At 43.7% G+C, this 288358-nt stretch overlaps 1 protein-coding gene across 1 annotated transcript; it reads right to left on the bottom strand.

Annotated features, from left to right (window-relative positions):
• Nucleotides 1–50825: 50825 nt before the first annotated feature.
• Nucleotides 50826–285313, bottom strand: FSTL4 (follistatin like 4; the record flags this gene model as incomplete). Its single annotated transcript, XM_082006204.1, has 15 exons — nt 50826–51859; nt 54928–55037; nt 58077–58184; nt 58784–58933; nt 61092–61210; nt 66458–66484; nt 67816–67950; nt 68962–69123; nt 76609–76729; nt 89697–89863; nt 157237–157354; nt 160916–161106; nt 214079–214327; nt 270426–270459; nt 285185–285313. 15 exons carry the CDS (start codon nt 285311–285313, stop codon nt 51157–51159), a joined length of 2523 nt encoding a protein of 840 aa, XP_081862330.1. The 3' UTR covers nt 50826–51156.
• Nucleotides 285314–288358: the final 3045 nt, after the last annotated feature.

The following is a 288358-nucleotide window of genomic DNA, read 5'->3' as shown; positions in this document are numbered from 1 at the left end:
CATCACCATTTACAACATCTTTTGCTTCTTCACCTGCTCGGAGGATGGCGTAACCCAAAGGCTACCGCCCTCCTCTCTGCAGTCTCGCCCGGTGCTCCCAAAGAGCCGTGAGGAGTTTGGGAGGCAGGAGGAACACCTTTTATAACTGTGAAGCACGATCAGAAGGCAGCCGGGACGTTTCTCTGCTGGACTCAGAAGCACTGTTGGGTTTGAGAAGTGAGGGGGTGTCGGTCACCTGGTGGAAGTGGGGAGCCTCTTGCCCGACGGCAAGGAACACCCCCAAATTGATAACCTTGATAAAGCTGCTCTTGGCAGCGTCCCGCTTGCCTGTGGCTGTTTCCAGTTTCTGACACTGCCCGACGAGGTTTACGTCACCTGCCCACACATCCCACGTTTAAACAGCACGCTGGAGGTCAAGATTCGCATTTCCTCGGAGACACGTTTACATCTCCCTGTAAATACCGTGCAAAGCCTAACTCCACTGGAAGCGCTGTGTTTGTAGGAAGAGGATGCAGGGAAGCTGTATGCTGTTCGTAGAAATCAACAGTTTAAGACTTGCTGAAAACATTTTTATTTTACATTGCAGACCAGTAGCAACTGCATCAAACGGAGCAGGAAGGCTGGGGAAAGGTGTGCTGAGACCTCTCAGAGAGAGGCTGCAGAGAGAAAGGTCTGCAAGGCAAAGTCAGGAGGATAGCGCCTGGAATCAAAGCAGGGTCTGATTAAAGTGGGAATATTACGATGCCAGGGGAATTTAAGCATAGTAGATGACAGAAAGCCAAAAAAGATCTCCAGAAGCAATGTACAGGCTCAAACGGTGATACCTTAGCGGCTGGGAAAAATGGTCGGCAATGAAAGGAGAGAGGCTGATTCCCACCTCAGCAGCATTGCCGTGCGAATAATTATTGGCTTGCTTAAGCCAAACTTCGAAATTCTTCTCAGAAAAACACACTGTCCTAAATTCTTTTTCCTATACTCATGTGTTCAATTAAATGTCTGTTCACTAAGTACTTTATAATAATCTCATGTCACCTCAGAGTCTTACAGCAATATGATGGTACTTAGGAACTTTACTTCCCTGCGTTACAGAATTTTGATTCCTTTTATAAGTTGCCTGAGCTCATTATACGTTTAATAAGCCGCTGCGGCCAGCCACATCGTTTCAATTCTGCGCAGTTAGCAAATGCTGCTTTACTTTAGCTTCTGCTAATCATGACAACCAACCTGCTCATATTACTTCAATCGCTAATCCCATTAAATAACTTAGTGTCACTCTCTAGAGCAGATAAAAAACCAAAACAAAAGTCTTGTCTAAATGTAATGTCAATCACAGAGAACAGTTGTATATGAAATGTTAGCTAAAGGGAAAGAAAAAGCCAAAACCTGTCAATTTTGTTCATAAAATCTCCTTAGTTGGAAGACAAAATGCTGTCTTGTTGAACACATTCACTAAGTTAAATTATAATTTATCTGTAACTCTTCTGTTACCCATAGTAATTAAAGCTCCCTCATCCTATGCCCACCTCAGATGGAAAGAGGGAGATAACATTTCTTGATCTGTGAGTAATCTGATCAGTAATTTCTTCCTCTCAGTATTTTTTCTGAGAAAGGTACTATAGAGGAATTGAGACACCTCCAGTATTGAAGATTACTTAAAATCAAATGTTTTGCTAGCTGAAAGAATTCCTTTGATGTTTTTTCCTCTGTCAAATGCCATTTGCATTTCTAGTCCTATTTACCTAGAAATTTTCTCACATCTGTTCTGGGAAATCAGGGGTTCATATTCTGGAAATTTTTTCTGGAAATAAATAACTTCTGAAACTAGGAGCATCTCGCCAGGCAAGAGGGCTCTCCCGTGTGCACCCTCTTTCTCTCCGGGACTCCTTTGGGATGTAAAAGCTGTCTGGGGGCAGGTTTCTCATCAACAGCATTTCAAGGAACTTGTGTTTAGCTTCCTTTTTCTTCTTAAGTGCCAGCAGCTGAGCACAGATGTCTGGACTGGCAACAATTATGAACCCAATTAACCCAGTTAATGGCACCACAGCCCTTTGTGAAGTGACAGATTATTGCAAGCAGACCTGGAACAGCCACCCACCCATGTCGCGTGCCCTTGTGTCACCAAGAAAATGAGTGGAGGTAGGAAGCACCAAGTGATTAGCCATTATAATGTTGTTAATTAAGTTTGCCACAAAAATAGAACTAATCTTCTTCATCTCTTTGTCTACCCCATGCTTGGCACTGTGTTATTAGATGACATATAATAATCTTAGTCCAGTACCTGGGTAGCAACTTCAGAAGAAGATGTAAACGTGGAGCAAGGCGAGAGATTCGGGAGGTGTAACCCTGCCATGGATTGAAGTGGAAACGTGAAGCGAATTCAGATCAAACTCCAGAATTTCACTGGGGCCGCCCATTCCTGCATCCCTGTGGCAGCGGGTAGCGTGCATCTTTGACCAGGACAGCGAGCTGGAGCAGCCAGGAGGTATGATAATGTGCAACATTACAAATGCAACCTGTTATTGCAAAACGGTGATGGTTTCTCAGCTTCACAAAGAGTGCACAAAGTAAGTGAATGCAAATAGCTGATTTTTTGGGTAGGTCTTCCTACAGTCCCTTTTATCTCTTTTTGTCTGGTTAATCACAACAGTAGCTTACATACATTACTGGTGGATCCCATGCTGTTTTACACAAGTGGTTCACGGAATTTTCCCCAAGTTAACCAGCTCAGGACTCTTGCCACCCTATTCACTAGCTCAGTTTCTCCCTTGAATGAAACTATTTTTTTCTGTGCTGTGTCACAAGGCTCATTTTGCAGAGGGCTAAACCGAACAGTAGAGTGCTGTGAGAAACGGCACAGCCGGGGAGCAAAGCTACTTTTGCAGAAAGAAATGCTAAAGCTGTGTTTCAGAGGAGATTTTTAAGAAAACTATAGATAATATCCTGGACTGTGTTATCCATTCAGATTAAATTGGGTGTAATCCCTACCTCTATCGCTACGCCACTAAACGCATTGAAAAGAAGAGATTTATTTTGCCTCCTATTATCCTTCCTTTCTCCTTCCCTCTTGCACTCCATGCTACTTAGGAGTTCAGAAATAAATACTTTAGCATGAAACTTCTGCACTCTCCGTCGTCTGTGGGAAATTTCTGGACTAATGTTCATTTATTTCAAGGCTCTCTTCCTCCCCTCTGCTATTATGATTCGGGACTTCAGGGATCCATTTCATAGGCAGGCTTTAAAGGTTACTCCCTTTAGTACCCTGATACCTCTTACTCTAAGGTTATTCTGCCATTTTTCCCCTTAGAAGTCTTCAATTTTTGTTTTAAATGACAAATATCTTTTCCAACCCTTTTGAAGAGAGCTCCTAATTTTGCACTGCTTTTACAGCTCTTTGCCTTAGCCCACCCCATTTCTGATTGCGAATAACTGCAGCAATTTTTTAGGTGCTCTGGTCATTTACAGCCGGCGGGGGCCATGGACATGTAGGTCTTTTTGCATTGTCATCTGAATTCAAGAGCAAGTCTAGGCTTGACTCCATTCTTGGTATTTTAAATTAATTTTGGGGAATAACTGGGAAATTGAGCCTTGCCAGGACAATAATGCTCCAGGACAATGAATTCTAATCCAGAATAGTCAGCTCAAATAATCTGAATTTTGAGTTGACATGTGTCTCTGATTCTTCACCTTTAGGACAGCACGAGCCACCTCCTGCTGAGCTGAGGTCTCTATATCAGTTATCACTGTGAAAATGGCAGAATGTAATGCATTTAATATTTAAATTCATGATTTGTTACTTAGTTACATATGTCATGAAGGAAAAGCAATAATACTACATGATTTGTGTAACTAACTGACAGTCCAAATTCTAAGGCTTGAACATTGAATATTCATACCATGTTTATGCAAGCTATTATCTACAGGGGGGAAATGTCAAGAATAAATTCAACATCTTCTCTTGAACATTTTAAAGACAAATAAATGAAACTTGACAAATAAATTATTAGTTAAGTCTGAATACTTGGCTGAGTTTTATAATTATATCAGTATGTATGGTTGTGCACAGGGTAACTCTTCTTTTTGCATGAAATTTTATCACCACGATGATGGACAGATTCTGCTCTCTAACTTCTGCTGTAATGCAGCAGGTATTTGAGTGAAGGTCTGTACAGGCACAGGGCATGATTCAGGAAGGGAAAGAATTAACTGTTGAAGCATAATGTCTTCATTTCCTCAGGGAACAGTGAAAATTCATTTCCCCTTGTCTGCACCCTGTAAAAAATATCCCTAGGACAATAGGAGAGCCTTTTTTCCTGAAGAGTATATACTTGGGAATCTGAAAAAGAAATGCCTTCGCCGTGATAAATGTACAGCAGCATTTAAAAAGTGCTGTCTACTGAAATAAGGAGATTTGCAGAGTAAAGAATAAATGCATTTCCTCGTTACTTCAGATGAGAAGGTACTAAGATTTTAATTTTCAATTGACTGTGATAAATTCCTCCTTTTAAGAAATAATCTATGAATTTAAAAGATTTATAAGTTCTGCTAAAATGCATACTTTCCCATAATACGCCAGACTCTCTGTTCTGAGTAGCGATCAGATAGAAGGTGAGCTGCTCTTTCGTGTTCATTTTTGTACACATATACTTGCAGTAGTCCAAGAGTATGATTCAGCATCTAATGAAGTTAATAGGAACGTTTCAATAGAGTGTGTATCAGGCCTTTAAACACTAAATATAGTCTGTATAACTTTGGGCTATCTCCTGTTTCTTTTTATTAATGTTAAGCTTGTCCTGTCCTGCATGCGAGGAAGGGATTTACACTAATCTGACAAGTACTGAATGATCTGTTTTAAATTGCTGGCTACTGCTGTAATGTCTGGAAGGAAGACAAACCATGCCAGCTTTGTTATGTGATAGAATTAAAAGATCTGGAATTTAAGCAAAGTCCCAGCACTTTTGTTGTGATTCTTCTAAGTTTACAAAGAAAACTGCTCTATTGTCTGTCTGCATACGTACATGGAAACAGGACAAAAACCTTCCCTTCTCAGCTCTGCCTCTCTGAGCAGGGTCATTGAAGAGAATTACTTTATTTAGATTATTGCAGGATGCTGCCTTGAGCGTTTTTGTGCATGAGCTGGAATGTTTTTTCAGCCGAATTTCATTCAAACTAAGAGTTCTGCAACAAAAACCAGAAGAGGGACAGATAAAGCAGTGGTATACAGGGAATCGTACATGACCTTGGACAGGCGCAGCCTGCAAGCCCCGTAGGAGCGTCTCTGTTCATCCGTGTAGAGTTCACAGGGAGCCCTGAAGTCAAGTAGCGTCAGGGTTTTTCGGAGATCAATGGCTGACTTGCCTGAAGAATTAAGAGTCATTTGACCATAATAATCAGACCTCATATTGACTTCGTGATAAACAGGACTCTGTCACGGGAATGTAAACAATCTGGGAGGTGGTTTGAACAGATGAGTTCCACCATGGCTCAGAAACAAGAAAATATACTTCACCTGTCAAAATATACCTTTGGACGATTTATGAGCTGAGAACATTCAGTATGACGGAAGATAAACTTGTTACGGGAGCAATGATCTGCCCTCTGAGAGCCAAGGGAGCTGGGCTGGTCTGCACTGCTCAGTCAAGTGGACTTTGAGCAAGATCCATAGCTGGGTTTGAAGGGAGCTGGGGGGAGGATATGGACTCCTCTGACTGGCCTTGTAGGGCAGGGAGGGAAGGAAAGGAAAGGAGGGGTTGCCCTTCAACAGTGGGAGGACAAGCACCCTTGGGGCACAATAACCTATGGTGGAGAGATATGTTTGGCAAAAGGAGTCTGTCCCAAGAGATCCATTGACTCCCTGTCCATCTGAGGGATATCACTTAAGGCTTTGAATCAATGGAACGTCCTATGAGGTTTCACTACACTCAACAGATGCCAGCTAGCCAACCTTAGAGTGAAGACATGAAGAAAATGCAAGTTTACCCAAACTTTCCAGACCATTCCGGAACCAGCTGAAGTGACTGTCATGCAGAAGAGTGTTCTGGGCACTGTCTTTCGAATTTGCTTAGCCTTTCCAGAGCACCCTGTTCTGTCCTCTCCCAAAATAACTGCTCGTAACATGGAAAACAGTCATTAATTCTTTCTATTGTGTAGCTGTCTGTGCACCCTGGACACAACAGGCTGCTTGGTGCCAATGTGCTGGCTGGGAAAGGATATCATTGTCTTTAGGGAATACTTCAAATCATAATGCATCGTGCTGAATATTTCTTCTTCAGTTGGAAGTGAACAGGCTGCCTTTGTCATACTTTTATAAGATGCTGTTTCCTATTTGTAATGGGAAAGTTCACTGTCAGTCATGGGAGGTGGAAATTGGCCTTTCTCTGTGGGGCATTCCTTAGGCACCTCAATAAGTCTTTTAATTGTATGAATGCAAAAGCTGTGGCCCAGCTCCACAAAGGAAGTTTGCCATCACAAGGGGCCAAGAATGCTTCTTCACCTCCTGTTCAGCTCTACCTACTCAATGTTCAATTCCATCTACTCAGAGCTATCTCAGGGGCACTGTAAACTTACGGGAAAGAAATCATGCATCTGCCTGTAGAAAGTATGTAATCTGGATCCCAAGAAACTTGGGCTGAGTCAGTTTGTTAGTTGCAGCACTAGCTTGTTGAGACAACAGAGTCCCTTTAAAGGCAGAATTTTTGGAGCAGAAGCAAAATAGAAATTCTTCAGGAAGGAAAATCAGAGAAAAGGTCATTTATTTCACCAGTGTCCTGCCATACTAAAGGTGCACCTGAGGAGGAATTGATATTTAAAGCACATTTTTGTGTTGCCAATAAAGACTTTCCACCTAGGGAAGAAGTCTAACCATCTGCCTTCCCAATAACACAACAAGAAAACAGAAGACAAAATGTTTTAGTGTGCAAGTTCTGGAAGACAGATTGTCAATAGCCATTGATGCATCCAAAATGAGAGGTTCAAATGGAAGCTGGTAATGGATTTAGTACGTACTTAAAAGGTTTCTTCTGTGGCTCGTCGTTGTTCAAGGAGAGAAATGTTCATTTTCACACGTTAGATGGCTAAAATGGCTCTTGCTCCACTCTTCCATTAACCATAAACATATTCAACATAACTAATTTCATTAGACTTTTCTCAATAGTATCTCACCCATCACAAGAGTCTCAGTGATCAAGGCAGTTAAATGTCTGAAATCAGACCATTAATCTCGAGTTTTTTTAAGGTGACTTGATTCTCTACAAAGTAACTATTATCCTCTTTTTCTATCATGGATGTAGAAAAGCAAGGTGGACTAATGGACTGAACACAGAGTTATAATAAATGAATCATCAAGGCCAGTTTGTATGTTGTTTTTCTTGGCCCGTGTGTTTTCACTTGGATGTTTCCATTGTAGGAATGAGGTACAGCATTATGTTCTTTGGAGAAACTACGGAGCTATTTTCCAGTGTAACCTATGGAATTTATTTGTAAGTGACTTTGGCTTGTAGCTTCAGTGTCCTCAGAAGCTGTGATTTATTACCATTTTTATTGCACTTGCAGGGTCGGTACTCTTTGTGCTAGTCTCTACCTTCCTGTTAAGAAAATACCCAAAATTTCCTACGTCTCACCAGCTATGTTTTCCATTTCTGATGCCTTATTGCTTCATTCTCTTTGGGCTTGTAACGAACGTCCAGTCCTTTGTCTCATTCTCACTTTTTGTTGCTCTCCCTGTTCCAGTGCTTGATTACCAGGGCCTAAATTTGTGAAGTATGTTTAAATGCTTAAGCCTTTTTTAAGCACCTGACTGACTTTTTTTTTCCCTACTGTGATTTGGATATAGGCCTAAGTGATTAATCTGTCTTCTTGAATAATGACAAAAACGTTGCATCAGCATGAGAGGATCTAACCTTTGAAAAATTCCCCTGGGAGCATCCATTTCTGCTGGGGATTTCGCTGCCAGTCAGAGCAGTTAATAAAAAAGGGAAAGCCAATAACACTGCCAGAAGTTTTTGCCATATAAAAGTCAGAGAATCAGTTAGAGGCTGTCAAATGTAATGTATGACATTATTAATATGAAGAATTTGAGAGCAAAATGGGGCTTACTGTCCCAGCGACTGGGTCATGTGGAAGGGGCTGAGGAATCGGGGAGTCCTCAAGTGGAACATCCAGAGGAGAGCACTTGGGCAGACTTCACAAAGTCATTAATCTTAGCATATCAGGAGGATGAGAAAATGAAAGATAGCAGAGGAGATATTCCAGCTGTGGTGTTGGGCACCCCTGGGGTGTGTTTCAGCCTTTGGTCTCTGAACTCTTCAAGACGTGGGAAGCCTTTCCTTCCTGCTGGGCAGTAAGGGCTGTGGATGCCCGGACAACGCTGAGGAACGGGGTAGGAGACCACCCAACTGCCCACCAAGTCCTCTTGGCTGGTTGCAGTGCCGAGGCACTAGCACACGAAAGGCAATCTTCTCAGACGTGCCCCAGTGCTTTTTCTGCTCTTTTTTTAAATGTCACACTCTGAAAACATCGGTTCAAACCATGCAGGAATTCGCAGTGGCTGGGAAGAATTCATTATGCAGTCACCACATTTCCATAAAACCATAGACTGTTTATCTGTTTAAATATTTGTCTCGTTTGTTTTGTGTAAATGATCACAGCTCTGATTATCTGAACACGCTGTGTAAATTCAACTCACATCTAGTGGGATGAAGCGCCAGTACAGCTGGTTGGGAACCAGGCACCTTAGGAAAATATTCATAAGGCATCCTGAGCCTTAAGATGGCTCAGCAACCTACGGAAGCTCTTTAGCAGCTTCTGTTGAGTGCACGATTTGTTTAACAAATCCCATCTTCCTTATCGTATGTGAGTTACCCACGAAAAATTTGCTGGTTTTAAGCATTAGTTAGTTTTAAATAATTCCTCAAAGCTGCATAGACTTTCTCATGGATGTTTCATTACAAGGTGTTTCTCTGAGTGCAGAAGGGACATGCTGGGCTCCTGGTAAAGTCCCATTCCTCGACCGAGCATACTCCTTGGAAACAAACTTCTGCTGCGTATATTTGGCTTCAGAAATTTCTTTGCATGAACGTTCCCGAGTGTCTCAGGCCGGACCTGGTAGCCTGGGCACCCCAGGCTCCCCGTGGCCCTGGCACCATCGCCCTGGCCCGACTGCGGCTGAGTGGGGACGTTCTGCATGGAGCCACGAGACCTCGCAGGGAGTGAGGGCAGCGGAGGAAAAGTGCAAAGCTTGGAAATATTTTTGCTTATATAAGCTCAGCACCAGGTTTGAGTAACCATTTTAAAGCAAAATTGATCCTTGTCCTGCTGTGTTAGTGGTTTGTTTTTATTTTTATTTAATTTAATTTTCTTACATTAAGGGCAGCTAAAACACTGACAAAAAAGGCTGGTCCAGGTAACGCTTGCGGCTCTTGCAAGGAGCAGTGCCGCCGCGCCACTGCAGAGGAGGGAAAGGCAGTTAACAAAGCCGTCGACAGCGTAAGTCTCCATTCCTTATTACCACTGATAGCCGTTCTGGTCAGCAGTACCAGCAGGTTCTCGGCCATAGGTGGTCATCAGTTCTTTTGACGGACTGGATTTTATTCCTGCAATGGTCTCATTGCCCCAGCAGCGTTTACTGGTGGACACCGACTTTATTTTCCCCCACTACGGGTAGGCAGGAAGTTCTGTGACGAAATACCCCGCTGGAAAAGCCCTTTGGTACTAAGACGCGGGTTCATCCTTTGGACGCTGCACTCCTCCCTCTTCTCCACTCCTCGTCTGTGCCGCTCTCCTCTTCCTCAGCAGATCTCCTGCTCTCCTTCTCAGCTATGTGTCTCTGACCACTCTCTGTGACTGAGCTAGGCGATAAGGGAAGATGTATCTTTCCAAACGGAGATGAAGGCTTTCCCTCGGGAGCCCAGGGAATAGTTACTTTAATATTTGGCATTTTGCATAGATAATCTGCCAGCAACGGAGGAGTGCTGCTGTGGGCTGCACGTGTGTCTCGGGCCGTTTTCCTTGACCCTCTCATTGCAGGGGTCATCTTTTGTAACATAAACGGGAAGACTCTCTTCTCCTGTCGGAAGGTTTCCCAGGTCTCTAATTGGTGAAGTTTTTTCCTCGTTACCCATCACGAGCTGTTCATCAGCTCCTGCCCGAACTGCAAAGTGATCTTGAAATGTCTCAGCGACTTGCAGGCAGCATGCTCTTGTATCAGGGGAAATCACAGAGTATGTACTTGCTCAGATACTTTTCCTCACAGTGTAATTGTGGAGCTTTTTCAATGAGGATTTAAAATACTTGTTGACACGGCAGGGAAGATCTACTCTGCTTCTCATCCTGGTGGTGCTTGGTGTCTTTAGGGACTGCTGTATTCCTCAAGAATCTAAACTTTCAAGTAGTGTGATTTTAAAGCTCTCTGCACTAATAATATTTCTCTTATAATGCTGTATTAAAAAAGGTAAGGGTGAAAAGTGATGCAGCCGGGAGAGGTTGTACCTGGAAGATTGGTTCTGCTATGCAGCCAAAGCACCTACTGTTCTTCATGGTGTAAGGACATATAACTAAAATTTGAAGTGGCATATTGCATTAGATTTCCGTGAGATAAAAATGGTACAGTGCACTTTTTGTGATGTCTTTATTTCAGTAGCATTAGAACATCAAAATATTACCACCTGCTGATAATCTGATAGAAAATATCCGACTTGCCTTGAGTGAGATAATATTCAGTGCATAAAAATGTTCCTATTTTTAGTAAACCCTGCCCATGATGGAGACACCAATTCGGTTACTTTAAACTTGCATTGCACCTTTTGATTACAGAAGGGCTTTGACGGAAGACCTGCAAGGACTAATGCAACACGCTTCAGAGGACGTGCTCACAGTATTGTTAATTAAAAACAGATGGGATCAAGGCACTATACTTCAGTGTGCTGCACCATATAATACCTGTATTATCTTCTCCAATGAAAGCATACCATGAGTATGATCCATATTTCAGACATCCTCATTCTGGGGAAAATTTAAAAAACTAATTAGTGATAATATTAAGAAAAAAGCTTAATTTTTTTCACCTTGCCCAGTTCAAAAGCGCACTTGTTTGCTTCATTTTCTACTGTCTTGTGTTGTGTTTTGCACATCACCGCTGGGTCTTGGCTCCATCCAAAGGGCGGTCACTCTCTGGATGAGGTGATTCTCACGGCGCGAGTCCAGACTCTCGGAAATCTCCATTTCAGCCTCTGGCTCCAGCAGCAGCTCTGGTGTGGGACTGAGCTCACCTGCCTGGTTTGGCATCGAAATTATCCGGATGGTGTACGATCCCACTGGGTCAGCTCAGAGCTGTATGTTAGCTCTGGAAGGGGAGAAATGAGATGGCACCAGAGTCTCAGAGCCACACGGAGAACCACGACTGCACATTTCCTGAGAAAAAGAGATTGTCTGGAGCCTATGGAGTGGCGTCAGGTTAAAATATATGTATTTTCTCATCTCACAGGCTGCAAAGTGTGGCTAGAGAGCCATGGAGATCCCTGTCTGAACGCTATGCCTCCCATCTCGCTTCTCTGGAGGGTTTATAATGAAGCTTTTGCCCAGTAATGACCAAGTAGCAACAGTAAATCCAGCTGCCAGGATTTACAGGGATTGCTGGGATTTACAAGGATTGCCGGGATTACAAGCAGGGATTGCTTGAACTTTAAGTAAATATGGGAGACATGACTGGAGCCATGTCTGAAAGTATCTAGAGTATATCTTTATGTTTGTAGAGGATAATGCTTAGAAAGAACAGGGATTCCTTTTTTGGTTTAATTGCTATTCTTCAAGGTATTCTGGAAATCAGGACCAAGAAGCCCAATGTGGAGCAATTAAGGCTTTTTACAGCAAGGAATGGAGAAAAAGTGTTTTCACTCTCAAGGTAAAACACCCCATCAGGGGAGACCTGCCCTCCGAGCGCAGCGCCGATGTCCGGATCCGCGCCGTTACAGCCGCAGCGCTACCGGCAGCTGCAGCAGGTCACGAGCATCCTCTGTTTGTCAGAAGAGACAAATTGCAGGATTTTTTCAGGTCTTTCCAATGTATCTGTGAGCGTGAACGACACTGCCTTTGTCTCGCTGGCTTTGAGAGGGCTACCTTTTTTGTAGCTTTTGGTCTTTAGCTGTATCTCTCCATTTGAGCAGGGAACTATTTTCAATGCACAGGTATGCAGAGATAAACCCTCTGTTTCTCAGGCGCGTGTGGGGTTGGAGGTGCTGGTGTTGCTGGGAGCCTTCCCTTGTAATATGCAATCTCTATTTTTCACTGAAGAGGTGCCTGTTTTAAAACCTGAATTAACTGCGTAAGCAATGAGCGGAGGAGAGAACAGACTGGAAGCTCCTCTTGGAGGCAATGCTTCAAATTTTGGGGAGGGAGAAGAAATTACACCCGTACCAGTGGGACCCCCGACGTAGTGTCGTTCGGGGAAGGGGAGCGATGCTGGGGCTGACACGAGTGGGCAGGGGACAGGAGTAGGCAATCACCCAGTGCACAGGCTTGGCTATAAACTGGCCCGCTGGTCACCCCCGATGACGAAACGGCGGGATTGAAAGAGGGAGCAGAATTAACACCAGATCAAAATATCAGGCAGAAAATTAATCAAGGAAGGAAACTATCTGGATTGATTACACTGAGCATAAATTCCACCTGGCTGGCATTACTGAAACCAGATGAGGAGACGGGTATGACTGGAATGTTAAAGTAATTTTCTCTGATTTATTTAGCAAGTTCTGAACGGGCCCGAGGGGAGGGGGATTGACACTGTCAAAGATGTCATTGCATGTTGGAGTTACTGACAGCTTGGAAGCCAGTGACCTCCTGGGACTAGGGGTTAAAATACGAGCAGATGAAATACAGCATCTGGTACCCATTACAGCCGCTACCGACACCAAATCGTACCCTCAGAACAACCATAAGCATCCAGCTTCCCAGTCTGCCATAGCACAATCTCACCCCATGCTGACGATCACATATGGGCCTGTAAAAATCTGGTAAGAGTCCGCTATTTTCGTAAGTATTGGATCCCAAGAAAATGACATAGAATCATAGAATCACAGACTAGTTTGGGTGGGAAGGGACCTTTAAGGGTGGTCTGGTCCAACCCCCTGCCACCAGCAGGGACAATATAATCACCAAACTGGAACTTAGCACTGGCTGAACACATGTGGCTGTGCTTTTGCCGTTTCACAGCTGGGTTTCATGTGTTGCATGAGCACAAAACCAGCAGCATGCACGTGTGTGCATGTACCTTCAGGGCACACACACGTGCACTGACGCAGACGGGCACACACGTGTGCACACAGATGCATGCACTCTCACATACACACGCCGAATGCATTGGCAGAGCCAGGCTCAAGAAGCTGGAAACTACTGAATCAATGAGCAGGAATTTAAACAGTTCCAATTATCATTTGCTTTCCTTTGATTTAAAACCCATAAATGGATACCAGGGAAGTAACAATTAGGTGTTAAGAGACTGAAGGCCAGGTTAATTTAAGAAGAAACAGGTTGATTTTCCAGCAAAAGATATCAACAGAATCTCATTTAATTCAATTCAGACGTTTCATTTTATTACAGGTGTATTTGCTATATCTTAACTTATCCTTATAAAAGCGACATTAGGGGCATTTTGCTGTTAACTCTGTCAGAGAGGATGAAATTGAAAATACAACGCAGGAACGCCCTTTTGGAATCATCTTATAAATCTGACATGTTAGATTGACAGGTTTTGGGAAGATTAGCTATTCTTACGGCTACAAGGGATGCCCACAATTATGGCTACAAGGGATGCCCACAATTACGCCTGACAGAGACAAACTCTTGGGAAAGTTTTCAAGCCACGTGGTTTGGTTTTAAATTAAATACCAGGAGATCAAGCAGGGAGAGTACAGGGCGATACCTGGCTCTGTGTGTCCGCCCACGAGATACGTAGGTTTGGGCTCTCTCGGACACTGGATAAAGAAGAGACATCCTGGATCTGATACGATACGAACACTGGTCTGTGCTATGGCCGGTGGCCGTGGGCATGCAAGCCCCGCTGGAAGCAGCAGCGAAGTAGTCGCTGAGGTTGTTTAACAGGACGGAGAAACGCTTAACAAAGGATGCGAGGTCACGTTTTCAGGGGTGCTGGAGGAGAGCCCCAGCCTCGAGGCATGTTGCCCACGCCTGGCACGGAGCAAGCCGGTCTGCTCCGACACATGGCGGGGTCTCGGGCAGGCTATGGGCTGCGCAGCCGGCGGCTGGAAGGTGCTGCAGGTGCCGGCAGTGCCCCCCGGCCGCCGTTCAGCTGGCGGCACCGTGCAGGGCAGAGAGAAAAGGGGAAGCGGTCGGCTCATTCGGCTGCGGCCGGTGTCAGGTCTGGGTTATTTCTGCCCAGGCAGAGCCAGATCCGGAGGAGGAAAGACGCTGCAGGGCCAACGGCAAAGGTCAGCACTGAGCCTTGTGGCTTCCTACAGGTTTTGCGTTTTCTTGCTTCCCAATAACAATATCTTCATCTCCTGAAACACGTTTCTGTTTCAGTGGCTGCGGCAAGCGGCAGTCGCCGCTCCGGCAGCGTTACCTTCGGGTTGTTGTTTTGGCCTGAGTGGTTTGTGTCGACTCTGCTCTGCCGGCTTAATTGAATTTCTTATCATGTCTATATCTGCTGCCAATATGTGGATGAAGAGCATTTATTCCTCCAAGTGGGATATTGTGTAGGAAAAAATAAACGCAGCAGCCACAGCCTGAGGAATTGCTATGGGAAGGGAGAAAAAGCAAGAGGCTGAAGATGAGGACAAACCCAGGAGCATCGAGAGTCTTCTGGTGAAGTGTTCCTGCTGATACCTCTTTGCTGGCAGTGAGTCTGTCAAAGCGGCGTGGCTGGAGCAGTGGGGAGCGAGGTTCTCGGCTGCCTCGGCCCTTCACCTGGGCTGGGTAAGACCTTGGTTTCTCAGCATCTTTTCTGACTCTGGCAGCTCTTGTGTCCAAGCAAAGTGTCCTAAGAGCACCCCTTCCCCCCACCGCTCTAAGCTGGTGTCCCCTTTACAAGCCATTCCCAGCAGACAGATCCCTCCGCATCTCTCTGCGGGGCGAGCACTGGGCGCAGGATCAGACCCTGCCCGAGTCGGGCAGTGCCGGGGCTTGAAACTGGCTCTTCCCCTTCGGGGAGAAGGGCTGAGGGTATCAGCTGTTTCAAGGGTAGTTTCATGCCAGAAAAAGATTGAGGAGTTGTCAACCCAGTATGAAACCAAAGTTGAGTTCATAATTTGTTCCAATATATAAGTATATATATAAAGTTATACATATATAAACTTCATATATAAAAAGTATATGTAGATATCTGTATAAAATATATACAGACACACAGAGATATGTATATTTAAGGTTTGGTGGTGGGTGTTACTGCGGTGGTTTTCTGGCCAGTCCCACTCCCCCAGTTCCCACCGGTCACCCGGGCAAGCTGGGGGGTTGCTGCCCTCTCGTGTTCCGCTCAGCCCTTCTTGCCACTCACAGCCCCCCGCCCCGGGGCTCAGCAGTGGGAAACATTTGCATTCCCTGAAAATTGCATTTTCACGTGACATTTATTTCAGTTGTTTGTTCTTCTTGCCCCTATTTTCATTAATGAGAATACACATATGGGCCCATGCACAATTACTTACTGTGCTGAATCAAATGTGAAATGGTAACCTGGGAAGATAAAAGACTTTCTAATGCTTTACCAGTTTCTTGAGCCAACTATTCCTGTTTCTATCTTAAGCTTTAAATATTTGCATTAAGATCCAGATTGCAAGTAGCTGGTCTCAGAATAGCATATGAAACAGGAATTTTAAATGGAAATGTGGAACGGAAAACGTGGCGTTCTGGAGCCGGGCTTGTCTGAGGGTGCAGCAAAGCTGCGGCAGCCTGCTAAAGCATCTCCCACTGCTCAGAAGGATGCTCAGCAGGGCAAGCCGGGCGCTTTTTTCCTGACTTGAAAATGCAGGCTGCCTTGCTGCCATCTTCCTTTCACAATGCATTTTAATCAAGTCACAGGACGGAGAATTTGCAGTCAATCCAAGCCAGGAATCTATAATCTCATCCAGAGTTACTTTATAAATAGAAACAACTTAATACTTTTATATAAATTTATGTCCACTGTGTGGTTTAGATTTAATATGAAATGTGTTTTCTGTGCACCTGGTTGGGCAGCGCATAAGTGAAAGCTGTGAGGATGATTCAATTTGTATTTTCCTGGTCGCGCAGAGTGCGTTAGTCATGTTGATTGCTGTTCGCAGGCACGCCAATTAACGAAGTGCTTTCTCTCACATTCTCCGTGGCAAAATCACATTAGTTAAAACAGCTCGCACACAAGTGGTGTTGTATCATGTATAACGAGGAAATAATTAAAGAACCAGCCATTCTGATTGAAATATGTCACTGGGAAACAGGAGCCACAGCTGTAGCGGTCTCTGCCCTCTGTTTCCATCGCTGGGTGTCTTGAGGAAGGGGCGAGTGCCAGCATTTCTGGGTGCCAAACAGGTCCTCAAACCCAGGAACGACGGGGCTAGCGGTGCGGCATCTCATAACCATGAAGTACTGACACCACCACGGGGCACAGGCGAGGTGGGAACTGAAGCTGAGAGCGATAAACTCGTCAAAACGGCACGGTAAGGGTGTGGGTTTGCTTGCAGCAAACGTTGCTGTTGCTGGATGTGTCTGTTTGCCCAGGAGCCCCTCACACCGACCGAGAGAGGATGCCCTGAGGGACAGGACTGGAACAAATGGCTTGCGTTTGCCACCATAAAGACTTTAATTTTGCCTGTGTGATGTGCATGTTTATGAGACAAGCCGTAAAGTTTTGTGCATGCCCATATTTCCCGTCTCTCCCATACGCCTCGGGGGCATTTTCCTGCAGCCCTGCCAGGGAGGGTTGGTTGCTCCTGTAGATCAGCACTTCTGATGGATGCAGGCATGCAAAAATTGGACTTGATATAAAGCACCTCTGCCCAGGAACCGGGGAGCGAGAGCAGCCGTACCTTCTGTCACGCTGCATCTTCTGCTGCAGCCTCCTGGAGTGACAGAAATTTATGATGGCTGTGGGAAGCAAAAAATGTAACTGATGAGTTAAAGGTCAAAATTAGGGCTGGGGGTAAAGGACGAAAGAATCATGGTAAATAAAAGGGCTGCTGGCAGCAATGGGAAATGAATAATCTCATACAGCAGCTACTGCTTAAAGCTTTTGCAAAGGACTCGGGGAATTACTCACTTCGTGCTCATTCAAAGTTACTGTCCCGAGCCCTGGCAACTGCTGATAAGAGTCAGATTAGCACGACTTGCTTTGACACGAATGCGTTCAAAAGAGACTCAGAATAGCAAAGAGATGTAGGACACCGGCCGGGGCGACTGCCGTCCTCTGCGTCGATGGCAGCACCGTGCCGGGGCCAGCGGTTTGGTTTTACGGTGTGATCCAGGCTGCGTGGAGACGGGACGCAGGGGAACGCGCGGCCGACACTGGCAGCCGGGGCAGAGTTTAATGAAATTTTCAGATGACCAACTTATGGACAATAGTGAGAAACCAATCTTTTTTATTTCCGCTCACTAAGTGTTTTCCTTCTTTAGGAAAATTAGCGCTGCTAATTGCTGCTGTGATTGGTTCACGCTCCATGCTTTTGAAGGCAAACAGTAAATCTAAGAGAATTGGGGTGAACTTGTTTCGGCAGATATTTAGCGTCATGCACTTCCCATGAAATGCCAGTCATGATGCGTTTTCTGCAGGTCCCTCGGTGAGTTCTTCCATAGGTTAAGTCGCCTGGCTGGGGACTTCTGTGCTGGTGGTGGTAGTGCAGTTCTCTGGAGAAAATTACCAATCATAGGATCACAGAATGGTTTGGGTGGGAAGGGACCTTTCAAGGCCATCTAGTCCAACCCCCTGCCATGAGCATCTTCAACTCGACCAGGGTGCTCAGAGCCCCGTCCAGCCTGACCTGGCATGTTCCCAGGGATGGGACATCCACCACCTCTCTGGGCAACCTGGGCCAGGGGTTCACCACCCTCAGTGTGAAAAATTTCTTCCTTAGATCTAGTCTAAATCTGCCCTCTTTTAGTTTAAAACCGTTATCCCTTGTCCTGTCGCTGCAGGCCTGCTAAAGAGTCTGTTCCCATCTTTCTTACCAGCCCCCTTTAAGCCCTGGAAGGCCGCAGTAAGGTCTCCCCGAGGTCTCCCCGGTGCCTTCTCTTCTCCAGGCTGAACGTGTCATTACAAACAGCTCCGTGTTATCACATAAGACAATATCTCTAGGTTTTATTTAACTAACTGATTTGCTTATTATGTTTTGGAAAGTTTTCCACTGAAGAGGTCATAGTTAGGATACACTATTCTTTATTGATAGGTAGGTAAGTTGTCACATATACATATATATGCATGTGTGTGTATACACACATATATATACACACACATGTATGGAAGTTATTTTGAATAGATAATGTATTTTTTTCTATTATGCATTTTTTAACAACACGACTCAGATTACTACGTGCATTAAGGGACTTCATTCCGCACTCCGGTTCACACTGCGGTTCACTACATACTTCAGTAAGCCAGGTACTGCGCCTACGAAGGCAGAGGCTCTCAGAACATTTTTTCATGTTAAACATGCAGGAAGCCCAGTATAAAAAGGCAAGGCTGTGTGCAGAGCGCCTTTTTCCCTTCCTTTTTGTGTATACATGCATATTTATATAATACAATTAAAGAATGAAAAATACCATAGTATGTAGGCAAAGCTGTATTTTTCTTTAAAGCAAGTACAGTAAGGAAAAAGCTATATTCAGACTAAAAGGAAAGTGAGAAGGAACGTTTCTTTTCATCTGAAATACTATAGAAGTCTGAGGAAGTTTTTCTGAGGTTATGTCACCCTCTCCACATTTAATCAAGGATTTATGAAATGGAGCAGGATTGGGGCACAGCTTTTGTTTCATGTCTTCTTCTTGGCTCTATTCATCCTTGTTCATGCTTCAGCAATCTATTTTTTATTTATTTTCCCAGAGCAATCAAAGACAGAACACGGGTTAGAGCCCTGAGAGCAACTTTAAATGCAGCTGAAACCTGCACTTGGGTAATGGCACTGGGACTAAAAGTGTCCTAATTGAGGAGATTACTTGAAGTTTAACTAGACACCTGTGGAAAATATATCTCTAGAGATGATAAATCAATATTATTACTGCTGCTTATTTTTAATTTAGGTTGTTGGCCTTTAAAGAGGACTTTGCTACCTGAAGTTGGAAGTCAGAAGGTTGTGTCAGACTGAGAAGGTGTGATTTTGAGTGATGTTTCATAAAGCATGAGTTATTATACAGAAAAGTTTTAAAAACATATGTAAGGTACACTAATTTTTCTTCTTTTAACCAAAAATCTATATTCATGGCTAGTCCCTTTCATTACGAGACTGATCTATATTTACCTCCGTTTGCTGTGACCTTATTAAGGGTTCGGCAATGATAATGAAATTGTAGATACTTTCAAAGGTAGCGTTAATTCCCTGCTCAGTTAAAAAAAAAGCAAATAAACCAGAGGCGCAGCTCTCCGTAGCGTTGTGCTGTCTGGCTGGGTGGCTTTGGTTTTTCATCGGGGAGACGCTGCGCTGGTCTCTCCAGAGTCTGCACCAATTGCCTGCATCCAGGATTGATACTGAGTTTTCTTGTTTAGAAAATTAGTATTGCAAGTTCAGAAAACCAAAGGTTATAAGTCACTTCTGTTTACTATGTTCATAACCATCAGACCGACTACATCTGCATTTTGGCCTAGGAATAAAATCTATAAACTTATTTTCATTAAGAGGATTATATTGTTCATGTCCAACAGAATGTGGCAAAACATCACAATTACTCCAACTGATCATTCCGAGTGTAGCCAATAATTAGTGACTGATTGGGGGGAAAAAAAAATCCACTTGGGAAGCATGATAATTACCCACATATTTCTTTGGGTCAGGCAGCCATGTTACATCAAATGCTAGATTTATTATTCCATTTAAATAATTTTGAAATAATTAAGAATTGTGTTGTGCATCTGACTGAGCAGATCCGAAGTACAAAATCATACATCTAAATTATGAACCGAATGGAGCATTGCCAGCAAATATGAGAAGTGAAATAATTTTCTCACTTCTGAGGCAAAAAGGAGTGAATATGTATTTCTTACATTGCCATATTTCAAAAGAATTACCATTTTGTTTCCATTTGTTTTCCTGTATCTGAAAATGTGCTAAAAAAAAAAAAAAAAAGCTAAACTAGAGGTTCAAACAATATTGGGAAAATTTCAATATCTCTGCAGTGTTGACTTTCCGCACCTCCAGGTACGCTCAGAGGGAATAACTGTGCCAGATACGGCCTTGACTGGCTGTAGCCTTGCATGAGGTTTAGTTTATTAATATCAATATATATCATTTGATATTAATATGAAAGCAAGGCTGGATACCTATTGAGTTAGAGCTACTGAGTGTGTTTAGTCTCATACAGGTATCCCATTGTACCGGAGAGCACCCAGGCCCTCTTGTGTCACCTCCATGAGCCCTAGTTCTTAAGAATAAAGTGCTATTTCTGTATTTCCAAGGGATGCGCAGATGATGCCTGCGTTAAACTCAACAAAACAACATTTTGGCAAAAAAAGGCTATTTCTAGACACTCCAAACAGTGATCTGTTGGCTCACTGCTTTAATTTGACATCAGTATAATGGCAATAATTTGGAATCTGTCCCATATTTTCTCCTGTAATTTCCCCTTCCTCCTCAATATACAGTGAATCATCAGAAGATGTTTCTATAAAATATGCATTTTTTTCCTGGGTTAAGTCCAATGAGCTGGAAACAGTGATTTTTTTTTTTTTTTTTTTTTTTTTTTTTGCATTGCCTTCAGTGCAACTGCTGTCAGTGATGTTCTCAGCAGAGAGAATGTATAGGGCTTAGGATGTTTTATTATTTAATTGCTGTTCAGTGATGGTTAAAATAATTGCAATGGAAGAATTAGGGATTTTCAAGTAGAAATAATTCTTCTGGAATAAAAGTAAATGTTGAGAGGAATGTGGTTACCTACAAAATTGGTAATTTTGCACAGAATTTGGTGATTTCTCTAAGGATTGAAAATTATTAAAACTACCGCTTGTAACGCGGGTCTGTTAACAAGTACCATCGGTTGTGCTCCAGTGCACAGCGCGGCTTCTTTCTTCCTTCGGCGCACCCAGGGATTTAAGGCTGCAGATATTTCCATGGAGCACGGGGGATGGGGGCTCCAGCAGCCCCCGGGCTTCGGTTGTCGCGGCGCAGAGTATCGCTGGTTTTTCCCTTTGAACGAAAACCTTAATAATTCCGTGAGACGCCTTGATAACGGCGGGAGACTCAAAGGGTGGTTTAGGGATTGCAGTCATTTACGAAGGAGGATGCTGCGGCCCAAGCTGACCCGTGGCAGGAACGGGGATGGCAGCGTGGTTTACCGTTGTTTACTGGCGCGGAGGCCGTACCCCTCCCCTGGGACCCGGCACGGTGCTGCCCCCGGGCCTGATCCCTGCTCCGAACTGATCCCTGCGGAACAGCTCTGTCCCAGGCATGACAGGCCGACGCGCTGCTTTCCCAGCTGTGTCGCCGGAGGGATCGTAGGTTCATGCTCGTGCACTGCTCTGAAGGCCAAACCTCCTCCCTCTCCTGTGCTCAGCTGTAACTGGGCTTCCAGCACAGCGTCAAACACCGAGATCCCGTGTGGGGAGTTTTCTGCAGCCTCTCATTGCAGTCGGGGGATTCGTGCTGCGAGGACGCCGTGAAAAAAGAGAGGAAGGTTCCCTGTTCCAGCAAAGCCGGCGGTGCTGCGCGCAGTACTCGGCCTTCGTGCGGGGCGTTGTGTTTGGCAGCTACAGCAAGTGTCCCTGTTCAGTCGGCTTGGAGTAAACAGCGCAGAAAAGCAAGAAGTCGTTCTTATTCTTAGTGAAGTTCAACTGTCTTAAGATGGCCGCCTGCTCTTCCTTTTTCCCACTGCTTACCCTTATCAGATGCTTATCAAAGGATGGAGGTACTGCTGGGATATAACGTGATGCGGGTGCGAAGAGCAGCATGTCCTGGATGAACAATGCGAACCTCTGCCCCCGTATCCCTGCTTCCCCAGGCAGAGAAAGTACGTTTATTCCCCAAATACCAAAAGCATTTAAGGGTGAAGTCAAGGGAGCAAAGTGCCGAGGTGGGGCCGCTTTCCCCGGCGTCGCAAATGAGCATCGGCTCTTCTGGAGCCGCTGTGTGAGGGGCTGCCGGGAATCGGGAATAAAGCAGCGCAGGGTGGGGCGGTAGCGTGGCAGGCACGGCGGCTTTTGCAACCACTCCCATCCATCTGCAGGCTTCAAGGGGCCATTTCCAACGGCAAACAGACCCGTTTAACGGAGAGCCTGCCCCCACCATCACACAAGCAGTTTCCATTTCTGCACGGTTCGGCAGCCAGCGCCATCCCCATCAAGTGCCGATGTCACGTATCCATATCAGGGCAGAAATGAAAGGTCCAAGTGTTTTGGGCGGCGGTGGATGCGCCCGTCGGTTTGTCACCCCCAAACATCACGCGGCGCGTTGGACTCGAGGAGCTGCCGGCCCCGACGGGGCAAGTGGCTTGTGAAGGTGCCCGGCAGTCTCTCCGGGGGGTGCGTGGTGCCATCATAAATCCGCCCCAATAAGTCATTTGGGAACGAATAAAGACACAAAATGAACCGAGCTGTGCGTGTCAAACAGCGGCGTGTGCTGTCCGCTGGGCCGAGGAGAGGGGAAGCCTCTTCAGGGGCTAAATCCGCTGCATCAGGCTACCTGCAATGATACAACGCAGGAGAGAAAAATGTGCTTTCTTTACGTGAAGCTGAAAGCACATTCCTGTCTGATCTGTCTGTGTTCTCGGCCCAGGCTTTCCCAGAGACCTGTTCACATCCAGCCCCATATTCTCCAGAAATGCCTGAGGTGAAAACGCCTCCAGCCCTTCAACATTAAAGTTTCGAATGCTCAGAAGGACAGAAGTAATTCTTTGCTTGAATTTTGAATTCTAAAAAAACCCAGGGCGCTTGACGTGCTTAGCCACATAGGAAACCAACCAGACAAACCTTTTTTTTCTTTTTCTTTTTTTTTTTTTTTAAGTTTGTATAGTGTCTCTTTTGTCATGGTTTTTAACACCTGGTGATTTCTTTCTTGCTCGTGGACCTGGCAAGAGGAGAGCATCTCCCTGGGGAAGCGGCGCTTGGGAGTGACCCCGGCGCAGCAGCCGAGAGGTCTGCGGGGATAGCGGCTGCCCAGGGCGCCTGGCTCCCAGCCGAGCCGGCAGCCCCACTTGCGGGGTCTCCGCAGGACTTGCTTCGCGGGGTCTGAGCTGCCCAGTCCTGCTCTCCCCGCGCGCGCGGGGCGCGTCGTCTCCGCCGGCCCTCAGGTCTGTTTGTGGGAAAGCGCCGGGCGGGACTTGCCGTGCAGCGCACAGACCTTACTGCTGTTTTCTTTCGGATTCTCCTTCTATTCTTGAGCGAACCAGAAAAAATGCTCGCAGAAAAAATATTGGTTCAACTCGCAACACGCCAGCATCTGACAAAATGAGTAACGTTTGCTGAGGCGGTGACGGGAGGGGGCTGTGTCGGACAAAGGCAGAGGAGCGGGGGGCTGCTTGCGGGGGGCAGCCAGGCCGGGCACAGCTTCGGCGGTTGAACCCACCCTGCCTTCTGCGGCAACGAAATCAAACTGGTTTTCAGAGGACGAGCACGAATAGGGGCAGAGGGATGGCGTGATGCGATGCAAAAGCCAACACAACATCACCGGTACCCACGCGCCGGCGGGCGCGCACTCCCCAGCAGCGACCCCCGTGCTCCCCCGCTCCAGCCGGGGGAGGCACAGCAGCATCCTGCTCCCAGCTTCAGTATTTTGAGTTTTTTCCTCAGTTTCTAGCAATTCCACTTTTCTGCCACTCTGCCTCTCCAGAGTTTTTGCTGACGGGACAGGACTGCTGGTAGCAAACGCATTATTCATTGTGATTGAGTGCCTCATAATTACTTTATATATTTTTTTAAATTCTCAAATTAAAACCATTTATTAGTAGGAACAGTTGTTAAATTCAGGACTCTTGTTGGTTGTTAGTATGACACACACATGAAATGTTTGAAATGAGAAGGCTGACTGAATTTTAAATATGCTAATCACACTGGTGGAATTGAAAATAATTGAAGGTGGGAATAACGGAAATGTTTCCAAGAGCAGAAAACAGAGGTGGGGTTTGTTTTGCTGATTGCATAAATCATGTGAAATTCTGCAGACGAATAAATAAATACAGTAATTTACTGTATGTTAGAGTACCAAACATGAGACTTGCATGGTTGTTACTTCAAAATGCCAGGAGAAAAGAACGTAAAAAATAAGGTAAAATCTATTTTCAAATCAATACTTCAGATGACATTATCCACACGCTTGTAGGAGCTTATTTTTTTTTTTGTTTGCTTATTCAGTAAAATTACATTTTTCAGGAAATCTGACATTGTTGCTTACCACGGGATTAGTGCCCATCATGAAGGCTGAGCAGACCTCTTGCAGTCCCTTTGCCTGTAGAAAGCCCCCGCTCATGTTCTCAAACGGAAGAAGGTTGATGGTTTCGCTCTGCAAGGGCTGGTGGTAAAAAGGAGTGAGCAAACTATTCCAAAGCATCCAACAGAGGATCCAGATCTCCAGGCTGGAGGTAAGGGCAACCTACCACTGTTAAAATAAGGAAGAATTTTTTTTTACTTCTGCGGACAAATTTGTCTATGCATGTATTTTGCGTAAGAAAATAAAAAAAAATCAACGTATTTATGATAAAAATGTCTATTTTAATCACAGTGGAAGATTTTGCAGGGTTATATTTTCTAGTGACCCCATTGCTTTGAAACCTCGCTGCTGGAGAGGTGGCATCTCTGGGCTGCTCCGCAGGAGTGAGATGTGGGTTCTGCTCCCAAGCTTGCCCTGAGGACACTGGGGGTCTGGCATGGAGTCTGCAATATCAGTTCCACCAAGCTATGAAGCAAGTTATTTTCCAGCTGTGCAAAGATGTTGAGTGTCTGCAGAACACTGTCCTATATTTGAATTAGAGAAGATGCAGAGCTTTTTGCATGTAGAACTTTTTTTTTTTTTTTTTTTTTTGTAGCCTGACTTTGCAAGATTTATTGCATAAAAGGAATGAAAATTTGAGTTTGGAAAGTAATACAGTAACAATTGCAATTAACCTCCACAACCCCCAGGTAACCCCTGGGTGTTGGGTTTAAATCACGTTGCTTTTAATTAAGTTTAGTGGCCAAGTACTGCTTGTTCTAAACCATTTTACTGGCATTACTTCTGAAATAAAAATCCTTTACAGCCCGAATGTTGTGCCAGCTTGACCCCATGTGAGCTAATGTCAAAAGGTAACCATGTAGGGAAAGGAAATACAGGTTGAAAAAGCAGTTTCTGAGCAGGTACAGCTTTCATTTGTACATATGTACTTTCCTCTTATGTCTGATACAATTTACAGATGTAGAACACTTGCTGAACTTATCAAAATGAGAAAACTCCCACTGAGACAGTAAATTGTTGTTGCATTGAATGATCCTTGGCGATCTATTGTCACTGTACGTGCCACGTTAAAGCAGCCTGGCACCGATACTGGAGAAAGTCTTCTGACACACGTCTTCTGGGGCTGTCGTGCTTTATTACGTTCATGGTCCATGGAGGAAAGGTTGCTAATAGCAGACATTGACCCACTGGTGGTAATTGCTGTGAAAACATTGTTCAAGCTTATTATGCTAATGACAGAAGGATGAGGCACTTCCTAAAAAGTTAGTATGGCATCGCCCGAGATGCTTTATTTATTTAGCTGATTGATCACTTAAAGGTTTATAAAATGCCTCTCTGTATAATAATGCTGCATAATCATGTACATACAAATTAAACAATCCCCAAAGCTAAGGCAGAATGGTTGTTGCAGATCTGATTTTCATGTAAAATCTCAAGACTTTTATGGGCTTATTTACATAACAAGTCATGGTCTAGTCTCCTTTACCAGTGTCAGTCCGCCACGGAGTTGGCTTCAGCTGTAAAATTTTACGGTTTGGAGCTACTGGAATATAAGAGAACGGCTCACATATTTTAGTGATTTGCAGTATGTTTTACTGAAAAAAACGGTGTATTCTTCCTGCAGAATGAGCTCTTCCCTAAAAATGTGATGCTTGCACACTTTCCCAGGGTAAAGTTATGACTTTTCTCCTTCCAGTTAATGCCCGCAGAGTGCCTCCTCCGTACACACTCTCTACCAGAAACAAACCTACTGCAAACCTCTGGGTCTGAGCATCCCTGATCCCCTTGAGCTGGGGGAAAGTAGAGCTCACACTGCTCTCTGACTAGTTAAACCCAAGCAGATAAAAAGATCTTTACATGGACAAGCTGTAGGATAGGTATGTCCTCCAGCTGGAAAAGTGCAGCAGAAATAGTCAAACTATTTCTGAGTATAAATGGTCTAACCAAGGGATCTTGAGTGTCTCTACCAAAATTGATGGCAATGATCTCTAAGCCAGACATGGCTGAGCCAGTGAGGAAACTGCCGAGTGGAAGCTATGAGCCAAAGCCTGGAGACCGATGCAGTTCTGTCGGCAGAGCAGAAAGAGAGGTGACTAAGAGCAAAATGATGGCCAGGGCTGCTCTTGCTTCTGGATTAGCCCTCCATATTTCCTTTAGGCTCAGCCTTCAGGCTCTCAGCTCTCCTCACTTCGCAATGACTTGACTTGCAATCAAAGGACAGTTATAGCAATTTCATTTGTATCATCTTAAACTAATTTGATTACAACCAGAGAGCTCTGGAAATAGATTAATAGATGTTCATGTTCAGAAGGGGTCATTCCCCATTTAACCTATATATCTGTTGCAACAGAATTTCAGATCTTTTGAATCTATTATTAATGTGTTTAACAGATCTGACAAAATGGCTAAAATGAAATGGATCTGAAGAATTTCTTTTCTCTTCCCTACCTTCCTGCCCCATCTAGTGCAGAAGCACGCCTGCTTTCTTTTGCTTTGCAACGTAAGGCAATTTTTGCGTTTGCAACCCATACCAAGCTGCATAGGGGATACATCAAAATGCTACACCATTTGACAAGTTTTTCAATAGTGTGGCCAAAACTTACATTTATGTCAGCCTGTATTAAATCAGTCCTGCACCTTTTTCAACAGTTACGACTTTGAACTTCTACATGAAACAGAAACACCGACCCTTTCCAGATAAAGCACATAAATAAACCTCTGCTTGAACAGCCTTTAGAAAAATCAGTGCTTTATTGCAAAGAGTCCCTAGTCACACTCCTCTCCCGTCTATTAGAAAAAAGACAAAACTGTAGGTTTGCTGTGTATTCAATGGCTGGAAGAGAAAGCAGGTTTGCTACCTTATTTTCCATCTTAGTTTTTACTGGGTAATTCAAATCAGAAGGAAAACAAAACAAAACAGAAGTTAATGTTTTGACATACCTCAGTTCTCACCACCTTTCCAGCATCTGTTTTACTTAATAAAACAGCAATCGGATGGACAGATGAGTTTTCATGGCTCTTTTTGTTCTACAGACCGCAGGGGGCAACATCTGCTTCTCCTCATCCTTTTCCCCACCTCGAACAGGAAAGTAAATACAAATTACTAACTTAAAGTAACCTAAGGAATTAACTCAGTCAAAAATAAGAAAGTTCAGGCTTGAGTCCCTTCCCTCCGGTCCTTTCGAAGGCTATGCCACTGGCGCTGAGCCGGTGGGAGTGCGGTCCCCTTTGCGACCACGCTGACACCCGCCGCTCTGACAGCCTGCGGTCGGGTGCGTGCCTGCATCTCCACGGCTATTCCACCGCTGTCAGCTCCTATTGATTGAAGTGGATTTGATATTGCTGTTGGTGGCTGATGGGTGCCGACCAGCTTCATTCCCGGCTTTGGGAAGTCAGTGGTACGGCTGCAGCTTCCCCAGCCGGTCCCTTGCACCAATGCTGGTAAAGTACCCTCGGCTTAGGCAAGAGCCATTAAAAGATCGGCTGAAATGTTAGTAATTCGTGCATTTCTGGGGAGAGTTTGCTGTTCTGAATATCGTCGTGTGAGCATCAGGTTCAAATATTCTGAGCACACAAATCGTCTTTCCAGATGATGGAAATTCAACAGCTCTCCCCAGATCTACCTGTTAAAACTCAGACAGTAGATTAAATATTTACTTTTTCCTTCTTCGGTACCCCTGGTTTACCAGGAGAATTTAAAGTGGTACTAAATGCTGAGGAGGGGCCAGGCTGGGGCGATGGGCACGCTGGTGCGGTGGTCCTCAGCTGAGCCCTGCGGGATCCAGGCACTCGCGCCCACGAAGCCGCCGGGTCATCCCCTCCTGCAGTCTTTGCACTTGGAAATTGTAGATATCGCATAAACCCTCTCCTGGGATTTGACACTACAGATAGTGGAAGTTCAGAAGATCTGCTAAGAGCTGATTCAGCAGTGTGATGAATCTCAATTCCCCTTAAAATCGCTGCAACGTGAACAAGTGCTTAGCATTTAGGAGGTTATGTGGGTTTGAGTATGAGCGAGTTTAGGTTTGAGCATGGTGTTATACCTTGGGCTGAACTGCTTTGAATCAGAGCCTGAATAAGGTCTCCTACAGTTATTTTTTATAGACACAAGGTATAAGCACTGTGCTGGCAACTGAACTAGTAATTTTGCTATTTAAAAATCAAATGAACTAAGATTTCAGTCTTCTGTGCCTTTCCTCCCTTATTCTTAGGTAATATCTGTGCAACCATTGAATATTTTGTTCTATTTCATTTCATTAGAAATGTGTGGCCAAATGATGTGGCCAAAATAATTCTGTTTCTACTGTTGGTGTCCAGCTAATTTTTTTTTTATTTCACTATTCATTCCATTCACTTGGCCTGAAATTGATACTTGATTGTCATGTGAACTGCTTTTCAAATGCACTTCAGAACTGCAGAAATATAGCAGCAGTCGGTACAATATATTCCCTTAATGGTAGCCCAAATGACAAGACACCATGGGTGTTAATAAGGTCAGGCTTTCAATGGTAACCCCCCCGAGTGATGCTTTTTTGTGTGACTGGTAAAGGTGGATTATAAACACATCCAGCAACAGTTAAAAAAGCAATTTAGACACGATGTTCTTATTTCACTCAACCATATGGACTTTATATCTCTCGCATCCTTTATTCCACGTAGAGCTTTTTTCTCTCTTGAATGGCTGCTTGCTGTAGCAGCTGTGCAGTGTATAGAAAAGCCTGAAATCTGAATGAGACAATGCACTGATCTTGTATGTGCAAATAGATGTGAATTTATTGCAGGAGCTGGGGACAACTGTTTTGAATTTTGCAGGCTTCTCCCTGCCTCGGAAATGACTGGCAAAAGGTCAGTGAATATGTGGAGAGGTAATATAAGAGAACTTTGGCAGGTTTGCTTTGCAAATCATACTTTTTATGTATTCTATTTCATAAAAGACAGAAAAAGGAACTTCAGTGCGATTTACTTTGGAAGTTAATTGGAGCAGACATTCAAGTCTTAAGTAAATCAGCTCTATATCATTTGACACACAACATTACTTCAATTAGTATGACTTTCACCATTATCTAGACAGAGGAAAAGATGTACCATGCTAATCAGAATATTAAAGTGACACTAGCATTTATATATTATGAATATTTACTTAACAAATGAATGCATGATAAATGAGATTGGTCTAGGAATCTTTCTCAGTAGAGAAGATGTGGATTTTCCCCCTCTCAGGAAATTCTTTCTTGTGCCTAATCCAGTTATCAAATTTTCAGTGCATCTTAAGCCGATACCTCCTTCCCTGCACAGAGCAGCTCGTGTCACAGCTTGTACAGGGTTTTCTGCACATACGGGAATTGTAGGGAGTCTGCAATTTTCTGAATGGCCCATGAGGCTGAAAGCCATTTTGAGGCAGCTCTTTTACACGTGTTTCTATGCCAGTTGACCCAGCCACCGATAATGGGTCAAAATCTGGAGCATGAAACCCATATTCATCCTAGTTTTCACCGTCAGAGCACTGTGATCACAGGGTTCTTTTAGGTTGGTGTGTGGACTATCTAAAGCTGAACAAACTCCAAGTCCAATGTTGCTGTACAGCAATTCGTACAGTAACCTTGGACTAGCATTGTCATGATCGTTTCTTGGTCATCCATCATGCCAGTATCTCTACGTCCTTAGAGCAAGTGACACCTTCAAGCAGCAAAGGAACTTTGATTGCGTCTTATCTAGAGCTCAGCAGGGAGGGTAGGTCTCCAACAGCTCTGCCTGGAAGGGTAAATCAGCCGTCTGTACTGGATTTTTCTGCCACATACAAAAACTTGGGAGGGGATTTTGTTGCATAGGTGGCTGCGATGTGTCTCCTGTGTTGAGTTTTTTGCTTTATTTCATGCTGTTCAAGTTCATTCTCCTCAAAGACTTCTCCCCCTCTTTCCCAGAGGGAAGATGTTGACACAAAGTTGAAAGAGTTGACACAAACCACCCAAACCATCCCACACAGTGACCCTCACTGGGACTTGCCCCAGACTCTAAAAAGAAGAAGAGAGGGATTATAAGAGCCCATGATGGCTAGCTGAAAGTGCAGATACAATGGTCTTTCTCCCCAACTAAGCTGCCGTGGATCTCCCAGCAGCTTCACCCACAGCAAGCTCATAGGCAATGCAACCCCATGCTTGTGCTGGGGGCTGGCTCTCTTTCCTGCCAAGACAGATCAACGGTGCTTACCAGCAGACTCCTGCCCATTAGTACTGCCTTCTGGACTTCTTAAGCAGAGGAAGTCAGTAACTGCAAAATCCAGTAGCAAGCAAGGCTCATTTTCTTGGAGTGTGTGATGACCATGGACAGGGTTTGTATGTGTGACTGACACGGGAGATTAATTTACAATAGAAGTGCAACTTTCACGTAAGTGACATCAGGAGATATCGTTAGTGCTGTGCTCATCTGCCTGAAGGGGCAATGTGGTTTTCTATTACTGCTAAGACGCACAATAGCGTTGCTTGGCTGATTTGGTTTTATTTTTATATTGTGCTGCCAGTTCAATTACAATTATAGACAAGCTGCATCTATGGCAATAACACATCCATCCGCCGAAAACCAGGTTCCTCTACCATTCAGACAGCGAAGGTGCCTAAGAAATCACTGGTCACTTTTGAAAATGTGGTATCATTGTAACTTTGAAAAAGGTAAGTGTTTGGATGACAGGAGTAGATTTTTGTATCAAGAATGTCCCTTGTGTTTCTGTATTCTGTGTTAGTATTCTGTATTAGTATTCTGTATTAGTATTCTGGAACACAAGCCGTGTTCCCCAGGGCTCGGTTCTGGGGCCGGTATTGTTCAATATCTTTATAGATGATCTGGATGAGGGAATTGAGTGCTCCCTCAGTAAGTTTGCAGATGACACTAAGTTGGGTGGGATCTGCTGGAGGGTAGGAGGGTTCTGCAGAGGGATCTGGACAGGCTGGATCGATGGGCAGAGGCCAACTGTATGAGGTTTAATAAGGCCAAGTGCCAGGTCCTGCACTTCGGCCACAACAACCCCATGCAACGCTACAGGCTTGGGGAGGAGTGGCTGGAGAGCTGCCCGGCGGAAAGGGACCTGGGGGTGCTGGTTGACAGCCGGCTGAACATGAGCCGGCAGTGTGCCCAGGTGGCCAAGAAGGCCAACAGCATCCTGGCCTGTACCAGCACTAGTGTGGCCAGCAGGAGCAGGGCAGGGATCGTGCCCCTGTACTCAGCACTGGTGAGGCCGCACCTTGAATACCGTGTTCAGTGTTGGGCCCCTCACTACAAGAAGGATGTTGAGGTGCTGGAGCGTGTCCAGAGAAGGGCAACGAAGCTGGGGAGGGGTCTGGAGCACAAGTCTGATGAGGAGCGGCTGAGGGAATGGGGGTTGTTTAGTCTGGAGAAGAGGAGGCTGAGAGGAGACCTTATGGCTCTCTACAACTACCTGAAAGGGGGTTGTGGCGACGAGGGCGCTGGTCTCTTCTCCCAACTAACTAGTGATAGGATGAGAGGAAATGACCTCAAGTTGCGCCAGGAGAGGTTTAGATTGGATATTAGGAAAAATTTCTTCACTGAGAGAGTGGTCAGGCATTGGCACAGGCTGCCCAGGGAGGTGGTGGAGTCGCCATCTCTGGAAGTGTTCAAAAAACGTGTGGATGTGGCGCTTCAGGACATGGTTTAGGGGACATGGTGGCACTGGATTAATGGTTGGACTTGATGATCTTGAAGGTCCTTTCCAACCTAGTGATTCTGTGATTCTGTATTTGCCTAATTCGTTGATTTTAAAAACCTTTGGAAAAATTGCAGTTTGCACATACTTAACTAAGATATTTAAGATTTTTTAGAAGTCACATTAATCCAGGTTTTTGCCTACACTGGACAGGCTGTGGCCTGGGACACTCCCTGCAATTGCATCTCCTGACAGCAATGTACATGCAAGGAAGGCTGTATGGTGAAGTTGCTTGATTTTTTTGAGGGTTTGATATTGTGACCTTAATGATGCTCTTTTAGCCCAGCTTCTGCCTTTGCCCTACCTTTGTATGTGCGGGGGGCTGAAATTGTTTTTCCTTTGCCATGCATAGAAGTGACCTAACTTCCACGCTCTGTCTTACCCTTTTTATTAACGTTATCTTGCCATGGGACAGGGGGAGAATGCAAGAAGAGTTGAGCACGAGTTGATTCTCCTGCTATCTTATTGTCTGCAGTACATAAATCTTGAAAAGTGTGCTTTGAGTGGAAAAGGATACCAACTTAATGATACATTTACTCTAACTACGGCTGGGCGTGCGCAGAATCCTAACGCGTGCTGCAGACTCTTCATTGTAACAGATGTTGCTCTCTGCTTATAAAGTAAGTTTATTGCATTAGCTGCCTGTAAGCATTTTACTCTCTAGAAGATTCATAAAGTAAATTAAAATTATCTAATTATTTGTTATCTAATTTAATAGAGAAATGGTCTTGATCTTCAGATATTACACATATATTATTATATTACAAGCCAATATGGCAGAGGTCCCTTTCTGAGCTCCGAACAGCTACTGAACGTGAAGAGAAAACTCTACTCGCGCACGCAGACACATTTAGAGATGGGCTGCAATAGCCTTACCAGGGAGAACTCACTGGACTATGACTTTTATTTATAGATATTTTTCTGTGGATGCCTGTCCCTCTGCCTGTTCACCTGTCACCTGGCAGAGTCCTGCTGCTCTTGGCAGCTTGCTCTGCAGTCGAGAGCCCAGCTCTGCTGTGAGGTCTCTGACATGCCCCTTCTCACAAGGTTCACCTTCTGCCGGGTCCCTGCAGAGATGGCACGGCACAGAGCGAACAGGAACCAAGCAGATCACAGTGGTTCGTAGGCTTAGCTAATGGCCAAAACAGTGTTTATTTACTAATCCTTAGTTAATTCTCCTCTCCACACCTAACTGACCATTTTGCTTCCAAATCTACTCAAGTGCCACCTCCCTCCTGTTCTCTGAGCTCCTGGCTTTCATGCTAACATCTTCAACCTCAGTCTCCCAGGCTCTTGAGTGGGTGAAAGGATCACAGAATCACTAAGGTTGGAAAAGACCTTTAAGTCCAACCCTCAACCCAACACCCCCATGCCCACTAAACCATGTCCCCAAGTGCCACGTCTACATGTTTTTTGAACGCTTCCAGTGATGATGACTCCACCACCTCCCTGGGCAGCCTGTTCCAATGTTTGACCACTCTCTCAGTAAAGAAATTTCTCCTAATATCCAATCTAAACCTCCCCTGGCACAACTTGAGGCCATTTCCTTTCATTCTATCGCTGGTTACTTGGGAGAAGAGACCAACACCCATTATCACCACAATCCCCTTCCGGGTAGTTGTAGAGGCTGGGTCCATCATCTGGGAACGTGGCATGGCCCATAGCCTTCTGCTTCATGTTCAGCATGGGGTCAGAGGGGGGCTTGGTTTGGAGCAAAAGTCCCACGCACTTGAAGGGGAGAACAAGTGAGCCCTCCATTTATTGTAATGCTGATATGTACATTTTATCCTGTAATTTTCTGAGTCATTATAACAAATTGCTCATGCTGGAGTTACTCATTTCCCCACAGATCTCTTAACTCCCAAGTCAGCATGTAGCAAGCTGCAAATGGTATTTCAAAATGAAAAATCACAGGTGTTTTCTGGATGTCATCCAAAGAAAGAAGCACGGATTTCAGGCAGAAATCAAATCAGACCGCATGGAAAGATCCCCCTGAATATCTCAGACAGTCAACAGATGGTAGACGTGACATTAAGAGACAACTTTCTCACCTGGGAAACTCATGGCCATGAGCAGCAAAAGCGTACATTTAAATTAAGTCTTCTATAAAAAGCTTTTAATAGGGAAGGGCTGAAACAGCAGTAATGCCACATCACAGACTTTGGTGCGGCAGGAGAAATAGGGGAAAGAACATCCTTTGCTGCACACTGTGTCCTGACTGCTAAATGTAATGAAAATCCTCATCACTTTCAGAGAGCTCCCTTGGCAGAGGGTTGGACCAGATGATCTTCAGAGGTCCCTTCCAACCCCAACCATTCTGTGATTTTGTGATTCTGTGATTACATATATATATATATGTGTGTGATATATATATACACACACATACTTTTTTTTATATCTATATATATATATGTATGCACATTTTGCTCCTTTGGACTTACTCTTTGTGCTTTGGAGAGCGGTGCCATACTGTTTTCCAGTGCAGGGTGCACGCGTATGTGTGCTCTGCTGTTATTAGACCACAGCATTGGCTTTTCCTGGCGCCCAATAGAGGACCATCCTGGAAAGGACCTTTTGAAATGATGTTAGTGCAGCCCAGATCAGCTATTTCTGGAAGAAATTACTTGGTGATAATGTTAGGTTTTGTTGCAGTTGTTTAGAGATTTTTGTGCTTTTGTGTTGTGCAGGAAGCACTGTAATAAGGTAGTAACACCACCTTCATGTAGTTAATATCTGTATTGTCTTAACCAGTTTATTCCATTCTGTCCCTGATTTGCTCAAGATGTTGGGGAAGTCCTATATCTTTTCCTTATCCCTCTCTCCACCTGACAACCACATTAATACATGCCATTTGGAAAGAAGATACCAAACCCTTAGCAGGATTCCTTATGTCTTTGCTTGAGCCTGGTGGATAAATATAATTTATGTAGCTTTCATTGGCAGCTTCTATTTCTGATGATGGAGAAATGAATAACGCAGTTATGAGAGAGGCTTCCTCTTGGGTTACCTGTAACTCTGGATGAGTGCATAAATGTTACTCTGTGTTAGACCTGTCAGAGTATGCCCAGGGCTGATGTAAACAAAAATCCATTTCTGAAATTGAAGATACGAACGTTCGGGTAGATGCTTGTTGATTATCCCAGCCTCTCCTTTGTGAAAATAATTGAATGTACAGAATTATAAATAGCACTTTTCATCACCAAAGTGTAGCTACTCATAAAAACATGTAAAATTAAAAATTTATACAAAATGGCAGAAATAATCCACGGGAGGTTTTTATTAGAAAAGTTAAAAAAAAAAGTTATTTGTATAAGGATTAGTTTATGTTGAGGTGCAAGATTTCCACTTCGCTGTTTCTTTTTGTCTGCAGTGACTACAACTGTGTTCCTGAGATACATGGGTTAGCTGTGAAAACTCTGTCACAAGGTGCCTCGGCTTTAATACTGCAAGAAATACAAATCCTACAGCTGTAGGAGAATGTTTTGTGTTTGGCTTGGCAAAAATAGCTGTAGGGAAGCTATGGTTCTGGGTTTTAATGTACCATGTTGTTAATGATAGCTACTTAATATTTTACTCATATATTCCTTTGGGTTCATTTAAACAGCAGCTCTCCTAAGCACTGCAGAAAGACGTAAAATGATAAATTAAGCTAGGTCAAAGAGGAGAAATTATTTTAAATGAATACAAACATCTAATTTGTCTGGGCTTTTAATGAATTGAAACGCCAAAGTTGCTAGAGATGACAGCATTGTAAATCCTATTTAGCTCTACTAAAATTTCCTTTTTTTTTCCCACTCCTCCTTCGTGTACGCATACATCAAGTCAGTGTAGTGAGACTTGCTCCACTGCCGTGGAACCAGAAGTCAAGGTTTCCAATCCTGGGTACCCATGGGGCCACCTTTGGGTAACGCCTAACTGGTCCATACTGGGATTATGAGGACCAAACCTGTCGCGGTACGGGAGGGTGTGGTGTAATCTATATACGAGACACTTCCAGTTGCCATAGTATTTGCTGGATTTCTTTATATTTATATATGGCTAGTGATCCCGGACTGCCCCTCAAAGCTTATTACTAAATTTAACCCCAAACTATGTTGTACAACCACAATCCAGTCTTTGCTTCTGGAGTAAAGGTACGAGAAGAATAATTTCTTGATGTTTTTGTCATCACAGGATGTTTTTCACACAGTCCTAATAGGACCAATTCATGTACGTGACATATATGACGTCTGTGGTCTACCAATACATGCTAGAGGCTGCTGCCTTGCCCTGTCATTAAATAATGAAACATGTGGTGGCACAACCACAAATGCAGTAAATAAAATGGGACAAATTATTAAATAAGTTAAAGTTCACCCACTAAGACATTAAAATATCATTACTTTGTGAATATTTATTATGGGAATGATGAGTTTAATGAAGATTTAAACATCATCTTCGGTGAACTGGTGCTACTTAGCTTAAGTGTCTGTTATTGCAGGAAGATGAAATTGCATGCCCCATGTAGCGACCATAAAGCATCTTAAAAAAAAAAAAAAGCATGCGTTGGACTTGGTGATCTTGAAGGTCCTTTCCACCGTTAGTGATTCTGTGATTCTGTGATTCTGAAGTATTGGCAAACCCAGTACTCCCACTGATTGCTCCATATTGAGGACACCATTGCTCCTTCCAATTATATTTTATGCCAGTAGCTGGTCAGAGCTCTGATCACTTTGTTCTGGACACTACACGGAGAAGCGAAAGGGCTTGCTGCCGTGAAATATTGCCCAGGGAGGAGGAAGGAGGAAGGACACTGGTGCTTCCTGCGCGGTGCAGTCATAGAGGCGGATGCCAGACCTGCCATCAGCTCCATTGCTGTTGCTCCTTTCCTGCTTCACTTTGCCGTGTGCCTGTAGTGGTGATTAACATCTCCCAGGCAGCTCCCACGCACGTTTCACAGCAGGGGCAGTTCCCTGTCCCTCCCGCCACCCCACCGAAGTCAATCCGTGAGGTGGTGTCGCCCAGGTCACCCCTGCCATCTGTCTCACCGTGGGATCCAGTCTGGAGCCCAAGCAGCGAAGGGCTCTCAGGGACATTTCACGGAATCACTAAGGTTGGAAAGGACCTTCAAGATCATCAAGTCCAACCATTAATCCAGCACCACCGTGTCCCCTAAACCATGTCCTGAAGTGCCACAGCCACATGTTTTTTGAACACTTCCAGAGATGGTGACTCCACCACCTCCATGGGCAGCCTGTTCCAATGTTTGACCACTCTCTCGGTGAAGAAATTTTTCCTAATATCCAATCTAAACTTCCCCTGGTGCAATTTGAGGCCATTTCCTCTCATCCTATCACTAGTTAGTTGGGAGAAGAGACCAACACCCATGTCACCACAACCCCCTTTCAGGTAGTTGTAGAGAGCGATAAGGTCTCCCCTCAGCCTCCTCTTCTCCAAACTGAAGACCCCCAGTTCTCTCAGCCGTTCCCCATAAGACATTTCTCATGTTTAGCATGTGGGGGGACATCTGCAGTGCTCTGCTGCCTGTGGGAACGTCTGCTGCAAGTCCTGCGAGGTTGAAACCTCCGTCGTGCACTGAGTTTCATCCTGCAAAGCTTTGCTGTCTTCCATGAACCATTTGACACTTTGATTGAATCTAACCGCAAGAGCAAAAGTAAATAAATAAGGTGAAAGAGAGGTTTATTGCTTTAGAAGCTTGCTGGAAACCATGAAGTATGTCCCGATCTGTTAAAGGATTATAGTAATATTGTATGAGATTTCTTACAGTTTTTGGCTCTCCCCTTTTGCTCAGCACAACCCTAGCAATCAGGCGGTGTCCTGTCCCGGTCACCCCCCGGTGTACGGTGCGGCTGTGGGACCCCGCAGGGGTGGCCGAGGCTCCCACGCTCCTCCAGCTCCCGGCTCCAGCCGCAGCGGGCAGCTCGCCGCAGCCGTTCGTAAAGCCAGTCCAGCGGATATTCTCCTTCTGGGGGGGAGCGGATAGCAAAGCCTGGAAGGCACCATATTCACTGCATTGACGGTCTGGAAAGTGGCAGCCTGTACCCGGGGTGGGGCGACCGGGGCTTTTTTTGGCCCTGAGTTTTCAGCAATGTCACGGCATGCTCTGGACCATCCCAGTCTTCCCGGGAACATGTGGAAGTGAGTGTAAATCCCCCCGGCTCTCACTTGCCCATTGATCGCAAGGAGCTTGGCAGCAGTCTGTTTTGTGAACAGCGTGTGCTACACACCCGGCATCCATTAGCTGCCTCTCTCCTCCCTCCCGCAAAACCACAAATATGTTATTTGCCCTGAGTGAGTGTCTCCTTCCAGGCTTGCATTAACACCGTTGCCACCACAGCACCTAAGTTATTGGTCAGGGTGTGCTTCTCAATGGTATTTACAGCCCAGCTTACTAGCGTGCCTGCATTTTGTTTGCTGCAGATGATAATTCAGGGGTTTGTTTGGCTGCCTTGGAGAAATGCTTTGAAACAACTGCCAGCAGGTTTGATTTTATTGCTGGAAGGATTTAAATAAACACAATTTTAACATATTCTGTATCATCACTTGATGCTTCCTGAAGACTGTATCAGCCTCCGTCCTGCTTTGGTGATGTTTTGAAGGGATGTTTGACACAAACCTGATTATAGCTCCCCAAACCTGTGCCTTATCCAGAGTCCATTTTATCGGTTACTGTGGCCGTTGGAATCTGTGCCGGGAGATCTTTTCCTGGTGCTCTCACTCATAAAGCATTGGTAGAAGCTACCGATCAACGTGAGCCTGGCTGAACACAAGCGACTTGCACGGGGCAGCGCGCGGGTTTGCCCGGGAGAGGCAGGTCCTGCAGAGCGGCCGGACTCCCGAGGCTCCCAGCGCACCCGGGGACACGGCGAGGGAGCAGCAGGGGTTGGGAATCAGCCTCTAGTCGAAAAGGCAGTAATTCAAAATAGCACCTTCTCTGCTGCCCTTATTCCTCCCGTACTTGCCAAAACCGTCCTGCCTCCATTAAAATGCTCTCTAGTGCGTCAGGAAAACGAGCGGATGAACTGCTAGTCGATGAAGTGTTGTGCCACACACACGATGGCTGTTACTACCGACCTTTTTTCCCCTGATCATTTCCCAGTGTTGTCGCAAGAGCAGGAGCTTCAGGGTGTTTATTAGAGCGTCCCCGAGCATCCCAGGCCCCTCAGCCCCCGGGGCCTCTAACAGGAGAAAACAAATGAAGCTGCATTCGTTGACCGTAACACAAATTGACTGCTACTTGTGCTGATGTTTTCAGCATAATTCATTTCAGCTTGAACGTGTTGACTATCTGCATAATTTCTCCTTGAATAGTTTTGCTGCCATATGGGATACTGCGGACCTCGAGCTGCCGGCTCTGCGTATAGCCCCTCCGTGCATTAATGTGTCTCACGCAACGAGCGGTGCGCAGCCGCCTCCACGGCTTCTGCTGGGTCTCGGGTGCCGTATCGTCCGGCTGATGCGGTTGCACGAGGGACGGTTTGCTGACACCCATCCTGGTGCAAGAAGTGCTCATGAATGGTGATGGCCCCGCTGAGACAGCCCCTGCGCCCCGACGGGCTGTGCCGCTCCGGGATGACCTTGGGGCAGGGCATGCAGGGCAGCCCTGTGCTGGTGAACCGAGTTTTTAGAGTGCAGAGAGGATTTTTGCTACCAAAGTTGTCAAGTTGGGTGTTTTCATCAGCACTGATTTGAGCTTCTAAAGTAAAATAGCACTCAAGAAAAATGACCAGCTTAGCTTTCCTACACAGGAAAACTCAGGAAATTCTTCAAAAAGCTCCTGTCCTTTACCGTTTAGCCTTAATGCAAAGCATAACCTCTAGCAGTATATGCTGCAGTTAATAGTGTTGACAAGCTAGGATGTCTTTCAGTGCAGACTTCATGTCTTAATTAAATAGAATTTGTTTCAGCAAATAATGCTTGTCAAAAGTGGGGGTTTTTTGGCCTTAGGACTGTTACAAAGATGCTATTAGACATTTCGATAATCAGCCATCTGTGTCCCAGTGTTACAATAGCTCCATGTGAAGACAGACTAATTTTTCGCAGGCCAAAATTGTAATTATAAATTAAATACACAGACATGGCAGGCTAATCTTAAGTAAAAAACCATAGAGCCGTAGTGCGCTGCGCATGAGAAAACTGGGAGCTCAACTATTCCAACCTTACCGCTTTTAGGAGAAGGTTTGCCACCAGGTCGATCTGCGGAGGGGCCGGCGCCAGGTACGGTGTTGGCTGCTCGTTGCTCTCCCTGCAACGTCGAGGACGAAGGCTCCCGGAGAAGCGTGCGGTAAGCTGCACAGCTACCCCAGAAAGACAGATTGACGTCTTTGAATCAGCCAGCGAGGGCCAAAGGCGGCCCTTAATCCCGTAAGGCAACGCCGTAAGTTGCCGGAGGATTGCGCAGGGCTTGGGCTGAGCTGCGCAGTGCCGGTACGTGAGGAAGGCGCCCGCTGGGCTGCGGTCCTGCCTGCACCGCGTATCGTAGAAGTTCAGGGAGTTTCAGGCGCCTGAAAGAAGTTCACACCTGCCAGCGACAGACCCCCCGCACGCCTCGAGCCCGTCCCGCGCCTTTCCACGGGCAAGGCTGCGAGTGCATTTCTTTCGTCCACTCTGGATCTGCGAGCTGCAAACGCACAGTTATAAACTTGTGCATGTAAACAGCACCTGCACCCATATAAAATGACACTCAGCTGCTCTTCTAGGGCGGAGAGGAGCCCCCCTCATCACTTCGCCTGTGTTTCAGCTGAAAGTGCGTGCCCACATTTTAAATTAAAAGCCATTGATTGCAGATTTACATCCAGCACAAATGGGAGACAGAATCCTGTCACTGATAATCCTAACACCGAAAGCATAAACCAGACATTGTCAGCATGAGTTTTTGTCAAGTTTTATTGTAAATTTTGAAGAAAAAGAGCATTTACAGTATCTATAGAGAGCACTTTGTGTGATTCTTTTTTGCCCCTCCTCTTCTATACTGGGTCACTGCAAATACACTGTGTGAGCGGTACTGTATAACACATCAAAATAAATAACTACAAATGTATTTCAAATTATGCACGCTAACACTGTGTTGGTACAAATCTCTACTAAAGTTGATGTATCAAAAAATACTTTCATATATTTTATCAATAAGGGGGAAAATTCACCGGTACAATCGTTGCAAGAGGAGGCCTTTTCAGGCAAAGCTGATCTTTATTTTTCCATTACACATTTTCCAGTGTATGTGTTCAGCGCTGAGAATCATTATTAGTCTGTCTTGAGACAAATGAACCTGACTTTTAGCAAGACGTGAAGTGTAGGGATACGCTGTTGACATGTAGCTGTGTACGTACAGGACAGCACACCACCGACATCAGCGCGTGAATTGGCCCATCGTCGCAGAGGCTCTTCTATCAAGGGGAAAAGCAAAACCACCCCAAACCCACCTACTAAGGTTCCCAAAGCTTTTTCAGCAGGTCTTGATGAATAAGCTGAATAAGCTTTTCTCTGCAGGATGAGAGCAGGACCCCTCTTTTGGCGAGAGTTGGGGGCACACAGGGATTTCAGAGAGTGATGAAATTGGAGTGGGGAACAAGCAGCTGGAAATGCTCTTCAGAGACAAAGGGAGAGAGAAAAAAGGTGAAAAAACCCTCGGTAGGGAGAACAGCCCCTGATCGATTAGCGGCATGCCACTTTCATATTTTAAATCTTAAGGCTTTGCCTGTATTACTTGGTTCAAGCTCTGCTAAGCCTACTCTTCGGCTGCCCTACGAGGCTGTGGCTTGTCCCGGAGCTGCCCTCGCGCGCTTCGGGCTGGAGCGGTGGCAGGAGGAGGCTTCCCCGCGCCTTCGCCTCTGTGGCGGCTCGTTGCCGTGGCGGGGTGGGAGTTCCCCTCCAGATTCTAGACTTGTGCTTCATGGTGGACTTAGAGGACCCATTGAAGTCCAGGATGAATACAGAATCCACACAGGCAAATCACAGGCTCGTGTGTCCAAAATATAAAAGTGTAGCAAAAGAGGCAGATACTTGTCTATTAAAATGCAAATAAGTATTAAAATTTGGCGCTCTGCTCTTCACAACTTAGGTACTGACAAAAGTGGTTGAATTTTGTTTTCTTCAGCTGTAGCTTTCAAAATTAATCACAAATTGTCATTAGTTTTCAGCGTCCTCAATGAAGTTTGGGGAAAGAAATAAGAAAGCTCTTTGCCTGCAGTCCCCTCACTGTTTATTTGGAGGGAATCATAATTTCTTGGGTCATTATCTTTGGCCGTATGTTTGCCCAGATACTTGCCCATGAGGATTGGGCAGGATGTTTGGAATGTCCTGAGCTTGGGCGAGCTTCGTGCCTTCAGAAGTGAGAACTTAGTGTAATTAGTACACTTTAGGGTTGCTGTTAATTTTCCCATGCACACTCAGAGCTACCAATAGTTAGTGTGTTTTAAACTGTGCAAATATCAATTATTCTGCAAACTGGCTCCACCAAGTCCCCATTTCAGTGGCCTCGCCACCTCCTGCCGGGGGGACACTGGTGCCAGGCTTGTGCTGCTGGCACGTGGGGCTGAACGAAACCACCGGCTGGGCGCGGGGAAGAACTGGCCATGGACCACCAACACTTAACCCAGCAACTGCTGCTTTCCTTTCTAAACCTAAAAAGATCCCAAACCTTTATATTTACATCAGTTCTCTTATTCCCCCCTTTCCTATATAGTATTTTGCTAGACGTTAAGTGTCTGAAGGAGGAGAAGACACTTTACTTAAGTTGGCAGCAGGCTCCGGCTCACTTTCCAGTCTTGCTGGCCACAGCACAAGTCACAGGTCTGTATTTTTTTGTTGGTGGTCGCAATGCAGAGCAGTACTATGCTTTCTGCTCCGTCATTTTTCTTGCCCCATTGGCTTTAGAAATCGCCATTACCCACTGTGATTTCTACTGATGTGCTCCACGTGTGAGGGGAGAAAGGGTCATGCTGCACCTGGATGTTGTCTACAAACGTGACCGCATCCCCTTCCCCCATTAAAAAATAAAGGCTATCGAAGATATGAAAATTAAAAAAAAAATCACATAAAGAGTTTTCAGGATTGAAAAAATGCCTTGCCTTGAGAGAATAAAATCTGCTTAAGAAATTAGAAAGGAGCTGGTGTATTTGCTGGATTGAAATAATTTTACGGAGACATAATACTGAGTAGTTCTGGCTATGGGATAAAGATGGCAGCCTGCGTGCCAGCAGCTGGATGCCAGAGCCAGCCAACTTCACATCTGAAGTTGTGTTTAATCCAGCGCTGACTTTGTGCTGAGCAAGCTCGGGAATTGGAAAACTGCCGAGAGAGCAGGACTCGCTGGCACTTGCTGCCTGTGCCAACACGTGGTATCTTCCTGGAGGGGTCCAGCTGTGCTCCATACAGCTGGGCATTTTATTTGCACTAGGAGTAGATGTGCTGATGATCTGGATGAAGAGAACAACCTGAAGCTTAGCTATGAGGTGGGATACAGACCGTTTCAGATCAGCCACTTGAAAGAAAGTGATACTAGAGAGGATAACTAATAAGCCAGTAGTTAGCCTCTATTTGTGGTCCACCAATATTTTTGACATTATATTTTTAGAGTAATTCTCTTGGATTCTATGTAAAAATAAGACTGAAGCCCAATGCAACACTCCAAATACAGATAAACATGATATAGCTGCTCATACCGAACGGCTGCACAGCAGGGTGTTCGGGGCTGATGTTCAGCATCCCTAACGCTCGGGAACAGCTTTCAGGGGGTACAGCAGGTACAGCAGGTACTGGCCTGCGGGTGCAGCTGTGCTAAAGCGGATGAGGGTTGAAAGTAGGAAATCATAGAGTTGTTTAAAAAAAAAAATAATTAGTAGCCAATGTCTTATTACTCTTTTCTAGCTCGGTTGGACCTGAAGGGAAGTTGGGAGCCCAAGGGGCCAGCCTGGTGTCCCTGCCTGGCCCTGCTCAGATCGGGCTTTGCGAGCCCTCGAAGCAAACCCTCTGCAGAAATGATGCACTTTCCTCTGCAGAAACTTCCATCCACTTTCTACGAGTCCGTTAACATCAAGTTTACCGCAGCCTTAAATAAAACATGAAAAACTCTCCCTCTGCAATACTGTTGCAGTAAAAGGGAAACCTCCTCTTCAGGTCGTGCTCCGTTCTCGGCTCTGCCGTGACGGCGGGCGAGGCGCCAGCGTCACCGCAGCCTCTTGCTGTAAGTCAGGGACTGGCCGGAAAGCACGCGGCGCTTGGCTCGGGCCCCCGGTGCTGCACGGCGCGACGTGGCCATCAAGCCACGCGCGGCATCGCGCACATGCAACCGTGGGGAGACACCTTTGCTAGTCTGGGAATATGAGTTTTACTTCTGGAAGTGCCAGTGCTCTGACCTTCGTAAATTGGGATGGGCTGCTTCTTTGATTTAGTGCTTGTCTTGTTTACTAGCTGCAGCTGGCTTTCTGCTCTCTGCTGCGTTTACTGCCTTTATCTGATGGCTTTGGACAAGTGTCAAAGACACCACAGACTGCCAAGGGTTAGACGCTGAAGTGCTTAATTAAACGAGCCTCTAGGCAGTGGCAATTTGCATGGTAGAAGCACCACAGCAGGGCTTTTTTTTTTTTTTTGTTTTTTAAACATTAGTCTTGCAGCTACAAGCATTTGGAAAATATGACCCCATAGTTCCCAAACTTAAGATGAGACATGCAAGAGCCTTGTTCACCTTTGAGTTTTGTGCCACTAGCATGAGTTTTCATCTCTTTTTCTGGAATTTTCTTTTTTCTTACAAATAAAATTACAAGAAGGGGAAAAAAAAAAAAGAGGGAAAAAGGAAAATAGAGCTTCTTTGCTACACAGTCATGTCTGTAAGGACTGCAAGTCACCGAAGCATCCCGTGTCAAGGCCTGGGGGTCACTAACAGCACCGTGTGAAGGCACCAGTACATCTTCCCACCTTCTGTGCCGTACACGCCGCTGAACTGAGTTATGGGAGTTCAGCTGGTGCAGAGAGCGGATTGCAACATAGCAAGTTGGTCATGCTCGAACCATCCTGCTCCACCTGTACGGAGCGCAAATCCCACCTCATCGGACCGGGCACCCACGGGGCTTCAGCATCTAAGGTGGCAAATGCGTTAGGCTGGGCTGCAACAGCCCGCTCGTATTGCATGCAGTAAAAAGCTGAATGAATAGTCGCAGCTCTGTATTCACAGCCCCCTTCATCACACGGCCCCAGCCCGGGCTGCAGCTCAGTCCCACCGCTCGGGCACGAGCCCTGGGTCAGCGCCTTTGCGCCCTAATTTTCAGCAGATATGAGCAGAGGCGAGATTCCTGCCTGCCTGTCTCTTTTCTCTGTTTTCAGGGTCATTTAAAAAATCTTCACAGCCTTGCTATTTTATTCTCAATTTTTAGAGGTGGGTGTTAAAAAAGAAACAACCCTCTTGTTGGAAGCAGGTTCAGAAAGGGTGACATTTCAGGTGTCTTTTTCTTCCCTGGCAGATAGCAGCACTACAGTCCTGGCTCGCTGTGCTTGGCAGGGGATTTGCCCCATCCTCAACACCAAGTATCATCGCACCATCTCTTACATAGAAGAAAGACGCAGGTTTTCCTGGTCTCCAGATGGAGAGATTGCCCTGTGTTTTATTTCAGTCTGCTTCAAAAAGTAACACAGGGGAAAAAAAATAAAAATCAACCCTCTTGCTTCAGAGGGGCCCGGGTAACGCAGGCAGCGGCTGGGTGGGAGGACACCGGGGCAGGAGCCGTGCCCACATCGCGGACAAGGTGCCGAGCGCCGCGGCCCCAGCGCAGAGATGCAGGGAGGGGTGAAATCCAGAAGGATGTTCACAGCACCTGAGGAACAGCGGCTGGCGGAACCTGTGGTGAAAGCACGCGGCTGGCGGTGGACACGCATGGGAGGGCGGGCGGAGGGGACGCTTGCCGGGCTGGGGGGGGTGAGCTCTTAGGAGCAAGTAGCAGCACTAGAAGAGGTAAAGAGAACATTGAGCACTGCTTTGTTTAGCATAACCTAACTGGGGTTTTGGGGTGTTATTTTTGGTTAGTCCAAGAGAAAATGTGCAAAGCAGTGAGTGAAGCAACAACTGCAGGTTTCAGACGGGAGGCAGAGGGGGAGCCGTAATCCGGCACGGACACCAGGCGCTGGCTGCTCACCTTGTGGGATGAAATTCATTAGAACAAGCAGAATTTCCCCCCAGGTTTTCTAAGGGAGAAATTACCCGAGTACGAGGTGGCGAGTCATAGGATACGCCCCAGACAGGGAAAACCCTGAGGTCGAATGGCCCAGCCCCAGGGGTTCGATGAAGAGAGGCAGCAGCTACGCATGTAACCCCAGGGATGTTCACTTAAAAAGAAACCTGAATGAGGAGGGACAAAAGGGGTCTTGGGAAAAAAACACACAGGCACCACGGCATGCCTGTACCTTTGATGAATGACCATGACTCATGTCAACTCTTCTGTCTAGGGATCTGGACAGGCTGGATCGATGGGCAGAGGCCAACTGTATGAGGTTTAATAAGGACAGTGCAGGGTCCTGCACTTCGGCCACAACAACCCCATGCAACGCTACAGGCTTGGGGAGGAGTGGCTGGAGAGCAGCCCGGCGGAAAGGGACCTGGGGGTGCTGGTTGACAGCCGGCTGAACATGAGCCGGCAGTGTGCCCAGGTGGCCAAGAAGGCCAACAGCGTCCTGGCCTGTACCAGCACTAGTGTGGCCAGCAGGAGCAGGGCAGGGATCGTGCCCCTGGACTCAGCACTGGTGAGGCTGCACCTTGAATACTGTGTTCAGTGTTGGGCCCCTCACTACAAGAAGGATGTTGAGGTGCTGGAGCGTGTCCAGAGAAGGGCAACGAAGCTGGGGAGGGGTCTGGAGCACAAGTCTGATGAGGAGCGGCTGAGGGAATGGGGGTTGTTTAGTCTGGAGAAGAGGAGGCTGAGAGGAGACCTTATGGCTCTCTACAACTACCTGAAAGGGGGTTGTGGCGACGAGGGTGTTGGTCTCTTCTCCCAAGTAACTAGTGATAGGATGAGAGGAAATGGCCTCAAGTTGCGCCAGGAGAGGTTTAGATTGGATACTAGGAAAAAATTTTTCACCGAGAGGGTGGTCAGGCATTGGAACAGGCTGCCCAGGGAGGTGGTGGAGTCGCCATCTCTGGAAGTGTTCAAAAAACGTGTGGATGTGGCACTTCGGGACATGGTTTAGGGGACATGGTTTAGGGGACATGGTGGCACTGGATTAATGGTTGGACTTGATCTTGAAGGTCCTTTCCAACCTTAGTGATTCTGTGATTCTGTGATTCTGTCTCCCCCAGCCTCAGCTTCTGCTTTCCTGTTCATTTTGTTGACCTGCTGTGAGGTCAAATGGTGAATTAGCCACCATCTCCTTACAGAATTGAGATCTTGGCCTTTTTATCCGTTTTATGCAGTACGTAGCACACTACCGGGCACTCTAGTAATTAAGACCTAATCATGGCATAAATCAAGTAAATAAGTATTTGCCGACGGGTCATCAGGACTCCCGTGTCTCTTGGGCAAAGCCGTGTTCACGGAGGTCAACACAGCGGAAGGTCCAAACTCCTTCAGGGCAGGTGAAGTGTTTTTCAAGAGCCCCCCGCGCTAAGCCTCTGTTGCAGGGGTTACCCAGCAGCCCAGCAAGTGGCCCGTCTCCCACCCATCCCATGGGCATGCCCACCTCTGCCCACTGAAATCTTTTGGGACTTTTGTTGATTTGTTTTTTAGCAGTAAAAAAAAATTAATAATCAAAGTATTAAATGATAAGAACATGTTAATTATTGTCACAGATTCCAAATTAAGGCACTCCTGCGTTTTCTCTCCAATTAAAAAAAAAAGTGGACAGTTTCTAAGTAGTCACTGAACTGCATGTTTAGAGATGTTACGTAAAAACTCTCATTTGTTCAGAAAGTGAAAATATTGAGGGAAGTAGTAAGATGAAACAGTATTTCCATGATACTGCTGTTTAACCTCAACAATGAATGGAAAATACAGCTCATCTTTGGACTAGAGTCTTATGGTCAACAAGGGACTATGTTTTTCCCATGATTCTAGTGTCAGAATACCCAACAGATACATCAGTGTTACAGGATAACTAAATGGTCATTAATTAAATTTAAATTCATTTCAATTAATCACTGTGATTAATTAATTTATTAGCTAGGAATTAAGAGCAAATTGGTGGAGAACATGAAGAGAGTGAGAAAGAAACCGCAAGTAAGGAAATGTAGTCTCTTTTTGACAGAGTTGAAAGGCAAAAATGAGTTGAAACATTTTTTGAGTATATATAAAATTTCTGTGTCATAAAAAAAAAATCAGAGTAACAAATGTGCAGCACTTTAATGTCAGAGTTGACTGTCATTGGAACTGTTCACAAGTAGTGTGGACAATCTAAGTTGTACTTCATTTTCTAAGTATGATATATAACCATTAGGATAATTTAGAAAACACATCACCAGAACTTGGGCTGAAGAGGGAAGAACGGGAACATCTTTGGAAGGTCCAAGTGGGAGTTTTCAAGTGAACGCTATTCCAATATTTTGCGACAAACAGGAAGAAGTGAGGTCTGTTACACATCTTTCACAGCCTATATATAAACCAGCCTCAAGGATATTTACCTGAACAGATATATACAGGTTTTTTTAAATATTCTTAAAAAAGTAATATTTGCTTGATCTATGACACAATGAACGTCTCTACAGGGAAACTTACCATAGGCATAATAAAATATTCAAGAAGTCATAAAAGATAACACGAGAGCAGTGTTTGGCCTTGGTAAAACACATTTAGGATGACTGCAATGTATGGATACAGCTTTGTTCAAGAAAGGAGTTGTGCATATTTAAAGGTACTTACAAAGCTGGTCTTCTCCTTTCCTTGACATGGGTATGTTTCCTAACCAGATGAGTAGAAAATCATGGACACTACGCGTTGCTAAAGGAAGGCTACGCCAATCTGTTTTCTATGTCTGTGTTGCAATGATGGGATAGTCTCTTCTAACCCCTATGGCTCATAAGTGAAAAGAGATGTAGGTTTCATCTTATGGGTGTTAAAGGGCAATTTCAAGGACTCCATGTTTAATGAATTCATAGGATTCAGCTCCCCTTCTTCGTCTGTCTGAACAGATTTTTGTATATCGTCTATAGAACCGAAATGGTTTAAATTACTTCAGGTCTACAGCCATGCTAAAATGCTACTCTTTTGGTAAAAGTTTAACATGTAACGCAAAGATTACCGGTGTTAGCCTGCATCCTCCTCATTTAAAATCCCTCTGTGTGCATTGTGGAATGGGTGACTTAAAGCATCTGTGGAGGAAAATAATTGCTGCACCACTACATATCACTGGATGCGTTCAGCAGCTGCTTTTGTACAAACTCTGGGCAACAAGGTCATTCACAAAACGAGCTGGGTCTTTCCAAAGGTGGATGGGTGGCTCCAATGCAAGAGATATTTACCTTCAGAGAGAGTTTTCACCCATTGCACGACCACGTTTTCAACGAGGCGCTCAGATGCGCCCGTTCACAGTGGCAGCGGTGCTCACCTGGTTTGCGCCGCTTTGTGAGCCACAGCTGCTCTTGCCCCGATTATGTCATGGCGATGGATATAGAAAGTTACAAAACACAACTAGGAAAGAGTTTGTATCTTCCAAATGTGCAAATGGATCCGTATTTTTATGGGACCTCAACTGAAATTTCTCAATGCCAACTGTTGCATGCTAGGGTAATCCAGCCGGTTTTAAATCAATCCCTCTACTCATAACTAAAAGATAATTGACTATAAATAAGTGTACTATAAATGGAAGACAAAAATCACAAAGAAAAATTGTTTCCCAGGATGTCTGAAAAGAAACAGGCAAATTAAGGCTATGACTAGAAAATGAGTGAGTTTTCTATTAAAAATGCCCTCTGTCATTGTAGCTATTATTTTATGAAGAACCAAGTGACTTCAGTGCTACTAAATATTTAATGAGAGAAACCAACAATTTCTAGAAGTGTTGCTACATCCTATGGGAATAACGGTAACTAATTCTCTGCCCCTGAAGAGCAGATTTTGCATATTGTGCCCAAGCTGACCGCACTCATGAGCTGCTGAAAGACCAATGTCCCCTTCTCAACAAAATGTTTTACAAACTGTTACCCCCCCCCAGCCTAGTGTTTCCTGGCTTTCACCCCTCTAATGTCCTGGATATTTCATGCCAAATTTCTCAAATACAGTCATACAGATATGTAGGGGACACTTGTAACATTGCCTTCAGCAGTACCAAGAGCAAAATTAAGCACAGATGAAAGCAAGCTGACAGTTACTATTTCTGCTATGCCTCCTTCTGAAATCACATCCATGAATCCTCCCAAAGCCATCCTCCAGAGAAAACCGATCAGTTTTCATTAAATCGCTCTCCTAGGTTTCTGTGGTTTGAAAACTGCTCGCTGATGCTTAGTTTCCCTCATCACCCAAAGGTGAATTTTAACTGCAGTCGTTGCTTCTGAGTCTCTCTGTGTTGGGGTGGGGTAGTCAGGGCAGCTAACGGGCAAGGTATACAGGAAAGAAAACTGACGGCTTGAACATAACATAAAAGCTCCTCAGTATGGAAACTCAAAATCTGTTTTGTTCTACAGAATCACTAGGTTTCGTGGCTTATACATATCTCAGTGGAGATATTATTTGCTTCCCAGCATTTTTCTCATAACCACAAATCATACCCCCAAATAAAAAATATCCCTTCAAAACCACTTCCTATTAGCAGAGCATACCTTATATTATAAAACTTGCAAGTAGACCAGTGTTGTACCATGAAGCCTATACAGGGGTTTTTTTTCTTTTTTTTTTTTCCCAGTGTAAAAATATACAATGCTACTGCTCATTTGTTGCAGTGTAAAGGTCCAACTGGTACTTGCCTGCCAAAGGCTCTACTGCTATTGCCCTTTCATACCTCTCCAACCCAGACCACTGTGTTACCCCTCCTTATACCTGAAACCTCACAGCGTAACATATTTTGCCTCCCGTTTATAACAAACAAAGAATCTTTAGCTGGTGTAATGAGATATTGTCCAAATAATCCACTGTCCTTCATAATTCTGTTGTAGTTGCTCCAGGGCCAGTCTTTGGATGTGATAGGGTCCTTTAAATTCTTCAGTACATTCATTTTCCCCGTTGACAGCTCTACAAAAAGCACATCTGCTTGCAAATGTGAAGTAGCATATATATAGTACTGATTGCCTTCAGTGAAAGAGGGTTGAAATGTCAGATCAGATACGTGTACGTTTGTTTGTAAGTCATACATCAACTCGATTTCCCCTCGGACAGTTAGAGCCTGGACTTTGATCCTGCCGCTGTCTTCATCTGCACTGACCAAATAGCGTCCGTCCGGCGAGATATAAGGTGTGCCCGACACATCGCTGTTGGGGCCGATGACGGCATCGGTAACACTGTCAATAACGAGCTGTGGCAATGCAGCCACCAGCCTATTCCTCCTACACTGGACAAAGAAGTAACCGCCCAGGTGGGTATAAGCCATGGTCTGCGGAACGCAGCTATAGTTTTTGAAGTTGATAGTTTTGATGTGGGTCACAGTTTCCAGGTCAATTTTGTGAACTGCGGATTTCAATTTGTTAAAGATGAAGCCAAACCTGAAACAGAAAACATGACACTGAAGTCATCTCTGGAGACATGGTGATATGCTTGAGAAAAGACCAAAGTCAGCAGAACTGGGAAACTCTATCCTGTTGTCTTTGGAAGGGTGTGCAATAATGCTGTCTCTTTACTGTAAAAAATCCCTCTTCTTTTAGTGCTTTTAAAAGGTGCTAAAAGGAGGTATATATTTCAGTTAAAATTAGCAACCTGATCCTGGAAGCTTGAATATGTGCTTGGATATTTGAATAACATCTTCAAGAGCTGAAACTTTTTATTGGGAAGATCAATTTGCAATAGGAATAATAGCAAGGCTTGGGTGTTTTGTGGGGTAGTGTTGGCCAGTTTTGTATTTAATCTGTTTCAGGTCTTAAGAGATGTAATTCAATATATACTCAAGACTTTTTCATTCTCAGAATAGAGAACTGTTAAAAATAAAGCATATCCCTGCCAAGCCGGGTCCAGAGAGCAACTTCGAGCTATATGTATAACCCCTGAGTGTAGACCACATCCAACCTCATCTCCTAGGTTACAGAATCAGAGGGTACCTGTGGTGCCTGGGGACCACTGCAGGAGCTGGCAAGGCTGAGGTGTAGAGCAGACTTTGTTAAGCACTGTCCCACCAGCACAGGGAAGGTGTAAAACATTTCTCGAGGAACAGGGTGCACTGAAGAAAAGGGGTCTTTTTTTTCTGTCTCAAGAGAGGCCAGACAACAGTGAGCAGAGAATAAATGTTCTGTACAAGATATATGCTGCAGCACATCTGACCTTTGGTGAAGACAAGAAAAGGTCAAGAATAGCCAAGAAAGGTTTCTGCTTAATTTGAGAGGGAGCCCATAGAAACAGCCTGTTTGTGTTCCCTGGATTCACAGGTCACTGGTACTGACTTACGAAAACTCGTTTTACATCGAGTATCTTTTCATCCATTCAATGCAGACAGAAGGAAATGGAGTGCTTCGTTTTGTATCTCTTCCCGAAAGATGTAAAATTGCTTTATGAAATGCGGAGGACAACGTGCTTGTGTGCAGATAATATGTATTTTTCTTAAAACACTGGGTTTATTTCTTTATTCTTAATCCACCTGTCAATGAGATGCTTGGCAATGATTTCACTTCTAAAGAGCGAGCCAATGTAGTGTATGATCCCATGAAAATCACTCGGCTAAGCCTTTCATTTTCCCATTATACTCACATCCATTAGAGACTCCAGAAAATATCCGCAGTGGAGCTTCTTAGTGCACTGTGTGTGTGGGGAAATTGGATATGACACTTGTATCTCTCCTGGATGAATGCATTTTAAGTACATTTTAAAAAATGCTTTCCCTTACAGCATTTTTTTTCCCCAAGACTTCCTTAATACTTGGCCAAATGCCTGAAGAAGTTAAAAAATGGTTCTTTATCATAAACTTTAATTTAAAAAAGTGGGTCAGAATGTGTTTTATGTGCACACAGCTGCAGAAGAGGTGCAGTGCTTGCATGAAATGTGTGATCTCAAATCTCAAAGAAAACCTTGCACTTAGAGAGTTTTTAATAGACAACAATCTACCCTGGGAACTAATAAAAATGGATACATTCCTAGATATCCATCTGAAATAACAGACAGCTGAAATACATATGCAGGAATATTTGCATACAAATATTTTTTTGGCTCGTGGAAGAGATTGCTTAAATATTCACCTTCCTGGGAAATGCTGGTATTGCCATTTATTGTTTCTGAGTGGAGAATTTAGAACATGATCTCAGTAAGTCTCATTAGACTGCGAGTAATTATTTTTCTGTGCTGAGGGTGAGAGAGAAAGGACAAAGAGCTGGCCCTGAACAAATGAAATAGGAAATTAGGCACAGCATTCTCTGCTTTGCACATGGAAAACTATAGACAATTATCTACATTTAGTATTTCTTACAGAAGATCATCTGTACACAGCAGATTAATCACACTGAAACAAAAAGACAGTAAATCAAACAAAAAAAAGTCTAACTGTTCCACCTTCCTGTCTTTGAACCCAGACCACACCTTCTCAGCTCAAGCTTTAATATTCAGCAGAGTTATCTACCTCCTGGCACTGCTATTAGTCATAATGATATTTTGAAAGCAAACTGGAAAAATGAAGTAGGGAAAAATTAAGAATGACAGCCATGAAGTACGTCTCATTATTTTGCGTTTCAGGAAGCAAAGTTATTTATTTTGGATCAGATTCAACATGTAATCATTTAAGTGTGATCCCCCCCGTCCTCGGTGTTCATTGCAGGCAACCTAAGATTAATGTAAGGAGTTCCATTATGATTTTTTGAATGTTTAACTTAGTTAAACTATACTGGGGACAGAAGATGGTTAAACAGTTTTTATAATATAGTAAGAATAGTATGAATTGCTGTGCAGTTATCATCAATTTAGATAACGTTAATGGGAGGCTTCCTGTGCCTGCTGGGAAGCAGCCAGTATTACTCCAAGTTATTAGTATGTTAGTTATACAATCTCATTAACCACTACATCACATTAACATTCAAAACTGGTGGTTCATAGAGGTGTTTTTGTTTTAATATGCAGTGCATGCCATTTTTCTGCTCAAACTGTACACCTCACACAGAGATCCAATATTTGAACAAGTTGGAAACACGTGGAAGAACCACGCTTTATGCTTCAGGCAGAATAAACTTTTAGCACTTCAGGCAATGTCTGACATAGATTTCTGCCCAGATCCATAAAAGAGTTTTGAGGCAGGGAAGACAAATTTCTGGCCATCAAATTCCCGGCACAATCAAGCAAGGGCAGTGTGTCGTACTTTGCTGCAAGGAGGCACGGCTGACCAAGCTGAGGTTTGAATGCCCATTCATGGTCTAAGGAAAGTCCAGGTTTGTGTCTTGCTGTTTCACTGATTTACTGAATAACTATTGGTAATTTGTTCAACCATTTCTCCATTTCACATGTGAAAATGGAGGTAAGAGTAGTTAGCTTGGTCACGAATTCATTCATTCACATCTATGAAGTGCTGTAAGGTTATTAGAAGGATACCCACTAGAAGAGAGCAGCATGGTCACCGTTGCTATTCATTACGATAATTTCTTACCTAACGTGATTAATAATAAGATTTGTAGGTGGTATAAAAAAATCGTCCACTCCTTCAAACGGTGTGCGGATAACTTGCTGATCCTCCCCTGCGCTTGCCTCTGGTATTACCTACAATAAATACACACAAGGCTGAGTACAGGAAGCGCAGCGAGTCAGGCAGAAAGGTAAATACAGATTACATAGTCGTACACGGTACCAAGTGGCGTTTCCCAGAGCTGCAGTAGACTCAAATTGATTAATGACTTCAAAATAATATTTGGTGTAGCTGTCTTGAAAAAGGTGTGCTAATAAATAGTATTTGAGGTTTGACATTTGTAAGGTAAGTACACAACTTGACTTTCATAAGATGTTAGTATCTTGAGAAAGAGCAGTCATGCAGGAGCTGAAGTAGTGTGACAACACTAAGACCATAATTATTTATCCCTCTTGGTCTAAAATAAACAATTATTTCATGGTCATATTTATTAATCTCACTTAAATGCACAGTGATAATTTACCAGCTGGAAGGATCAAACACTAACTCACAGCAGTGAATTATCACTTTGAAGGAGAAGAACTGTTCATCCATCTACCACACCATATGAAACTCGGGGAGGAGCAGAGAAAGGCCCTTTGGCTATCCCCCACCTTGCTGTCCTCCAGCACAGCACACACCTCCATGGCCATGGGAACTCAGCTCCTCCACCACTCCGGAAAAGGAGAGGCAGAAGTTTTCAATAATTCAAATGTCAAACACTCAAATTGTTTGCTCGGTTCATGATGACTTTAGTCCATTAATTAGGAACTTCTGCTCTAATGTGCAAAAGTAGTTGCTTTGAATTTATAGCTACATAATTCATCAAGGAAATGCTAAAACCCTACAAGGTTTAGTTCAGACAGCTGTACTGGTTGTGCCATTTAGATTTCTTCCAATTAGATTACTCAAGAAAGATGCCCACACAGTGCTTTCACGAGGCCAGACACTTGCTTCCCACAAGCCAGTAATGGTGAAACAACAGCATCCCTTTAGTTGGCTGCATGGGCTGTTTGATACGTCTCTGACTTCCAAAGAACGAGTGGAAATGTAGATCAACCTCTGCAGTAGCATCTTTGTTGAAAAAAGATATTTTATTGCCTGTCGGCAACTAAACACTGCAGGTTTTAAGGACAAACTTTGCCAAATTAGTCACTGCCCACCTTTTGGGAAAGAAGGTCGGAAAAAGGAAAGTATCTGCTGATGCTAATCTCATTCTCTACATGTGTAACTGCACTTCATAAAGATAACAGAAAGGACTATCTGAGAGCTGGAGCCTTATAACAAGTTTCCAGCTGTGCAGATGGTGTGTTCTTCTTAATAATCACATGCTTGTGCCATCTCTCCTTTAATTAGAGAAACCTTTCACAGCTGGATGGAAGAAATTAAGTCAGAAAGGGTAAAGAGAGCCCATTTTGTCTCCTTATACCCTGTACAGGAAACTGCTCATCCCCAGGTGAGAGAAGCTGGTGGCATTGCCTCAGAAACCTTCATTTATTTGCCCCCATTCTGTTTCTGGAGTCTTCCTGAAAATGCCCATGTTGAGTTGCTGGTCCATTCTTTATTATCGAAAGTCTGCAGGCTTCAGCCATTATCTTGGATGAAGCATGTGGCTGGCGGGAATGGCTGGTCCCACCTTCATGGGACACCATCTCCAGCGAAGCCTTGGGCAATGCCATGACTAATGCAGACTCCAGATTTGTAGGTTTTTAGGTCAGAAAGCATGGCCCTCCTTCTTCTCTGCCTGTTGGGGAATGCTTTAATGTAGACTTAGAAGCAAACATTTCTGGTAGAAGGAGTATTCACATGACACCTATGATTCCAGAAAGGCTGGGCAGCAAGTGCCAGAAAATAACTATTAGAGAAGGGTATGTCTGGTGGATGGATCAAATCAGCTCTGGTGTCAAGTCTGTCGTATGACACACACCAGCAAAATGCCCAATTAGATGCCTACACTTAGCGGTTCTGTACCATCAACAGAAGAGTGAATCCTCCAGGGCAATCCACAAATGGAAGTTAATTTAGTTGTCCAAACCTATATGCGCATTCTTGTGCCCCAAGATCACTGTGGGTCTGATGGTGCTGAGCATGGAGGAGCTTCAGGGACTCTCTGACACCCAATAACAGAATTTGTCCCTGAGGTTTTACTTTTGCTATTTATGTTTTTTTTTCATGCCCTAGAGAGCTCCTTTTTGCATTTTACTGTAAGAGGAACAATACTACCACATTGTCTCCATCATCATCCAAAAGGAGGCTGAAGGCTTGTGAAAGACAAATGACAAAATGAGTTTAAAGAAAATAAGTAGCAATTTAGTGCACCGGCAGAAAACCTGGGCTTCTCCGAAGATAAAAGGAAGATAAAAGGAGGTAAATGCCTTTACCAAACCGGTGAATATGCTCGATGCATAACGAGGGTGCTAGGCTAGTAATCCTGAAAGAGGCATGACTCTTGAGGCACTGTACAATACATTCACCTTTTAATGTTTCTTTTTACATGCAATGCTCCCAAACTCTGCAGACAGAAAAATCTGCAGGTCATCGTAATGTCTGAGAAGGGTGTGCTGCAGCTCTGCAGTGAACACACACGTAGTCCCTACCTTAGGCTTATCCTTGAATGGGTTGCTCAGCCTGACTTACACCTCCGTCGAAACACTACCAATAGCCTAAAGAGTAACAGATTTCTATGCAGAAAGTATATTCTTTGTGGCTTCTTGGTACCCACTGCTTTTAGACCTGAAGCAAGTTAAAAAGAAGCTGCATTCACGCAGGCTGCACAAACTACTTGGAGCGTCGCAGGCTCATCCTGCTCGCAGTCGGCTGCCAGCCCTTGCTGTATGACTCTATGGCACTCGGCTCTGTCATCAGCCTTAAAGCAAAACAGACCTTGGCAACAAAGCAGTCCTGCTGTCAGCCCACGGCACAGTCATTGCTCAAAAACAAATTAAACGGCAGGAAAAATATGGGAGGATGGACAGAGGAGGGAGGAATAAAACACACTAGATATGCAAATGAAGGAGCAGCTTTATATCCAGACCATTAAATGCTGTTAATTACCTGCAACCAATCAGCCACCAGCTTGCTACCGATGATGCCAAGCCAAGGAAGGGCAAAGCTTCAGGCGCATAAGGACTCACCTGCAGCGTTGGTGAGGACTTCTGCATGTCACCCCAGCTAAGCACCCAGACTTGGTCGTGGGACTTGTCATAATGTAATTTGGTTGGTAATGGGTCAACATCCAAGGACTTAAAAAAAACAGAGATAGGTATTTACATCGTGACCCAAATGCACATGATGAATATTATAGTAGTTTACCGCAGACATTCCCGTGCATCACTGCTACACTTGTTTGTGCAGCTTTGCCTTCAAATCAATTGGGGGATCAGCAGCAGCACCAGCAGCACAAAAATCTGCCTGCTCGGTGCCATCTTCCGGCTAGACGTCACTCGCCCTTACGCTGTTACTTATAGCCGGTAGGTCAGGGGCCAATTTCTGCTTGAATTATACCCACACCAGTTCACTCTTCCCAACTTGCTTATAACCGAGGTCAGGCAGCGGCTCAGTACGCATAAGCCAGAAATTCGTCCTAGCATTATTTTACCACACTAGCTGCAAGCCTGGCTGCAAATGCAGCCCCGAGACTATGATATCCAACCCATAAAGGAGTTTTTTCCTGCCAGTGAGGTTACAGAACAGCAAACGACACAGTGTGGCCTCATGGGTAAAAGCAACACAGGCCCAACTCTTTAGTGATGTCAGCAGATCCACTTGGCAAAGACCTTCTTTTTTTGTCCTGTATCAAGTCTTTTGCCATCAGTGAATAAAGAGTTCCCCTTGTAAGTACCTGTATGGCTTTCTGAGTCTGGATATCAATTATGATTATTCTATTCTGCTTAGGCTGTGTCACATAAATGTACTTGTCTCTGACATTGACCGCTGAAGCCCAGAGGCAGGACTGAGTGCCTTCACCTTCCACTCTAGGACAGATCTCTTCCTGAGGGGGAAAAAAAAAAAACAGAAGAGGAGAAAAGGTTTAATTTCTACAAGTTCAGGGCCTGAGGCAGCAAGAAGCTTAGCCTGGAAAAGCATAGGAAAAAATTCTCTGGTGATTCTGTTAGGATGGTATTTTCCCCCTTTCTTTCCTGGAAAACATGAAATAATTATTTTGTCAGGTACCACACTGCAGCCTGGCTCTACCCAGTGACATTAAACAGCTGGACCTCCTGCAAATTCACATTGAATTTAAATAACCACACAGTCTATGGATCTATCTTTTGAAGTACGCCATGGTTCACCAAGACTTGCAGTGCTGTCAGCATTTATTAGCAGTAGAAATATCAATCTGCGCTTGGAAAAAACAGGGATTTACATTAATTGAATCACAGCTTTATATTTTTCATAAAGTCTTAATTTTCAGCTCAGGCGAGCATGCTCTAAGGTGTTTGTGCTCAGGCAAACAGTAGAAAAACAAGTAGGGTCCTACAGTCTACTGCGCCCACACAGAAACTTCCCCTGTTTAAAAGGAACCAAATCCTGCTACTTTGGACCAAATCCTGTTCACAACTCTCTGATGTTGTATTTTGTCTCTGATCCTCCACTCACTGAGTCCTGTGCAAAAGCTTTAGTGGGAGCCCACTGGCACCCTAAGTTTGAGGAGTCACACGTGATGTCACCAACAAGCCTCTGCAGGCTGGCTACTCTTCATGGCTCTTCCTTCTGTCGAGTTGCTTTATTTGAAAGAGCATTTGTGTGGGACCAGGTTATGGTGTGGAAACGAGGGTAAAACTAAATGAACACATATATTTCAGTGAGCACAACTGTTAGTTTCAAATCTTGTCAAGACAACAGCTGGGTCACTTTAAATAATGGCACAACCTCCCTAAGGGGAAAGCGATGAGAGTAGCAGAGCTTGTTCAGGGGAAGAGGAGGTACAAGAAACAACAATGCCAACACCAGATCTGTATCAGAGTGATGATTATGGATAAAAAGATTTCACCTCTAAGCAGCACAGCTCCGTCAGCTAGGTACCTCAGTGGAGACCATGTGTAAGGGTCAACAAGACTCAACAGCTCGGCTGCATTTTCCTTCCTGGCCCTCCAGCCAGACTGGGGATCTATGCTACTGCAAGTAGCAGTAGTATCACTGTCTATACTCACAAGAGGATCTTGAACCATGGCAGCAGAGCCTGACCCAGCCCACAGGGCTCGTGATAGTGATTCTCGCTTTTTATTCCTCCTAAAATTGAAAGCAAGGCTGAGTCCTTTTCTTCAGAAGAGAGCCACATTCTCAGCCTCCCCTTTAAAAAAAAAACCTAAACAAAGAAGTGCCTAAAAAAGCGTTTCTGGATCTGTTTCAGCACCTGCCTTTTATGAGAATTGATAGTTTCACGAGCATATACATGGTGTATGTTACCACGCAGGAGTACGCAGCACAGGTCACTAAAAATAACAGGGCCTGCAGGCACATGTCATCCCACTTGCCATGTTGAGCTCCACTGTGTACGAGCCAGTGCTTGATGTTCACTGACACCTGAACACGTTTCCCTTGTGATATCCTAAAGCAAGGGTTAAGTAAACTCAGTGCTGGCAGAAAATGCTGTACAAGGATGGTGCTGGTCTCTGGTTCAGCGGCAGCAGATGCAGAGGACCAGCATGGCACAACCATCTTTGTGCATTCTTACTTCGCCTCCCTGCTGTGGTTTAACCTGGGAAACTATTTCTCAAGAGCAGAAAGTAGCCCACTCCTTCGCCTACGGAGCCGTCAGTAAAAGGGGCCATCAGTTAGCACCAGCGAGTGATGTGTGCGTCTCTCTGCCATGGACTTTTGTACTTTCCCTACATCCCAATCACAATTTACAGGCATGGATACATAAACAGCTCAAACAGGACAAATTAAAGTCTTTACCTACATTTTCACATGATAACTAGTCAAATTCTCTGCAGCGTGTCAGTAATCCTCCATGTCAGTCTTATAACTTAGGTGGTTTCCTTAATTTTCAAAAGAAGAAGATGATATACCTCAGGGATGCCCCATGAAGCCCACCAAGACCCAACATCACTGTGTAAAAATGGTCCTTTAGCATTAACAACCTTTGAAGAGATTAAGGGAAAGTTTCCCAGCTGTCGGCTGTAGCCGCCAGGTTTAGGACTTACATAACTTGTGAAAATCCTCTCTTCGGGCCTGATGTGTCTCCGGATTTCACATTCGTTTGGCTGAAGGACTGTGATCCCATCATCAGAAAAGACATAGAACATATTCCCAACACTCAGGCCTTGAAGGAGGATAAAGCAAAAGGGATAGGATTTTTTCTTTGGTAAGTATCCATAGCTGTTAGGACTTTTTTTAAGAACTCGCCCTCCTCCCCCAGCAAACAAAATCTGCCTTACATAAAAGTTGGTCATTTGGATGCAGTCGGTGCATTCACAAAATCAAATTTCATGTCACAACGAGGGCTTCAAGGAGTGAAGAGGTACAGACACATTCAGAAATGCATTGCCTTGGTGGTGGCGGCTGCACGCAAATAACTAAGTTCAGGGCTTGTGCATATGCACCAAAGCAGGATTTGATTACAAGGAGCCCCTGTATCGCATTGTTAACTCCCTCAGATTGTGACTTTGCTTTTTCTATGATTTCATTAAAAATAGCTTGCTAATAATTTGAGAACTGAGAGAGAAGCTCTAGTTAAAATTAATCTGAAGGTTGTCCTGTTACAAGTAACTTGACTTCTTGTAACTGTGATGCAAAATGGAAGTGCTTAACATCTGGTCCATGAATTAAAATATATATATTTCTCTTCTTAAACTATCTGGATGAACTAACTATAGCCACCAAAACAAATACATTTTTGAAATCTTGCAAACTAATTCACAAATGTGGAGTAGTTCAGCATTGCAATAGCACTCATTTATCCAACTGGGGCATTCCAGGAGATTTGGAAAACTGGCTGGCTGTCATTGCTTTGCTCTTAGGAGATCGTATTTTATCATTTCTGTCATGCAGAAATGCCTTAAAACACCGATAATTTAGGTGGTCTTCAGCTACATGCAATTGCAGTAACGAGCATCTTTAAGAAATGTTCAGGATCTTTTCAAACACTCTAGTTAGAAAGATCCAAGCATCATTTCATCTTTTTCATACCACCACCAATAAGTGTTTGCAATGACCACTGTCACCCCCAGTAATGTTGATAGCGTACTTATCTGCCAACGATATGGTGATGTGATAATTTGTAATCTCTAATTAATTACATCTTACCCATGGAGAAAAAACGTCCCAGTTCTACAGTTCTGAACAATGTTCAGTGTTACAATTCCCTCGGCTGGTCCTGTGGTGGCAGCTCTAAGCACTGCTCACATCTACAGTTTCACACACCTCTTAAGTGTTTGCAGGACTGAGGTCCAAATCATCATAGGAAAACTTCACACTAAAAACATGTATAATTTGGATAAATGCATTTTTTGACAAATTTGTCAAATACATAGTATTTAGTAAGGCTAGAAGGGTTTTTTTGGTGCTAAAACCCCTCTTCTTGTGCCAAATGAGCGGCTTTAGAGTACAACGTCTCAGCATGTGGTGTTTGCTGTACTGACAATGTTCAAGTTGAGTCTCTCTAAACCATACCACAGAAATACCCCAGTTAGGGTACAGGAGCTGTGATCCTTAAATGTGATGCCACAGTGAGGGATCATGCACGTAGGAAGAAAGCTACCGAACTTCCATCGAGAACTAAGGTATCTTTATGGTCCAAGAGCTAATTTGTTCCGAGTATATTGTTGAAACATTTCATTTGGGCACTTTGGACCAAAATCTGCGCTCACAGCGTGCACACAACTCCCACCTGCTTCAGTGGGATTTGAGTGAAGACATCAGAGGGCAGAATTTGACCCTGGCTGGAACGAGTGCACATATTTTCATGAGTAAAGAATTTTCATACTAAGAAGTGGAAACAGGCAGGCAACAAATCATGACCATTGTGAAGATGCTTGTTATTATTTTCATGCACGATAATAGCGTGATTTTGTCTGATGATCCTATTACAATGAAGGTGTATTTCAGAACTAAGGCCTTAATTAGTCACAAAAATACTTAGATAATAATTTTACCCCAGAAGGTTTAGAGTTAGTCACTTGGCAAGTCCCACCACTTATTTCACAGTAAAATGAATGCAAGTTTTTCTGCTTACCAGTTAAAATATGACAGAAATTACTAATAGCATTCAGGTACTCTCTTTTTTAAAAAGTTTACCAATTTATAGTAAAATACTTTTTCAGAGAGTAATCTTCACACTGATTTTTAGACAAAGCAGGTTTCTTACAAGACAAATCAGGTATTTTATTGTGACTTATGAAGTATTTGCCAAGCCCCGATTGGGGTATATCTCTAAACAATCTCATGGACATTGGTAAAAAAACCTCCATTCTTGATTATACTACTGCAACTCCTCGGTCTGGGGAATTATTTCAGTACAGAGGTGGGCAACGGAGAATTTTGCTCAGTTGTGTTATTTATACTAGCAAGGCAGGTACTGGATTGGGAACTGGGGGACTAATGAGGAGGGGTTTTTTTTTCCCCTTTTTAACTGAAGACATTCCAGGTTGGATGACACAACTAGTTCAAAAACTAAAGGCTTTACAAAAGGCAACATAACTCATCTGTATAACAAAAAAACTAATATAACAAAAATATAATGCCATTAAGAATGGGGACGTTCTCTTAAACATAACAGTTCTTATTTGAACCATTCCAGATGAAGTTGTCTCTGACATCTTTATTTTTTAAAAACTTCAGGAGGACACGTGATGACAACAAGAGTTTCCTTTATTTGAGGAATACAGTCTCCATCTGAGTGTACACTTGTATTTCCCTCCTTTGAGATCAAAGGGCAAATTTGTCACCGTGGACCACTCTCCTCTGATCTCATATTTCAATAATTTTCCTCAATTTAATCTAAATGCTTGCAAGTATCTTAGAACTTAAATTTGGTAACAAAAAGGCTTTCAGCTTTTTAAGTGCATACAATCGTACAACTGATGATTGCCTGCTGGCACGATATGCTCCCTTTATCCAGGTATAAAGAAAGCAACACTCACTGCAGAAATGAACACTGGTATGAAAACAAATCTCTACCTTACATTTGGGCTACTTGTAGCTTTCTCTCTACAAAATTAAAAACTAATTTGTAGATTGAATTAAGTACTGCACGTGCTTCCAGTTCCATGTTTAACTGGCTGCTCATGCTGCGTGCACTCATTTCTTGAGGTTTTACTGGTGCATGGTCTGTGAAAGGTTTTGAGAACAGACCGAGACGGACTTTTAAAATGACCAACTACTTGTGTTAGAACTTTGTCTTGCAGCAAAAGCTTGTTCTACACAAAATTCCGTCTAGGCATTTTCCTAATAGCTTTAGTTACCACAGACCTTGTGGGCATGAGGATGTGATCATTTTAAAGGAGCTCAAGTCCACCAAGCCATTTGTTAATACTGCTCCTTACACATAAGTTTTCATTTTAACGGAATTAAAAGAATACATTAAAATGTAAAAACAAAAATGCCATCCTTCTCTTCCAGCTTTCTCTGTGCCAAGATTTCACATGCTAAAGTATGTTCAAGGGATTCTTTGTCTAGAATGAATGTGCTGATCAAATACTGTAGAACAACACAGGCAGGGGAATAAACCTGCTCTAAAGATACTGAATTGTTTAGGAACATCAATAGTAAATCTGCTTTTACTGCCCGTGTTTTCCCTGTACGTTGCTCATACTTTTATTTAAAATGTGCAAGGTTGATAAGCGGTAAGTCCATATTGTTTAGCAGAATTATAATAAGACTTTCTGCAACGAACTTCTTAGTTGTTCTTTAAACATTCCTATACTACATCTGGTAGGGTTATCCAACTACTTTCTTTAGAAAGGAGCATAAGGGAGGGCAGTATATCAGCAGCCATGTAGCATCACGCAGATGATGCTGGGCTGATCAGATGCACTGGAGAGTTCACTTCCAAGCAGCAGGGAAATAGCAGTTCTTAGTGCCCATAACGCCGTTGACAGGAGCGTCAGCAGTAAAGAGACGCTCTTCGCTGCCGTGCCCCAGCCGCTTGCAGGTGGTGCGTTGGGAACACGCGCTGGAGAGCCGTCTTGGGCGGCTCTGCCACATCTCACGGCCTCCAGTCAGCCGCGTCTGCTGCTTGTACGTGTCCGCGGCCGACAGCGGGACAGCAGGTACGCACCGGCTCTTCGCACACCTGGCCGAGGTAGCACCGGTCACTAAGGGCTGGCATTTTCCTTCTGCCCCTAAAATCCTTTGGGCCAAGCCACGGCAAACCAGAAACCTCCCAGCCGAGGGCATGAAGCACCGCTGCCATTTTGGGTACCAGGATGAACTACTTACAAAAGGGTCTTTGCACCCTCCCAAGGCGGGGTGAGTGCGCAGCCCCTCCTGCAGGGACGACAGGAGGGAGGGGTGTTTGCAGTGGGCAGGGGGATGCGGTCAGGAGAGAGCGGTTTGGACGTGCACAGAGACCTTCCCCGCGGGGCTGGAAGGACACCGAGGTCCCGGTCTCCTCCCGTGCAGATGTAAGAACTGGCTTACACCTGGGCTTCAGTCCAACAAGCTTCCTCCAGGGAGCGCACACCCGGCTCACAGCCCCCAGGAGCCTGAAGGCGGGAGGGTCCCCTCCGTGCGACCTGGGCACCGAACCCACCGACGCAGCTGGGCGAGGGGCTTGAGAGCTCCTCGGGCCTGCGCGTGATGCGTCTTACTGTGCGTTTTGGAAATTATGACGGCACAAGCACGCAGAAAATCAAATAAATTTACATTTCAAGTGCCTCCACAATATCTTTGAGTCAATTAGCTGTTTAAGATGTTTTTTTTTCTAATTTGGCTTCCAAGATACACAGATGTTGACCTTGCGCAGGGCACACTATAAATTGGATCAAACTAGAGATCTTAACTGCCAATTAAAACAAGGAGAAATGGGACAACCTTTACCCTGCATCGATTTAAAGGATAGAGGGAAGCAAGACCTGTTGTGGGTTTTTTTTTAGCCTAACAGTCAAGAACACAATTTTTGTTGGTCACCTAGTAAACAGCAATACGTGCTACTGAGGAGGAAGAGCTTGAATTGCTTGCTTAAAAATGCAGGGTATTGAATTTATGTCTTACTTGTTCAATTATGGTAATTTGGGAGCACTTCTGACACTTGTGCAGTTGTTAATGCAGCGTAAGAATCTCAGGCTACTCACATTGGTGGCAGCTTATATAAAATTCACATTTTTATGTATTTTATGTTCATCTATTATTTCATAGTGGGAAAATGTAAGAAGTTCTAGGTACGATTTATATTACGAGAGTGACATCTCTTATTTGAATAATTTAGCTTTTAAATGTCTGGTCTGTATTTAATCTGGTATCTGTGAAAGTTGATAGAGTTAGTGGCAAGTCAGTGGAGAATGGCCCATCATGGAACTATTAAAGCAGACAAGCACATTATCACTACGACAAAAGAACTTTACTGCAGTACCTTCCTCTCGCCACAGTATGTTTGCAACTGCAGCATCAGAAAATTGGGAAAGCCAGAAAATAATCAGGAAAAGGAAAAAAAAAAGCAATGTCAAAATCTTCATTGTAGCAATTAACTGAATTAATACTTATGTTTACATGAACTGTTTAATTTGTGAAAACTGTAACATAACATCATTCAAATAAAATATCAGGAAAGATAGATATTTCTAAATACATTTGCTCATTCTAGAGACAATTCTGAAACTCTGACATGGGAAAAATCCTCACCTAAATAAAGCCAACTGCAGCCTGTGCAAAGATCAAAGTCTTAGTAAAGAGAAGATGTTACCTTCAAATGTAATCGGAGGTACGGTACAGGCTGTGATATTCTCTACAGGTTCAATAAGCAAACATGACATCTTTCAGAAGCCTGAGACTGGCAGTTACAGCAGCTACACAATTTGCTGCATTTCTGCTTGGAATTTCATGCAACTACGTTCTCTTTTAGGATTCAAATACTCTTTGAAAGTACATCTGTATTTGAATTTCTGTTTAGGGTACATCCAATTATTTCTCAACATATTGCAACTTCCCTTACTCAAGTATTCAAGGGAAAACGACTGATAATTAATAAGAGTACATAAATCTATTTAATGAGGAATAGAATATATTTTCCAAAGAATCACCATGAGAGCACATATTTATGGCTAAGTTTGTCTTCCATTTTTGCTTTACATTAATACCAGAAAAGTAACAAAAATCCCATTTGCACCTAGCCTTTTAGTATGACCATGAACCTAGGTAATCTCCCAAGTAGTTAAACCAGCAGAATTAGGAAGGATCAGGCCTCTGGGAGCTTTTCCACTGGGGCAACTAATCACCTCCTTCATTAATTGTGTTTTGGGGACAGTGTGGTCAAGATAACACTGCCGCATTCCTTCGGGAGACATGCAACTAAGAGTGGCTGGGAGAATATTTGTCTTTGAAGTGGGAGATAATTTCATACCAAGGGAAACCTATTTTGCTGGTTAGTGAAACTGCATACAATTTGACAGACCCAATTCGGGTTTGGAATCTTTTATATCTAAAACCATTTCCAATTTGTTACTTCAGTAAAGATGTTACCCGTACCACACCCAGAACACCTCTGGCACGTCAAAGGCATCATCGTCCTGAATGAGGAGATTTTACCTTCCCCACGCAATCCCTTCTCAAAACCGTATCCAATCCTCTGATCAAAACGCAGCCAAAATTGTCATTACCTTACAAGTGAGAGTCCAACATACCGCATGCAATGGACTGAACTATTAAATTGCATGTATACCACTAAATTTAAATAGACTTTAAAGAAATAAATACATGGGAAATTAATCTTACGGGTCTTTCTTGCTGAATCTTCTATGAAAAGTGAAGATATGTCCTCATCCACTCCCACCTCATTTTTAGCAATGCAGGTATAGGCACCGGTGTCTTCATATCGAACGCTACTGATATGAAGTTCGCTTCCATTTGCTGTAAGAAAGACACCCATAAACAGCGTTTCTCACTGCTGCTAATTGCTTTTACTGCCCTTAATTGCCTTCCACTGCTGCAGCCGCCCAACAGGTTGGCTTCACCGCACAATTTTTCCCCGTACATGAATAGAGGTATTTGGGGATTCTCATGAGAGTTGATGTTTTGCTTCTTTCCATTAGCACATACACACTCTGTGCCAGAAACAAAGACAGCCCCAAGTGCAAACAACACATTACATTTCATTTATTTCTTCTTGTTAAAAAAAAAAGTGCTTTGACTTTAGTGGATGAAAATTCACTTCAATTTTGCAATCTGTTTTTCATCAGATCACCAAAAACTTGGGTTTGGGAGGGGGTCTCTCTACAGCTCCTCCTATCATTTTGCTTTCTGGAGTGGGAATGTTGCCTAAAACCTTCGGAAAATTTTGAGATATCGCACCCAACCATGCAGGAGCATCTGTGTTGCCAACCCTGGTTGAGGGCTGCAATACAACACAGCCAAATTGGGCTGTGAATGAGGAGGTTTTTAATATTTTTACACAGAAATTGCAAATAAATATTTTTGCCTTGCATTGTGTCTGTTGCACCCTCATTTGAACAAGGACCAACAGGAGTTGAGCCTGATTCCTTCTGCAGAGGTGGGTGTAAGAAGATAGGTGACCTGCAGCCTGGTTCTCAGCTGACTTGCATCCAATGTAGTGCTTACACCTGAACAAATAATTTAATTCATTTCTCTTCTGATTTGTACACTTGTACACAAAAGACGAGGCAGTGGAGAACCAGGCACACTGTCTTTTAACGTAACACCCTTACCACTTATATCAATCAATACTGTATTTCCCGAGAAATTCACAGGAGAAATAGATGAAGAGAAAGAACAGGGGTTTTGTAACGCGATTTCCAACAACTGTGGCTTAGCAAAAGTACAAGAACTTCTAGTTTAAAGTGCAAAATAATCCTCCTTAATCCCCGTCTACAATACTTTAATTGATCAAAATTCTGTTCTTACCTAGGAGCGTTAGTTGTTTGGATAGTTTTGGCATGATATCAATGCCGTTCTTTAGCCAGGTAATTCGGGGATTAGGGATGCCTTCGGCGTGACATTTAAGGCTTGCCGACACGCCAGGCTCCTGCGCCTGCGTTTCAGGGTAGACGCGAATCACTGGTGGCACTGCGGGGAACAAGGCATTGGCGAATTTAAACTCACCCACCAGGTACCGGCCCTTGCCGGTAGCTCAAGAGCCGCTGCCTTCAAATGGCGCTGCAGAAGAGGTCCGACCCGAGAACTGGGGAAATAAGCAACGTCCTGGCTTTCAGTGCAAGCTACAGTAACGATTTTTCTACAGCTCAACTTTGGGGGCAGAAAAGAGAAAATAATAATAAGAGTAAGCTAATATACCAATGCCAGGGAGCAACCTCAGTATCTGATTTTGTATTTCAACCGTTCTTGCTTGTTCTTGCTTTCTTTCATTAAGTGACTGACTGAACTTAAGTAAAGTTGGATTAAAACCTAGGGTGAATACCCACATATCTAAATATTAAAGTATAAATGCCAAACCTTCACTGAATCTAGTAAGGAAGGAATTGGAGTTCTTGCCTATTAGAAGTAGCACATTATTCAACATTTTAATTAAATATCCATCAGGAAATAGCCAGTGCATTCACTACCTCTTATTCTAAACAAATAAAGTGTTTATAGATTACTGCTTTTCTGATAGGCTTTCAAAATGTGACTTACCTTGTTTCAGGAAGGTCCCTCTGAACTATTTAATGTACTCAATTGGCAGAACTACTAATTATATTACAATTTCAGACAAGTTCATTGATTTTCAATCATGTTGCCTTCATTGCTCAAATCAACAAGGCTTAATATCACCCATTAACTGTTTCTTAACAATTTACTCACACACTTTAAAAAGAATTTGCAATATTGCAGTATCAGTGAAAAATATCAGTGGGACCCTCCTTCCTTTCACCTCAAGGGACATATCAGAAGGAAACGTGAGGATGTGCCGTATCACAGCTGATGGTATCTGAAGGGTGGTCATGGACTGCTGTGTTTCATAATCAAATGGTCAGCTTTTCTACTAGATTAGGAGATTTTGGGACTCATGATGGAACTGTTGAAAGGTGTACAGTCTGGTAAAACCATGGTCAGAGTCAAGTGTGGGGGCCCAACTTCTTCCTCAAGGGAAATGAGTAACCTCAGCTAGCACTAGTGGAGGATTGGGGAAAATTTGTAGGTTTTTTTAGAAAGCCTGAATGAGTCAATAGCAAATTTCTACTTGAAATCACTGGCTTAAGGTACCTAACTCACTGCTGTGTTTTTATATATTCCATCATTAAGCTCCAGGACTAGCAAAATTAAATTGACTTAACAGTTGCTTTAGAATAAAATGAAATCTGTCTTTGCAGCTTGCTATGGGTCTATATATCCAAATGGGGATAGTTTAAATAATTACATTCATTAGCATATACTTTCCATCTTTAGTCCTATTTTTTATGGGCCTTACCAGAGAGATATGTATTTTACTTCTGTCTTACCTACCAGCTGCCAAGTATTAACCAGAGCTGAGTCATCAGCTTGGAAGGAAATCCGCCACAACAGAAAGCCCTCAAGTCTATTGGTTTTTTATAGCTTTAAAAGCCAGAGATTGTTCAAGTATAATCTGAGAGGAAATGCCTCGGGGCAACTGGAGAGACAAAAAAAATGGGGAGTGCTAGCAAAGGAATGGCTTTAAACTCCACCTCTGCACTGGACACGTGGACTTAGTTCCTTGTCTTCTATATCATTTACTTGAGAAGAAAAGAAAATGTGTTGTAAGATGCAGGGAAGTGAGTAAAATACCATGCAAGTGCTATTTAATCAAAGAGACAAGGTTTGTTTTATTAAATTGAGTTTGCAAATTCTAAATAAAAGCATTTGCGAGCTGTTTATCTTCTCTTCCTCCCATCACTGTCAGGGTTAGAGGTTCTCCTGCCTTCAGGAGTGGGCAGATCAAGCGGGAGGAGAGCAAAGGCAGTGATTTGCTGTTGGAAACGGCTGGCAGCTGTCAGAGCCATCCCTGCTTTTATTCAAGGGACAGTGCCCAGGCAATTCAGGGGAATAAGACTGAGAGTCAGGAGCTTCTGATTCCGTCTACACCTCAGAAGATTAATTTAGATTTCTCCGAGTCAGTGTCTCTAGGCGTGATAGGATAAAGATAGTAATTTTTGTCCACTTTGACAGAATTTTATGAAGGTCCTGCACTTGATGCTTGTCTCACCTATGATTTGCTTGCTACTAGTAACATTTTTAAAATCAAATGATTTAGGAACTGAGGCCCATTGAAAGCCTACATGATTAATTTAGACTCCTAGAGGAGAGGTGGTTTTCTTCCTACAAATGTACAGGAAAAAACTTGCAGCTAGCTACGTGAAAACCAGCTCCGAAGCAAAGCCTACGAGGTCCCGTGCCCCGTGCAGGGCTCTGCTCCTGCGGGGTACGGCCGCCTGCCAACGCCTGCCCAGCTCCAGGTGAGATGGAGATGCCCCAGCCGAGCTCAAGCCCTTCTCTAACACATCTTGAACGGCCAAAGGCACCAGAGCAATTTTACTCCAAGCCTAGTGGTGTTTTCTCACTCACCATCTCTTGAAGGTGCCCATCCCAGACATCATCTATTTATTGCTCTCAAAATGAGCATGGGTTGCTCAGGTTTTCTTATCACGGTTTGCTTTAGGCTTTCCTCTTCATATGGACACTCATGCCAGCACTCCCAGTGACTGCCACAAGGATCATGCTCCCTAGAAACAGGGCACAGCTTCACAAAGCAGAGTTTACTTGCCTCTCTCAGTTTTTTCCCTTATACCACATTAGTCTGCATGTGAGTAATCCACATATTTTACCTGCAGAGCTGAAAACACAATAGATTTATATCGAAAAAAGTGGCTCAGGGGTCCTAGACACTGAATTGAAGTACTGCATGAAAATTAGCTTAACCTGAAATTATAACAAGGTGTCTTTCCAAGAGTGATTAACAAGGAAACTGCTTGTTTTCACCCACAAAAATATGTGGTGCACCTCCATGCCTGCTCTCTTATCATTCTCCTGCTCCTTCCATTTTTAAACTTTTTATTTCTTCTCCCTTGCCTTACATAACTCATTGCAGAGGTAAATTATTGCATGCAACTGCCTTGTGATAACAGCGAACTGCAGAATGCATTTTTATTGTCCGTGCTACAAATTAATACATTCCAAGTAAGCACATTTTACTTTAAACTTGCAAAGATTTCAGCTCCAGACTTCAGAATATATGGATTATCCTTTGCTATTTCCCTTGGTGAATATATATCATTGCTAACCATCACTGTGTCTGCAGCCAAAGGCAATATAAAAATGCTATTATCTTAAGCAAAGTAGGAAAAAAGAGGCATGCAAACAAGAGATTGGGTAGATTGCCTACTACTGCACACTGAGTAGTACCTTACGTGTGAGCAGACCAATTCATTACAATAAAGCAGCTCAGGTGATAAAGCACACGATGAGCACAGATGGCGGCATCAAGCCCCAAAGACACACATTGCTGCTATAGGACCTATATACTCCAGGGCTTAATAACAATTCCTAGATTCATCATTTACTTAAGATGTTTTAATCTTCCCATTTACGATTTGGAAGGAGTTTGCAGCATTCTATGTTTTCTCTTGAAAAGACACATTAACAAAACATTCGTGTTTAAAACATCTCTCTCTCTCACTGGAAAATTTGTCCTATTGGACCCTTATAATTGGGCCGAGGATCAAATGGTTTTTAAAAACTGTTTTCAAGGAATACAGTATTCTGATTTATGCTGATATTTTCCAGAGTGCAAGGACCAAGGAAAATGATGCCCTACACTCAGCAGTCTCTTGATTTGCAAACTATCAATTTTCATAGTTGATTACAATTTTATGAGATTCTTTATTCTCAGCAACTCTTTTTTGTCTTGAAAGTGACAAATTGCTTTTCCTCCCTACAGTTAGTGTATGCTGTACACATTTCCCAAGCAATGCCCATTACGTAGGAGAGAACATCATTTTCCTACCGTTCTTGGCTTCTCCTGATCAAAGATACCAGCACTCAAGATGAATTTTTCATTCTTAGGCTCTGTGCTGCCTTTCAGCACGTTCTTCTCTTTCAAAGACATTAAGGGCCAGGTGTATAAATACAACCCAAACCTACCACATCAAATGTCACACGTAGGCTGCATTCAATATGTGCTTTATCCTTCTTGCCCAGAAGATGTGAGCCAGCAGTTTGGGGCATTCCTCTGGTCTTCACATTTTCTGCCTCATCTCTGCTTGTCAAAATGAGCACCCGGATCTGCCCGTGTTATTTGTGATACCCTGAACGAGCTGATACAAAGGGAAGCACCGCGTGCCATTCAGCAGTCGAGCAAAACAGACCTTCTGCTCCCCTTCAGAAAGGCTGCTTCGGAGAGGATCTTCAGATATGTCTGTCTAGGCTGTGCAATGCTTGACCGCGGCGTCAGACAGCATGGAGTTGCTTTTAACATTGCAGTGTAGCCTCGTTAAATAGCCCAAGCGCATGTGGCTGGGTTGTGTGGCACAGGTCCCGCGGCAAGCGTCAGCAAGGACACCGCTTGCCTGCCGTGGGCCAGCGCGTGCCCGTCTTCCAGCAGGATTTGCCTGCGACGAAGTGAGTTTACTTCCCTTGGGCAAGAAAAGAAATAACCATGACAATATACTGGGATGAAAGCAAGGCTTTCTATGGGTAAACTTTTGATAAATTTGATTAGTCTGTAGTACATCCAGCTAGAGCTCTGAATTCCAGAAACTTCTAATTTTTATCAAAATTGGGCTCTAAGCTTTCTGTTTAAGTTTATATTTCCTAATTTCCTACATTACCTAATCAATGACAAGCCAGCGGAGGCTTGACAATTACAAGCCAGTGTTATAGTCTAAAAAGAGACAAAGGCGAAAGTACGATAAAGAGAATATGCTGGATAAAACCATATGAAGAGGGTGCATATAGCTAGGATCAGATTCTTTTAAGGAGAAAAAGGCAATAAAAGGAAAATATTTTGTAAGCTGGATTCATGGGTCTCAATGGCAACAGTAAGGCAGGGCCCAGGTGGTACAAAAAGGATCAAACGACACTGGAAGAGTTACTGCAGCTTCGAAAAACACTGAATTAACTGAAACTCAGTCTAAAAGCTGGGACCTGCCTGTACAAAACCATAAGCTTGGGAAGGGTTGGGAATAAACTCTTTTACTTCCAGTTGGTTCTTCTTTCTCTACTTTTTGAAATAAACTTGGAGTTTTCTCTATTAAAAAAGAAAAAGAAATTCTGATAATTTTTATAGAATAAAATACTCCTGTGTTTTTGATGTTAAAAGTGTATCTCCCTGGAGGAGACAGGCGAGCAGATACATCCGAGTTCTGGCTGACTTGGTTCTGTCACATTCTCTTACAGTTTTAGTCCAATACAGAAAAGCAACAAAAAACCTCCCGTGTTGAAGATGGGGTTTTTAGTTTGATGCAGACAGACAATCTCCAGCGCTGAACAGAGCTCATCAACTATACTTAGACTCTCAGTATCTTCACTCAATTCAGCTCAACTCAGTTTCTTCCCTCTAGTCCTGTCAAGAGAAATTCCTCAATTTGTCCTTTAAGTTACTAAAAACCAAGAAAGATTTCCTGAGCAGGGCTCTGCCTTCGGAACCTCAGCATGCATCTGAAGGAAAGCAACGTTGTCCTCTCATGGGTGGTGTTCCCCAACATCAATTGCTGGAGGAAGCCACGACACAGGCAGAAAAGGAGAGAATATAGTGATGTGGGCATCCAGCCAGCCACGTCAAAAACTGCAAAAATCCGGTTTTGCAAAGTCTAACGGCTCACATGGGAATATCAGATGCTGTAAGACAAAGATCTCTAGACCTTGCAGTGTCTTCTAGCAAGCCTGGGTTGATACCAGAATGCATGGTGTTTTTTGCAGTATTTAGTGACTACATAGCAACATTAAAAAGCCAACATGGATAGTGGGTTTTTTTGTGTAACAGTGTTCTGGTATTGATAAGAAAAAACACGTGCAGCTGTGGTGTGAAACTTCCATTTAAAAAGAAAATGGGATCTTTCAACAACAAGTTAAATCTAAGTGGCAGGCATGAGTTCAAAACGAAACAACCCCTCCCCACGCTCCATCTAGCTTTCCTCTCATTCTGGTTTTAGTTCCAAGGCCTTTGGGCCTTATGTTCTCACTGATGATAAAGTCTACACTGTTGTCTGCCAACTAAACTCCATTCAGGCCTCATAATATATCACATAATATACACAGGATTAAGTTGTTAGCTTGCATTTCTTTCAACTGCCATTCATCAAACAAATAGCACTTTGAGGAAGGAAACCTATTTCCCAGCTGCAGCACGCACAATCTAGTTATCTACATTGCTGAGACTTTACAGTTTACTATCTCAAAGATGACAAATTATTATGTAGAAACATTAAGTCAGTTTTCATTAAATCAACTGGATGCTTCGTGCTCTCCTCTAGGGACTCGCTGTGGGTGGGGAGCACTTACAGACAGCCAGAAGACCTGAGCTGCAGTCAAACCTAAACCCCACATCCACCACAGTGTTTCTTAAAGTGCATAAATATCCCTTTTTACTGTTTCTCTTCATGTCAGCCTCTCTCTATTAACCTGTGTGTAGCTATCTGCTCTTACCAGCTGAAAGCTCTCCTTTGTAGAGCTCTGCCTACATCTAGAGAAAGAACTAAGTATTAATTTTCCTTATAATACATCCCCTGTAATAAATTTACTGAATTTCCCTGTAATACTAAATACTTCATAGCAGAGTATGTCAAAATCTACCTATAGGGAGCAACGGGTTACCCTGTCTCCTATTCTGGAGATACTGCTGGTCATACCAGCACATGTAAATATGGCTTTACAACGATTTTGCTGCATGGGCAGGTCCCTCAATGAAATGCCGGTTTAAACTAATGTAATTTTAAACTAAACCCGACTGACTGAGTTTGAGGTCAGGAGAAAAATAGAAAACGCTTGAATAGAAGTTCCACCAGGTGCAAATGTGGTCCAGGGGATGGAGGTGAATGAGGATGCTGAATATGGCCCGTGTGATTCTCTCACCTGTAAAATGGTTTGCCCTCATTTCGCAACCCAGCGGGCCATATCTTTAGCCAGTGTAAATAGCCCTCAGTGAACCAACCTGACTACAACCAGGTATTAATCTGACACACAGCTGGGAGTTAGATAGCTAGTTTTAGGAACAACGTGCTGTATTTATTTAAATATCCTGGGCTATTTTATGCAACAGAAATGACTTTCTGGAAGAAGAAATTATTGAATCAACGCTTCTGTTGACAAAAGTCTAAGAGGTGCTTTGAAACACTGCTCTTAGCTCTATGGAAATGTTATCGACAGCTTGTTTTACAGTTAGGATACCTGCTGAAGCCCAGGTGATTATACAAGTCCCCCCTTGGTACCTTTCTTTTTGACTGCCTGTGTGATAGCACGAGTGAGCAAACCCTGAGCTGCATTCGCTCTCGTACAGAGGCAATTCGGTGCGTGGCTTTTCACGTCTACGCAAATGAGATTAACACGCAACTCTGCTTGCAGGAACGTTTTCATGGATTGTCATATATGCCATTTACTAACCATTCACCTGAAGGACGTGGGTCTGATACAGCTCTTCATAGCCGTAGGCATGACAGGTGTAATTGCCCATGTGAATAGTTGTTACCTTGGTGATGTAGAGGGAATCGTCTTCTCCAAAATCCTGTATGGAACAAAAGACAAGAAAGGTGCCTCATTATTTAGTAAAAATATTTTAAACACCACATGAAGGGAGACTACCTGTTCAGTGGTTTTGATAAGCTTTGCAGCTTGGGAACACAGCTTGAATTTTGAACAGTAAGTTTTAAAGTTCAGGAATCAAGATGCAGGGAGAAAATGGGTGGCAATTTGAGAGTAAGGCAAAGTAACTCATCTGAGAATATGAACTTTTGTGCTGGTTGCTAACAAGGTGCTCTTTGCACATAAAAAAGATGGCAATCTCCAGCTGTTTAATTTATGGGGGCATTTAGTATTTACCTGTTAACCTCAGATGCATAAAATGCTAACTTCTGGGTGGGTTAAGGTTTCCTTTATCGATGCCGGTTCTCAGAAAATGCACCATAACCTTGAGACTTGACGAGAAAGAACTGAAACGGTTTGTTGCGTATCTCAGACAATATCCCAGGCAGGAGACAAGGAAGAAGACAAAAAGTATTTTCTCAGAGAAACTTGTTTTGATCTGTAACTGCTTGACAAGTACCTTTCTTTATCCACTTCATCTTCCTAGATCTGCTCTTGCATTACTTCAATTTTTGATTACAGATGGGGAGAATATGAGTTAGTAGAGAGGTTTTGGCACTTGAATATGTTGCACATGTGCCCTGATTAAGAATTTATTTCAAATTATAGTGAACAGAACCACAGCACTGACGGGTACACAAAGCAGCTTCTCCTGTTACTCCATTAACGTTCAGACTTCTGCAGCTCCCAAATGTTTGTACTTCTATGCAAACCCAGAAGGATACCTGTATAAAACAGTTTATGAGTTTAAAGAATGACTTTTCTTTAACTAGCTCCATGTGTGAAGCATGCTAAACAAAGCTCTTTGCAGAATTTCACTGAAAAAGTATGGTAAAATTCAACTTAGAATCTGGGTGGCACATATCCGGTTGCAGGGTGAGTGCTGAAGAGTGGTTTTGCTCGTGAAAACCCAAGGACTTTTTTTTCAAACTTCCAGTGTGTAGGTAGAAAGGCAGCCTGCAGCCAAGGCGTGTACAGGGAAAGCCACCCCACAAAGTCGTGCCTGATGCCACCCTTGTGCAGCATGGCCTCGAGGAGTGAAATGGAAGCGCAGCACCGCAGCGCGGTGAGGAGGTGAAAACTCAGCGTAGACAACATAAAATAGGAAATGCAAATTTTCTCTGCTGGTTGGGAGTCAGGAACTTGGGTTCCAGTTTCTTTGCGATGAAGAAAGGCAATCTGCGCACAGAGGTACTGACGCCGCTCCCTTTCCCTGCTGCGCCCAAGGCATGTCCAACGCTACAAGGAACCATCCTCATCCGCGCTGTTACTGCCAACCCCCCACCAGGTGCTCGGAAATGATGAGCAAGAGTTGTTTGATCATCGGATGGGCTGCTTTCTAAACCAAAACCATTTGGGGCTCCTTATATCTCACATTTCCTGCCTCTTCAGGGTGCATCTGCTTTACAGTTTGAAGCTTTCCTTTCCAGCCATGGCACTTTGAACATTTTTTGAAGGAAGTTGCAATTCTGAGGCAGACTTGCAAGGCCAGCTGGCCCCCTTAAAGAACAGTACAAAGTAGCCCGTCTCTTGCTGGCACTACTTCTGCTGGCTCTTGAATCCTCTGCAGTAACTTCTGTCTGGCACCGGAGAAATGTCTCCATGCCTCTCCTCCCAGCGGCCGGCCAGTTCTGGCAGGAGGGGAGGGAAGTTTGGGAACTCGCCTAGTTTTTAGACATGTTACAAGGCAGGATGAGAGTGAGCACTGAGAAATACAGAGTTGACAGGCAGGACAACAACCCTTCCCAATGCTCAGACCTTGACCCGAGAGGGGACAGACGATGACAGCCCTGGTTCTGCTACCTGCTACCCTAAGGCATGTGCTGCCCTGATGAGCAAATACATGAATGTTTATAAAGAATAAGAGTAAACCCATAGCTGTTCCTGAAATTCATTATCTATACTCAAAAGCATCTCAGATATTACTGCCACCTTAGGTGTCAGGCAGATTTGGCATCTACACTAGGGGATAAGCTGGTTAAGCTACCCAGTACAAACATCTACTCCAAAATTCCCATTTCGAACATTTGCCTGTTTTCTGGTCAGTTAGATCTTTCCTGACGGAAAACAAAGACGCATGAATAACTGCAAACAGAAGAGATACCAATCCTGTTCAAATGGTATTTGCATGAGACAGAGAAAGCGGTTGCGGTGGAGGGGACTTAATAACAGTTTTTAAAGTTAATCCTAAAGCAACTCAAATTGAGTTTAGGTCAATAAAAGCAGGCTGGCTACTTTTATGGAATGATTTATAAGGAGTTGTGGAAAAACAGGACAATAAAATCTTCTTTGTTTTAAGTATGTTGCTTCCTTTAAGATATCTCAGAAAAATATTATGAATGCTTGATTTGTGCTCTGTAATTGTCTTTTTATGGGAGATCTGTTTTTTCCAATGCATACAAATGTATTAATATAAGTAAAGACCCTTGCAAAAACAAACTGATGCAAGATCACGGTATTATTCTCTTCCCCTCCAAATGCGTTTTTCTTGTAAAGAGAAGCTTATATTGGTAAAAGCATGGTTTATGACTTTTAAAAACTCTTTTCTGACTTCTAGCACTTAAGGAAGGTTATCAAAGATTATGTAGGTTAACACCGTATCATTTATGACAGGCATAGAAGGAAATTATCTGCCCTGCATTAGAACTTGCACACACAAAGTAAATTCACATAAGAGTACAACATTATTAAGAAAGGCCAGTATTAGATGCAGGAAGGAAAAAGTGATTATGAAATTTAGGTTCAATACTGAACCTTTTGTGGCTACAAAAAGAACACTGAATTCTGTAACAAATTAATGACTCTTTTCATGTCTTTGTTTATTGCAGCTCACGGCTTCTCCTTATGTTTCCCTGTGGATGCAATTAGTACATTAGGATTTCACAGCTATGTTTTATATATATGCACGCAGTCTTACGCACAAGCACTTTCTGTGTATATTTTATAAAGGTATATTTGGAAGCGCTGTAAAAACCCAAGCCCCAGAGCATTAGGAAATGATGAGTCTTTGATTACTTAACAGCCTCTAACTCTACATCTCACCCCCGTCTCCGGCAGGAGCCCTGCGGCGCGGCGCGAAGCCGTCCCAGGCAGCCCCGCTCTCTGGCTGCGCGGCCGGTCGCTCCCCACCGCCACTGGGAGCTCGTCCAAGCTGCTCCGATGCATCTCTTGCCACTGCCACCGCATTAAGCGGGGTGTAAGTTAACACCGACAGCGTGTTTAGCTGCTCTTTCGGTTTGCTGGGGTGCAGTCCTCGACGGGGAGCGACGCCGTAGCGCTGCGTGCCAGTTTATCAAGCTGAGAAGGGAGTGCGGGTCAACAAGGACTTCTTGCCTCTCAGAAATGTGTACCGGGCAAGTGGGAGATCTTCAAACAAAAGTTCTCAGAAACCGTTTAGCACAAAACATTTTTAGACCCAGGTTCTGCGCTCCATCCCTCCATCCCAACACGCACGTGTAAGCTTGCTGGGAGAACTGGCAGGGGAGAGGATGGGGTGAGCAGGGGGAACGGGAAGAATTCATGCTAGAAAAAGTCAGAGAAAACATTTCTTGTGTGCTTTGACTTTTTTTCAGATGGTTTTTCCTTGCAGAGACAGGTTTCCATGTTGCCACGAGCCTGAAAGCAGTCAGAGGGAACCATAAACATCTATAAAAATGATGTAACGCAACTCTTCTCTCCCTAAAACTGCCCTACCCTTAAAGCAGAGTATCTCCTACCCCCAGCAACACCAAGAGTCAACTGAAAAGGCATTTTTGTGTATCGTCCCATGAAAAAGGATATAGAACCAAGAGAAAGGCAAAAAAGTAAATTGTGGACACTGTTTTCCTCCTTTGCCACTGAAGGGGAATTTTCTTGTGAAGAGGAAGAAACAGAAGTGATGAAAATGTATTGAACAAGAGGCAGAAACCATTTTAACCCCCACAAACTGATGAGCCTTGCATCAAAGCAGCCAGATAAGGATAAGGTGTTCCTCACCTCTATTTTATGAATTTCATTATAAAATAACGTGACATGTTCTGGTAAAAAAAAAAAAAAATTCAGCAAGCTGTGCTTATAATTGATAAGGTCGACTAGTGGCAGGTGATAAATTGACTTCTCCAGCAGTTTGTCTCATGTTTTCTCTCTCTTTTTGGAATAAAACGTTCTCTGCCCTTCATGAGCTTCTTTTATGTCTTCCAGTTACCCTTCAAATAAAGGACTGATTAAGCGACCTCAGAATATGTTTTAACTTTTCAAGAATGAGAAAATGCATCACCTTGCATTTTAAATTGATAACAGCTCAGTAATCTAAAAGAAAAAAGAAGTTGCTACTGCACACAGTCAATTTGAAAAAATAACACAGCAGATCCTAGAAAATGGGTACGTACTTTTTTCTGTACTGTATTTCCCTTCCATCACTACTGATTACCCAAGGCATCGGTCTCTCCAAACAGAAGATTTTTCATATTTATTTATCCCATTCCTCCCTTCTAATGCATTCCTTGGTCATGCAATCTGCCGTGGCTCGGAGACACTGCGCTTAGAAACGTGTAAAACATTGCATATTGCTTGTAAATCTTGTTCACGTTCTATCTCAAGCGAAATCCAATATGTGATCGTAATGCCACAAATCTCCTGCTCTGACACCCGGGAACGCAGCCGGCGGAGAGGGAGCCCACATTAACCCGGGGCTGCCGAGCCGCGGGCGACGCCAGCGGGTGCGGGGCACCGGCCGCCCGCCTTTTCTCCCCATTTCAGGTGCTTTTTCATGAAGGCTTCTAACACGATGTGGAGTTGTTCCAGAACAGAAACGTATTTAAAACCCTTTAAATTTTTTGGCAAAGAGGATTGCTTGTTTTCCAGGAAGTTTGAAGGGGAATTAGCGTAGTTTCAGGCTTATTATTTTTTAGGGTCACTTCCCGTTACCTGAGGGAAAAAATACTTGCCTTATAGCTATAAATAGGAGGAAGGAACAGAAAAACAAGTCCCAGTGCCACAAAACCAGACAGTCCCCCATCTCCCCAGCTATCGGCCAACGCTGGCACGCGTCACGCCGCAGTACGGCACTGCGCGGTACGCGCTCCTGGGCGGCAGCCGCTGCCCGGCCCATGCGATTTTAAACCTACACAGTGATTTTTAAACAGCGCAGTGAGATATTGAATGCTCCTTGGGGGTGAGTCCCAAAGACGGTCGATGATACCCCCTCACGCTGATGTGAAAGTGCTCAGAGCAGAACTGATGACAGAGGGAACGGAGTTCCCCGAGTGGTTTCTTAGGAGAATCCCACCAGTTGCTAGGATTTCTTTCTAAATAATAATACTACTAATTTGCTTCACTTTAAACCCTTCCCTTTCAGCCCTCTCTGCCAAACCCAAGGAAGATGGGAGCCTTCCCCATGTGGTTTCAGCGCCTAGTGACAAAACCAGTCCTGGCACTGGGGCTAGCTGGTGTCACTGGTTTTCCGCTAGACGAAGAGAAACACCAGCAACAATTTCATAGTAACCAGCACAGCAACAAAAATGTATTAACTAGTTCACATTACAAAAGCTTGCCTGATCCTCAGAGTCCTAGAAATCTCTCTCTGATGTTTACAGAATTTTAAAACAAAATGTACCCAAGCATTTAATGAGATTATTATTATGCAAAATCTACGACAATGGCTATCACTTTGAAAATTATTTCTCCTCACTAATCAAATGTCTCTGATCTTATTTTTTTTCAATAGATTCATGAGTGATTCATATAAAAATAATAAAAACTAAATTAGTCATGGGCTCTTAAATCACTTTCTTTGGTGCTTTTAATAATTCATTTCCAGAGACAAGCTGAGAACTTATGCTTCATTAATATTATTTGTTCTTGGTTTTACACATGCTATCACTTTAGTAATTTACACGGAGAAAAATTCAGCCTTAAGCAAATGCCAGAAAACTATTGCAAACACAGCCTGATGGGGCATTAATTTATCTTTTCTTGTTTTTCTGCTCAAAGAATTTAGCACAACATAAGACTTTGATGGTAAGCCAAAAAAGTTTTTGGCTTAAACATACGGAAATGAGCTTTGAGATAGCTGTGCAATTAAAATATAGATGAAAAGGGATGACTTTTATATCCTGAGAAACTCAGAGACAATACAACAAGGAAAATCAATGGTAGGTCATGCTGCTGGAGCTGTTGGAAGGGAGGAATTAGCATACCAGGGATGTAGTGAAATGTTTCTATTAATTGGATCTACTGGACATTTCAGAAAAATGCGAAGACCATGACTGAACAGCTAAGTACCAATCCTGGGACGAAATTATACTCATAAACTCCAACTTTCTCCCTACAGTACAGAGGTGAATAACTGGGATTCATGGATTCTGGTCTGTAATTCGACTGTCAGTTCCAGCAGTCAGAGCAGGTATGGGAGAGCACAACTGATAGCAGGGAGTCCTAATTCATCTCATTCTCAATTTTTTTCTAATGCATTTTTTTAAGCGTGCCAGTCTAGCTACCTTAATTATTCACAGCAGATAGGCTCACTCCCTTCTCCTTGCTCATTTTTAGAAGCTTCATACTGTATTCATAATTCTGCTTTTCTATTATAACACCCAGACGAGGTGTCTGCAATTCATCTCTAGGAGAGTTGCATCTAGCACCTCAGGTTTCTCAAAAATTTCACAAGGTATGTGCCCTATACGTCTCTAAAAAATGCAAGCAAAACAAACACACCCCAGGCTGCTAAGAGTAACGTCTTCCTCTACAAAAATGGGATGTTTAGGAAGGTGTAGCCTTAAACTCCACCAGGTACTTAGGAGCAGGTGAACAGCTCTATTGTCTCCATGAAGGTATTTCTGCATTTGCAACAATCGCCTATAAACTTTGGTCTGCGACCCAAAAATGAGCTATTCCACTGAAGGCACAAGTGGATACAAGTTCTGTGATCTTCATTATAGCAAAGTGAGAGATTATATATATTTTTTTTTCTGAAAATACTGTAATTATTAATTTTCCACTTAACCTCTATTTTAGAGCCTGCAAAGACCTAAGATACTATAAGCACTGTGCAATTTCTTAAACTTTGATTTGAAAGAGAAAAAACTTGGCTTTAAATATGCAACTTCCCGTAATTTACACCCATCACTGCATTACTGCAGCATCTAGGATGACACAGGGTTTGATCATTTTAATGTCCCGATTTCTATTAGCAGGGTGTTAAGTGGGGTTATTCGCACATGATCTTATTATTATTTAACAGTGAAATTACAATAAAAACAGCAACAGGAATGTATCGCCTTCATACAGCCTGTTTTAATGAGAAATCTGATCCCAGTGACTTGCATTTGAAAGGCTGGCCATTTGCTTTGGGTTTCGAATATTATACATGGGAAAAAAGACATTTAAATGAACATGTATGAAACGCGTATCAGGGCAGGTAGGCACGCATCTTGTTAGAGCCTATATAGAGATACACGGGGAGGTGAACCTTCCTGGGTGCACAGGTAGATGTGGAATGTGAGCAATCAAGGATGCAGGAGGTGGTCGGTGCCCCCCCAGATTCACTTCTGCCACCTCCACACGCTCTCCGGACCGTAGGCCTGGCAGAGGTTTGGTGGGCCTGCAGCGACAGGACAAGGGGTGCTGGTTTTAAATTATAAGAGGGCAGATTTTGTCTAGATAGAAAGAAGACATTTTTCACACTGAGGGTGGTGAACCCCTGGCCCAGGCTGCCCAGAGAGGTTGGAGATGCCTCATCCCTGGACACATCCCAGGTCAGGCTGGACGGGGCTCTGAGCACCCTGCTCTAGTTGACGACGTCCTTGCTCACGGCAGGGCGTTGGACTAGATGGCCTTGAAAGGTCCCTTTCAACCCAAGCTATTCTGTGATTCTATGATCTCAGGTGCCTCCAGGGTCCTGGGTGATGACAGGAACCCCAGCAGCAAAACCCAGACTTTCTTCGCACAGCCTTAACAAAGGCAAGAACAGCTGAAGATGAGGGCAGAGGGTCTCTCCAACCAAGATTCCTTCCCCTGACACGAGGCAATGGCAGAGGAGATGCACGGGAACTGGCTGAGCCTCAGCAGGACACGCTGCTGTGCTCCCATCAGCTGCTGCTCAGCTGGTTCCCAAACTGGGGACTTGGTCCTTGTGATGAACAGCTTCTCGCCCCGAGCCTGGACTTGTTTCATCACAGCTTCATCCCATCTGCCTTCCAGCCTGTGTGACATCCCAACACGATAATACAAAACTGAATATGCACGAAGTTGGTGCAGGGGGTCTTTGGGACAGGACCACTCAAGACTTCTTTGAGAATTTGGCACGTGGACTTCATACAGGACGTTTCTCCATGTACTTTGTGCCAGATGAGCTGATTGATACACACAAGTGACAACAGTAAACAAATGATGATATGCTGCATTTGGTTAACTCATGGGAGCATGCTTTTTAAGGGCAGTTATTGATTTTTCATCAAACAAAAAGACAAGTGAAAGCTGCAAAGCACTCTCATTCCCCTGCCTTTAATCCCTTCTGCATCAGCAGAAATGAAGAAACCTGTATTTCAATGATCTGTAATGAAAAGCTTATTTTTGAACTAATGATCTAATGCAGATTTCAGTTAAAGTGTACGGATTAATATGAAATGAATAATAAAATATAGTAATGAATTTATTTTATAGCTACCTGCGTTACACTTGGTACTTCACCAAATTCTTATCTACCTGTATTCCATAACATTTGTTTCCTTATGGTAATATTCTCTTCTCTGTTGTGTGCGTATGCTTTCACCGTACTTCTGGAGGATAAACTTTTGTTTATAAATTTTGTTTATAAATGTATGTATGTTCCTCTGGAGATAATGTCAAATCAGGTGAAACAATATCCTATAAATACTATATAAATACATTTGATGCCACGAGGAGTTTATTATATTTTCAGATTGAGGAATGCTTTCATAAGCACATATTTGGGAAAACATACTGCTTGTCTAAGGGGACAAAAGTATATTATTTTGAAAGATGACACATGTTAACCACTTCCCTATTCGGTGTCAGAAATCAAGTTATAGCTATCACAATCTTACCAGTTTCAGCTACATTATAGTTATTTTCTGCATAACAAAAGTTGATGTGACTTTTGTAAAGTATAGCTGCAAAGGGACTTCTAATGGATAAACAATATAGATGGGTAATTTACAGATAAATAATATCTTTATGCTAAAAGCAATCTTAAATGTTTGCAAGAAAAATTGTTTAATTACATGTACCATTAAGATGGTTCTTTTGCAATAGCTGAGTGACAACTCATTAACAGACTTCTTCACAGACAGGACAAGACAGTTTATTTATATGTTGCTTATGAAAGTTTCTGATTAAGAAAGCAATGGAAACTTATCAATATTTAGTTGCCAATCAAGATATCACATAAAAATTATTTAAGTAATGCACTTAAACAGCCAAGCTTTATAGTAATCTTCAACCTTTCAGTTCTGTGCAAATTTAGGATTATCTAGGTTTTTGTTGACTGTCTTTGTCGCCTTTAGTATTAATGTGGAACACAGTCAACCTTCTCATATCACGTTTGTCAAGCATCTGGAGAGAATAAAGCCACGAAAGACTTTTCAGCTGTGCCTCTCCTGTGCTGCTCTCATGCCGTGGTGGAAGGGTTCTTTTTTTTCCAGAATTGGGCTTCTCTTTTCATCTGATTACTTGAATTAACATTTAGAAGAGAAAGAATTTAATTGAAATATAATACGAGGATTTTTCCAGGAGTGCGAATATCCTGTACGTGATTACCTCTGTGCCAGGAGCAGGGAGGATTTTCTTGAAGTTAAAAAGGTACAATTAATCTCCTGTTGCACTTCCAATTAGCCAAATTGCTAACCTTATTGTGAAAAGCAGAAATGCAATCGAGTTTCTGCTTGAGGCGTACTAAAAGAAAACTGAAGTAATTTAATTAACTGACTTCAAGTATATTAAGAAGCACACTGCCTTTACTTTCCTGCTGTCAATGCCTTTAAATAGATTATTGTTTAATGTGAGTTTCTGTACCCATGAGAGGCTGAAACTTTGAACCCTCTGGCACCCACCCCTACCCGCGCTGCTGAGGGTGCATGGCTGCACGTGTTTTCACATCACCAACCTCAACGCGCATATTGCTGCTCCTTCCATGCTACCCGCAAGTATCGACCCCAAACACAAGCATGTTCACGCTGCAGATGAACGTGGCTCATGTTCCAGGAGTACAGGACTTTGTAAACTCATGATTAATCTAAATAAAAAGACTGGATTCACCAGAGGAAGGACCATCTCTTCATCCCCATTTCAAACAAGTGCTTCAGACACGCAGGTGCCCGTCCTCGGTAGCCAGAAAGGGGACAAATCTGAGCTCAAGAGTCCTACAGACTGCCCATAGTGGAAGAGGGAAAATAAAAGATGGCAATCCCCAAATTGTGCCACCTCAAGACCAGAATACAGATGGCAGTGATATATACAGGAAATAAAAAAACTTTACAGTTTATTTAAAAATTAAAAAGGTATGGAGGTGTTTATTAGATTAAAAAAAGCTGATGTGCGCTAGTAGCAGGTGTTACATGACAAGGTGATAGAGGTCATAAGCTGTCATGTGAAGCATCAAAATCGAGGCATAAATCCTGTTTGTCCTCCTTGTAAGAATCTGAGAGTATTCCTTTGATAGTTTCTCAGTGATATACCAGTTCAAACAGATCAAAAAGTGATTTTTTTTTTTTCCTGCTGTATTGCATGCTACTGACCTAGGGAGTGTTGAATCATGCAAGAACTAGCCAGTTTATGTGCAAGGACATAACTCTTCCTCTTAACATGTAATAACCAATGAGAAAGAGAATTACTTATAAGCAAACCAGAAAGCCACTTGGGCCAGTGCTAAATCAGGGACGAACTGGCATTTCAGCCTGAAAATTTACTCTTCAAAACTCTATTTAAAATAGTAGGAGTTGCAAATGAAGACTCAGAGCCACGTGCTATCTGTCCTCCCAGGATGTGTTTGTACTCCAATGCCTGGAACTGCCATTCTGTGTCCAGTTCACACACAGAGTTCTAATCTTTTAAAATTAATGTGATCATAACAAAAATTTCATAAAGGTAAGATAAATAACTAAAATTTTCATTATTTTTGGCCAAAAATTTTAAGACTGCTCTTGAGCTTCCAGAGTGTATGGAAATAAGTTTTCAGAACAGCTGAACCTTGCTTCTAGCCTCAGATCAGTGAACTTGAACCCAGCAACAAAACAGCCTCAAAACAATTCTCAGATCTATCCAGCAAATGTAACTGCCAAAAGAAAAAGGCTCTTTCTAGACTCTGATCACACAAAGCTGTGGAATTTGCTCGCTACAGATTAAACTAAGCTTGTTGGCAGCATGTGGAATCTTTACGAAGCTTAATCTGTGTCAAGGAACAGACCTGTTCTGAAGAACAAGGCAGCGCAGGCAGTAAGCTGCCAGGTCAACCACCTGCACAGCGCTCCGACTACAGCAGGGAAGGCCTGACTGCGCGCATCGCAGCTTGGCAGGTTTCCATGGATTTTTAGTGCCAGTGACCCGAAGGTCATTATTCTATCTCTGACACTGATGGATGTCTGTAAGAAATCTGGCCAGGTGCACCGGCTTCGGGCTGGCCGTGCAATCCTGAGAGTCCCCGTCACGGTTCCCGTACAGCCCTGTGCCAATCCTGTGGCGGGATGTTTGCTGGCCTCATCTTGCATTTCAATGTCACGCTCCAAACGGTGACAAGAAATGCATTTTAAAAGGGTAATATTTGCTTTGGTGAAAAGAAAAGAGTGTTTCGATGGTTGTAATTACTGAGTTTGTGCACACAGTAATCACCTATACATAGCGTACACGATTTTCCTGCTAAGGTGGAGTTAACAAATAATGTACCGAGTTGCAGTGCGTATTTCTGTCCCATGTGTGGTAATTTTCATGCATTAATGCAGAAAAGTAAAACAAAGATTTTTCACATTTCAGCAATCCTGGATACACAACAATTTAGGGAGCTGCAGTATTAACTGTAACAACTCTGAACTGAGTGGTTATCAAATTAACAAGAACTGAACAAATATATAAATCAAATCTTGCTGTAGTATAATTAAAATAAAACCTGATTTACTATGTACTTTAATGCAAAGAGAAATGAAATACAGACCATATTTTTTGTACACTACTTTCCACTCTCTCTGTAATTAAATGTTATTAAATAAATGAGTGTGTTTATGCCATTACTCAGGTATTGTCTTTACTACAAACTATGACTCACACGTCAGAGCAGCACTGCGAATTAAAAGAGATTCATCTTCCTTCCTGCAAGGGTATTGCCACACCCTGCTGAATAATCCCATATTTTAATCGGCTCATCAGAAATAGTAGCTGAGGAATGAGACCCAAGAACTGGCTGAAAGGGAATTGAAACAGGAGGAACCGAGATAAAAACGTATTATTTGATTTAGATAGAGGAGAGGTTTCGTTGCCAACCATAAATGTACTGTTTCATGCTCCCAATGAACCTGTTTCTTTACTGGGAACGGGATCCCTGAGGAGTTCGTGGTCTGTAGAGCTGCTAGAGTCCTGGGTTGCCAGGGCTGCTGCCCGTGGACCACGGGTTGCACCAAACTGAATGAGCAGCAAAGGATGAAGCACCAGTGCTATCTAAGTGCTGGGTTATTACAGTACTGAGTTTTAATTTCATAATCACATACTCCAAGTATGCTTTCAGCTGCATGTATGTTGTTTCGCCTTTATTCCTGAGACATAGTCACTTAAGAACAAAATATCATGCCAGCTTCCAGTTTTCCATAATAATGAGATAAAACTTGTTCCCTTAAAACTATCATCTGTTAAATGAAGTCATAGTCAGTGCCCTAAAAAGAAAATGACAAGAGTAATTCAGGACTTACATCAATGTCCTCCAAGTCAAGGAAGTTGAGGATGACGCCGTTGCGTTTCCAGATGATGGGGGGCCGCAGCGCCCCGCGGATGCTGCAGGTCAGAATGGTGCTCAGGCCAACTGTGATGGTGGTAACGCTGATCTTCTGGTCCTCCGGCAAGCTCAGCCGAACCACCTCTGAAAGAGGCAACAAACCAGCAATAATACTGAATTCTACAAAGGGAAGCTGCTCCCCTTCCGTTCGCTCTGTCTTCTTTCTTCCCTGCTCCAGGAATAATTTTGAAGGATTTTGGCAAGGAGACAGATACCTGTGTTGTAAAAAAACCCCAAACAATAAAGCCAAGGAAGAGACATAGCAACTGAATCTGCCCCAACCTACCACCCTCCAGCACTTCCCTGAGGCATCTAGTGGTAGTTGTGGCATTTGGGCACTAAGATGGGTCCTCTGGCAAGCCTGGCTGCAACAGTTAAGTCTACAAAGCAGTCAGCAACAGGAGGACAAACAAGGGTTTTCCTGCTTGAGACTGTCTGGTTTTGTTTCTCTACAGGACTCCTGCCAAGGTGTTTTGAAAAGGTGCAAGAATGAGTCAGATTCTTTCCTTGAAGAAGCAGAATTAAGGTAAGAATGTTGTCACTGAAATATAAATAAACCCGGTTTTAAATTGCCCAAGTATTGGGAAGTCACCAAGCATGAAAACTCTTTTACCAAATGCAGCCACATATGGCATCTGAGATACAGATGTTCTTATAGCAAAGGAGTGAGAAGATTTCTCAGATTTTATTTAAATGAAAAAATTCAATTTTGACTTACATCTACCACACAAATGAAACACCTGAGGCAGCAAGCCTTACTGAAAATGACACCAACATCTCTCTGAAACGTCACATCATTTCCTTCTGGCCAATGCTCACAAGATGAATCTGCGTATTTTGCCATGCGTGGCCACACAGATAGGCAAGACTTTTGACACCAGAATTACTGTGGGTGCAGATTGTCATCATTAAGCATTTCAGCAGCAGTGAGCCAGTAACAGGGCAATCACGCCGCACCACCAAAGCTCCTACACCCACAGTTCTATCATTCACGTGATGGTTTTTGCTTACTCTCATTCACAGGCTCTGCAATAAGAAAGCCTTGAAACTGTATTGCATATGAATGCTGAAAACTGGTCTTTCAAGGTAGTGGCCCACTGGGATGAACAGGGAATGTTCACAGCACTTTGGTGTCACGCTGCTTCAGCCAACTCAGAAACTTGGGCTGGGGAATGAACTACCCTCTCCCGTCCCCAGGGCCCCTCCTCCCTCGTGTCCACTGGCATTAACTGCGGTAAAACAAGGATCAAAGACACTCGTGGTGCCTCACTCAAGGCCATGAGCTTCGGGAAAAAACACTTCAAGCAGTGCTGACGCTATAAAATGACGTACGGGGTCAGGTTACTCCCTCTCGTCAGCTGGCAAAAGCACTCTTCATCCTGCCTGCTGGCTTCTCATCTCTGTCGTTCCGACCCGCACAAGATCTGCGTTATCACTTACAGCGTGTATCACTTACAGCGTGTCTGCACTGGTAAGATCTAAATGCTATGTGCACCTTCCTCCAGCCGTCTGAAGAAGCGCTGACTTTCGGTGAATCCAAACGCTCATTTTTATCATGTCAGTTCACAGCTCAAGATGTGCTTTTGCCTTAAAAGTTAACAGCTTTGGTGGGAAAATCCTGCACTCATTTATGGGGCTTACACTATGGAAATGCATGGAATAAAATAAAAAAACCTCATCATCTACTTTTTCAAGCTTCATTTTCCATGTCTTCATACCCTCTAATGGAAAAATTGCTTTAACATCTCTTGAGTAGTAAATCTGTTCAATCTGTTCACTAAAATATTCAGTCCCTTTCAGCAGCCTTGGGAAGCCTGGAAGGACTCACTTCAGTGCCCTAGTCCAGCAACTGATTGTGAACACCTAGTGCAAAACCTGCTTGTGCAGCAGTACCCAAAGAGCTCGGCATCCCTTCTCTTGCTGCTGCTTCCACCTAAGTGAGAAGTTAATTGAATGTGCCACAGATTGTATTCGCCACTGTAGATCTGAGGCTTAGGGCTGCAAAGATCAATACCTGTTGTGTTTGCCAGCAGTTAGCTGTTCTCCCACTTAATATTCCTAGAGACTATTTTAGAAAGAGTACAAGCTGGTTTTAGCTATAGTTTTCATATATGGTTGATCAAAAATGAGATTGTTTTACCAACTTACTGCTATTATTTGCATTGCAGTGGCTCCTATAGGCATTAAATGAGAACAGGGCCTGACACAGTCGGACCACCGAACAGTTTCTACCACTGAAACCTTAAAATCCAAATGGAGAGACAAAGGAGGATGGGAAGGGTAGGAGAACATTACTGTCGTGGTTTAGCCTCAGCCAGCAACTAAGCACCATACAGCTGCTTGCCTGCCTCCTCCCATCCCTGGTGGGTTGAGGGAGAGAATCGGAAAAAAAACTTGTGGGTTGAGATAAAAACAGTTTAATAGAATAGGAAAGGAAGAGGGAACTACAATGATAACAATAATAACAATATTACTGATAAAGGAGTATACAAAACCAAGTGATGCACAACGCAACAGTTGCTCACCACCCGGTGATTGATAGCTTGTCCCCGAGCAGCGACTCCCGCTCCCCGGCCAACTCCAGTTTATGTACTGGGCATGGCATTCCCTGGTAGGGAATACCCCTTTGCCAGGCTGGGTCGGCTGTCCTGGCCATGCCCCCTCCCAGCTCCTCGTGCACGTCCCTGATGCCAGAGCACGACGAGCTGAAAAGCCTTTGACTGAGTATAAGCACTACAACTACTTAGCAACAACTAAAAACATCAGTGTGTTATCAACGTTATTCTCACACCAAATCCAAAACAGAGCACTACACCAGCCATCGGGAAGAAAAGCCAACTCTATCCCAGCCAAAACCAGGACAATTACCCACCCGAGGTCACTGAGGAGGTTCGTGAGGAATGGCTAACACATCGTTAAATCACATCGCCCTGGGTACCTGCTGGAGCAGATCCAAGATGCGGCCGTTCAAGGCCATGGAGAGTGGTCCACAGGGGAGGTGATGTCCCATCCACCACCCTCATCCACCTCCTGCCCAAAGCGTGGAGACAGCACCCGGGGGCTGACCCTGTAGTTATTTCCTGCATAAAAGAGAGCTCCTTTTTATGAATAAAATATTTGGAGTGCACTTGACAGAATAAAGAACTGATAATTACAATAATTTGTAGCATGGAGTAGGGCTAATGAGGACATCTTTTCTTGAGGAGGAATGAAATAGAGGGTCATTCATTTACAAGGGAATTGTTTTTTCATCTTACTGCTGTTTTCCTTAATTCCCTCTGCTGTTTCTCACACTGCCTGGAGTTCCCTGGCTCATGGCTCCCATCAGCTCCCTCTTCAGCAACATTTTTTGCCTCTTCTGTTGCAGTAGAATTTAAGGCTCCCTGCCCATCTTCCCAATGACATTAAAGAGGCTTTGGTTTTACATTTTAGAAACACAGTAATAAAAAATACATTAACTCTTAATCAAGAAGACACCTTGCATAGCTGCCATTCTGGATGAACTATACCAGGCCAAGAGATGATTTTTCACATTAAAGCATGTAATTAGCACAGATCGCTTTAACAATACAAACACACTCCTTTTTTAAGTATTTCTGTGGGGTATGTTTGAGGGCATCTTATTAACATCTAAAAGCCTTTCTACTAATACAGGATTATTTTGTGTGGCTTTAGTCATTGCTTTAGTGCTATCAATAGAAAAGATTTTGTTACACAGCCAGGTGTATTGTGGAGGAAACAGAGATTCACTAAGAGGATGCTAGGGCTGGGCTTTCTAAAAATCTTTTTAAAACCTCAGAATCTTGTACTGAAGCTACAGAGCTCAGACACACTGATGCTAGTTGGATTATGCGTACGAATTATTCAAGTCACCACAATGATTTTGTGTAGAGCCTCTAGATTAAGTATTGAACACTTGTTCATTTTATTTTTAAAAACCTTTAGGAGATAAAAGGATTTTTACCACACGTATAAAACCGAACAGAATAAATGGGTAATACTGAAAGTGCGCTCAGTTGCAGAACACAGGCTGGAATGGAATTTGGTCCTCAAATCTGGCAATTTAATGTTCATTTGGAAATTCTGCAGGATGATGCACACTAAATAGCTTTCCATATTCAACAGATTCAACGAGTATTATTCCTAGCTGATCATATTTATCGAGTCATGTCAAACCTGGTACTCTTCTCTGGGATTTCAGTTGAAGTAAGTCCTCAGTCCATTCCAACTGGAAATAAAAAAAGGTTCCTGCCAACTGCTCTGCCATCAGAGAATGGAATGCTATCATTTTTGACTCAACTTTTAATAGTTCAAGACAGGGGTAGAGCCTTTGTAATAACCACCTTTAAGAAGGAATGGGTGTAACAATGTCTCCGTGTATCAGAGGTCCTGGAGCAACCTTTCATCAGGTATTGCGCCAAAGGTACAACAAAACCAAGGCCAGTAAAAGGCGGCCAGGACACCACAAACTCTTCGGTGATGACAGCAGTTCAGCCCCTGAACACTGTGCAGCCCCAGGAATCAGGGCAGTGCCACCTTCAAACCTTTCCTCCCTGTTCAGGAGGGTGAGGGATCGCTCCCTGCGTGCCAGCGGCCGCTGCCAAGAGGTTACTGAGGGGAAGGACCGTCCGGTCCTGTCCCTCACACCTTTTCTCTCTGCTGTTACATCCAGTCTGAGAGAGGTTGCGAAGCACCGTGGACCTTTGGTGACCCAGGTGTAGCCATTCGGATGTTCTTACGTTAAATTTCTTGCAATACCAGGTCCCGCAGCAGCACATTTGAGAACGTGAAGTCTTACTAATTCCTTTCCTTGTTAAAAATGTCAAGATACTGTCGAACATTTTCCTTGGCCCCTCCTCTGCTCCAATTTTATTTCTTAAGGTGCAAAGCCGGGGTTGCACTGCACCTTTGCAAGCTGGGCATACTAATGCGAGCAGGTATTACTTGTGCTGTTTTATCATGGAAATCTTTTTCTCTGCTGTCATTTGCAGCCCGCCAAAGGCAATCATAATTTCACAATGAAGACATGTATAATTGAGGTCATTATAGGGAACAACCTGGAATGAGCATCTACGGAGAAAAACTCATTGATTTAGCACTGCGTGGAGATAATTTACATAGCAAATGTTGGTTGCCTGCCTGCTTTGCTCATGCTACACTACATACAGAAACAGATTTCACACTTTAAAAAGTGCTTAATATCATTAATTAGATCTTTTCTCTTAAATCTAAAGAAAATATACTTTTTAATACATTGTTGCCACCTTTAATTGTTGTTAGATTTGTTCACACATATCTTGCCTTGCTAAAACAGAATACGGAGCAAATGACTTTTTTAATCCTGTAACTTGCTCTCAGTGGGGAGACAATGAACAGAGACGTAGCCTCGTTTGAAGCAATGGGAGGATGACTTTCAAAGAAAGTCTCAAGCACAGATCCTCACCCCAAAATTAATGCTCCTGAGCAGAGACCTTTTGTTTGTGAACTGAAGCACGGGTAACGCAGTCCTAAATGCATCATGTTTCTTCAGCAATGGTTCAAGACAGGATTGATTTAATGGGATGCAAACTTTAGCCTCCACTCAATTCCCCAAGTCCTCCAGCTGTGTTTATCCACTGCATTGCATTAGTACAATCTGTTTATTGCCTTGTGGCCCAATATTGCAGCATGAAGGTCAATGGTGATTTTAACATTTCTTTCAATAGACAGATAGACTCTTTGCTATCTGAATACATTCTCAGGTGAGGAGCTAACTGAATCAAGAAAATGAAAACAATTAATGGATAAGAGGGAAAAAATCAGGATATACCTTTTATAATTATTTTTCCCCCAATAATTTTGATGGGATGTATTTGGCTTTGCATAGAGAGGGGAGAGCAATTTAAGACCCTATTAAATCTGAGTCGACTGCAGCTAATGGATTTTAAATGACCGTCTTATATGTGAGATGTATTTATAAACACGCAATTGAACATGAGATTTGGCCAGCCAAAGAGTGACTCTGGTGATACTGTTTGGGAGACCCTGGGAAGAGATATGGTCATCTAATTAGTCACTGCAGTGAGAGATTAAAAGAAATGAAGGGCAGTTCACAGTGGGTCTGAATCTGTAAAGCACTGTATAATACGCTTATAAATTACTTGTACTAACATTAGGATGTTTGCAAAATACGCTGTGATTTAGTTTCTACCCTACTCTGTGGACCAAATAAATGAATTAATAAAAACCTCAGTACACAAATCACCCTGGGTTTGCATGCCTTTGCAAACCTGTCACATTGGCTGTTTTTAGGACCATCTCCGAAGAAATATTGCCATGGTGGTTATTAAGGTTCAACAAGCCCGTCTTACCTAGAAGTATTTGCTGTCTTCTCACCTGTCCAGTGCCAGGTGAAAGGACTATCCATCACCCAGCCCCAAAAGAAAACTCCATTTTCTGAACACCAACGTAGACTTACAGGAAAGCCAGTCATGCTACTAAAAATGTTTATGTTATTAATTAACAACATTAGAGCTGTTAATGAACGTGATTAAAGTTGTTCACAATTAATTAACTCAGAGAACTCCTAGAGCTCCTGCATCAGTTCAGAGCAGGTGATCGGGATGAGGCTTCTGGCTTTCTAACCTGTGAAAAACACCATCAAGAGCTGCCTGTGCCTCTGGCTACCTTTGGTGTGACCCACAACTGCCCAGCTGGCCTATGTGGGACATCCTAGGAGTCTGGGTTTCCTCCAAAAGAGATATACCACAATGCAGCATTCCTCAAAGGCTTGTAAGCTTAATTAATGTGAATAATAAAATGATTTCTAAAACTAAGTAGAAATGTTCATATCTCAGCTTTATTTGGTGACTGCAATAATTCAAGTTCATAATATAATTTATAAATCCTCAGGACCTTGGGCACGATACTTCAGGAAGTATTTTATTGTAAATTATCTACTAAATTAATAATGCTGTTTTCTAAGTCATAAAAAGGCATAATCGTATTTCTAGCAGTATGAAAGAATTTAGTACCTCAAGTCCTTTTCTGTCATTACTGCTGAAGGCCACAGGCTATGACTCCCTGAGGTAGGACACAACCTTGCACTGAAAGCTAAAACCTGTCTTGTCGTGGAATTCAGAATAAATGTGTGCAAATCAGCAGCGATATTCAGCTCTGGCGTGGCACCAGAGGACAAGACCCCGTCTCTCATCCCTGTCAAGTTGAACAACTCTTCTAGTCTGTGTGATCACGACTTTTAGGTTAAATGCAAGAGAAAAGCAGCTATTATAACGATGAAATATTACAATACCTTTTACTTTGCTTCAGCAACTGAGACCTTTTGTGTGTCCACAATACACTATCAGTCACATATCATGGAACGTTTTGGGTTGGAAGGCACCTTCAAAGATCATCTAGTCCACCCCCCTCCCCGCCATGGACAGTGGTGTCTTTCACTAGTGTAGGTGGCTCAAAGTCGTTGATTATTTAGATAATGAGACTATGCCAAACAAAAAAAAGCTTAACTTGAAGGAAGAAAAAAAAAAATCTTAAATCAGAGTCTGGTCCAGCTTCTAACTAAAGAGGGATTAGGACTTCACATGCAGAGCAAGCTGCCCTTGCTCCTAGGAAAAACCTGCATATTCCCCTGAACCCTCTGGAAGAGTGAAGAAATGCCCCCAGGGGAGGATGAGCGTCATTTCCAGCTGTTGGATTCGAGAGCAACTGAGGACATCGCTTGCCCGACTCTGCGAGGATGGATTCAGACCTCCTGAACTTCAGAGATCTGGAGGCTGGTGCCACCTCCAAGCCAGTGTCTCAAATCCTCTCCAGAGTCCATGTGGGGTCCTGGGTCATCATGCTTAGCTTGGCCATGTCGTGGGATGAGGTGATTTGCTCCCAAGGAAGGGAATTTCTCACACTGACTATAGAGAAACTTCAGGTGAGTAACTCCAATAGAGCCACCTGCACTGGAAACATCTGCATCTGGAGAGGCAACCTCTGCTCAAACAGCTGCTTAGATTTTTCTCTAAATTATACACAAATTCCTTCAAAAGAATCATACACATTCAAGAAAAGAAGCCCAGCTTTCTCATACGAATCTATATCAAGCACATTCACATAGCTAATAAATTTGCTGAAAATAATTTATATTGGCTTTTAACCAAACACAGCTTCTGTATGTACTGTATTCTAAAGATCAATTTCTTTTCTCTTTTTTCTTTTTTAAAGAAAACAAGCAACACACTTTCCATCATAAAATCCCATCACTGCCCTCTTGTTACTAATCAGAGGGAGAATATTTAGTTTGTGCAGAACAGGATAATTCATTCATTCTTGAAAGTACATGAATAAATATAAGTTGTTCAGCGCTTAATTATCTAATCTCCTGAGGGTGATAAGTGATGGATTCATTATGTAAATAGGCGTAAGCAGTCTATTTTAGAGAATAGTTTACATAAATGCATTTGTTTTTATTTTAAATTCCTATTTCCCACAGATTGAGAGCAATGTTGATATGATTAATTTCTGATAAAATATTCCCATGTTGTGTCAACAGCGTCCTGCCTAGATTGTAACAGCCGTGCATTTTCCCAGTCAATTTGTTAATCTGAGAAGTAAAATTGCTAATGGTCTAATAGGCTCTCGTAATTACTTCTGGTGGTCATGACAGTTAAACATGGGACTCAAAAGACTTATCTCTTTTTCTTAAGAAGAGTCAAAGACATAAAACAGTATACTATGTATACAAATACACACTATGTATATACTATATGCTGTAGTATACATACTCTCCAAATAACTATGGGAGAGCAGTATTAAAATCTCTCATTCAAAGCACAGGAAAAAAAGAATATTATGTTTTTTGGGACAGATGAAGAGGTGTTACAGCTGCTCTCCGTGTTTTTCACTCTACACTCAGTCCTCCTGGAACTGAAAGAAATAACTAGCGTCAGTTGTTTCCCTGCCACAAAAGCAACGCTTGTCTCTTGTACAAGGATGTCCTGGGTCTGCGTGGCCAGGGTTTGGTAGCGGGGGCTGCAGGGGCGGCTTCTCTGAGAAGCTGCCAGAAGCTTCCCCCATGGCCGGTGGAGCCGGTGCCCGCGGCTCCAAGATGGACGCGCCAGGGCCAAGGCTGAGCCCGTCAGCGGCGGGGGCAGCGCCTCTGGGGGAACGGAGTTAAGAAGGGAGGAAAAAACCTGCTCAACACCAGCAGCTGGAGAGAGGAGTGAGAGTGCGTGGAAACAGCCCTGCAGCCCCCAGCTCGGGGCAGGAGGGCTCCGGGCACCGGAGCAGAGGGTCCCCAGCAGCCCCGGGGGAAGCCCCCGGGGAGGCCGGCTGTGCCCCTGCAGCCATGGAGCTCCACGGGGGAGCAGATCTGCACCCGCACCCCGGCAGGGCCCCACGCCGGAGCAGGGGGATGCCCGAAGGAGGCCGTGACCCCGTGGGCAGCCCGCGCTGGGGCCGGCTCCTGGCAGGGCCCGTGGCCCTGTGGGGAGAGAGAGGACCCCCGGCTGGAGCAGGTTTGCTGGCAGGACCTGGGACCCCGCGGGGGCCAGGCTGGAGCAGCCTGTTCCTGAAGGACGTCACCTGTGGGGGGACCCGGGCTGGAGCAGCCTGTTCCTGAAGGACGGCACCCGCGGGGGGACCTGGGCTGGAGCAGCCTGTTCCTGAAGGATGGCACCCGTGGGGGGACCCAGGCTGGAGCAGCCTGTTCCTGAAGGATGGCACCCGTGGGGGGACCCGGGCTGGAGCAGCTCATGAAGAACTGCAGCCCGTGGGAAGGCCTCATGCTGGAGAAGTCCATGGAGGACGGTCTCCCATGGGAGGGACCCCAGGCTGGAGCAGGGGCAGAGTGTGAGGAGTCCTCCCCTGAGGAGGAAGGAGCGGGAGAGACGGTGTGTGATGGGCTGACCACAACCCCCATTCCCCGTCCCCCTGCACCGCTCAGGGGGAGGAGGGAGAGAAATCGGGGGCGAAGTTGAGCCCGGGAGAAGGGAGGGGTGGGGGGAAGGTGTTTTACAATTTGATTTTAGTTCTCATTACCCTACTCTGATTTGATTGGTAATATGTTAAACTCATTTCCCAAGTTGAGTCTGTTTTGCCTGTGATAGTAATTGCTGAGCAGCCTCTCCCTGTCCTGATCTTGGCCCCCGGCGGGTCTGTCTTGGAGCCGCGGGCATTGGCTCTAGCGGCCATGGGGGAAGCTTCTGGCAGCTTCTCAGAGAAGCCGCCCCTGCAGCCCCCGCTACCAAACCCTGGCCATGCAGACCCAATAGAAAGGTTTATTTCAACACTTCTAGGAATTTAAAAGTTTTTCCCAGTCCTTCAGAAATTCCTTGGCTTTGAAATGGAGAACTCTTTAGTATGGGCAGGTTCTTTGAAAGCAATGAAACTTTTAAGAACAGCCACTATCTACATTTAAACTACGGTATTTCAGAGTTTCAGAGGACCAAAAAACATATGAAACCACTAAACTTTTTTTTGTAACTTCTGTAAGTTACAGCAGCTGAACTGATTTATACCTGATTTAAGGCAGAAAAAGATAGCTTCTGGTGGAGGATCTGGCATGCCAAGTTTCTCCCTGGAGTGAATTTTTATGGCTGCTCTATAAACCCCTAGGGTTTATCACTGAAATACTGTCAGACCATTAAGTCCAGCATGACTTGTGGGAACTGCTGTAATATATACGTAAATTACTTTGAAAATAGAGACAAGTCATGCCACAGGATATTTGGGGTTCAAGAAGCATTCACATATAGTTTAAAACCACTGAGACATCAAAAATGGCTGCACTGAACTGCTCCAAACCCTCACTCTCCCTTCATTTTACTATTGAGTTCTTGGCCAGCACTATGCAACGAATGCAATACACTGAAAAATGCATGAACCAGGAAACAAGGAGCCTAGGAAAAAGCCCGACACTGCTTTTGAACACCACATTAAGGGTTTCTAAAAAATACCCCAAGCATTTAAAATCAGGTGTATTTCTTTCTTTCATATTCCCACATTTACTGCGTTCATAAACAATTGAATCAGTGATAGTATACCTTTCGAGCTGTAAATAAGAATTAGTAATATTTTTCATGGAGCTTTCATTGCTCTTTCGATGGGTGACTGCAAATTCAGCCGTGGTGATTATACGGATTTTGCATCTTTTCTGACTGTAGCTACGTTCAGGATACTTAATAAATGCAAGGAATCTGCTTTCCTGTGATCACGCCATCCCAAGCCAGAACCTGAGTTATTCCATCCCCCACCTTCACCTTCCACTCCAGCCATTGCCCATTTGGGTTTTGCCTCACTGAAGTCAGAGTTCAGTCTCTCTCCAAGGCTTTTGGTGATTTTCCTTACAAACAGCTTCCCAGGTCCCAGGCCAGCAGTGTAAAATCAGAACACATTTAATTTGTCAATTGTAGTTACATAAGCAGGGAAAAAAAACAACGCAAGAAGCAGCGAGGGGCTATAGGGCATACCCAGATATTTATGCCCTGCCTGGTGTGGGACTTGCGCTGTGTCGTTCAGAAACAGGGCCTCCCGGGCTGCAAAGCAGGATTATGGACATAAAGACTCCAGCTATGCGGGGGCTCAGCTGAATGCGCATCTTGAGGATGTCTTTCTCCTCATCCCGATGCTGGGGCTGCCGGTCCGGCCTCGGAGGGTGAGGCTTTGGACCAATTTAATGCACGCTGCCGTGATATATAGCTCTGGAGCTGGTACAAACGGTGCAAATTTGGCTGGGGGGACTGTGCAAGGTTACAGCAAGGTTGCTCTGCAGCAGCATTTATCCAGGTAAATCCATCTTGTATTTTAAAAATACATTAGTTGGTAAAAACTTCTGCATCAGCACCCTTGTCCACGTCCTTCCCATATTCAAAACGACCTAACTAAAGTTTAGGAGAAAGTCAGAAATGTGCAGATGAACAGCAGCGATTTGCAAAGAAACAGGTAATTAAATAACATTTCCTTCTGGAGAGAAGGGTGAAGGGAAACCGGAGAGCAAAGAACAGTACCTAAAGAAAATCCCCTGGTTCATGCTATCAGCACATCTATTGTTGTGGGCAGGTTTTCTCCCGGTTAAACCTTTTCAAGCCGAATCCCCTGCAGATAAGAGCTTTTTAACAACGGCACAGAAAGGGATGGGTAATCCATCAGCGCTCCTGCACGATGCCTGGCAGGCAGCTGGGACTTTTGAATAACATTTTGAATCAGCAGTTCAAAGCTGGCGTAGCTCGGCATTCCCCTGGGTTTAGTCTCCACGGGGAGTTGCGGGATGGACAACAGACGGTTTGGAAGGGACCAGCAGGGAAGGGGTAAGAACAGGCTTCACATGGCCACCGAGGCGGCTTCTCTGGTGGAGTGGAAACCTCTGCAGAGAGCTCCGGGGATGGGGATGTGAGGTGGTGATGGCAGAGGAAGCAGATTTAAGTCCTCACCCAGAAAGACAGTGACCCCTGCTCTGCCTCAGTTCCCCCCATGGGAAAGACCTCTCCAGGCCATTCTAGGAATAACACGTTTGAAAAGATTTCTCAGCAACCGTGGTAATAGGGGCCTCACATTACCCACAACCGTGTTGTCTCTCTGGATTTCTCATTAAAAACCCTTAAAGATTCACAGATAAAATCCACATATAAAACTGCAATTTAATTACACAAAAATATTTTGAAGCAGAGATTTGCAGCTACTGCTGTGAGAAACTTAAATTCCAGTAATACAAGAATGATAAATGCTGCATCCTTGAAAGTAACAGGAAAAACAAATCATCCAGACTATCATATTAAAAGGCATATTGAAAAGCAAGATATGCTGGCAAAATCAAATGTGGCCCGTCATACTTTGTGTACCAACTGACACGAGCTTCTTGAAACTTTTAAATCTGCAGAGCAAAATGATTTCTAGAAGCTATTCTTTATCATTCAGGCTTAAGAGTCTTATGTCACATAAAACCCCCTGGCATTAGACAAACATTCAGGTTGCAAAGGGAAGTAACTGCAGGAAAGGAGAGCGGAGACAGCCTGCATCGCTTGGGTCGCACGCGCGCCCTTCTTAATTCCGTCAGCGTATGTTATTTTTGCACAGAACAGACGGGGCTTATTTAGAGAGCGGCTATTCAATATTATGTATTTCTTATCTTATATCCTCAACCTTATTTTCAACTATTCAAATGTAGCTCTGGAGGCAGAAATGATTCATTTCTCCCTGGATTTTTCTGTAATACCCTTCACCGTTAAATCTGCTGCAGAAATGCTCGTGAGCACCTTGGACATGTTTGCTTTCAGTGAGTTGTGAGGCCTCAGAGAGGCATTATTTGGCACAAAGTACTTTTTAGCTGCTCCGCCTCATTTCTGCCCAGTTCCAGCCTGCTCCCAGCTCTGACCTGGCCGAGACCTCCCATCCCTGCCGAGCTCCAGCCGCCCCATGGAGGGCTGGTCCCAGTCTCCCTTCCCTGTGGGCACAGGCACAGCTCTTCCCATCGCCTCCAGATTCGACATCTGCCATCTCCACACCTCCTGGGCCTGGCACAGGCTGATGGGGCCAAAACATGGCATGGTCCTGCTCCAGGCTCTGCAGGGACGGCCCCCACGCTTCTCACCCCAGGAATTTCTCTGCGAAACCTGAGAAGTATTTCCCCTTTGCAAGTCCGTGCAAACTACACCTAAGCTTGCACCGTAAAGCTTGGCCCCGCTTGGTCTGCTTCTAGCCCTACAGCCCTCAGCCCATCTCTGCTCTTCTGCCACGCCAACCTGCTGCAACACATTCTTGGTCATCCACTCCAACCAACAGTATTTAAATTAATGAGGACATTTCCATTCCTTCTTCCTATGAAAACAGTCTTCCTCCCTTCCTTTAATTGTTCCCTTTTTAATTTCCACTGACTCTACCTCATTATCTCTTTGCATGTGATATTAAATGGCTCTGTGCTCCCCATTATCTCCCCCTTATACAGGTGATTACGGACCACAACGCGGAGGTTTCTTTTGTACTAACGGAATACAATCTTAGATATCACTATTTTGGTAATGGCTGTTAAATATTGACTTTTTAGGCTGGTTGCGGTAGGTACATGCCTTGTTTACATTTAATGATCACAAATTAAAATCAGCCCAATACACTGAACATTTGAGGAATGCACATTGCGCTATATATAATGAATTATTGCTGGTTAAGTCTATAACTTAAGTACAAACACAATCTTTAAACATATATTTAATCTACAACAGCCCAGAAATCGAATGGGCCAAATGGAAGCTTGTTTAATGCTAAATTATTTGCCAGCATAGCCACCATATGCCAAGTGCCACAAATAACAATATTCATCACATCAAGAATCTGAGGATAGTTTCTTTTAAGATCTTTAGCACAGCGCTCATCACAAATATTATCAACCAGATGCTCTGTTTTTCCCAGAAACAATTCACACTTAACGTGAAGAAAAACCCAGACATTCTCTCAGGCTACAAGTCCATGTGCACGTCACACCACCACCATGATCACAAAGTGGTTAAAGCGGTGACCCTCCCTGAACAAGAGCCGCCTTCGCCTGCTCCAGCCAGACCTTCCTCCCCCTCTATTTTATGCGGCTATGCAGAGATGCAGAAACAACTTCCAAAATATATTCATTCACTCACCAAAGGTCAGATACAAATTAGTACATCATAAAAAGCCACTATCTTGCGCAGAACATCAGCACTGATGGCTCAATTGCTTTTGTTAATATCTTACCTAAATAATACCTCTGTGATAGGAAAACCACAGAAAACAGTACTAAAGGGTAGCTACTGCCCGTGGTGGTATGTCAAAGTTAGAAATTTCCAATGTAAAACCTGCAGCCAACACAAGTATTAATAAGATCAGTGGTTGGCTTCTGCATGCCAGTATATTTTATCCATTGTGTAAATCATGGCTTTGATAATGAAATTATTTTCACAAACGTAACATGACATTCATTCCCTAAGTTATAACACATACCTGCAGGGCATTCAGTGAAAAGCCTTCTGCAGTACTTTAATTGATGTATAGTCCTTTGTGGCTTATATCTGTTCAAAGTAATCTCAAATACTACATTTTTAATTGTCTCAGCTGCATTTTTATTCATTTGGGTAAACAATTAATGGTACTTTATGGAGCTTTTATTTAGTTAGTCCCAGCACTCTTGCAGCACCAGACATGATGCCTGACAAGGTTTGATGTGGTCTGTATATGGCTATGTACAGCCCACCAAAAGGGCCCAACCATGATCAGGGACTCCCGGGTCAAAGTTTTGTTCAAACATATACTAGAAAGCCAGTTCCTGCCCTAGAGAGCTGCAATGGAAATATGCAACAGTGCCAGAAGACAGCATGGGAAACCAAGGCGCGGCTAGATAAAATGTCTTGTGTTGAGCAGTGCAAACCTTGTCTCCCTGCTCGTGAGTAGTACTGCCAAAACAAAAAATGTCATAAATTATTGTGGGAAGATTGTTTATGTCTTATCCCTGAATTCTGTTTTCAGATATTTTCACTATGGTGACCAACTCAGCTACAAGTATTTGGGATTTCTCTGTCTCTGGCAAGACCCCAGGTGCATGAGTGAGTGTTTCTGGCAGTGGCTAATCCTAGGTGGAAGGAATTTAATAAGCATTAGCTAAATTATGCTATTTGAACCAGATGACACAAATATGCTTTCATTTGTCTTACAGTTACGCCTCATCTTTTGCCAAACTTCTAATTTCTTTTATCTTCTACTATTTTCTCCCTTCCCCTCACTAAGCCTACGTTGAGCAAGACAGCAAAATGCCAACATGTGGAATTGAGAAGATTGCCTCTGATCCCATAAAAAGGGCGTCCCACGAATGAAAATGCCTCCAACTAATGCCAAAAGGCAAGAGACACCGCTCTTGCAGTCCCGCTCAGATCAAGGAGGACTGTAATTTTCCACCCCCGTTTCATTAAGAGCAGAGGACGGCAGTGCTCAGCGCTGCCGCCGAGTAAGGCAAACCTCACCTCCAACCATGGGCAATATGAACTTTTCAGGAAAAATCCTTCAGACCCTCTGCAAAGCAGTGGTCAGTTGGCTCACTGCATAGGCTCACAGCACAGCAAGGGCTGCGGGCAATGCTTGATAAACCTCGCCAAATACGCCGGAGCAGAAGTATAGGGTGAAGTCCTGTAACTATTCAAGCGTGCTCTGAAGTGATCCGGCTCCCCTTGTGCTGTGGCTGTCCCCCTGCAGCAAGCCACCGACCGCACCTGACTCTGAAGTGCATCGGTGGTGTCTCAGGGTCTGGCTTGCCCCAGGTGAAAGCTATACCTGTATACCTAAATCCCCCCTTGGAAGCCGTGGCTATCTCATTATACTTCATGCACTGCAAATCATTAACTCTCAGTATAAATCAAGAGCAATGCTTATATAGGAAATGTCAAGGATGAAGTAGTGAAGTCAGGGACATATTGTGAAAAAAGCTTTTAATGATTCAGAGTAATATATTTCACATGTTTGAGCAAACAAAGCATTCATAAACCACTGCAGAACTGCTCCTTTCAGACTGAATGGAGCCTTTATTCCCAAGTTACAGATAATAGTGATTGAAGGAAGGAGAAAAGCCAAGGACACTAAACCAGGTAAATCAGTGCTCCCCGATATTTTCAAGCAAGGAGGCATAGAAATATTTCACATCTTTTGTAATATTGCCTACTGCAGTGGGAAAACTTGCTTAAACTATTTTTCCCAGCTTCTTCACTTAGCAATACCCAAGGGTGTAAACTAATCATTGAAATTTATGCTACATGTTTCAGGAAAAAGCATGCTTATCTCCTGTCGGGTTACAGAGATTGGAAGGTAAAAGTCAGGAGATCCCTCCTTCCTAGTCTCCCATTAATATATGGCACAAGGGGTCTGCACACCAGCCACATATGTCCTCGAAGACCACCCCGAGGAGAAGCCTGGCTGTCATGCGCACTGCTGGTGCACTAGAGGAAAAGCCTGCATAGGATGGTCTCTTGTGAACACAGTCTTGGGAAGACTTTCAGTCTGAAGTGGCCTCACTCCAGCACTACGTGGACCCTATCACTGAAGCTTACAGTTTGCTGCAACTTACAGTGGGAGGCGCAAACCCGCACTTGCTCTTGAGGCATGAAATGCAGCAAATGTCCAAGAACTCAAAAGGGTATTTCATGACAGAAGAGGATGCAAGTAGTTTATGTTTGATGACTAATATGGAGTGGGAGAAGCTGGCATTTGTCCAGGATGTCAAGGTTAACAACAACCACTCTGTTATAAAAAATGTTATGGGTGAATCTTAAATGACTACAGATGGTCAGGTGTTGATTTTGCATGTCCTTTGAAAGACAGTACTGTCAGCAAAACAGTGCCTTCTAACCAAATTTTGAAGTTCAATACTCTGTCAGCAGGAAGAGTGTTGGCTCTTTAACTGACTCATCAAGATACTGTTCTTTTAGTTTCCTCTAGTGACTTTGCATTCGAGTACTGCTCTGTGGCTGGCTCTCCAGGATGAGAATATCTGCACAATTCATAGTTGGGTTTTTTTCTCTCCCCAGTAATATTCCTTGATGGAAAGAACGTAAAAAACCTTGCTTTACAGATGGTGAGCTGAAGCAGAGACAGACGTTACTTAGCTGCAGTTACACAGCGTATCTGAACCAGAAACAGTCACACGCCTTATTTCCCAAGGTTACTCTTCAGGCCTCTCTGAGATTACTTTATAATCCCATTATGGGTGGAATAGCTAAGTACACACAGCTGCCTTCTTGGAGTGCTCGTCTTGAAATGTGAGCAAGGTTTGAGTTTCCAGTGGTTGTCATGCCTTGTTTTGACCTTGGCTTCTGCAGGGGTTTGCAGAAGGGCAGAGTGGGGACAGTTACCATTGAACCTGAAAAAACAGTCTGAGAGGAGACTGGGGGATGGATTAAAATACCTGACGGCCACTGAATTAACAGCCTACCACCACAAGAAATGTCATCATCAAAAGACTTTCTGCACCTTCATGCTGTTACGTTACATGATAAGTCATCTGAGCCGGTATTGCTGGAGTCTTTTGATCCTTGCTCAGCTTTTGCATGTGCTCTTGAGACCTGCGCCAGCTACCCCCCACCCTCACCCCCAAGAGCAAAACAGGGTGTGCTACCCCATGGCAATGGTGCCTATGGGACCAAGACAAGAAGTCACCTCCTCAGCTGTTCTGGCATCTTCCTTGCCTCTTTTCTACTGCAGCTAGAAGCTTTTCTTCAATGCCCATTTTTGATGGAGAAGATGGCCTCATGTCCTAGGCAGGGTGCCCCCCATGCAGGTCAGGGCTGGGGTCCCAGCAGCACTGCTGCGGAGTGCTCTCCTCCTCCCGGGCTCCCTCCCAGCCTCATCACCCTGACATCGCTGTCACATTTATCATTGGGCAATACATGCAAACAGAAAATATAATGGACAAACTCATTTATTTCCACTTGTTATTGATGACCTTTCATGACTTTCATAACTCCGCCTCGCTCTACCACTCATGAGTTATGAGGTCATCCGTAACTTAGGGAAATAAATGAAGTTTCCCATCAGCCTATTGTATATCCCCATTTATTACCTTTTTATTACCAACCTTTAAAGTTTTATCCCCTAGTATCTTGTTTTACAGTGGCATAACATTCAGATGCAGGCATGTATATGAATCAGGCCAAACCGGTTCAGTTCAGCTGGGTTTCACTGCAGGAGGGGCTACGCGGACCCACAGACAGTGCCATTTTTTCCAAGACATCAGACCATGTCTGAGCCTCTACAACCAAGTCACGCCAGTGCTCAGGGTCTAGTGTTTATACTAAATGAGGTGTTTACAACATTTTCTTCTGACTAATTCATGCTAAGATCATTTGTGGAGCAAGTTTTGCTATAGAAATGACATGACATATCATAAAAATCATTGGTTCAAAGGTTTAGAGAAGATGTTTGCGGGCTAGCAAAGGGTATGATGGCTGTACAGCGTTGCATGCAACAGGTTGAATAATGATCCTTTAAAAAGCTTCAGCTGCAGCATTTCTGAGCAAGTGCAGGGCTTCTTAACAGAATCACTTTTGTCTTTCATCTGTCAGTAAAATGCCAGAAGAATTAAATCAGACGGTACAGTAATCCTCAAGGTAATACTTAAATTCTTCGGCTGTATTTATCGCAGGAGCTCCTGTGCTCCAGATGCTTTAATGACCGCTTTTGCAGGACACGGCAGCCTGTGCGTATGCCTTCATGGCCACACTGCTTCCCACAGAGGTGCTGCAGCTCCCTCGGGGTCCTTGGATTCACAAACCATGAAAGGAGCCATGGCCAGTGCTGGCCCAGGGAGAGCCCTCCTCGGCGGGAGAAGGGAGGGAGGAGGGAACGCATTTGCCAGCTAAGGGCAAACTCCTTTGAAAATTTGGGGCTACATAGTCCATGCTGGAGTTGGGGCAAGCTTGGCCCCTTCTCTGTGCAACAGAAAACCACAGAGGTCAAGAGGCTTCCCTAAGTCTAGAAGCAGAGTAAACCATAAGGAAGGCTAGAGCTGTCTTCCAGAAGTTTTGCATGACACAAGGAACCACAGCTGCAGAAATCAGCTGCTGATCAGCATAGAGAAACACGAAATAATTGAGCAGAGAACCTCTCGAGGAAGCAGCTGCTAATTGCTGCAGTCATGTGCCACACTCAACAGGACTTGAGCGTTAATTTATTAATTTTTAACAGAAACTGCTGAGACTACCTTTTAGTGCTCAGTAAGAAAATCAGAGCAAAGCTACTATGGCACGAGAAAACAAAAAAAAACTTTGTGACTTCTCTTCTTGCTTACTGTACCTAGGTGGTCGTGGCGAGGAGCACAGTGTCACTACCCTGTGAAACCAATACTGCAGCCCCAGGAGCAGATCAAGACCTGAAAGGTTGGGGGTACAGCATAAATAAAAGTCCTCACTAATTTAAGAGGAAAATACTGGAATTACCCACTGAAGCTTTCAAAATGTGAAAGGACTGACGACCTGATAATACTGATATATTGCCACACTTGCAAAGAATAAGAGAGTGCTATAATAACGAAATATGGTCAGACTGGAGAACTCAGAGCAGCTTCATAAAATAAAACAAATAGATCTTAAAAAATATTTTTTTCAGGCAATTAAGTGAAGTCATGAATATGGACAGAGCACTGGCTTGTTTCCAAAGGGAAGGCTAGAAAATAAATTGAAAGGACAAGAAAATTGTCTCTGAATCAGGAGCAAATTCCATAGCTCAAGGGACCATCTCTACTGACTTTGTAGAAAGTCAGTTTGCTCTAAAAATACAAATGCAAATGTCCTTCCCTGGACCCAAATGAAAGTTCCCCCTACCTGGAGAGCAGGGAGCTCCCCAACCCCAGTTCACGTTGAAGGCTTTATTTCCCACCGCTTGGGGGTGAGGGGGAGAGACGGGGCAGGGGACTTGCACCAACCTTGAACCATGGCTGGGAGCTGATCCTAGAAAAAGAGTAGTGGAGCCACGATCCCCTTCCTGAAAGGATACTTAAACCCATGTAAATCTGTCCTGGAGAACAAATACCACGTGCTTAAATACCCACTGCTCTTGAGAACAGAAATAAGGAATATTACTCTCTGCTCTTCATGTAACAGATTGCCATTACAGATCACACTTGCTTCATTTGTAATGGGAAAAACCTTAAGTATCCTTTCTTTCCATAACTCCTCCTTGTTTTGTGAACCAGCACCTTCTCAAGTATCGTTTCCCTGCTAGCCTTGGTAAGAAGGTGGGTCTAGAGGCGCTGAGCAGCAGAGTATATAGCTTGCAGAAGACTCTATTGGCAGTAGGATAGAAGTCTTTTACAATCCTTTACAGGTGAATGGGGAAAACTCAATGATGTTCACTATCATTATTGAGTATAGTTATTAGCTCTGAACGTTTTCTAAAATAAGCCTGTCATTAAGACAAATGTCTTGTTAATGGTAGGAATTTCCCAACTGAAGCATTAAAAAACCTGCAGTGTCTGCATCATTAGCTGCCTCTGAAAGCTCCTCGTCTGCAGCTCCACGTCACAGTGGCCAGTGCCACCTTCTGCTCCACTCATCTGCGCCACTTCCACCCCGGAGCCTTTCCCATCACGATTCCTACTCTCTGCAAAACCTTTCACGGCTCTGTCATGCGCTGGTCCTTTCTGTCTGCATCGCAGGCAACGAGGACATCTGCACTAACTTGGAGTGGAGGAGAGGAATGTTAGAAAACGAGAAGGCGGCCACCATGTCATGACTGCATGTCCAGCTGCCTGACGTATGGGATGAAAATGATATGACCCCCACAACTGCAGCTCTATGGAAGGAAAAGACAACCAGAAAAAAATCAGGCAAGCCAATGCTCTCCTGAAAATAAGGCCCAATTATCTGCCAGATCTTGTCCAAGGCTGCTCCTATCCTCTGGGATAGCTGTCCCTTAGGTCCTGCTTCTCGGCTCTCTCCTCCAGTCCTGCTCCAGCTCCTCCCCATCCTGCCCATAACGATGTCCTCAAAACTTTCTATTCCCCTGTCACGACTCATTCTGCCTACGTATGTTATTTTTTATAATACACCAAAATGACACTATCCAAGCCAACAGAGTAGATGACTCCTGTACATGTGGTCTGTAAGTTAGGACTTTGAAACTGGAGATCCCCTCTGCACTTAACAGAAAGCCAGAGGTACCTGTGTCTGACTAGTGAAGGTAGCGAAAGCCCAAAGTAACACAGGTATTAATTTAAGTGCCTCAGTTAGATGTCCAGGATTAGGTGGGATGAAGAACGGGTGCCTCGGGACATACTTGCATCAGCTTTCTGTAAATAAAAGTCATGTTTTCCATTACAAAATGCAATAAAAGAAAATAAATATTTCATAAGCCTGAGGAAACCTGACATCTTTTTGTCTCCCTGCTAGAGTGAAGGTAGCTTTAGCCAGCATTGTGCTCCCTGTTTCAGTACAACAGAAGCTAACATTTTCAGTATTATTATACGCTATCCATAGATCCACAGTCATACCAAGCGATTACCAGTACGTATTGTGGGAAGGGTCCGTGTTCGGGATAGCCTACAATGATTTATTTAAATATTTAACATCTTACGATCGTAAGTCCTGATTCCTGTCTGCCAAAGTCTGATTTTTAACCTTACTTTGATGATGAAAATTTTAATCGTGACAGAGGTGTCACTGAGACTCTGTGCTGGTAACAGCATCGGGAGCCAGCAAAAATCACCTTGCACTTGAAATGACCTTCGCAAAGTGACTTCTATTGAAATAACTGAGCTTCCCAGGTTCTTCTCAAAATAATAGAAATACATCTTCTATAATGTAATTTAAGAACTAGCTACCAGGCTGAGGGCAGTTTTGATTTTATTGATATTAGTTTAGTGAACACTGTATATTGTAAAACTGATAGAGTGGGAAAATGACTTCACTAGATATCAAATTTGATGGAGCTGGTAGCTGACTGCAAACATAAGTATGGGAACTATCACCTAAGGAGGTACTCAGTATTTCATTTTGGATTTTTTAATGTTTCATATTCAGAATAACCTAAAACAGTGGCCCAGAAAACAATAAAATATGCTTGTGTAATACCGCCATTTATGTGCAGTTACACTTCATTATCCCTGTAATCTAACATGGTGGCTCAAAAAGGAGAACATGAACATTTTCTGAGTGATTTAGCAGGATGCTTTAATGATGTATTGAAATGAACATTGACCCTATGTAATAGGTGCTAAACTGACACTCTTAAAGCACTCCATCCGTTTCACTCAGACTGACTATCCTTCTTAAATCATCAGTGTGTCATTTTTATGATGCAGATCCATCTATTGAGACTATGGGACTGTGAAATGTCATAAAAAAAGGCAATAAGAAAAAAAATAAAATTAAGTTGCAGGTGGCAAGTATTAGCATTTCAAAAATGTTCTGTTGCATTACACTATTATTCCATCTCTGTCAAGGGGCAGCAAGATTCAATTCTCAACTTAAAGAGCCTGTGCTGTTGAATGCATTAGCTCAGGGTGCGAGGAACTCTTGTGCCAGCTGAAGGGCATTTTACAATAAAGGTAAAATATATTTAGGACTAAATTTGATAGGACACAAGGGTCAGCCTCTCCCTCAGATGACAAAGCCATGATTGCTTCTTTTCTTCCCTGTTGCGTTCCTTAGCTCCCAGGCTTTCCACAAATTAAAGCATTGAAACTTTTTGCCCACCAGAAAAGCTGAAATAAAAGGCAGGGTGGCAAGGGAGTTAACCGTAACCCTAAAAGGTCAGGCTTGCTAGCTGGCAGGGTTTGTCCAAGTACTTATGCAATGCAGACCAAGGACATTTTGTTATGGAAAACAGCACGAAAGTGTTTCCCTTCAGTTTATTTCTAACTCTCGAGCTTTAAAATGAATTGAGATTATAAACAGAGTTAAATCCCCTGAAATCACCACCAGGCAGAGAAACATCCCGTGCAGGACGTCAAGGATTTTTAGTGCTGTTTAAAGGCACATGTGAGGCTCTGAGTGGAGCTACAATTAAAAAGTGTAATTATTCATAACGATTTCCTAGAGAGGAGCAGACTGGCACTTCAGTGGTAGGATGCCATCAGCCATCCCCCTTCTGCAGCGACTGAGGGATTCATTCTGGCTCTCACTGAAACCTGCCACCACCAGTGGATTTTTTACTTGGAGACGAAAGACACTGACTCGAATAGGTAGTGAAATAATTCAGTAAGTCTATTTCCATCTAGCTGTACCTAGAAAATTCCTTGTACTGTAACATATGAGCACCTCAAGAACTGTAGCATCTATTAATTGTACCCTGGGAAGAAGGAGAAGGGACATCTCAGCAGCAAGCCTGACCTGCTTGGGTTGGCAGAGCCACAGAAATTCCCACACAGCACCCCAAATCATGATTCAACTCCCAATACCCTTGTCTTAACAAGCACTGCAACCTAAACATCTTCAAAGATCACTAATAAGATTTTGATTGGCAGCTCCTAGAGAAAATAAAAACTAAATCTTTTGAACCCTTTGCAGGTGACGTAGATATAATCTTTATCACTCCAAATCTGCAGTTTTACACCCCAGCATCTGTGTACAACTGAAGGTTGTAAGCATTGTGTTTCTCCAAATCGAGATGATTATCGTCCACGTTCATGGAAGCTGCACCATGCTAACGAGTCATAAATGATTATACTTGACGCCTGCTGCTCTGCCAGGTGGGAATTTACTACCAATGTAATTCTGGGTGGAAAATAAAGAAAATTTGGGAGGGGAAGAGGGAAACATCACTGTTTAGTGACTGTTTTATAAAATTTGGTGATGCGAAGCTTCCCAGAAGTCTATATGACTGTAGGGATTATGGGATAACGGTAGGTCCCCGCCAGGTTCTCTCTACTGACCACCTTGCTCTGCATATAAACAACATAGTATTATCAAAGATTTATAATTTCCTCCAATTTTGGTTACTTTTTAATAAGTACAGCAAATCTAGAAAAAAAATAATTACTGACTCTAAGCGCAGCCCAACTGCTGGGCTTAAATCCAGTACTGCAAAACATCCTATATTACAGCTTCACACTGTAGTGGTAATAATAATTTTTTTTTTCCTGTAGCATGGACTAAACACTGGACATTTCTCTAATCTTGTTACTGAAAGCTGCTGAACAATTCTCACTGAAGTTTCCAGAAAGCAAATTAAAAAAGATAAATTCATTTTCAGCATGTTCATGGCACGGAGCACTTCAGCCCGAACAGATTCAGTTTGGCAAAGGTGTAAGAAGCAGAAACAAAACCTCCTTGTGGGAAGTGTTGAGCGGAGGCTGCTCCCAGCCAGGCAGCCCCACGCCACCACGCTGCGTGGGGCACGCTGGCCACCGCAGCCCCGCAGAGGGTGGGCAGGGGCGGAAAGCGCCGTCTTTTTCCTAAACTCTCCTGTTTTCTTGCCTTGTTTGCCCTTTCTTGGCTCCTTCTGAAACCATGTTATTATTTCAAACTATACTATATACACATATATTTCAAAGCCCTACAACCCACCTCCTATGAAGTCCTCTCCTCCGCCTCCAGCCCTGCATCCCCTCCCCTCTCCATGACCGACCGTCTCTCCGCTCCACCAAGCCCATCGCCAAGGCGGCAGCTGGACCGCGTGCCCACCGCCCTCCCCAGGGCCCGACGAGCCTCCCGCTGCCCCCGCAGCACCCGCAGCGGTCGGAACCGAGGGTGCAAAGCCCGCTGATGACCAGGGGCACGGGGTTGTTACCACTGCCTGCGATCCAATTTATTTTAATTCTTCCCAACTGTAAATCTGGCACAGGACGATTTTCAAGTTCTTGAACTGGCAGCCTTTCAGGTGGCCGCAGCCTGTGAACGCGTGGACTCCTGCATGTACAGGTGCGCACGCAGTAACACCCCTCTAAGCACACTTCGGTATACGCGCTTCCCCCCAAACCCACGGAGTTCCAAACTGGAAATGCACGGGAAATACTCTTCCTTTGACAAGCCTGATATCTGTGCAGAACGTGAATCGGGAGTGATTCACCCCCACGGTAAGGAATTTGCAAACCATATTCTAACTGTTTACTATACGAAACAGTTTAAAATACGACTGCATTTTATCTTTCCGTTCACAGAAGGCTGGCTTTTTCTTTATAGGCATTCATCTAATGGGATTCTGTCTGCGGTATTCTCCCCTGCGACTGGTAGCGGGAGTCTTCAGTCAGCAGTTACGCTCCTGGAATAGGTTTTATTTCAATGGCTTCTGGAGTACGTGTTCCTCAGTAATAAATAAGCGCTAACCAAGCTGGGACAATTAAAGATCAATTAAGGCATAATAAATTTTATAATACATTGTGGCAACAGAAGGTTGTTGTGCTTCTCAGCCCGAGGACTGAACCTCACGGCACTGGAAAAGCGGAATGATGGATAGTTTTCCCGGTTTTCCTGTATTACTCAATGGAGGATGGTCTGTTTGGATACAGAGGGAAAAAGGAAAGAAGGAAGGCGGAGGGTGGGAGGAGGCTGGGATCCACCATGCCAGGCTACCGGCACGGTGCTGTGTATCGTTCTTGAGTTTCCTAAGGGACGCAGTTAACAAAGTTATGCCCTTTATTCCTACTGAAGCCAAGCAGGAAAGTCCATTTCAGAACTTATATAAATATAAAATATTATATATTCTACATATAAAAGCATATGTTTTATACATATTTGACTTTGCAGGCTGTTGCATTTCTGCTAACAAGAAGTAAGCGGACAAGGTAACTAACACAAACCAGGCGCTATGGGCCAGTGTGATATTCTTCCTACCTGCAGCTTTCACATAAATGCTTCACCTGCCAGTAACGAACGTGATGCGTGATGGACTTGCACGAGTTATACAGAAGCGTAGGATGGGTCTGTTTAAGTGATTCATCAAACCTCCAGGGCAAACAAAAGGCATTTACATCACACTGGAGCCAACCTGCTCCCTAACTATGCATCCCATGCGGGCTTCGCTGTATTTAGGCAAGTCATCCAGGGACAGTCACCAATCCTAAATGCGTATAAACAAGTTTAACTAATCCACCAACACCAACAGAAACCCTCCCACTCACTCCAGAGGATTTTGGCTCTGATGGCGAGTACCCAGTCCTCTCCCGGAGGAAACAGGGAAGGAACTAAGGTTTTTCCACATGATCGTTACCTATGTATACCGCTAGCTGTATGCAAAATACATCATAGCTTCTGCTTGCACTTAAGGTAGCCCCCAGTACTGCTGTTGTGAAGACACATTTAAAACTGACAACTAATAGAGTTCAAGCACACATCAGAGAGGAACTTTATGACACCGCAGAGCTGAACACCACCAAATTACCTGCACATTTTTGAGAATCAACGAGACATAGATATATCATGTGCCTCTTACCCGGCACTGGATCTTAGCATTTCAGCTGGCTCAGGCTTTAAATATATTTTAATCATCCTAATATTCTTATTATTGGGATATTATATTACTGGGATATTAAATTGCAATTCAATTAAAAAGTGTCATCTGCAGATAATTTATTCCATGCTTATTATTAATGGAGTACTGCAGCCTTGTTAGCATTTTCATATAGCAACGTAACTCACTGTACCACTCCAGAAAAATATAAATTCTATTTCATCCCTAAAGAGCCATTGGAAGAGCTGGGTGCATCTTGCTTTGCATTTTCTCCACCCTGTGCCGGGTGTACACTTAATAAAGGGCTTTGCTTGTTACTGTGAAACCCCTATCGCCCATCGGCATCGCTGTGTTGGGTGATGCACCCAACGTCAAGGTGGAAGCAGAGTGGTTTGCCGTTGAGCCCTCCTCAGTCAGCTTGCGTCCATAAAGACCCCAGGGAACAGCAGTATGTGTAGGTGATAATATTAGGATGATTAAAATGTATTTAAATATCAAAGTTTAAAAGCAGTGCTGGATAAAAGGCCTTCAGCAAGTTATCCGAAGATTTTCAAAAGTCTTCTGGACATACAGTGGGCTGAGGGACGAAGTATAAATAGAAGACAGGTGCCTGCTAGGAAAAGTCCGCTGATAGTGGTCCAGCAACGATAAGCTACACCAGCAAATCTGCCTTGTCCACATGCCATTTATAGGGGCATAAAATGAGCTTTGCTGGAACAGCTTATACCAGCCCTCAATGAAATACCTATCCCAGCAAAACACTAACGTGCTGAGTCCAACGCATTGATGCCGATGTTATTTCTGGTATAAAAATATTACAGAAATCCCCCCACCCTGGGCGGCATTATTCCACTAACAACCTCCTCCAGAGCAGCTCTGGGCTCGGCAGCGGCCGCGTTCTGCAGAGCACCGCGCAGCGGTCGCCCACCCTGCGGGGGAAATGCTGGAACTGGCTCCGGCTGCAGGCAGCTGCCTCCGAGCCACGGCCGGGCCTGGCAGCATCCTGCCGCGGGCAGGATCTCATTCCGCTTTGCAGCGGCAGCTGTTGCGCCGCTTGTCCCAGAGAGGAGGTGTAGCTCCAGACGAAGTGGAGCAAAACAGCAGGGAGGTGATGGCCGGTGCTTCCCAGGCTTTGCTCCCTTCCCGTCCCCACTGCCGGCGCTGGCTCAGTGGGGCAGTTCGTTGGGGCTGGCCATGCTCCCCATACGGCGGCGCACGGTCGCGCGCAGCCCACAGAGCTCATCCCCGGCAGGACTTACCAGCTCAGGCCGGGCTTGCACCGATGCAGCTCCCGACGGCCTGGAGCCAGCTCCGAGCAAGCCAAAGTGGCCCTTGGCATGGCAGGTGGCTCTCGAAGGGAAGATGAAAGAGGTGCTTGCCAGGTCTCAAGTCCTCGGTGGCGTGCGTGAGGCTCTCTGCCCTTGTCACGCGCTGGGACAACGCCTTAGTGTGAGAGGGCCCCACGTCTTCCCATCCCACGCCGCTCCCAGGGTAGGACGCCCGCTGGAGTGATCCCTACCTCTCCTAAAACAGCGAGCGGTACTACACCGAAGTACAAGCCTGGCTCACTTCCCGCCCCACGGATTGTTTCAGTGCAGCTGAGGTTCGATTTGTTAAAGCACAGCCTTGGGTATTTTTTTGCTTGTGGTTATGTAGACTGAAATAGATCAACAAACAAATCAAATCCTGTTCCATAAATCTCTGGAAATATTTAAAACCGTATGGGCTCCTGTGCCTCTTTCCCATCTGAGCATCACTCAAGCCTGCTCTGCTCCCCCCCGCTCCCGCGTTCTCCCTCCAGATCCAGTCGGACACAGGAGTGCCATTTCAGGAGCGTGGGTTTTGGTCCCAGGTAAATGCTCAGCTGGGTGCTCAATACAGATGGATTAAGACACACATTTTAATGCCTTTCCAAATTGAAGCTAAAAGCTGTTTCCCTCCATAGCCTCCAGAATAACACCTATTTTAAAGAGCCGTTCAAACTCCTTCTCTGACCTTATGCAAGGCTCTCCAGCAGCTTTGCTGCTTTTCGCTAAAGAGAAAGCTTCACGCTTCCCTCCACGCAGGGACATCACTGCCGCCACGGCTTCACCCAGCGAAACGAAAGGATCTGGCGGTGAACCAAACACCGCCCCAGAAAGCCCCGGAAGCAGAGGGCACGTCTGCAACGCAGGACACCGTGAGATGCTCCCGCGGCCAGTCACTGCACTAAGCCACAAGCCACGCTCGCAGCGAGGCACCTGCCCTTATTAGTATTCTCACTCACTGCAGTGAAAATGAATCAGAAATCGTTCCCGTGCCTAAATAACTGGATATACGTTACGCGTAGAAAGAAGCAAAGTGCTGTTTCTAATTCTACTTAGCAAGTCAGCGGCATCACACCGTGTCACTCGATGCTGGCTGGACCTCCATGGACGTGCGGAGGTCGCACGGACGGGGAGAGCAACGTCTTTTGTCCCAGGATGTTTTTGAGAACGCCAGGTTGCAATGACCCAAAATGTCCGTTCACGCACCCGCGATGCAGGCTGCCTTCTCAGTCTGGGGACGACCGTCTCGCGCAACCACCAGCTCAGGCAACTCGCCGGCACCAAACCCTCAGGGAGGCGCAGGCAGCCCAGGCCGTCCCGCAGCCCGTGCGGGGACGACGTCTCACGTCGCCTTTGGAGGGTGGGCACGTTTGCACAGCTTGAGCGACGAGATGCGTGCACTGACCGTTTTTAACTGATGAAGCACACTTCACAGCAATTTGCATCAGAATTTTTAAAAATGCATTTTAATGAGTTTCTCTTAGCTGGCATCTTGCAGGTGTCGGGAGAGAGCCACACGGAGCGAGCAGAAGAGCGTTATTTCCACTGGTGGGGTTTAGACGCGAGGTTAACCAGCCCCCCCCGACCGCTGTGGTGACTGAGGGCTGATAGATTTCTCTGCTCTTTCTTAATTAGAACCAGATAATCGCTATGACAGTGATAAATGTTATTGCACACAGTAAATTTAATATTACAAATATTATAGTGTGGATTTTACTGCTGCGTCAAAGCCCTTTGAAGCAAATTCAACAAGGAAGGTTTTAAAGATTTTCCTTGTAAAAACCTACACAAAACCCAGGCAAGGTTACTTCAAGGCTGAGAGATCTAATTAGCAGACTGCTGCTTAAGCAGAGCATGCCTCTAACTTTGTGCTTATGGTTCTTGCATAGTGTTTAAATTCCAGCAATGTATGTAAAGCAGCAATTCAGCACTAATGCCCTGCTGGATATTACAGCTTTATTTTCATTTAGTTTGCATGAGCGCAGAGAAACCCCAAATCCAAGAACAAATATTGCACATTACTTGATAGGTAAATTACAGATTTTGGACTTTTTTTTTTTCTGATTGCACAGCCTTGAATAAAACGCTTTTATAACAAAAAGCATTTGAGAACAATACTGATGCTGCCGCTACGCCGCACTGGCGTTTCGCATCCCACGGGAAGGATGCGGATGTTTCCTATAGACAGACACAACCCACATCAGAGAAAGAAAAACCCTCTCCCAGCAAGCAGGACACAAAAAAGCCAGATGCAGGTTTTCATGCCCCAAGAAAGACTGGGAAATATGCACACCGGGGCAAAATGGAGCAAACCTCCAAAATACCAGCAGGAGAATACCACCCAGGCGCGGCGCAGCGTGGATGGGAAAGGCGAGTGCGGACCATGGTCAAGTAAGAAAATAATCTCAAAATCCTCTCCAGTATATGGAACACAGGACACAGCATGGTGCTACTTTTCTAGCAGTATATCAAGACCCATACTTATACGGCAGGGATCAGTAATATTTTGTCAACTACGTAGCGCCAGAAATCCAAAATTTATGAAGTTAAGGTTTGCCTTTTGGGCAAGGTCATTCTTGCAGGAGTACAACGCCTCTCGCTGCTTGATGCTCCCAAGCCAGACACTCACACTTGATAGTCCTAAATGTCCACTTTTCTACCAAAATCATTGAATCATACTGAGTACTGATTAAGGGCTCAATTCACCTCTTTCTCTACAGCACAGTGCCACGGCTTAGGCTGCTGGGAACAGAGAGGAAAGTTTGCTCAGCATCTCCTTAGACTTTGCAGATGCTAAATGCAGTTCTGGTTTCCCAGATCTTGAGCAGCTCATTTCCCCTGGCCAGGATTTCCACCCAGGTTAGCGGCAGACCCCTGAAAACATCTAATGAAGGATCAATAGAGAAACCACATCAAATTTGAATGCTAATTTCCTTTCTCACAGTCGTTACATTATTAGTGTCACGCTCCTCGGAAAGAACCATGCATGCTACTTGAATGGACAAGTACTAAGGTAATGAAATCAAATTAACAGCTCCACGTGTGGCTCTAATAGTTTAGAATAGCCTAATTTTAAATTATGATAATTTAATCTAGACATCGAGCAAGCACACTTCATATCTCACACGTATCACTTCATCTTAAATTACTGCAAGGTAACATGCATACACGTTACCCAAACATTTGGATAAAAAACTGTTGTAGCAACCATATGCACGAGAAGTCAGTGCAACTTGAGAAAATAAATCAACAGATTGATTCTGCACTAGGCCAAGTCAATACCGCGGGTATCTTTCTCTATGGTTTTGTATTTTTAATTGTGGTATACCATCATAGCCCCTTACTGAGCTTCCACTTTCACAACAGCAGCGGAGGTGACCTTCCTAACACATTCATTTTAAAGTCCCATTTGCTTATTTTCTTAAGAAAATAAATGTTTCCTGGCCAGTACAACACTCCGTATGAAATCTGCAGCACAGCGTGAACTGAGCAACGCAATCAGCAACGGCGAAAGCAACCTCAACTCACCAAAGAACACGCACGATTATTTGAATTATGGTTTGCATTTAAAGTTCTAACAAACTTCCCAGTTAAGTTATGCACATATAACACACACCAAAAAAATACTGTTACAGTTTTGGAATAGAAGATAGTAGTGCAAACAAATCTACACGTCTTTTACTCAGGAATACATTTGCAGAGTAATTACGTGGCAGGAAAGCTAATGTAATGAAAAATAATGCAATATTTTAAATTGTTGTGGAAATTTAATATTCTGTGCATGCCTTATTTCTTACTCTACTGGAAGTGTTTTGTTTTTTTTAATTCAGATCCAAGTAGCAGGAGGTTTGCAAATAAGCCAAAATACGCAGCACTGCTATTTCATTAAATAGCATGATACAAAAATACTGCTTTGGGACTATTAATAGTGTTGAAACAATAATATTAATGTTAGTATTCCGGTAACATTTTCTAGATTGCATTAACAATTTCAAGGTTGTCTGTGGTTTTATCTTTCTTTCTTTTTTTTTGTTAACTACAGCTCTGCCACATAGCGGATAATACCTGCGCGGCTCTCCTACATCAGTGCTGGCGAAGTCGCTGCCCAGCACAGAAGGACGCTGCAGAGTTCACTTAGGACTGAATTTTCCTTACACAGGACCATCCTCAGACTGGTCTGGACTATCTCAGTTCAGAGCGTACTTTTTATCCCATCGCCTATACTGGCAAAACATCTCTCAAGTTTATACCATCTATACTGGTATAAAGATGACTGATACTGCTGCAACTTACTTTTTCCCAAGTTTTGCTAACTGACATCAATACGATTCTTCTAACCCAGCGTAACCACGTCCTTTACTTCAAACACGCCCATATTCATAAACCAGCAACGCCTCTCAGCAAAGCAAACGAGCTGCAAATTATACCAGCTCTGTCTGTAGGCAAAACTCAGAACCATCCTCTTTATTTTCTTTGTGGTCGGAAGAATGAGAGAGAAACCCGTTGTGCACGTTCCCCTCCACTGACCTGTGGGAGGAGAACGATTCGTCCCTCCTGGAGGAGCGCTGCCCCGGAGCGGCCGCGCAGGCTGAGAACAGGAGAGCTCGGCTTCACCCCCCGCGCCGTGGTTTTGGCCCAGGCAGCTTTTCCCATTATTTGCAAGAGCCGTCTTGCAGTAGCGGCTCCTCTGTTCCTCGGTGCAGCAAAGAAGGGCTGGGAAGGTCACCTTGTCCGTCTCTGCAATAGCTCCATGTCCCTCAGATGTGTACGTCCCTCTCGGGCTGACCCCCTGTCCTTCCCTCTGGAGCAGGCATACACCTATACGGTAGCACAGGTATCTGCCAGCATATAGGCGTATGTGCCAGCGCACGCCTCCGAGGCAGGCTTTCAAAGCCAGGTGCCAACACAGAATCGCAGAACCACGTCTATAAATCGCACAAGGAACAGGAGCTTGCAGAGCTGCACTGAAGTGAATACTATGCAACCATCCCCATTTCCAAAGACTTTTATGCTTGCTTTACTGTCTATTGCATAATTCTCCGACGATTAATGGCACACGTTAGAGGAAGCCCTGGATGCCAGCACCGAAGTTTCGCGGGTGCGGGAGCAGCGCTCGGCAGCAGCTGCCGGGCTGAGCGGCGTCCGCGCCGCCGCGGGGAGCTCCCCGGGAGCACGGCGGGCTGACCTTGCTCCCCAGCAAGGGAGTCCCTAGGCAGATTGTTCTTTCCATTTTTAAAATAAGCACCATGGACATGGCCAGCTTCTGGTGAAATGACAGCACTGAAATCTGCTGTGGTCTCCACCAAAAATGAAGGCTTTTAAAATCAGCATTTTCAAATTATTGTAGCAATTGTTCAGATATTTTGTCCTCTTTTTCATAACGTAGGTCTCTCTGGCTTTCTTTTGTTGGTTTGGTTTTGTTTTTTTTTTTAAATTTAAGTAGAAAATAGTTTAACGTTGACCTTATTACACGTGTTTCTGTGTGTGCATATAATATAGTGAAATAACTGACTTGTGAATGAGATTCCAGTTTGAAGTGCAACTACTGCATTTCAAGAATTTTTTTTTCTATTTCATTACATTTCCTAAAACCTCATTACGCTGGAGGTATTTCCACTGTCTCCTATTCCACCTAATGAAAATGCAGGAAAGCTTTCTCGATCAGCACAACTGGGTTAACGACAAACACATCTCCTGTTCTGTTACACTACCATTAAACACTTCACGTTCATGCCCTAAATACTACTGGCGCTTGGAAGTGACATTCATGAAATACTAGAGATCTCCAGTGAAACCACAGGGTTTCCAGTGATTTTCTCCCGGTGGTCCTCCCAGGAACGCTCACCTCGCACGCTGGGGGAAAGCACAACGTGACAGCACAGGCTGTGAACTACGGCCATGATTTTCATCCCACAGATGCATCAGGGCATGATGATGTAAACAGCAAGATAAAAAATAAAATGCCACGATATAATTTGAAAAAGTTCAGTTACTGCAAGGCAGATTTTACCCAGCCACCCAAGGGAGGGGGTTAGAAGAGCTTTTATGAGCTTTACAGACCTCAAGAGACTGGAGAAATGGGCCAACAGGAACCTAATGAAGTTGAGCAAAGAGAAATGCAAAAGATAGGCAAAAAGATGTTCATTCCTGCAGGACGGCAAGGTATGACTTCCTCAAGCTGTGCCATCTTTTGATAGCTTCAAGAAGATCCAGCTTAGGTATGGACTCATGGCAGCTGCTGACCAGCTCTGAGACCTCATGTTCCCATTCCCATGGGCAGCTCTGCCCACGTATGACCCGTCGCTCCATCAAAAGAGAATGGTGCTTTTGTCCAAGCTTCTAGCAAGCTGATCTGGTTACAAGAAAAAAAAAAGAGGACGTATATCTGAATGTCTCTGAAGGAGTTTCAGATACACATTAGATTTCCCATCAGTGACTCCATCCATCTTTCACTTGCCGTGGAGCTATGTGGATTGTTTACAGATAAACGAGAATGAAATGTAAACTCCTTTCAGATGAGTAAGATATACAGGCCGTGTCACTGGGGCTCTGCAACACACATTTATATACAACAATAGCCTATGTATGCACGGAAGAGCAGATACTTCTATTTTGTGGTGACACTCATCCCTGCCTGATATAGAAGTATCATTACAGCAGGCCCCAGCTGGAATTGTTCATAAAGTGCAGGATTTTATTTCAAGTGCTCCAGTCTAATTTCAGAGCTGTACACATGAGTATATGAATTTCTGCAGAGATACAACGTTAGTCTGATGATAGTGTGTTTTATTAAAGAGAGGCTCTAAAACAGCAATTTCATTATTTCCATTTCTGCAGGAATGGTAACAAATTTTATCCACATGGCTTGAATCAGTCAGTTGATCTGGAGCTTTTTGCTGACTGAAGAATTGGGGAAGAAAATTAATATCGTAGAATAGTTTGAGTTGGAAGGGACCTTTAAAGGTCATCGAGAATGTGCATCCTCATCTGCTGGGCACTGCACCTTGTACGCTCAGCACATACCACCAGCTGGACAGACCGGGACATGGGCAGCTATGGAACTGCTGGTTTTGGGGAGGCTGGAAAGTCCTGCGGGAGGACAGCCAAGGCCATTGAGGTCCCCGTCGGAAATCAGGATGCTGGGAAGACATGGAGATGCCAGGATGGCATGTCTTAGTCGGGCTAAAGAGGATACTCTGAATTCCTACAGAGTCCGTCAGAGATGAAGACCAGACTGCTCCTACTTTCCCACAATATTTGGTTAATTTTATTGCACGCTAACTTTCCTGTATGGTGATTGCCACAGAAACAACCACTGGCAGATGGACTCTTCTTCCTTGGATGGGGAAGTTAGGGATGTCATAACATTTTTCCTCCTACACTTTTCTGGTAAAATGATTCAGTTCATCAAAATAGGTACGAATGACACAAAAAGTGGAACTTTCACGGCACATCTTCTCTGGTCATGGAGAAAAGATAAAAAAATCTAATGAGGAGGCACTGCTTTATGGGACCACCCAATTTCCCCAAGCTCTCTCCTCTTCCAGACAAAGCTTTTGCCAGTGCTGGCTCTCCATTCAGGTAACAGGATTTTTAGGCTTTCCAGTAAAGGTCAATGCACTTGAGCACAACTTAAATAATCAGCAGCCAAGTTCTTCTCAGAACTTCAGAAGACAGGCAGGGTGCTAAATAACCGAACTGACATCCTTCCACTCTTACCGTTGCAAATTGAGCACTTTCCAAAGACAGCCCCATTATTAATGCTATAAATCTGTTATAAATTTTATTCAAACATGCAGACACGGATCCACGACCCTTGTGACAGGTAATTTACTTTAAGAGACTTACAGAAGAAACCTTCTAAATCAGTTTGCCATTTTTTAAAAGGTAAAACTCTCATCTTGAGATGAAATAACTTAAATTATCTTTCCTTCTACACATCTTAGATCGGCGAAGAACCATGGGTTTAAGAAATGTGTTAAGATTTTACCTGAAAGACTGAGAGAGTTAGTTGCTGGGTCTTAACTTGATTGCTTTCTATGCTTTGTGAAAAAGATACCCCAAATAATTTATCATCTGTAATGTTTGCACCAAGCATTTGTTCTTATTGATTCTTTTAATGCACAAATGAAATATAAAGATGTGAATGCATCTTTTTGACATGCACATTTTTTTTTCCGATCACTGAACAAAGAACTCTAATTCCTCTTTTCAGTGGGCAGAATAAACCCCCAAACATTCCGTTTTCACATCTGAAGACAGAGAGATTCTTTGCCACGAGCTGGCACCAACGGCATTGCCTCTGCCCATCTCTGGGTTTGTACTCCCAGGACCCACATTTGATTTGCAAATTCAATCAGTGAACGACATTTGCACCTCCAGGCCTATCTGCAGGTGTAACACAGCAGAAGATCAGTATATTAAGGCCCTAAGCAGGATTTTATGAATTTGCCACAATTCATCAACAGCTGAAAAATGGGCAGGATTTTGTGGCTTTACTCACAGAATCACTAGGTTGGAAAGGACCTTCAAGATCATCAAGTCCAACCATTAATCCAGTGCCACCATGTCCTGAAGCGCCACATCCACATGTTTTTTGAACACTTCCAGAGATGGCAACTGGAAGTGTTGTGGAAGTGTACCTCCCTGGGCAGCCTGTGCCAATGCCTGACCACTCTCTCAGTGAAGAAATTTTTCCTAATATCCAATCTAAACCTCCCCTGGCGCAACTTGAGGCCATTTCCTCTTGTCCTATCACTAGTTACTTGGGAGGAGACCAACACCCACCTCACCACAACCCCCTTTCAGGTAGTTGTAGAGAGCGATGAGGTCTCCTCTCAGCCTCCTCTTCTCCAGACTAAACACCCCCAGTTCCCTCAGCCGCTCCTCATCAGACTTGTGCTCCAGACCCCTCACCAGCTTCATTGCCCTTCTCTGGACACGCTCCAGCACTTCAACGTCCTTCTTGTAGTGAGGGGCCCAACACTGAACACAGTATTCAAGGTGCGGCCTCACCAGTGCCCAGTACAGGGGCACGATCACTGCCCGGCTCCTGCTGGCCACACTATTGCTGATACAGGCCAGTACGCTGTTGGCCTTCTTGGCCACCTGGGCACACTGCCGGCTCATGTTCAGCCGGCTGTCAACCAGCACTGCCAGGTCCCTTTCCGCCGGGCTGCTCTCCAGCCGCTCCTCCCCAAGCCTGTAGCGTTGCATGGGGTTGTTGTGGCCAAAGTGCAGGACCCTGCACTTGGCCTTATTAAACCTCATACAGTTGGCCTTGGCCCATCGATCCAGCCTGTCCAGATCCCTCTGCAGAGCCCTCCTACCCTCCAGCAGATCAACACTCCCACCCAGCTTGGTGTCATCTGCAAACTTACTGAGGGAGCACTCGATTCCCTCATCCAGATCATCTATAAAGATATTGAACAAGACCGGCCCCAGAACCGAGCCCTAGGGAACACCGCTTGTGACTGGGCGCCAGCCGGATTTAACGCCGTTCACCACGACTGTCTGGGCTCGGCCATCCAGCCAGTTCCTCACCCAGCGAAGAGTAAACCTGTCTAAGCCACGATCCGCCAGTTTCCCAGGAGAATGCTGTGGGAGACACTGTCAAAGGCTTTACTAAAGTCCAGGTAGACAACATCCACAGTCTTTCCCTCATCCACTAGGTGGGTCACCTGGTCATAGAAGGAGATCAAGTTGGTCAAGCAGGACCTGCCTTTCATGAACCCATACTGGCTGGGCCTGATCGCTTGGTTGTCCTGCAGATGCCCTGTGAGCACTCTCAAGACCAACCGCTCCATAATCTTCCCCGGTACAGAGGTCAGGCTGACAGGCCTGTAGTTCCTAGGATCCTCCTTCCGGCCTTTCTTGTAGACGGGCGTCACATTGGCAAGCCTCCAGTCTTCTGGGACCTCCCCTGTTACCAGGACTGCTGATACTCAGTACATAATTATAAATCAGGACAGTCTAATCTTTCTTTTGTTCTAGATTTAGCTATTTATTCTCATTTGGTTATTTATTCTTATTTATTCTTCATCTTTTAACATTGTTTGGATTCTTAAAGATTTTGACAAACACTTTCTACAAACTTCAGGGATGCCCAAGGAGATCCACAGCTCCCACTGTGGGAGCTGAGAAGCCACAAAAATCTGCTCTCATGCTTCTGAACTCCCACCATCTATTTATGCCCTTTTTGGACACTTAAGTGCACTTGACGATGTCACCGGTACCACCTGGTAATTCCTCTCTAACACTCCCTGGAGCAAAGAGTGAGGAGCAGCAAGGCATTTTGTTTTTCAAAACTATATATGCAATTATTTCAATAATTATGGTACAGTAAGGAACAGCTTGGCAGGCAGAGCCAGGCATGTTGTATGAAAAAATGGACATAAAAAAATTATCTGGAGAAGAAGACACAGAGAAGAGACCCCAAACCTAAACACAGACATTCTGGAAAGTAAGGGTAGAGGACAAAGTAGAACAACACGACAGTTATTTTTGTGCTGAGCACAAATCCACCCAGTATGCAATAACTCTCAGTAACCCTCCGTAATGCTTTTTCTTTAACTGAATTGCGTGGCATGAGCAGCAGCGTGGTATCTAATTTAAGTAGAAAATTAACAATGTAGGCTAATTGGTGGAAAGCTTGTTTTTAATGTCACAGGTTTAACATATGTATTCCAGTATAAACTGCAGGAGTCTATAAACTGCCTCAGGCTTTGTTGAGCTCCATACGCTCCATCAGTAATTATTTCAGTGCTAAAACGCTTATTTGTGCCAAATTTACGCTGGCTGAACAACAGAAAGCATGGGTTAGCCCAAGCCAGCTTCTTCCTTCTCGGCTTTGCACGGGGTTATTCGCGACGGTGGACTTCATCGCCAAAGCCGCGTGTGCGCAGCGGCTGGCGGAGGCTTTGCCGCTCCCCTCCCAACGTCCAAGGAGCGTTTTAATAGTTCGCGGCAGTAAAACGCTGAGCTGCAGCGCACAACAGATGCCACTTACAAAAAGGTTTATTGCACCAGATTTTGCAAAAGGTGAGAGCAGATTCAAATGCAGATGGGCAATATTTGGTCTGCCCTAAATGTGCAGGAGTGAGAGGGGAGGCGAGCTAAATTGTGCCAAGGAAGGTCATAACACACCAGGCTATACTGTAGATTGCATTGTAGAAGCAGCCAAAGTGCTCAATAACCAGAAATGCACCTTTTTCTCCTTTACCCCACCCTGCCTCAAGCCTCCAATCACCAAATAGCCTACAGGGAGTGAAGGCACCATCCCAAGCTTCATATTTAGTGGCAGAGAGGAGCGAGGGCTAGGATGCATCTCTCAGCACTTCACTGACATTCAGAACTATTGCTGAAGTCAGAAAGAAAAACCTCCCTGTGAACTACAACGAGAGGGGATGCTGAAGTAATGGGTACGAGAGAATGGCAGCTCTCAGTGCACATCAGGGGTCCCCAGAGGGGCCGTGGGGAATGGGTCCCCATCCAGCACAGCCTGGGTGGCGGAGGGCGACGACCCCAGGCGTTCCTACGGGCGAGCAAGGTATCTGCGGTGACTACGTCGCTCCTCAAATGGGGTTGCAAAACAGCTTGTCCTCAGCTCTGCCTGCAATTAAAACAGAGTCTAGTTCAACGCTGGCACAATTGTACCAGCCAGAGACATCGTGTGCTGCGAAGCTTGCGAGGGTGGAGCAAGCTTTCTGGAGTTTTTCAAGTGCTATTCGTGGTTATGTCCATTAGCAAAAGCCACACCTAGCATGAGATAAATAACTAATAAAATGTACTTTGCTCCATCACAGGTTGTTCATTGCAAAGTATTCCTGTCCCCAAAGCAACTCCCAAACACGTCACCAGCCATCGCCTAAGGCCAGAACAGCTTATCTTAGATTAGGCCATTAAGGACCATCACATCCTTTTTTTTTTCCTGCTCCATAAAACAAAAGGGGTAGGTAGACATTGGGATCTTAGCCAGAGAAATACAAGGCATCTCACAGTAAACAAGAAAAACTTTAATTTCATTAATGAATTTTGCATGTTTAAATGCAAAATGCAGAAGTGAAACCTTTCTTAACTCGGCACATGCCAGCTAAGAGCTTTGCTCTCTGCAGTGTCATTTCGCATTCATGAAACAAATGAAATATGTAATTGAAAAACTTGAAATGAATTTTAAGCCCATTAGCAACAGCATAATATTTATCCCAAATGGCAATGTTTCTCATGAGATTAGAAAAATACACTGGGCCCTACGGCAGCTGTACTGTCCTAGAATGGATGAGTAGTGAGAAAGTAGCTGTGGGTTACACTGCAGGCTCTCACCATCAGGGCTTGGATGAGAAGGAGAAAACAGCTTGCAATCCATACCTGGCAGAGAATTCTTACCAAATAAACCAGCAATTTTTTGCTACAAGTTTTGCGTAATTTATGAAATGACAATGCCACTGGGCAGCCAGAAAGTGCTTCGGGGCAGCTGTTTCATTTGCACGGCTCTTGCTCCTACATCACCGCATGTTTTTATATGGACACTTCCAAAACGAACGTATCCACACCTGTGTAGAAGGTTTAAACAGAACATCTTAAAATATGGAAGACTGTTATATTAATGTTACAAATTCTTAAGTAACTAAATATATATATACACACACAAATATATATGTGGCTTTGACAATTATTTTGCTGCAGCTGGCTATGTAGCACCCTCAGTGTTAATTCAGGCATCTTCCATTGCTGAGCACTCAACACAATGCAATCAATCAGTTTGCTGATTCAACAGAAAAGAGGCTTAAACCAATTTTTTCCATCACAGGAGCTAGTTTTGGTGTCCAAAAGAGGCCAGGAAGAAAAACAAGGTTGGGAAATGGAAAAAGAAATCTTAGAAGAGCTGAGATCTTACTAGGCCCTCAGAGTAGGAATCTTTGGTCTCCTGCCCTGGCAGGTTTTGCGTATCTTCGTATCTTGGGTGCGATCGGCTTTTATGCAACTGATGGGTCCCACGGGCTGCCTCGGGGCTGCCACCCCCCCCGCCCCACTGAAGCGCGTCCCTATTGCCCCACACAAGCAGAAAGGTCAAACCGCATAAAAGGATTTTAAACTCCCCTGCCGAGTCGGCCTTGCCAATACATAAGCTAATTCTGCAGCCCCCGACTGATTAGTTCGTAAGCAGAGCCGAGGAGGCCCATCGCCCACACCGAGACCACTGCAGCCGGGCGGCTGCGCCCGCTGGCGGCCAAGGCCTCTGCCCCCGTGCCGCAGGGCCGTCCCCGCTGCGCGGCGGCACGGAGGGTCGCGGCCTACCCTGCCGGTGCCGGGAGAGCCTCTACGTCGCGCGAAAGTTCTGAAACGTCACTGAGAATTGGCGATTTATAAAAGCAGCAAGAAAACCTGTACGTTTCTGCGAGAAGCTGCATTATTCACCTCTTGGGCAAGGACCGGCTTTCCGCGGGAACGCTTGCTGCGAAACGCGGGACCCGGCAGCGCTGGCATCGGGCTTTGCTTCCGGCCGCCGCCCTGTGCCGGTGGGGAATGCAGTACGGCGTGATTTAGCACACACCAATAAACCAAACACCACTATCCAAAAAAAACCAAGGGGAGGGTTAATCTCAAAATACCCTGTCCCATACCTGCCAATACCATTTAACCTAATCTCTTGAGAATTACATTTTCTTCATCCCCTGCTCAGTACTAATATTAGATATTACTGCACAACACACACGAAAAGCCAACAGTGGCTTTTACGCAAAGGCATGTAATAGACCCTGACTCCATTTCCGCTCGATGGTTCACCAGCTACAGGCTGCTTCCAGCACCACGTATAAAATCTCATGACGCTCCTCTTCAAAACAGAGGATCTCTGCACACCACCTATTACACGATGTCGGAAAACATCTTTCCTAAAACCCCAATCCCACGTTCAGTCTCCTCCTGAAAGCCACAGGCTGAAGTTCTCCAAAGGCACTGTATAAATATCCTCATTTTCCACCAAAGAAGTCTTCCGCAAACGACCTGTGAAGCATCACCCGGCTCCTCGCGCACATCCCGCAGCACACGCAGAGGTACTGCCGAGTCCTTTAATTGATGCACAGAGCACCCAGCTTCGCTCCTTCCCCTCATCCTCATAAATCCCTTTGCAGTTTGTGAGGAATACGTTCCTACTGGGACTTCCACTAACCATCTTTCCTTATCCTTACAAGATTTCTCATACTACGCAAGCTACTGCCACAGCATTTATCTTCCACAATCATTAAAAAGTAAAAAAGGGTTGTATCACACTGAATGAGCTAGGATTTGAATCTTTAGTGGTTCTTCAGGTCTGATATATGAATCCTTATAACCCTCCTTTCCTGTAGCTTCACAGTCATATTCTTTCATGTAAAATATTTGCAAAGGAACCCCACACGCTGCTTACCAGATATTCTCTTCCACTGAATCAAGGCATTACAGTAAGCCTAGTGGTGTGTGCTCTGCACTGTATATGATCACCCAACTCCGAAATAGTTTCAACTGATGTCATCCACGGAAGGAACTAACAATCTCACTACAAATCAGGTAATTTGTTTTAAAATATTCACAGTTAAGTTCTGCGCTGTTTTCTTTCTTGGTCTGGAGGCTGACCTACGCTGGGAAGAGAGTGAGAGTATCTTTGCACCTACTGGGAAGACTGGCATCATCTAACTGGTGCTGAGAACAAAGCAGCGCACACTTCCAGTATCTGTCTCTTGATGTGCTCCCGAGCACATCCCAACACACACCAGCTCACAGGGTGAAGGGGACAGTCCTCACACAGTCTCCAAAAAGCGTGTGAAAGGATGAGTCAGATCCGGCGATGCCAAGTAAACCTGAATTACACTGCGTATTGGAAATAACCCCACGCTACCCAACAACAGCACCAGACGTGGAGCTGAAGGAACACCCAGCTCTGCCTCGCAGAAGTGAGAGGTGGACAAGTCTTTGCGTGGTTATTAAGTCACGGAAAAATTAAACCTCTCTCTTCTGAAAAGATCATTGACCTTTTAGACTGAGAGGAAGTTTGGTTGTTTGGGATGCACATAGTAATGAGGAGACATGAACTGTCTGTTTGGATTAAGAGGTATGGGCGTCAGGAGAGAAAAAGGCAAAGGTTAACGCAAGCCATATGCATAAAAAGAAAGGGTTCTTTTAATTAAAAATATATTTCATCTTTTAAATTAGATCTGGTTTATGGGTGATGGGCAGTCAATACCATACGTTCATATTAACACATTTTCTACGATGATGCTAAAAGGAAAGGAGGAATATACAAGCTCTAGCACTGCACCAGGATTTCTAAAATTTTAGACTAAATCAGTTATATGTTTACAGCAATCAATTCTTTCCTGGAGGGACAGAAGTGTTCTGGTAAACTACAGCTGACACACATAATGAACAATTCAATTTCTTGAAGATTCAATAAACGATAATCTGAAGGGTAAAGTTCCCTGTTGCTGACAGCTGCCAGGTGAGAAAGGGGATTTGTTTTTATTAAAGACAGAGAGAGAACCAATAAGTTTTTATTCACTGGGATCTAAGCAAATCTGTGCTGACAAGTTTAACATTTTGGGGTATTTTTGTTAATCCATGAGTATTATCTTGTTTAATTTTTTTCTGCAAGGTTATAAAATGACTCTGCTGCTGACAGTAATGAGTTGCTGTGCACAACAGATCTCATGGCTTTGACTAGAGGTGTATGACTTGGACCTACCATATTTAATATTGTCTTAAAATGAAACTATAGGCATTTCCACATAGTTAATCCCATTCCATCCGTACGCAAAGGACTACTTTTACACAATCAGGAAACATACACAAACATTGGGAGTTTTCAAGAATTTTCCTTTCCCCATTGCCACGACGGCCCAGCCAATCCACAGTGAAGAAATAAAATACAACGATGGTGGGCAACTTTGAACTACATGATGCTGTTAATAATGTCAAGTCTGTGAAAAATCTATTAAGTCCTGTAAAGATCCATAAACAGCTTGCCATGCTGCAAGAGCGGACCACAGTCCAACTACCTCGTACGCTAATTTATACTCCTATGTAACAGACTTGGTTTGTGTGTTAAGCCTGTAAGTAGAATGATTTAAAACTGCATTAGAAAATACAGTATTTTCTTCCCATTTCATAACTAGCAAAAGTCATGTTTATAAAGTTATTCATCTCTGAGAAAGAAGGCAGTTATTTTGAGAGCTCTCCAGCAAAGGCTGCTTTTGCACCCATTTAAAAAAAAAAACAACCCAGAGTCAACCAACCAAACCAAACCAAAACACCACTTTGAAACTCAATATATAATGCCTGGAAACTGGCACTTCACCCTTTTACTCAAAATATTGCCGGACAGCTGGAAGTCATTAGGTACAGTAATAATTTCTACTTTGCCTCCAGTCTGTATTTTTCCTCTGGGTCACTCATGAAACATTTTTAATCCTGTAAAATAGAAACCTCATTCAAAAAGTATTGATTCCAGATATCTTTTTATCTTTCTGACTTCAAGCTCGCTCTCAGCTGGGTTGGTTGCCAGCATAGCTCTGGTGTACACGCAGGTGCACAGCATGATCTCACAGGCGCAAAACATTGCCATTACCTTTTTATTTTTACCACCCGAAAAACCTAATTTGGTTGAAATGTCACCCCTTAAACAAATATGCAGGTGACGTTTCACAGCGGCAGAAATATTTGAAAGAAAGTAAGCTCTAAAGGTAGGAGTCACAAAAAAGTCCTAAGTCAGGTCTATTGTATTAACCGTGAATGAAAAGCAAAATATTGTCTTCTGGATGAATGGAGAATTCAGGTAGTTCTCAATCAACTGTAAATATTAAAATTCTCATATATCTCTTCACAGTCCAGGTATAAATTATGGTTACTTGGCCAAAGTCCCACTTAGTTAATTACAGTCTCACATAAAATAATATCCTGTCTAATTTAATTGGAGTATGACATAATGGGGGATTTATATTAATCAGAAATTTCCTGAATAATAATTCATTTAAGGAGAAATTTTATTACAGAATTCTATCTATTAGTAGAAGTTTGCACTGAAAATGTAAGCTGTAGCCACCACCTTATTATATTTTTGCAGTGATCCAGCTTAGGGTTTTATATGATTCGCACCACTGTAGTAGATGAGTATCTTCTATGTGAAATCAATAGCAATATCAAAGCCCATAACTGGATAATGAAGTTTCTAAAATGACAATAGAGCTGAAATCCCCTTCTCTTACACCTTTATTCTCCTATGCTGTCATTTTAATTTCAGAGTTCTGCTTGTATGGGTTTTTTGATGTTGTTTTTGTTGTGTTGTGGTTTTTTTTTTTTACAACCACACAAACACTTGTAAAAGAACTTGCAGAATCTGACATCAGATCTGACGCCTGGAACAAGATGGGATTTTTTGTCACGGAGCTTTTTACAAGTAGATTAAATCCTTAAACCGCAAACAAATCATTGCTGAAGCCACCGAGCCCAAGAGCAGAGTATGATGGAGAAAGAGTTTAATAGAAGGAGGAGAACAAATATCGACGATGCAATACTAGAAAGTAGTTCACAGTAGCAAAAACAATCGTGGAAGGGGCTACCTGGCATCGCTGCCCGTGATAGCTGCTTGGTGGCCACGGGCGCTTTCCCACCCGCGTGTGAAGGTGAGCGCCGCAGCCCGGAGTTTCGTTTTAGGCGTGCGCTGGCTGCGCGTTACCAGCTCCGCTGACGTTACATGTCCCTTTGCATTTCAACACCTCAAAACAGTATCGCTGCCGTCAGTGGCAACTGATGCTCTTTGCTCTCGAGGCCATGGAGATGGATGCCAGCCTCGCCGCAGGGGCAGAGCCTGCCCAGAGCATCCCAGCCCCTGACGGCCACCCTGCTGCTGGGCTGCATTTAATATGTTTCATACACAACACTGGGGCTCCGAGCTAAAATCCTGAGGCACAGAAGGTCATTATAATTTAATGCCCCTGGTTAAGAGGCACCCAGCACGCCGGGGCAGGTCGGGTCCCCGCTGCCCTGGGCACCGCACGTGGCGTTCAGCCTGAACTGTGCATGAGCCACAAGACGGGCAATAAAACCCGAGGATTTGTGTGGCTCGTATAAATAAATGCAACGCAGAAGTTGCTGCCCCAGACAGTAATGTAGCCGCTACGGAGGGTTTACAGCCGAATCGAAAGCTCCGTGACAGCAGGTAGCAGCACAGAGTGTGCTGGGAGTGGCATGTGTCCCACCCCAGACACACATCCTCCCCTTGTATTTAACGCTGGGAAAATAAATTTCAGTGTCGCAAGAAGCTTAGATAATTACTTCACTGAGGTTAGATGCTTTTTTGACTACGCTGACTGCTACCTCCAGCAATAATGCCTTATATCTCCCCGGGCAGGGTCTGATGGCACAGTAATAAAAATGGCTGTGCCCAGTTTATACCTCAGCTTCTGCTCCTCCAACATGTTTTGATTTTTCCTACTATGGAAACATCCTTGCCCGTCATCTCTGTTTTCTCTCAGTTTCTCTCCCCTTTATTGCCAAAAAAGCAGATTCAAAGTTTTCCAGGTATGGCTGGCATCTTCCAGAGGGTTGGCACATCAGCTACCAGCACCTTGGGTCGCCGAGACGCCTCTGCAACACCTTTTGCATTTTGCAGAGCAGCAGGTGCCCACCTAAGGGCATTCGGGCACCGGCTCTCCAGTGAAGAGCCCCAAACAGCATTTCTCCATCTTGATTACACAGCTCAAATGCCCATCTCATTTACATCAAGCGAGTCAAGGGGATTCTGGCCCATGAGGAGCAGAGCCCTAATTTCATTTCATTTAGCCTGCAGTCATAAGACTTATTTTTCTGTTGAATTATTACCGGATAACATGAAGATGTATGGCCTGCCAAATATGTTTAAATGACTTTTTGGTCCCCATCATCACCAGGAGAAAGGTAACAAGATCTGTCCAATCTATCCAAATAGAGATGGGAGGGGATGACAGTATTTAATGAAGCACTAAAGAACTGAGGCTTTCAAAAGACATGATAGACCCAAATTAAGTAAATATAAAATGGTAACAATGGCACGATTGCCTAATTGTATTTTCTGTTCAAAACAGCTGTATGTATTTATTATTTCTGGTTTCTTGGTAGACACAAGCAATCCCTGAGTGATGCAGTCCTCTGACTGAAGCACCAGCAAAAATTTATCAAAAATATAAAAATCCCCAGACAAAGCTGCATAGGCCCATAGGCCACTTTGCCATCAGAGCAGAACGATTCATCTCCGATGTGCGATGGAGGATTTGGCAAAAGAAATCCCACCTCAGGGCATGTCATGTCTGCAACACACCCTGCAGGTTTTCGCCAACCCTTTAGTTCGGATGCTCAATAACTATTTATTTTATTTTTGGTAAAATATATACCTTATGTAATGAGTAAGGGCCACAAAACCTAGATGGGAAAGCTGCTACATTTTTTGAAGGGATAATGGGCAAAGGGAAACAAAAGATAGAGGAAATACTAATTTCTTCACGTCTACCATTGTTGGAATTCCTAAGTAATGTAATTAAGAAGGAATTGGGGAAATGTTCTTTTATTTCAGTATTAGACATTGCTTCAGACAGCTTACACACCCACTGTGTGCATTCTTTACCAAAACATGGGCAGAGACCCAATCTTCAGAAACAGTAAGCATGTGTAAACTGGATACCTGAAAACGGAGAACCAGAGAGCTGTTTTACCTGAAATCACTCAAAATGACTGGTTTTAGGGGGCAAACGGCTTGACTTAAGCTGCCAGAATATCCCACACTCTTAATCAACTGTTAATATTGACCAAAAAACCCCCAGCCCCCCATAAAAAACTGTATTATAGTGGTTTCAACAAGTTACGGCAGTCAGACTAAATCTATCTGATAAGTTCAGGGAACCAGATTTCCAACTTTGTCTTGTCTTTCTTTTCGGCGCGAGATGATGCTGAAATTGTGAATGCATTGTTACACAGCACAAGCAGCGAACCAACTAAGATTACTAAAAAATTTCTGTTGACTTCCAAGAACACAGGATAGCATCTGATTGCAATGTATAGTTTATCTTAACACAGCAATACCCAGAGTCAACTGCTTTTCCCAAGTCCAAGTGTTCGGTACTCCGTAAGAACGTATCAGGACACAGTTCTTGCCCCCAGGATCCTACGGTGTGAAAGATCTTGCCACGTTATGACACACACCAATTTTACATAACTTTGTTTTGATTTTTGTACTGCTATCTTTGAGGAGAGAAAAAAATGGAAAACAGCACTGGAAAACGAGAATAGTTTGAATTGTATTTTTATGCAAATGAAGTAAAGATAAACTCTGTGTCTTCTCTTAACATATTTCTGCTTGCCGTAGATGCAATAAAAAGCAGCCTACTGAAAGCTTTTCATCCCTCTAAGAAAAGAATAGTCTAAAAGAAAAATGAGTACTCTAAGCAGTCAATTTGTTAAGCAACCGTGCAAGTTACTTCTGCTTGGAGCAACAGAGCAATACCAACAAGGGCCGCAAAGCGCCATGTGAGCTGCATCAGGATTAATTATTTTATGTTACAACGTCTAGATGTAAGGAGAGCAAAAGAATGAAATGGAATTTTATCTGTTTTCAGCCATCAAGGAAGCTTGTTTAGGATACTGGCTTCTCTAAGTGAATAGACAGCTTAAAGGCAGATCAATCAAGCTGCTTCCTATCTTGCCATACGCTGATTTAACATCTTTGAATCTGAATGCTCAACGATGAACAAAGCAGAGGCGAATGGTTTGAAAACGCACTTGTGGGGAGACATGTTTGAACTGGATTGGGCAAACTGCTTGAGCTATTGTTCTGAAAAACCTTTCATGAAATAAGAACAGATGAGCAGTTGATACCTCATGATTAACTAGCATGTCCTACCACGGACAGTAAAACATGGCTCATAGCTAGGTCACTCCGCCGTTACTGCTATTATAAATGAATACAGCGAGAAGGTAACTCAACAACAAACACCTGACTATCTGCTTATGCTTACAAAGGGGCATCTCTGTCAGCATGGGAACTGAAGCAGCTTTGCTTTATCCAGCACCAGCCCAAGGTGGGCTGACTTTGGTGTCTAAGATGACGTCAGCTCCTGAGGATGCTCTCCGCCTGGGGGAGGTTTAGCAGGGCTCCCTTTTTGCTGTGTTCTCCCACATATCTCCAGGCAGTGAGCTCATTCTTCAATGTTTCCCTCATCTGGGAAAAAAGATAATTTTTGTTTCCTTTTCAGTTGTTTTTTAAGAAGATTTGGTATATTTAAAACTTTCACCTCTCACAAAACGTGACTGAAAACAGTAGATAGGCCCAACAATTTTGGGGGCGGTGAGAAGGGGAGATCACGTGAATAGATACCTGCCAAATGCATGAAAAAAATCAATATTGAAATACGGCCATCAGATCCCAGGCTGAACCTTTCCAGGCAGTCTAGCAAGTTTGAGACAAGGGCTTCTCCCTGCCCTCCTGCAGGAGAGCTTGCTCAGAAAAACATCTTTTCATACGTTCTTATTTGCTATTTCTAGCCAGGTAATACGATGGAAAAAGACCCATTGTTTGCACTGCACTGACAAAGCTAGTGATGTAAAGGAACATTGCTGCTTTTTAAAAAAACCCCTACAAGGGAACTGACAGGTGGTTCACTTCTATAAATTCAGGTTCACTGACTTAAGGACATAGCCTTGGAGCACAGACAGTACTGCACTCCCTTCCTCACTGCTTCCTACAAAAGATGTTATTTTTCTGGGAGATACTCAGGCTGGACAGTCCCGCATTCTGCAGGGCAGAGTTACTCAATTCAGCCTCAGAGGTTCTTTTTTCAAGAATCCTTTCTTCATCTTTTCCTGCCACCATTTGAGTAGATTTAGCTGCAGAAGAGGCTAACACAGGCTGTCCCCAGGCAGCCACAAATATTCCCCTGCAACAGCTGGCGGGGACCAGCTAACCCTTTAGTGGCTGCAGTCAGCTGCCAGAAGTGCCCCAAGCAGGTCTCAGCCCCAGGTCTCGCTGGTGCGGTCTAAGCTCTGGTCCAACAGGGTCTTGGTCAGTTGTGGAAACCAGGATCTGCCCCCCTCTGCCTACCTCCATACGGCCATCCTCTCGCTGCTCCCACCCCTCCTGCGGGTGGATGTCTGGAGGCAGCAGCCCCACATCCCCCTCAGCTCCCCAGTCAGAGAGATGTGCCCTACCCTTGGTGTCCACCACCCAGGACCGAACGCTCCTTATCTTCCTGCACGCTCAGGAAGACGATAATAAACTCCATCTGTCCCCCCGCAGCATCAGAGCTGCTGCACACCCAAGACATGGTGAACGGCTTATTCTTTTCTGTAAAAATGAAACAATATCTTCTCTTGGAAAATCTTTCATGGTCCAGGCTCCTCCAACTCTTATGATCACAATTAGGTCATGTTGATATATTGCAATGAAATGAGGGATCTTAAGTAACAGGAAAATCTGGCACGTCTGTCCTATGGTTTCTCCCTCTTTCTGGCGAAAGGGGGGGCTTCGAGAGAAACCACCTAGAGCAAATGCAGCCCTTTAAAAAATCCAGAACATGATCCTTTACCCTCTTTGCAAATCACTCCTCAACGTTACCGTCATCTCGGCTTTAAAGTTACGCCAGTCCTTGTGTGTGACACACAAGGGCGGCTGCCTCAGACGCGCTTGTTACCCTTCAGAGAAAGATAAATGGTGGCTGGCGGCAGCGATTCCCCTGGACCCCCAGCTCACACGAGCGCATCAGGTGGCGACGAGCAACGTCACATTCTGGGGAATAGTCATTCTGAGGCACGTCGAAAATGAAGTAAAGTTTTCTTCAAAAGTTTCCATCTGAACTAGGAGGCAGCTGGGCTTTTTCTAAGAGGAAAAAATAAATGCAACATTCAGCATGCAAACCCTTTACAGCAGCGAGCAGCAACGTCATTTAACGGGCTCCGTGTTTGCAAGGGCCACGCCGGCACTGAGGATCCCAGGATCTGCCGTGCTTAGCACGAAGGTATTGGGATCTTCAGGCACCGGCCCTGCTGTAACTCTAACAGCGGAGCCCTAACAGCCGTCCATTTGGTGCTGGCTGCAGGAAACGGGTCGTAAAAGACGCAAAGTATATAGAAAAGTGCAACTCTGGAGGGCGGAAAAAGCAAAAAGCTGAACACTATTAAAAAAACCCCACCACATCACAAACACGTTTCTGAAACCGACGGCTTCGGTAAGAGCGACGCGGCACCCGAACCCTTCCCGTCTGCCAGCGCCTGCTCTGCCGGCCCCTCTCCACAGAGAGCAGCGCGGGGGGACCCGAATCCCACTTAGCGGAGGCTTCAATTACTCGCAATTTTAGGCAAGCATTAGACTCACTTGAAATGCAAACCTCGTGTAAGTAGCTATGACAGAGAGGTCATCAGTCCCTTTGCTGCACATAGTAAAAAAAAAAAAAAAAATCTGAAAAAGTGTTCACAAAAAGATGAAAACCAACAAATTTCTTGGGTGGTGTAATAAAAGATCCTCAGTCATAATTCGCAGGCAATTTTAGAAATTAAATCTTAATAATAGAAAGGAATTGCAGGAAAGTTACCTATGTAGGTCTTGCTATTTCCAGCAGTTTTTCAAACTCATTTTGATGTGTTTGCATTACAAACTGAGACTCTAACCAATTTCTTCAGATGATGGGTAAAACCCAAGGAAATTTCCTGTCATTTTGCTTTAACTAAAACCCTGTGATCTGACGAGCTTGCGACGTTGACGTTGTAATGTTGCTCGAGCATACAAAATCACAAATACTTTTCCTAGTATATGGATGCTTCTCTCCTTCTCCTTGTAGAGGACACGTACTTTGCCAGGAAACACCACCCCATCGCTACAGCTCATGCAAATTAACACTCAGCTAAAAAAGACCGTGTTACGTGGCAGGGGCATTTCCACGCAGCTACCACCAGTCTCCAGCCAGCACTGGACACACTCCTAATGTGACCAGCAGTTATAAGAAAACTACATCACGTGAAATCTGGGTGTAGTTCTTGACTTACTGCCCACCAAATTGCGAGAAAAGAAACTCCTGAAGCGTTATTATGGCAGGGAGATGTCCATCCACTGGAGCAGGGACACCTCCCATCCACATCCATTTCTTAGAAACAGCAGAGCTTGCAACATCCAATTCACTCTCGTGGAGTCACACTGTTATTTCCACACGTTCACCTGCTACAACATAAGGAACTAATGCTGTTGTGGACACGTTGAAGACGTTTGTAGCACAGGAATGAGTAAACTTGCAACCAATGTATAGTACCAATGCATTTTTTCTGCTCTGGAGAGGACAGGGATGGTGGAGACCGCCCGTGACCAGAGGAGGAGGACGTGGCAAGTCCTGCAACAGATATAGTCAAGAAGTGTTTAAATGGTGAAGAAAAGGTTTCTTATTTACTCTGGTTGGAAAGAGATCTGTGAGATAAGAAACATAAGTTACCCTTGAATTTTCCAGATTTTCAGTGTCTGTGTATTGAAGAGAGATGCTATAGCCCCTGACAGCTGATACCCATCTGCTATTGACACAGAATAATTTCTAAGCAGAAAAAAAAGTCTTCAAAACATCTCTTAGACACTGATAGTCAAATCTTTCAGGAGGTATGCAAGGAGGAGGCTTAGAAATACCTTAATTTGCCAAGATGGGAATTGTTCGTGTTCCTCCTGTGTCTTCATTTGAAAACCTTTCCCTTTATTTCCAACAGAGTAGAAGGAGGCAGGTACGAAAAAACCATGAACTAATTGAGAAGAGAAAGCCAGCCAAGCGGAGCACCAGGGCAGAGAGGCAGCCGCCTTCTCGTGCCCAGGGGCAGCGGCGAGAGCGGCCGTGGCAAACCGGGGAGGCAGTGGCAGAGCTGTGGCATGCAATGAAACGGCAAGAGCTCCTCGTTATTGTACTTTATTAGCCTCCTAAAGGCAGGGAGGGATAAAAAAAAAAAAGTAGTTAGCAGTTTCTGTTAATCCTTGTGCTGTTTTTCCTCCAGGGCTATCACTGGTTTATTTATTTATTTATAAGGCAGGCTGTCCCGATGAGAGATGTCTTGGAGATTTTATGGAGTGGGCAGAAGAAGTGGATTGAAAGGAGGTTTCTCTGCACCCAAGACTGCAAATATTTATAGATAGGTGTGTTGTGACACATGAGTAATTCCACGGAAAGTAAATGAGCTTTTTAAAAATGATTAAAGTTACAGGCGTATGTGAAGGGAATTAGATAGCCGGAGGTCATAGCAGCTTAAACCTGGAAGAGGCAAATACCATCGGAGTATGCAGAATTTGTATTTCATATATGCACTTGATACAAGAGAGAACAGATTTACAAGAAATAAGATATTTCAAAGTTGGCCACTGCTGGGTTCGCTGGAGACTGAGTGCTGGGCACGTCAGCTGGGTGCAGCAGCGCAGCTCCCATGTAACCTGGGGCTCCTGACAGCAAAACCACCCAGAGGACTAATTAAATAACGCTTCAGCATAGGAAAATCATCTTGCTTAGTTTTTGACTCATTGTTAGGTAATTCTTCACAAGATAATTGTAAGAGAAACAGTAAGGCTCAGGTAACACTTCTACTACCTTGATGTTGCTGTTGCAACACCTATAACATTTATCCAGCAACTTGCAGAGCCCAGCATCAGTCATCTCCACCGCATTGAAACAAAGCTGTTATTTCGAGGGACTTAAAATAGTTTTTCATCTGACAACTTTTGAAGCCAATTTGAAATTAGTTGGGCCTCTCAATCCAGCTCCTATGGGCCATCATCCACAAAAACTAATAACAACAACAACAGCAATAACGATGGGAAACCAAACATCCCCACAAGAAGTACAACTACTTCATCAGATATTTCAACCTCTTCTATGAACAGTTTGTATCTAATCCTCAGAGTAAATTATCTAGCACACTGACAACAGACATGAAATGAAATTGCTATGCCACTGGTCCTGTTGGTTTCTTCAAAGTTTCTTTTATTATAGGAAATTAGTGGATCAATTAGCACTTACTGAAACAGTGTTTGTTTCATGGGCAGAAGAATGCTTGCAAAGCCTGATGGAAGATCTGCAGCTTAAGTCACCACACAGGAGGATTAAAGCGATGGCTCAGGACAACGTGGTACCAAGTCCCCCAGCTTTCCTTTTCCCTTCCCTCTTGCTTTCTCCTTAAAGGAAATTACACCTGCCAAGTCTTCCCTCGTCTAACATTTAACAAAAGGAAAGCTGATCAATGATCGCTCAGAGCCGCTGGTCTTCTCCCAGGAGCCAGAAGAATGAAGCTAACCTGCCACCCTTTTTTTATTTTTTAAAGCTCTTGGACACATGATGCCTATCGCAGGGAAAATCTTCTATTCCCCAACGCCTTCTGTTAAAGAGCTCTTTCAGAAAAGGAATCCAACAGTTCATTACTTCTATCTGCTCACATACTTTTGACGTAATTGTATTAGTGCCTCGTTGCAGGGCTTGAAAAGTGAAATCTGAAAAGCAGTTTTTTGCCATTGGTTTGTTTATTTGCTGAAGCCCTGCCTGTGTGCTAGAATACCAACCATATTATTTGCAGTTCATATAATTTGTTTAATGCTTTACGTTCAAGAGGCCACCTGTGCTAATGCATCGAAGGAGTAAGCAGGTTACTCTCACTCTATTTAAGAAAGGAGAAAACTATTTTCTGAGCCAAATCCCTCCCGTCAATGCACGCACTTTCACTGAATTCAAGCCAGCGAGGGTGTAGGGTAAGGGAAATGCGGAAAGGGAGAGCAGGAGGTGGCAGCAGCCGATTTTGTTCTTTTGTGTCCTAAGCATCCCTTCTCCTTCACGGGAGCCCGATATCGCTGGAGGGATGCGCTGCTCTCCGGAGGAGGCAGTGCATTAGCAGCCCCGCCAGCACCCACAGGTTTGCATTTCTGATGTGTCAGTGTGTTTCACCATCGCCGCAAAACTCCTGTCTGGCAAAGAAAATGCATTTCCATTCTCTTTGAAAGCTATTTGACTTGGTGGGTGTCCACGTAGCACTGCAGGATGAATGCATGCTATGTCCATTACAAATTGCTTTCATCTTCCATTCAGCTATAGTCATTGGATGTCAACGTATTAATTACAATCCACGGTGCCTGTTCATCACTTTACACTGCAGTATTCAATAAATACCAATTAACACACTGGAGTCTTTCCATTAATGTATCTTGCTTGACTGGGTGTGAATGGGTTCATAAAAATACATGTTAAAACAAAATAAGGAGGATAATAGCAATTCTGTAACAAATTTAGACTCGTATACATCTCATATTTTAGCAGATGATTAGTTAGTAAATTGCATTAAAAGCAAAACAACTCTCCTAGCCCTGCCAGAAGGTGCGTTACACCTCACAGCAGACTCCAAACCAGTCTACCTAGGAGAGACACATGTATTTTTCGTGGTTTATATTGCACTGAATATAGACTAATGGTGAAAATAAACCATTAATAATTAGTGTTAAAATAAGTGGAGACGTGCTCTCCAAAACAGTCAGAACACATGCCTATTTTATGCCTTCTTCAGCCCACAAATTACCGATGGGCTTGTTTCAGGGCTGGAGATCATTTTGGTGGCTACCACAGTGTTACATGAATTAAAGACGGACAGTGCAGACTTTTATGCTGTTTACTGCAGGAAAATCAGGCACAGAGCTCTTGTTGTTGCTACAATAAACCGCAGTCCCCTGAAAAGACTGAAGGCAACAGCCTCTGATACCAGTAATGACCAAATGCAACCAGATGTCATCACTACTTCTGAAACAACTTTGCCTCCAGGTCCTACAGGAATATAAAACCTATCTAGTGATGCTTGGATATCAGCTACAGATGTCTGGACTGCCATGCTCTTATTTGGGTTTTTAGGGCAGAAAAAGGAGTTTTGGTTCCATCTGGTTTGGTCTGTTCGTGAATCTGGGTTGCCCTGCTGCAGGAGGCTGCGCAGGATGGGAAGGTCCGTGCCTCCCACCCCAGCCAAGGCGTCCTCAACCGGCAACCATGGTCTTTTACTGCAGGACTAGCGTATTAAAGAAAAATATATTAGCATTCGTAAGAATAATAAAAAACTGAGATGTGTAGGAAACAAGATTTGTTATTTCTGATGCAGCAGGACCTCCTGGCATAAGTTAGGAGGGGAGGGAGAAGTTGGCAGGTGTCAGCCTGGCAACGCTGATTCCCGCCTGGTCAACCAGACCCTGCCGGATGGTTCATTTTTAACTCCATTGCTGTAAACTGCAGAAAACTGTAACTTTACATGTGGACTTATACCCACAAAGGAGCAGTCATCCTCTAGAGGAACCTTCTCCTGGGCGCACAAGCAACCGGGTTTCTGGGAAGATGCTGAGCAGCGTGTCGTTATCCAGTTTCATCATACAAGCATTAGCAAAAGTTTTTCCTCCAGGCCCCAATTTTATTAAGGGCATTCAAGAGGGCTGTGCTAAAATGGAGGTAAATTAGATACCCAGAACACTATTTAGCCTGGACAGGCAGTGGTAGCGCTGCATTTCCTCTCATCAGATTGCTAAGGGCTCTGTACACGGCTCCTGAATTTTCATGGCAGAAATCATTAACTTCGCCCCCCCCCAGCAGTGGGTTCCTTAGATCAAAAGCCTTTTGGAGGTGAGCAGAATATAAAAGGGAGACATTTGTGCAGCAAAATTTTTCTGAGTCTTACTATCAAATAATAGCCGTGAGTTGGTATATTAAAAATATGCATATAACACCTTTGCTGTAAAAACAAACAGTGCCGTGGCGCTGGCTGAACTTGGCCGATACGGTGTCATGACTCGCAACGGCTCCTGGGTTTTCACAGACCAGGGTCAAACTACTCTGGCTTTTTTTTTTTGCTTCCATGTGTGAACAGCAGCATGGCAATCCGGGCTGCAGGTACAACTCCACTTCGTGGTAGCATTGAACATTTTGGAAAGCTGTATGTTGTCCACAGTTAAAATGAAGCACGAATGACATGGAGAATCAGGTCACGGAGCCAGACAGGAGAACAAAAACCCAGGAAAAGTCAGTCTGGGCAGCGTCTTTCTGGAAAAACTTCAAAATCAGTCTCTACCTGAAAGCAATTTCAGCAGACTGGAGCTCTGCACTGAAACTACATGAAATCAGGCTGTGGGAAAACCCTGTGAAACACAGGTCATGTCGAAATACAGCCTAAAAGTGTACTTTTGAATGTTACCCTGGTCTTTCAAGCTCTCAATTCTCCCATTTAATTTCACATTTAAAAGGTGTGTATACCTTATGAAATCATGACATGCTATTTTTATTCTCTCTTTTCACCCTGCTCCTTTTTTGGTGCTTTGCTCTGAAATGCCTGCCGTTCCCACTCCCTTTTCTGTCCCCCTCTGCACTCCATCACCACGCCAGCGCTTTTGGGGGCTGTGATGCACAGTGCTGCAAACTGATGCCGGGTTTCAGCTGGCCACAGCTCAGGTCACTGCTCCAAATGCCCTTCAGTGTCCACGGGGGTACCCGTGACCTTTTCTAACACATTATTCAGGTTTGCACGATGAACAAAATGACAAATAAAAAGAAAAAAGCCACTTATACTTTCTTTTTGGTAAATCACAGTCTCAAATTACTTCTCCATGCAGCAAGTTTCTAGTGATACTGCTGGGATGTCACTGCATGGACTGTGGTGAAAGATGCAGGCTCTAAGTGTGACGTAAGGCATGAGTTCAGTGGGACCTGTACTTACTGGTTTGCAGAAAGAGAAAGAAAAACTCTGCAGATGTGCTTTATATACTGTAGAGGGAAAAATCTGATGGAAAAAGAGGTACTTTGGAGGCATGGCAGGCCTGAGCTCCGAGTTATTTATTTCCATTGATGGCTCTTGATGTTCTTTCTGAAGTTTTGATCATCAAGAAACTTGACAATGAGCTTTTTATGATGGTGCTAAAGACAAACATTGGCAACAGCTGAGTTTCACCTCAAATCCTGATGCCACTGAAGCATCTCTGAAGCTTTTTTTAATTCTTTTTGGAAGTATTAAAGCAGAACCAACCTTTGAGTTCAGCTTATTCAATTTCCTACTGCGATTTTTTTCAGTTTCTATCTGGACATCCTGGATTTGTCAAGGAGATCTTTCTCCCGTGAAGAACACGAAATAAAAACATCTCAGCTGTGGCTCTACATAAATCGTATCATTGCACTGGGGATATGTACTGTACTTGGTAATTTTCTGATGGCTACTGTGGCATTTTGATTAAAAAATTAGCACTGCGGCACTATAGTGCTATACAATATCAATAAAGTACATGCTAAATGAACTAAAAACTGGCTGACAGACAGATCTCAAAAAGCGTTTCTCAGAGGGGGCCACTCAAACAGGGCTGTTTCTAGCGGCGCCGCATGAAGCATCATCCAAAGCCCAAAACTGTTCAACATCTCCATTGAGATCTGGAACGGACACAGAAATCCCAGCTGACGTTATGGAGTGTGATGGAGTGGAAGGCAGGACTGATGTACTGAGCTTTTTGGGTTGGCTAGCAGCCTGTGCCCATGCACAATAAAATATTTTAATATAACAGCACATACAGTTATATATAACACATTGACCACATGTCCAGGAACGAGGAATGCAGCACAGAACCATAAAATAAAAACCAGACGCGGTAACTAATCCTGCCCCCACCTTTAGCAGGGAAAAGGGTCAGCACGTGACAAAACACACACCGGCGGCTGTAATACAGGCATGTGGGAGATTCCACCCTCTGTACTGATGCTAGTGGTACTGAAGCTAAAAGGCACCATGAGCTGCCCAGGACAACTACAACATGAAACAGGAGTAGTAGTTGCAGGAGACACATCCGAGACAGATGCTAGATAGATTTTTTTCTGATACATTAATGAACATTTTTGGCCTTAAAAGCTATGAACCTGCTAAACTGGTCAAAGAAAAGACGAAGAGCACATGGGTGAAGAAGCGATTCAAAGCATCCATGAGATGCCTGAAAGGGCAGAGAGAGAGAACATCCACGGCAGCTTTCCTTAGATGAAGGCAGATTTCAAAAGAAAAACATAGCTCTAGCAATTACCCACTCGGAAAAACAGGTAGAGAAAACAAGAAACAAGAGGAAAACAGCAGCTAAGATGTTCCAATCTGTATGTAATAAAAAAAGATCTAGGAAAGCCTGACCGGGATGCTACCATAGCTTGCCTTTGACTTCATGTAAAATCTTACACATTTTAACTATGATTTTTCCCATTTTTAGCGAGAAGACATTTTTGCTTCATGACTATGCTGCATTTGCTTCACAAATTCCTCAGAAAGACAGACTTTGACTGAAATAAATAAAAGCAAATGCAACACAGAAAGTTTGGATCTGATTTCCAGAAATGGCGTCTGCTTTTGCAAGACCAGAACGAAGCACTAGGAGAGCTTGCAATTCCACATTCCTAGCTCATTGAAGAAGCAAATTATATTTTTTAGATCTCTACCTATGTGACCTGAAGGTGCACATGTATGTCTAGGACTGTCAGCCATTTTATGATCTCACCAATATTTGTATTTGCTGCTCACTGACGTAATTTTGTGTCTGCAAGCAACTGAAAGTACTCTTATTTGTGTCTGTGAAATTGCTTCAGTGAACATTGCCAGTATGGATCAAATAATTTTTTGAGAAATGGTATTTGCCTGGTTTTATGCGCCAGTGAGTCACTCATAAGTACTTATAAATATTTAAATATTCTACTCCTGCAAGAGTGTGTGTAGACATTTGATATGGTTTGTACTACATCACCTCTGAAGCATTACTCCACATGGCAAATTCTTGCATTTAAAACCAAGATTAACAAATCGATGCACCCTGAAAAGCATTTTAAAATCACCAGTAAGTTGTATTCTAGTGAGTTTTCTTTGCAATCTGTAGACAATAGATTTCCAATAACAACTTGTAATTAGTTCATTTTCTCTTATTCAGTTCTTACATACCAAGTCCATTAACATTTTGCAGACGGTATCTTTTGAAATGAGAGCTATCTGGAAAACTACTAGTTTGGCAACTCACTATCGAGTGCACCGGTTCCGGCGTGCAACTGGTATGTCTGCACAGAAACAAACAGCAAAACCAGCACCAGATACTCTCTCTGCCTTTTCCTGAAAAAATCTGGACAGCAATTCTTGACCAAAAAGCATGAAACCACAATAATTTTAACCATGTCTACATTCACCATTAATTCTGCCAGAATTTTGCTTCAGGAGATTCTGTTAACTCAAATCGGAATGCCAAAATGTATAAACTAAGCAGAGTACAAAACTGAACAGCAAACCTGCTTAGATGAGTTAATCTCTTATCTCAAGATGGAAATGTCCCCTTTTTTGGCCCAAGGCAAAACTAGGTCCCTCCCTCCACCATTAAGGATGCATCCATATGCAACATATTTTTTCCTGATCTGAACATTCTTAGTTTTCTCCCTGGAACCATATTATAGCATTTGAAGCATTTTTGCTTAGAATAAATTTGTCTTTCTTGCTACAAATTAATTCTGGTTGGTTTTTTCCCCTCTGAGAAAATGCTTTTACTTTGTACAAAATGCAGCAAAACAATTGAGAATACATACCAAAACCTGACTCTGACAGCTGTTTTGTGGAACTGCAAGCAATTCAGGGCACTTTGCTGGAGCCCAGTGATAGATTTTAGACTTGAAGCTCAGAAGTGAAAGAGCTTTAAAAGAGAGCAAAAAAGAAATCACCTTCTCTGCAGAATATGTTTCTTTGATAGCAAGGGAGGAAAAAGAAAAAAAAAAAAAGAAAATCAAAGTAAGAAAATTTTCCACATTCAAAAATTACCTGCCCATTAAAATGGAGTAAGGATGAGCTCACTGAGGTATCCCCAGCTGGGGCATCCTACCAGTCAAAAATTACATTTCCAGGTGCAACACGATCATTCCTAGTGCTCACTCAAGCCAGGCATCTTACATGCCACTTATGAGGAAGGAAAGGAGTTAGGTGCTTCTGAAGATGATCGAAAAAGTTCAAACTTCTTGAGCAGAGAGATCCCAAGAGCTGATCAAAGGCACCCCTGCTCAAGCATGTCCCTGGAGCTCAGCTCTGCGCTGGAGCATGGGCATCAGCCCACGCACGGAGAGCCCCTGAGCACTGGTTTCCGTATCTCCACTTTGCTGAGCTGCTGCCTCCACCTACAATACAACACGGCCGGCTCGGTCCCAATAACTCCTAAAAACCCCGCGCAGGATCACAGCTCGGCTGCGGAAACGCTGGTTACGAAATGCTGTTGCAGTGACTTGAATGCTTGTTTGTTTTTCCATTAATCTCCGCTCAGCCAGTCTGTACCTGCTACCGAAATCAGCTAAATAGTTTTAAATTTCTGCTTTTTGCTTGATTTTTAACTTTTAGTTTTGTTTTTGCTATAAGATTACGCTATTGAAGTCATCATTCCAGAAAATGCCCAGTAAGTTGCCTTTCTCCTCAGTAACCCAGCTGCACATCACTCCTCATGGCAAGCAGGAATCGGTTGCTTTGGCCAACTGAAGGAAACCTCATTTCCTTCCTGAGCAGCTCACATCACCTCTAACACTGCCTCAAACCAAAAGGAGAGGCCAGCGCTCCCCTGCTTGCTAAGATGTGTTTGAAGTTTAGACACCACATAGCTCACAGGAGAAGCAAATCAATGTTGGCAAGCTAATGAATTATTTCCAAGTTCGCACCAATATCCGCGGCAACATGAAAGAAAAAAAATCACATACCAGGGAGATTACAGCTGAAGAGGCAGAGCATGGTGCACAAACTGTCAATATTTTAGGACGATGATTTGGTGCTGTAGATAACTTGTTGCTACAACATTGCTTAAGAGAACACCTCAAGCAAAACATTTTATCGCACAATGTAGTTGTCCAATACAATTAACCGGGCTTGACCAATTTAGCTGGAAGGCAGCAGTAACAAATACCCAACCCTACGTGCCATGCCATTAAGGAGAACAGCTTTGTAAAGATGTGAGTGAACACTTCATCTGAACATGGAATTTACAGATGCAATTTCTGCTGGAGCAGCTGGCTCGCCAGGTGTACACAGAGTACGTAGATCATGGGCATATTTTTCCAAATACGAGTATTCCTTTTCCTCACACAGAGTTTATTTATCGCCTTCATTAAGATGAGATGTCTATCAAGAATAGTTACACTTCTGAAAGCTTCCTTCCTCACTCAACAACGCCCTCTCCCACTTGACCCAAAAGCCCCTTTTTAGGTTTTGTTCCCTCTTCCTCAAGGCAAAGCATCAGTCTCGACGCTATGGGACACTTACAAAGCCCTGCCCTAAAGCAGTTGCCAGCGAATCAGAAATATGCACACCTCAAAAATAAATCTGTTTTATAATCCACACTTCTAATGAGCCTCCAGAGGATGCCTGGAGCGGCCAGGGACAGCCGGCTCGCTCCTCTACACCGCGCGGCTGCATGGCCTGGCGGGGAATACAGCTACCGGAGATTTTAGGATCACTGCAGTAAATCTGGAGCCAGCCCGATGCTGCTGCTCTGCACTAGCAGTGATTTATCCAACACCCATGCCCAGCCCAGGCTCCTGATGAATTTTTTCACCCAGTTCATTCAGACTGACCCTTCTCTGTGGTTTCCCAGTCCCCAGCTGCAGTGCTGGGAAAGCCCTGGGACACGGGTCCCTGCTGTGGGCTGGTACCATCCACCCTCCGTGGCTCTGTTCCAGCATCTCCCTGATCTCCCGCTGCAAGCATAGAGATCCTGCTTTCATAGCTCTCCATCATGCTTTTTTGATAAATACTAAGGACAAGTAGGAAAGGGAAATCTGAACTAAAACAAAATCGGGGAAGAAAGCAAACTCCTTTTAAAGAGTACAAACAGCATCATACGAGGAAGTTTAAGAGAAGAGCACATTGATCCTGCAGCCTCTCCTGCACGAAATATGCTCCTTCTAAACAATACTTGTGTTCTTTAGATAACAACATATGCATAGATGATAACATATCTCTCATCTTAGAGAAACAGCAATTTTCTGTCTACATGTATCATATGTGCATAAATGCCTGGGAAATAACGACTGGACTGAAAAACAACAATTCGGTATTTTTGTTTCAAACTGCCTCTGTGGGGTTTTTTTGGTGACACCAAGGATCTCAGAATGTTGCTGTGTGAAACAGCAGCCTTCAAGAGCCATGCTGGGAAGCGCCGGGCACACAAGGCGACCTCAGTAAGCCATGAGGGATTCAAGATGGGGAAACTATCTTGGGGTATGATTTCTAACCTGACCTAGTGAAATACTCCTGGCCTTTTACGCAAGTTCAGCCAAAAAATTCTAAACCCTGTGTGACCTCATGGGAAGAGCTGCTGTAGGGTAGCAAAGATGCTTCCAAAAGGCCTTTTCTGTGCTTTCAAAAATGTAATGAAATGCAAAGGCAAGCTGTGAGAAGGGGACGTTGGCTAGGTGAGCGCTCTAACTGGCAGCGAGCTAGAGTTTAGGGGTATTTTATCATAGGGTTAATAACTTCCCATTAGCTAAACAGTGTTGACAAGATAAAGCCATTTTGATGGAATGCATGTTTTTCCTCTCTTCGACATACTTGTATTACAAATTGACCTGTCCAGATTGATGATAATAAAGGTCTAGCAGATTACACTGATATTTCTTCAGCTAGGCTTTCACATCTGCCGACCCGCTACTCTCCCATTAGGGAATACAACAGGAATGCCAAAAGTGACATGCCTAATTTTAATAACCTCCGGTCAGACATGGTTCCAGAAGTTTTGTCCAAAAATCACTCATCTGAGCATATTTAAAGTATGACTCAGCTGGGTGATGTGCTTACCAATTCACCAGACTATCTCCATGCTGATTAATTAGATGCATGCTCTGCTTTAGCTCTTACGACAACTCAGCCTTTCATTTCTTACTTATTTATTGAATCTTTGTGACAATAAAAAGACAACAGACAAATATACTTGCTAGTAGCCTCTTTATTTTTGGAATGTGAAAATCTCGAGATCATAATATTAAAAATTATTTTTTTAATTATGGTCCTGAGCCTGCTTATCTAATAAAATTTATTAATGAGAAATTAGAAGACACCTACAAGTTGTTCTTGCCAGAGCTGTCAGGAGAGCATTTCATCCATCTCATAGGTTACTTACGTATGATTAAGGCAATTTGAAAAGTGATACTTTAGTCCTGTGTTAATAGCTATTTCTAGTCATCCTCGTACACGCAAGCAAACTCCTAAAAGTTGTATTCTTAGGATTCAGGAACAAAAGAACTTTCAGAAAATTAGAAGATGATAGGGTTAGTAGGAGAGCCACTATTTCTGTCCATAACCCAAAACTGTGCATTAAGACGTGTATGCAAATGATCAGCACGATTAGAAATTATTATTAAAAATAGCACCTATTAGAGGTAGTGCTTGTAAAGGTGAAACCAACTCTCAGAAAAGGTAAGAGATTGGATTTTTCTCATCCATGCGCTTTTCATTCATTTACAGCTGATCAACATGGATGGGGATCAAAAATGCGCTTTGAATCTCTATGGGTCTTGAAGAGAGACAATGGGTCAAGAGAAAGCAAGAGACACACACGGAGTGAGAGAAAGAGACCATTTTGTGTCTCTTTAAGTTACAGAAAGGCCATGAGACTCCTTAAAATGAAATGCAACTTCTAAAGCAGCACAAGAATGACAAATTGGAAAGCTCTTCATATTATCAAGGTCATCTTCAAACCTTTCCAACACTGCGACATTATACCAGAGCACGGTGCACTGAAACAGATGTAACGGAGTCTTTGAGAGGATAAATTAGATCGAGACTTTCTGATGTCACTGAATTCTGGTAATTATGTTCCTCAGCTTGCTGAGCAGCCATACCCACAGCCTGCTGCCAGCACGCAAAAATGAGTAGCTTGGGTGAATTTCAAGCAACAAAAGAATCACCCTAATGGGCCAAAAATATGAAAAATCTGAAGGATGCTGTATCTTTAAACTACTATTGCAAGCCAAATTCTAGCTAATAAAGCAGAAATTTCACAGAATCACAGAATCACTAGGTTGGAAAGGACCTTTAAGATCATCAAGTCCAACCATTAATCCAGAACCACCATGTCCCCTAAACCATGTCCTGAAGCGCCACATCCACACGTTTTTTGAACACTTCCAGGGATGGCGACTCCACCACCTCCCTGGGCAGCCTGTTCCAATGCCTGACCACCCTCTCAGTGAAGAAATTTTTCCTAATATCCAATCTAAACCTCCCCTGGCGCAACTTGAGGCCATTTCCTCTTGTCCTATCACTAGTTACTTGGGAGAAGAGACCAACACCCTCATCGCCACAACCCCCTTTCAGGTAGTTGTAGAGAGCGATAAGGTCTCCCCTCAGCCTCCTCTTCTCCAGACTAAACAACCCCAGTTCCCTCAGCCGCTCCTCATATGACATGTGCTCCAGACCCCTCACCAGCTTCGTTGCCCTTCTCTGGACACGCTCCAGCACCTCAACATCCTTCTTGTAGTGAGGGGCCCAACACTGAACACAGTATTCAAGGTGCGGCCTCACCAGTGCCGAGTACAGGGGCACAATCACTTCCCTGCTCCTGCTGGCCACACTATTCCTGATACAGGCCAGGACGCTGTTGGCCTTCATAAACACTTAAGGACTGCAAACCAAAGTGTGCGCTTAAGACAAGTGTTTGAGGTATTTTTGAGATTTTTTTCCTACATTGTGTAATAAAGGAAAAAGATACACTTTCACCAAGCACTGAAGTTCACTTACACAGAGCCCCCAAAATTTCAAAAGTTGCAAGCAATGAATTTTTGTTTTAAATTAAAAGCTGATGAGCCATTAACCGCTCTTGATAAAAGCGGAGATTCTGAGAAAATTGAAAACTGAGATGTCAGTCTGATTTTCAGCTTCAGATGGATAACAATTCTCTTCATATACAAAATCCTTTTGATAGACACTCATTGCTATGCCTTAGGTTTTGTTACAATATTTTTGCAGTTTATTGATTACTATCTCTATTCATTGGCTAATATTTTGTACTTGTCTTATTTTCATTGCCCACTTAAAACTCACTGGACCAAAAACTCATACAAATTACTCTTGGAATTTAGTTTCGAGTTGCTGTGACTTTGAGAACCCACTGATCCAAATATGCTACCAAATAACTCTATGCCAAGCCTTTATAGCCGGGTTAATTCATTTTATGGCCTTCTTAATGTATGAGATTTTATGTTTTACTGTATATCTGCTGGTTTGAGTGTGCTGTGTTGAATTAAATACATATGCAGTTCAAAGAGGTCCAAGGTGACAACTGGGGCTAATTTTAGAGCACTTTAAACATTATTATCCAAAGTTGTTTTTTTCTAATGAAAATCCAGAAATCAAGAAAACAGAAACCACTCTCTTTAGGAAAAAGGATATTTGGCAAAAATAGAGGTTCTGCATTAGCATGGTAGCTTGCCAAAGAGCATCAACGAGGTATGTGCTGCTGCGGGGCACATGGTGACTCTCATGCACACCAAGCTTTTCCCACATATAAGCCCACTATCCCGATGATTGAATAAAGCCCCACGTTTTTCTGTCTGTCTTTTTTAGTATCCCAAAGGGACAGGCATAAATACAACTTTCTATCATCCAGGTGAAGGAGACAACATGGGCCTTTTCCAGGGAAGGACTTCAACGAATGCTTAACTTAAAGCATGAACAAGAAGTTATGAAGATAAATGGGTAACACAAATACTTATTTTCTCACATTGTTTAGGCAGCTCAGTGATCTAGGGATCTTTGCAAATGGTGCTGAGCTATATATCGAGATTGCACACCATAATCCACTTACTAACATGGAAACAAAATGCAGAAAACATCTTTCCCAGGCAGAATATTCAGTAAAACACCTTCCCCACAGCAAACTAACTCACATTACCACTAGACATTTAGACAGGTTTCAACTCTCTTTCCTCAGGGTTACTCAGAAACCACACAGTCAGATCTACAGACCTGGCCAGTTCACCAACATCTCTCCTTTGCCATCAACAAGAAGCATGACAAAATGCACAAGAAAATGATAAGCACCACACACTTTTACCAAACTCCTGGTTCATGCTTATCCTTTGGAGCACAGTAACCTTTAGAAACAAGCCTTCTGTAGTATTTTCATGGCATTAAATATGAAAAGGGATTATCTGTGCTGACCATGTCTGGGAAGACAACATTGCCATCACAGATATTCACAAGCTTTCAGCACCCAGGACAGACAAAAGCATCAGGACTCACGGAAGGCTGTATACAGCTCCTGCAGGGTTAAGCGACCGTCATTGTTGTAATCATCAAACCGGAGAAGGTCCTCTAGTGTACAATCCAATAAATCATCTTCCAGGTCCTCCTTCATTAGCTGTAGCAACGAGAACAGATAATCTTACATATAATGTAAAGGTACAGACTGTGGTCCTGGCTCACCCAGCAGATTTTTTCCATTAAATTACCTTTGGGGAGATATATATAGATATATCGTAACTATCATTACAAATTTGCTTTATATGAAGATACAACTGATATTCTCATCCCTTCAGCAATTCATGGGCCATGGACTGGTGAGGGCGAGGACCCTCTTCCTTCAGCAGCAGCACCAGAATGCATTTTCACTTTGCAAATGTATTTAAAAATAAATATGCAACAGGGAAAAAGGAAAGTCTGTTTTCCCCCCCTGCTCTGTAGGTAAGGACAAAATTGTATTCCTTGTTTTTAGGACTAGAATAGGCAAGAGTATATGGTGTATTGTACACTAATGTGTTTTTCCAGCCCCTAACAGTTTGTTTCTTATGTAGTCTAAACATTTCACACATTCTACATTAAAAGTAAAGAGAGCTTTACAAATCGTACATCCAAGTTAGCAAACAGCCAAAATCAGACCTAAGCACAATGAAAACGTTAGGTTCTCTGAATTTATTGTAGACCTTGAAGAAAATGTTCTGCTGAAATCTTGCATCTCCTGGGCAGGAAGGCTTTTTGCTGTAGTCCAGAGACTCTTATTTACTATTCTAGTCTTAGCCCATTATATTGAAGCAATTTAAAGTAATAATGCTAAAAAAATGACCCTTCACCTAGCAAGTCAAAATGTTCAATAAAAGTGAGATCAACCATAACTTCCAAGATCAATCTTCTGAAGATGGAAATTTCCCTTTGTCTACCTTTGCATTGAAAATTGATTAACTTTTCATAAGACTGACAAGTTTTTACTAGTCCTTTTGATTTAACATCAGGAAAAAAACCTAACACAAAACACTTCAGCTGCAACAAATCCAGTAGATTTATGAATCTGACTTTAAAATACATTAAAGTTTTAAATGGAAATAACATTCCAATTACCACCATTGTTAATAGCCCTGAATACCCACGGCTGCAAAACTACACGGGCATTTCACACTGCTGGGTCTGGGGGAAAACTATTCAATATAGGGTCTGCCAGCAGCCAGGAAGCAAAGCAGCTCTAAACGGAGGGGGACGGACCATCTGCTGCCACCTTTTTGCTCAAAGCAGTTCTGTTGTGGAGAGCAAACAAGTGGGCAAAGATCCTTGCTATCTCCCGGTGCCAGGTGCTGCCCTGCTGCAGGACTGTCCTCTCCGGAGGGACTCAGCTTCCAGTTTCTCCTCTGGGGTGAATCCCTCTGCAACGGGCCTCCTAAAGATCCCCCTTCAGGTCTTAAAAATTACTTTTTTCTGCAGCAGTGCACATTACCTGCCTCGAGTTATTTCCTTGCAGACAAGGTTATAGTGCTCAAGAGACTGTTTTTCTTTTAAATAAAACAAAGCAAATGCACAGCAGCAGCTCATCCAGCAGCCAGGGAGAATGAGATCCCACTGCACCACATTCACTTCAGCTGCCTCTACCCATTGGCAATGAGACTCCCATCTTTGGGGGAATTTTAAAGTCACAAAGAGCTTCAAATTAAAGAGCCAACACAAATCAATCACAAATCTACCTAATGAGGCCACAAAATTTCTGTCAAGACTGTAACATAGAAAATTAAAAATTGCTCATTACCTAAAAAAGTCCTTTGAAAACTGGGTGAATAAACTGGTCATGTAAGAGGCACATGGCAATCATCTTGTTGTTAGAGCTAACAAGAAAAATAAAGAATTGACATGCTATGCATAACCTATGAATACTGCCGCTGTGAGAGCCCCGGAGCTGCCCTGCGGACGCGTCCTCAGACCGGTCAGGACTCAGCCACACTCCCACCCGGGGGCCCACGATCACTGCCACTCAGCTCGGGATCCAAAGTATTCATGGTTTATCTATATTCCGCATTAACTGGCATTAGTTTGTCTTTTGAGAGGCGATCGTGCTGTCAACTCAGCAATGCTGGTGGCAAGCCTTCCCGGAGGATGTTTGGGCAAGAGGGCTCCTAGCTGAGGGCTGAACTTATTCTGGTCCATCAAACTGAACTGGGCTCCAGATGCGCAAGCATATTTACTGATTTTGAGAAGAAGAATAGTAATAGAATAATTCTACTACTAATAGTAGTAGAATAATAGAAGCCAAGGCCTATGCTTACTCTCGTGAGAGAGACCTAGGCTCCAAGCACTTCTGCAAATGAAGCCCATAGTAACTTTGTGGCAGACATTAAAGCACCGAATCCCGCTCCTTCAAAATGCGGATCATTCTTCCTTCCTAATGGTAGTGGCTTGCAGGCTGCCAAACCTTTATTTCTATGTGACTTCGGTTTTAATATCCTGGCAGAATAAGTTTCATGTAAAAAGGGGAAAAAAATTGGAGAGTAGAACCGACACTTAGATGTCACTATGCAAAAGATGGCTTTGAATTCAGATAAAAGTGTTTTCTTATACCTACCATGTCTTTATAAAAAAATCATTGCATTTAGATGAAGTATTGTATATATTCATAGCTCTGAGATCTAAGGGAATTTACGCTGACGCTTTGCATTGTGCAGAAAGGATCGTGCATCATGTCAACAGCCTGAGGATTAAAATTCAGTGCAAACTGTCTTACACACGAGCAAGCTCAGGGAGGAGCGAGCTTGTGTTTGCCCTCCTGCTCGCTCACAGCTTGCATTTACATGCTGGAACTGCGACACACCTCCTGGAGAGCAAAGGGTGAAGTGCCAGCTTTGGAAACTGGAACAGGTCCCAGGCAGGTATTGGCTTCCAAAAGGCTCTTAAAAGGCATTTGCCTCTAATTCTTCTCATGGATGATACAACAAAACGGAAAAGATCTTCCCACATCTGGCATAATGCGCTTTCTCATATTTACAGGACTCTTTTCTCAGGCCTGCATGTGCAAAGAGCGAGTTCACAACACAGAGCGATTGGTGTGAGTGCCTGGGCTGCGTGTTTGGTTCACTTTACCGATGAGATGAATTCCACAGCATAGCATGCCCAGAATTAGAAATAACATTTTTTTCAAGCTCTCACCTTTTCTATCATTATTAAGTTCTGCTAATCAACATTTCACCATCTGCCTAGGGATTTTGGGAAAATAAACCTGTTAAAAAATATTCCAACTTTGCTGTCATGTTCCTACATGCTAATGCACGGTCCAGAAGGCAGGGAGGAAGAATTAAGAGATTTCTGCCCAACTTACATGCACCTAAAATCCAAATTAATTCTCCACAAGCCAGTTAGATGGAAATACTTCAGAAGATGACGATTACCAGTGAGGATTAGTATGTGTTTTCAGGAGCATGGATGGGGCTGGAAAGCTGCCATGCTTTTTTGTTTGTAGAGGAGCTTCAAACGTTTGAGACAACACCATCTCCCCAGAGATGCAGAGAGGGGCTTGCACGCTGCACTAGATTTTCCTCCATCTGCTGCTGGCCGGACAGTTACAAACGACCGTTCTCAGAAGAGTGCTGCTGCGTTACGTTCAATTCACGCTTTGAATGAAAAATGCAATCTGCTTCATAATTCCATTTTCATTGAACAATAAACCCACCTGAGCCAGTTCAGAGCTGCTGAGGTGCCCATCACTGTTTATATCCAAGTGCTTAAACATATCTTCAACTAAGAAGCGCTTCTGGGATACTCTGTCCTCGCCTGGGCTGCTCGGAGGGCTCTGACGGTGAGCCTGCAGGTCCAGGAGGATGCTTTTGAGCCGGTTGTAGTCTGCCATTGTACAGGTATCACCTAAAAGGTAAGACCGCATTATTGGACCATGTACGTTTGCCTTGATCTTTTGCAAGGACTGAGCTCCTAAAGGGAAAAATAAGACACAGTCGAAGACAGGTTGCCCGCATATACAGCACCACTCAGCTCTGCACTTGAGGAGCTCCTGTTGTTGTCACCTTTTCTAATAGCTGGCAATTTTTCCAAATCCTGCTGTCAAGGATGCTCTCCAGCATCTTACCTTCCAGATTACAGGGCTTTAGTTACAGACTTCCACACCCAGCTTTGTAATCACCCCCCCCCCCCCATTAAATTGTCTCTACATTTTTCTAAAGATAAAATAAATTCATCTATCCTGTGATTATAAAGTAAAAAATAAACCTAGGGAAGCTGATGTTTGGAAAGTGTCACAAACAGAAATAAGTGTCACTCCATGCCAAACATGGGAAACCTTAAAGGCAGCCCAAGGTGGTAAGATGACCAAAGGGAGGACAGCGAGGAGCGCAGGGCTGCGGGGAGCCCCTGCGGCTGGGCTGTCACTGGTACCAGTGCACAGCACCCTGCTGCAGACGGACATAAATGCTTTCCCAAGCCCATGACCAGGGAAAAGGTTATTACAATGGAAAAACCCTCAGGCCACTTGCTCTGACACCGGCTTGGCTGGAGGAATCAGATTGAACCTTCTCGACCCCGAAAGCTGCTGCTGTGCTCGTGGCAGCCAGCTCTTTCGTGGTTCTTCTCTGGAGAACGCCCTGCTCTGATTTAAGGGCGTCCTCTTAGATGAGAAACATACCCACATGCCCAAAGTGGTATAAGATGTTACAGCCCTTTTCTGTTCAACTGCTGTCTGGCAGAGCTGGGCAGAATGAACAATGGCAACTATCTTTTTTGAGCAAATCTGTTTGCTTTAGCATAAACCACAGCAGTTGGTGCCTTGCAGGACCTGGCTGACCCTGCCTTGGAGTGGACTGTGGAGAACCCTCATGGTCCAGCTGTCTCACACGATGTGGCCATCAACCATCACCCACCAACAGTACCAACACATTCTGCTCCCATTAGATTCCCTTTTCTCTGTAATGTATTTTCTCTATAATGTAGATGCCCTTATTCTCTATAACGGTGGTTTTAAAGCAACTTTTTATTTTAAGTCCCATCACTGATCCTGTTGGATTAAATCTAAGGGAACCTGGTTTCACCTCAGTTTAAGGGACAATACTCTTGTAGATCAGCTCCCCAAAGACTCCAAACATTACTCCTCTGAAAAATAACAGAAGATTCTGGCATACTGACTAGCTTTCCTGTCCTTTTCTTGCTAGCTGCACCATTTTTGGTCCTCTGGTCCCACTCTAACTGAAATCCAATTAAAATTCCAGGTGGGAGGCATTTCCTTGATAACAAACCCATCTACTCTCCAGACTTTTGTGCCCCTTCGTATTTTATGCTCACAACTTCAAAAGCACCATGACTTGAGAAGGTGAGAGAGGACACAGAGGCTGGACATGCGTTCACCAGTCAGGTCAGTGCCCTACTGCTACACGAGCAGTAACTGCAAGACAAAGCTTATTTTCCACCCTGAACTGAGACCCTTCTAGTTTTGAGAGTTTTCACTGCTCAAGGATATTAAGCACCTTCAAAATTTTTCCTCCCTTCTCTCTAAACAACCTCCAAAAAGCTCTTGGTCCCACATGAGATCAGTCTCATTTTACAGAAAAAACACGGCTACTCAGCTACTATTAGTCTTATTATTTCTGCTTCCCCCTCCCCTCCCATGTCATTTGATGGCTATCGTGAAGGCAGCATGAAGAAATTTATTTCTTCCAATCACGTGCTTATTTAAGAGAAAAATTCATTGCTGTATCCAGTGTAATCAAGCAATTTTGCAACCCTGTTGTAAATATCGTCTCAGCTACCACAATTCTTTTTTTTTTTCTCTGAGCTGAAGTTTTCCTTTCTTGTCAGTCAAATCTTAATCCCAGAGATGTATCTAAGGGAAATCTATTTAATTTGCTTCCACCTCTGTTTCTGCTTTCCATTCATGAGCACAAGCACCGCTACAGGCAAGCCACGCTGTGACACCCATGTTGGCTGACCCACTTACATGGTCCTCCCCACGTCGGGGACCACGCCGTGCCCGGGTCTGCGTGTGCACTGCAGCCACCAGATCTGCTCACCCTGACAGCTCCCTTTAGCCCCTTCTATTTCTCACTTCTCCCTCCTATCAACTTTTGCCAGTAGCATATGCTAAAGCAGCTTTTCCTTTACGCCTTCCAGACCTTTTCTCAGTTGTGTTTTTTTTTTTCCAGGTACTCCCTAACTGTTGCCTGGGGCAGTGCTTTCCCAGCCTTCCTCCCTTGCTGGCCTTCTGACTCGTCTCCACCTTAAACCTCTATTCTGACCACAAAAGGCAAAATTAGAAAAGGACCTAAGTGCTTCTGAAGCCTCTTCGTCTTTTCTAACAGCCCTTCTCACTTTATTAAGCTTATATTGACAACTTCTCTGGCTAACAGCTATCCCTGATATATATATCTGATCCCCTGCACCTGCTTGGAGGATTACAGAATCACAGGATCACACATAATTAAGGTTGGAAAAGACCTTTAAGATCATCAAGTCCAACCATCAACCCAACACCACCATGCCCACTAAACCATGTCCTGAAACGCCATGCCCACACGTTTTTTGAACACTTCAGTGATGGTGAGTCCACCACCTCCCTGGGCAGCCTGTTCCAGTGGTGTGAAGTTGATTAACTGGGCGTCATAGTTCCTTGAACACGGGAGCCTCAGCCAAAACTGAGCACAATTGCATGTTTAAACAGAATTTATAGTATGAATTGTGCATTAATGCAATGGCAAAATATAAGCAATACGTGCAAGGAGCAGATGTTTGAATCCAAACATTGCAACCCTATTCCTGCATGTGTGGGACCTGACCAGGTCACCCACTGATGACACACTCAAGCTCTCAACTGCGTTGCATGGTGTGAGCCAGGAGACGGCAATCTCCTTTCATGGCATTATAACTCTCTGTGATTTTTTTCCATGCTCTGAAAACAAAGCTGCACTTCTCAAAAAAGTACACACTCATCTGGGCGGCAAGACAGCCCAAGGTAGCTGTGCTCACTTTGGGGCTTTCAGAGGGTCGCAGCCATGCTGCAGCCTGCAGGCAAATGTGATGGGCACGAAGAGTGAAATAAAGGAAACCACAGAAGGACAGAGTTGGTGACAGCCTCTGGAAGCGATTCCCAAATTCTGCTATAAACACACAATACTTTTTCCCCCACCACACTACTGCTGGGTCCAGGGTCAGGGACCATCCACCCAGCAGAGCCCCATCCTGCGTGGCAGGATAATGCCATTCCACTGCATACTCGGCAAAGAAAACCAACAATAAGACAATTATGTCTCCTATTTAAAAAATAAGTTCAGTTTCACACGTTGTTAATACACTCCATAGTCAGAAGGTGCTCTCGGCCCCTGCTAAAACTGCTCCAACACCACATTATCTCTGGAGAAAGCTACACTCTTCAGCTCTGCTGGAAGCGGATCCCTCGGCATCTCTCCACAGTGTGAATGTGACAGATTCCACGGGTCTCACACCTTGGAACATTCCCCCCGACATCTGAGACACCTGAGGGTTGCAGTGATGCGCAGGCAGATGCTTCAGAGCACGGCACCGTAGAGCTGTCCTGCAGCATGCAACGAGTAAAACCAAAAAAGTTCTGTCCCAGAGGTGTGAGACTAGTAATCTCTGCTTCTTTGGTTGAACTAAAAGATTGATAGGAAAATGCACTAAAACTGTAATATATATATGCATTTGTGCATATAAGTATATATGTATAATTTATATATTTAATCTCACTGTAGTGGAGAAAGAGTGGGAATACCAGTTCAGGTCAAAGGAAATACTCTGACCTGAAACTATGACTTTACTGCAAGTCTGGCCAAAGCGTTAGTTCCAAAATCATCCATGCTTGGGGTGTCTGAGCTGATGTTTTGCTGCGTAACCTGGACCTAATGCTATTTCAAAGGTATCTCTAAGGCACTATGCTGGAGGCACCCTATAAAAGACATCACCTCCTCCTCCTCTCCACCAAGGAAAGGAGGAAACACATTCAGGCAACTTGAAGCCTTTGGCGAGCCAATGCCAAGGACAGCAAGGCTCTCCTGTAGTACAGATCCTTCCCCTCCTTTACTAGGCATTATTATTTCTTCTTTTAACCTACCTTCCCTACGCAGACTGCTAACAGCCCTTCCTCGGAGCTGGCTGTACAGGTCTTACAAAGGACAGCTCTGTATTTTCTCTCCTTCCCACCCGCCCCTCTCCTGCTGTCGATGACACTTGTAATCTTCTTAGACCGTACCCGATCCACCAGCTTTATCTACTGAATACTGTCTCCTTAGGTTGCTGGCAGCCCTGCCACCTCTTGCAATGTTTGCTATCCTTTCAGGTATTAAAACCATAACTGTTAAGCAAAAAGAATGACAAAAAAGCCATCTGTAAGCCCTCTCACTTATCCCCATTCTTGTCTCCGCTTCACTAAGTGTCCCCAGCAGTTCCCTTTGCAACATGAGCTCATCATTAGCAGTTTATCTCACCTCATCTCAGACTGCTCTCATTGGTAGGTCTCATTAGCGGATGGCTCTCAGCTTGGTTTCCTTGTTAGGGCTTCCCGGAGACTTGGATTCTGCTTGCCAATTGCGACCAGCTTAGACAAGTTTTGTGTTTCCAGAGGTGGCTCGTTCAGAGGTGGGTTTCCCAGCCCGCACAACCGGGACATGACTGCCACCGCTCGTCTGAAATGGGTTTCAAAGGACTTCTTCCCTTCCCTGTTTCTGAACACTACAAGTGCCACCACACGTGCTCTAAGCACCTCCATGGTGCTACTGCCAGCCATCCGTATGGCCTGCTGCTGCGTGCAGGGCACCATCCCCACCTTGGGGAACCAAGACACGAGCCAAAGACACAGACTCAGGACAAGCTAAAAACCACTATTCTGTCTTCTATGACCTAAGCTAATTCTCTACTTACTTGACCATCTTTCTTCACTACTTTATATGAGGGATAAAGAAATGTCACACATGTTGCTTTTTCATCTTTAACCACGATCCCAACTTGATTTATTCTGCTGACTCCAGGAGAAGAAGAGAGCTCAAGGCATACCATAGGCATCTTGACACCAAAACTAAAATGCTGATCATCCAACACAGGGTGGGTTGTTTGGTTTTTTTTTTTTACACAAACTTTAATAGCAATACTAATACCACTTTGGATTCTAGCTTAGGAATTAAAAAAAAAATAAAATTAAGAGGCCACCTTCACCATTTCAAGAGACTCTATTACTTCTAGTGATGGCCACTACTTTTTGAACACAAGCCTAATTTGATAGCAATGCTTTGTACAACAGACACAAGCCTTCCCCAGGAAAAGCTGTATGGTTTTTGGCCCACAGTAGGGTGCTCTGGGCAGAGATGCCTTTGTTCCCATCCCACTGCTGCAGGTCAGCCTGTATCCTTCCTGTGAGCCCTACATCCCACTTTGTAGCCCTAAGAAGAAAACGCTGGTGACTTTCAAACAAACCTCACACAAGGTGCAGCTCCCTCCTGTGCTCGTCGGATAAAACTTCAATATACTTGCCACAGTGAAAATACAGGGACGGATTCCTGACAATTTTTTTTTTTTTTTTGTAGAAATGGACCATTAAATACCTCCTCCAGAAGCAGCCTGCAGTGGCTCTCCATCCCCACGCCCTACTCCTGCAAGCAGCCACGGCTGTGTGATGTAGGATGGAGCTGAAAGCAAGGAACCGTGCTGCAAGCCCCCCGGCCAGGGAAACCCACAATTCCCCCCTCCACACCAGGGGAGATCGCTGAAGAAAAAGCCCTTTTTATCTATTTACAGCACTTTCAAAACCAGTGAAGTCTAGCACTGTTTGAATTAAAACAAACAAACAAAAACTAGACAGACAGGCAAAGACAAACAATAAGACAAAAGAAAAGTGAAAGAAAAATCCAGCGTATTAGGGTCTGATTGCTAAAGTGTGGCCAATAACTGCCAAATTTCCATGCTCCGCTCACTTCGAGCAATGCTGTTTCTTGCTTTGTTCTGCAGTGGCTACGTAATTCATCCTGTTTAGTGCTTCTGCATGCTTTGGCAGATAAAATATTGATCAGCCTGCCAAGAAACACAGAGTGCCATTCTGTTTTCATGTCAGAACTTGGTAATGAACTACATTTATCAAGAGCATCCCCTCTGTGAAAGGTCAGTGGTGAATGCGGCTAAATTATGATGACAGATCATTAATCCAGTTCCCTCAATAATTGCCCTCTTTAAGAATTTTACTCCTGGTTTCTGTGAATTGTAGCAGGTTTTTACAGTGGGATCCCTGAGCGATCTTCAACCCACTTCTGAGTCAAAGCAGATAACAGAGGAACAGCAAGTCTGGGGATTAAGTGTCCTTCAAAGGAATGCAGTTAACATAAAAATAAAATGAGGAAGTGAAGAGCTTGCTTTGACAGGTAAACTAATCTCCCTGTAAAATATTATTGTGCAAGATGCCTTACAATGCAATGATTACTAGAAATATCAGTACTTCAAGTATCAAAAATGATCTGGTAACACCTATAGAGCACCAATCTCAAAGTGCTTGATTGTACAGCTGACCTGACAGTAGGCGTGAGCCTAAACATGCACAGAAGGCTTTAAAGGACTGGAGCCCCGTTGGTTACCGCGCTGTTTTTCAGCACAACTACCGGGGGCTGCAGGAAGGGCGGGTGGCACCTGCAGCTCTTTGTAAAATCCGTGAGGAAAGCTGGGCGGTCATCAGCACCCAGGCTAAGTATGAGAGTACGTGATTATCTGCGCAAGGAGGTATACATGGAGATTCAAACTTCTCGTGAGCCTCCAAAAACTCTGGAGGAGGATCCCCTGGGTGGCATCTCCGCACGCCTGGGCGCAGCTACCCATGGCAGCCCACGCATGCCCAGGTCTGGGCTCCAGCCCTTGAAAATCTGCAGTCCTGCTGCTAACCCCAGCAATCCCAACCCAGGATTAGAGTCGGTATGCGATGGCTGCAGGCGAGTTAGGACACCACGGCTGGGCATCCCACACGGTGCTGCCAGCCCTGCCTGGCTCCCACACCATCGCCTGCCAGAAACCCACGCGCAACGGCAGGACCAGGCGCCCGCTCACGGCCGCCATGGGGGAGCGTCACAATAAACCAGCAGAAATAAACCACCACCCAAGGCGAACTCCAGTGGCACTAATTTTCAAGGCAACCCTTCACCACCACCAAACGCGGTAATAAAGAGCAGTCTGGGGCAGGCTGAAGCATGTCATTTCTGAGGCAGGAGGAGTGTAATTTTATTTGACAGTTCCTCTTAGACTGTGCTGCTATTTTTGGGTGTTCCTGTGGCAGCTTTCTAGCTCCAGGAAGAAATTGAGTGCAAGAGATGGGAGCATTAAGCTTTGTTTTCTCACCTGTGTCCATGGGGCAAAAAAAGATGTGGCTACAGAAAATAATATTTCTAGACAAAATTAAAGGGATTTGAGAAAGGTTTTGTCTTCAAACAGCCCATCCTTTCATATGCTTTACTCAGGCTTTATCTGGTCTTGTTAGAAGCATCAGAAAACAACTAAACTAAAATGTTACAGGATACAAATTTATTTATGAGCGTGGCTCCTCAATTCTTGTGCCGTTTACAGCTAAATTGCCTACCAGCAACAGCCCATTTTCATGCATACAAAATGAAAGTGTTGGCACGTCTAAACTGTGAAAATGTGGTCCCAAAACATCAAACTGCTGAATCCGAGGGAGACGATTATGTGAACTCTTTACACCAATAATTCATGGCCTTGTGGCCTGTTTGACTTGACAGAGCAGGTTTAGACAGGGACAGGAAAATTAAAGATGACTTCAGTTCTTCAGGGGTCTTATTGCAAATCCCCATTCCTCCATGCAAATTTTCTATCTGTCTCTTTCTATCTTCATCTTCCTTTAATTGCTCTTTTTTGCACAGACATGGAGAGGTTGGATGGACTTTCCTCCTACTTTTCCTGTGTGGTTGAAAAGAAGAAAAAAATCCTTGTTTTCTCAACAAGTTGCATGAACAAAGTCCTCTGAGCAAGCGTAGCAGCTTGCTGCAGTAAGAGAGAGAATATTGAGAAAGCTTTGTGCAATTCAGGGTTTTCTTGCAATTTAGAGATACCTGTGAGTTTTGAACCTTCCCCTGCTCTGATTTTTACAGGCTACAAGTACCAGGTCTCTGCAAACCGATTTAGGATGAAGAAAAACTAATCCAAAATCTTAATTTATAAGAAGTTGTGATATCAACCGTTTGACTGCTGATTGCTCAGGGAAAGCTTCTTACAAAATACCAGGCAGTGCTTTGCAGCAACTACACTGCAGGTAACCACACTGCAATGTTTCTGTAACGCCTGATAGTAATGCACTGAGCATCCTGCTGCCTCCCAGGACCACCGAAGACCATGATCTTCACCGTCACTGCGCACAGAGGAAGCCACACGCCGGAGACGTGACGTTTAGGCAAAGCTAGCTAAACAGCATCGTGCTCCCACGGCAGTGCTACCCGCCCGCCTACTTCACACACGGCCAAACCCCTCAAAGGCTGAGTGTCTGTTTTATTCCTATTTGAATTTACAGGTTAAGTGAAACTCTGGTAAAGTTCCCGCTAAGAAGAGCAGATGTTTAACGTCATGCAAATTCATGAACATTAGCAATCCTTCAGCTGCTGCTGCTGAAAAAATTCAGTTAACAATAAAAGCCCAAACTAACTTGCTTATCTTAGGGATATGTTTCAGTTAATAAGATGTACATTTATCAGATATCCATATATAATTTAGCAGCAACTGGGAGCTCACTGAATATATCACAGAAATGGAATGGAATATATACTACGAAGTAGATGCTATTAAACAATAGACATTTACAACCTGGAAGAGTTAAAACTTGCCTCAGCGTATATTTATTTCAATATTTCATTTTATTACAAGAAAAAGTGCCCATCTATTACTCTGTGAGCTTTTAAAAGATATTAAAAACTTACAACGTCAGAATATAAATTCCCTGTTCTGTAAACAAAACCCCTATTCCTACCTTACACAGTTACCTTCCAAACTGCATAAACCTAAATGAATCACAAGCCTTAGCCTCAAATGCACAGGAAAAGAGACGGACGGACCTGCAGCCTTTCTCAGGCAGCCCAAGAATTACAGCTTGGTTTACCAAGGCCAAAAGCAAGTTCTAGACTTGTATCCTGCCTGGGAGGGAGCAGGCAGTGGTACAGGCAGGAGACATTAGGAGCAGCCCCGGGGAGGGAGGCAGGAGGAAGCCTGCAGGTGGGAAAGCACGCGATAAATGTAATTTACCAAGTACCTATCACCACCTAGGCGGTGTGCCACAGATTTATAGATTTTTACAGCCAGAAGGGATCATGTGCACACTCTGACCTCCTCCATTACACAAGCACCGAATTCAACGCGGTCTTCCCTGCAGCAGCTCCATAATTTGTTTGCTCTATAGCACACCTCCTAGGAAGGCTTCCAGCCCTGATTTAAGCACATAAGAGTAATTTTTCAAATGATTACTTAGTCTCAGTGGGCAAACATATTTTATTTTTAATTTGTTTAGCTTCAATTTCCATCTACTGAATTTCGTTACGCATTTATCTAGTACGTCAAACCGTAAGTCTTCTATCCCATACATTGTCTTCCCAAGTTTGCACCAATGTTGGGCTCAGTTCACACCTGACCTGTCCTCTGTGACAAGCTGTGGGACACTCACTAAGGCAGCTCACATTGTAAATGACCGCTTTTTTTTCCTCTTTTCTGAGAATTTTATCTTCCCACAGTGGGAAACAAAATGGCCACTTTGGAAGAACCTTCAGCTTTCAGTCAGCAGCGGGCAGCTCTACCACAATTCAGTGCCCACCACCTGAGCTGGCTCAGACCCTTCGTGGTCCTCCAAGGAAGAGCTCCACTACCCACAGACAGCCCAAGCCATTCCCAAGCCAGCGATTTCTAGAAGGTTATGGTGGAAGATTGCTCTCATCCCACCAGGACCTCTCTCCCAAAGATGTGCTCAGACAGCGTTCCCAAACACTGTTTACCATAAAGACGTAACTAACAGCAATGCCTGGGCTGGGAAAGTTTTCTATGTGATACCATAAGCAAACAAGGCTATTCATGCTGCTGTTTTTATTATTCGCTGCCTACCGAGTATTGGCTGTTATTTTCACGTTAAAAAATTAAAAACATTTGTCAAACCAGAGACAAGAAACAATGCCGTGAACGTCAAAGCAGATGAAGAAGGAACACCATGCAGTCAATGCAAAGAACTCATAAGTAGCCCCTACACTGCTCATTCAAACTATTCCGTGAGTGCAAATATCGTAATAGAAATCATGAATGAATTATGCACGATTCATAAACAGAACACTGGCTACGTCTAATGATTAATTTATTCACAACACAGGCTGCTCTGCTATAAATCTGACACTCCACACAGAGATGATCTTACACTCACCCAACTCTATGTGCCTGTTGTGTACTTTCTCCAAATTATATTTTGTCTTCAGATTCTATTGTTTTTCTTTGTAAAACACTATTAAGCTGATTTAGTGATGCTGCATCCTAAGTTGCAGATGGGGGGGCGGGAGCGGGAAAGGAAAATGTGCCGTATGCAGCTGTTTTTAACAGTGACAACAAAATGAGCTCAAGAATGTCTAATTACTTAAGTTCCCAACCCAAAACAAATTCACAGCATAATGAATTGATTCAATTATTGAGAAACAGTATTGAAATAGCCTGGGAAGACAGTGAAGTTTTCGTAAAGGTTAACAAAAAGAAAATAAGTCAAGAGAGGTGTCTGGGTAGATGCAAGGTGGACGCTGGGGATGCCACCCCCAGGAAGGACCCATGCGGGGAGGGAGCCGCATGCCGGATCCCAGGGACTGGATTTGGCAGGGGAGTGGAGCTGGGAAAGCGAGGGCTGGCAGCGATGGGGCGCAGAGCAGTCGGCACTTCTGAGGATAATTAAGCGGGTATGTTGTACATGCCTGTGAAGAGCACGGACGCAGAGGATCCAGTCGTGCGTGGCTGCCAGCTGCCTTGGGGAACGTGAAATACAGAGAGGTGACAGCAGGACTGAAATAACAAATTCCCTGTGAGGAATTATGTGAGGGTGGATCCTTTGGTGGCACTTCAGAGGGAGTACAGCAAGGTGCTTTGCTGGGCTTGCACAAGTCCAGACGCGACTGGAGTCCTGAAACGCTCCTTTTCCTGCTCTCCTCCTGCTCGGTCCCCACGAAAGGGCTGAAGAGCAGGCAAACAGCCAAGCAACATGAAACAAAACAGCTTAGCAAACTTCTTATGGGATACTGAGGAAGCCGTTTGCTTCCCGAACACAAGTGACTTCTCCGAGAGGCACCATCATCTAGACTGTGTCCTTGGGAAAGACACCACTGCTTTTCCTCCCATGGGAGCCTGGCTTTGCTGTGCTCGGTCTGGCCCATAAAGGATATTTCATATTAATACACTTTCCAATATGAAAAGCAAAACAAAAACACAACAACAACAAAAGGTGTTGTCATACCTATCTATGAAAAGCCATGCTCCTAGATAGCGAAGGTTGAGCAGAGCTCCTGAAAACAGGGGTGTTCTGCATAAATCCAGACTTTGATTTCTGTTTCATTGCTTCAACAAATCAGAGGTAATTAAAGGCAATCCTGCTGCGTAGGACTGATACATCCATTTGTGTGATCTGTGCTGTCTGGGGTTGAGTCGTCCATCCCAAAGGCCTGATGCTCCCGTGCGCTGTTCCATTCCGAGCTGCGCACAGCAGCATGACATGGAACTTCAGGAACCTCTGCATTCGGTCTGTACAGAGCTGTAGAACTAAACCCCCTGCTTTCAGAAATAATTAACTAGATTTATTATATATATTTCCTCATGCTTTTGCTGTAAGGATGGCTGGGTGAGAGAGGTTTCTTGCCATGAGGTGAACCCTTTGGACCACCAGCAATGGCAGAAAGGCTCTGATCAGCATAGTTTCACTGTGATGGACAAAAGGAGTATTTGGGGGGTGGGGGGAGTTGCAGGACGGGGCAGATTTTAGCGGGGTTGGGGAGCTGTCTGCACTAATCTGGACTTCTCCCTGTTCCCATCTGTCCAGTCCATTTAGAGGGTCTGAGATAAGGCTCTCGCCATGCACTCAGAGAGCTCCTGGCATGGGGTTAGAGCCTCAAAGTGCTGCCAAAACACAAATAATAAGAACAAATATGGCTCAAAAGATCTGCTGGACATCTATCTACAAACATAGTAGCATCAGATGTGGTTGTCAGCAAAGGATTACAGCTTCAAGTACAGAAGCAGCAAAAGGAGATGGACAAGAACTTAAGAGCTATCATCCTTGGTTTGATGCACATGGTCTGGAGGCCATACACAAGGGAAAAACCAAAACAAATACATCAACAGGTAAACAAAGAGACTTCTTTTAAAGCCAATATATCTTTCAGCACATCAGCTGTAAACATTTTACACCAGTTTACACCTGGTGCTGTGCTTTAGTTTCAATTTTCACACCTGAGATTGCTATTTTTAAATGAAGGGACTAGACCTGGCAGACCATTAATGTTTGGGGAGTGCTGCTTTATTAATGTTGAAGCCAAATCTTCACGAGCAATCTGCAGGACAAAAACCCAAACCAAACCAAACACAAAAAACCACACACCCCCCTGCCCCCCCCCCTTTCTGGCCATTTGAAGCACCTAAGACATCTGTGACATACCCACTTGTTATCATGAACTGGAAGAGTTAATTTTTGTACACCGATGATTAGCTTAGCTCACTCTTCATTTCAGCAGTTACATGAGGAAGACTCTTGGTCCACTGGTCTGAGCGACCAGAAAGCCTTGGCTACCTTTGCACTGTAGCCAACTCACAGTCCACATTTCTACATGGAAAATCATCATGACTTTAACCCAGACATCCCGTAATTTAAATTAACCAAACAGACTTTTGTTAGATAAACGGTACGTTTGCTCCTTATGCCTGCTTCAGTTGATGGTGCTACACAATCTGCTGTTTGACATTTCACTATACTCTACCTTATTCCTATTAGAAAAAGCAAAATCGTCTGGATTCCTCCGGGAAGTGACCAATGCTCACATTTTTTATGGCTGACTGGCATATCTATCAAATACTTCTAGATAGCAAATGTATTATTTGGAAGCTTCAATAAAAATTAAAGCCCTCTGGCACTCATGTAAACTTTACTGATCCTGTTGTGCTCTGAAAGACTTACCTTTCGAAACAATTCACTGGCTTCTACCGTCAGGAGCAGTGCTTCATCACTCCATACTAGGGATCCCATGAATCTCACTCCCCGGTAAAGGTACTTCGCTTCTTACTGTCTGATTCCTTATCCGTACCACAAAGTATGCACGGGAAAAGTGGCCGGCAATATGTATGCTAAAGGCATGCCATCCTTGGTGATGGATGGAGTCAAGAACATTGAATTTTTCTTGGGTATTTGTGTAAACAGGTTTTACTTGCTGCCTTCTTGGAGACACTCTTGCTTCTATCACAAGACCGCGGGATCTGCCCTAGGACAGCTTCATTCTCTATCACAGTAACTTTTTAAGCAATTCTGAGCCAGCCATTGCCTACGGTTACCGTGTTCCTCTCAGTAACACCCCCACTTAGAGGGTATGTGATGTTTACGACTGGCCCTGCAGACAGGGAGAGCAGAGGGTACGTGCACATGCTGGCAATGAGTCCTCGTGACATTTTCAATCCACCTGCAATAAGAAAACACCATAATTCTCCCTAGACTGTGTGTCCTTCCACATCCTCATAATCAAAGACATTCAGAGAAACCCGCCGCAAAACAACTGCTGATTTTAGGCACTTCCTCACCTTGCACTTGAACTGCGAATTCTCCCAGATTGTCTTGTTAAGCACTAAAGGACAATACGATTAAATTAAGCAGGAGTATTTATTATTGTTCAGGTTGCGTCTGACGGTCTGATAACGATGTGCTGTGACTGTTGTTCAGATGTCATTAGGAGACCTCTCAGGCATCTCATTAGTAGATTATAACATACACCCTAAAGGGCATTACTGCAATTATAAAATGTTAACTTCTAAAAGAGGAAAACATGCAGAAGGAGAAAGTACTTCTAATGTAAAAAAAAAAATTAAAAAAGAATAAGAAACTTTTAAATTGGTCCAGCAAAACAGATCAAAGGGAAACATTTACAATATGCACATTCATGCATGAGGGTTCACCTACTCCTCCACAATTTGACGAGGTCAAAACTACTCCACTGTAGTAAAGGTTTGCAAAATAGTTGGATTTTTGATATTATAATCATCCTGTACCGTATATGCTGCCACAGAAATCAACAGAGCCTCCCATGATGGACAGTCAAAATTTGCCTATGATGATGGAACATCCCAACTATGTAGAGTGTTAAATCCGATCCTTTCCACATGACAAACAGTGTAGACACAGACTCTGATTCCTACTGCACCAACTCGGACAGTCAACCGCAACATTCAACCCAGCTACACCTTGAGTACACCTTGGCCCACCCGTACCAAGGCACCTGCAGCCTTACAGCTCTCAGGGCTCCAATACAGAGAGAAAAATACAAATACGTCTCCTCTAACTTCCCATTCACAACACAAACCCATGCCGTTCCTCCTGCCCTCTCCCATCAGAGCCCAGAAACAATTAGATTTGTATTTCCACTTTCAATCCACATATGAGGAGCAAACGCAACAGATCAAGCAGCCGAATGAATAAATAAAATCTCACGAATGCAACAGGCTGAATGTTGGGGATGAATTCCTCTCCTATTTCTTTATAGGAATTTTTTTTTTTTCTTTTCTCTTAAGCACTATAATGATAGATGATGAATGGGACAGTCATCTAAGCACTGGAAGTGCTTTGCTGCTGACAACGCAAATAACCTTCCTGCAGTTCAGGGTACCAATTCTGGAGTAGATCTGCTGGAGGCCTGTCAAGATAACAATATCCCCACACTGAACTGTCGGCAGTGAGATTTTTCATTCTATATGTCACTAAAGTACAGAGGGAAGCTTCTTACTGCAGAAATAAGGGGATGAAAACATGTTTTTCCTGAAGATTTTCAGCACCAAGAGTGACAGATATTCCAGGGTAAAGCACGAGTGACAAATCACCGTGTTTTGATCTGCGAGGGCACTGCACCGAGCCTCTGCCGACAGGGAATTAGCACAATTTAAAGGCTGGGACGCAGGGAGCAATGGCCCCGAGCGAGCTGCCCGCCCCAGCACAGCATGGTTGGTGCCAGCACTTCGGTCCCATCCTGCAAAGCTTCAGCTTGTACTCTGCTTAAGCCGGCTCCCCGCATTCCCACCTCTCCCACGGCAAACCCGCACGCTGCTGTTTCTGCCTCGGCCGCGGCCCCCGAACCACAGCCGTGCCGGCGGGGACGGAGGCAGCACAGGGCATGGTCCTCGGTGCCCTGCGGCATCCCGACAGCCATCCCCGGCGTCGGCGAGTGTCTGGGGGTTAGGAAGCGAAGAGGGAGAAAAAGGAAAGCACATCGCTAAACTCTTCCAAAGGGGAGAGTGTAAGCCTTCAAAACATATTTACCATCTTAACACCTTCCTGCCCAAACAGCACTACAACAGAGACCCCCAACTATGGTGGTGAATTTGTTTCATATACCAGGAAATTTTCTAAATTCGTTCTCTGCTCCATTTTCACAACACTCAGTATTTATTTCAAGTGCATTAACTATAATACAAGTGACAGATACAAGTGATGTATCCCTTCGCTCCCAGGGCTCTGCTGCCTGATGAACCGACACAACTCCATGCCCTTATGCTCATGGTAACTGTAAAGTGTCACAAGGGCTTGGGCTTATTCACGATGTACAGCCAGCCTTCATTCCCATAGAGATCATTGAAATCCCACCTAGCTGTGTCCGAACAGCACAGGACACAAATGAAATTCAAACTGCTGGAGAGGATAAAACCCTGAGGTTTATTACAGCTGGGAGATTAAAATTCAATATTGCAGTAGAGAAGGATGTTAAAATGCTGCACAGATTTAGCTCCTCTCGCTCAGAGAGGCGGTTTGATAATGGTAAGTCTGGTTTAACATAGTTTTATTGACATAAATTCTATTTGTTGAGGGCTCTAAGGGAAGAAAGGATGCTTGTGCCTTGCACTTCCAGCCACTGGGTACCCAAAGTGATTTTCATTCTTCGTCAGGAAACGAATGCAACTTAACCTGCAGCACAAGGCACGAGTAATCCAGGGCGCTGCGCCACATGCGTTGGGCATTGCAGAGTGGTTGTGTTGGCATTTACAACAAGAGCAAAGGTCTGGATACTGAGTGCTCTGAAGAAGTGATGTAATTAAGTTTTATGTAAGGAAGTCCTTCCAACACAGCAGGTTCCATAAGATAATAAGACTTGTTGATAACAAGCCTGTTTCCCCAGTGAAAACCTTTTCTAATCATCTCTGTATCTTGCTAAAGCCCGCTGCAAACGCACAGAGACTCTACGTTAATGAGGGAGTCAGATCAGTTTATACATGGTCTTGCACAAACGCTTTTCTTGTTGTCTTTAGCACCACATAAAATACAACAGCTGTAGAAAATGAGTGAAAGTTCCTGCTCCAGAAGGTAAGCCACGGAATTTAATGCCATTTATTAGAAGCAGGGTCAGGCCCTCAGTCATGCCAGGTCTTTCTCATATGCCGTGTGGTTTTGTGATGTACAAACGAAGATGTATCACCATAGGTTTCTGTTAAACCATTTGAAACATGACAAAAAGTAAAAAGGGTGTTGTGGTTTAACCCCAGCCGGCAACTGAGCCCCACGCAGCCACTCGCTCACTCCCCCCAGCAGGATGGGGAGACAGTCAGAAGGGTAAAAGTGAGAAAACTCATGGGTTGAGATAAAGACAGTTTAATGGGGAAAGCAAAAGCTGCACACGCAAGCGAAGCAAAACAAGGAATTCGCTCACCACTCCCCATCGGCAGGCAGGAGTTCGGCCACCTCCGGGAGAACCGGGCTCCATCACACCTAACGGTGACTTGGGAAGACAAACGCCATCACTCTGAACGTCCCCTCTTCCTCCTCCTTCCCCCAGCTTTCCATGCTGAGCGTGATGTCATGTGGTGTGGAACATCCCTCTGGGCAGTCGGGGTCAGCTGTCCCCGCTGTGTCCCCGCTGTGTCCCCTCCAGCTCCCCGCGCACCCCCGGCCACTCGCTGGTGGGGCGAGGAGCAGCAAAGGCCGTGACTCAGTGTAAGCCCTGCTCAGCAATGACAGAAACATCCCCGTGTTACCAGCACTCCTTCCAGCACAAACCCACAGCACAGCCCCATGCTGGCCTCTGTGAAGAAGATTAACTCTACCCCAGCCAAAACCAGCACAAAGGGGATTCAATGTTCAACTTTTAATTAAAAATTGAGCCAAACCATGTGACAGATGATGAAAACTTGTGCACCACAGCCTTCTGCCATCCTCCTACAACCCCTGCCTATCTTCCAACTATCTCAAAACCACAGCCAGGCAAATTAAGAGCACACCAAAAATCTGCCATGTCTTTACTGCTTTGCTTTTAAAGCAAAACAGAGGTAACATATTAATGCTACAATTACAGGGTGGTTGCATTTTTCTCCCGTGGACTGCCCTTTTCGCAGAGGATTGCTCCCACTCTGCTCACCCCAGTTTTACAATGATGGAGTATCAGTCAGTTTGTAGGACTTGGCCTTCATTTGCAGCACAGAAAAGACAACTGGAATCAAAAACTGTGCTTATTGATTTCAATATCTTTTCCCTGTAGTCAATAAAGAAATAAATGCATTTTCTGTGTTTAATTTCCCATCCATGTAAGATACAAGTTTGGTCATTTCTTCTGCCTAGGCTGGAGTGACCTCTGTAAGAAAAATAGCAGAAGGTGCCAACTATCATTTGATAGCTTCTCCTGCATCTGCATCACCAGAATAAAAATAAATTAACCATTCCCTCTTGTTGGCTGATGCACTCTGAAAAATAGTGGCCAGTCACATTAATAGGACTAAGATCCCAGCTCATGCTTATCCAAGCAAGTAAAGTAACCTCTTCAGTTTTGTTCTTTTTTTAATATAATAGCAGCCAAACATCTGAAAACTTTTACAACTAATATTCCAAAATTTTATGCTTCACATGGTAGGATTTGTAATATCACAAGATGTTTTGAGTTGCAGTCAGTCAAGCAGAAAATATATCTATAGCTGTCAGATAAATTTATTTTGAGCTGTGAAAAAAATTATATTGCTATCTAACGTAAGGTAGCATCCTGTCATCCCGAAGATACCAGCCAACAGCCCGTTGGCCTAATTCATATTTCAGAGGTATTGCAAGTGACCCGTATACAAAATGTGATGGTGATATTCACGATTAGGTTTGTAGCAACAACGTAACCCTGTCGCCCTTTTTAAAAAAAGAAATCTAGAAAGATTTCTTATCTGGATCTCTGTTAAGGGATGCAGAAGGTCAGCAGCAGCTCGGCCTACGCAGTCTGAGATGTCTGTATTACGTAGACGTATAAAGAAACTACAGAAATGCATTTTGACGCAGTTGTTTCTTTGCAAATCACTGTGCCCACCATTTCTTACCTCCTGTATCCGCATCGAAAATGCAGCATATGCCAAGGCCCTGAGCAAAACAGCAACCGTCAGCAGAGCAACATTTTTTACGATGCTCGTTAAATTTTGATTATCGTTTCCTACAACACACAAAGGACCGAGACTGTTCTCTGGCTAACTGTGCCACTCCCTAAGCCACCTTTTTTTTCTATGTTTTTTTACATACAAAGTGCCTTTGGCTTCCAGTTCATTCATTCCCTTCTGACAGACTCTTTTGCTGTTCCCCCCATACATTCAGGCTGGAGGACGCCATTATAGGAAACTTTGAGCATCTGAAGCTCCGTGAGAAGCCAACCCCAGAGGTTTACAAACCACGCGCTCACCCAGAAAAGCCGTGCAAAGTCGCATCCTGCTAACGTACAGCCTGCTCTGCAACGCTTTATCCGGACCTTTTGTCTTGGGAGCTTTGTGGCATATTATGGCATAACTGCTTTCTTAGGAGATAGTCAAATGTCAAAACAGTTCCTTTTGATTCTATTCATTAAGGCTTACAAAAAAAAAAAAAAAAAATTAAATTTTCATGTCAGGTAGACCTCCACAGTCTTTTAGGTTAAAAGACATTTTAACAAAGCTAGCCTGAACTTTAAAAAAAACATTATTAGAAGCCAGAGACACCCTGAAATCAATTTATTTTCCCAGCTTTAATTTATTAACTCCTCAAAAGACATTTAGAAAAGCTTTACTGGAGAAAGGGGCATGCTCCAAGAGCATGCTCTTTCCATGGGTACATTTTGTGAAGTGAGTTGAAGAAAGAAAAATGTTAATACACATTTGGTTAATGTCATATTCCCTGGTACTTTGCTTCCCACATGCTCACTTAGCTGTTATACCGCGAGGGAGGGATGCAACGAAGACCAGAGAAGAACCTGAGATAAAACAGGAATAGCACAGTTCAAGACATTTACCACATTTAAATGTGGTAATGGCACATTTAAAACAACACCTGGCAGAAGTATCTGCAGATGGGACTCCTTCAAGTCATAAAAGGAAAGGCTGCAGCTACAGTATTTGCTTTGAGGAGTGAAATGCTGAAGAACTACAATTGCAGAAGTCTCAGAGCTAAGAAGGTTGACACATTATGACCATTTCTAAGGAAGGATGCCACCAGCAACGTCCTCCATGATTCCACCGCGATGGTACTGCTCTAAGACAGTGTCAAACCTTGTACAGATTGCACTAGTCAATAAAAAAAAACCCCCACAACATCAAGGAAAACTTCCTAACAAAAACATGAACGGGACAGTAGTGTTAACAATATCAAGAGATGTTATTAATGAAGCTAATCTCCCAGTTTCAAAGTCAACAGCTATTGCTTATCTGCACCTCTGCTGTTCTAATCCACTATGAGCTTGAAAATATCTCAAACTCACATCAAGGACTTTTGCAAGGGAAGAGGGAAGGAGGAGTTGAGGCCACTTTTTAATAGTATTTTTTACAAGCTGCTACTAAAAACTCTCCTAATTTCACAATCACAGCCATGAATATCACTACTCAAGAAGCCCCACTGCCTGCATCTGTGGGAAAGGAAAATCGCTCTTCCCCCGAGGAGTGGATGTTACCAGCATGTCGTCCTCTGCACCCATAATCCTCCTGACTCGCCTCAAATTCTGTGGATTAGAAAACACCACGAGAAGTGCCTTTATGAGACTGCAGTTGAAGGTTTTGATGACCACTAAATTTATGAAAATTAAGTAATCTGCTGCATCTGTTGGACGGAACCTGGAAAATACACTGATCTGTATGGGTAGGATTATTTTTACTCCCTACAAGTTTAAATATCAAGCTTAATTAAAAGGCACTCAAACACATTCTGTGATTCAGACTATGAAGTCATTAAATTACATAATTCCTCCTGTCCATTAAGGCCAGAAGTGGGTTTGAGGACCACCATGACCTACAAACTCAGGAATCCTTCTAAACTAAACTCTCCTGAACTTGGTGGCAGCACATTGCCCAAAATTCAGCCAGCTCAGCAGGGCATGCATATCATGTTAATACCTTTAAATACATTTATGCACATGACTGGACACACAAGGATACGATGGAGCAATAGCATGGGCCAGACCCTCTGTGGGCCTGAGATAGGAGGACGCAGAGGAGCTGCTTGCTGGCTAATTCAGTGCTGGCATCCTTGTCACCATAAGTTGTGCCCTAAACTGTATTAGCTGGCTGCTAATAGGCGTGAAGCTTCAGACATACATCTGCTTTTGCAGGTAATTTCCCCTGCATGTGAAAGTTTAAGCTCTCAGAAAAATACATGCTAAATTAAAAAATAAAAATCCTAAAAATGGAACTGTATTGTGAGTTTATGAATTTCTCTTCCCTTAATGTTGTATGTCAGGCTCCAAAGGAAACATTAATATTTTCTACAGCAAAAAAGGCATCTAAGGAGTCAAAGCCAACAGCTTCCTAAACATCCCCAGCACCTGTTTTGGACTTACTTGCTTAATCATTTTCTTTTCTTTTGCAATCTATATACAGTGTTCTCCAGCAGGGATCCATCTCTTCTCAGCTCATCCGAGCACGTAACTGTATTCACGCTACAGAGAGCTGGCCACACCATCACCCTTCCAGCCTCAAAGCCATCGCAACCCGAGTGCTTGCGATACGTGGCAATGAACGTATCTTGGCAGAAGAACTGTTTACGTTTGACACTCATTATTTTAATGCAGAGCCAAAAGAAGTTTCCTTTCATTAAAATATGTAATTAGGGGTTCTTTTTAAATATTGGGAAAAATCCTATCTTGTTTTAGATGAAGAGTGTTTGCTGCTTTGACTTGAATCAGAAAGCAGCTCTTCTGGCAATCTCCCACCACACTCATACATCAGCTGTTAAAAACATCCTGAAAGGCACAAAGTGAAATGAATCACATCTGGAGACAATTTGGACACGTATTTGTTTCCTAAACAGTATTAAATTCAAATCAGTATCTTGAAATTATAATATAACCACATTAAATTGGATAGAAATAATGAGAAATGGCCTTATTCATACCATGCTTACTGTCCATATATTTTTACAAAAATAACTGTGATCATAACTCCTAAATAACTTCATGGAGCTAACAGATCACAAAATCAGATCTAAGTTAAAACTAAGTATAACAGCAAGTACTTCAGTGGCTAGCTACCCAGCCTGCCCGGCTGTCTTCTATGGACAGCCATGTCCCTAAGAGGGACAATACTTGAATGTCCACCCAAGTCACAGCTACTTGGACCAGACAGGAAACACACTCTATTTCTGTAGAATCTACAGGTTATTGATTCCTCTTTAGTACAATTATTCAGACACAGCAAACACGTTAGCATATAAAACCTACCCAATGCATGCAGTTTATATAGAGCTGTGTTTGTTATCACAGGCTACACTCTATTTGCACAGTCCTCAAGCTTCACACATAAAATGGTCATTTATTTGATACCGAGGGCAGCACAAAGGCTGTCATTATTACTATTCCAGTCTCTGATGCTCAGGTAAGCAAGAACTTACATTGTTCCATAACAGCTCTCCTCCACCACCCTCCTCAACACTGCAATCAGGCTCATGTGCTGAGGAGGAGGATGCAGTCTGTGCCATGACAGGGCACTGGGACCCACCACCACCCCCAGCTTCAGCCTCGGGGTACCTCCAAGTTACCAGGATTTTCTCAGAGCCTTTGTGTTGAGGTGATCTAGACGTGATTTTTTTGGGGAGCCAAAAAACACCACTCATCGGTTAAGTCAATCCCAGCGGCTCAGGAGAAAGGTGTGATGCTTTCAGATGCCCTTTCAAGGTGGTGGTGGTGTGGGAAGCATAAAACAAGTCAAAGTACCTCCCAGTAAAAAAAAAAAAAAATCTCTTTGTAGTGACAGTTCCTGATGAGCTTTGGAGCCAACCTGGGTGGCAACCACCTTAGAGTCAAACCTTCTCTCTCACAATCCTCTGACCACACTGGGCTGAGAGGTTAAATAGAGGTGACTCAAATTCATAATGTGATCTGCAGAAAACAGGATAGGTAAACCAACACTAACCTCAAGAAGGGTAAAATAACAGGTAAGATAACAAGGTTTTTGGAAAACATAGCTGAGACTATCAGAAGAAACATGACAGAAGCAGCTACTATCTTCAGTGGCACTCTCCAAGCTGACTGGACACCCACCTCAGTGCTTTTTCCTGTTGCTCACAAATAAAACATTAAATGAACAAGAAGAAAAAGACACCGTTCAATTAAATATCTGTTCACGTGAAAGCAGGCAGTTATGACTCCTATGGATTCAGATGACCTGTGTGGACCCAGACAGACATTTCCCAGCACAGTAGCTGGAATAAAGAAAATGCTCCAGTCTTTCAAGGTAACAAACTTCCAACAAAATTCCTATACAGACCTTTTCCTCCCAATCCCAATTATGCCCAAGGACATTAGGTTTTCCCTGGTGCAACCAGCCACAATCAAAAACTAAAGCATCCCCCTGACCTGGCCCAGCATCTGCCCACCTCCATTGCTAGCACATTCCCACTAGAGCAGATGGTTTTCTGGATGCCAGAAATGACACAACGATTTTACTGAAACAAAGCAAGATCAGGAGGATCTAGTCCACATACAAAAAATCTTCAGGAAAGTCTGCTGTTCTTCCACTATTATTTCAAAATCAAGAGTATCCCTTTTATCCAGGCAATGAATAAGGAGCTATTTAGTAATTTACAGCTGCCCTTTCTGACCCCTGAAACAAATCAGCCATTAGAGGAAATCAGATGCTGCCTTTCAGGGCACTCGCTGGCAGGTGGAGCACAGAAAGCAAGAGCCTGTTAGAGGGCAAGTACAGAGGACCCAGAACCTGGCAAGCTTTGGAACGACCACATCTCACTGCAAGGAGGCTGCTGGCAGCGAACACCACAGCAGGAGGAGCGCGAGGAGGAACCAACACAGATAATGTCGCAGACATCTCTTCCCAGTACCCCCACAGCAGCCTCGGAGAAACATGCTCTGTGCAGTTCCCAGAGGACTTGGCATGTCTTCCTTTCCTGGCCAGAAAACAGTGTTAGAAATATGGAATATAAAATATATTTTTTATATATTTCCATTTTCTAAATAAATAATTAAAATGTGATGAAAGGAATGTTTCTCTGGGGCACACACTTTTCAAACATGAATCAAGCAGATGACATCTACCTTATGGGCAGATGATCTCCTCATCAAAAAACCCCCAAAGATGTTATCTTCATTTTCAGAGGAGACAGAGCAACATCCTCAAAGTCATGAAGAACCAGGGATTAAAACTGGAATGAAGGGAAGGAAATACATGCTATTTCTAATGCCTATTCACTCTATAGAATAACCTAAAAACCCACTTTCATCCCTCTCTCCCTCCACATTTTGGGAGGGGTCTCTTCATGCCCTGGATCTCACACCTCTTTTGCTGTTCTCCCACAACCTAGAGGGTGTTGGCAGCACCAAGAATATAACAAGGGCGATTTTTTTAAATCCATCCTGCCTGCTGGTGAGCGTTGCAGAAAAGTAGCCGAGTTCTCCAGCCCTGTAGAAATAACTGGGGTGCCTGCAACCAGGGAGCAGACGCCGGCTTCGGGACTCGGAGCAGGTCTTTGACTCCTCGCAGTGCTTGCTATGATGGGTAATAAATGCTGATAAACATAATCCACTAAAAAAACCAGCAAAACAACTAAATGACAGGTGAAATTGCAAAGCTGGAAGAGAGGCCGTATTCAATTACCCACATTAATAACTACTGACAATCTTTCCCAGGGCATTTCAGTAGTGAAACTAAGTTTTCCATGCTTCAGAAACAGCCACAAACTGTTCTTTTGGCAACATAATTAATTAGAGAAGGAATAATACTATCAAGTAAAAGCCACGGGTCTACCTTGACGGTTGAAAATGATGCCTTGTTCAAGCAGCACGATACATGTTCCTGGGCTGACAGGAGCTAAAGGTGACAGCACGTCAGCACTATGCGGCCAAGCAGCCCTCTCGCTACCTACAGTAAGTTTTATATGTACAAGTGTGGAAGCTTATTCAACATATATGTACAAATGTGGAAGCATATTCATCAGAAGCCAGATAACACAGTGGGAGAGAAAAGACACATCATAAAGTGAGGTCAAACACAGCTTTCCATTTGACTTCAGATGGCAAGAGCATCACAGCACTTCTGCAGCCTTCCTTGAATGGCCCCCATTGCCCCAAGGTCCACCTGGGCCAAGAGCTTTGCCTCCACAGCGCTGGGAGACATGCCCTTGTTGCAGGCTGATGAGGCTGTGTGCTCCTAATGAGGATTGAGGTCTTAAGAGTACAAAAAAAGTTACATAGCATCTGAACAAAAGAAGGTGCTAAAAGGAGCAATAAAATACAGAAGGGAAGCCTGAAAGACATTCTCTAAAATCTTAATTAATAGGAAAAGCTTAAGGACTGAGAGACACCATAAATCCAAGCTGTATAGATCTCTGATTAAGGTTTGCTGCATCGTATCCTGCAGAAGAATGGAAATGGTTATAGTCTGCAAATACACTCAGAAGATAACACGGTTTTGCTTTCAAAGATAAAGCAGAAAATAATTCAATTTAACAATCAAATGGGAGGTGGGGACCCGTGCTGGGCGTGCTGCGGGGGACGGAGGCACTGGGCTCGGGGATCCCCAGCCATCACTGCCTTCAGATGCACGACAGCAAGGCTGAACGCCTAAATGCTGGGCAAGGAGGGGGGGTATCACCTGCCTGCTCCTTCTCTGTATTTAAGGAATTAATTTTTTCCTTCAACAAGAGTTAAGAGCGCCTTACAAGGACATCCTATCATCTCTGTTGGAGCCTTCCCTTGGCAGAGGCAAGGTCAGAAAGGGCAAACCCCAAAACCAACTCCCCAGCCCTAAGAAAGCTTAGGGAGGACAGGACCTGAATGGCCAGAAGGCAACATCCACTCCAGGACATTGCATCCACTCCAGGAGTTTGGACACTGATTTTTTGGAAAAGAGACAAAATAAAATAATCAAAAAGGAATCTTATGTCTCAAAAATGAGAAGAATATGTCCACACGTCCTCAGCTACTGCTGCTGACATGCCAACTCTCCTCTACTAGGTGTGCCCATCAGATCCAAACTAAAATTATACAGAGCTTACAGGGAATAAGCAGTAAAACATCCATAGGTCAGATGCAGAAGGGCCTGGACATGGCCTCCATCCATCCTTCAAACTTCTCCTGCCCCAACATCCATCACTCCTTGCTTTCCACAGGGCTGGAAAACCAAACCTAACCCACCTAAGCAGTTGTGCATCAGCAGCTACAGCAAAGATCAGCTCCAGGGACAGCACGCCCCAAATGCTGTCTTTCCTTTGGACCTTCAAGAGGAGCAGAGCCCCTCTGTCCCTCTCTTTCCAAGCCCTGGAACGAAAGAGGGGTGGGTCCTCACGTGCAACTGCACAGACAAGAAGTTGTTCGCAGAGCACTGGGACTTACTAAGCTAATCTCCAAGTATTTTTGTACATAATGGCTCCTTCTTGTGTCAATTCTCCAGCGTCTCTCACCAAGTTCAGCTTCAGCCTTGGCCTCTCACGGACAATCACAACGGGTTCTCAAATTTCATGAAACCCATCATCTGGGTTTCTGCGCCTCTGCTGTTCAATTTGGTTGAAATTAGTCAAAAGTTCAAAACATGTTAGAGAGAACAGGTAACCAGCACAGAGCACCCTGCATCAGCGTCCAGTTTTTGCAAACCAGGTTTAAACAGCCCACAACATTAGGAAGACATTGAGGACTACCCTATATTGAGAAACTCCACCCCAAGGTCTCACAACTCCGAGTCCCGCCTAAGTGTAGAGAGCAAAGCAGGAGTTAAGGGACCGTTGCTTCAAAGCTGTTGCTTGCACTGGTATCCCCCCAGCAAACCAGCGAGATGAGAAGCCCACAAGGATTCCTTTCCCTATCGGCATGTGCGTTACCCCGTGTCTGCTAGGAGCCAGCTATTGCTTTGTTTTTCACTTATTCCAGAGATATCATCAATAGCTTCATCTCTTTGTGGCACCACAACACAACAATGGGTTGGCCAGGGCTAACACCGAGCCTCTTCCTTCAATTATCTATTCATAGGATTGGAAAGAGAAAGTCACGCAGACAGAAAAGAAAAAGAATTAATTTTTATTAGAAAGACGCTGTTTTCAAAAAGGCTACCAAACTGAATAGCAAGAGCAGACCTTGATCAAAGAAATAAAAGAAATGCTACCGTGGCCATTAGTTCTGTGTTTCAGGTCTCACTTTTCTCACGAGAGCCTGTGGCTTCTCCAGGGATTATGGAGGCAGGCTTTAGGCTTGCACAACGCAGACAGTCTGGAGGGATCTTTCTTAAAAATAAATCTGACCAAAGTTTTTTTTCCAGAGCTTCACATTCACTGAAAGCAGCCGCAGGTCGGCTCCATACGAGGCACCCAAAAAGCTGCCGTCTCCCCCACACTAGGAACACACGTGATGCTGCACGCAGGGTCAAGTTAAAACTGTTTCCTGCGAAATGCATCATATGCCTCTTTTTACCCAACTTTAGTGCTCACATTTAATGAACTGAAGCACCCAAATCTCTTCAATAAAACTAGCTTTGTGCAAAGTGGGTGGTATTTACTTGAGGGTTTTTTTTCTTTTTCTGAATGCTAATTTTTTTTTGTTTAAAAAAATAAGACAGCTCTAAGGCAGAGGACAGCTAGAGACAAGGAGTCATTCACAGCATACTCTGAATTTTCAATTAAGTATTTTAATTAACCCATAGATACTAATTGTCTTCAAAGTTTTTTTTTAAATAAAATTATAGGGTTTTATAAGCAAGGTTACTCTTTAAAAAAAAATAATTATCAGACTTGTGACGTACGCATGAATTTCATTAAATAAAACCATGTCCAAAAAAAAAAAATATTGTAGTCAAATTCTCAAGCTATCACAAAACATTTTACAAGGTCAAAGTAACTTCAAGTGCTCTGAAAACTCAATTTTGATATTCTACTTTACTTTGCAAACAAAGGCAACACATAAAAACTACGTCTGTTCATGCTATCAGGAAAACCAGGCAAAGTTTGACGATCAAGACAACATCTTTTTTCCACTTAAAAGATATTAAAAACCACCTCTGAGTTACCTTACTGTTCAGATTCACATAACAAGCTGCAGCAAACCAGCCTTCCCCACATTAAAAAGTACCAAAAAAAGGTATTAATAGTTTGGATGTTGATTAAAAAAAAAAAAAAGAGGAGACAAACGATGCAGATCATCCTATAAAAGCCCCTCTGCCTGCTGCCAGCACGCTCCCGCATGCTCCGGGCGCTTCGATGCCAGCTGGGAAGACCAGCACTACGTGCATAACGCGGGTGGAGCAGGTAAAACATTCCCCCACCCTATCAATTCCTGATCGATGCACTGCAGCACTCCAAGCCAGCTTTTTAATTCTTTCACTTTTTGGGTTATTATACTTCAAAGACGAATGACAAAACCCTGAAGTAAAACAGCCTGCACGCACTGCCCACAAATATAAATGCATTTAACTTAAGACATAGTCGATATCGATCCTGCAAACAACTCCCCCTCTGACATTAACGGGAGCTCCGTGTGCCCGTCTCGCAGGGACCCGAGCATCACCGCTGCCCTTTTCATTTGGATAGGCCCTTATTCAATTAGACCTAAGAGCCAAGGAACAACCTTTTTCGTTTTGTAAGATGCTGAAAACAGAATATTTACTCTGACGCCGGTTCTGAATGTTTCCCCAAGCAGCGCAGCGGGTAGGGATTACGTGCTAATTGCAGTCGCTCTCCTAGATGCGCCGCGAGACAAATCTTTGTTACTAAAAGGTTTATTTTTGTCGGCAATCTTGAGAGGGCTCAATATATGTGATCACCAGATGTCACCAATTCTTCATAAAATACAACAGAAAGAACATTTTTCCCAGCAAAAAGCAAACCACAACCATCAAGCGTAACAAGAGCCATAAAGACACCATTCTGGAGTATTTTGAGCCGCAGTATAGCTTCCCTTTTTCTATTATGTATCCAAAGCAACACCTACTGAATTAGGAATAAGGCATTCTAGTAATGTCAGCATTAATGACAAGCTCTCATTAACAGATACCACACTTCACCCCAGGTTCCAAGAAGATGACCAACAGATCAACAGCAGAAAACACAGCTGGTTTTCAGCTCAAGCCCCCAGCAGCCAAGAACAACCCCCCCGTCCGTGGAAATAACACAACATTGCAACCCAGCAGCGCAGGACAGCTGGGGCCGGGCGACGCACCTTCATCTCTTTAAAGAAAACATAAGAGTATGGTAAAAAAAAAAAGATGAAAAACCAGTTTGTCACATGGAGCTGTGTGTTTTACCAGGGGAATTCCCCGAGATGAAGGCATGTCATGCTGGTGAAATTAAAGGCTAACTGCCCTGCAGCCCTGGGGAGATCCCTCCATCTCCTCGTACCAGGGGGGTTCAGCTGAAGACTGGGAGGTGTTTTCTATTGCTAACCTTCCACTGGAAATCCAAGCGAGGAGACTTCCTAAGGTAAATGATACACTTCAGCTGCTGTATCACTTTCCCCATTTTCAGATCTCAAATCAAATTTGGTCACTTTGTTTTCATTATCAGCGTGGAGAAGTGTCTGAGTGACTGCCATACAAAATATATTAGGACGTATGTCCCTCATCCTTCGCACGCAAGGTATGCAGTCTGGCACTCGGAACGCTTAATCTATTTTTACCCAAGTTGCTTTGAATGAAAAATATTCTGTGTACAAACTGTGCATTGCTACTTGCAGATCTGTCAGTTATATTTATTTCACAAGCAGTTTAAGACCTGACGTGCAACGAGTTGCTGGTAAGATTTTACTACAAGCTATCAAAATCTTAAGCAAACACCATCTATAACTATTTACTTTCATCCTTGCACCCATCAACTGACTCTCCCAGTGCCAATGGTGAGCACAGCCACAGCTTCGAAATCCCTCGACTATCTGCAGAGTAGTTATCTGGGCACTGAGAGAAACCCAAAGCTCATCAGCAGAAACGTTCGACTCCTCGTGTTCAGTGGGCAAACCCAGCAGGGAGCCTCCGCTCCTGCTATACCCTGGGAACACACAGGGGCCACTCAGACCTAAAACCCTGCCCTTCCTCCGTGTGGCAACCTGCCTCTTGGGCCTACCCTTCCAACGGACAAGCGTAGGTAAGAGATACGCTAGCTCAAGCTGAGAAAGTACTGAAGCATCCACAAGAATTTGGGGAGAGCTACCAAGACCCATCGGTGTATTTGAAAGCCAACCACTCCCCAGACTGCCCACCTCCTTCCACTAAGCTCCCTCCAGGACAACTTACTCCTGCCTAACGATTCCCTTTTAACAGAGGCTGATTTGGGACAAGCCTACACAGCCAGCTGGCAAAGCTTCATTGCGATGTTGAGCCTTCCAGAGATATTGGGAATTATTACCATTCTGAGTTTACTGTGCATATGGTATTGATTTCCAGAGCAAAAAATGGTGCACCACCTGCCTTTTCTCAGGCCGTAGGCGACTCAGGGTGCAGAACACGGGGGGTCCTCTGTGAGCACCCGACCTGCCCTGCGTGCAGCCTCAGGACCAGCCCACAACCCCAGCAGGCAGCTTGCTTTGCTAGAGCTTTGCTGCAAACCTCAGTGGCTGTAGTCCCACTCCAAACACAGCGAAAAGGCTGGGCAAATTGTTTTAGCTTCGGCTACAACCCCCAGCCAATATTTTATGGTAGCAACAAGTCCTCAGAAGAATGAGGAAAAACTGCTTTCAGCTGTGGGATATGAGCAATTAAATGAGAATTCATTAAAATGACAAGGCATTAGATAGAGTGCATGACCCTGTAAAGTTACTTTGTATTAAGAATATATTTGGCTATTTCCACATGTGAATCTGGTCTGAAGATAAAGATTTATCTATATAATATTAATGGATTGCTGCAGACAGTGTTTAAAAGCAGCTACTTAAAAATGTAAATTTGACTACAAGGTATGAGCACACGTTTTACACAAACACACACTTCATTTTCTAAGTTATATTTACCTTCACTTTTTCATGTATTTATCACAGTGCAATTGTTGAAAGCATCAACAATTAAGGCTTAATTGAGACATAATAAAATACAAAAAGCAAAAAATTAAATCCCGACTTCAGCAAAAGTTGTACGAGGCCCCTAAAGACCAATCACAATGAAAAACCTACATTGCTACAGTACATAAAAATATATTTACTTGTATGGCCTCACTCCCCTCTTAGTCTATGGTGTCTTTAAAACACATGCTCAAAAACAGCATCTGAGATTCCTACAAGGGTTACATATATAAAATTTTGGGTGCAATCAGTTTGCGTGTGCAATAGATGATCTACATAGAAAAAAAATACTCCTCCTGAGTAAAATAAAATTAAAAAAAAACCTCCTGAGGAAGTATTAAAGCATCATCTTCTATAACACCCTACTCTTGCCCTGCACACCTCCTCACCTAACAGCAACTGGCCATGGGAAAATCCTCTCCTTCTGCCCCTGTGGTACGGACCTGGCAAACACCCTCAGGCTTATCCAGCCAAGATGCTTCCCTTCAGTGGACAGGATCTCCCATGACATCGAAATTAGAGACAAACGTGGCTAGAAGCAAGGCAGCAGTCTCCCCTTCGGTATTTTGAAGGCCTGAGTCTAAGCAAAACCACTGCACTATCACCAACGCCAGGTTCACCCTTCCTGCCGCCCCTGAGAGAGTGCCAGGGCAGGCACCAGCTTCCCTGTCCCCGAGCACGTGCCTGTTGCGAGACACGGGTGGACTTTGATGCCTGAGCTTGACAGCTGGTACCTGCTATTTCCCAGCAGCCTGCAGTTGAGCTCTGGGTTTTCCCCCGTACGCAGCTCCGGCTGCCACCACCCACCTCTCCCGAGGCTCCGCGCAGCCTTGCTTGGCTGCTTTCAACAGCAGTCAAACATCTTCTGTTGCTTGCTGAGCACGGGCAAGTTTTGCTGTGGTGAGCCTGGCAAGGAGCTTTGCTTCCAGCTGAGAAGTCTTCAACTCTTCCTCTCATCACAGATTGTATTTCTTGTTGCTCAAGAGTCAGCACAGTTCTATTGTTAAGCTTCCCCAGAAAAAAAAAGCAGCATCTTGAGTTTAAGGGAAAAAAAAAAAAAGGGGGGGGAGGGGGGAACTTTTTCTTAAACTACCACAAAGCTGGCTACATGCTGTCCTCTCTAACCAGAAGTTTTATCAGATAGCCTCTGCTTTTCCACTTCATCCTCGATGCAGTTTCTCATGGCTTTGTGGTACAAACTCACCTGAATTCACTGGAACTTCACAAGCACTGTGCTGTTTGGAGAGCTGCGCATGCAAACAGATACAGCGAAGTACTCGTGATGCCCTTCTTCATATACACATGCCCTGACCACAAGAAAAATGAGTGCCTCTTGCTAATGAGAAAGAAGTCGAGGCCACATTAATTACACCAGGGTGGGACTATTTCTTTTTTGGATGACAGCTTCATCATCAACAGCTTGCGACAAAGTGGAAATAATGCTCCATGTTGGCTCCTCTTCCTTCTCCATTCCAAGCATCTTGGATGAGTCTTCTGGTAGATGAAGTGATTTCGCTAAATTTGTTTCTGAAAATTGTTTCTGTACAGGTAAACCCTGAAGGACCCAAAGTGACCCGAGATACTTGTACATCATCCATGGGGGCTGTGCTCAAACCTATCTGTAGGTTTGAGCCAACTGGAAGCTGTCCTTCTCAGTAAGTAGTAGCATATAACATGTTGCACTATATGGCATCACTTTGCACACATTCTCTATACGACCGGGGTTTTCCTACCTGGAAATTTTTCACAGAGTAGGTGCAAGTTTGTACTTTTTAAGGCTGTCCCCAACAGACGGCAGAAATTTGGGAAAAATGCCAGTATTTTCTTTTCAAAAGTTGGCTACTAAAGCTCCAGAAGACAGCATCTTCGGCTGCAACTGTCACATAAAGAAATTACACAAAAGGTACTAAAGGTGGTTATTCAAGTGTGCAAGCTTTCTAACTCATGTGGGAAGACACATTCTGAGCAGCAAAATTTACAGGGTTGGTCTGCAATGCTCACCTGCAACTTTTAGAAGTCTTTTCATTGGCATAAAAGGAGACTGTGATTCCTTCTCCCGCTCCCTTGCCCCAAAAATAAGGAAATTTCAACTTCTGCCCCAAAGAAGTGCAACAATGCCAAGGGTGCCTCGAAGTTCCCACTGGGCTGGGGACACCGGAGCTCCTCCACCAAAGCACAAGATGCTGGGAAATAACCAGTGGCAAAAGAGATGAAAAAATGTGGAGATGTGGAAGAGAGGCCGATGAAGTAGCAGGAAAAGCACGGGTTTTCCATCACGAGCTGCACGCGCTGCATCCCACCTGCCCGCCAAGCTGCTGAATACTTGCCACCTGTCTGCTTATACACAGCTTCTTCTAGTTTATAACTAACAGTTTGAAAACCGGTATATAATATCAAACTCTAAATCAGCACTTCATGCTGACATACCATATGCCAGCGTGTGCTTAGTCACCAAAAGTGTTAACAGTGATTATTTAAAAATTATTACAGCTGATTCATGCAGAGAATCCCTTCTTGCATCAACTCAAATCTTCCGAGCTGAGAATTTTTTTTTTATAAACTGCATTTTTCCAAAAATTTTCAATCGTATTTTAGATACTTCAAGTATTTTAGTTTTATTTTGTTTTAAAATGACAGACTTTATTACTGAGGTATTAATTTACAGTGGTGTTTTGAGGGGGAAATTACTTCACGGAACTAAAATTAAAAGGTATGAGTTGCTGTCCATAAACTTTTTAATTTTTTATGGCTTAAAAGGGATTTAATACTTTATTGAAATTCTGAACATCAGTACCTCACCTGCATACAGTCTCCCAGTAGTACATTCTCCTAAATGTTCCCTGTTTAGTTGAGGATTAAAACCCTTGTCTAACAGTAATAGCCAACTACATAGCATGCCTATGACCACTCCATATCAGTTATTATTGATCAGTGCTGGGCTACTTTAATAATTTCTACACTAATGCACAGTATTCAAAGAGCTTGGCATTTTCATTACAAAAAGTATTAAAATAGCAGAAGACCATCTGGAAAGACAGACCAAACAGCTCCAAGAAGAAATGGAAATGCAATCTCCAGTAGTGCATGGAAACTGAGATGTATGGAGGCAACAGAGGACCTGAGAAGTGGGATGGGAAGCATCTTCCAGATGGCCCCAGGATACACAGCAGAGAGACATGAAAGAAAGAGATGATGCTCTTGGACACTTTAATGGAGAAGACATGACCTTCTTGGAGCGAATTTTGTCACACGGTTCTGCAAGAGTCTACAAAATGAGAGGATAAGCGGAGCTGGCAGAGGGCTCTAGCAAGGGGCAGGACTCCCCGGGGTAAAGCACTACCAGAACAGGGATGAGGACACACCTGCTGCGCAAGACAGGAGCGTTGGCCACAGGGCACCCCTATGGTCTGGGCAATAGCGCAGCCAACATTTACCCGGCTCATCCTTGTGCCCCGCAGGACAACAGCGATGCAGGGGACAGTATGTGAAAAGTAACTTTTAGAGGGAAGGTGAAGCTTTTTTAGTTGTTACTGCAGATTTCATCACACACTGCTGAATTTTGCAACATATAAAACCATAAAACATATTGAACAGAGTTCAGCTGAAGGACTGTAAGTACCTAAATTAATTTTTCATACTCAGATGATATCTAGACAAGCTTCATAACCCCAGCCTTCCCTAAGAGCTTTCCATAGACTTTTTTCCCCACCTGCACAGTAGCATTACCAACTGGAGGTGAGCAGTTGAAGTGCTTGGCACCACGGGAGCCTGCAAGTGCAATCAAAACTGCTCCGAGATCGCGGCTGGTTGGGGATGCCGTTTTCTGCCACCTTCTCTCCAGGCTTGTCCCAGGCTGGATGTCTCTGCCCAGAATCACAGGATCATCCACTGGAACAGACTGTTTTGAGGGGGCTGCAGGAGAGGGCAGAGTGACACAGTGCTGCTGGGACCAGGGGTTTGCTGATGGTTTGCTGGAAGACCTTAGGCTTACAAATCACCTCTGCAGCATCCCTCATCCCAGTCTCCAAAACTAACCCCATTTCACACAGGCTAATTTCTCCTGGATCAGCCATTCGAACTCCTCCTGTGGGCAAGTCTAGGCCTTTTTAAAACCAAGAATAACTGAAGGGTTTTCTTTGGAGGATGATTTGCTAAGAGGACAAGGTGCAGATCTTCAAATGATACTCAGGCTTCTTCTGCCCCAGCCTCTGACTTGTTTTGCACCCAAGCACAGCATCTTCTCAGCGTTTCCTTGGTTCAGCAGAAGCAAGGAGACTCTGGACAGAGTGTCTCCTGGTGCTGGTGACCATTTGGAGCATTTGACCACCACACCCGGGAACTGCATCCACAGAAAACCAGTCATGGTACAAAAGCCCTTGGGTGCCCTCAGGCCATCAGAGCGCAATAGGGATAAAAATCTGCACAGAAGAGCCTGTTTTAGCTTGCTGGTAGGTTTAAACATGGAAGTGTGCAAGGGCTTGCATCACTCAGCTCTGGGAAACTCTTTTTTTCAAGCTGATGCATAGAAGTAGATTCATAAATAAAAAAAAATCGTCATTCAGAAAGCCACACAAAGAATTGAAAATAAAAACAAGGAAGCAGAAGGGAGAGCCCGTTCCCATGGATTTTCTCCAGTGGTACAGGCAGACCTGGGAGGCAGCAATCAGCACTGACACAGGCTCTCCCTTGAATGAAGAAAGCATAAACAAAGAAAAAGTAATTAGATTAATCAAGTAGGGAACTATTTAACAGCTAATTAAAATACCCAATTAATCATAACTTCTTCAAAACTGTCTGCTAAAAATGAGCCAGTAATGCCCAGGCAGAAAATAAACAGCCTGCTTTATTTTTATTTCATGCCTTGGGCTGCATGCCCAATGCCACCTGCCTACCAGGCTGTCCATCTTGCAGCCAGATCCACGCCGGACCCCTGGACTTCATCCCGGATCCCTTGGATCGAAACCGAAGGCCCCTGAGATCAAAACTGCTGAGAAGTTCCCTGATCGCATGACCAATATACAGAAAAGTGTAAATCAGCCTGAAAAAAAGGGCATGTCAATACTCCTCCCTGTTTTACGCTAACAAAATCTATTTTTCCATTTACCTGTACCTTTTGCTGTATCGATCAGCAGCACGAAGTGAAGACTGTGGCAAAGTGACTTTTTACAGAGTCAGTGTGAGCAGGGAGCTGTGACGCTTGACAAAAACCTGCTCAGGTCATCAGTCATCCTTACGGCTCCTCACTGCTATTACAATCCGGGGAGAATTCATGGTGCTAAGACACAGGAAAAAAAACCTTCCCGTTTCTACCTGTTACAGGTGCTAAATTCCTACAAATAGCCTCTATTAATAATAAACAATTTTCATCACTGAGGCTCATGCTTTCCTGATCAAAGATAACTGTAAACTGCCAGTGGAAATATAATGGCAATAAATGGACAGCTAATATTTTACTTATTCTATGTTTTTTGTTATGCAACATTCATGGAGTTGGTTTTTTCCCCTACCGTAACAAATACCAAGCCAATGCAATAATGAAAGTAAAACTTAAGACCACCATGCTCAGGAGCTTCCTCACTCTATGTTATTTACCACTGATCTCAGGTTCATGTCAATGCTAAGCATTTAAAAAAAAACTTTAAACAAAGATTAACTCAGGTGCTAACATGTGCCTTAGAAACACACATGTCATACAGCATATAAAGGCAGGACTTATCTACAAATCCATTTCTATGGTAAGTCTGCTGCTTGTTCAGTATTTGAAATGTCTCAATAGGGATAAACCTCACTTGGCTCAGCTTTAGACAACACCTACTCACTCAAAAGCTAATTCAGCCCAAGACTAAGTTCGAACATCATTTCTAAAATAGTTTCAAGTATTTTCTTCAACACACTAAGTTAGACTTTTTTTAACTTTCCTTAGAACAAGAGTTTTTAGAAGGTTTTCCAACTCTGTAACTGCAGTCATAGCAGCCTACAGAGATTATCCCTTCTACTGCCAAAAACCATATAACTAGTTACAGCCATCTACAGAGTTTGAATATAATTTTCAATGCCCTTACAAAATGCTCTTCCTGCATTTCAACTCAATATTGATATTCCTTTAAAAAACAACCAGAACCAACAAACATTCACAATTCTATTCACATTTCCTTTTAACTTATCGACTGCAGATATATTTTGCCATCAGGTGTTCTTCTGAACTTGGGTAAAGCCACGGTGTTTTTTTTCCCCTGGATTTTGAGCACTGAAACTTGAGGAGGGGCAGGACGCAGGGGGGTGGCTGCTAAACCCACGGTTGTGCACCATGCGCCTCTGTATGCGCAGCGCCCGCGTTGGCCCCAGGCTCTTCCCAGTCCCATTTGGGCCCTGGACGATGGTCATCCTGCCCGAGACCGCGCAGCAGCGACAAGGCTCGGTACCGCTGTCCGTGCGTTGCGGGATACAGCCGAGGAGGAGCCCGAGCGACCTGACGCTGCCACTGACAATGCTCTCCTCCACCCCACACTGATTTTTTTTTTAATCCCTACTTACATTTGTGGTTTCTCATTCCTGCCTGGCAGCAACCCTGAGCTCTCCTTCCTGTCTGACAAGCCCCTCTACGGAGCCACACATCTGAAATGCAGCTAAAACACTACCCAAGTCAGGTTCTCGGTAGTTCTTATGGGCTGACTCCAGTTTATGCTCGACTGAGAAAATCCCCTCAAAGAACACGGCAGCCTATTGCCAGGCACCAACAGTATGTAACTGTTTGCCAGGTGACCAAAAGGAGGAGAACATTAGAAGTTTAAATAAATGGGGGAAAAAACACAGAAATAATAATAATAAAAAACCTCCTGCAAAAGATACAGGATATTCCGTAAGAAACTTATACAAAGACTTTGCCTTCCCAGATCAAAACACTTCATGAAGCATTTTGCAGATGTGGCTCTAGGCTATTTTCTGATCCAATGGATGTTATGAGACGATGTGAACGAAATGTCAGTACATAGGTTAAAGATCTATCTAGAGATGCAGTAATTCTACCTGATTACTTTGAAATGTCAGAGTTCTCCGGCTCCTGGTTGGAGACAACGGCTTTTTCTGGAGTCTTTCTGAGGAGCAAGCAGACAAGATTTGGGGATTCAAGCCTCGCCTTTAAGTTAGGTTCCCATTGGCAAGTGTTCTTTTGGGGTAACTGTTAGTATTTTATGTATATTAGTGTCAGGAAAAATAAGATTACTTCATTCCCAGAGCTTAGGTTACCACAGACTTTCAGTGGTCTAGATAAGACAATACAGATCGGATGCCATTACACACTAGATCCACTTTCACAGCCATAACAATATTGAACAGGGTAATGATGCATTTCTTAAACACTTCTCCAATTCTTGATCTTTTTTGGAGCCTCCAAAACAAAGGTGAATGCAGGGAAGTGTTAAGCAGATAAATGTGGCCTACTCTGCTCCAGAGCCCATGTTCTGCAAACAGATCGAAGGAAAAAAAAAAAAAAGAAAAAAACCAGCCAAATGTCTGTTCATGTAACATGATGAAAGTCGCCTCAGCCCAATGCAGAAAAGAAAAAAACCCAAGACAACAGTATTACTAAAAACACAGAAAGAAGTCCTTAGAATAATTTCTATCCACTAGGAAATTGCCACCAATTTAAGAAACTGCCAAAATCTGACTTTCAAAAAATTGGCCAAGAATGCCGTCAGGGCAGAAAGGGGATGCAATTGCCAGGGCTCCGACAGCTCTCACGATCTTGCTGCGGCTGGAGCGGCCCCGCACGCTGCCCGGGCCCACGCCACCTCTTGCGAAGGAGAATGAAGCCTTTCAGTTTTAAAAGAGCCAAAGGAATTAGCTGTAAGTGATGAGCCCAAAACTGCAGCCTGCAACCTGTTCGCATTTTTAAAGTGAACCCAAACTGCACTCAGATTTTCTCCAACTCATTATGTAAGATATAAACCCAGCTGAAAGCTAGTGTGGGGCCACAAAATGCCTTCAATTATCTTTCAGTTCTGTTGCAGCAAAAATGCAGCCAAAACCTCATGGGTTCAGAGGAATTGAGGTTTTTGCCTTAATGAGCCTTTTACTTCCTCAACGCTGAACAGCTTCAGAAAGATTTTTTGCCAGTTTGTTTGGATATAGAAAGCTATTTTACCATTAAAATAAACCACAGTGTGTCCAGGAGTATTAAAAATTTTCCACAAGGCCCTGTTTTATGGTAACTCCATGAATGCCAATGCCAAATTACAAGTCCAAGACAGATGTTTTCCAGATGTGCTGAGCGTCTCACATACACATTGGATGCGGAGCTCTTCCAAAATGCTACCCGAGTTGTACCAGCTGCATTTAGATAAGTTGACCCCTCAGTTTCCGCTTCTTCAAAACTATTGTTATGAATAATCTTCTTCAGAAACTGGCCACATCTCTCACATGCCTACAGCAGGGTGAAGAATAAAATCTGGTGATAACCTTCATACAGAACAAACGGGAAAGTAATGGGAAGCCGTGGATGGAGAGCATGACTTCCCCACCACAGCCCCGCGCCCCAGGTCCTGGCCAGATGAGAAAACTGCATGAAAACCATCCAGCATCAGAAAACCGCAGATTATCAAGGGCTCTGGCAGCCTGATGCTTTTGTAACACAGATTGCTCTGTCTGGGACAGAAAGGACGGAGGCTGCTCACTGATGCCCCGCCAGGAGGGCGATGCCGGCCCAGCGGAGCAGCCACGTGGCACCGGCGTGAACCTGCCCCGAACGAGGGCTGCAGCCGTGCCGCACGAGCTGAACACCACCACTTGACTCTAGCTTACAGGATTTTATGCTCTAAATAGTAAGTATTCCTTACTGCAACCTGCTTTGCCCCATGCAGGCAGCCCAAGTGCCAACTTGCTGATGTGACGGCATCGAGCCCGTGGGGAAGAGGAGCTCCCTCACCACGTACCGCTGCAATGCCTCTGTACTCCTGCAAGCACGGAGTCCTTGGGGATGGAGATGATCCTCCACATTGAGCGAACAGAAATCTCTAAACCCCGTGCAGGAGCACCCCGATGCCCCTGCCCAGAGGGACCTGGGCGCACAATGACCACCCTGTGGTCCCACACCGCTACAGCCTTTTGCACAGCTCACAGCAGGTTCACGTGGAGCCCTTGAGCTGTGTGGGTATTCATGGCATTTGATTTTCTTTTCTTTCCATGTTATTCTAGAATTCAGGTACAAATACTCAAACATTGGCCATACCAAAATAGCTCCGTGGCAATTTTCTTTTAGACTGTTTTACAACTCAAGCCAGAGGAACACAGCAGAACCCAGAGCCCAAAGGTTCCAAAACCATTGCATGACATGGGACACTCCAAACAAAAATATCTTTACATTTCTAAATCTTTCCCTCAGAAGAGCCTGAGCACAGCTCTGATCCAAAAAAAAAAAAAAAAAAGGCCAAATATCAGCAGCTCCTGCAAGCCCACAAGAGATTTCGCTAGTGCTACCAGTTTACCTGCAAGGCACCCAGATGCTACACTGAGGGGTAACTATCCACAGCTGGTCTGGCTGTCTGTCAGTCCTTGAGTGCATTCATGGGCAGGTTCTGAAACTCACTGAAACTGAAAATCACATTTCCAAACAAGATTTGCTTTAAGTGGCTATGTCAGTCCTCCCAGAGGAGCTTTAAGATGGGGCTTCCACAGCAAATAACTGCAAATACAAAGTTAAATCTGGTTTTCTACAAATATTCAGGAATATTTGCTTCCTGGCAACATTCCTGTTAGTAAACCAATTTGCTAAAATATTCATGAATAGCAAACTAAAGGGCCAAGTGCTTACATACAAAAATACAACTAAATATCCCCTGCAAATGTTTTCACAGCACTTGGCTTGCTCTAGATTTAATGGGAAAAGAAAAAAAAAACATAATAATGCCTGGCATTCAGCATTGTGGCTTCTACTGGAAAACCTCCGGTGGGGAGAGCGGTCACGGCGGCGAAGAGCCCCCAGCACAGACCTGCGCCCGCAGGGTCCTTGCGCGTGCCCTAACCCCGCAGAGAGGAACCAGGGCAGCAACGCCTCCTCCCAGCCCGGCACGTAACCCCCCGGCGAGCTGCTGTGCCAGAACAGCGGAGAGGTGGTGATGCTGCTACGGCAAAGCCCTGCCTGAGCTCTAATTGCAAAGCAAAAGCCCCACGTCTACTTTGGATGTGCTCAAATTCTTTCCCTTGAGCTCTTCTACATCTTGATCACAACCCTATGAGCAGGATAAATAAATAAAACCCCACCAAGAAAGAATTTTAAAAAATAAAAATGTCTCATTATTCCTGGAAAACAGCTGCATTTGCTAAACTCTCAACTAAATTGCCAGTGCGGCAGACAAAAAGCAAGCAAGGAGCGAAGAGGAAAACTCTGACAGGCCCTGACAGGAGATCGCAGTCATTGTGGGAAGAGTCAAACCCCATGCATTTCACATGGCAAACCTCTTACAGGGGAACGGTTGTTTAGCCCATCAGGCTGTTTTCACTGAAAACAACTCTGACTCAAAAGAAAAACAAGTGTCTTCCTTTGGACTTGTCACACCAATAGGCTTTTTACTACAAAGGTTACATTTAAATATAATTGGAAGCGAGCAAGTTTCTCATTGCACGTTATGCGGTTCTTTCCTCCTCTGAAATTTTAACTGAAAACGAAGAGGAATGAGCTGTGGTTTTCTCCATCACATGCTTTCATTACCGCGGGGATGTTTTTGTTCGGCAAAATCTTTACAAGATGAGGAGGCTGCAACTGCGTTTGCAAAACTGCAATATTTCCTCTCCCTTCCAGGGCCCCAAACCTGAACGTGGAGCGACTCTTTACACAAGGACAGCAGCCGGACGGGTTTAAAAAACCTGCTGTCCTGCGGGCCAAGGACAGCACAACTCCACGCTTACGGGCATTACGCACCGCGATCACGCCTCTACTGACCACTACCTGCTTGGGCACAGGGATTCCGCAGTAAGTAGCCCCAGCCAGTCTGTGCCCCTCCTTCACACCTGCAAAACAGCACATGCCAGGGGATCATACAGGGACAGAGCGCCCAGAATTGGGATGATTTAACAAGAGCTTTGATAGTCATTTCTGTGACCCTGCGAAAAATCACAGGCTCTCTTTTAGACTGCAATTCCTCCTCTATAATGGGTGGATTACTATTTTCCTGGCATGCAGGGGTGTTGTGAGGTGTAGTTCATTAATCTTTGTAAAGCATTCTAGGACACTTTGATGGGAAATGCAAAATATTATCAATAAAAGCCTCCCATTTAAATCTCATCTGGAAACCTTCCTCTTACTCCTTAATTTGCGATTGATCCCCACTCAATTAGAGGTAATGGGATTTACATGTACACTCCAGCAGCGGAGCAGACCCCACGGGAAGGTGCCAGCAGTGGCGTCGGTGCTAATTCACGTGAAGCAGTGAGTGGTCCCTGCAGCTCAGCGAGCCACAGTTGGATGCTGCAGCCCCGTACCTGCACAGTGACCACCCAAATCAGCGCTGGGCGAAGAGATGAGGCACGAATCCTCTCCGTGACTCAGCTTTTCACACAAAAAAAAAAAAAAAAAAATTTCTGCTCAAAGACCCTTCAAGTCACTAGCAGACAGACCAAATCTGCAGATCATTCACTAGCTCGCTATGTCAAGATTTAATCTTCATGGGAACAGTCTCATTTCACATTGGCCAGGGAAGGCAGATAACCTCACCATTGGCACTCCGTGTGCCTCCAACAAGAATACAGCTTCAATACGATATGCAAAAAAGTAGCTGGGGAATTACAAAAGGCTTGATCAGTACCTCGTGCTGTGAAGCTCTGGTGAAGTGCTTATTTTAAACAGTATTGCTCTGACTTCATGACACCTTCAGTAGGATTCAGCCATCACGAGTATATTAGCAAAAAGCACCTGTTAAATCCTAGAGCGCAGAGGCAGGGAGGGAGCGAGGGCTGGTGGAAGCTGCACAGGCTTTTTTCCTTGCAGCCACTTAATTGAATCTGTAGTGCCGAGCCTCTTGGTATTCCCCAGCACTCAGAATTTCAATTTGCTCCATAGATTTTTTTATACTGAGCACCCAGAAAAATTAGCATTTGTGCTGAATAGCTTTTAATCAACTGTTCTCAAATGTCAGTCCTTTTTCTCTTTAAAGCACTTCTAAATCTCCTCACCTGAGTCTCCCCTAGCCCTAATATTTATTCTATACATTTGTTTTCCTCCATTCAGTTTCCAGCATCCTTTACCACGATCTAATCATCTTAACCTTTAATGCCCAACTCTACCTTTTAAACTTCGCAGTTTTCTTTTTAAAGCAATCTCTTGGTCTCTGTCAGGGTTTGTTGTTTGTGGTTGGGTTTTGTTTTTTTAAATTAAGGTTTTCGCTGGCCTCTGTCACAGCACAGAGCTGGAACTGTCCCACGGAAAGTCGCCTGGCACCAAACTGCACATTACCTCTCAAAAGGTGACTTGTGAAGCCTTTAATTAAATTGTTAATTTTTCTCTGAATTCAGTTTATGTAATTTTAGAGAAATTAAGGCAACTTCAGAAGTGTCACATGAGCGTTGAAGAGCTCAGCTCCTGATTCCTGTGGTCACCCATTAGCTAACATACCTGATTCTGAAAAAATCCAAGTTTTTAGGGAATATTCCCAGCATTTTTTTTACTAGGGGAAAAAACATTCATGGTTTTCATTTTCACTCTAACAATGGCTCACTGGAAATCTGTTTAAATTACTTGGCCTTTTTTGCAGCAGCAGTTCCATGCCAAACCGGGTCTTGGTTTCTTGCAGAATTGCAGTGGCTGCCAGGAAAGGCAACCAGCCCTGGGGAGAAACCCTGACCTAGGAGAAAAATCACAATGTAAGCTATTCTTTACGTGCAACTGAACTAACCACGCTGTGCGCATAAAGTGATCTGCGTGCAGCTTCCATGCGTGCCTCCACGCTCTGAGGTCCAGGCTCGGGCACCTGCGCCCAACCAAGCCAAATGCAAGCTCCCTCCTCCTCCTCACTGCCTCCAGTTCTCACGTAAACCTCCCAGCATGGACAAATATTTTGCTCTTTGTGGTCACAAGGAAATGAAATTTAAGGTATATTCTCCATAGGTGACATTTTGCACATATATAAATTCCCTCTCTCTTGAATCAGCATCCTGAGTTTCCACCTGATGCTCTTCTAGGCAGAAGCACTTAAAGAGCATTCCAATCATGCCAAATTACTGCAGTTCAGCACTGAAATTTGAAGGTTTTCCAAGACAGAAAACAGTAATACAAATTCTTGATCTCTCCTGGTGAGAAGAAAGTATAAAAAACCCTATTCATTCTCTATTTTTATGCAATATTTATTTCACTGCACTTGAAATTACTTGGATAACACGTGGCATGTGTTATCCTTCCCTTCCACTGGGAAAACCATGAATGTAGACACTTGTTTGATTCCATTAATTTTTCATACAAGCTCTAGGAATTCAATTGAATCAAACTTTAATCTAAATATCCCTTCATTAGGAGAGAGATTGAGTCTATATGCAAAGCTGAGCGTGGCCAGAGAGCATTCAGAAATAGGTTTGGTCCTTCCCAATACTCAGATCACCAATTTCACCATTATCTCCAGTCAGAGCTAATGGGATACGGCAGGCGGCAGCGAGTGCTTTGCCAGCAGCTTGGTTAGCTCAGCACTTCGCTACGCAAACACTGTCCATGCATGTGCCCCAAGCGACACTGGGTGAGGGACAGTCCTTCCCACGAGCACCCCTCGGAAAATTGCTTTCTGAAATTCACAGCTTGACACAATTGTATTTTCATAACATGTGACACATGAGAAATCCTCCAAATTACTGTGAAAAAACCAGAAGAGTCAAAAAAGAAACAAGACATGGCGGGGAGGTGGAAGTATTGCAGTAGCATTAGCGCAACCATGATGGTGTAAGAACTAAAATGTGCACAGGGCTTACAGCGAAAGGCAATATCTTCTATTAGACTAATGGCATCTGGGGAAAAAAAGCAGGTAACTTTTGAGCATTCAAGCTGTTTTCAGGACTATGGGCGATTCAGCAATGCAGAGGCTCAATAAATGTGTCACTTTTTAATCGTGACTTTGTAACATCATGCCCCACTTTGCAGGCGTTTCTCCAGCGTATTCAACGCCCAGAAATGAGCGGTTTGGAAAACTGCTGATAGAACAGTGAGAGCTAATATTGAATTCAACAAAATTAAAAAAAAAGCAAAAATATTCTTTAATGCTTCCTATATAGGGCTCTTTAATATTTAGTTGTGGTTTAAGCTCCCAAATTAACGTACAATAAATATTATTAACCTGATTTGCAAAGAACAAAACCGAGGTGGACACAGCAAGTCCAGACTGCCATTGAATCAAAACAAGCATGTGTCAGATGCAAACAGTACACAAAAATAGGTAAAAATGAGACACAAACATCCCCTGGCATACCAAAGTTTGCACAGGAACTCCAACCGGTAAATGCAAGCCACATCCCCGTGTCTCTTCCCACATCCTTTACTTTGATTCTCCATCCTCCTCTGTCTTCTTCCTCCGCTTTCATTCCCCATCACAGCTGCTAAGGCTACGCATCAAAAGAAGCTTCATTATCACCTCCCAGCTTTCCCGAAATCGCTGCAGTGAAGATTCGCCAGCGCCAGGCTTTGAGCCGGCTGAGCAGACACCGCCCTAGAGAATAATGAGCTGCCTCTCATTTCTCTGCCCTCAACAATATCAAGCTGCAACTCCAGATGCTTTAAACTGAGACTGTCTCATGCCACCATCGTCTTCCTCCATGCCATGAAGTTTTAGGCTGAACTTCTCTATTTTCAATGTGTAAACAGTTCTTTAAACCCCTTTCTTAATCATCTGTCGCACCCTCCTTTGGGTTCGGGCAGAGCGGGGATTCCCAAACAGTGCCTGATGCTGGCTTTGTCCTCCAGTAAGGCGGACAGGCCACATATGTCATTAACTGTGGGCTTTGGTGACTGTAGTTCAACCAGTACACCCCAAAATATATGGGGGAAAGAAATCAGAAAGAATAATTCTGACTTTTTAAAGATGTTAATACTGCTGCTGAAATATCCTTTAATTCCTTTGCTCACTAGTTGATACACGATATGAAGCTGTTTGGTTTTATAGGAGATATTACGGCCATACACATCAAGACTAGCAACTGGAGAAGATTAATGGACTCGTCCTTAAATGGGATGAAACAGATAACAGTCACCAAATAAAACTGTTCACAGGGGCTTCAGTCATGACCGTTGTAAAAAACAAACTTTACACACTTTCATATTAAAAACAAAAGGCCACATTACAGTTACTTCTGCACTCCCCAAATGGCCATTGCCTCAAACTTGAGCTATAAAAACACCAGGAGTACTGGATAGGGATCGCTTTAGATAACACTACTTTTTCCACTAGCTTCATCCATGGTATGTTTTCCCTCATTTCAGCTTTACCTACTCTATCTGAAAGCTGTCACCAGCCTATGCAGAGTCCCAGCATCAGGGAGATAGAGATTTGTTTTTGGCGAAGCAGACACAGGTAATGGCACCGCTATTGAGGAGGTACAGTGGACATAATTCATCTTTTCATTGACTATTTCAAATTTAGTATCTGCCACAGTCCTCCAGTTCCACTTTCCTTTGAACCTGTAGGGTTACCACTATGGCCATGAGGTCCTCAGCAAAGGCTTCCTATTACTAATATGTATTAGGTCTCAAAGACTTTTTATTTTATTTAAAAATTCTTACATTCATTTCTTCTTTGGGGACTTCTTGTGGGATTTCTTTGGGACCTTTGCGAATTTTGATTATTTTTTCTTATGCTCAAACTTTCCACACTCTTGTTATCGGCATTTAATTTCCAGTGAAAGCCTGACTATATCAGGGAGAGTTTCACAACTGACTCTTAGAGGGCCAAGCCGTCCTTTCCATGTATTTCAGTAATGCTAGCAAAGGACTTTTAAAATGGAAAATACTCTTAAAGACCTTAGACCTGCTCCTACAAAATTCCTATTACCAAAGCTAGGAGCAGACCCTCTCACATTCGCATCCTCACAAAAATCAATGGAACTTCTATAATTCACCCCAAAGATGGATACAGTCTCTTTATAAGGAATTAAGCTGTCAATCACATTTAAGAGAATCCAGTCTGAAAAGCCAGGTAAAATTGATCCCTCCTCAAGGGACTCAGTGGAAGGAGCTGCATGGGCATAGTAAGGAATCCCTTTGGTATTCAGAGTCCTGGAGTATTCAGTACAGCAAGAACTGTAGCAGCTTTACTGCGAGCACATACCTACATACCTCCATCATATATAGCACTTATCTCTCTTTATAAGATTTGAAACTCCTAATATATTTACACTGGAAAATGAAAAGATCATTATAGGCCAGACCTACACATCAAAAACGCCAGACTCCTCCCCAGAGGGTTAATCGCATACCTCCCACCTCGCTGCCACCGAAGCAGCCTGTCAGCAGTGCTGCAAAGTTAAACTGGCAAATATTAATTGCCAGCTGGGAAATCTGCCATTAGTTCTCACTCAAGATTTTTCCAGCTGGAAAGATAGAGTGTTAAATGGAGCAGATTTCTTTGCAGTCTGCAAACCAGCCGACGGAGAGAGTTTGCCTGTTTTGCAACCACTAAATGAGCAAAACATTCAACACCTTCTCAGAGATGTTTTGAAATGCTATTCTTTAGAACAAATTACTTCTGGAAGTAACAAAGCACCGAACTAACACATAGACAACAAATGAAGTACAGAGGAAATAAACCACCACCACCACCTGAGGCTGAATTCATATCTACTCGAGATTACTGCAGTGATACGTTGCACGAGTTATTAGCCTGCCTGGGTTTTTTTTTTCCCCCAAGTCTGTAATTTATTTGCTTTCAAGCATAGAAATTTTTCTGTCAGCACGCAGAAAATTATCATTTTCCATAATTAGAAAGAAACTTTTTTGAAAACTAAAGGAAAGGTATACGAGAAGCTGAAAATGAAAGATGCCAGTTAGGCCATGAAATCGTAGTATTTTGCGATGATACGGGCATTTAGACATTTAGTGCAGGGTCAGACCAGGTTGCTCAGGGCTGTTCCCAGCCAGGTCTTGCAAGACCCCAGAGATGCAGGTGGCACCTGGGCAGCCTGCCCCACTACTCAACCATCCTCATGGGAAAACCATCTCCTTACATCCAGGCTGAACCTCTTGCTTCAGCTTTTCCCCTTCGTTTCTCATTGTCCCACCAAGCACCCTTGTGTCATGGGATTACAAGTTATTCTCGCTCTTTCAGTGTACATACACACTGGCATACGTATGCGTACATGCACGCACTCCCCAGCAGACTGGCACGTACATTTTGGACTACAGATATAGGGTCATAGTACGAAATGTTGTTCTGAGTAATAGTGAAAGGCTCAAACCCAGCAGTGTGATCATGTGTGTGACAGAAAGGAGGAAGGCAGGTGGTTTTCCACAGGGATTTATTTCCAAATTCTGTACAAAAATATGATTTATTATGGGGCAAGAATTGTCCTTTTGCAAGGAGGAAAATTACTGTAATGTATTTTCCTAAAAGGAAAAAAAAAAATATTTTAAGCAATGGGACCAAATTATTGAAAAAATTACTACTGACATTTCAGGAGAGACTGGAGGAAGGAGGATAACAGGACTGGAATACCAGACACGAACATGTTTTTATAGTGCCCCATGTTGCCACACAAAACTCTGTCAGATCTCATAAAATTAGAGCTTTAGTCTAAGTTGGACTGACTAAAAAAAATAATCGGCACAGGTACAGTGCATTTACATAATGGAAAGTTCAAGAATTTGATCAACTAAGTTGGATTCAATTCATGCCGGAGCACAAACTAAATCTGACCAGCTGCTATACAGCCCAGCAAGAAAAGCTGAGCTGTTTATAAAAAACCCAATACACCTGGATAAAGGGAGGATGTCACAACCAGAGAAAATAAGGAATGAGCTCAGGCAAGCAACACAGCTGCTTTCCTGTAAAGGGGCTTGACTGATGCAGGGGAGCTTTACGATTGCTGATCTCGCAGAAAAGAGTGGAGAAAAAGAAAGTGAAAAAATTACTCCTAAGTCCTGAAAATGAAAAAGCACAGCTCTAAACAGAAAGATTTTCTCTAATGTACGTACACTGCTAGAGAAATTCATTGCTCTGATGTTTCTGGAGAAAGGAAGGAGGTAAGGGAAGAAAAATTGTATTGAGTGGTGTATGCGCAGCTTCCACCAGCCAAAAATGAGAGAAAAATGAGTGGAGAGACTGAGTGGGTTAAAAAGTGAAAAAGAAAGAAAAAAAAAAAAGAAGTGGAAAAAAGGGGACTGCTGCTATGGGAAAGCAAAGCATAGTCCAAATCACTGCACTAAAATGATATAGCTACATTACCCAAGGCATTTATTCAAATAGGAATGTTTCCAGGCCAACTGCTGATTTTGGACATCTGTGGGACAATTGTCATCATGAGCACAGATATCTTTCCAGTTTTCACGGGTATTGGGAATGCTTTTGGGGAAGACGAACTTCTTCCTTCTCCTCTTTGGCAAAGAGCAAAAGCATTTTATCCTCATGTATTTTGTTACCTAGCCAAAATCACCAAACACTCAAATCAAATGACTACGGAAACTCACAAAACAGTGAAAATATATAAAACCAGAACACCCTCTACATAGTAGAGAAGTCTTAAAGGGAACATTTTGCTATGGCAAAACCAAACTATGTTTCATACTGATGAAGACAACTGGCTCAAGGAGAATTTGAACAGCTACGAGTAGGAGTGATATTTCTCCAGAGACCTCTGGATGTAGGACTTCTGCTTTGCAGTATTTCCCTTTGGGCTCCAAAATCTTACGTGAAGTTTTCCACCTATTTATCATTTCCTTTGTCAACTGAGAAAAAGGGATGGCATTTGTATTTTTGTGCATGGCAGCACTGGGAAACTGTGCTCTTCCAGAGAGTGCAGGATGAAGCCTGGGGAGATCTCTCCTGCTGGGACCTCTCATTACTTCACCCACATTTCCACACGCTCCCGCCTTGGACATGATGTCCATTTGCCAGCCCAAGCCTCGGGCGTGGTGGACAGCTTAGCCCAAAGTCCACGCAGCACGGACTAACACCCTCCGTGAAATCTTTCACAAACACAACGCTGATGTAGTCTACCCACGTTTGCTGATACCAGAAAGCCAATGTCTCCACGTGGTCCACCCTCACTCAGTAGGTCTGTGTGATTTTCCAGACTGCTCTCAAAGAGATATGTATCCATTTCAAACAATGCCAAGAGGAAAGCTGGGTGTCTGAAGTTTTTTTAACTTCTTGGACTCTCAAGGTTTCAAGGAACCATTTCATGTTGGAAATTGGTCACTTCCCCAGAGCCAAATTCTCTTCCACTAATGCTAGTACGGAATAAAATGCCAGTGAGGTAGCTCAAATCAAGCAACACCCCTCGTCACACATGAGTATTTGCTATACACTAGTATTTACAAAGCACTTCACATGTCATGAACACATTAAAAGACTTAAAAAAATCCTTTCCCAAAATACACAAAAAGAAAACAAGATCTTTGCTGTTTGCTTTGTTGTCAGTTTACTTGTGGATAGACTCAGCTCAGTCAAAGTGGAATCAGAGTATTCAATCTCTGTCATACTTTAAGGCCACCCAGTTTGTCACAGATAACTGGGTAAACTGGCAGAGCACACAGATGCGATCTGCAGTGTCCCTCAGCTCTTCGCAGGGGCTTAACTCTTAATTGAAGAAGTCAGCTGGGACAAAAACCGTGAAGAAGCCCACTCATCAGTCTAATTGTACTCAAAAAATTCATCTACTTGATAGAAAACAAATAGAAAGCATGTGCCTACTGACAGATGTACACCTGATATCCAGTTAAAACAATACATTTTGCACCTTTAAGATTCTTCTCCATTCAAAGTCTTACACCTTATGTTACATTTATAATGTTGCTTATAAGCCTGTAGCTTAATTGCTTACTACAATTTTCTATTTAAAAGAAAACACTATCATTCTTGATCTACAAATAGGAGAATAAAATAAAGAAATGAAGAGAAACACAGAAGATACACAGGAACTGCATAGCAGAAACAAAGGCTGAAGCCCAATATTCCTATTGAGTCCCATTCTGTGGGATTATTCCCTGCCTTAAGGTAAACTTTTTTCTATGTTTTATCTCTGCAGACAGCGGTGTGAAGTACTTTTTTATTTATTTGTGCAGTAAGAGGAGTGAGGGTTTTTTTTCTTTCTTCCCTTCCATAAAGCTGCTGTTCTGCTGAAAAGCAGATTTAAGCAGTGCTCCATGGCAAGAGTTTAAGGGTTACTTTAAACTGGGACACAAAACTACTACTTTCTGACATCATTTCATGGCCCCTTCAGGAAAGTACTCAAGCATGACATTGTATCATTAGGTATAATACAGCCATTGCAGAGGCACTGATTACTGCAATGAGAACTCATTTTCTTTAACACTATATGCAATAAGGAATGAGTAAAAACCCAGGCCAGAAGCATCGTTGTAAAAAGGGAGGCTATGCACAAGAGTGACAAAAACCTGCCCGAAGTCAGGAGAAGAAAACCCACCGCATCAAGCGGGGTCGGGGGGGTGCTGAGCACCTCTGAAATGAAGGTCTGCATTCCCCCTTTCTTTGGGAGGTTTCTCGTGCTGTGGCCCCATCCGCATCTTCCTCGGGGGTGGAGGCAGTTTCGAGCCAGATCCACGCCCGGATCCCACTTGATACCCTGAGGCAGAAACACTAGCACTAGAAGCAAGGCCCAAGCATCCTTTTCAGACGCTCCTTTTCAAAGTGACGAGCAAAAAATCCCTCTTCACCTTGACGTGCTCATGTGCTGTCCCTGCCAATACGCCTTTAGGTGACCCCTTTCCATCATTAACTTCACACAAGGTCTATTGATCCTAGACCTAATCACTTGCTTTGGTAAATTTAGAGCATGCCTGTGACAAGTCAATCCTCTGACCATCTCCTCCGTCTCATCCACAGCCAGACCCCCAAAATCAATGGGACTGCAATGCTGAGCAAAGCAGTGCCTAGATAGCTCTGGAAATCTTGGGCTGGTCTCGGTCTCCGGGCCTCCTCCGAGGCACAAGAACGGTAATGCTTTTCTATCTCCAAAGGGTATCATGAGGATATATTAAGACTTTTCAAACGGGCTCCAGTTTCTTAAATTGGCTCTTCTAGCATCGTGCACTCACATGTGTTAGCAAATGAGGGCCTGTGATGGATAGCTCTGTATACAGCCTACAAGCTCCTCAGGGGCTCAGGTGCCCAGTGAGCTGAAGATAAAGGAATTATTTTCATATTTGATCACATAAATGTCACTGGATATATTTGCAACAACCCACTCAAATCTTTCTATAGGTATATTGAGTCATATCCGACAATGAGTTTTCAAGATATACTCTGGTGAGGCCTTTATAAGACCTCTCATTAGAAGTAAAATAATTTACGACTTCTTCCACTCCCTGGCATTTTATCACATGCTCCTGCTACTGCAGCCTCAACTTGATTTGTGACAGGATGGTACATGGCATACAAAACATTAATGGAAAAGACACGGGACACCATCCTTCTAGTGAGGTGGTACAATGATGATAATGAAACTCGCTACTGAACCAGTAAAACAGCTGAAGATGTCTGCATCCTACTGGTAAGCAGAACTGTCTTTAAAATAATTTAAAACTCTGTTCTGGTGGTACACTTCCCAATCCTCTTATTTCATCTAAACAGCTCCTTTCCTTTGCCTGTGTAATTTGCCCAAGTAGATTTTTGTTTCTCATTTTTGCAACAAACTTTTTGTAATACTATATACTTTTTCTTAACGCCTTTGTCTTCTTCAAAGCCTTACCAAAAGAATTGGATTGTAAAAAAGTTACTACACTGGCAGTTGAAAGTACTGAGCAGCACAACTGCAGCACACTATACACACAGTGACGCTAATTATTCACCCGTTCCCAGTTTGATTACAGTTTGGGTAGTGATGACACTTTAGGGCTTAATAGCTGCATAAAACATTGTGTTATGTTCTACAGTGTCCTATAATAAATAATCTTTGAAAAAATTTATCTTTTAGAAATAAAACATAACATTTGGCCATTTATCAGGATTACAGTAAGACGAGCAATGAAAGTTCTACAGAAGTATCTGTTTTTAACAATGCCCTACCTTTGAAGAAACAGTCCTTGCTGTGGATAATGTAGATTTTTTTCCTCTGCAGACAGGAGGCTTGATGCAGTTGACAGTGATTTTCATAAAATTTGCCATCAGATCCACACACGGGCATATAGCTGGACTTGCAATCTTCTACGCATCTGCACTCGGGCTGATTGGTGTCCTTGCTCATGACACACTTACTCCCCCGGCCGCAGTACTTCCTCTCACATGATGCATGCAGGCCATCCTGCCCATAAAGCACTGGGAAAAAGCAGAAAAAGTCAGCGTGAGCAGTATTTCCTAACGGACCGTACTCGTCTGGTATAGCAACCCAACAATTCCAGGAGCAAGAGCTACAAGGTTTCCAAGGAAAAAGCACCCCACTTTCAATAGCAGCACAACTGCAGTTTGGAGAGGGTCTTCACATCTGTGCTCCCAGACCTCCATCTCTCGCTCATCAGAACAAGAGTGTGTACTGAAAAGTGGTGGACATGGGGCCGTTTGTCCTTTTAGCCCTTGGTGAAACTATACCCGAGAATAAAATCCTGAGAGAGTATTTCAGTGCCCAAAGTTTGGCAACGACATTCAGGAAGCAATTCTGAAAACCTATAGCTCCTCTGGCCACAAAACCCACACGGAGCTTCGTTTCAGGCAACAAAGTGCCCTAAGTGCTGGCACTTCAGCTTCTGTACCAGTATCTGCATTCGGAGTCTAACTTCCACTCTGTGAGCCAAAAGCAGAACATCCCCAAGGCTAAAATTCACATAGGTTTCAGTGAAAGCCCAGACAGACATTTGCTGAGAGTTTTGGAAAAAATAACTCCCAAGAAAGACTTTCACTGAAGTCAAGGGAATATTACGGGAAGAAGCTTCTTGCTGTAAAAGTGACCATCAGTATCTACACCCCTACACTCTGAATAACGACATATAATCAAAAATAACTTTCTACTACTTTTAAGAATTCATTGGATAGTACAGCAACGTTCAGAACATTTTATCTGCTGTTTGATACTATTAAACGGCTAAGGAAGTTGCCCTTGTGCTATAACATCTTCTGCTTCTGAAGTTTCCTCGCTTAAAGGCTTACAACAGAACATTATTATAATTCATACAGGACAGGGTACCTCCAAGCAAGCCACTACTCAGAGCAGTAATTAGCATTATACTCACTGAAGAGAGTTCCAGGAAATTAGATTATTCTATGCTAATTGGAGTACACAAAGTTGAGAATCACAAAGGCGTGCTGCAAAAGGCGTAATTAAAGCAGGAATAAACATTTCATAGAGCACAACCTGCTGCCAGCCTTGTGCAGCCTTCCAACAGCAGCAGCCTCCGGCTGCACCCATGCCAGTGACTCAGTCCGGACCAGCAAGGCAGTTTTGAAGCAAATCCCTGTTGTCTACATTAACCACATGTAGGTTTGGCTCTCGGTGAGGTTTTGGTGTGTGCTAGCTATCACGGGAAGCTCAAGTGGAAGCACTGCTCCAGATGTGCTCCAGCATCCAATGGGACAAATCCTGCAGCAACTGCAGCACCAAAACACCCTCCAAAAGGCACCCAGGGCTCTTGCCTTCAAAGAGTTTTCAAGCAGCAGAACAGTTCAGCCTAGGAGAGCAGACCAGATCTCATGCAACGACCCCTCCCCATCACATGTAGTGGAGTTGTGAGGAGCATCAGCACTAGCTACTTCAACCTATTTTATCTGGATAAATATTTATCAAGATATTTTTATCCTTTTTATAATGATAAATTCCTTGCTAACAACAACATAGCCCCTGTCTGCCCAGCATTTTATGCCAATAAGAAATGCCCCAGTTGTTGAAGCTACATTTCACCTACTAGTGATCAAGGGGTTAAAGTGTGTGCACAACGAGAAACAAAAGTTTCCACAAAACCCTATTTGTCTTGGTCCCTGTTAAGCCTGTTTTTATCACTGTAAATCTGAAAGAGAAAAAAATCTGTTATTGGAGGATTAACTATTTGACTCAATAACTCATTAAAATTCCTCCAACTTGGCAAGCTAAGAAATATTGACTTTTCCTGACTTGTAATAAACTAGAAGGTCAAAGCGTCTCCGAGCAGTGCAAGTAGTACAGTCCTTGGAAGGAGTATCTGAATATTCTTTATTTACTTTACTAATTGTTCCAGACTTTCTGCAAAATGTCCTCAAGAATGTGAATTCTGTGGCCTCTGGGAGACATCACTGTGAAGGCCACCTGCATTTACGGCGTCTGCTGTAGATCAGAGCAGCACGAAGGATCAGGGCTTGAGGAAGCCCTGGTCAAGCACCTGGTCAAGCTCCTCCTCTCAGTGGTGGGACCGGCACCTGTACAGGAACTTGGCTTATTCATCATACTACGCCTCAAAAGACATGTTTTGGAGACTGCTGTTGATGTTAAAGATATTTCAAAAAAAAAATCAAGATTAAGGAGCTATTATTGTCTATATAAATGTAATTCAGATACAACTACAGCAGAGCTCTTCCTGTGCTGTCTTGATCACTAAAAATTGATCACAGAGTTGGCTCCGGCTGAGGACTGCACCATGCATCTTGCTGAAGGTTATTTCTCCCTCCCTGTTCACAGTGGGCTGCTCTGATTTAATGCATCAGGTCATGCTGGGCTGGCCACAGCTGCACCCTGCCCCAACGGCTACCGCGGGCACCGGCAGCAGCAAAAACCTTCTTGGAGCCTCAAGTATTTTTGGTATTTTGATTTTTAGTATATACTTAGCATTACTGAAGACAAACACTGTTCCTATTGCAATGGACGTTTTAAGTTTTTTAATGATACATCAAAGATTTGGTTAAGCACTAGCTTATTAAAAATAAAAGGACAAAATACTTTGGCTTTTCTTCGTCCACCCCGGTTACTATGGAAAAACGGCAGAAAGCCTGTCTGTGTTTATGCCTCATTCATTTTCTTCATAGTCTGGTTTATCCTGTGTTCCCAGTTGGAGAACAGTTTAAACACACCTAAGCTGGGTAAGGGGGTAGGAAGGAAAGACTCCTGTACTCAGGAATCCTGATGCACTTCTCCCAGTCCGGGTCCTCTGAAATCTGTGTCTGCAAGCAGAGTGTTAACATGGGGTGACTTTGGCAGAATCTGATAACGTTGATAGCAGCTCTTTAATTCAATTACTATTTGCATAATCCTTTGAAGAACAAAAGCTCCCCACAAGCACACTCAGTCATACAGACCGATCCTCTGCCCAGGACAGACAGTAACGGGATGCAAAACAGAACAGAGCCAGTGGGAACGGCGAGGAAAGAAGGTATCGTCTTCTGCAGATGAAGACTGCAGATGAACTGTTGTCTTTACCCAGGTAATTAATTAATCCAGAGCAGCACCACAGAAAGGGAGTTTCCTGGATTGCATCAAGGCGCCTCCTCCTGTTGATCCCATGGGCAGCACCCGAGCTGGGAAGGACACCGGCGTGTAGCTCAGTGGCATGAAAGGCGCCTGCCATTCTGCCATTGCTATTTTTTTGTCACATTATTAAAAGTGACTGAATTCCCCACTCTTATAAGGATTATTAAAAACAGGAATGGGAAAGGTAATCAAGTGAAACTACCAACTAACTGCTCATAGTGTTTACAAGCCCCACTGTACTTCATGGAAAAAGGCATAATTTATTTAATTTATTAGTTGCAAAGAAAGTAATTTACTTAGGTTAAAAATTGATCGTCTTGCAAAACAAGCCACTTCTCAACACTAATTAAGTTCACCCAACATGGGTAGAGTCCGAGCTGCTAGGTTACATGAAAACCAGGAGGATGGAGAGAGGAAGCCCATTCGCACAGGCCCATGGAAACACTTGACTTCTCAAATTGGTTTCAGGCTGCCCCTGCGAAATTTGGAATTCCAGTGGAAAACCAACAAAAGCTTGGTGCATGCAGTAAAATAACCTAGTTCAGGAATTTTATAAGGCTGCTTAGCAGGCTGCCTTCAACTCAAAGACAGACTTTAATATGAAAATGAAGATGTTATCGCCACACTGGAGAAAATGCATCCTCTGACTGTTCATTAATTCATAAAGACAGAGACCTCATCTACCTTTCACACACCACTAAATACGTTACAGATCAGACTAAGGCTCACAGACGATTTTTTTTATTCCCAAACGCAACCCTATTCCTTACTTCAGCAAAAAGTTCAAGGGAAGGTTGGGTTCACAACAAGCTCTGACTTCAATTAAGACCAACCACACAAACCCATCACACATACAGCAAAACCAAAACCCCAACAGCTCTATCATATTGCTACTCATAAGAAGTTGCTTATACGCTGCAGAAATGTAAATTACTACATTTATATGTAAAAAGCCAGTTTGCCTTCACGTTACAGTGAGCTCCTGCAGGCAGCTGGACATCCAGTTTTATTGCTGAAGGAAAAAGTTTAGACATTACATCTGGACTGGAGCCAAAACTGGAAACTCTAATTATGGGGCACTGGTGACTAGTGTAACTGAAGCCAGATGCTTCTACGCCAACTCCTCCAAAGGCAATGCTGCACCTTGCCAATGTTGCAGTAAAATCAAACCCTCTATAACACGATAAAAATACTCAGTCTCTAAGCTTATTTTGTCAGTTCCATTAGGTAAACTGGTGAGGTAACAGGTCACGAGATATGCCTCCAGGCATCACTTTCCCAACATTTTTCCTTTCCTACATTAAATAACCTTCTGTGGTCTAAAATGTCACACCTATAAGCACTATTTACTGCTGAAAAATACACGTTGCCAGCAGACACAGATATATACATGCACAACGCATACTCACACGGGGGGGGTGTCCAAGTATGTATTTACATAGATCTATCCACATACACAGATTGTGCACGTTTACACATGACTAGACACTTCCCATACAGTTCACTTGCCACAACTTCACTTCTGCTGACGATACAAAGTCAGATGCTGCAGCACAAAGCCTTAAACCTTCCTTCCCCAGCACACCTTTAATCCTGAACAACTCTGGCTGGAAGTAACAAAAGCTCAGATGCATGACTATGGCACCTGGCTTCTGTTCAGTTAGCAAACACGTGTGCTACATACATCGCTACCACCACAATAAAATAAGAAACATAAAGCAGGAATTCCATAATAATCTGCTCTATGAGTTTCTCGGTTTTTCACTGCATGCCTGTTATGGAAGTGGAGAGGCAGAAAAGCCATGGTAAATCACCTGGAATAGGGGCAAGGCAACAGTGCATTCATTATCTCCATTACTAGCTTTTGGTGCTGTAATTTATTTACTTTTATAAAGTAACACTGGTGAGTTATCCTGGAGAATGACAAAAAAAGTGAGATGTGCTTCAAGCGTACATTTTGCTGTGGATGCAAACTATTTTCTTTCAAGGTCCAGAAGATAATTTTGTGTGTGTACATGTGCATGCATCTTTGAGCAGGATGGAGGGGGACATATCAGCCTTGGAAGGGAAGGACACACACACACACACAAAAAAAAGAGTTGCTTTTACTAACTGAGATAGCCTCCTTAGAACAAAAACTAGCAAACCTTCCCAGATGGCCACGTTACTTCAGGAGGACTTCTTGCAGAGTTTAAAAAACAAAACAAACACCAAGAGGAAAGGAAAATCTACTCTGGAAAGGAGTGCTGCAACAAATAGTTACACTGATGACACCAATGCCAAGGGAGCTGCCTAATCTGTGCCCACAGATTAACAGCAAATACAAACTGGAATTGCTCAACCAAAGTTTGGTAGCAACATGCAATTATTCTGCACTAACACCAAGGAAGCACACAAAAATCATAGGAAAATTTTCTGTATCAATTTTTACATCTGAGAATGGGGATTAATGTTACTTTCTATATGTCAGGACTACGAAATCCATTAGAGATGACACCATGAAAAGGCATTTGAAAATTTCAAGTAACTGTGCTATTCCTAACATAATTAGCCTAATTTTTGTCCCATTTCAAATCCATTTAACCATTACGAGATCAAAAGCTTCATTAAATATTATTTTTAGATAGTACCATGGTTTATGAGGGTACTAACATGAAAATAACAACATGAAAAGAGAGGCAAGAAACATGTACAAATCAAAAGATCCCAACTGTGTAAAGCATGTAAGTAGGTTACTGAGAAAGAAATACCAGCCAATATATGAGACCATATATATATTTAGAACCTCACCATGAAACTCCACCATGCACAATTTGTTCGATTGTTCTCTTCTTGGAAGAGCTACTAAAGAGGCAATTCATAAAATTGCTCTTTATTAAATGTTTAGATAAAGTTATCTATGATAGGCACTGCATATTGAAGGCAATTTTATCATATTACCACCGTGCAGCAAGTATAGATATAGACTTAAATCTACTGGACTGTGGCGCAGCTCCTGTTGGCACCATACCCCGTCCTGCTTTTGCAAGCTGTCTGGCAGGTCCCCGCAACTAGCCAGCCAAAAAATGTCACAACATTAGTATATGACCAGTATATTGCCTGCATTGATCAGAAGGATTTAGTTTCATGTTTCCCTGGGCACCCGTATTTACAGCGTTGTGAGCAACCCAGTGAAGCTGGCTAGCAGCCTGTGCGCATGCACACGCCTGTATTGTTTAATTATCTCTGTATGGCACAGCCTGAAGAATGCCAAAACTTTCCAGTATCAGATCTGGAGGGAACAGATCACATTAACACTTTGGTTTCTTTAGTAAAACTCTGTAGCAGAAGAATACACTCTTCTGAAGGAAGGCAATGAAATTCCCATAGGTCAAAATCAGTCTTGTTGCCTTTAATCTCACTCATCAATCTTCTGCCTGCTCCATTCCTTCACTCTTACTCTCAGGACCAGCCTTACTCCTCTCCTCGTTTTCAGTGGTCTTTTATCCTTTGACCAGCACAGCAAGCGCTAGCGCTCTACGGGCTACTGTAAAGGACATGATAAATCAATGCCGCACTGTCATGCATCTTTCTGTTATTCCTTCAATGAAATTCTTCTGGCAGAGACTATGAGGAGGTTCGAGTCCAATAATAAAATAACTATAGATGACTTGCCTCTTTCCTGGCAATTTCTCCAATTACACTACCAGTGGAGTTGCTGGAGGCAAGCTGAACAGTCTAGATGTTCCCAGTTATCTGCATTATTAACCTTTAAATCTGTCCATGCATATCGCCTTTTGCTCGCTCCCCGTTCCCCCGGACACAGCATCCGAGGCTTCCCTGCCCTGCATCTCACCTCCCCTGGCTCCTCCGCCCTCCGGAGCCACAACTCACCGTGAACCCAGCTTCCTCCACCGGGTGCTACCCCTAAACCTCCTCGGCACAAGGCAGAAGGCTCTCGCTTCCACTTATTTTTCAACATCGGATTCCAAAACTTTTAACAATGTTAGCCTCACTTTGACCGCTCACACGTACTGGGCCGTGCTGCAGTGGCAGGGGACACGCATCGCCATCGCTCGTCATGCCTATGTAAAAGCACAGGGCATCCTGCAGTATTACCAATGGTTCAAGAACAAAGGATGCTAAGTTTCCATCCGAGGGGTATTCTACAGTCTCACAGAAATCTCTCCTTTTTCTATTCCTTTGACTCAGTACTTCGCAATAAGACCATTTATCAGAAAACAATTGCATTTGTTTATTGTATGCGTATTTTCCCCTTACATACGCACAAACCAAATGTTATTTCAGATTGGATAGAAAGATGTTTTCAGTTTCCTATTTATTTTCTCATTCAGTGCATCAGTTTATAAGGCTTATTGAGGAAAAAGAACAGAAACAGAAAGCAGCTCATCATCGGCTTCGTCACAAAAAGAGAACATAATTCTGATTATTTATTTTTGGTTGGAAGACAAATCGATAACAAGGTTCTAAAATTAATATAATTTTTATATATATATAATTAATTACATATATTAATATCTATAATGAATGTCTATTCAGCTCCCTTATTACATTATTCCTGAATTCCACTCTCAGTCAAAAAAAATCATCTGACTTACACCAAACTGTACAAGTGCCGCTGCACAAGGTTTCAACATGATTGATTGTAGAGACCTCAGTTAGCATCATCACAGCGATGCCCATGTCAGCACTTCCATTAGTGTTTCCTTTTCTTTCAGGGGTACGTCGCACGTTTGAAGCTTACAAATGAAGTCGCATTCTTGAAAAACATTTTTCAAGCTATGTTAAAACACAGCCCAAAAGTGTACAAGAGGTAGAAACACCAGACTTTCTCCTGTTTCCCTTGCTGCTAGAAAAAGATGGAGGCTGGCACTGGGTACAACCTAAATATACCATAATTAAATACCAGGTCTTCCAGTAACTTCCATATTCCACCTGGTTCTTAGCATTACTTGGAAACACTTTGTGACTTGGAGGAACGAGCTTCATTCTGCTAAATCAGAAGCATTTAACTGTGTGAACAATAAGGGACAAATACTCAGAACAATGACGGATCAACGGCAGAGCCGCCTCTCTTAGCCCATACACCCATCACACCTCCTCCACAGACAGAAATAAAATTCTCAAACCAGCCACCGTTCTTTACCAAAGGAAAGCTCTTATCCTCATGTCGTGGTTTATCAAATAAACTGATATCGTGACCTGCAACCGTTATTATCTCAAGCCTCGTGCCCCACGTTGGGCGCCAAAAAGGACTGTCGTGGTTTAGCCCCAGCCGGCAACTAAGCACCACGCAGCCGCTCGCTCACTCCCCCTCCCGCAGTGGGACGGGGGAGAGAATTGGGAAAAAACCCTCGTGGGTTGAGATAAACACAGTTTAATAGGACAGAAAGAGAGAAGGAAACAACGATAATACCGACAAAGGAATGTACAAGAACAAGTGATGCCCAATCCAGCAATTGCTCACCACCCGGCGATCGACAGCCTGTCCCCCAGCAGCGATTTCTGCTCCCCGGCCAAGTCCAGTTTATGTACCGGGCATGACGTCATATGGTAGGGAATATGCCTCTGGCCAGCCTTTGTGCACCCCCAGCCTGCTCGCTGGCAGGCCAGCACAAGAAGCTGGACTGTCCTTGACTGCTCAGCAACAACCCAAAACATCAGCACATTATCAACAGTTTCTCATCCCAAATCCAAAATACAGCCTCACACTGGCTTGTGTGAAGAAAACCAGCTCTATCCTGGCTGAAACCAGGACACCTCAAAAGGAAGCGAGCATGAGCCTGCAAATCCAACTCCACGGACAACTCGGTTTGGTCTGTTAAGACAATAAATCTACGGGGTCTTTTACTGTCCCTTCTCCTGCCCTTTTCTCCCAGCTAGATTAATTTTCAAAGATAAAAGTTTCCAGTAGTTGCACATATGTGCAACTTGCAACCCTTCTGTCATTTACTACTACGCATAAATGAAGGCAGACAACTGTGTGAAAATTGGGGACTGGACTCATTTTGCAAGTCTATTTCTAAGCACTGATGCTTTTCTGTAAAAGTTGCCATTTGCTGGAAATAAATGGAGGGAAAAGGAGAAGAAAAAGTATTAAAGCTATTTAGTTGTAATGGGGTTTGTGTTAGTGCAGGTGTTTTGTATTTGGGCGTTTTTTACTTCTGGGTGAAGTGCAATGCATGTTTGACTCATGGCTACTTTACTTGATTGAGGAGGCAGCCCCAGCAGCAGGATTAGTGGCATTCCTGCATCACATCTAAATCAGCATAAACTTTCTGCTTGAAACTCTTGAGGTTGCTCACAGTGTCTTTTCACATTTTTTTTCCTAAGACATTTCACTTCTGTTTTCCTGACTCGATGCCTTAGAGCCTCATAGATTACAAGCGTAGGAGTTTTATCATATAACAGAAGTGTGAGGCAGGAGCCAGAGGTCCATTATGGGGAGAATTACAATCACGCCACTGCTGAATGAGGATGTATTACATCTGCGTCGGGACACAGAAGAAAGGATGTTTTTATAAATCAGTTTTGAGCCATTAATCAGAAAGGGAAATAACTGGTGGAAGGACCTTCTTACTGACTCTATGTAAGTTATTTGCTCACCTGCGTGCATCCCCTCTTTTCATTCTTAATGAATCATCTAATTTCAGTCTATCAGAAAACTGCAGCATGCAAATTGTCTAGAGACAAAAGCCACGGAATGAGCCCGCAGCAATGGATCAGCAGCAGCTTGGCTGCTGCCCTCATGCTGCCTCCAAAGCCGCCTTCTCCGTTGCTAGTTCAGCTTTGCAATCAAAATTAACATAGGAAAAAGGTGAAGCTCTGGGGAACGTCAGTTTGAGGAGTCACTGGCGAGTACAGTGTAACAGGAAGATTTCCTACATGTTGTCTACAACTCACCTGGGATCTCCAAGAGCATTACAGGTGACCTGCAGATCACCCATAGGATCCAGCAGAATATTCTGCATTTTTTATAAGTGAAGTTTTACCTGGGCCTATGCTGCTGCAGCCGATTTTGGCATACTGCATCCACGGCAATCCCTGCACTTACAGAAACACTTCCTCCTGAAAAGGCTTCAGAGGGACTCCAGAGAAGGTTGGTGGGACAGTGAAGAGAAAGCAGTGAACATTTTCCAACCACCAGCTGTGCTGGCACAAGAGAGGGGGCTGGGACAGTATGTGGGACTCCAGCCACAAACCCCACCAGATAACCCAGCCACGAAGCCTTCTAAAAGAGAAGAAAGCTATATATATGTTTACAGATTTTTTTTTTTTTTTAAACAGACAGCCACTGCAGGAAAAGACCCAGCCACTTCTGAACATAACATGAATCCAACCCCTCTCTGAATACAAAAAGTGGTGCCTCGTGAGATGGAGCAAAGCACCGCTCAAACCTGCCTCCACCAGGTCTGGCTCACGCACAGCTGAACAGATTTGTTTTCAGCTGCTCTAAAACAAAAGAGAAACTTGAACTTCAAAGAGCAAAATCCCAGCCTCATTCACACCTCCTCCAAGCTAGTGGTGAGATCACAGAGTGGTTTGGGTGGGAAGGGACCTTTCAAGGCCATCTAGTCCAACCCCCTGCCATGAGCAGGGACATCTTCAACTAACAGCAGGGTGCTCAGAGCCCCGTCCAGCCTGGCCTGGGGTGTGTCCAGGGATGGGGCATCCACCACCTCTCTGGGCAGCCTGGGCCAGGGGTTCACCACCCTCAGTGTGAAAAATCTTTCCTCCATGCTGGGAGCCCTGCTGCCAAAAACACTGCACCACAGAACTTAAAATTTTCTGCGTAAGCAGGACTGCTGGGAGCCGCCTCACTGCCCAACTCACCCAACAGGGACGCACCGGAGATGCGCGCATCGCAGGCGCGCGGGGCGCGTCGCTGTCTGCGTGCCCAGGACCGCGCCCCACCTCCGGCGGGACGGCAAGGAGAGGGGGGTACAGGCAAAGAGCCTGTGCTTCATGGAGCCAGCAGCCACAGCAACTTATGCCAAATACGTCATTACTTGAAAACCCACCCAGCTTTTTGAGCTCACAGGGAAGCTTTCAAAATTAGCTAATTGGTAGAAAGAGCAGCAAACTGAAAAAAAACAGGACTGCCTTTAAAATTAGTAAGAACAAAACGTGTCTTTAAAATATTTTTATATACATTATGCAATTCTTCTCAGAGTTTTTAAGCCTTATCAAGAGCAAAGTATGTTTAATTTAAAGTGATAGCAAATCAAAACAAAACCAACATCTGCCGGTGGGACAGTCACAAAAGGCAAATGTACACATTCCATTGAGACTGCAAACAACCCTTAAACGAACACGTTGCTGCCCAGCAGCTCCGAGGCTGAAGACAGTTGTGTCACCAGTGGATTGAGGATGTTCTCAGATCGTTGCTCAGGTGAACACAGGGCATAAGAACTGTATTCAGATGTGTGTACTGCCAGGCAGAGTGAGCCAGTTTTAATTGCAATGTCACCAAAACTTACCAAAATATGAACTCCCCCTCTACAGATCTGCGCTAGTAACTCCCTGTCCTTTAGCACAGGGGACTGCAGTGCCTTCAAGCTTTAATTCAGTGCTGGTCAGTGTGAGCAAGTAAACGCTCCGGGAGCTTGAAGCCAGCCGCTGCGCAACACCAATCCATAACCATTTGCATTCACCTCTCCTATTCTGTTATCTTTAATGAAGTTCTTCTCCAAGACTAAGAAATAAGGAGAAACACTATTTTCTAAGCAATCGCATCCAGTTCTTCTGTGCCTTATGCTAATTTTGCAGTTGTCCACTGGTTTAATTTTCTATTTGCTGTCTAACTCCAGGAGACTCTTACACTCCAGCACTCCCGTATTTTGTGGGCACACCATTTTGCTTCACTGCCTGCCCCGTCTGGGGCCAGCACAGAAACCTTCATCTCGTATAGGACAACACATTGACATTTTGGTCACTGTCAGCAAACTCACCTCAGACCTAAGAGCCTGTAGCTAATACCAAGCCTTTCAAAGCTCTGTCCTCAGGGCACATCTATTTCTCACCCCCTTCCTGAGGATTTTACTTCCTTGTCAATAAAGGAAATTACCCCAATGGTAATTGAAGATTTATCTCTTTCTTAAGACAGTTTGACTAACAATCCTTGCTCCCGAATATCAGATTTCAAGATCTCTCCTTATTCCTGAGGTAAATAACCCCAGTACACATCTACCCACCTTTGCCAGTCCTGCCACATCACCCCAGCCTGCACCAAGCAATTGGAATTCTGTGCATCAACATCTTAGGCTCCTAAATTAAACAAAAGACATCTTTTTTTTATCCCCACTTACCCTCCAGCAGTTACTTCTCCCCGTACTCCTTATACAAAGGAAGACAGAAGAATGCCTTTTCTACTGCTTTACAAACCTTTTACTCCCTCCATATTTGCTCTGTGCCGAAGGAAACATTTTAATGTGCAGTTACCTGATCAAAGAGTTATAAGCTACTGAAAGGATAACACAGTAAAATGAAAAACCTACTAAAAAGCTACTTTGAAAGTGTAAAGCCTTTAAACGTCACATACGGTTAAAACTGTCTCGGAGGGTGTCAGTGCAGAAATGGAGCATTAGCACTGAAACACTAACATTAGCTGCTTTTTTATTTTGAGGAGTAGGAATACCACCAGTTTCTCAGGCTGAGACTCACAATGTAAGAGGAAAAATCCAGAAGAGGTAAAAATAGATTTTAAAAGTCAGCAACAAATTAAGGGGTTCTGCAATGGGTGTATCTTTGTTTCAAACACTTTTAGCTCAATCTGAATTTTCTTAATTTGCACAGTTCGGCATCTTGTTCAGGAAATTGCCCAGCGCGGCAGAGCCCTGTACTGGGCAGAGCCCTGCAGCCACCTACAATGAGCTTTATCCCCTCGTATGGCATCAGTGCTGGTCCACAGCCATGCAGAGAGCCCATCTAGGACTTATCCCGCTGCTAAACAAAGATAGCAGCCTGCACCTGGGCTGCGGGAGCCTCCTCAACCATTCATGCCGGGAAAGTGTGGATATAAAATAGGAGTACGTGTATTCACTGCCTTCCCTTTGAAAGTGCTCTGTACGAGGAATAAGAACAAGCAACAATTGATAAAAAACAACAAACCATTGTTTCCTTTCGAATACAAAGGCACCAAATGAAAACAAGAGGGTCACATTTAATAGCAGAAGAAGAAAAGCTTGGGATAAAAAGCAGGAATAAGCCGCAACCATCAGTCATCATCATCAGAGTATATTGGGCAAAAGCAGCATTATGGGACTTTTTATTCTTTTAAGAAAGGGAACGGAATAAAATGCATTTTGGTGCGGGGCACATTTTTCACGTTAAGCTGATCCACACAGACACAGCATGACCATACAAATAGAGGAGTACAAGGTGTACACCGACACCCATGAGGCCAAGGCAGGGGCTACACCTGAGCATAGGTTAGACAAGAGCCATGAAAGCCCCAGAAAACAAGTGCCAACAATTTAAAGCCAAGAAACTATATGAAGAGTGCCCATCATGGAGCAGGCAGGCACGGTATTTCAAACTGGAGGCTGGAATTAGGCTTTTCCACCACCTTATAGTTCAAAGCCATTCCCTGGCACCTTAGAAAAACTAAGTAAATCTACTAATTCTAAAATTGAGGAACAACGCAAGAAACTCCCTGGTTGGCCTTCCCAGCCTCTGTCATTACAACTTGCCCCTTTAGCTTAGCACAACAGCTCTCGGGCAGTTTTGGGGGAAAGATGTGATGATGAATCAGACCAAAAGAAATGCAAGAGGGGCGGCGTTTTCCCAGTCGCTTTGGACCACTGACCATAAAGGAAAAACAAAGAAGTGAAACACACTATACCAGACTCTGTAAGAGTAAAGGAAGGCAAGTAGGAACATCCCATGGTAAGGACACAGCCCTCTTCCCTACAGATACAGGGCTCAAATGATGAATTCAGCACTAGAAAAGAAACTGGTGCTGCCCCTTGACAAGGCGCCCAGGTTCTCCCACCCTGCAGGGTCCACGCGGGACCCACCACCATCTCCACACGAGCCTGGCGTGCACCTACAGCTGCTGGAGTATTTTGCAGTTAGGCGTTTTGATACAGGAGCCAATAGCTTCCAAAGGAAATGCACGAGGGACGAGAGAAGGATGGCTGGAATGGCCAGGGGAAGAAGTTCACTTTCAAAAACATTTGCTTTAGAGACAAAAATCGTGTTCATTCACCCCCAAGCCTGGCTCCTCACATCGCCCCATGGCTCAGAAAGGGCTGGCTGCACCCACAGCCGCCGACGGCCCCCAGCCACGGCCGGATGACGCAGTCCTCCTTGCAACCTTGTCTTCCCCCGACACGGCTCCGTTGGATCAACTGCAGCACAAATGACTTCAACCCATCGTAATGGGAGAACATATCCAGCAGGCAACATCCAGCTGGTATTTTGTGCTTGCAGTAAATAGGATTACTGGCAGCAGCGAAAAGTGAAGTCCTCTGCTGAACAACACACTGGGGATGGCAGCTGCTTACCAGCCTTGGACTGCAAATACCATCTTGCCAAAGCTTTCTGTACTAATGGGGCCTATTTTCTCTATAGGAAAGAAAAAGGCTGGGCGAGAATTCAATTTTTATGCTTCTGAGTCTCCTATTGATGCGCATGTGTTCAACTGCTCCCATTCCCATTAACACCCAGCACGGGGAGATTCAGACAACTCCATGGCTGCTACAAGCTGGGACTGTCCAACAGACAGAGCAAATGTTTAAAAAAACCCAAGCAGGTTAATTTTATTGGAAGATTTTCTGCACTAAATAACGAATCACAGCTTTGACTTAAAAACCTGTACTTCTCAGTGAAAATATTTGTTTCTAGATAAAGTACAAACCAGAGCTGCCAACTATTCCCGTTCACAATCCTCACCAAGGCCAACAGGAGTTGCATTTGCAGAGCAGGTCTCCACAGGGATCAGAGAGGGTGATTTACTGACTCCAACACAACATGCAGGCACTAAATAGCTGCCTCCAGGTTACTCAGGTGGAAGAACACACACAGTGCCCATTTCAGGGGAAAAAAGGTCTGAAACTGTCAATGAAAAGAAATCCCTCAGGTCTGACTGTGAAATGGAGTAAATGACCAGCCAGCAAGGAGGCAAGAGGGAAGAAAAAAGGAAAATGGGAAAAAAGAAAATTGCTGTCAGCATGCAACGGCAGGAGCAATCCTGAACCAAAACCAAGTTTCCCAAAAGTTCACTTTTAAAGTCATAACTGTCTCAACAGCACCCACTTAAGTGAATAAAACACATGAAAAATTAAAAATTACAAGATCTCTTCCCGTGTAAGTGCCTCTCCATTGGAAACAGGGCTCAGATTCCCAGGAACAGAGTTTAGGGGGAACCATTTTTCTTGTTGTGCAATGTGAAAACCCAAAGCACGTCCCTAGTCAGCAGTGAAAGGGCAACCCCTCGGGTCAGCGCTCAGCATCCCAAGCCAGCACAGAGGGCTTTGTGGGCTGACACTCCCTCACTGGGCCACCGCTGCCAGAGCCATTGGGCTACAGAAGCTGTTTGAGACTTTCTCCCGCTGGATTTGTTATGCACATTTGTGCTGGCAATTTAAAATGATTTTATACTGAAATATTGCTGTGGGATTAGATATCATCACGTGAGGTGCAGATTTATTTAACACAATTAGTAGCAAATACATAGTTATTAAACAGAGAGGTGGGAGAATTAAAGACTCAAAGTAATTCAATCCTCTTGCTTAAAGCAAATAGTGCCTTTTGAAAGGAAAAGCAAGGATCTCATTTCTTCCCTTCTGTGCATCTTACCAGGACAACTATTTCGTGCTCTCAAGCTAAATAACAAATGCCTGAATGTCTTTGAAGACATAAATTGGGATACAGCAAAGAAAGCTGCTAACACCAAGCTTTGTACTGCACGGTCCAAAGGGAGTCCACGGCAGGGACAAGGCAGAATGCATTAAATCTCAATTAGATCATAGTACACAACAAAGCACAGAACATCATCATCGTATTTGCTCACCCAAGGATTAAGTGGTTTCCTTCGGAGGGGTCTGCACTTGCAAAGTGCCTTGGGGACTGAGCGGCTCTTTGCGGTGCAGAGCGGGCACCGCCCTGTCCTCTTTTAATGAATTACATCCATCAGCTGCATCTCACAACGCAGTATTTTATATGTACGTGTGTAAGTGACAGACTACAGGCTGTGAAGAGACACAGCTCCAGATTTTTGCAAGTGCTTCCGGAGTATTTTTAGCTAATGTATCTTACTGGTGACTGTCTGCATATGCCTCAATGTCAAAAATAGCAGTGTAGAAAGAAAAATAAGAAAACAGAAAAATAAAGAAAATAAAGCTTTGATGGCATACTTTTAAAAAAACGTGACTCTAATAAGGTAATTTCTAAAGCAATGATTTAGGCAATATTACGAAGTCATTATTTGCAATACAATGCTTAGTATTAATAAACCCTCATAATTATGCATGCAAACAGTTTACCCTTGGTATTATAAATACAACCAGCCAAAGCGCGCCTGATAGCCAGGCGTGCAGCGATGTGCAGGCAGGGCAGGCAGCAGCACCCAGCCTGCGTTCCTGCTGGCTTCTGCAGGCCAGTCCTGAGGCACGAGCTGCTACAGCAGCACCTCCTTCTGCAACGGGACCCGCAGGGGGATTTATCTGGCCTCATAAAAGGATTTTTCACCCTATCTCCTCTGAGCCAAACTAAGGTTCATTTTCATACAACTTCACAGCCCTTGAAAGACTTTTTCTGCTAACTGCTGTGTTTTTTCCCTTAGTAATACTTGCCATGGCACCTGACCTTCCTCATTTCTTCCACCCAGTCATTTCCATAGCTCTAACTTCTGCTGTCTCCACTCCAAGCACAACTCTGCCTGAAATCTTCCAGCACCGGGCATTTCAATAGCGATCAGCAACGACAGACTTCACCCAGGCAGCCCGTTGCGAATAGTTTGCACTTTACTCCTACAGATCAGTTAATGAAGTGCAAAACTTCAGGACTGTTTGATTAAAGAGCTAATGCTTGTGAAATCAATATGCCAGGGAGCAAAGCTTTCTTCATATTTAAGCACGGAAAAAAAAAAAAGTCTTAAATTTTATGTAGCATTCAAATGCAACAACAGGAGTGCAGACACTGTTTTGTCAGCCTCTGGAGCTGTTTTATATAATTTACAAACACCTGCTGTTAGTACACCTTAAAACACACATTATTCAATAAATGCTGTGGAAATTATCTTAAAAGTGGCAGTGCCTTGACTCGCTTCTGCAAAAGCACCATGATATCCGCACACTGCATTAATGGCTTTTAAAAGGTTTCCCTTTCTGAGGAGCAGTATGAGTAGTCAAAATCACAGCAACACCAGCAGCTTCAGCAGGGTCTCCATCGGCTCTGGAGCATATTACTTTAATTTACACCAATCAAACCTGTTCCCTACCCGCACAAGAGCATTCAGTCAACTAAGTGCATGGCTTGATGAACGTGCTCCACTGCCACACGTACGGGCTTGAGAACTTCAAAGCAACCCAATCATAATATTTTCATTAAAAACAGGAGCACAACAAAGACTGAAAGACAGACTGTAACCTCCACAATGGAGGGCTCTCTTGAAAAGGGACATCACATTGGCTTTCAGAAACCCATCTGGGACATGAGGTTCACAGCTACGCACCCTTTCAGCCTCAGCTTTGTTTTTTTTTCACAAACCTGGCATCAAAGCACACACCCTGCTCCAAAATAGCTCCGAGTTTCAGTTGTTATGGCTCCCTTAATGGTTAGGATACAAGCTATATGGTCACAGCCCAAATTACATTATGCATCCCCTGACTGCACACACTGAGATTATGACTGCTCAATGCACTCAGCATACCATGGTCACAAGGGAACACTAAAAGCAAATTCTGGGCCCTGTCTATCATCCATAATTCAAGAGAAATCAGGGTTAAAAAAAGTGCACGAGCAATTGACATAATTTATATGCTGCAAGTGGGAGAGCTGGCAGTCTCTCGCATCATAAAGTTTAAATAACAGTAGTTTAACACCAGATGTACCCACAGCTGTCCTGAGCGTAATGCCATTAGCTCCATTACGGCACGGAGCAAACCCTCCCCTTGCTTGGCACCCCCAGCCTTGCCCCACCAGCAGCCTGCTTAACAGGAATTTCACCAGGAACAATCAGTCAAGCACTACTCAGAACTAGCAGCGTGAAAAAAAGAATAAGAAAAAAAAAATCAACAAAAAACCCACACCTTGAAAAGTTTCATGCTGCAACTGATTGTGAACGGTGCTCCCTTTAAACTGAAAGGAGGAAAAGAGGGAAAAAGTTTCGGCATCCCTTCTGAAAATACAGCCAGTCTTCCAGCAACGCGGCGCCAAGTTTTGGAGATGCTGTTGTGAATTTTGATCAATATGGTGACATTTGCCTTTGGAGGATATACTTTCTTCCTGTTGTAAACTAACCAAAAATACTCTTCTTTCCATTGACTTTACATAAGGGATTATCAAATTAATTCAGTGTGCGTGCACGTTGAAAGGTATTAATTGGTCATTCAGTCTAAACCAGCTTTTAGTCAATATTTCTTACTGAAACAAGAGAAAGCTGGAACAGTGACTGCTTCTTCCCACCATCCTCAGGTTCATCCGTATTATTTTCAGTGGAACCCTCAAATTTCCCAGAAATGAAGGATCCCATGAACCCAAGAACAGAGTCAGAGACTGGGAATGGGCTGCCAAAAGTCCCACCTGTAAATTTGCTTTTTCAACAGATTCATTCTCTGTCTCATCAGTCCCTCTGCAATTAGTCACAGGATGACTCTTAAGAGGTAGCATATAACTGCTACCATCCACAAATGCAGAATTAAATTTGGTGAATGCATAACCTAGAAAGCCCAAGTCAAGCCTATAGCCTGGCCACAGCTCCTGCTCTTGAGCCAAACTCTTTTCAACAGAGGAATTTTGCAGAAATCACATGAGAACTTGAAGACAGAGAACCCTAAAGCAAACAGACTTTGTGAAAATCACCATCATCCTCTTGGTTTCACAGCACCCTGCATGTATCAGGATACCATCACGCCATTATCAGTCTAAGTACCACTTTTTTGCAGTTATTGCTGTAATACCATATTTGCAGAGGTTTTTTGCTTCCTTCGTGTTGTGCTCAGCTGGCAAGTATAGCTAAGCTGCATTAGAGGAAAAAAAAAATAAATCAGCATCAGCACAGAGCCTGAATCTTTGGCCAAAAAGTCCTTTTCTACCTCCCACGTGCAGATTCAGCACATCCATGGTACAAAGATGATGAGACACTTCCCAATTTATTCTTGAAACACAAAACTTTGTAAGCACATAGCAACAAGAAAAGTTATTTTTTCCCCCCCTCTGATCCAGCTAACAAGCGTCAGCTGCAAAGTAGAGCAGGTACGATGGGAAGTGGTAACACTGGTATAGCTGCTCCCTTCTCTCTGGAAAGGCAGAATAGGGAAGTTAAGCAGAGAGCTAAAGCCTCAGAAACCAGTCACTCCCCCCCCAAAGACCTCAATCTCTCTTTCCTCCCCCCCCAGCAGCACCAGCACTTTTTAATTTCACTGCTTCCAGGGAGACAGCTCTCCATCCCCAGGTGTGCTGAGCAGCACACCATATTATCAGAGGGAACAAGGGCCCCTGAGTTATGGGGGCTTTTTTCCCTTTTTTTTTTTTTCCCTTTTCTCTAGGTCATGATCTAATATTCTTATCTGAGTTTGCAGAGCACATTGTCTAGACAAACTGCTCGCTCTCTCCCCCAGTTGCGCCCAGGAGCACACTTGCACGTGGAAAATAAAAGGTGCAGGTTTGAAATATGGCAGTGAGCATCCCTTTTAACGCAGCCACATGAACTGCCAGCGTAAAGCGCTTCACATGGGATTTACAACACGCATTTTTCTACTACATGAGGCGGGGAGAGAAATCTGCAGAGAAGGCAGAACATAATTTAAGTTTATTTATGATTTATCTTCTTTCTACCAGTCGCTGGAGAAGAATTTAAATTAGGCATTTCCAGCACTTCTATGAACACCTGAACCTCCACGCACCCCTGAAGTTCAATGAAAGCTCTGGACTCTGTTATCCCCTGACTAACAAAACACAATATATAGCATCCCTCCTGCCACCTTATACTGACATAGTGTTAAAATTAGTGGCACATCTGGAGCCAGCAAACATTTTGAGCAAATTAATAAGATGAGCAACTTGATAAAATATCTCTCTCTGAGCTAGATAGCCTACAGCTGAGTAATAAAAAGACGGGGCAGGGGAGAAACACCAAAATCCTGTACTCCAACCTGAACAACCAATTGCAGGACTTCTGCAGCCTCCTTTCTGCACTGAAGGGCATCTCTGCATGAAGGCTTTAAAACATTCCTTAACTTGTTCTCTGCTGAAGGGTCCCTTCAGTTTTCTCAAGTCATCTCACAGCCACGTGGATGAGCAGAGCAATAGGTCCCTCACTACAAACAATAAACCTAAGCAAAACAAGTCATCAGGGAAGATCTATCTCGGGGCCGGGTCAGAAGGATATGCGTAGCACAGGGCTGATACTGCTGCAACGATCCCTGTAAGCTCTTAGAGACCTGTGGATGGTAAAGAGTTATCCAAAATCACAGTCAGGAGAGAACAAAGCATCCCTGCTGCAGAAGCACTTCTTTACTGACCTGGGGGGAAAGAAGTCCCGCACTGCGAGTCAGACTTACTCCTTGAAGTACTCTGATTGCACTTGGATGTGCAAGCACCAAGCATGAGCTGGGCTCTGCCTCACCTAGTTGATGAGAGGAGACAAGCACAACCCAGAGCACACAGCTGCTCCTCCAGCACTAGAAGCATCCATCACCCAACATGAACCTGCCTGAGGCTTATTTTGTTTTCCTATTTGAGGGGGAGCAAGCATGATGCCTTCCAGAACAGGTATCCTACTTCTGTTTTCCTCTGCCACCATAAGGACTCCAGCATTCAGTCTGTCCCCTGGGGCATGGCACCAATGCAAACTCAACCCTCCCCTGCAACGTGCTCTTGAAGGAGCACCGGCCCTCAGAGGGGATTGGGGGGCCCCACTCAAACCACACACTCAACAAGGTCCTTCAGACACACACTGGGGACAGCAGCCAGCACAGAAAGGACACCACTGCTTGGCAAACATTAGCTAACTCACCCAACTCTTCACCATGCCTGTTAAAGCTCAGCAGAGCCGTCTCACAGCACTCACATCTTGGTTGGCCAACCTCCCATCTCCCAAGAGCAGAGCAGGTAGTGTTCTCAGCAGTGGGAACCCACCCCTGCTGCTGGGTCACACCAGACATCAGACCACATGAATTGTCTGGCCATTGCTACTATAATGTTCTGGAGCTTGCTCACCTGGGACACCCACCACCACCTGATATTTTGCCTCCTGCTTGTTATTGCCATCCCTCTTCCATACTGACACTGTATGACTACACAGAGAAACAGCAAAGCAGCAACTGGACTGAGGCTGGATTTATCAGGACTGAGGGTGCTCCCCACCCCTTCCCCAGTCGGCACCACCAGATGCAACGCATTAGCAAGACTCAACCTTGCTCCGCCTGCTCCCACCCACACCTGAGCCCCATCACGTTCACAGAACAGATCTAGGTCCCTAGGAGGAAATGGGTAGCCAGGTTACATAGCAGAAATGGATTTCTCACTTCAAATGAAGCCAAAAAAGCACAAAATACAAAACTTTGGAAGTATCAAATTTACAGTTTTTAAATCCAAAACATTTTAGGGATAAAGTGATTCTACTTGTAAGACCCTTCCTACTAACACGGGCTGCCTGCAGAACCACCCAATGAAGGTTTTCCCTTCCCAATCCTTGCAGTGACTTTTGCATTTGAAACATCTCCCCAAACTGGGGAGCACTGACCATCAGTGCTGTTTCTTGTGTGTGCTTTAAATGCCAGGGCACAGCCCCTGCCCCACGGCACAGAGCCTCTGTGTTAACGAGGAGCACATCACAACCTCTCCATTTTATTCCATCCAAGTCTGCGCTTTCACCCTGCAGATGGAGTTGAGAAGTTGGACTATTCACTTCTTCAGCACAAATACAATACTCTTTTGAAAACACGTGAAATTTTAAAATAGAAGGTGTTTGTTTCAGAGCTAGGTAGGAGATGCTGCAGAGAAAACTCACATCTTCACCGCCTCCTGATGTTTTCTTATAGTCAATTTTGAGACACAGAGAATGAGACTGCTCTAATTGCTCAGGTCATTGCAACTCCGCAGGCAAGACCTGTGTTAAGTCTCCTCTCTCCTACTAATTTAAATGCCAAATAGGTTCCATCCCAAACCAGCAAACCCAGGGCCCTTTTCGCTGGTGTGCGTGTGCATGATGCAATGTTTTACAAAGCACCCGCACCTGCAGGCAACTCAAAAGTCCATTCCCAAGGTATTTCAGACACACATTTTAGATTCTATGAAGCATTGCAAACATGTAGATAGTTTACATCCTGCTGTGACTTTCTGGTATGACATCTAAGACTCAGATACATCTTGTGATCAGCTGAGAAACCGTACGGCTGAGCAATTCCCCAAAGTATGCATCCCTAAGGGATAGAGGCCTGGAAATCTCCCAGGCAGAGATGAAACACAAAAGACTTCAATAAAAAACCTTACAAGACTCAAGAAGGAAGCAAAGTGCCTTCTCTTTCCTAAGGCATCATGGACGAACTACTCCTACTTTTCATTAAAAGTAGCGCCAGACAAACTTGTAAATGCAACGTAATTAGAGCTAGAAGCCCCCACTGGCTTTTGCTTTGTAAACACCAGTTTGCAAAAACTCATTGAGCATTTGTGAATTTGATATTGGGTAAAATTTTATCCCTGTTTATAACTCGCATCGCAAAACATAACAGTGCTGGGGAAAAAATAATCTAACTTACTTTAGCCATTAGCGTAGTGAAATGTTCTCATTTTGGCTGGGGAAAGTAACAGTTTTGTCTGCTTGGTGTTATTTTGATGGCTAAATTCCAGAGTTCCACTCACAGGAATTACCCTTTGCCTCCGCAAAATGCTGGAACCAGTATCGATACAAAGAGGGCTGTTTGCACGGATCAGCGATGAGCAGCCGCTGCCACATCCCACCAGCCACATCCTCAGCCGACCACCTCCACACCTCGGACAAACGGAGGGTTTTCAAAACCAGTTTGCTACATATGTGAAATAGCAAAGTAAAAGAAATTGGGTCAGCATTAAACCACAGAGTTCCCGCTGATGTTTCAGTGATGTGTGCTGCCTTGGCCCTCCAGCACCAGCGGCACATTTCAGCTTGGGATCAGCACTGCAGGAAAGGAGAGGAGCAAAGCTCACACTGAGGGAATCTCGCAGTGTGATGAGAAGTGCCAGAGAATCGTCCAGTCTTATCCAGAGGAAATGTTACACCCAATAACTATAATTCTGATTACTTGTATAGGACTGGATTTAATACCTCTGCTCATCTTTAGCTGCATTTTGCCACACATACAGTATTGCTTAATTTAATGAAAGCGGAGTCAAAGTGTGCGCGTGGATGGCAGAGGTTGCATTTAACACCTACCACAGTGAAAGAGAAATTAAAAATCCTTTCTTTTTTCTGGAAGCATCATCAGGGTCCCATCCGGAATCCCCTGAAAGCAGTGGGAGCTTCACCATCAATATCAGTGGAAACGAGAACTCCTTGTTGTATTTATTCCCTCCAGCCTGCCAAGCTATATTTAAATCCCTTTCCTCAATCGGAAGGAACTTAACCAACCTGGAAAACAACAAATCAATGCTACTTGCATTGTTTTTCATGTCTGACTACACATTAATGCTGTGTCAGACACCATCAGCATCAAAAGAGGCATCAGCCTTTGCCAGAGCTGTAGCATTTTCTGAATGAAAATGGCAGAGGTAAGAGCCATGAGAAAAATTATTAATTGCCCAGGATGTTTTTTGTGATGAAGCTCCCCTGTTTTTTGGGCAAGGCTCCTACCCCTGGAAACAAGAATTGGGAGACTTTTCCACATCGAGAATAGGGATTTCCTTATAGCACAACTGGTGGATAGAGAATTGGTTTCCTCATCAGTTTAAGATGATCCCAAAGGCCCAGCTGGGAGACTCTGCTTTCTGCACTGGGTCGGGAATTTTCTAAGCAGTAATAGCGAGCCAAAACTCAACACTGCTGTCAGATAAAATTCTCATTCTTACAAGTGCAGCAGCCACCTTCCCACCATCTTCAAAAAAACTGATACCCTGTGGTATCTGTTTGTCACTCTTTAATGAGGTATGGTTAATGGGTGAGAATTGTTTGCAACATTTTCATGTTCGGGTTAATTTATTTCAGAACACAGCTGCACTTACAAGCAAGCTTCAAAAACACACAGCAAAAACCTACAGGTTTTACGCACGTCTTTTCCTTATGTATTTAATTGCATTTTAAGCTGCTTTTAATTCCAGACACTATACAGTTATATGTGCTGGTCACTGCTGGGCTCCCTGGGAATCCTGCAAGCTAAAGGGACGAGGCGAAGTGTCATAGTCAAGTATTTAATAGACAGCAACCACAGTAGCCAAGTGAGTGGAAATATTTAATTCATTGCTGCTAAATAGAAAAATGGATCTAGAAAAGGCAAATATGCACACAGCTGTATGCAAAGTGAGTGGAGTATGGAACAGCTCCAAACCAGTGCTGTCAGTTAGCAAAAGTTATCCCACTGAAATTCAAAGAAATCTTCAAAATTATTTTATGTCTTCTCCCACAAAAATGCAGAAGAACCATGGTAGAATATAAGGAATAAAATTAATCCCTTACTTTATCCCTTCTTCCAGAGGGAATTTAAATATATTTTACTACTAAAAGTTTGTACAGCTAAGAACTTCTAGCAAACACTGCTCACAAAGAGCACTTAACATTACATAAGACAATAAAAAGACAGTGGAGACATGCCAAGGCCGTCTGACATACTTAAATTAAAATATAAACCCGCCATAATGTATTCTCCCTGTTAGCTCTCCTAAAACACTAACCAGGTTATAATGCAATAGGCTTTGGAGAGAGAAAGGGCCATATCTTTGAATGCAACAGAAATGCATTTGCTCAAGGACAGGAGAGCTCATGGATCTTGCCTGCACATTATGGACCTTCAAGATGCTGATATTTAATAAGCCTTAATGACCAACAAAGAATATAAAAAAATCCTTAAAAAAACCCAACACCTAAAGGGCCTTTAAGAAAGCTATAATAAATAAAAAGTCCCTGAGATTCTCACAGGAGCTGTTCCATCTTTACAGCGCATCAGCTTGGCTGTGCACTAAGGGGAATCCCCTCTGGCCATAACGCAGAGCCTCAGCCCAAGGAGCCAGCGTCAAGCCGATGTTCAGGGGCCCTGCTCCTGCTGAATCAACCCACGCTGGAGACCCTGCAGGAGCTAAACGCGGTAGCGGGAGGCTCATTCATGCCACGGCAGACATGCGTATCATCCGGCTTGGAAACGCACTGCCAGGCTGCGGGTCTCCTGCGAGAGCACGGCCGTGCTAGCAGCGGCGCTGGCATTAGCACTGGCATTAGCACCGCCTGTACCCTGCCAGTGCCCAACTAATTTGGACAACTGGGAGTGCATTTCAGACAGGTTAAGCTTTAATCAATCCCTTCTCTGAAGCTTTGCAGACCAGTTGCATTACAATCAGTTCACAGGCTATCAAAGCTCTGCATCTGAGCTGCATTATTACAGGACTGAGACCAACCGTTTTAGTAATTAATTTATTTTTGTGGGGCATTGTTTACTTCTGCGTATTTGAGCGATGCTATTTGTCCATCAGATATGGTTTTGTTGCTGCAAAAAAAAAGCTTGAGTGCATTACAGCATCTTTAATCACTGTTCACATGCAGCACTAAACTTCTTTGAAATATTCAAAGTTTAAGCAATTGATTTTGCTTCTGGCAAGTCTCACTTGCACGTAGCTTTGCTGAGTGCGTAGACCTGCACTCCGAAATAACTACTTATTATTTACCTGATCTATTTACAGAAGAATGAACAAACACCCATTAATATAGTTCTAAAGTCTAGAAGACAGAGCGGTCAGTACAGAGTAAAGAAATCAGAGTAAAGAGTAAGAAACTTTCTTTGATGGAAAATCCCAACTTCCACTGTCTTTGCTTTGCGATATGGCAGGAGCAAGAAGGACAGACAACAGAAGGGCAGGGGATGCAAAATGCTGATACCCATCCACTTTGCTTTGTTTGTGACTTGTTTCTTATTTATTCATGGGTTTCATATTAAGTTTATCCGTGGAAAATCATATAGGAATTATCACCACACTCCTTCAAAATGCCATGTAAATAGTAACTACCCGACTCTGGGTAGGTGTTGTGAATGTTATCCTTGATGCAGAGAAGTTGCCATAAGCAGCCAAAGTGAACAAATCCTTCTAAACCTTTCACCTTTTCCTGTCACATCATCAAAACTGTTGTACGGGACTGTGCCATAAAAAGGTGGAGGAGCAAGACACAGACAACAGCGAGGAGTGCTGATTTATCGAGACAACAGACTTATCACCCAGCCTTGTGCATAAACACCTTATCAAAACGTTGTGCTTAATAGCAAGTGGATTCTTAGCATAGTGATGAGGTTAGAAATCACGATCTGAAGCATTACACATGGATTGCTTCTCCCCATCCCAAACTATTCTAACAAACAGACTTCACATGCTTTTTCCGTGTCGAAGCAAGAGAAAAACTTTAATGACCATAAGTAAACTGAAACACTGTGCTTGCCAGCTGAAAGAACAGATTGCCATACCTCATTTTCTATTAATTCTGTAAGACTCAGTTGTCTCTAAAGATGAGTTTTCCCACTTTGCAATTCCTCTCTGCCCAGTGACAGCGGATGGTAGTTGTCACATAACTGACATTGCTGGGTCCTGACACTGCAAAGCAAGGTGGTCAAATTAAACCTTCTGCAAAAGGCATGGACAGCTTCCCCACTGGTTTTCTGGTGGGGATTGCCAAGGCAGAGCCTTCCCCACTGTCCAGAGCTCAGTGCACAGCCAGACCTCCTGTAGCACCGGTGCCATCAATCAGATTCGTGTCAGCAACCTTGAGGCAAAATAAGCATGCCTGTCCACAGAGGCTAAGACCATGTCCCCGAGTGTGGAAACTTTCAGAATGGAAAAAATATCAGAAATAAACTAACATACTCATCATTGTATTCAGTAAGGTCTTCAGAAGAAAAATGACAGTTCTACTTTTTTTTCTTCTTAATAAAAATAGAATTGCATGAAGACAAGAGACAGCAGTATTCATATTTATGATGCCTTAAAAAGACCCTAAAGGTTTCCTGTCTTCAATTTAACTCAGCCTCTAATAACCTATTAGCATGAAAATGACAGTCAAATCAACGTAAGCTTAGATGCCTTTTCAAGATACAATTTCCTTTCACACTGCAGAGATACTCTTCACATCAAGTCAAGCTATGAAAAAACCCAAGCCACCCCTTGAAGTGCTCCAGAACTTATCAAAACATTTGAATGCTTTTCAAAATACATCTTGGCACTTTCCTCCAAACGTAATTAATACTTTTCTCCTTCAATTAGACATATCAATGCATATATTGAAGTATAAAAAAAAAAATCCTTGGATGAGTTGTCCTTTTCAAAACTGTACTCTCCTTGCTCTGTTCCTCTGTCCTAGCCTGTCACATTAAGCTTGCGTTTCTATCGGTGGGAGTTTTCTCTTTAGCTTCAGTAAAAGCATTATTTATTTCAGCACAGACACCTCCTCCATTCCAGACTGGCTCCTGGTCACACCATGCCTCAGGTCCAACTGCCAGCACGGCCGGATGCCGCAGGTCCTCCCATCACAGCTTCATCTGCTCATCCCAGCTCATCCGCTGCTGCTGCTCTTCATGAGGCAGGAGGACATGTGTGCCAGGAGCTGCCCGCAAGGCTTTCTGCTGTGCCAGCACATCCATGGGATGCACTTACTAATTCTCACTATTTCAATGCAGCTGTTGGTGCTCAAAAAGAAGTTTTTCACAGCTCTATTTCAAGGTTCACAGCAGCAATAATTTTTATATCTCTTGAAAGGTTTTTAAATAAACATAGTCCTCAAACGCTGATGGGTATGAATGTTCCTCATTTCTGGCAGACCTTGGTTCTACTTCAGTAGTTGAACCGTTAACTTACAGAATGAAAGTGATATAAACTTTTTCCACAGCAATCAGTTGGCACTATTGTGATTTACCATCCTTTTTTTCCCTGAACAGATGCAGCAGATATATTCCTGAAGGATTCATTTAAGCCACATGAGGCAGAGACAGGCTTTGTCTTCAGGCATTTTGGCAAACTGCAACCCCTTACCAAGAAGCACCTGCTGAAGCTGCTCGCAGGCTGCCTGAGCTGCGCCTCTATGCCAGCACCGTGAGCAACAGCTCTGCCAGACTTCTCCTTCTGTCAAAAAATCCACCTTTCCCTTTCAAGGGCATTACTTTTTATGGCAAACCAAAACATAGGTTTAGTCCCCAACTCATCACCTATCTCAGATACGCCTCAGACATCCCACACGCGCATGGCCCAGCAAGCTTTTCTTCTCACCAGAAGAATTGACACAGTGGGCATTCTTACTCTTCAGCAGAATATCACCACCGCTGTGTTTTCTACGATGCACATCCAGACATCCTCCCACACATGTTGTGGTTTGCTCTATCAATATCTTGACTCTGCTTGAAACTCTTGACTTTATTAATGAGCAAGAAAGCATTTGTGTGCCAGCTTCTCAACTTATTTGGAGAGCTGATGCTGTCTCTGATGGAGAGGGGGAAAAAACTGTATGCATTACGAAGCAGGATGAATGATACATTTTCAAGTATGACACCATCCATCCTCTTTCAGCTCTTTGAATGCATTTTAAAGATTACAAGATTGCAAATTTAATTGCAATTTCTTCTGTGGTTTTCTATTTTGAGATTGCAGTGAGATCCTCTGGGCCTATGAAGAGCAATGCTGCATGTCTACCCACCAAGAATGTTGGAATTCATGTACTGAAGTTGATTCATTAGTTTATGCTTTCCAAATGATCAAAGCAGATCTTAATCTTTCATGAAGAGGAAGATTGCGTCTTTTTGCTTGGCAGAACAACTGGGTTAATTGTCAATGTTAATGTTGTATTTGTTTCCCAAGAAGACGCCAAGCCTTTCTATCATAACTTAGTTATGATCATAACGTAATTTGAATCAAGGCTTAGTCACTTCAGAGAGCAGGGAAAGCTACACTGGGTCCTTCCTTCAAGCATGTACACACATCACACCCGTAGTTTGGACCCAGTATTGCAGTTTTGCATTTTGTGATGATCAACCACCTACCTCTAACAGCTCATTTTTGCATGGAGTGGGAAGTCTTAGAGCACTGGAAATGTGAGAGGTTTTTACTGGTAAGAGACTTTAATCCAGTTTTCCACATTCAGCTTGACTGTTGTATGTTTTAGGGAAAAACAACTATGTCTTCCTTTATAGCTAAAAACATACAGCAATTTTTGAACATTTTTGAAGCCTTTAATGAAGCCTGAATGTCTTCCTAAGAGTTTCCTTAGTAGTTCAGCAGCCTATGCGTCATGACACTGATGTACAGATTAGAAAAGACACTACAGGAATCATCAGGTGAAGTTTCTTAGACTGGATTTAAGCAAAGAACATGAGTCTAAGCAAACCTACCACTACCAATATATGAATTTGAAATCTGCCCTTGGTGAGGTGAAGTCCATGGCTGCTCTCTATCAATTCAAATGGATGACGTGGGTAGGGAAGAGAAGGATGTTCTGCCTCCCTGAAACCCACTTTTTCAGGCTCACCTGGATGGTACCAGCCAAAACTGCTGATAGGTCTCCTAACCTGTGGAGTTTTAATCTGGACCTGAATCAACTCCATCAGTGGGAGGGGAGTATCAGACAACGTGCTGATACCATCCATTTCTTTGTGAATATACCACATCAAGAAATAACACAACCACCCCACTCCTCCAGATACCCTTCTTCTCACTTGAAGTGACAAATTACATCTAAAAAGGAAAATTTAATGAACAGAAGTGAACTTCTAATGAAGGCAGTTATTGATAAAATGTCAGGTGCAGGGGCTCTGCTCGCAACTCATTTAAATACACACAGAGGGAGAAACAAGTAGTTACCAGTTCCCAGCTTCCCCAGGGCTGCGGTCTGTATATCCCCCTCAGCCCAGGTCTGGGGGAACAGCAAGAAAGGAGAGCGGAAACAGAAATTAATTGCTAGGCACAAGATCTGTGCTATGGAGCATGCAAGGCCACGTGGGACAATCCAGTGTGCCTGCACAGGTACAGTGCAATGCTGCCATCTTCCTGGCAAGGGATGCCCACCTAGCAGCGTCCCGCACATTTTATGTCCAAAAAAATAGATAGAAAGGATGAGTCTGGTTCCCACAGAAGAAGTCGAAATAATGGAAAAAGCATGATAAAACCATGAGACTGCAGCAATACTGCGCTGTGTTATTTAAAGCTCCATTAACACTGTTACAGATGGAGACCTGCAGTGAGGGATTTTCATGTACTTCTATCACAAAACACACTTCAAGAGATAGAGCTCTTAATGGCCTCTGGTTTCATCTGTCGGTGCAGTGTACTTGGTGTTCTAACCTCAACTCCCCTCCACCTCATTTTATGGAAAAAGTCCTCCAAAAGCACAAGTCAGTACTTACCAACTTGGTAAGTTCATGATTCTGACACCTCTCCTATGAATGCTAACTCCTACTATGTATTTTGTATGCAATAAGAAATTTTGATCTTTTTGATGGAATGAACATGGCTGTGTAGACTGCACATGGGCTTCCCATAAATTAGGCACCGGTCTGATTTGAAAAGCAGCAAAGAAACTGAAAGGTGCTGCTGTTGTTCACATTGTGAAAGGCAAATGCATTCGAGAATCGAACTCATTAGTGCACCCTGAGCAGCTCCCCCATGGTGATACAAGCAACAGGACAACAACATCTTGCCTGATGGGAAACTGGCATCTGAGCATGACTGACTAGAGTGCCCTCAAAAAATAAAACTGGCTACAAAAAGGGAGGGGAGATCCAAACAGAGGAAAGAGAGCAGTTTTGCATGGCAGGGACAAGAAATAAACTATACTGCAGCAAAGCAGAAGACTTCGGGCTGAATTTTATCAGCTATTCAAAATAACGTCTCTAGCAGCAGCCACCTCCTAGACAAGGTTTCCGCTCCGTTACACAGGAGGAAATCCTTCTCCTTTTCTGGATCCAGCAATTTCAAAACAAAACAGGAAAATGGAGCAGAATCATATCAGCAAACATTGGATCAATTAAAATGTATTTTCACTGAAAATATCAAAAAGAGAAATGAAGCACTCCCTGGAAAAAGATTTACTACTACCAAGAGCAAGATAGTTTGACATCTGTGACTACACTCATCAGTGCTTCAAACGCAAACTGTATTTTCATTTTATACAGTTGTGGGTATTAGCCAGTTTTCTCCTTATGGAATACATTCTTTACTTGCAATGTTTTCACTGAAAATAAGAAGCAAAACAGCCCTGACTGAGAGGCTGGGCAAGATTATGATGGCACTTGGATGTCCTTGAATCAATCTGAAAGCATTCACAGAGGTACTGAAACATTTCTCAAAAGGACATAGTTATAGATGCATTTTAGAGTCTTAACTATTTGGTCTGCCAACACATTAATTTTCTGTTTTCGTTGGCAATGTTGTGATGTTTACCACACTCCTTCATTCAGTTTAATTAAATGTCTCCCATCATATTTACTCCAATCACACCTTATTTAAAGATCAGTAAATAAACAGTTGAATTTTGTTATTTATGGTGATGTTTAGTCTGACTATAACCTCATCACAGGGTGTATTTTACAGCCTTCTGTCTTACAAATGATTGAACATAACTGCCACGATATTACAGACCAAGTAAAATTAATATCCCCTTTTACTTCTGATCCTTTTTATTAACCATCATGTTTTAAAGTTATAATCAAGCACTGTACAAATGCAAAAATTAACCTGATTTAATTACCTGTTTCGTGCTTATGGAAGAAAACCCTCACACTACTCTTTATCAAGAGGAGTGTAACTACGTGTGCAATGTCACTAAGGGCACTGTCTTGCCAGGTGCATTTTAAAACCTACTTTTCCTTCGCTGCCGCACACAGGGACTGCAGTGACTGGCAGATGTACTCATTTCATGTTGCTATTGGTTTCCGAAATCATTATTTAGATTTTCAGCAACATCCTCACTCCTTCTATGAGACATTCAGATCCACAGAGGAGTTTAAGTCATTGATTTCAAATGCTCTTGATGGAAATGCTTAAAAGGGAAGAGAGAGGCCTAACAAGAGTTCCTCTGTTTTAAATAGTGTTAAATCATTGAATCACCTCACATATTGTATGTGCTCCTAAATTTCTAACCTTCAAATAATTTCTACAGGAGTGAATAAGCTCCATGTGGAGCTGCAGAGACTGGCTCTGTGCAATCAGGCTTAGCAACCACGCTAGTCCATTAAAAAAAAAAAAGCATCTTAAACACTTCTTTCTCTGGAACTCAGGCATCTCCAAATAAAAGTGGAGATCTGGTATTTGGACTCTGTGTTCCAGTTAAGTTCTTACAAAAGAAACCCCCAGCTTCTCAAAGGCTGAACAAAGTTAGGGATGCTTTAGCAGACTGCAAAATAGTATTAACAACTAGTGGTTAAACATTTGAGGAAAGAGAATGTGTTAGCCAGTTCAACTGCAGGTGTCAATGAATTCTATAAATGAAGTTTGCTCTTGTAAAATAATTAAGTTTTACAAGTCTATGAAAAGACTGTTTTGCTCATATCTTGCTTGTGAAAAGATCATTAAGACTTAAGACACCAAGATCACAGGTCGGTTGAGAACTCGTAAAGCCAGCAAGCCTTACAGTATCTTTCCAATGTGGGCAAAAAACTATGAGGTGTCACATGCTCATGTTGCTCAAATTATGTGCCAGTTTCTCTTTCTCTGTCACTGGTTTTGCTTGTGGTGCCATACCATTTCTACCAAAAAAGGACAATAAAACCTCATGAAAATCCCTACTAGCATGATCTTTTCAGAAGGTAAGAAGGGAACTCCTAAAAGACAGACTGAAAACTGTTTTCCATAATGCCTGCACCAGCAGAAATGTTCTTCCATCTTGTTACAACGTCCTTTGGCTCAGAGTTAAACAAGAGACAAAAACCCTTCAGTCTGTCTGAAGGTATCTATTAATATCATGCAAGAACTGCATTAAGAAGAATTAAGACATGAAAAAGATGGATTCATTCTGGACTCTTAGTGTCCTTTGAGTTTTGTAAAGATGAAAATTCTGGGAGAACAGAGCTCAAAGCAATAAATTTCCATCATTCTCCCATCTCCTCCATTAAAGCTCCCTCACCAAAAGCCCCACAGGCATCTTACCGAAAGGGCACAACTCCATCGGCATCTCCGCCTTCAGCTACATGAGCTAAATATTACCCGCAACAGAAACAAGCTTCCTGCTTCCATGTGCTGCTTTACTTCCCAAGCCTTTCCTTCCCTTTCTCTGTCACTCTGCCTTCTGCTAAGAGCCTGGCTTACACTCACCAGGTCTTCTTCTTGCTACAATGCAATGAGAATGCAAAAGCCCTGCCCCAAAAACCCTGCTGGCATACGTTAGAGTCAGGTTGTGTATGGCAGATATACTCATGTTTCTTAAGCAACATGCTTATAAGTATGCAGCACACAAACTACACCTTTCCCCCTTTTTTATGCCTTTCTTTTTATGTATATTTGCCTTGTTTCTTCTCCAAGAACTGCACTTTAAACAGCTGTGACACTATCCCCGAGCCATCACAACCAACTTTTCCCCCAGCACTGTCAAAACCAGGAACCCTCCCTATAAAAGTTAGTATTAGAGGGAGAGGGAGTTAAGGTTATTGATTAAATTAAATCTTTACTAACTTAAAATTTAGATGCCTTGGTTTTGCCTTTACTGGCTTTTATTATGAAGTTTAAGATCAGTTGTTGTCACAATAGCTGGTAGCTCAACTTTGAAAATCAAACTGGGATGATCTGGTCTTATCAGGTAAAAACATATTTTCATAGCTACTTCTGACTGTCTGTATCAGGTATCTTAAAATCCTACTGAGGAAGCACTTCCTTCACGAAGCAAAATTTTCAGTCACCAGGAGCAGAGAAACCTCTTTTTATACCTTACCCCTGCAAAAGAGTGGTCAGAGCTGCTGCCTGGACAGCGTGACCTGGTATCCGGGGCTTAGAAAGGAATTTAGACAGTCCTTAGATGAAAATATCAGTATATGTTTACTATTGCATTTTGTGCTGAAAATACCATTCATGCAAATCACACTTTATCAGGTGATTTTCTGAGTCAGTATGGTTATTCCCAGGTTGATTGCACTAGCAAGTACTTTGCTGCATCAGTAAACTCCTGCACATGTTGTCAGACCATTTTTCAAACTGATCATGGGAAAAGCCCATCCTTATTTTTCTTACTACCTGAAGGGGACCATCCCAGCACATCACTGGGGAAGGCAATGCTAAACCCCCCAAAAGGATGCAGAATGAATTAGAGACGTGCATAATTATACAAACATTTGCAGGACTATGTAACAACAAACAGCAGCAACTAATCCCACAAAATCCTCTGAGAGAATAGGAAGATTTTTCACTCTATGAAACCTGATAATGAAAAAACAAGTCCCAGATGCTCCACCAGATGAAATCATCTTGTTTGAAAGTTTATAATTATATATGTTAAATGCATCGGTCCACTTTCAAGATTAGTGATAATGATCTTAAGTTTTTAATAGAGCCCTTCATCCCCAGGGATTTGACATGAGCTTACATAGGCACTTCAGCATTGCTGCAGCTACCTCTGGCTTGAGATGTGGCAGCTGTTTAATATCACTGCATATGCTGTAAACAACAGACTGTAGTACGGAATAAATAAAGGATATTTGTCAGAGGAAGGAGGTTACAGAAAAGCCTCCCTCAACCTTTCACTTTTCTATAAAATAGCTCAAGGACAGAAAAATATGACCTGCACCTCTGGAAGGCAGGAGAACCACAGGGACCTAGAGCACTTTATATCCGTTGGGAAGCATAGGCTTCATTTGAGAAAAGACATGAAATTGCAGCTGGCCAGACCCAGCGCAAGGACCATGCAGCTGACCAGAGCCCCCAGCCTCTGTTGAGTGTGCGGCAGTGCTCTGACCAGTATAAGAGCTTTGCCCCCAGAGAGGTTTGGACTTTGCACAAGTTCAAATTGGCTGAACACAAACCCAATGCCGTGGCAACAACCTGACAAAAGTCCCCACCTTTTGACCATGCTGGCCTTCACTTCCAAGAGAAGGACTGTGATCAGAGAAGTTACTGTAGACCAAAAGAACTGTCATTAATGTCTTCAAGAAGGCTGCATGAATATTTGATCAACATGTCTGACCAGGGAAAAAATCAAAAGGCCCTATCCATAGGATGTCATAAGTTAAATATTTATGTTATCCCATAGCAACTTGAAAGGTGGAAAGACCACACAGCTATGGGCTCTACAACAGGACAGTGCAGACCATATGCTGCCCATGAGCTACAAACCCTGTGTATCTACCTAAAACCCTCTTAGTACCAATGCTCTCACCACCATTCACTGCTCAGGTCAGAGCTGCACCATGGCAAATCCACATGCCCTTGATGGCCTGTGCAGTCCTCTAAATATGGGCTCATTTCTTCGTCTTTTGGGCACAGCCTTGCAGAGTCATGAAAGGACAGTTCAATAAATCCAGAGTCGTGCTGATGTCGGACACATGAAATGCAATCTATGCCACTGTGGCATGAATGGAAGAGAAAGATCAGCCCCAGTCCCTCAAGAAACACTCTTCAAACTGACCTTGAACTATAATTTACAAACAAGACCTTCGTTTTCTGCTCTCAAGTGTAGCCCCTGAGCTTTTCTCACAGGTAACCAGAGATGGTGGAAGAGAAGCTATTTAACCTCTTGGTCTTTTAAATCATGAACAGTCAGCAGAAAGTAATGACACAGAGAAAAGCTAGCAAGTCATTACTGGAGATATGGTATGAAATAAGGTACAAGTGAAAGAGGAAACCTTCCAATTGATTTTAATAGGTTTTGAATTAAGCTCTTCACATTGGAGATCAGACCTTAAGAGATACACAGTCTAGCAGACCCAATTTCACACTACAGATGTTATTACCAAGTCACAACAAAAAAACTTGGTAGTAAAGGGCATGCCTGAATGCTGTGATTGAGGTACAAAAGCGGGAGGAGGTATTGCAGTTTTTTAGTTCTGCATCCTTCACTTTATTCGTTCCTATAAAGATAAGCTCAAGCCACAGAAATTTTTGAGAGGCTTTGACCTTCCTTAGACACCTGCAAGTCTTCATACACTTTCCTAAGAACTACTCCCAGAAAAATATGCTTTAACTTGCTGTTAACGCTCTGGTCTGAAGGCTTAGCATGGCATACAGCCACTCTTTCCTCATCACACAGTTTGAGGCCAAACTAATCAATAACAGGTTGTTAATGCCAATGAATTCAAACAAGCAGTTTGTTTTTAAAATGAAAAGTTACTGAAACAGAACTAAATATTGCCTAAATCAAATTAGCTGCAGCAGCAATAAATAATTAAAGCAATAAACTAGTTCAGAAATAGAGACCATAATTTAATTAATTTTACCACCAGGTATAGAAATATCAATACCGCAGTGAGAGATGGAGCATACAGGAAAGCTGGGAGCTAAGGTGCTTTTGCATCCACAACCACACACAACCAGCACAATAGCAAAATGATTGTATATATATAAAAAAATCAAATCCTAGCAGTAATAGAGTACTTTGAAAGAATAAGTAGCTGTTGAGAGCCAGGTAACTGGCTCAAGCAGGGAGACACTGTGTACATGAAATACATTTTGCAAAGCTGAGGGAGAGATAGGAAGGACAGAGCAGGACGAGTTATTTGAGGTAAAAGCATCACAAGCTCTAGATAAGGAGCTGTGCTCATGATCTATTCCTGCCCATGCCGCCGCATGCCCTTTCCCGCGTTCCCCATGACCACGGTCAAATCTGTAAAGGCTTCAGTTTTCTCCCACCTCCTACAGGTAAGCAGCCAGGAGCAAAATCTTGCACAGTTAGTACTGAAAATGTTCTGAGCATGTGGCTTTCTGCCATGTCTTCCTGGCTCAAGCATTACTATAGTCACACTAGATGCAGACACACATGCAGGCTCCTACACCCAGAGGATTTGGGGTCCTTTGGTTTAACTGAATGGAAGAGCACAGACGGTCATGAAGTGATAGCTTTCCTTCTGTCTGGATCTCCTATTCATTAAAAAAAAAGCAAGCATGCATATCCATGTTCTTCTTTCATGTCTCTGTATCACACGCACACATCTGCTTTTCCTTCAGATGAAACCAAAACCTTTGGGGATGAGTAAGATCTGTTGAAATAATGAAATACAAAACTGAAGAGATTTTGCAGGTGTCAGCTGTAGAGTATTGCCCCAGTACTATGGTATTAACAAAGCCGCCTTCTATTTAAAAGAGTTGCTACAAAATACCAGGGTAACAGTTACCTCGAGCTGTTGAAATGTTTTGTTTTTTTTTTTAAGGAAGAAAAGTGCAGACCTTGCAATCTCATCTCTCGCTCAATGTAAAGCACTGCCTTCCCCAGAGAGAGCTGTAAGAAGCTATTCTGCAGAGCTGTGTATCACAATGAGGTACAGAAGAAAGTCATTTGAGGCTGGTCTGTACCACAGAAACATCTATCAAAAATAATCCAGCACAGCTAAACAGAAAAGTCATACCAACTTTGACAGTGGAATTCTCCGCTAAAGATACTCCACCTCCAGCTCTTCGTTAAATACAGGGAGGGTGGCTGGAAGGGTGCACAATGGTATCTACCAGGCAGGAGGGTGCTGGTCCTGGGGGCACTGGCTGAGGTGCTGAATTTTGTCACTTTTTCTTTAAGCTTGCCCTTGATCCAACAGAGGATCTATAATATAAACACCACGAAGGTTTGTCTCTCAAACCTGGCTCAAGCCAAAAAACCAAACCAGGCACTTAATTATTCACGGCACACAACTACATCCTTCTGTATGTTCTGCATGATCCCTCCAGCCGTCAACAAAATGGGAGACAGAGCAGCTAAAGGCCAAATTTGCAAACACAGCCAGGCACACAACTCCCACCTCACCCCTCCGGCAGCAGCGGCACAGGCTGCGGGGGGAGCCAAGGCAGCTCCTCGAGTAGGTCTGGCCCACAGCAGTGCTGCGGGGTGGTGGGAAGGAGGCCATGTCTTCCCGGGGACTTTGGGGCAGGTTTCCCATGCAGAAGTGAGGCCGGCAATACCCTGCGGACTGGAGGACACAGCAATCTTTCAGCATTGAAGGGAGACCAACATCTGCCATGGCGTGCCGATGCTAAAATGCCCTGGGCTTCCCTTTACATTTGCTCTGACGAATGCACCTAAGGATGCCAGGCTTTTTTCTTTTGCAATAGTCAGAGTCCTTCAACAGGAAAACCACCTGCTCTGAATATGCACATAGGAGAAAGAGTGGAAAGCACCGATAAGCTCCAGCAGCTGCCCAGGAAATAACTTTTGCAGAGAACAAATCCATCTCCTAGGCTCTTGGCCTCCTGCAGTCACTGCTTCACCACCATGAATGACTAATTCAATCAAGACTCAGATCAGTAAGCCAGACTAGACCTGGGGCTTTTTCCTTTCAAAGCATTTGTTTCTCTTTCGTTCCACTCAATCCTCTCTCACACCCTTTCTAATTGCCACAGGACAGGAATTGTATCTCTCTAACCCTCCTGCATCTCCCATTGTGTTTCCCTCCCCAGCAGCAGGCAGGTGCCCTGGAAGCCTTTTCATTCTGCTCCTGCTCCCCTTTCCCAAGTGATGCCATTCAACTTTCCTTTACCTAATAAATTTACTTCCAGAGAAGAACGCCTTGAAGTTTCTTCTTAAGAGACTTGAAGAATCACTTTGCCCATCTGCACGTAATGCAGTGCTGCAGCGCAAGCACAGCAGGAACCAGAGCTTTTGAAGGGTCAGGCTCTGCAGAAGATGAAGTGCAGCTGAGGGCAGAGCCCGCAGTGAAGACCTCTCTGCTCCAGCCTGCGTCAGACCCAACACCTTCCAGCATCATTGACAGGTACAACACAAGGCCAGAAATAAACAGCCTCGCTTTTTCATTTTTGTTAGGTCCCCAAAGACCTAATGTCTGCATATAATTTTACATTTAATATCTGACAGTATCAGGCACACTTCAGTCTACAAATGGAGGAACTATGCCAGGGAGAGAAGCTCTGCTGGTTGAAAGATCAGAGCAGCATAGCAAATGATTGTCCTCACCTGGTCCCCCAAGTCCAGAGCTCCCCACAGGGCAGGGAACTTCTCTGGGCAAGCCCCGGTCCTGCCACTTGCATTTCCTTCTGCACATCCATCAGTCAACAACAAGAGTTTCTGTTGTCCTTCTGCACAACAACAGTCTTAGTGAGAGCCTGCCCAGCCCCTCCTGTTCCAGAAACCTCAATAAGAGGTATCTGTCCTGCAGATATTGCAAGGGATGCTGCTGAGGAATATTCAAACCCCACACATCGATGTCAGGCGAATTCTGATGCAACCACCACAATGGTCCCCAACCCATCAATAATTTTTGCAGCTTGCTGTAGCTGCGTTGATCTGTCACTGACCCATACGGTGTCATCTACTGAACCTGGGCAGAAATCGGCTGCCTGCCAGAGCAGTGTATCGCTGGCACACACACACAGAGTTTCTTTAACAACTTTATTTTAAAGATACCAAAATACTTCAACCACCCCACACAATGTTGCTAAGTTTACTTAGTGTTATCCTCATTTTGCACAGGAGAAAGGTTACTTGCTGTGATTAAGATAATACGGTGGCTTTTAGGGTAGAAACACAATAGTCAATAAAATTGAATATAAAACACTGAAATCCATCTGAGAACATGTATATAGTCAACATAAAGATACAAGGAATTCCTGTTAATTCATGTTATTTTCAAAATTTTGTGAATAGGAGATAAATTATTTCTAAATCTGAGAAACTCTGCTAGAGGTATTAGGCTTGTAATAGTCAAGATATATCTCAGGGCCTCCAAACCCATTTAGACCAAAGAATAGGGGTTACTTATTATTACAAGTCTGACTTGCCACAGTAAAGCAACTTATCGATAAAATAACTAACACAAATCCAGTAAATCCATACATTCAGCACAAGTAGTGCTGATACAGGACAAAGCATCGGAGCACCAGCATCACAGAGGAGCCAGCATCTCCTTGATGCCATTTCCAAAGTGGTGCCTGTTTTTCCACTTACCGATTGATATTACTTTCTTTTTAAACTTGCTTCACTGAAATCATGACAAAGGCACAAAATAGCAACTGGATGAGGTTTGCACACAGAGAAAGTAAGGCATACCAAATCACTCGGACTAATATACCTCCAGGAATCAATAGGATTTTTAACCACTCTCATAAATTTCTTCTTTGCTTCTGCTGCTGGAAGTACCAGAATAGATGGAGCCTCTCAGGCACCAAGAGCCTAATTCATGGTATTTTGCTTTGCTTCCGCAAAACCTTTCGAAAGACATGGTGTCATCAGCATGACTGAAGGAGTGATTATTACTTTTTAACTTCTTCTATCAGAATTAATTCTTATTAAACTCTGAACGAGTTCTCGGGACAAGAAACAAGTAAAGAATTGCAGCTGAAACACTTGCACTTGGGGCCAGCTGGCAGCGGGGGACAGCCTCGCTGCAGAAAAGAGAGGGGATCCACAAATGCAGTGTCACCCCCTGACAAACATATTCTGGTTTGACTATCTGCTCTGTGAATTTTCATTTCTAACAGCTAACCCTGGGCAAAATAATACCCCAGGCAGCAGCAGCCCCCACATGGCATCCTGCTTCATGCAACAGCACAAAGTCAGCAACGCTTATTACTCCTTACGCCACGTCGCACATAGACAGATGTCAACCCTGGCGCCTCGCTCAAGCATGGTATGAGCTTATCACTTGACCCTACAGGTGACGCTCACAGCAGGGTGTTCCTGTCCATGACAGAGCAAAAAGACTAAAAATCCAAAATATCAAGTCTAAATTCTAAAACAGAAAGTAAATAAAGTATGAACTAGAAAGACGCCACTCAGACTCCCCTGATGTCCCACCATTACAGTGTACTGTCAAAGCCTTCACTGCCAGATCGCTGTCTTATCCAAAGTCCTACAGTCAGTCAGCATCACATTAAACGCTCTCCATCAAAGTCATCCAAAAAGAAAAGATTAAAAAAGCCCTGACAGACAAGGGAGATAAGGATGGGACACCTGAAAGCCATTTTTATCAAAATAGCTGGCAAACACATATAATTAGATTTTGATAGCAAGTAAAAAGACTGTGTTTACAGTAACTTTAAAATCAGCAAATTCTGTTCAAGAATAAAGGGAGGGAATCCAGTATCTGACAATTGCCACCAATGTTCTAGACCCCACAAATAGCTCCTGTGCTCAGCAGCTTCCCTGGCTTCCTCCTATCTCAGTTGACCTAATAAAAGATATTACTTTTCCCTACAAACTTTGACTTTCATATTCTAATGCCTGAAAAATAACCAGCACAGAAAACAGATTTTTATCTGCATTTGAAAAAGAAAGTTTGTGTGTGCTCTCCACAGACTAACTGAATCTTGTTAAACAAAACCCAACCCTTTGACTTTAGAGAACTTTCCCAGCAGCTCATGGGTATATTTCTGGAAACTTAAGTTCTTTCTGCCATACAGCATGCCTCAAGGGAAATGTTGGTGGCATGAACAGTCTTTCCAATAATTAAAAAGAAATACTAGCATAGGTGGTAGTTGTAGAAAATAACATTTATTTTTACAGCAGCATGTGTAGCATCAAATGATGAGGAATTTGTTTCACTATGGATCTAGGAAATGCTTAGCTTCAACCCTGTTCATGAAGAAGCCAAATCTGAACTCCATCCCTTCTCACCAGAAATTTAAAAAACCCTTGCTATACTTAAATCAGCACAAGTCCCGGTTTTAATAACTATTAGCTCTATTAGTTGATCTTATTCTTGCTTATATAGACTTTAGCTGTAAGTAAAGCTACCAGGTGCCTCTACACGTTCCAGATAGGTGAGATAAAAACATCTAATTTGGGGTTTTTTTGGCTTGTTTGCTTGGTTCTTCAATTGCAAACTCAACAGAGCAGTTCTGACCAACTACCTTTAACCACTTGGTGATCTAAAGCCCTTGGAGCCACCAAGGACACACTTCCCCTTGCCCCAGCAGTGACTGGCCAGCACAGGTCAGTGGGGCTTCAGGAGACATTTCAGGGACCCACCACCTCCTCCTCAGAGCCCTTCCCAAAAGAGCAGATTTGCAAACAAAAGCTGTCTCCAAAGCTGCAGAGGAGAATTTTAAGCTAGCAAAGGAGTGTTTGTGCTAAGAAGAAGATTTAATGTCTAAATTAAATAAGTGCACTAAGCTTAGCTCCCACGGACAGAGCGGCTGGCTATTAATGGCTCTCCTGCTACAGCCGCCTCTCTCGGAGAGCGCCATGAACATGGGCCCCTTGCTGATCAGCAAAGGGGACGCGCACACGGAGCCATGCTCCCCCTCCACTCTCTCTTCCCTGCTTCCACTTAACTTCTTGAAAGGAATTGTGTTGCAGTTTTGACAGAAATCTTGTTGTCCCATGGGAATACACTAAAAGAATGAACAACGGGTTTGCTTTAAGGAAGGTCTGAGAATTATTGCTAGAAAACCACAACAGTAAAATGGAAACTCCACCATTAGAGTACTGAGTCAGTATTAGTTTCTCCACGCAAAGCAAAATAAGTTGGATACTTTCAATGATTTTCATCATGCTCCTATGTGGTGGGTTGACCCTGGCTGGTGGGCCAGGTGCCCAAAGCTGCTCTATCACACCTCCCTCAACAAAAAATAGAACAAAAGGCTGGTGGGTCGAGATAAGGACAGGGAGAAGCCGCTCAGCAATTACCGTCACGGGCAAAACAGACTCGACTTGGGGAAATTAGTTTAACATATTACCAGAGTAGGGTAATGAGAACTAAGACTAAATCTTAAAACACCTTCCCCCCACCCCTCCCTTCTTCCCGGGCTCAACTTCGCTCCCGAATTCTCTCCCTCCTCCCCCCAAGCGGCGCAGGGGGACAGGGAATGAGGGTTGTGGTCAGTTCATCACACCTTGTCTCTGCCACTCCTTCTTCCTCAGGGGGAGGACTCCTCACACCCTGCCCCTGCTCCAGCGTGGGGTCCCTCCCACGGGAGACCGTCCTCCACAGAGGATGTCCTACCTGCAGATCTTCTCCAGCATGAGTCCTTCCCGCGGGCTGCAGTTCTTCACCAACTGCTCCAGCCCGGGTCCCCCCACAGGTGACGTCCTTCAGGAACAGGCTGCTCCAGCCTGGCCCCCGCAGGGTCCCAGGTCCTGCCAGCAAACCTGCTCCAGCCGGGGCTCCTCTCTCTCCCCACGGGGCCACAGGCCCTGCCAGGAGCCGGCCCCAGCGCGGGCTGCCCACGGGGTCACGGCCTCCTTCGGGCATCCCCCTGCTCCGGCGTGGGGCCCTCCCCGGGTGCGGGTGCAGATCTGCTCCCCCGTGGAGCTCCATGGCTGCAGGGGCACAGCCGGCCTCCCCGGGGGCTTCCCCAGGGGCTGCTGGGGACCCTCTGCTCCGGTGCCCTCCTGCCCCGAGCTGGGGGCTGCAGGGCTGTTTCCACGCACTCTCACTCCTCTCTCCGGCTGCTGGTGTTGAGCAGGTTTTTTCCTCCCTTCTTAACTCCGTTCCCCCAGAGGCGCTACCCCCGCCGCTGACGGGCTCGGCCTTGGGCTCGGCCTTGGCCCCGGTGCGTCCATCTTGGAGCCGCGGGCACTGGCTCCACCGGCCATGGGGGAAGCTTCTGGCAGCTTCTCAGAGAAGCCACCCCTGCAGCCCCCGCTACCAAACCCTGGCCACGCAGACCCCATACATCCCATCATTAAATGAATACAATAAGATGCGTTTATGTTATGTCATTCCCACTATTCATTGCTGTGATATTACTGAAAATAATCCTTCAGGTTTCCCAGAGAAAAGCCATGGCAAAAGTCCATGTTTGTGCACAGGCATTCAGCAAGGCCAGCAGCGCTGCTCTCATGACAAGACCAGTCTCTCACGCTCCAGTGAGCAAAAATCATCTTATGAAATAATCACATTAGAGCTTCTGCCTGCTGGAAAGGCAGAGGGGTGAAAGAGAAGACAAAGCGCTGTAATTATTATTTCTATTTTAAAATACTGGAGGGGGCTCAGTTAAGGACGTCTGAAAGATGATGGGGACATCTAATCAGAGGGAATACAGCCCAGCTATAATAAACAAGCCCTGATGAACACACTTCCTTCGAAGGGAGAATTGCAATGCCTGATACACAGAGCAGCAAGGATTTGTTCTGGTGATATTATTTATGTTGGGTGAACATTAAGAGGTGGTAAAGAGTCATTTTCAGCATTGTCTCACATTCGAACAGAAATCTTTTTGAAGTTCACTCAGAGCCCAATTACTTCGCCAGCATCTCCACGCTTCTCAGGGACGCGTTAGGATGCTCCAGTGGTAATTGCCAACTGTGACTTACTGAAAATGCTCACTTAGCGATGCCCCTAATCCAGCTGACCTGTTTTGAATATATTTGGAGATGCTGTCCAAGTGTGAACCTCCAAATGTGGGAAGCATTTATTACATTTCCAAAAGGAAAAAAGAGGGCTTTCTGCTGTCTCTGCTCCTTTACTGCTACCTCCATGTGAGATTTCCCTCTAAGTAAGATGCCTCGTAGTACTGAGAAGCGGTCAGGGCTTCCAGGATAATTTAATGTACTTCAAAGGGCTTTGGCTTATTCCCCATGTTGCGCCTTACAGTGAAGAGTTGCTCCTTACTGGTTTTGAGACCAACAGACCACCATAAGTTGTGACAGTCCTATATCCAGCACACCTTTTGCAGCCCAGGATGGACGGTTCACCCTGTCACGATGGCAGAAACAACCCCATTTTTACAAGAATGGCACAAGAGTTCTCTCCAACTTTTCTGAGACTCTGGCTGCTCACTCCAGCTCTCAGCAGCAGGATCCCAGCACGCTGGTCCACCCAGCCCAAGCAGCGAGACCATGAGCTCTCCCGACAGACCCAACTCATGGGCTCATCCATTAATTTAGCTCAGTTATTGGCTGCTGTTGAGGTTCACCATTTAAAATGTTATTATAGTTAGGACAATATAGTTCTTAATTTATGAGGGTTTTCTATGGATCACATAGATTTTTCCTTGTTGAACAGTGCCAAGACAGAGCCCGGATCCTGACTCCTGCACGCTGGGTAAGTCCCATCAGCATCTTCCCCAGCTTAGGGTGCAGAAACAGTCACCTTGCACAATCGGCAGTACCCCTGCTCTAAATGCAACAACGCTCTGTTTTCACTAACTGTTGTTTTTCCATAAAAATGTCTCTGGCAATGGATCATCCCTCCTTGACATGGGTGCCAACAGAGTTGGATGTGTTGGTAACAGCTGAGAAGCCACATAGGGCTGCTTCCAATTTCTGGCCTCACTGACTCTATTCCCAAGGAATAAGGTTTGCCACAATGTTGATTCTGCTAAAAGCAGTTGATGAACTTCTGTATTTAATGGACAGTAAGAGTCAAAACCTAAATATGACTATTATGTAATTTAAGGAAAACTAATAATTTTGGGGGAAAAAAATGGGTAAAGAAGAAAGATTACTATGGAACACAAACCAGGAAACTTAGAAAGGACAATTTAAAAATCTAAGTTATTCTTTAAAAGACTGAAATATGAAAAGTAAAGAAAAAATTCCTATTATGGGCAATTCACATTATAGAATCTCAATGTGAGAAGCAAAACAAATAGAAGAAGGGGCATTGCATGCCATTGTCACCTCCTTTGCAGTTGCAATGAGAAACTAAATTGAAATCTTGTAAAAAGTGACATTTTGAAAAACTTCCAATTCTGCAGATGGAAAAGACGGCACTTTTTTTTCCTTGTACTTTTTATTTTCCAAGCAACAACATAGCTTTATGCTATTATCTGCCGGCTGCACAAGGTGGATTTCAGCTGTGGCCTTTCCACCAACGATTGCACGCAGCAAACCACAGGAACCTCAGGGAAACCTGATAACCTCAGAGCAGGACCGATGTGCCGAACAAATTTAAAAGCTTAAACTTATGCCTTTGGAAGGAACAGGCTTTGAAGTCTATAGGTCCGATACATCCAGAATCACTTTTTACACATACTAATTTCATTCTGGTAAAACATGTTACTAGATGAGTTTGATAATATCTGTCCAATAGTTTTACACTCAATTAGAAAAAGCAGCTGCGGTGAGATTCAGCCCTACTGAATATCACAATTTTGGGGCCACTTTAGCAGACAGCAATTAGAAGTTCAGCGGAAAGAAGGCGCATTTTAACCTCACCAAACCTGAAAGAGTAAAAGGAGTGATAAAAAGACATACCACCTATGAGGGAGAGGCAAGGATGGAAAGGAGAAGGAGACAGGGACAAGATACGAGGACCACTCTCATGCTACTTCATAAACACACATCATGCCCATCCTTCTGTTATTAGAGGTTTGGTGATTTGCATATATTCTTCAAAAGATCTCATCAAACACAACAAACAAGCAGCATGGCATGGATAAATAACTACTGCCTTGTGACAAACAAGGAAATATTTATGGAAGGCTATTAAACTCGGATTACTTATCTCAGACACTAGAGCAGTTGCAGAGTTGCCAATCAACTCTGCTGACTAAATACATATTTATAAACGCTTTAGCTATTTTATTTACCCCATGGACCAAAATGGCTTATTCATTCTGTTCTGGTTTTATTTTGGTCTATCAAGTACAGTAAACGTGCAGTTAGGTGCATAATAAAAAGTCCTTTAGAAAAGTAATTGCATTACCTTACATATAGTAGATTTTTCTTTCCCAAACAAGAACAACTAGACCATTTTACAGGCTCATAAGTTCTTATTAAAAAATATACTGACACACACTAATTACCGAGCTGAAGTCTTACTTGGAAATGTAAAGTCCAAAGGAAACATTTACAAACAAAGCAGAGCCCACTGGAAAAACATGAATTTTAATCAGAGTATTTGCTATGGCAGCAGCCAGGGACGTGGCTATGGCACCAACCACCTGAACGGTTTGTTCTCCACATCCTGCGGGGTTTGGGGAGAATTGGATGTGGAGGAAGATGAGGGACCCACAGGTCAGTACTGCAAGGACCACTGGAGCTTGCCCCAGCCGCTGCCCTGGCAAAGGGCGGCACCTCCAGGAGAAGACACCAGAGCACCTTAGAGCCTCCTCTACCGTAAACCACCATGCTCCAGCTGGGCTAAGGCAGGCTGACAGCTCAACACACTGCATCTGCCACAGGTAGAGGCCACGGCCACGTGATTATCAGTGCCTGAAATAAGAGAGCACAGAGAGGGTAATTTCTGTCTTTTTTCATCTCATATTTGGGCAGTGAGTTGAAGCTCTACAAATGTTAACCTAATTGCTCTGCCTTATGGTTAAAGCTCAGTTCAGGTAGAAATGACATATCGAAACCTAGTAAGTCTGTAATTAAAAATATTCCATGCTCTTACACATTAAGTAGACTAGCAGCACATTCAAAAAACGTGACTCAAAAACCTGATTGAGCCCAAGACCCTGGACTTTGGGTTTTCTGGCTCAAAGTCTGAGTTATTTATATTGCTAATTTCTGAGACATGCTGGATAAACTGACTTGTTGGAGGGTATTTGCATATTACATTATAGTGCCATTATCAAAAACATCTGCCTCCAGTTTTTTATTCAACCCTTACAGAGAAGTTTATTTTACAGCTGGTCTGAAAACTCAGGGTTTCCAGTGCATTTGCACCTCTCAATATCATGTGCAAGCAGCGTATGCTCTCTCCATACGAGAGAGGCTCCCACATCATGCAATGCTTTGCATAACAGTATTTCAGCAGAAGTGTGGCTGGACAGAAAAGTAGTATTTCATACAAATATCAATGCACCACCTGGAACAACAGCCAACATGACTTCAAATCTCACTTTGAATTTCAACCTGGCTGCTGCTAAGGATGCTTAAGTCTACAAAAGCCTGTTTGCCTGAAAATCTCTCCTTCTCTTATTCTTAAAGATAGGTTGTCTTACAAGGCCAGTGCAAACCAGTCCTGCTTTACTGCTCTGGGTCAGTTGGAGATAAGTGCTTTGCAGGGGCAAAGATGCAGCCAAGACAAGGTTGTAGGACAAAGTGGTATCTTCCAAAAGACTGCCCAGTTTAGCTCGAAAAAGTAGAGAAGTTTGTGGAGTCAAGGGATGTTAGGGAAGGGAAAAATGTTAAAGCAGTTACCTCTCAGGAGAAGACAGGTAATTGCCAGGCTGTGTAGTACAGAGACTACAGGGAGAAGTGAAAAAGAGGGAGAGACTGCCCTGTGAAATAAAACTAATCTCTCCATTAAGCCTTCATCAAAATTTGGCACTTGAGCTGGCGAGAAGGTCATCCATCTCAGGCAGCAGCTGGCAGCAGGTAGCACCACCAGCACAGCACCATGACCTGTTGAGACTGATCTCCCTGAAAGCATGGAGGATGCCCTTGGCATGCTACACTGGGGGACACGGGCATGGGGCAGCCACTGCCAGAAGTGCCCCAAGAGGCACAGCACTTGGCATGTTCCAGAAAAAACTTCTCCTTTTCACTCCAGGAAATATGCTCATGTATCTTCCAAAGTTTCTAAATAATGTGAACTGATGAGCAGGAGGAATTTACCTTCTAGGTTGGACACTACACGCTTCCTGCTGCCTCCCTCAACATGGCTGTATTTTTTTTTTGCATGCTTTTGACTTAAAATTTTTCCATAGCCTGAAGCAAAAAGTCTGTTCAGTAAACTCTGCCTTGCTGTTAACTGTTCCGAGAAGCTGGGTCGATGAAGTTGGCTTCGTGGAATGTATTTTGGTCACAAGCTTTAAGTCAGCAATTCACATGTGATGTAACTGGTTGTGAAAAACCCTAAATATCTCAAGTGATTCAAGTTTCCTAAGCACAAAGTAGTTCAAGGAGCCCTCTGGACCATGTTGCTGCAGGTCAGTGCAAGGTTTTGTGCCCCTTGTTATCTGCTGTAAGTGAGCATCACTGAGGGACAACTCCAGCATCTTCCACTACCCTGCAGTAGAGCTAACGGCAGTTTGACTTTTCTACATGTCTAGTTTTAGGATCTGATACTGCTCCGCAATATCTACCCATGGATCCTAATTACAAGCAATGCCGGCAATGGCAGCACGCTGCCTTTTTGGGTTTTGTCTTTTTTTTAGTAACTTCCCTTGGCATACCAAGAGATCATAAGTTTGACGGATCTCCAACTATGCCCCACATGTTCACATTAGGACCTGGGACTTCTCTAAAGGTGGGGCAAGGCTAAGTCGGGCTGCAGCAGGCAGCATGGCATGGCAGCCAGCTCCAGCAGCACAAAGCAGCTTATTCAGCTACCAAATCAGCACAGTTCATTCTGCTTTCACACGGAAAGAGATGCCTTCGGGTACATCCAGTCTCAGTGTTCTGCATTGGGGATACCTATTTATGCAGTATGATAGTATGGAATAATTATTTTGCATCTCCCTGTAAATCCTCAAAGTCTCATAGTTTTCTGGCTTATCTCCATCTTCTCCCTCTCCCCACGTAGTCTGGCCACTTCCCAAGCCTGCCTACAAGCTCCTTCCTCCAACTTGCTGCTGGTAACAGCTGCCTGGTTTCCTGCTGCTCAAGAAGTTTTTGCTTCAACTCCTTTGGGTCCATCAATCTGCTGCTCTAGCAAAGCCACATACTATTATATTTACTTACTAAACATTCATGCCCATTCTGCCATGAACAGAATTCATTCCTCCTCCTGCCCCAAAGTACTTAACTACAGAAACTGATGTATCAATTTACAAGAGCCTTAAGTCTGCAAAAACGTTCTGCTTCCCGCAGTGAGAGGGCAGAGCGTGCAGTGGGTTTCCAATGTCTGCTGGCAAAGCTGGGCTAAACCAGGGCTGCATTCACATTTTCAGAAGTAATCCATGTGAATGAACAAACAGTCATTCGGAAGCCAAACGTGACCATTAGGACCAGCACTGTTTGGTTTAGAAAACAGCTCAGAAACTTGCTGGCTGAGCTCCAATTTACTGCTCAGTGTTTGCAGCTACTCATCCTTGTCCGGAGTCCTATACACGTGTGCAATACCAACAGCTATAGTAAGACTGCCTAGAAGTATCCACATTACTGTTTAATTTACTACTGTGCCCAACACTGGCTAATGAGTTAATTATTTGGGGTTCTTCCCCCTCCACATGGTTTTTACTCCCCCTGTTAACTCCTGTCACTTAGAACCACAAAATATGCCAAGTTGTCTATCAGCAACGGTGCTTAATTATGTGGGAGTGAACAATTTCGCCCCTTCCTCCCTCTCCAGTTTGGGTTAGCCTGACTCTAAAATAAAATCCAAGCTAAAAAAAAAATGCCTTCGGCAGCTCCTTGAAAATATTTTTACCTTCATTATTTCCTACCTAATTCCCTGCTAACATTGCAAAACTAGGCATCCCCACTGCATCAGGTATTTGAAGAATGTTCAAGAGGGATGAGGTACAAAAAAAATGCTGAGGGACTGCAGTTTCTCAGACTTCGCAAAACAAGAGCTAAACATCAGATTAATATTCTGACCCAACTACCTATCCCCAGGTAACAGATTAGCATTCACTGACAACATATGCCCTGAAAAGCCAGAGACAATAAAAATTTCTGTGAAAACAAAGCAGCTAAGATGGACAAAGACACGAACCTCTGCTTGGAATAAAAACTGAGTAATTGTTAAAATCAGTATAAACGTGGAAAATATTCCTACTTGTGACCATACAAAACAGGTATTTTTAATGTAAAACCTGTCCTCTGAACTTCTCAGGCATGTCCTGAAGATACAGCTAGCATGTTTCTGAACATCCAACTCTATACGTACATTGCTTATACATACAGATATACATATTTACCCTATCATATAATCTAGATGTCACTGGGATTGCCCGACAACCGAAATCCTGGGGGTATAGCTGCTTCTAAAGAGCAACACACAGCTACTGATTTTTGGTAGGTTTTGACCAGGTCATAAGGAACAAAACTAAATTTCTTGGGCTCTAGCAATAGGAAAAGAACGACAGGATAGAAAATTAATAGGTGACTTACTACAAAAGTAATTACAGCTGATCACTTCATTGTGTTCATAAAGGGTTTGCGGAGAGAAATTTGCCATTCCTGCCAAGTTTTGAGCGCCTTTCACCTTCCATGGATAGGTGGAAATTTGAGATGTGCAAGAAGAACGAACGAAGCGAATAGAATTTCTAGAGGGCATTACTGGTTTATAGCCATGAGTCAGTTTTTCATCTAGGACATAAGAATTGATGTCAAGTGGCAAGTAATGAAATATTTCTTAAGCTGTTGGCAGCATCCTCTACCACTGCTAATTGATGCAGCCCCAGAGATTTTCAGTAAAACTACGGCAACTTGGGAAAGCTGAGGGTGTGTTCCATTCTATTGCTCCTCACTGTGATTAGGAAACACACTGTAACAATGAGGATTGTGTATCCTTAATAAATATAAATACAAACAGGATATCCACAGTACAGAACTTTTGAATACTTCAGAGATATTTCAGCCTTTCAGAGACATTTCAGCCTTTTAATTCAAAACAGATAGTTAAAGTTCCTATCTTCATGGTAGTGTGACGTCATCTAACTAAATCTGGAGTTGCATCTCATTTAATAAGATTATATGGACAAACAGAGTGGAAGCAATCTGCTTGAACATTTCCTTGGCTGAATGGTTTCAAAAGCGTCTTTTTGACACTAATTTGTTGAATGGATGATTGTGAGCAACATAAAAACAAATTAAAAGCTTTAAGTGCTTGGGCTAGATCCTCAGCTAGTAAAAAAAGCAAAGGTGGTCCATTAAATTCAGCATGGCTTTGCTTATTTCTATCTGCTGAAGATCTGGCTCTTTATGCTTAATGTGACTATACATGTGCTTGTGCTGAGGGTTACACCCAGCAGACACTTATTCTGGTACTGAGCATCCTTTAGCCCCACACTGCCAACAACAGCAGGAGCACTTAGCTCAAGAAGTTGCAGAATTAGTTCCTGTGTTCTTGCAAATAAATAGTTGGGAAAACCACTAGAGGCCCCATTCTGCTAGACATGGGGAATTTGATGGACATGAACATATATGGTGTTTACATACCTAAATGGTGTGATCTAATTTACAGCAACAGGTAAGTGTCACACATTCATCTACACTCATTAAGCAGTGAAAACTCCCCAATCTTTAAAATGAAGCCCAGCCAATGTCAAGCCAAATGCTTACAGGTGCTCCCTTCAGAGCTTGGTCCAGTGCTTCCTCCAATCTACCATGAACCCTTTAGTCTCCCAATTTTCTGCTGCATGCTATTCTCCATCCTTTTCACTAAATGCCTGTTGTGTCCGCCTGATTTGCACAAGCTGCTGCTTTTCCCAGCTCCCTACTCCAGTTTTGCTCCTCCCCATCTGCTCTCCTGCACTATTTCATTGTTCTGGGCAGCTAATGTAAATGTGCAGGTTAACATTTTTTCTCAGTTTCCCTTTCCTGTGCGCTAAGTGCATAGGAACCAGCAACAATGCTAACACCTAAAACCATATGTAAACATATGGAGTAAATAATGGAAAAGTATTTAGATTGAAATGGGAAAACAGAAGACTGGATAACTGAAAAAAGGTCTCACTTTCCCCCTGATTTTAGTTTAAAAGAGCAATATAAAGACATGGTATTGGAGTCCTGTGCTTCTTTAACACATGCTGGGTTTTCTCGAGTTTGTGGTTTTGGCCTTTTTTTTTTTTTTAAAGCTAGCAACAAAAAATCTGGCACCCCACACCCTATTCTGTTTTCCATTACATAAGCATAATGCAGATGGAAACCGCAGTGGATTGTACGCATGACCCACCGAGAGCAAAATTTCAACTTAATAAGTTTAAACTGAATTTAGGAAAATATACTTGCAGCTTCTAATCAACTACCAGTCTGAGGGTTTTTTGGGGTTAAAAGATCATTTTTAGTCAAAAAGGGTAATATCTGAACACCAGTTAGGCATCCCAGGAACAAAACAGTTCTGCAGCCATTTCTATTTAAATTCAGAAGGAAATCAGTCTTCATATATCACGGTGGAAAACGGTTGCCAGCTGCAGTCAGGGAAGCATCTCCCCTCCGTACCACAGCAATTAAAAGATCATGTAATTATAGTTGATCTAGCGCCCACGGAAGTCAAAGGAAAGCCATTCATCGACTGTAATGGGCTTTGGAGCAGCTTCAAAACTTCTCCAGCATATGTAGGTCCTGACACTTTGGAAACCAAAAGCCTCCCAGTTTGACTACACTCATCCACAGCTAAAAAAGTGTTTTCACATCTCATTCTTCCATCCAATATAAACACAAAACCCAGCACAACTGACCATCAACTGTCTATTAAATAGACTATTTGTTGAAGGAAATAAGTATGGCAAGTTAGTATTTACCCGTGGCCCATTTGACGACAATCAAGGCTTTGTGTCCTTTGAAAGAAAAGTGTCTGCTTTCAATCTAAAGGACTCAAACCTTCTGTCCAAGAAAAAGAAAAATTCTGAAAAGTGTAAGCCAGGATTGCCCCTCCTTTCACTAAAAGGCCTTTTTTAATTATCCTGGTCCATCCATGAGCATGGGATAATAAAAGCAGGCACACAGCAAGTTTGCTGCACCTCTCGCCTTTGTGGTGGTTTCTATTAGATATTTTTAAGTTTCAAAGTGTTTCAGCTGGATTTTTTCTGGTTTTCAACAGAAAGCCAAATCTTCCACGAAGGGAAGGCAACAAGCATAACCCCCCCACACCCTCAAACATTTTCCAATCATCTAATTTCCTCAGATAAAAATCATTATCCGCAAAAATTACCACTGTAGGAAAAAAGGCCTGAATCTTAAAGTCATATTATACCATATCACAAAATTTATAATAAATCCTTTCACATGCATAACAGCCTTTTCAACCCTCTTTTTTTTTCCTAGCACCGAGTGATAGCTGCTCTGCACACACACTTAAATACTGAACAGGTTTCTGAAAGAGGCTTTTGTTCAATTATTTTATAGGCACTATCAAGGACAGACTCCAGAGCAGAAGACACTTAATCATTGCTGAATATCCCCAGGTAGCTCTGCAAATCCACAGGGTTTTGTGACCAAGATGTATTTACCATATTTGTTAGCATTTTCTTCATGACTTCTGAGGAGTTTACAGTTCTCCAGACATACTTGATTATTCACAGATTGTGTTGCTGGGCATAAACCCAATTACTATAGACCTTAACTCCCCAACTACCATTACCTTCTCTCCACTCCATCCATGGATCTAAGAAGACTTCTGACAGAGAAGTTCATTATATTCAATTTCTTAAAAAAAAGTATGGTTTCACCCTCCAAATGAAAGCCAAGTCTTACCTGACCTGTGAAGGCAATGAGAAATTAGTCTGAGCCTGGAAATTTGGTGTTTAGAGGCCTTGATCTCAAAACCCAGTTATTGCTCTAAAGTAACATTTTCCAAGCACACATGTGATCTATAAACTCAGTCCTGATTTCAGCAATTGCTATATTTATGTTCTTGTAAGTGTTGGTTACTTTCACTGGGAAGTAAACTTTGGAGTCCCAAATCATATCTGAAACAGAACTTCCACAAAATTTTATTAAGTCATTTTCACAAGATTTGATTCAGTCTACATGTCTATGATGAACTGCAACACAAACTCTATAGCTAGAGCATGACTGAAACGTCTCCACATCCAGGATGCCAAGATGCTCTTCTGCATCCCAAAGGAACCTTGAACCATCCAAGAGCCCTCCTCAGTCTGAGATCAAAGGAAGTCCAATAAAACTGGATTTCTTCATGAAGAGTTGCAGAAGTTTGATCACACACACATATACTGGAAACCTGAGCTAAACAGATTTTGCCTTTAGCAACAGCCATATATTTATTTTATTCAAAACTCTGATGCCTCAGCCTCACAGCCAAAAAAAACTGCAAAATGAGATTATTTGCCCAGATGAAAGATCATCCTTGGACCTGACCTTTTTCACTTATGTAGTAAAACAGTGGTAGTTACAAATCTTCCCAATATACAGGATGCCTGAAGCAATTAAAGCTGTTGTAACAAAACAGGGGAATGGATTGATCTGGTGAAGAGGACAGTGTCAGTCGCTTCACATTATACGGAGAAAGATGAGGCAAGCAACTCCCTGATCCAGAAGACATCTGCTAAACAAAATCAAAATTAATGATAACCAGAATGAGCTCTTTGATGGCCAATTCTCACCCAGCTCCGGGGAACCATCAAAGAGCCACTCACAGCAGCAGCCAATTAGTTACTAACACAAAAGAGTCTACAGCAGCAGGATCTGAGCTCAGGGCACCAGCACAACTCCCATTTAACACTGCTGCACCTTTGGGTGGACCTGCAGTGTGCTGGTGCACGGAGAGCCTTGTCTGGACCTTCTCCCTGAAATGTTCTACAGTCAGAGTTTAGATCCTCTGCCAGCACCCAACAAACCTTGACTTGCATCCCCAATACCATCATGCAGTTCTGCGCTGAAAGAGCAACTCTTCATTAAAAAAAAAAAAATCTATGATTTGCAACACTGTCAGGTGAGCATTAGGAGGCTCTTTGAAGCCCCACAGCAGTACACTCTTTCAAGTGTGTAAACCCATGTTTGTTTTAAGAAGTTATTGCAAGAATACTCAACACCAACACACACATCGAAAGAAAACTGTATTTTTTTCTTACCTTTTCTTCTTGTAACTTCAAACCTTCTGGAGTCCTATAAGGAAAAAGAGAATTTTTTGTGTGTTTTTTGAAAAAATACAAGAATTGTTCAAAGGCAGCATGAACAGAAACCCCTAAAAACACTAGTCATTGTCCCAGAGAAGCATCTATGAAGCTCTACACACTAGCTGAGGAGTAATTACAAGCATACATTTCAGTTTGTCCACAGGTATTTAGATCAATTTATCATCCAAAATGATTCATCATTCCATGATAAGCTGCATGGTAGAGCACAATATCTTTCTTTAAAATGGATTTTTTTTTCTCTATTGATGTTAAAAGGGAGCAGCTAGGAGGGTTATTATTACTATATCAAGGATTTAGGGTTGAGGAGGGAGGAGCCATTACAGATATTCAGGTATTTGAGCAAGTCTGCTAAAAATAATTTCAAAGCAACTGGACTACTCACACTTACAGCTGAGGGCTCATTTCAATCTTTGCCCACCTACATCATTCACCCTATTTCTTGCAAAGCATCACTACCATCTCTAATAAAGAAACTTCTTTTAAAAAGACATTTCATAATGCCTCAAAGGGTCTTGCATTCTCAGACAACGCTATCTGCTTATACTAACAGTGAGGCTCCAGAGGAATAAATATTTAATTCCAAGCAGTTACATCATTTACTGGTTAGTTGCAAATAGTTGTAATTTCCATCTTCTGAGTTACTTCTTGCAACCAGTATTAGAAATAGTGGAATCAGGGAGGACTCTAAAAGACCGCCTTGCCTGGAGTCACGATGACCTGTAGTGCCCACTGATGGATGACACAGGATTAACCCCACTGAGTACAACCTTAAACCTGGAAGACCCCAAAGTGCCATCAGGCCCCAGCACCATTTCCACCATGATACCTTCCACAGCACAGACACAGGGAAGAGGAGCGAGCTCTCCAGACCCCTGCCAAAAGCTCACAAAACAGGTTTTTACTCTTGTGGATGTGCCTTGTTTAACCTCATTTCATTCCCTTAGTGCTCACTGTTCTCAGATGCTTATCAGAGAATGAAATAAAAAGGTTTGTTTCCTTCCTCCTTTTGATAGGAAAATAACACATGGCCTCCCCACACATCTGAACTTTCCAGTCCACCTGATGCTTACTTTATTTTTTTTTTTTAAAGTACAAATAAAACTATAATACCTTCCTGCAGTCCACATTTAGACAAAGGGAAGTAAAGTATAGTGCTCTACATCTAATGAAATACATCCACAGTCCCCTCTGCGGTACGGAGCGCCCTGCCACAGGCTGACTGAAAATAGGGAAAGCTGCCACTGGAGTACGTGATAGAAAATACAGAGCTTTTCAAAGTGAACGAAGATAGAAATAAGCAAAAGAAAAAACATCAGCTTATGGAAGTAACAATACCTGCTCAGCTAACTCCTGAAGGCCTCACCTCCCTCACCTGAGCACGTCGGACAGCCCCAGGTAACTCAGGACGAGGTGTTTTATTCAAGGGTGTAACATGACACACAACGAGGGTACAATATTCACAATGAGGGGGGGGTGAACCCCTGGACCAGGTTACCGGAAGAGGTGGGAGATGCCCCATCCCTGGAAACACTCAAGGCCAGGCTGGACGGGGCTCTGAGCAACGTGATCCAGTTGAAGATGTCCCCGCTCACAGCAGGGGGTTGGACTAGCTGGCCTTGAAAGGTCCCTTCCCACCCAAACCACTCGATGATTCTCTGATTACACACACCGCATGCTACAGCACCGCAGTTGCTCATTTACTGCCTACAGAAACGCTCTTTTCTGTCCCCCGTCCCTCTCCCGGGACCCCGCGAGGTCTCGGCGCGGGACAGGGCCCTCCACAGCCGAGGCCCAGGCGGCCGAAGCACACCACAACACGTTTCCTGGCCCCGCTCCACTCGGACACGGTGACAGTTTATACTTTGTCCGTTGCCACCAGCTGTGGAGGCAGGAGATGTTGCTTCTCTTTCCTACATGTGACCAGCAGGCTGCCGGTCTTTCTCAACAACAAAGCTTTCGCCAAAACCGAGAAGGATCAGAACAGCAGAAACGGTCTTCTTGGCACCCTCCAAGTCAACTGAGGCGAGTAAACAAAAAACGGGTATTTGCTTATAAAAATACTAAGTCATTATTCCCTGTAGGATGCTACCTCAGTGATCTTGAGAAATATGTAAAATGGCATTCAGGATTAGTACCGACTTCAAAGCATTTATCCTCTTTAGGCAGCAAAGCACTGAGCTACGTAGACAGTCATACTTCCAGGGACCTCTCTGAGCTTTTCAAAACACTAGTTTGAGAGGTGGGGCACAGGATAAAAACATTCAGATACAGCCTGCTATCACTAAGCCCCTGTACATGTAATATATGCAAAAGGAAAGAATACTTTTAAAGTTCCCCGGAGTCCCTCACTTGAACAAGCTGTTTGAATTCTCTGCAGTTCAAAAGCTTAGAAACACTAAAACTAATTACAACTATTGCATTGATCAAAAGAAAAAAAAGACAATCACACTCCAGAAAAAATGCAAGTGTCAGCTCACTTGTATTAAATACCCCTTTGCTATTTCCATGAAAGGAACTGCATAGACACCATGAAAAACAAAGGATGGTCTTCAAAGTTTCCCTTCTTTTACTCTGTTCCCCTTATATTTGTAAGATCTAATGAATGTAAACTACCCCAAAAAACAGATAGAGGATTCAGAGGAAAAGCTGGTTAGAAATGCAATGGAAGAATGTGAGGTCACGCTGCAAGTCATCACTGCTCATTACTTGGGAGAATATCAGCACTTGGTCTGTGCCCCAAAACATCCCCCTCCATGGAGTAAAGACCAATGCCATTGAGAACACTCAACATTTCAGGAGAGTACACAAAAATCAGACATGGCGAAAAAAAACACCTGGCAACCATGGCAGGGCTTGAAGAGCAGCCACAAAAAGGCATCAGCTCCAGGTAGAGACACAATTGTGGTTTCTATCCCTCTAGTAAAGTGAAACTATGGCAAAGACTAATTTTTTTAGTTCTCCCCCCCAATCATTTCTCTTCTGTGGCACAGAGAAGAAATGACACTAATTTTTCTCCTTGAAGGCATGTTGAACATAAGACCTTTATATTACTGACCTAATACACCACTAAGAGACACTACCAGCAAGTCTGGCCACAGGCACAGCACCGCGCTGCATGCTATGACTTGGGCAATCTCTTCACAAAAAGTAGTCGTCACCCTTTCTTTGAAGTGTACGATACTGCTCTCAAGTAAAAATCGCACAGAGGTTTTAATAGTGTTACTCATAGAGAATCAAACTATTTTGATAAAAATGACACTGAAGTTCTCAGATGCATTGCCTGAGGAATACTCTTCTGCAGACGCCATAAAGCAGATGGTTATAAATGAGACTTATTTCATGGGCACCATTTAATGACTGCAAATTACTTTAACTAAAAATCTAATTTTATCAGAGCATAAATCATATGCTTTGAAGGGAAAAAATTGTTTCAGATTTCTCATATCTTCTATAATGCTTCTTCATGAATACCATTTTAAACAGCATTTCATTAATGCAATACAACAGTTTTATTTGTCAAGGTTCACTTTTAGCACCTATTTTCCTCCTTTTTAATGTTAATCGAACACAAAATAAAAGGCTCCCTCTGTTCTGCATCTGAAGTGCCTAATCATTGTTATGAGGAAATCAATGTAGTATGTTTGCTCCAGTATTGCTTTTCACCAGACGTATAGCTACTGAAAAACTGCATCTCCAAAAGACCAACCAAGACAGTGTCAGCCCATGACAGCTGATATAATTTCATCAAGTACTATTACTAATCCTACCTGGATTAGGAGGGACAAACATAATAAAAATCAGAAATACAGTCCACTACCTACTGTCACACAGTTTCACTACCCTGTAGCTGCCATGTGCTGCACATCAAACTCCTGCGTGAACCTTACGCAATGTAGCAACTGTTTTGCACAAAGCTTTTTTCTGCCCTTAACAAAAAAGGAGCGCCAGTCTTTCAGAAGACAGCATCTCGATGTCCTGCCAAGACATAATAGCCAGTTTGTGCTGTAAGCTCCTGATTAATGCTGAATCATGGGCCCACAGACAAGCAGAGCACTTCTGGCACGAAGAACCAGGTTTCATTCAGAACAAACGTGGGCTGGGGGGAAGCTTCATTGTGCAGCATTAAAGGACAGCTACACAGAGGGAATACAGAACACAGTGGTACAGTGCTTCGTAGCCAGGGCGCTACCAACAGATTTACTGACAACCTCTAGTGATGGATCCGAGCAGGAAAACCACTTTCAGGTCCTTTGCTATCAGGGTAAAGAAAACCTGTGAACACCTCTGTATAAAAACATATCTGCATTTGTTCTATACACCCACAAATATACTGTGCACTATACAGCACAGCAGTGCGCTCTTCTTCCCCTAAATCCCTGTTGCAGGGAGGGCAGGCTGTGCGAGCTCCTGCTGCTGAAGCAGGAGGTCCCTCTGCTCCGCACTCCCCTGGAAGAGGGGGCATCACGCTGTGCACGGGGAGCACACAGCACCTTCCTAGCTCAGGCTCCGATTTCCACCAAAACACTTTACAGTCAAAGGTTTTCTTTCTCAAATATTGCATTTTACTTCAGTCTCCACTGAATTTTTTTTCCCCCCCCACTCTTGGATAATGGAAGATTTGGCTTCAACCCTCCTGTGGTTGAGCAAACTCAACTTTGCCAGACAGCCCCATTCAGTATTTTGGTGCACACCCTTCAGGGTGCTGCTTTCAAATGCCTTTAACAAGTGAAGACAGGAAACCTAGAAGAACCACTACTACACTAAGAATACCAATTTCTCTTCAGCTTAGCTTTATTACACCAATACTAACCAGCAGTTCATCATTTTCACTTTTTAGAGCTGCTTTCAAGTAAGCGGGGAGCAAGGAAGGACCATGTGCATGTTCTTCCTAGCTTTGTAACTACCGGCAAGACCAACACACTGAAGGGCTAATTTCTGATTAGAAAATAGTGATCTATGAAGCCCAAGAAATTGCTGTACCAACCTGTGGGGACTGTTTGTCATGTAGAAACCTAATGCCCACACCTCAAGGACAATCTCTATTAATAACATCCACATATTCTCTCCAGCCAAGGATGAGCAGGCAGAGCAGAAGAGTCATGAGGATTCTCTAACTACACAAAATTATTATTGCAGCGTGAGCAAGGGGAGGTCATTCAGAAACAAAGGTAATCCAGGGCTGTCTGCAGGAAGCACAGTACTAAGCAGAGCTTCTCCAAAGCTTTAAAACACCCATGGGACAGGGGACAAGCCACAGACACACAAATAAGCTGCTCTTGAAGTTCTCTTCCACTCCAGAAAAACACCACAGTGCAGCCTTTAGGCAAGTAATATTAACCATCTACAGCCAGTTAAAAACAATCATTAGGTACCTAGAATTTATAATTGCTTGATGCATGTATAAAAATCACATGAGTAGAAGCTTCTGTGCATGATTAAAAGCAATCTGTTAGCCTGGATCCTACAACTGTGGACCAGGCGTTAAGGTATAGAGCATGTATCATACAAACCCTTAGAAAACTTTTAAATACAAATATGGCAACCCACTGCATGGTTCAGTGGCAATCAACACATGTGCTTTGTCATACGCTTGGTTGGATGAATCTATGCTGCATGCTCTCACCCACAAGACACTGGACAGCCCCGATGCTGCCCCATGGGGCTGCAGACCAGGCACGACAAGAGATGGAGCATTGAACAAGGCTCCCTGCCCTAAAATACTGCCCTGAAATGCATGCAGAGCCTAGCACTGTTACAAATTGCAGTAGCTACACAGTACTTTATACTTCGTTTGTAAGCAATGGGCAGTGCATGTAGACAACCTACCGACAGAGAGGGGAAAAAGGACTGCTTCCTGATTTACCGGTTAACAGTTGTTCTTCCTTTTGTCTCTGCACATCCACATGTGGCCACATGCAACTCCCTGCATTCTTATTTGAAGAGAAAAGTGAGCATGCTTTGCAAGGTTAGTAATTAAATATTCATACTTAGACTTGAAATCAGGAAAGACAAGTTTCTGTCAGCTATTTCTTCCTGGTCCTCCTTTGACTAAAACCAGAAGATGAGTGCTCGTACTCCAGACCTGCAGAGGCACATCACAAGCAGGAATCACTGAGCAATAGCTCCACGTAGTATTTTAAGGTGCAAATCTTCGCAGTACAGTGCCTCTTTGTAGTTCCCTTTCTTTCCCAGCTTCCTCCATTTGCAGACCAGTATTTACAGAGATTTGCATATGGCTGTGCAGTTGCCATCCTCTTTGTTAGCAGCCTCTGATCCCACAAGCACGATGCTCAACATGTACCACCAACTTTGGTACCAAACAGGTACCAACTGCCCTCAGGTACAGCAATTCACAGGATAACGTTGCACAGTTTTCAGTCTCATGCCCTTTAACACTGATGTGGATTTAGTCAAAAGGAGTCCCTTTTTTATGACCATAAGCAAAGCTTAATATAGGGAACTTTGCCAAAAAAAACCAAAACCAATTCATGCATCAGATAGAAGAGATGCAGAAGAACAGGTAACACATTTCAGATCCACAAGTTGCCTGTATTGCTGGACTGTAGCAACCAGCCAGCATCTTACCAGATACTTTGTGGAAGAGACTGCAGTGCCTGTGCAAGGGGATAAATCAAATTCAGCACATGCAGCTGGGCTCATGCTGGGTCTATCACTAAATTAGATGTTACCTCTGCACACACCAAGCCGCCAGGGACCTGCTCTCAGGATCAGCCTAACCGCTGTACAATTTCTAAATATACAGCCCTGACTCATCCAGCAAATTAATAAAGAAGTGGCTGTTCCTATTAATAGATTATCATCTCAGAGATTTTTTTTTTTTCCCCCTTCAGAGCATGCTCTTCCTTATCTCAAGCGAGGGGTCAAGAAAATTACACTGACATCCAGTACAGGGCTCAGTAGGGCACTCTGCATACGGACTGCAGCATTTACAGTGGTTATGACTAATATGCAGCTTTGTCTGACAACCAGGATTTTCTGTTTACAACCATGAACATAGACTCTTTTCCAAAAAGATGCTAATGAGGCAGAGAACACGCACTTTTTTTTGGTTTGGTTTTTTGGGGGTTTTTTTGTTGTTGTTGTTTTTGTTTTTTTGAGCAGGCATGAGAAAAAAAAAATCACAGACTACGGTTTAGAGAAAGCTTGCTATCTGTACAGACACTGGCAATTTAGATTTGTCCTGTCTGGTATAAACACTGAGAGAAGCTCTGATGTCTCACATCACACAGTATCATCTGCTCACCCATACGGTAGCTAATTGAGGTAATTACTGCATCTCTGATCTTACTCACTACTATTTCTGGACTTCAGATGTGAAACCCAGGTATAGCTCCATAAATTTCCACATTGTCATAGGGAAGCTCATGGGATGCCTGTTTTAGAAACATCTAATTTGCAGCTGTACCCCTTCTTAATCTAAAAAACTGAGCATTCCCCTGCTTGATGGTAGAAAGTACTTTAAGTAGAAGTGTCTTACTTCAAAAATGACTGCTACAACCTTTTTTTTTTTTGAAGGGACAATATGCTACATCTGGAAAAAAAATTAGTCTATATTTAGGTTTTTAAGGTTAAGTAGCTTCTGAACAGAATATCAGAAAGCGTAACCCTCTGCTACATCATAGCCAAGTTAAAATTGCCTTAGATTTCTTTATTTGCAAGATCCTTTACCCCGCTCTTATTCCCCGCTTCAGGAATAGGCCGGCATTTCCCGACCTAGGTATGATTTTTCACAGTTGCTCAACTGTGACATGAGAAAAGCTTACTGAAATTTGATGTCTGCAAGTCAGTTTGTGCCCCAGCTCAGCACAGAGCCGGCCACCCCGAGCCCACAGTCCCTCTGCTTCCCAGGGGACAGCATCCAAGCACCAGCTACAGCACCAAAATTCAAGGTCATTAGTGTCCAGGACACCCCTGCAGCAGCCGGTGGTCCTGGTTGCCGTCAGCTGGAAGGCGATAGCCCCCAGCAGGCTGGGCAATGCAGGACCACCAAGAGGTATCACACACAGCATCTTACCAGAAGTTTAAAAAAAAAAAGAGAGGAAGCCGGATTGTGGTTCTGAAAGGGACGGCATACAAGAGGGTTTCATATTTAGGTTGAGCTATAGATGCATCCTGGCAATCCCTGACACTCACTATTGAACCATAATCATCTATGTAAACGAAAATTCTTCAAATTTTATGCTGTTATTCAAGTGTACAGCACCTGCTTTGTTCCAAGGAACCCAACATTCAAATTTTCTAGTAGTTCAAGCATAATAGCATCCCATAACATACAGCATTTCTTAAACCCTCTGGGTACACAGGAAGGGTAGGTAGGGCTTGGGGATGCAGAGGAAGGACCCCAACATGTGTATCCGAATACTATGAAAGCATTCCACAGCACCTTGAACTGCAGATATTCTGATAACCAGCACTCAGAGCAAAAGCTTCTCATCTCCACAGGGATAACACACTAGTTATGATTTAGAATGGTCTACGAACAGCAATTACAGCTTGTTAGAGATACCACATAAATGCAGGTAACAAGGAATGAGTTATCGGTACCTACCAGGGTGATACAAAAATAAATTTAAGTCTTGTCTCCCTTTACCTTCATTAATGTTTAAAACAGGAGCAGGCTGTAGCCCAGTATAGATTTTAATTCAAATCTGATTCTTTTCTTCCTTTCTCCAAACTGACGTATAAGCAGGAAGAGCACACACACGGCAGAGAATACATTACTAATAATAACTCTTAAAATAAATATCAGGATATTAGATCTTCAACTGCATATAAAATTGATACGCTGTGCCTGTCTTATCCCAAGCTCATCCTCTGAAATTATGCCTCTATTTGAATTATAAGCAAAAGCTTTTATCAAAACCCTTTGCAATTTTGTACCTTACTTCCCAAAGCACTCCTTTCTGTCAGATTAGGAAGTACAATTTTGCTGGGGGAAGGAGCACAAAATCATCCCCATGACACCCCTGCTGCTGGGAATAACCAGCTGTGGTCTTCAGCTGCAGCAGTAAGTGAAACAACATTTAAGAGTCTGAAGATAATCGGGAATTTCAGCAATAATTGGTACTTCTGGACAAGCGCAGTTGAGGCTGAGCGGGCTCCGGAGGGGTGCTTTACGCTGTGCAGGATGGCTCTGAAGGGCTGGTATGACCCAGCTGTTTGCAGTTGTGGTGAAGTTTAAGGTGACATTTATTACTTGGAGATTTTTAAGCAGTTCAGATGTCATGCAAGTAGTAACAAATGAACAAGTCAAATGATGGATAGCCTACACAGCCAACACCTTCCAAGTGCCAGTAAGAAGAAAGTTATGGTACCTTAAAAAATTAGCATGTTTGCTACATTCACTAGCATAAAAGTAAGCATTGGTATAACTACACATGATACTTTGAGGTTGGTGATGTAATTTAAGGCATAAAGCAAGATAAGGTAGCAAACATAGTAATGGGTAAAAATGACCGAGGAACTGAAATAATATTGGCACAGCTTGCCTAGTTTACCCTTGAACCGTGCTGTCACAGTCCGAATTAGATGTACCACCGCACACCAACAGTGTCTTGCTCCTTACAGGGAACAGACAGTTAGGGTGCACCACTGAGGTAGGAACATCTTGCAGCAGGCAGAGGGGAACAGCAAACGTGCCAGTGCTCGGATCTGCAAGCGCTGCTGGTACCCGTGTGAGCACACGGAGCATCACTTGCGAGCTCTGTGCTAGCGGAGCCTCCCCAGGGATGCAGCGCTCCTCCCCGCAGGAGCAGGCGTGCTGTGCACGTGTTTCTGGTGAGACACTTCTTAAATAGGAGGATGGGTGGCAAAAACAGAGCATGGCATGAAAGCCAAATGAAAGCACTTAAGTATTTCTACAAAACCACCGAGCAGTTCTGGTTCCGCAGCCCAGCGTGGACCGCAGGACGCCTGCCAGCCTGTGCTGTAACTGCTCAGGAGCTGTCGGTGACATCCAAATATTTCCTTTCACAATTGAGCACAAAACTATACACGTACCACAACACAGGATTATTCTGCACTTTCACACTATCCAGCTGGGACAATATTGTTCAGGCTACCTGCCAGCAATGCCCTGGAAAACATAACACAGAATCTAATTTCTGAGACTCGGCGCTGCGCTGACTTGTGTTTGAGGATCTCCCCACAGAGGGGCGACCCGCTTCTGGAAGAGCTGATGCAGGCCTGCAGCGCTGCTCTGCCGCACCACAGGTTGAGAAGAGATGAGAACCTTGCGTCAAGAACCGTGGCAAAACCAGCTTGGCTTCAGCACATACAGAAAAGCCGCCTCTCACACAGAAAGCAGGGAAGAGGAGAAGGAAAGCTAGCTGTCAAAATTCAATATTTAATAATATACTTTTGTGAAATACCCCAGTAGGTTGAAAAAAAAAAAAAATCTGAGCTACTAGCGTGGACTACCTAGCACAGACCAAGTGGAGTAGTACTGCTGGCTTTCCATTAGAATCTCCTGGCCAAGGTCTCCTTCAGATCTGAACTCCAGGGTTATTTCAGATCCAGGTTAAGTCTCTTTTCTGCTATGCTCATGCTGGAAACGCCCTTCAGCCATCACCAGTGGACATGACACTCAGTTACGTTTTTTGAGAATTCCTTTCAGAAAAAAAGAGAGGTAACCCTGGATCACACCACCTGGTGCTTCTAAGCCAGCACAGAGCTGCCCACCAAATGTGGTCACCTCTAAAATGTCCGACTTTAGCATGGAATCAGCCTTGCTGAAGGCAAAGTCAAAACTTGTCCAAAAATATCACCCCAGAGTGGTTAGCTCTATGTATTTAGGTATTTTGGCATATAATCCACTCAGTAGGATTTAGTCCTGTGATGGTTAAACCCTGGGAAGCTACACCTCCTAGCTCCACAGAAGTCCATGTGCAGCACCCAGAAGCTTCAAGAGTTTTCTATCACCCTCTGGAATGAGCCTATGAGAAGTTTCACAATGTAATGTTTAAATCTTATCAATGATCTGGATAAGGGCATCGAGCACAGTCTCAGTAAGTTTGTGGATGACACCAAGTTGGGTAGGAGTGTTGATCTGCTGGAGGGTAGGAGGGCTCTACAGAGGAGTCTGGACAGGCTGGATTGATGGGCTGAGGCCAATTGTATGAGGTTCAACAAGGTTCAGTGTCAGGTCCTGCACTTCAGCCACAACCACCGCATGCAATGCTACAGGCTTTGGGAAAAGTGGCTGAGAGCTGCCCAGCAGAAAAGGACCCAAGGGTGTTGGTCAACAGCTGGCTGAACATGAGCCAGCAGTGTGCCCAGGTGGCCAAGGCAGCAAATAGCACCCTGGCTTGTATCAGAAATGGTGTGGCCAGCAGGAGTAGGGAAGTGATCGTGCCCCTGGACTCAGCAGTAGTGAGGCCACATCTTTAACATTGTGTTCAGTGTTGAGCCCCTCACTACAAGAAGGACGTTGAGGTGCTGGAGCGTGTCCAGAGAAGGGCAATGGAGCTGGTGAGGGGTCTGGAGCACAAGTCTTACGAGGAGCGGCTGAGGGAACTGGGGTTGTTCAGTCTGGAGAAGAGGAGGCTGAGGGGAGACCTTATCGCTCTCTACAACTACCTGAAAGGGGGTTGTGGTGAGGGGGGGGATTGGTCTCTTCTCCCATGTAACAAGCAGTGAGACAAGAAGAAATGGCCTCAAGTTGCACCAGGGGAGGTTTAGACTAGATATTAGGAAAAAATTCTTCAGTGAGAGAGTTGTCAAGCATTGGAAGAAGCTGCCCAGGGAGGTGGTGGAGTCGCCATCTCTGGAGGTATTTAAAAGACATGTAGATGTGGTGCTTAGGGACACGGTTTAGTGGTGGACATGGCAGTGCTAGGTTAACAGTTGGACTTGATGATCTTAAAGGTCTTTTCTGACCTGAGCAATTCTATGATTCTAAAAGTGACAGCAGTGTTCTCCAAAATACAGGCCAGGCAAGTTGCAGCTTTTCAGTTAATACCAACATTGTCCTTTTTTTTTTAATTAGGTTTTCTATTTTAGTTCATATTACACCCATGGAATTTCAGACTGCATGCACTAAAAGTATTTCAGAAAACAAACCTCTTCTCAGGAACACCCCATAAATTTGAGAGGTGGAAGGCTGACCATCAAGAAAACATTCAGCATTTCTATGTTAAAGAGTTAATTGCTCATGCAGAGGGGCTATATCTCGCAGTCTATGGCCTCAAGACTTATTTTTCCCTTATAAATGCAAAGCACAACTGCAATAATTCTACCACAGACCATGAAGAAATCGATTTAGCAATCTGAACATAAATTAAGCCATGTTTTTGATTCAGTAAACTTGTTCCTATGTAGATCAGAACAAGTATTAGTGAAGGTCAGTGACCCATACCCAAGTATTTGCTTTGATGAAGTTCATATGAATTTTAGATCAGAGCACAACTCAAATTATTTGACCTGTAAATTAACCCTTTACACATCTTTAAAGCAATTTTGGGGAATTGCCAGGAGCTTTTCTATTTGAGATTCAATGTTTTAAATGATGTTAATGGAATTATATATTAATCAAACCACAAATTTGGTAACTAACAAACACTTCTCATGAGTAAAGAGCTCCAAAACACACAAAGCCCAATATCACTAGAAAAGGATTTTGGGTGATTTTTATTATTTAAAAGGTATTATGGATAAACTGTTTTCTGAAGGATAAACTATACACATTGAGAGAAAACAGCAGTTATCTCGGTTTCATTGACCTACCTGAAAGCAAAGTTCAGGGCTTCCAGATTCATGTTGGTGGTTGGTGCCACACTGTATAAACACTATTTCTTGTTGAACAAGCTTGCTGTACAATTACTTCTTTAAAAAATCTGCATTATAACATACATCCCTTGAAGCTATTTTAACTGCATTCTTTGTACATTAGAGTTTTTAATATTCACACCTGTTAAATTCTGTGCAAATCTGAACAAATACATTTCTAGCTTGGATCCTTTCACCTCAAGCAAGATCAAGTAATTGGTACAATAACTTAATGGGTTTTAGAGGAAGTTCAAATGAATTAATGTCTTTCAAGTAGTATAATCGTTCTACAATTTATGTTAAAGTAAATCATTTGAGTAATGAACTTAAGTCTTCAGAGTAACTTCTTAAAAAAATCAAAACTAATATTTTTTAAAATGCAAAAGCATGCAAAATATTTAATTATTTTTAATAAAAAAAGCAAAAGTGACCTGAGACAATACAAAAACATGTTTAACAGAGTGCCAGTGTACTACCTGAGTCTACACAGCAACAAAATAACAGTGTAATGAATGTTTTTTCTTCACTTTTGGAGAACAGAGGATGGATAACTCGTAAAAAGTGCATCCGAGACAGAACTCAGAACTGCAGAATCTTCATCTCCACTGAAATGATTTCTGAGTCCTGCTGAGCAGTGAAAAGCATCTAATTGACTTAAACTGCTTTATTGAAACAACACACACAACTGGGTATTTGTGGATGAGATGTGACTGGGAGAAAGGAGATTCTCCAACTCGAACAAAATCCTGAGGCTTAAATACCTCCAATTGCAGCATGAATCCATCAAGGGCTCATCATTAGCCTGGCACTGACAAAGGTGCCTGCTAGTACTAGTGTTCTAGGCAATGGCAGTTAAAAAAATACCAAAGTTTCCCTCCCATTCCTTGCCTCCCCCACCATCTCTCACTTTCAGGCATTTAAGCAATCACTTAACAAGCCTATGGTAATCAGGAACTAATTAAATAATTAAAATTGTTTCAGTATTCATCATTTTCTTTTCATGAAAGTCACATTTCTGGATTTTTATGGTCTTATTTGCATGCCTCAGACTCAGACATGTAAAAATCTGAGCAGCAAACCCACACTGCAAGCTCCAGTCCGGGAAGCCACCGTCCCTGCTGGGCTGGCCGGCCCCGGACGCCTGTCAGATCAGGGACCTGCTCAATCCACACCACTGCAAGGAAAGCCAACGCTGTCACCCTCAGCACTGAAAACAGGTTCAGTTGCATCTCCGCTCCCACAAGCCCAGGGGTTGAACGCTGAAGAGTGCGTTACCATCCCGCAGTAACGCATCAGGAGTCCCAGCTCTCCACCAAGCCAAGCGTCAGGGGTCCTCTCCAGCTGGATCAAGACCACCGTCCCTCACTATGGCCACCATGCTCCCTTGGTCCCTTTCTGATTACGCTTCACAGGAGTTTGGCATCAGAAAGTCAGGAGGGCAACGCTGTGGGCAGTAACTTTGCTTGTTCTCTCAGAACCACACACGGTTCAGTTTTCCTTTTTCCAAGCAGCAAAAGGACTTTTTTCAGGTTTCACCTGAAGGTCCAGTGACCCAAATGAAGGGCCAGAACAAAGTTTGCTTATTAAATTTAGTTTCATTGGTGCCAGCAGCCCCAGGACAGAGCATACCATAAAGTCTTTGGGGCAAAGTTAGCATCCCCACAACAGCCAGATGCACAATTTCACTCCCAGAACGATGGCAACATACGCAAAGAGTCTAAGAGCTTCTGCTTCATAGTTTGTGCCCAATAACTGTTTCTTCACTGACCTCCTCAGCAGGCGTTTGATACAATTATACATGGATAAGCTCTCACTCGTTTTCTGTTTTCGCAGTACAGAAAGCCCAAACACAGCACAAAGATAGAAACTCAAGAGTTGCAGCTGCAGCAGCAGCTGATGTACAGTACCTCTTGATGCAACCTCCCCGTGTCCGAATACAGCCTTCTGCTCCTGTCCGCGTCCATCCATCCCCTCGTGACCGACAGGAAAACCCCAAGCAATACGAGACATAACCAAAAGCTTCTCGAGTTCATCATTTCACGTCTGTTGAAAACAAGAGAACAGTCATAAACCAATCATCTCGCAACAAAACACAGCTGGGATTCAATAACACAGCAGAAGCTTCAGCTGACAGCGCCCATCCGCACTCGGTCAGTGTCGATGGAGCTCTGCAGACTCCCACAGCACATGCAGCAACACTTCAATTTTGCTATTTTGCACTCATCAGTGTAACAGCAATGAATTCCCAGTGAAGCAGTTTTGTAAAACATGTACCCCAAAACTATCCTCCCTAGGAATGCTGCTCCCAGTCTGTTCCCATGCAGTGCCTGCAGAACCAGAGCTCTGGGGTTTCTAAATCTAACTGCTGCAGCCAAGAGCAAACCACATCAAAATGAGATATTATGGTACTGCAGAAACCAAAGGGTGACCATATCCCATCTCCTGAACCCCTAGCAGCACAGGGTCACTCATAGCCAGGGACGCACGCTTGTGCCCTCAGCAGATCTTCAGGAAAGCCCCAGACACCCATGCTCACTGCTTTGACCAGTGGAAGCTTCCAGCAATGTGACAGAAAATATCATTATTCCCCCCAGATTCCGAGGGTGATGCTGCCTCGAGCAGATACAGGCACTGCCACCCCGTGGGGCTGGGATCAGGTCTGCAGGGCGCATCAGGCAGGGTCTGACGGATGACAGTCATTCTTCCCAGGGATGAGGGCAGCTGCCCAGATGGTCACCAAACCCACTAAAACTTGCAAGACCTGAAACAAATTCTGTGCCGAAGAGGGCTGTGGAGATCTCCACCCACAACACAGGTGAGCTTTGCCTGGGGCTGTGATTTTTTCCCCCCCACTCATTTGCCTCTGTCCCAGAGACATTTCCAACCCCTCCCAGACTCATCCTACTGCCGAGCAGCACCATCTCCCTGGCAGTGCCCCACCACAGCCCTGCACCGACCACAGGGGGCTGGGAAGATGCGAGCAAGGGTTTCCACCACAACAGCAACCACTTTGAGCAGCAGTTCTTGTCTCATGGGGTTTTTTTGGTTTTTTGGTTTTTTGTTTTAAATGAAATTGGAAGTAAAACCAACACAAAGTTACTCAAAGTATTGTCAGATGGACCTACCATGCGTTGCAAACATGCATAGCCCCGTGCTGGCCCCCTGGAAGCTCAGCCAGGAGAGCTCCGTACTTCATCCCATTTTTGGGGGGATGAAGTAATGACCGGGTTGTGTCATTACTGTTCACACTAAAAATACCAAAGGAGTCTTCAGGCCTGGTACCATTTCTGTGGTAGCTGAGGGGAGTTTTGACCTTTCACGGCAGCTGCAGAGGATGCTAACGCCGACCCGTAACGAAGCGTAATGACCACTTAACGAAGCCATGGCATTTTTGTGGCATGGAAGTGACAGGCTGCTGCCTGGTTTGAGGAATATACATTAACAAGGCAAGTTACCTGCTTATGGCAAAATCAAGCCTAGCCAAATTAAGTCATCGTGATATACCTTGTCTTGACAGGACTCATTTTACAGTGTTTTCTTGCCACATATTTGCTGCAGGCAGGGCTTATCCCAGCCTTGGTGCATCACTATTAATTCTGGAGTCACAACCATTTACACCAGTGCCGACTTGGGCTCTGCTATTTCATCTGCCCAAACACACAGCGTCAAGTGCAACGAGCGCAGCCTAGAGCCGCCGCACACCGCGCACCCGTGGAGTTCAGGCATTGCTGCTTCTCAGCACTAATGTAAACACCCTGAATTGAGAGCACTCAGGATGAAATCAAAATTTATTAGGCTTTCTAAATTCCAATTAGAAACCTCAGTTGTAATGTTACTGGGGCTACAAATAAATGTTTAATAAACCAAAGTCACTATATCAATACGCAACAAGTACATTGTTACATTATGAATTGCTCTTGCACAGCAATACTGTTTCTCACATTTTTTATACAGGTATTTTGTTGATACCATCACAGCAAATACAACTATTTCATTTTACAGTTCTAGAGACCTCTGACTCTCATGCTGCTTGAAGTTACAACCCTAGAGCAAAACAGGGGACTAGCTAGTTTAATGTCTATTTAGTACATAACTATCTGCTAGAAAACATGATGGTGTTTGGATTAGGATGCCTATAACACTGATGAAACTGAAAGGGCAGCCTCTCTGTGCTAGAAACTCCGGTTGCTTTATAAATGGAATTTGTAGAACATCTTTCTCCAGTCAGTTTAGAAATTACTTATTTTTATTGCATACTGACTGACAGTACACTAATTGCTCTTCACTCATAATAAGAGGAGGACACACCAATATATATTATATATCTGAATAGCCTAAACCAAGCAACAAATATGCACCATAAATATCATCTGAGGGTTAACTCAGAAATCATAGAGCATTTTCATGTCAGTCTGCATCCTAAACCATAGGTCAGCACTGCCTTACCCTGAGCTAAGCAGAAGGCTCCTTGCAGAATCCGGTCTGCAGATGCATCATGCGATACAGCTACCGGATTGCAACGTAAAGTTCCCTGAAGTCAACAGAAAAATTCAAATTGATTGAATAGATCCAAACCATCACTAAACTCAGCCAAGTTTTACCACCCATTTCCCTTCCTCACTTGAGCGAAGGACAGATTTGCATGACGTGAGCCTGTATGGACACCACTGCCCAGATAAATCAAAGCTTGCATATGGAAGTGTCTGCATAAACAAGCAGTTGTGCTCAAAACAAACATATAAACAAACAACATTTGTGGCTAAACACTAAAATTCTCTCAAGAGCTGGGGGTGCATGGGGGAGCCCATCACACACCTGCTCTTAGCAATGCCTGTGCACAAGCAGAGACAGATTTGAATCTACTATGTAATGCAGAAATTAGTAATTATAATGCAGACGCCAGAATTAAACCAGATTATTTTAAAGTAAACAAAGTGGAGCATCACATCAATTCGCAGCACTTCATTTGGTTTCAGGGGAATTACTTCCAAAGCAATTTTGACCCTTATATTAAAGATACTATGCAAGTTTACCTAAAGGTTTTGGTTTCTTCCTCGCAAGTAGAACAGCATTACAGCCTT

The sequence above is a fragment of the Phaethon aethereus genome (assembly GCF_964289735.1).
Source record: "Phaethon aethereus genome assembly, chromosome: 14".
Lineage (NCBI taxonomy): Eukaryota > Metazoa > Chordata > Aves > Phaethontiformes > Phaethontidae > Phaethon > Phaethon aethereus.
Note: the sequence above shows the minus strand (reverse complement) of the source record. Positions and strands in the feature narration are given on the sequence as shown.